Source organism: Chrysoperla carnea, chromosome 4 (assembly GCF_905475395.1).
Source record: "Chrysoperla carnea chromosome 4, inChrCarn1.1, whole genome shotgun sequence".
NCBI classification, from domain to species: domain Eukaryota; kingdom Metazoa; phylum Arthropoda; class Insecta; order Neuroptera; family Chrysopidae; genus Chrysoperla; species Chrysoperla carnea.
Window position 1 is genome coordinate 75,710,446 of NC_058340.1, and position 246,839 is coordinate 75,957,284.

At 29.1% G+C, this 246,839-nt stretch overlaps 10 protein-coding genes and 1 non-coding gene across 11 annotated transcripts in view; 2 read left to right on the forward strand and 9 right to left on the reverse strand.

Annotated features, from left to right (window-relative positions):
• The first annotated feature begins 1,943 nt into the window (after positions 1–1,943).
• Positions 1,944–5,547, forward strand: LOC123297584 (drebrin-like protein B). The gene is made up of 3 exons (XM_044879308.1): positions 1,944–2,121; positions 2,951–4,227; positions 5,330–5,547. Exons 1-3 carry the CDS (start codon positions 2,039–2,041, stop codon positions 5,467–5,469), a joined length of 1,500 nt encoding a protein of 499 aa, XP_044735243.1. The 5' UTR covers positions 1,944–2,038; the 3' UTR covers positions 5,470–5,547.
• A 4,877-nt stretch (positions 5,548–10,424) lies between these two features.
• LOC123299385 lies at positions 10,425–10,637 on the reverse strand. Its single transcript, XR_006535324.1, has one exon. It is a non-coding gene; the product is annotated as a small nucleolar RNA U3 (small nucleolar RNA).
• A 4,528-nt stretch (positions 10,638–15,165) lies between these two features.
• On the reverse strand, positions 15,166–18,461 carry LOC123299356. Its single transcript, XM_044881732.1, has 3 exons — positions 18,332–18,461; positions 16,574–16,897; positions 15,166–16,097 (listed from the first exon to the last, which is right to left on the reverse strand). Exons 1-3 carry the CDS (start codon positions 18,405–18,407, stop codon positions 15,250–15,252), a joined length of 1,248 nt encoding a protein of 415 aa, XP_044737667.1. The 5' UTR covers positions 18,408–18,461; the 3' UTR covers positions 15,166–15,249.
• A 3,548-nt stretch (positions 18,462–22,009) lies between these two features.
• On the forward strand, positions 22,010–23,239 carry LOC123299357 (mpv17-like protein 2). The gene is made up of 2 exons (XM_044881733.1): positions 22,010–22,122; positions 22,557–23,239. The coding sequence occupies exon 2, from the start codon at positions 22,572–22,574 to the stop codon at positions 23,235–23,237; it is 666 nt and encodes a 221-aa protein (XP_044737668.1). The 5' UTR covers positions 22,010–22,122; positions 22,557–22,571; the 3' UTR covers positions 23,238–23,239.
• A 2,732-nt stretch (positions 23,240–25,971) lies between these two features.
• On the reverse strand, positions 25,972–165,918 carry LOC123297512 (transcriptional activator cubitus interruptus). The gene is made up of 10 exons (XM_044879204.1): positions 165,185–165,918; positions 51,334–51,440; positions 31,586–31,684; positions 31,307–31,495; positions 30,728–31,170; positions 30,506–30,655; positions 30,256–30,420; positions 29,536–29,757; positions 29,307–29,468; positions 25,972–29,234 (listed from the first exon to the last, which is right to left on the reverse strand). Exons 1-10 carry the CDS (start codon positions 165,493–165,495, stop codon positions 26,229–26,231), a joined length of 4,854 nt encoding a protein of 1,617 aa, XP_044735139.1. The 5' UTR covers positions 165,496–165,918; the 3' UTR covers positions 25,972–26,228.
• Positions 165,919–202,351: 36,433 nt separating this feature from the next.
• On the reverse strand, positions 202,352–204,544 carry LOC123299063 (cathepsin B-like). Its single transcript, XM_044881214.1, has 5 exons — positions 204,379–204,544; positions 203,539–203,882; positions 203,261–203,461; positions 202,879–203,143; positions 202,352–202,689 (listed from the first exon to the last, which is right to left on the reverse strand). The coding sequence occupies exons 2-5, from the start codon at positions 203,872–203,874 to the stop codon at positions 202,487–202,489; spliced, it is 1,005 nt and encodes a 334-aa protein (XP_044737149.1). The 5' UTR covers positions 203,875–203,882; positions 204,379–204,544; the 3' UTR covers positions 202,352–202,486.
• Positions 204,545–206,536: 1,992 nt separating this feature from the next.
• Positions 206,537–207,918, reverse strand: LOC123298943 (cathepsin B-like). Its single transcript, XM_044881044.1, has 4 exons — positions 207,604–207,918; positions 207,327–207,527; positions 206,903–207,167; positions 206,537–206,751 (listed from the first exon to the last, which is right to left on the reverse strand). Exons 1-4 carry the CDS (start codon positions 207,916–207,918, stop codon positions 206,537–206,539), a joined length of 996 nt encoding a protein of 331 aa, XP_044736979.1.
• Positions 207,919–214,907: 6,989 nt separating this feature from the next.
• On the reverse strand, positions 214,908–216,334 carry LOC123298944 (cathepsin B-like; the record flags this gene model as incomplete). Its single annotated transcript, XM_044881045.1, has 4 exons — positions 214,908–215,122; positions 215,303–215,567; positions 215,727–215,927; positions 216,005–216,334. Coding segments are annotated over 4 exons (1,011 nt in total), but the record flags the coding sequence as incomplete, so codon positions are not given.
• A 3,824-nt stretch (positions 216,335–220,158) lies between these two features.
• LOC123298946 (intraflagellar transport protein 88 homolog) lies at positions 220,159–225,419 on the reverse strand. The gene is made up of 9 exons (XM_044881046.1): positions 225,252–225,419; positions 224,343–224,689; positions 224,047–224,242; positions 223,334–223,783; positions 222,398–222,742; positions 221,844–222,030; positions 220,890–221,540; positions 220,353–220,532; positions 220,159–220,291 (listed from the first exon to the last, which is right to left on the reverse strand). The coding sequence occupies exons 1-9, from the start codon at positions 225,417–225,419 to the stop codon at positions 220,173–220,175; spliced, it is 2,643 nt and encodes an 880-aa protein (XP_044736981.1). The 3' UTR covers positions 220,159–220,172.
• Positions 225,420–226,077: 658 nt separating this feature from the next.
• LOC123298620 (polycystin-2-like) lies at positions 226,078–228,671 on the reverse strand. The gene is made up of 8 exons (XM_044880701.1): positions 228,476–228,671; positions 228,296–228,385; positions 227,893–228,036; positions 227,133–227,338; positions 226,929–227,065; positions 226,626–226,737; positions 226,322–226,443; positions 226,078–226,225 (listed from the first exon to the last, which is right to left on the reverse strand). The coding sequence occupies exons 1-8, from the start codon at positions 228,647–228,649 to the stop codon at positions 226,089–226,091; spliced, it is 1,122 nt and encodes a 373-aa protein (XP_044736636.1). The 5' UTR covers positions 228,650–228,671; the 3' UTR covers positions 226,078–226,088.
• Positions 228,672–240,076: 11,405 nt separating this feature from the next.
• Positions 240,077–246,839, reverse strand: part of LOC123297394 (carbonic anhydrase 1-like) — a 17,663-nt gene continuing 10,900 nt past the window's right edge. The window contains exons 2-7 of the mRNA XM_044879041.1: positions 243,685–243,852; positions 243,198–243,316; positions 241,740–241,835; positions 241,579–241,674; positions 241,344–241,475; positions 240,077–240,941 (exon numbers count right to left, since the gene is read on the reverse strand). Coding sequence (XP_044734976.1) covers positions 240,642–240,941; positions 241,344–241,475; positions 241,579–241,674; positions 241,740–241,835; positions 243,198–243,316; positions 243,685–243,852 — 911 coding nt within the window. The 3' untranslated portion in view covers positions 240,077–240,641. The remainder of the gene's footprint in view (positions 240,942–241,343; positions 241,476–241,578; positions 241,675–241,739; positions 241,836–243,197; positions 243,317–243,684; positions 243,853–246,839) is intronic.

Consider the following 246,839-nt stretch of genomic DNA (forward strand, 5'->3'; position numbering starts at 1 on the left):
AATTAACTTCACGTGCATTACTTAATGTATTCACCGGTAGCGACATCCATGTTGAGTGCTTTCGGTAATTAAGACACTGACAGTGACATCTATAATTGAATAGTAAAACTACAACCTTACTTACCCTCGAGTGACATTACTGATTGTAACATGAAGGTTATAAAGAAGGAGAACGATCACTATGTACTAAAGCATTAGCGCACCTGTCCCTGAAAATTTGTAGAATTTATAGTTCATTTTCAGCCACTAGCCGCGCTGTCGTCGGTAAGTAGTATATTAGCGCACAACAGCCCGCATTTAAAGATACAACTTAGCGATCCCAGCGCCTCACTTATTTTTTCAAAATATTGGGGACAATATTTTCTATTGCGATCGTTCTCCTTCTGTATAACCTTCATGGATTGTAATTATCATGAAGGTTATGAAGAAGGAGAACGATCGCAATAGAAAATATTGTCCCCAAAATATGGACAAAATAAGTGAGGCGCTGGGATCGCTAAGTTGTATCATTAAATGCGGGCTGTTGTGCGCTAATATACTACTTACCGACGACAGCGCGGCTGGTGGCTGAAAATGAACTATAAATTCTACAAATTTTCAGGGACAGGTGCGCTAATGCTTTAGTACATAGTGATCGTTCTCCTTCTTTATAACCTCCATGGTAATTATTATTTATAACGGAGAAAATGATGTCATAATTTTATCTTTAAATGATTGTTTCTACTTGTTGAAACTACCTGTTAATTTTCATCTCCTTATCTTTTATAGTTGTGAAGAAAATGGACACCAAAATTTTGTCTTAATTTGCTCCCTCACGAGTAAACAGTGACGTTTACAAAAAGATGTTTCAAACAAAAGTTGTTAATTTTTTTATAAGGAAGAAAAAATTTCAGCTTTATATCTCTTTTCGTATTCAAAGACGAACAGGTGGACTTACAGACTGACAGACAGACAACAGGAAATGGACTCCTTAGGTGATTTTATGAATACCTATACCAATATTTTGTTGGTAGCATCAATATTTTTAAGCTTTATAAACTTGGGACTAAATTTCGTATACCTTGATATATATTTTACATATATACAGGGTATAAAAATACTTTTTAAAACAATTGATAGTTGTCTATCTTTGTTTAAAATCCGGAATGACTACTCCCACTCGGTCGATGGCATTTATATTTCTAACAGACATTTTTAATACTGATCTTCATAATTAAATAAGGATTGAATCAAAATGGAAATGATAAATATATTAAATACATGCGATAGAATGAGAAAGAATAATAAATATAAATGAAACTGTATTGTAGTTTGTTAATCCCACATTAATATGAAGAAAGTCTGCAGTCAATGTACGACGAATGACTAAGCCCCGTTACATTTAATAAAACATTTCTCATGCTAATTTAATGGGAAAGAATGAGACGAATATATTGTTGCATGTTACACTACATTTTATTTAATACAATGTTGTTCATAAAATATGTACTACTATTTTTGTTTATTTGTACCGTCATCAATCATCATGCAGACATCGGAACAAACCCATTTTGCTATACTATGCAATACAATATAAGTACCAGAGACTATATCAGTAAATCACCGATATATTCTCTGATAAGTACAAAGGTACAAGCAGGATGTTTCCATGATAGCTTTCATGAAGGTTATAAAGAAACCTTCATGATAGCTTTCATGGGATTCAGAAAGAGAGTAAATAAATTCCTATACAATTATACTTACACTATGAAACGAAATACAGGCTGAATGTGAATTCTTCAAGCCAGCCAAAAGCCAGCTACGTAGATCAGAGACTATATTAGTAAACCTTTACCGATATATTCTCTGACGTAGATGGATTCAATATTTTTTGAATATATGTGTACGGAAAATAGTTTCAATTATATTTATGTAAAACATTTTGATAAATATTTTGACAGATAAGTTGTTTTCTAAACTTTATATGGATAATTTTCAATAAAATCATATTTAAAACTATTTAAAATCGTATGAGTGTGTTAAATAATTAAAAGAGAAAATGGCTATAAATTTAGATAAAAATAAGGAATCATTAAAAGCCGCTTGGAAAGATGTCCTTAATGATAAAACCGATACAAATTGGTAAGTACAAAATTTGTTCTTATCTTTTTTATTTCAATTTCCGGCAAAAAAATGCATATAAAATTTATTCGAACGTATTATGTATTATTCGATACAATGAAATTTTGGAATACTTGAAATACATTTTTTTGAGGTTAGAATCATCAGGTTGTTTTTCAATTGTAATAAGGCGGTTCCCTTCTTATCAAAAATTCATATGTGGTTACTTCAAAACGATTATAAATGTGATTCATTTAAACCACAGCTAGTTTAATGACCATTTTTACTCGGTTGATCTAATTTTAAATATTTCTAGAAAATTCTGACTGATTGAAAGTGAAGAATCCACTGAACATATCACCTATGTTCTCCTAATATTTGAGATACAATCTCATGGATCTGAGAATATCTCCTCTCTACTGGAGACTGTGGAAATTGACGTGGCAGTTAATGATGACCTATCGGTCAGAGAAAGTGTCGTTGATTCCATAGACTCCAATGCCGAGAAGGATCTGCTCAAATCCACCAGGTCTGAGACAAAACTGTGACTAATAAAAAAACGTCGAAAGTTTTTCCCTGGGGTACAATATACAAGAAATGCTTACCGAGGAGAAAAAACATACCTTGAATAAATGAGCTCAATAAGTAGACGAACTGTAATTGGGCATAGTCCTTTTGATCTCAACAAAATCTACCACCAATCAAAGAAGATTGAGAGTATTACCGTGAAACAACGAGCAGACTCGTTAGCGAAAAAGCTACACTTGTAGAAAAACGGCACAGAAGGGGCGCTCAGCTCAAAAGTTTAAAACAACCCAAAATGATATTACATTGTTAATTCTTCTTTTAGGGCAATATTTGGCTACGAAGGACAAACCAATGATCTTAAAGTTGTAAGTACAGGGTCTGGGGGTATCGAAGAAATGATCGAAGATTTAAATAGTGGTAAAATAATGTATGCATTCTTAAAAGTAGACGATCCAAAAACTACTTTGCCCAAATACGTTCTGGTCAATTGGCAAGGTGAAGGTGCAAATATTGTACGTAAAGGTACATGCGCTAATCATGTTCGTGATGTAGCAAACTTTTTCTCTGGTGCACATGTTACAATGAACGCTCGTAACGAAGAAGATCTAGAACCGCAGATAGTTATCGATAAAGTAGCAAAATCAACTGGATCAGCGTATAGTTTTAAGGCACCACGTACTAGCGAAACAATTGAAGCACAAAAACCAGTCGGTACAAATTATCAACGTGTAAATCCGGTCAAAGAAATTAATGCACAAGAACGTAATCAATTTTGGTTGCGCGAAGAACAAGAAGAGAAGAAACGTATTGAAGAAGAACGGAAACGTCGTGACTTGGATCGACAAAAAATGGAAGAAGAATTAAAACGACGTGAAATCGCTGAAACTGCTTCAAGAGATATTCAAGATGAAAAAAGAAATGCATCGATTAATGAAATGCGGCGTATTGAAGCACAAGCTGTTTGCTTAGAAAATAAACAAAAACTGGATAAAGAAACAGAACGTTTGGATCGAGAACCAGAGGAAAAACATAACACCACGGGGGATGATCTGCGAAAACAACGAAATCAAGAGGCACAACAATTAATAGGGAAACGTACGTCGAATGCACGCTCAATATTCGAACAAAATACATCAGCGGGTCAAATGTCGTCACCGTCGAAAGTATTCAATTTACAAGCTCCACCTGCCTCGAAACTAGTTAATAATACACCGAAGGTCGAGGCACCCATTGAAGAACCACCGACGCCTGTCGTCCCAGTAATCAATAATAATAAACAAATCGAAGATTTACAACAGTCGCAACAAATCGTGTCCGATTTAGATTCAGATGAACAGGAACAATTCTCAACAATTAAACGTTCACCAAAATCACCGAATAATGATGTAACAGCGGAAAATTTAAAGAATCGTGAAATTCATGGCACAGCGGCATTAGCGAATAATTCAACGATTGATAAAATTATTGAGAAAGTACGAAAGGATGAAAGTAAACTACCGCCAATTGTTACCGAACAACAAATTGTTGATGAAATGGTTTATCAAGATTTAGGGGATGATTTAGGCTTAAGGGCACGTGCATTATACGATTATCAAGCTGGTAAGTATCACAATTATTGTTCATTTATCTGTGCCTGTGAATTTGCTCGCGTCGAACAGTTTTATAAAGTAAGAAAATAAGGGGAAACTTAAGTATAGAAGGAAAATGATTTTTCGGACATTGATATTGGGAGATAGTTGGATAAATCTATCGGATTTTGATAATAGGTTAGGTTAGAGGTTAGGTTTGAGTGGCTGTCCTGGGGTGGGACACACTTAGACCATAGGGTCCGTTGTGATACCGTAAATGGATTGGCCCATCCCCGGCCACTACTCCATGAAACATTTGGAGCTGTTTAAGAACAGCAGGAGGGCTTTGACATCGACTGACTTTAGGTCGGAGATGTCGTCAAAGAGAGGCTGGCTCAAGTAAGTCCATCTCCTCATGACAAGAGCTGGGCAGTGACAGTGAAGATGAGACATTGTCTTCTCCTCGTCATCACTGTGACAGCTCCTGCAGTTCACTGCAGTTCAGCATGCTTGCCGCCCAGCCAGTGTCCTGTGATAGTCGCAACAACTTTGCGAACAGACGCCCTTGGAAGTGATATGAGAACTTCGGAACGCCTGCGATTATACTCAGACCATGTCTGTCTTGTAGTACCACAAGTACGTTCTTCCCTCTACTTGCAGTTCGCCAATGGAACTCCCGGGGATTTTGATAATAAATTCGGATAATTTTGGGAAATTTTTTAAAAATAGGTTGTAAAAAATACAGAAAAAGAGTTTTCTGGTTCCATTGATCGGATTGAGATGAATAAAAAAAAGAATTGCTTGTTATGAATTTCTGCATCGACCTTGCCGGGTATCGAACCCTGAAAATATCAAAATAATCACAAAATCTCAAGAAATCGCTGTAACCTCATGTTTTAAACTTTCTCTGGTAACTTTTCGAAAAATGAAGGAATTAAGTTGCAATTCGGGAAAAAGATCTAACTTGTGATCATAAAAAAGGGTGATAATTTTTAGCCCGAATTGTCATTTACCAAAAATTTTCGAATTTATCATCAAAATTCGGTAGATTTATTCAACTATTAGGCATTAATCCAGAATGATTTCGAATGATTTTGTAAATTAATGTTTCTTTTTAATTTCTTTGTTTTTAGCTGACGATACAGAAATCACATTCGATCCAGGTGATATTATCACACATATTGATCAAATTGATGAAGGTTGGTGGCAAGGTTTAGGTCCGGATGGTACATTTGGATTATTTCCAGCAAATTATGTTGAACTGATATTTTAAGTTAAAGCAAAAACACAACAACACACAACAAACTTAAATTTTTATGCTTCGATATTTCAAAATAAGATTTTTGCTATACATTTTTTTTAATCGTATTTGTCAATTTTTCGAATTATCGAATCATAAATCATTATTAATTAATTAGATAAATATAAATATAGGGTGATTTTTTAAGCTGACATAACTTTTATCTATACTTTTATCGATAAAAATGCTTCAAGCGAAAAATTTTTGGTGTGCAAGCACACAGCTTACGCAGATATTAAACTTGACCTAGGTTTTCAAGCTCAATGAAAAGCTCACTCTACTCGATAGCTGGTAAGGGATAGATGAACACTTTAAATAAGAAAGTTGTTATTGATAAAAAAGTAACGTTTTTTATTCAAAATATTTTTCCGCAAACCATACAGTTTAGGCAAAAACGGACTTAAAAGTTTTAGGGTAATAGGGAATATTCATGAAATTTAAATTTGGTTCAAATATTTTTCTTCCGTAACTTTAATGACTGGACATTTCTTAAAATTAATTAATAAAAGTACAAATTAAAAGAGGGCATTTAAAAATTTCTTAAATGGAAATTCAAATTTTTATACGGACGTGACATCATAGTACGGGCTTGTCAAATTTTTTGACATACTGTTTGATATTAATTACTTACATTTTATATGGTATTTCATTAAATTATACTATTCTACGGCTTTTTACTAGAAAAGTTAATAATAACGAGTGTAAATTCTGTGTTGTAAATTGATTTTTTTAAAGTGTAAATTATACATTGAACTGTCAAAAATTGACAGATCACGTACTTATACGTTATCAACAGAGAGCGCCAAAAAACTGCGTTTAAATATCTCAAAATTATAATGTATTTTAAATATTTTTTTACACTTAAATACAGCATTTTTAAACAGTATTTATATTTTTTATTTTGTTAACGGTGTAAACAATGAATTAAAAATATACAAAAAATAGATGAATATTCCTTATTATAAAGAGCAATCTTCTAACTTAAAGCGTTCATCTAATGTTTGTCAGTTATGAATCTGAGTGAGGTTTTAACTGAATTTGACAACATAAATCGAATTCGATGCTGGTATAAGATGTGTGCCTTTGAAACTAATATATTTCGTTTGAAGCGTTTTCCTCGATTTAATTTATTTATCGAGTTTCAAGTATATGTCAACTTAAAAAAGCCACCCTGTATATGGTATGAGTGCAAAGGGCGGCAAATATTATTTTTGCCCGGAGCGCCTAAATATTGAATGCGACAATGCTTAGTGTGATTATTAATTCAATTTTTGAATATGGCAATATCTCAACGATTTATCAGTATTTTTTTTTGAAGTATTAATTAACGAAATTTTTGAAAAATTAAATTGTTATCGTGTTTATCAGGAATCTGGGAACAGGTTTATGTAAGAAGGTAAAGAAATCAAGACTTTAATCGAGATATTACCATATTTAGAAATTTATTTTAACGTATTAAAATTTAATTATTTAGAAGGAACACAAAAAAAAATCGAAAAACAGACCTATATAGAAAATTTTTAAATTAATATTTGTTAACGAAAATATTGTCATGTGTATATATTTGAATCCATTTTTAAAAACTAGAAAATACACCAATTTTAGAAGTGATTTCACACACGAGAATGAAGTGTTGCTGAAGTGTTTACGAATATTATCGTGAGCGGTGTGAAATCGATTAATTTTATTTTGTTTTACAATTTTGATAGCGCTTTTTTTTACATAATCATTTTTAATTTAATATTTATTTTATTTTTAATTAATATTTTAATTTATTTTCATATTTTTGGACATCTAGGGCCAAAAGAGAGGCTGGTGAATTTATATTTCAGGCGGCATTGAAAATTTTCTTAAATTTTATGAATATTCATTGAGGACGATATAAATCGAGCTCTGGTCCTAGAATTAGAAAGAATTTCACAAGGCTTAACACTCGCATCTTCATCTTACATAAAGTGGGTTTAAAATGAATAAAAAAACACACTGTTTTCAGTAAAAATGCGTGACTCAAGCCCGTACGCACAAATCATCCAAGGAGAGAGGGGCTCAAAATTTTGTCTATCATGTTAGGTCATAAAGTCGATGAAAAACGATTTTCAGACATTATCGATCTAAAGTATGATTTGAGAGTTAAAAAGGAGCGTTCATTTGTCGCGGTTGTCACAGGAAAAGCTACCAGAACGCTAAGCATTTGATAGATGTTTGGAAATCTTTATTTCAAAGTCCAGTCTCAGAATCAAAAATCAATTGTTTTCCCACTTTTGCATGATTTCAGTCGCATGAAAAAGTATACGCGAGTACCGAGAGTATATTTTACTTGAGTTTTGATACGCACTCAATGACACGCAATAGAAAGTCGAAAAGCCCGTGTTAATGTGTTTTTGAGCCAGTTTCACGTTACGAGAATGAAGGTTCTTTATGTGGAGATATTCTCAATGGAAGTAGGTGTTGACCCCAACCTCTGTGCTCACGGGCCTGGTTAGACTTTGTGAACAATTTCTTTATAAATGATGATTCCAAAACTGGAATCAGAACATAAAAAATCCATTTATTTATCGCTTTAGTTATTTAATAAATTATCACGGACGTACATTATTTTAATTTTTATCAGTATTTATTTTTTTTCAGTCAATTGCGTTTAGTTGTGGTTATTTTCGATTTAGAATATTCGTACTAGAATGAAACATGAAACCAACGTTTTTTTTTTTATTCGAAAGGTAAAATTAATCTGTCAATTAAAACTATAAAAATGTTGAAGAGTGCCAAAGAAAGATATTTGCAATAATTATATATTTTTTCTTGTTCAATATTTGCACGAAAAATAAATTTAAAGGAACTTTTGGAGTGAAAAATTAGAAAGTATTTGATCTCACTTTTGGATTTTGATGTAAACCAATTTCGTCAACCAATTAATTTTTAAAACAATGCAATTAAATATAAAAATAATAATGATGCTTTAACTGTTTATCCCTACTAATCATTGGGAAGGAAATATGATGGCACAAAGTAACGATACTTGAATTTTGATTATTGTATTTACATAAGTGTGTAACGATAAAACGATTCTAACAGAAAACTAATCTGCCATTTCGAATACCCAAAAAACAAAATGGTAGTGATAGTTATTATTATACCGTATTACGTAATGAAAGCGAAAATTTATAATGAACGTTACTCGTTATAAAGTAACAAAAACTTTTGTTTGAAACATTTTTCTGCCGAATTTTTTAAGTTAATGGAAAGATATTTCGAAAGAATTAATTTTGTTCTTTTATAAAGAATGACGTCCTAAATAGGAATTTGCCTGAATGTCTTACTCAGTTACAAACATAATTTTTTATCCCTGCGTTATGTAACACCTAAACATTAGGAACTATTCTATATTTTGAATCAGAACGTCGCCAGCCAATGGACTAGAGGGGTTCCCTGAAAAATACAAAATATGGATTATGAACAAAACATTTTTGTAGGTCCCTAATTGCTAAAAACTTTTTGTCGCTTTTCTTACGCTTGTGGCATTATTTGAATCTTAATTTTTTTTAGGAAGATTGCATTTATTTACAAATATTTCTTCAGTATCTTATGGAAAACGCCTGCCACTCAATAGTTGTGTGTTCAAAACACTCTAAAATTCTAATAATTTCATTATTACATCTATGAATACTTTGACACTAGTTTTTGGGTCGCGAACTTATTTTAACAGTTGCATTTGGGTATATATGAAAAGTGAAAAGCGTTTATTTTTCATATAATCAGTCCAAGTCCTTAAGAGAAAAAACGTGAAAATATTTTAAATTTAATCTATTTTACATTAATTTACCTGTAAATGTAGTTTCAGTAGAATTATAATGTTTAAAGTAAGTAAGCGGACTTTCAATAATTTTTGTAAATTTCTAGAGTAGGGCAGTTGTCCCTACTTGCTCCCCCGTTGGCGACGCTCATGTTTTGCATCATTTTTTATCTGTTAAAATCGCCCGCCCCCATCCATGTCTACCTATAATGTATTTTATTATAAAAACGCATAATATTCTTGATCGTATTATAAACATAGAATTTTCTAGATTATGTAAATAGTAGAGGTCAAAGAGTATAGGGTAGAGAAGAAGCAGGAATATAATTTTAAGTGACATCTGGAGTCTGTGGCGATCAACTATTAAGTTTGTAGGCCTTTGCGGGTATGACTATTAAGTTTAACTACTTTGCGGGGGCGACTATTATCTATTAAGTTTAAAAGCCTTACTCGGTAGAGGCGCTGAAACTCGTATACTACGATTTTACATTAGCTCATATGGGCTGCTTCTCCTCTACCCTATGCTCTTTGGTAGAGGTATCATGATGATTTACATGACAATTAATTTATATTAAATTTATTATTTTAATTGTTATTAATTATTATAATTGTAATTAATAAAAAAATATGTTAATTTTAAAACAAGTTAGTTTTAATTATCGTTGATGAATGGAACCTGTTCTTCTTTATCTTTTTTGGGATTCGAAATCCCCCAATTTTATTCAATTGTTTCTAAAAAGCTACCCACAAATAATGTGCATTATTCATTGAACCTGCTGCGTTCAGTTTTTATGTTTTACAGCGAAATGGTTAAGTTTTCGAAACTTGAGATGACAATCTAAGTAGTAATTCTCCCAAAAAAGTGATTGCCAATTATGCGTTTCGCTTTGATGAATCTGCAAAAAATTGCCCCCATTTTTTCTTCTTTATCTGCTATAGTTCAAAAACTAACAGGAGCCTGGTGGTGGTTCATGTCAAAGCAGTCAAAAATCGCAAACATGCAACCCCCATTGACAGGAAGTTGCAAATATGCACCAACATTTCGTATTGAATCCAACTTTTGCCTTGACACCAGTTCGAAATAATCTAGAAACTGATCATTGACAATAAGATATCGATTTAATCTTGAACATATAAGACCACTCAGCATGTATGAAATCCATATCCAACCGATGATATCGGATGGTTGAACGATCATCGCTGATCCTTGACGACCCAATGGATTGTCTAGGACCTACCTCACGCTCAGGACTCCACACTACTTCTCATCAACGTGGTTACATTGACTCTACGATTGAGTAGAGATAATGTGAAGACATACTACAGAAATGATCCTGTGAAGTATGATCTTAGATTTGTATTAATTTCAGTCAGTATTTAAGTAAATGACTTCAACATACCTCTAGCGCGAGTATGAAACTATTTTATATGTTAAGGCTGGTATACATGTAGCTGTATTCCCTTCATCGATTAAATATTAGGTATATGTATTCTATTTTATAAGTTTATGTTGGCATTTTACTTATACATTCGAAAATGGCATCCTATAAAATGGCATAAATAGCAGGACAAAATCGTATCCTTAAAGATTATTTTCTAGACATAAATTTGGCTTTAATTGAATAATTTTTGGGTCTAAACGTTTGCTTTTTTTTCGAAATATTATATTTCTAGTTCTTTTTTTTTGAATTTGCTGATCAAGACAAGGTATGACTCACGGATCTAACTATTATGAGTCAGATATATTGTAAGCGTATATCCAAAGTTCAAGGTTTTACTGGTTTTAGAGATTATCTATAATTGATCAATAAACCATGTAGCTACGTGTGCACGAGCCTTTAGTAAAAATATTTTTAGATTAAATACGTTTCATATTATACAGTAATAGAAATATTATAAGTAAATTTTGTAGCTCTTGTTGTTGGATAAAGAAAACGATAAATTGATGGGTCTTTTATTTGGGGGGTAACGTTTCAAAACTTTTTATGTATTTATAAAAATTATTAATTTTGGCAAAAAAAATTTAAGGTTATGTTAATTATATTTATACACATATACGCCCTTCACGAATGCAATACATCATCATCACTACATAGTATAAAACAAAGTCGCTTTCTCTGTCCCTATGTCCCTTTGTATGCTTAAATCTTTGAAACTACGCAACGGATTTTGATGCGGTTTTTTTAATAGATAGAGTGATTCAAGAGGAAGGTTTATATGTATAATAACATCCATTAAATAGTGGAGAAGTACTGCTATTTTTGAGGTTTTTAATGTGATGTCGTAAATAATTACATTTTTTCCGCTTACATTGCAAACGCAGGCTGAACCCTACGAGTTTTATCAAAATAATGTACAAATTTAACGCGTGCGGGCCACGGGCAGTAATGAATAAATCAAAACTACTGGATCGATTTTAATCACATAGGCTATATATTTTATACCCGTGCGAAGCCAGAGCGGGCCGCTATGTTTTTATATACAACGTTCACAGTTTTTCTGTAGTGAATTTAGTATCAGCATTGCACCCGTGCGAAGCCGGGACGGGTCGCTAGTTATTAATAAACAATAAATTGTTAATTAAATCAAACGGTCCATGTTAAAGTTGGGTTAAAAAAATTTTTTTTTTTTTTGGTATCCTAATATTCTATTATCAGTTCCTAAAGGAACTATAAATAGGTCTGATGAATAGATAACATGAACGGCAACTACCCAGTGATAGTCACCTAATCGAATTTATAGTATGTGAACTATAATTAAAACTATTTACGTAAATCTAAATCTTAAATCTAGAACACTTTGTCTATTTAGTCTATTTACTCTTTCACTATTGTCTAAGAGATTGATTACTTCAACATTTGGGTGCCTTTCAAGGCGAGTCAAGTAACTTTCACTGAACCGCGTAATTTCTTCGCGCACTGTGGGCACTTCAAGACTACGGTGAATGTCGTCATTGCGCACGTACCAGGGAGACTCACTAATTGTTCGTAACACTTTTGACTGAAACCGTTGAATAATTTCGATGTTACTGTTGCTAGCAGTTCCCCATACTTGAATCCCATAAGTCCACACAGGTTTTAAAATTGTTTTATACACTAGCACTTTATTGTCTAATGATAACTTAGATTTATGACCTAACAGCCAGTAAAGTTTCGAAAATTTTAAATTTAATTGTTTTCTCTTGGACCAGATGTGTTTGCGCCAAGTTAGCCTTCTGTCTAAGTGAATTCCCAAGTATTTCACTTCGTTTGCCTGTGGAAAACTGACATTGTTCATTTTTACAGCTGGACAAGTTTCCCTTCTTAAAGAGAATGTTACTTGAACTGATTTTTGTTCATTTACTTGAATACGCCACTTTTTATACTATTTTGTAGTCTTTGTGAAGCTACATTTGGGTCCACGTCTGTGGATAATATTGCAGTATCATCTGCAAAAGTAGCTATGGTATTTTTTCCGTCGGCTGGTAAGTCCGCGGTATATATCAAGTAGAGAGTTGGGCCCAGAACGCTGCCCTGTGGTACGCCAGATTGAATAGGAAACAAGCCAGATAACTCTTCTTGAACTTTGACCTGAAAATGTCGATCTTCTAGATAAGATTTCAAAATACAATAATATGTACTCGGAAGATGTTTTTAATTTGTAAAGTAAGCCAGGGTGCCATACTTTATCGAAAGCCTTGCTGACGTCAAGAAATGATACTGTACAATATTTTTTTTCTTGAAAGCTTTTGTTTATTGTGTTAACTATTCGATGCACTTGTTCTATAGTTGAATGTTTCTCACGGAACCCAAATTGGTGGTCTGGTATGATCTGCGACTCATTCAGTATAATCTTTAATTTTTGTAGAAATAATTTTTCAAAGAGTTTAGATAGTGTTGGTAATAAACTGATAGGTCGATATGATTTGACTTCGTTGATTGGCTTTCCTGGTTTTGGAATTAGAATTATTTGTGATATTTTCCAAGGACATGGAAAATAGCCCAGTCTCAAAATCGCATTGAAAATACATATTACGAATCATGATTATCCCATTATTTGATAACTCATTTAAAATTCTAGCTGTTATAAGATCAAAACCTGGTGATTTTTTTGGGTTTAGTGTTTTAATTACCGCGCTTATTTCGTTTAGAGAAAAAGCCTCTATTGGTGGGGATAATTGTAGAGGAGCACTCAAGAACTGATCAATTTCTTCGTCAGGTGAATCTTGTGAATTGGAAAATGTATCTTTCAATTCTTGAGCAAAAAGATCAGCTTTTTCTTTGTTGCTCCTTGCCCATGAACGATCTTGATTTCTTAAGGGTGGAAGAGCTTGTTGCGGTTGGTTGCAACGTTTTGTAGCTTTCCAAAGTGAGTAATCCGTCGCTTCTGTTGGAGATAGGTTTTCTAGATAGTCTTGAATACAATTTTCTTTTAGTTTTTCAAGTAAGCGTTTTAAATTTTGTGACGCTTTGTTGAAGCTGTTTTTGTCATTTGGAAATCTTGTTTGCTGCCAGATTCTTCTTAATCTGCGCTTTTCTGAGATAAGCTGCCTAACGTTTTGTGGGAGTAAACTTTTAGATTTAAGGCTTTTAATGTCAGGGGTGGATTCTCTGGCTGCTTTTTGGATAGTTATTGTGAGTTTTTGTACAGCTAAGTCAATATCCTCTTCTGATTTTAACAGCATTTTTGGATTTAGGTTATTATCGAAATGCCATCGAAAATAGTCCCAGTCTGTGTGACGGCTAGTTAAAGACGCAGCACCTCCTCTTTGAATAAATTCATTGTATATAAAAAAAAAATAGGCAACTTGTATTACAGGTAGCTATGCAAATCTTATCCATGTATAACATACGCGTAATGCAAGTTGCCTATATATTAATTTTTAAAGTCAAAATTAACATGGATCGTTTCATATGGAATTTGCAGTTCCTATATTAAAGCTATGGTAAAACCCATTTTTCAACAGAATTTAACGAATTTTTCACAGGCTACGAGTAGGGCTTACTATTAAATCCCAAAGTTTCAGAAATTTTGAACGAGATAATGCCTAAGTTTCTAATTTAGACCAATTTACGTCCACCAATTAATATTTCGAAATCAAAACGACGTGACGCTTTTTTTTACTTAAAACATTTCTTTCAAATCTTCTACTTTTTTTCAATTCTATATACATATACGCCCTTCACGAATGCAATTCATTATTAATACTTAGCATATAGTTTGATCAAAAAAATCAACAAAATAATTTGTTAGTATGTATTAATAATTTGGTGATTCTAACGCTTATCATAATTCCGCGATTATTATTATTAAGGAAATTACATTTCTAAAATAAGAGTTACTTCGAAATGGTTGTTTATTTAGTTTGTTTGGATTTTGGGCTAATTTTCAATTTGTTTTCCAAATGAAAGGTTTTCAATTTGTAAAGACGTCAGTCAAATTTGTTGATTTTCAAAAGGACTGTGTATGGGATCACTTTGGAATAGGTGTTAGGCTTTTTAATAAATGTATGCCGTATATTGACGGAAATAACTATTATTTATTTCCCACAAAACAAGTTTTTTTTTGATTAAAAAAATATTATCATAACTGTATTATTCATTAACAAAAATTATATTTACAAATAAAGTTCGATTTCTTCACAATGTTTTACTTAAACTTCGATTATAAATTACTTCATTAAATGTTATTCTAACTATTTTATCTTATAACATTAAATTAATCTGAAGGTTAACTCTTCCAAAGTGTTTATCTATCGATTAACAAGTATGGAATAGAGTGAGCTTGAAAACTTAGGTCAAGTTTAATGTCTGCGTATAAGATGTGCGTCTACACATCCAACATTTTTCGCTTGAATCATTTTTATCCATAAAAGATATTTTTCGAGTTTCAAGCATAAATTAAAGACATTCTGTATGTATCGTTCTCATTTAATCGTGGTTTAACATTATTATGAAGAAATCCGCCTTTAGCAACAATTTTTCTCACACTAATAATTTATTAACATTAAATTCTGGTAAATATTTAACAGTTTTACGGAATTCATTAACATCACAACAAAAACCATATCCTAATGTTACATTTTTTCGATTCCAACTAACCCATGAAATTTGATCACATACATCCGTACAAAATACATCCGTTGTATTATCAAAGAAATACGGATTATTTACACCAATAAATGCGGTACCTTCTTTCGTTATTGGATTGTATAAAACTTTCCAGAAATATTTTGGAACGGGAATAGCTGGTCGATTATTATCATCTAGTAATAAGTATATTGACGTTGATTTACCGTTTTTATCAGGTAATTGACATGTATCATATGTTCCAGAATATACTTCTAATTCCACATTTCGATCACCAGAAAATTTTCTCGTACTATATTCTAAATCATTCCAGTTTCCAGCGTTAAATATTTGCCATTGTGGTGCTGTATTAATGTAATAAAATGTTGAGCGCTGTTGAGCCCCAAATATAAAATCAGCTTTAGCCGTTAAATGTCCTCGTGCTAAATAAAAATCACCAGAGGTTTTAATATAAAATTTGCCTAATTCTGGATCACCTAATAATCGTCCAACGGTTTCTTGTTGAGTTTTTTTCGCATATAGTGTGTCCAATTTTATGGTAGTTCTATTATAGAATTGAGCTTCGGTGAATGATGGCCGTGGAAAACTTCGTTGATATCCTTTAATCGCTGGTGTAAGATTAAAAAATGTATATAATGTTGCCATATTTAAATCATCGTGACAAACGGAAATATGTGGAATTTGTTTATTTTGCACTCGAAATCCAATAATTACATCGGTTTTATCGCCAGCACATTTTTTACCTAACACAACAAAATTAAATGAAAAATCATGGTAATATAAAAAAAAATCTTGAATCTTTGATATTTTCCACAGTTGTTTATTAAAAAATCGGCCATTCAGCGCGGTGTTTAACCCTCTTTTTTGCGGGATAGTTGGGGATTTAATTGTACCCATTTTGGTTTTTTTTTTCGACTTTCTAGCTTCAAAATTGACCAAGATATGCCAATTTTAAAATGGAATTTTTTTGCTCATTCTATTAAATAAAAAATGATCCATCTTGTGAACCTTTAGAGATAGAACAAAAGTTGAAATGTAAAAGTTATTCCTTATAAAAAAATTAACAACTTTTCTTCGAGGCATTCTTTCCTAAACATTACTGTTTACCCGTGAGTGATTTTTTTGTACAGTCTTTACAACCTCATATACCTACAACTGAGGACAATTTCAAAGATGCAACAGGTTTTTCCTTTTAGATATTCAGTTTCTTTGTACTAACCAGTGATTTTTGCATTATGGTATGGATATTTAGCGCATGCGAATGTACTAAAATCATATTTTTTGCTTTCGGCTTCAAATTGATTGTTTCCAATGCATGAGACAATTTGTTCGGTACGATTTTGCCATCCAGGTACAGTGAATTTTTTTATTTTATCCGGTCCCGGACATGATAGTAAAACTTTTTCACCTTTTTTAAAATAAATATCACCCTGTTTGGTTGTTGGATACTTGAAGGGATGTTTTTGATTAAGATTTGTTTGGAGAATTAATACTTGTGGCTCAGTGAATTCTTCTTTATTGTTAATTGAGACACGACATTGATCTAAAAGAGAATTTAAAGTTTTTTATAATTTAGAAAATAAATATATATAAATAAAAACCATTTTATTTATTACGGAAGGAATTTTATAACTTTTCAGAGTTTGATGGGGGACATCATGTTTTGACATTAGATAAGACCTAATTCTTCGGGTTGCTTGAATAGTCAATTTAAATTCTAAGAGGTAAAAGGTAGAATATAATACTTTAAATTAGAAAGTTTATACTCATAAAAAATTAACATTTTCGAAAAAAATATTTTAAATAAAATATGTTAGTTTTTTATGAGGTTCAACTACTTAATTTAAAGTGTTAATCTATCTCTCACCTTTTACGATCTAGATTAACTATTCAAGCAACCTCTGGAGAACTAGGTCTCCCATCAAACTCGGCAAGTTCAAGTTTTTTTTCTAGATTTTTCAAAAAGGCTCTTAAAAAACTCCAAAAATCGAGAAAAATTTTAAGTCTCCTATTTAGATAAAAATCACTTTCTAGAGTAATTTTGACCATAAAAATGCAAAAATCCCATACTCCGGAATATGAAAAATTAAAATTATATTCATGACCAATTCATAACAGGTTGGCTGATAAGTCCCCGGTCTGACACATAGATGGCGTCGCTAGTATTAAATGCATATTATTTTTATATAGTACCAACCTTCAAATGATTCGTGTCAAAATTTGACGTCTGTAAGTCAATTAGTTTGTGAGATAGAGCGTCTTTTGTGAAGCAACTTTTGTTATTGTGAAAAAAATGGAAAAAATGGAATTTCGTGTTTTGATAAAATACTGTTTTCTGAAGGGAAAAAATACAGAGTCCGGAAACTCATTATCAAGCCAAGTTTTTGCTTCCACTGTATTTTTTCCCTTCAGAAAACAGTATTTTATCAAAACACGAAATTCCTTTTTTTCCATTTTTTTCACAATAACAAAAGTTGCTTCACAAAAGACGCTCTATCTCACAAACTAATTGACTTACAGACGTCAAATTTTGACACGAATCATTTGAAGGTTGGTACCAAAGAGCATAGGGTAGAGGAGAAGCAGCCCATATGAGCTAATGTAAAATCGTAGTATACGAGTTTCAGCGCCTCTACCGAGTCAGGCTTTCAAACTTAATAGTTAATAGTCACCCCCGCAAAGTAGTTAAACTTAATAGTCATACCCGCAAAGGCCTACAAACTTAATAGTTGATCGCCTCAGACTCCAGATGTCACTTATAATTATACTTCTGCTTCTTGTCTATCCTATAGTCTTTGGTTGGTACTATATAAAAATAATATGCATTTAATACTAGCGACGCCATCTATGTGTCAGACCGGGGACTTATCAGCCAACCTATTATTGTCTCCTCCAAAAAAAATTCCCTGAATCAGTGCTTAGTTTGTAAGAAGGTTCTATTTTTTTGTTAAAAATTCCTTAAATTAATATATCTTACCATCTCTAGGAACTGGTGAAGAATTAATAATTCCAAAAGAAATTATTAATAAACACAATAAATTTAAATAAAACATTTCGATTTTAATGTGAAAATAATATTAATTATTAAACAACATTATTTAACAAACAAATTATTAAATTTAAACAAAATTATATTAATTATTATTTATTTTATCTAAAAAAAATTTTCAAACAATAGCTCACAAACGTTATCCAGAAAGTATTCAAATCAAAATCAAGATTAGGTGAATTGGAGAATTTAAAAAAAAATTCAATTTGAAGTACTTTCTACAAAAGATAATGATAAAATAATAATTAATTTTTATTTTATAATTATTAATTTTATTAAGTAGGAAAAAAAAGATAAAAAAAAGTAAAAAACGTGATGTATTTAATTGTTGTATTCGAGGGAATTTAGGTGGAAAAAAGCGAAGAAAAAATCGAGAGAATTTTGTTAAACCTAGTATGTACGCAGCCAGTGGTTTTAGCTAGTTCAGTAAAAGATATAACAAAAAATGAAATAAACCGCTAAATTTTTGGTAAAAACCTGGTGGAATGTGTTTCTTAGGTATCAAATATCGTTAATAAACCATGAGTTATTTGCGCAAGTGATTCTATAAACAAAAATAAACAATAAATAAACAATAAATTGTTAATTAAATGAAACGATCCATGTTTAAAGTTGAATTAAAAAATTAATAAATAGGCAACTTGTTTTGCAGATAGTTATGTAAATCTTATCCATGTATAACATACGCGTAATACAAGTTGCCTATATATTAATTTTTAAAGTCAAAATTAAAACATGAAACGTTTCATATGGAATTTGCAGTTCCTATGTTAAAGCTATGGTAAAACCCACTTTTCAACAGAATTTAACGAATTTTTTACAGGCTACGAGTAGGGCTTACTATTAAATCCCAAAGTTTCAGAAATTTTGAACGAGATAATTAATATTTCGAAATCAAAACGACGTGATGCTTTTTTTTTCATTTCTTTCAAATCTTCTACTTTTTTTCAATTCTGCCAAGAAATTTTTTAATATCGTTAAAAAGCTTTGCAGGTAGCTTCAACTAGGGTCTTGTGAAATATTCTTGAAAAAAAAACAAAAATTTCTAAAAAATACTTTCGAAAATTTTCGAAAACTAACTTATGTGGTGTTTACAAATTGTTAAAGGTTTTGCATTTGGAAGTTGGAAAATTATATTCCATTTTCTCTATTCGCTTCTGTCTCTGTGCAGATGTATTTATTTTCGAGGCGTGAATGTTACCCGAGAACCATATAATTTGTGTCTTAAATGACCGGATTAATTTGGATATATGGATTTTATGAGTTATTTGTTTGATCAATTATGTAAATACCTACATAGCGGTATTTTATTTCACACACATTCTACAGATAGGTTTTACTCGCCATAGATAAAAAGTTTATTTGGTTTGGAATCTACGTAAACATTATGCATACAAACAAAACCGGAAAAATAATTTTGGAAAATACTATAAAATAAAACCATCATAATAAAAGCAAATCATTAATATGATTTTATTATAGTCTAGTCAACAAGTTGGTCAAATATAGAAATACTAGTCCTAAAAATATGTGTTATAGCTCGTTGGATTCGGTATGATGTCTAGAAAAATGTGCTAGATTTAAAATTTTAATTTAACGGTGAAAGAAATAAATACATTTTTTTTTTTTAATTTCTTAAATATTAATATTTTATGAAATTAAGCGAAAAAAGAAATATCTTGTTTATAAAATAAATAATTTTTTATAATTTTTGCAATTTTTTATGTGCTGAAAAACCCTTCTTGCAAATTATTCTAGACATCATTCGGAATCGAACAAGCTATCTCACGTATTTTTACGACCAGTATTTCTATATTTTACCACTTTGAATTTTTTGACTAGACTATATCAGGAAAAATAAAATATTTATTTCTAATTTCCTTTACCGCTAGTAATTTTAATCTTATATATTATTATCTACTCTAGCAAGTTTTTTTCTGTTCTACTCTTATCTTCCTTATTTCTTTACCAAATTCCATGATTTAACCCATTATTTTCAAGCTTATTATAACTAGATTCCACGAAAAATATACTCACGGTATAAAAATGTACCGCTTAGGAAAAAACACGCTAAATAAATAATTTGAACGAAAAAATATCGTAAATTTAAATTAACTTATTAAACAAACATGTTCTCCTAATATTAATTTAAGAATTTTTGATTTACCTTTTTTCTACGAAATTTGTTGTTTGTTGTTTTTAGCCACGGGTTACGGTAGCTACAGTAGCAGAATTCCCCACGGGTCGAGTTAGTTGATTTTAATAATCTTAGTAATTCACCATAAAAATTACTCATCGGTGGTAGTTCAAAATTCGTTATGTACCAAGTTACTTAATTCCAATTGAATCCACGAAATTATTATCTAGAGGTAATTCTAAACGGTTCAAGGATTAGATATAGTCATAAAATTTTTGTTTGTTTGAACTGGACGTCATTAAATAAAGTAAATCCACAATAAAGGATTTCACAAAACTTTAGAGCTGGTAATGTTTTCAAAAGTTTACTGAATTTCGGATATGTCAATTCTTATTGAACCTGGATAATAATTGCATCTTAGAGCGGATTCATTGTACATTGCATCTGAAGGAATTATTTGTGACAATGTACAAGGAGCTGATATTGCACAGGACTTTGAAAAATTTTTCACCAATGAAGCATGACTTGGATTTTAGGGGAAAACAAGTTTTTTCCAAATTAAGAGGCGAATTTCTCGAAAACGTGACGTGCTGATACAACTTTCCGCTCAAATTCGTAGCAAACAGGTCAAAAACCTTCCAAAAAGTTAATAAATAATAATTTTGATAAAAATTTGCGTTGAACAGTGTAATCAAATAAGTTTATTATACCATGTATATATATGGAAGATATCAAGGTATACTAAGTTTAGTCCTCAGTTTGAAACGCTTAAAAATATTCATGCTACAAACGAAATTTTAGTATAGGTGTTCATAAAATCCATTTCCGGTTGTTCGTTTGTCTGTCCGTCTGTCTGTGGACACGATAACTCAAAAACGAAAAGAGAAATCAAGCTGAAATGTTTATATTGTTCTTTGAGTTCGTAAATGAGCAACATAAAACGGTTGGATCTTGGGTCCGTAGGACCCATTTTGTAAACCGTTAGAGATAGAACAAAAGTTTAAATATAAAAAATGTTCCTTATAAAAAAATAAACAACTTTTGTTGGACACATTTTTTCGTAAATATCACTGTTTACCCGTGAGGGCGCAAATTATAGTTTTACACAGTATGTACTATATAGGAATATCAGTTATGTGTGTGTGTGACACCACAGTCATGTTATATATACACGATTTTGCTTACATGACGTAAAAAACAGACAATTGCCTAATCAACTATGTCTATACATGGTTTTTCAACAATTAACTCAGTCAATTGTTGGGTTTCACTTGTTTCTAATTCAAATATTTTATCTTTTTATCGTACGACATTTTTATTTTTGGCAGACAATAGAAGAGTTGAGGTGACTAGTGTTTCTAATCAAAAGTGCCAAATAAACAAAAGAATTTTTAAATATTGACTAAACACTTGAACAAATATAAATATTTTCTTTTTGTTTTAGAAAATTATTTTCTGTAATGAGTCTCATAGACGATCAAACTGTTTGCAAAAATTCTTTGTTGGTTTATGGTTCAAGTGCGAATCCAAAAAAAACCTTTTTGAAGGGACCAATATGATTTTTTGATGAACATTTTTTTGAGTAAGCATAATAATTTAATACTTTTCATGCCATAATTTTAGTTTGTTTTTGAGATATCAACTACAGATTTCGAAATGCTTCGGAATATACTATCCAATCATCAAATAAGACTAATTTTTGGATTTTATTGGGTTAAAATTACTGTAGCAAATGATTTCTTTGGTTTGGTTTAGCAAAAGAGCTCTTTGGTGAGCTTGCCAAAAGTAAGCCACTCACGAAGTTTCAAGTAATCATTTAACAAAGCACCTTTCTGTCCCACGGTCTAAAAATTGCTTAGTGCTGTCCAATTTATCTAAATATGAAATACATAATCAAAAAATTTTTTTTTTAAATCTCCTGATCAAATCTGTACAGGTGGCAACCCTAATTATTACATACATAGAATCCTAAAAATTCTCGAATCTTTTATAATTGTAATCTTAAATTTGTTTCAGAACCAAAAAAAAAAAATGGAAACAATATTCGTCATTCGACAAACATTTCGAAATTACATAAAACTAGTAAAAATTGGTGAAATTTCACGACGTAAAATTTATAAAAAATATGTAATTACCAAAATGAAAACAGCATTTAGTGAAAAATATTTATTCTATACAAATATTGGACTATCTATTGGACTCTCTGGGCTGGGGGATGTTATTCAACAAAATTATGAATTATATGCAAAACAAATTAATGAATGTAGTGTTAAACGGACTGCACATATGAGTGCCTCGGGTCTAGTGTCGGGGGTTATCGCACACAATTGGTATCGATTTTTAGATTTTTATTTGTCACCAGATCGGAAATTAAAAGTTGCGTTTCGTAAATTATTATTGGATCAATTTATTGGTTCACCGATATTTTTAGCAGCATTCTTTGTTACGTTAGCAATTCTAGAACAATCTACATTCGAGGAATTTAAAAGTGAATTAAAAGGGAAAGCAATAAAATTGTACACGGCCGAATGGATTGTTTGGCCTCCAGCACAAATGATTAATTTTTACTTAATTCCATTACAATATCGAGTTTTATTCGATAATTTAGTGTCCTTGGGTTATAACATTTATACAAGTCAAGTTAAACACGAACAACCTCTCGACAATACAAAAATTTCCTTACATAAAGATCATTAACGAAGGCTGTGTGTTTTTATTTTGGAAAAAAAGAATTCAAATTTCTTTTAAAAATAGCATTTAATGAATCCTGATCGTTGTGATTCATTTAGTTTCGTATATTGTGATAAGTTCGTATTGAATTTGACAGTCTTTCAATTTTTGTGTGTTATTTATGTAAATTTTTTTAATAAAATAATGTATTTATAAATAAAAATTATGGCTTTTATCATTACTGAATTGCCGAAGGAAATAGAGCTATTGCTTTTATACTAATTTCTTAGAAAATCTATGGACTCGAAACCGGTAAATACATTTTTTAATTTGAATTGAATTATTACTTTAGAAGATTTCATTCGAAAAACAACAGACGAACAAAACTTGGAAGAAAAAATTAAAAACACTCAAATTTATATCATGTCGATAATTGTCATTTATTTAAAAAAAAAAGTCAACACAAAAAGCATTTATATTGTTTTTTGCTACGTTGCGTTGTCAAACATCACAATTTACACAACATACCAAAAATTAAAGAAAATTCACAAAAAAGGAGAAAAAATACAAAAAAAAAAAAATTAATTTCATTTTTTTTTTCAAATAATTTACATACATTATATAAAATCTTAATTATTTTTGTTTTAATTAATTTTTAATAATTATTAATTAATTATTCGTTACGTGCAGAACCGGATTTATCAGCACCTTGTGTAACTATTTATTATACAATTTATTGAAAATATTGGAAAAATTCTTACAATATATATTTAATCAATAAATTAGTAATTAAGGTATATCGTGAACTATTCGTTGTGTGCGTAGTCATGGTAGGGACAATAAAATCGATGCCAGCGCTTCCAGTGAACAATTTTAGCGATAAAGGAGGCTGTTTTTACTAATTTGCAATTGTTTACATGTTAATGTTATAGAAAATGTCAAATTAAAATTATTGAAAAACACTATTATTTAAACTTAATGCATTAAAAATTGTGAAAATAAGAAATCAAATTGCACAAATATTGTTTTTCAAATGTAAATTATCATAATTATTTATTTAAATTTGTGAGACAATAATATTAAATTTTCAATGTAAGTCATAAATGCAATCCATACAATTATATATGAATCCATACAATTCTATAATTAAAGTAGTGTATCGTTACCATGGAAACGCCTCCAATAAAACTCACGCACGGTGTGAATACATGGATAATACTCATTTATATAAATGTGTCTGTAAGTAATAATTCTTTAAAATGTTGTGAAAAGTGTGGTTTTTAAATTTATTTCAAATGGAATAAAACTTAAATCAAGGATTGTGAGTTTATAAATATTTCCGCTAGGCAGCGCTAAATTCGGTTCCGCACTTAAGGAATAAAATAATTTTTTTTTTATATATATTTAATTAATTAATTAATTGAAGTCTCACATTTACAAATGTTTTATTTAATTATTTTTTTAGAGTTTAAAGCCACTGTTTTTTTTTATATAATTGCGTTTAAATTGTTTTTAACAAACTAAATATTTTTATTTTATTTATATTTATTAATTATTTTTACAAAATAAAAAAATAATTTACAATCCTTAACTCATTAATTTATTTATAATAATAATAATATATATATATTTATATTTATTTTTTATTTATCACCGATTTGGCACAATTCATTTGCCCTTAAAAATATAATAGAAGTATTTGAAAATAAGATGTCACCACTAAATTGACTGCAGTGCCGTTAATTAATTGTTTAAAATCCAGTCTCTAAATAAAGTTAATTTTATTTTAGTTTACCAATTCTTGGTTACTAAATTAAGAGAGCTCATCCTATTTTCAGACACCTATTTTGAGATTCTACAATAAAAAATCTGACATTTTTAAAACAAACACAAAATTATTAAAAAATTGTCCGGAAAATTCACGAAAATAAATATTTTTACGTTTATTGGATGATTTAATTTTAATCAATCAATTCTATTAAACTGATAATAAAATGTAAACATAAACATTTCATTGTTGTCAGACTTTATACGTCACAATGTAACGTATAACGTTACATAACGTATAAGGTTATATAGCGTATAACGTTGCAAAACGTATAACGTTACATAACGTATAACGTTACATATCGTTTAACGTATACGTCACAATGTAACGTAACAGATATTTCTTTGGGACAGAGTGAGAGGAACAATGAAACTCCCTTCCACTTTCATAACAATCTTATAAATTGTGTGCTATTAAAAATTTTAAAAATTGATCGCGCTAGCCAACTTATTCAGATAGGTAATCTTATCAAAATTAAATCATCCAAAGTTTTGTTTTATTTAGTTTTTACACTTAATTATTTTAATTATTTTTTGAACACACCATTTTCTTTTTATTTGTCCTTTAAATTTTTTACGTATTCAATATAGAAAAAATAGAAAAAACAGTCAATCAAAATATATATTCACAAAATTATTTATACAAAATAAATTCATCAAAAAAACAAAAAATCAGTTGGCAGTTACAATTACAATTTTTTTTTGGAAGACATTACAGATTTAATTGTGTTTTAAACTTTTCGGAGGGGGATTATTGAAGTGTAAATGGTTTTTTTAATTTTTATTATTAATATAAGTAATAAAAAAATTAATTAAAATAAATTAATTGAACGAAAATTTATAAGATTAATAATTATTTAAAATTGTCTCAATTTTGAGAGACACAAAATTCAGGACAAAATAATGTCTTCTTTGTATTATTTGTGATTCGGAAGGAGGGGACATACGCCATTTTTTTTTTCGTTTTAATTGTCTTACAAATTTTCGATTAGTACGAAAATTTTACTCTAGAACGTTTAGCCTTCAAATTTTCAAATTTAATTCCATAAATTACCCGTCATTTTGACCTCAAGCATTTGACACTTGATCTTCGAAGTGGTAAAAAAATCACTGGTCTTTTAATTTAGGGGAAAGCGTAGAAAGCGTGGTCAGTCTGTTTTTTATATACAAAGGAAATAATTAAACGTTTTGCTATTGAATCATTTGTAAAAATCGATTTTCCTCTAATAGTGACGTCAATGATGATGTCATATCATTAATGACCATATTTGAGGCAGTAGCCGCATCTCCACATTTCGATGCACCAACTACACTCCCCGTTCCTAATCCAGTGGCTGTACTACTTGTAACTAAATCTGGATTTTCAACCCAAGATTGACAATTTTGTACATATTCCAGTGTACGTTGATATGCATCTTGTCGCATCGTAGTTAGTGCCGCAACTTGGGCTGTCGGACCACAATTATCTGTTGCTACTTTTTGGGGTGCAACATTTGGTACCGTTTGTTGTGATTGACTAATATCCTTACATTGGATTTCATTATTGGGGAAACAATTGCATGTTTGAGCAGGGGAAGGTACAAACGCTTGTTGTGGGGGCTGCTGTTGTTGGTAATAATGTTGCATACACGGTCGTGACATTTGGGCGGCTTGTTGAGGCGTCATCGATTGTGTTGGAGCTGGTGTTGCCATTGCAGGTGAAGTTAATGGGGGTGGTTCACTGACATGGACAGTATTTCCAACGTATTGGGGAGGATTATTGGTACATCCATAATTGTTGTATGAATTTGGTCGCATCATTCCCGATGGGTTCATACATCGATGTTGTTGCTGCTGCTGTTGATTGGGATCGTACGGAGAATTTGGATACATATTATTTGAGTATCTTCCCGATTGACACATCGTATTGTTTTGTTGATTACAATCCATGTATTGTTGATGTCCCGTGGGATACTGTTGATTGGACATGGATTGATTTTGATGTTTCATGTAGCACATATTATTCGAGTTAAATCGATTTGGTTGATTACCACAGTTTCCACAGTTACAAAACTCTTGTGGATAATTATTATTTTGTTTTGGAATTCCCATTTGTTGGGGTTGAGATGGTTGCCTTTGTAACATTTTATTTTGTGTCGAATTTGGATGATTTATTTTTTGGGTCATCATTTGGTGTGATGCCGCCGTTGACATTACTGATTGATTTGGAATCATTTGATGATTCATTGACTGATGATTTGAGATCATTTGGTATTGATTTGTCATTTGGTTCGGAATCATTTGATTCATCATTTGAGTCGGATTTGCCGAACTGGGAATCATCTGATTCATCATTTGATTCGGATTTGCAGGACTGGGAACCATTTGATTCATATTCATTTGATTCTGGTTCACCGGACTGGGAACCATTTGATTCATGTTCATTTGGTTCGGATTTGCCGGACTGGGAACCATTTGATTCATGTTCATTTGGCTTGGATTCGCCGGACTGGGTACCATTTGATTCATGTTCATTTGATTCTGATTCACCGGACTAGGTATCATCTGATTCATCATTGAATTTTGATTTGTGGCTGGACTTGGAATCATTTGATTCATTCCAGGACTTGCAGGCATCATTTGGTTCATTCCAGGACTCATCAACGATTGATGATTCATTGGGCTTCCAATCATTTGATTGATAGTCGATGAAGGACTTGGAATCATTTGATTCAAGTTTGATGCAGGACTTCCCAAATTCATATTTGATGCAGGACTGGCTAGCATTTGATTTAAGTTCGATCCAGCTGGACTTTGTGGGAGCATTTGTGATAAATTCGATGGAACTTGATGTATATTGGCTGGACTATGCATCATTTGACTTACATTGGACGTAGCTGGACTGTGTAGCATTTGATTCAAGTTAGAAGCAGGACTATGCATAAGTTGATTCGATGTTGAAGATGGACTTGGCATCAGTTGGTTTAAATTTGAAGGTCCTGCAGGACTTGGCATCATTTGTGACATATTTGATGCTGGACTTGGCAACATTTGTGTCAAATTTGAAGGTGGATTTTGGATGATTTGTGACATAGACGATGGGGCTGGACTTGGCAACATTTGAGATAAATTGATGGACGGACTTAGTGAGAAATTATCAACTGTGGTCTCATCAATTTGATTCGTATTCGTTTGCCAATCACTAATTTCTTCAGTCTTTAAGTTTTGTATGACACCATCGGTAGTACAGTGTGTATCAGCAACTTGATTTAAATAGTGTACCATCTCGTCGGGGATAACCAATTTGTTCTCAACCATTTCACCTTCACCAACTTCGTCGAGCACAACCTCTTGATTTGGATGAACCTCTGTAGGACCTTTTAACGGGGATAATTGCACAGAACTTGGTCTAGGAGGTGGTGTTTTTCGATCAGTTATGGTGTGACACGGTTCAGACATTCTTCGTGATTCTGAATTTGTCGTAGTTGAACTCATTCGTGAGTTTGATATGCTTTCTCCAATTTTCGCTAACCAAGAAACATTTGATTGTTGTTGGAGTGCAGTTTGATGTAGCGATGTATTTTGAGTTTGTAATACTAAATTTCCAGTGGTTTGTAGCCGTTGCAGATGATTTGCCAATAAATGTGATGGAGGATTCGGTGGGACAACATTTGAAACAGTATGAGTCGAATGATTTGGATGTAAAACAGTACCTCCACTGGTTCCAGTTGATAATTGACTCGATCGTCGTGAACTACCCGCTGATATTGGATCGTAAAAAGATCCCAATGTAGGACGAGCGGATGCTTGTGACGCCAAACTACTCTTTCGACTCATATCCGCCGATTTCATGCTGCCATAATAACTACTAACCGTTGAATTACTATCTCTACGAATTTGCGCTTGCGTTGTTGTACCATTGAGTTGAGATTTCGATTGTAAGTCTGTCGTTTGTACCCCAGATTTTCCATTCTGGTGTGTACTTTCCATTTTGAGATCAGTTATACGTCGATTTAAATCTGTGATACCACCAATATGACGACGATTTGATGATGGAAAACTTGTGGGTGGTTGAAAGGTGGAAATTGTTTTCGATTGCATCCGCGGTTTTAAACGATTACGTGTTGTTGCTCGATCTTGTACAGTTGCTGTCATGTTTCCAGAACGTTCGGTACCCAAACCAACCATTGAACGAAGAATAACTGGTAAGTCATCGATCTAGAAGATAAACATTCGCAGTTAGCACAAATCGAAAGCACTGTGTGAAAAAACTCTAAAAAGTTTACTCACCTCCAAATCTTCTGCGTCGTATGGCCAAGCTGGATCTTCCATCGCTGCTGTAACTCCAGAAACAACTCCGTCGACATGGGCTTCTACGTCATCATGACATCCACCACCCGCTGCATTACCCAGAGGACTACCTTGTTGTCCACCTGGTGAATTAGCATCGGACTGAAATAAATTTAACGAAATCAGATTAATACGCTACAAGTTTTGTATAAAAAATAAATAAACTTACCTCTGATTTAATACTGGGACTACTAAGACTTGCAGTTTTTGTATCACTACGAGGACTTGCTTCACCCCGTGCACTTGACCCATCTTCAGCACTTGAATTTCCACCTTTATGTTTCTTATTTGCGTAGAATTCAGCACCATGAACTGTTTTTACATGTTTACGTAATGAACTAGGATCTGTATACCGTTTTGTACAACCAGGAGCTTTACACACGTACGGTTTCTAAACAATCACATAAAATCGATATTAATTTCTGTCATTTTCAAATTAGAACAATTTTTTGTGTAAACTTACATCAAAAATTCCATAATACAAATGATTGATTGAAATTTAAAAAAATGCAAATTATGTAGTAGCATTACAAAAAGAAGTGTCATGGGACAACCGGTAGGAATTATGTTCCTTTCTAAGTAGAATTTACAAAAAAATATTATTTATTGGATAACATAAATTAGTTTTTGTTAAAGTTAATACTTGTGTACTCTTTGCAAAATAGAATTTAATAAAAAATTAATTGACGTCGATGGATTTCGATCTGACGACCTTCCGCATGGGGAGCGGGCATCCTATTAACACGAACATATCCTTGTAGAAAATAATATTAATATTTCCAGACAAGACACTTTTTCCCGTCTAGCCTCCATCTGCCAAACGTGCGATAAGGAACATAGTTTCAATAGTTCCAAAAAGATTCCATAATAATTGCCATAGAATGCTTACCTCGTTACTATGTGTACGATTTTGATGCTTTGCCCGATCAGATGCGTTGCTGAATGCTTTTGCACAGCCAGGATATTCACAGGTATATGGTTTTTCGCCAGTATGAGATCGTAAATGTGTTTTTAAATTTTCTAAGCGTGAATAAGCTTTATAACATCCTTCAAACTGTAAAGAAAATGTTGAAACGTTAAAGAAAGTTATAAAGTATTGAACCAGGAATAGTTGGGAGCAGGGAAAACATAATACTTACAGTGCATTTATGTGGTTTTTCACCCGTATGTCGTCGCATATGAACTACCAACATATATTGAGCCTTAAATGGTTTTTCCGCCCTAGAACAATCGTCCCAACGGCAGATAAATGATTTTTTATTTGCATGAATATGGTCATTATTAATATGCTGAAACAACATGTATCAAGATTAGTACTAAACAAAACTTCAAATCCAAAAATTAAAAAAAAATTCAATTACCTTTACTAAATCATCCTGTGTGGGAAATTCCGTACCACAATCACGCCAATGACAATGTGTCTCAATAAAATCAGCAGGTTCATCTTTTAAATCGGTTGTATCGCCACCGGTTTCCGTATTGTTATTGCTTGGCATGAACGTTGACGAAACACTCACAGGTACTGAATCCCGTTTGGTACGTGACGGTTTACGACTACCTCCATTCGCTGCCGTCGAATCGACATCCAATGATGTTAACATTGAACTGCTTTCATGTTTCTTTCGTAAATTATCGGAATCGGATTTTGTTAGCGGTGAGGTACCATGGCTTGCATGTAACGGATGATGCGGTATACTATATGCAGGTGGGGCTGGAGGTAAAGCCAAACCACGTAATAAGTGGGCTTGTAATTGTTGTAAATGAGCACCAGCTGTATGAACACCTAATGCCGGACTTAATGCACCTAATAAACAAAAAAATGTTAGACTTTTAAACAGGAGCTAAAGATGCCATGGAAATGAGTATTGTAGGGGGTAATAATAAAATTTCGACGGAGGAAGACTGAAAAGTAGTTTTAGAAGCATAATTTTTAAACTTACCAGCAGATAAATGTCCGTAGGAACCACTGGCACTCGAAGATCGTGAACCATTCACAATTGATGCTAAGGAATTTGGTGAAAATCTAATCATAGAATTAATATCAAACGAATCGGAATATGGAGATGATGATAACGCTCGTTTTCTTGATTGTCTTAAACTATTCGGTCTAGGACTATTTAATCTAGAACCTGCAAACAAAAATATTTGGTTTAAGGACTCATATACCTTTATGATTTTCATATAAAATGGTTTTAAATGTCATGAATTATTTAACTTACCATCTAAACTGAATGGAAATTCTGTACTGGCCAATGTAGATGCAGGATGTAAATCTGCTAATCCTCGCGCACTCAGGTACTCAGGTGATAGACCAAGTCCTGTAATTAAAAAAAATAATACATGTTTAAAAATCTATGAAATAATTTTAATTCAAATTTAAATTAAAAGTTATTTTACAAATATCTTTATAAGTTTGAGTTTAAAGGTGTAAAAGAATTAAATTAATATTCGTTAAACTAAAAATATAATTCTAAAACCTCTTAAAAAAGAATTTCCTTAGAGGAAACTTTCGAATTTTTTCAAAGGAATTATTTTTATAACGTTTTTAAATCTCGTTGGTTTTTCTCTGGTTATAAATTTCTTTTGTAATTTTCTTACTTTTGTTTTGAGATTTTTGGCTAAAAATTGGATGCCAAGAATTTTTATTATTATGCCTTTCAAATAAATTCTAAAATGGATTTAAAATTAATTATGTCCATGATAGGCTTTGTGAAATGTCTTTAAATGTATGAAAATTCTCGTATAAATAAAAAGAAGAACTGATTTTTGGCTAAAAATTGGATGTCAAGAATTTTTATTATTATGCCTTTCAAATAAATTCTAAAATGGATTTAAAATTAATTATGTCCATGATAGGCTTTGTGAAATGCCTTTAAATGTTTGAAGATTTTGAATTAATAAATATAATTAAAAATGTTTATAGGCAACTTTATTCACATATGTGTATTTAACGATGCATATAAAGTATAAAATGATCTGTTTTTATTAAGTTTTGTTGTGTTATAGCTTCAAGTTAATTGAAAGAGTAATAAAATAAAAAAATATAAAATAAAATAACAACAACAATATACACTTGATTTAAAATAATAATAATAATAAATAAATATAAATATAAATCAATGAAATCGATTGATTATCATAAATATAAAACAAACATTTAATAAAACACACATCTACAAACAGCATCAGCATCAGCATCAGATCTTATAGGTTTGTTAAAGTTTATAATGTAATATAAATAATTTATTTTTAAAAACTAACTTGTTATTTTCTGTTTAATAAAATAAAATTGAAGATTTTGATCGAAGAAGAACTGAAGAAAAAGAAGAATATTGTATTGTGTAAATAAATATATATATATATATACAGATTTAAACGAGATGAAAATACACTGAAAATCATTCAAAATGAAATAATCAATTTTTGATCATTTTTTAAGAAATCCTTATTTAAAATTTTTGATATCATTCGTTAATACTATCGTTTCGGTAGGGTCCTAATTCAATTAAATTAGAAAAGCGAGAAAGTTTCATTGGGTTTGCTGGTTGACATTAGTCTAGGTTTAAGGTTCAAGCGTAGCAAGCGTATATTTTGAGTTTTGATGTGTATGAAAATATGAGCCCTTGACCACAATAAACACAGTTTTGGATTGGAATCTCTTGCGGAGCAAAATTTTGAATTATTTCATTTAAAAATTGTGATTTTTAACATAGTACTTCATGGAAGAACTCATAATATGTTAATTGTACAAAAATTAATCGGTGAATGAGCTTCGAAAAAAGTTTTCATCATGAAGAAAATTTATCACAGATTCTGTTAATGCAAAATATTTTACAGCGCTTTGCAAAAAGAAAACATCAAAAATTTTGGTTTTTGACGCTTTTTCGATACTTTTAGAGCATTTTTTTAAATTTACGTCATACAAATTGCATAGTTTACGATATTTTTAGAGCATTTTCTTACATTTACGCCATACAAATTGCCGAGGTGATTAGTTGACAGCGACACACAGTGTTTATCAAAACAGCAATAGTGTTATACAAAGCAAATATTTTTACAGAGCATATGTATATCAGATTGTATATATTTAGAGTCGGTTTTGTTAAATCTGTTGTAATCTCATTTTGTTTGACCAATCAGTGTATTCGTCCACATAATAATAAAGTGCTTGAATTCGTTTGGATATAGTTGGTTTGTTCGCTTGAGAGATTATTGATGATTACTCATTGATAACTAAATAAGACGAAGCAAGCTACACACACATATATAGAATATCGTATAGAATAGATTGGTCGGTTTCTGAATCTCTTGAATCGTTTGTTTGCTGCCTCTAATGAAGACATTTCCTGCAGGCAAAGCACGAACGCTAGTCACGTCTTCTCCAACATATATACATACATAAATACATACTTCATGGCTATATGGTTCTTATTCATTCTCTACGCTATGCTGGTGTATATAACCAACGCAACGTCTTGGAGATGGAGTTGAACTGCTGAGCTGGTGGAGTGTAGTGCAAGTGCTTGTTTTATTATTTGTACTTCTTGCGTTCAAGATGATGATGAGAAAGCAATTCTATCTATATATACTTTAGATCAAACTGTAATTCTGTATCTTAAAAACAAGCATCTTCTAATATTTTGGCAGTGCGAAGTCTGGTAAAAATGGTATTCTAAGCCTTTTTGAAGTAAAACTTCACTAGGCACGCTTGACTTGGGTGACTAACAAAAATATGTGATCAAGCTTTTTACGAAAAGTGTGATCAAGTTGAGAGCGTGTTTTTTTTTTATTTAAAGGCGGATCAGTATCTGTCGAGTCTACAGTGGCTGGTAAGTATTCCAACCAAGACAGTTAGGTTTTTGCTGCTTTCCATTTCCCATGGAGAACTATTTATCTCGACGTAAGGAGTGGAAGTAGCTGGTTTTCTAGTAATTTTTAGACACGGTTATAGTAACGTCGACTGTGTCTTTCTAGTATCTTATTGATGTGATATCTTTCACCCTTGCCATATCTTCAATAAGACCGCACATACGAATATCGGGGATGGTAATATTGATAGAGCAGATAAAAGGTTGCTTATTATTGCGACCCAATGTTTTATCACTGAAGATTTTCCAAAACAACATTCTACTTTCAGAATTGAATTGAATCAATTAGAGTAGATTTTTTTAGAGCAAATCCGTTTTTTTGAGCTCTTTTTAAGCTACGGATTTTATTTTCAGTTTTTTTCTATACACACTTAGCTACATTGTTATAAAAAGTTGAAGCCTTTTGTTATTTATATGATAGTGTTGTAGAGTTTTTTTTTTAACTTTGTTTAAGCCATGAGAAGAACCATTTCATTGCAGGCTTCATAGTGTGGTTTATAATGTTGTCTTGTGTTATGTATTGCATAAAAAATAAATTACAGGGTGTTTACGAACAAAAGGTTAATAATCAAATAGCTGATAGGGTAAATCAAATCAAGTATTTTAATATGCGTTCGAAAACTTTCCCCTTCGGAGCCACACGGGTAATTTGTACACCAAATCGGATTTATCATATATCCTATGGGTTTCCAATGAAGTATATTTAATATTTATGCTTTTTATCCAAGTAACATTTTGATATTTATGCTATCGAGAAGGAAAAAGTGATCCGGGGGGCTTAAAAGACTCGTTTTATTTGAGGTTACAAAGTGATTAAAAAACATTCTCTCTTCTACCCGACCAAATTTTTCGCTTTCCGATGGAATACGTATGATTCCATACCTTCAATGGAGTAATATTAAAATGCTTTTCATCGTTTTCGCGTACCTTTTCTATCTCATCCTGAATTTTCTTTATCATTCTTTAAAGAACTCCCTGTATATATTTTTTTTTATAGTTTATGTACTTGGATGGATGGTTAAACACATAAACATGCACTGTAATGCACTATACTGTATTGCACTGTAAGTAGATGCACTATATTATAGTGCTATGCATATACCTGTGTGTCGGCACTTGGATACAACTACAAACGAACGAGTACATATAAGTATACAATAAGTATGTTTTAATATCATTATTATTAATTATTATCATCAAAAGTAATATAACGCTGCTAATATTTAACAAGTAGAAAATAACTTTATATATCCATGTATGTAAACATTTTTTATTGTATAAATATACAGGAACTGTAATAAATACTGAAGGTGAAGCAGTTAAAAAAATATGCTAGCCTACACTATTTAAAACTATATATTTTAGTAAATTCTACACTGAAAAAAATTAAAATAATGACAACCTCATTCCGAAGTTGGAGGTTTCATATTGAAATAAAGTAAAAATACTTCAATAATGATTGGAATAAATACAGCTAAATATTTGTATTCACAATAGAATGGGAATGAATTTAAAATAAGAATTCATTGATACAAAATTACTGAAGTTAAATAAACAAAATCATTACTTCTATGAAAGAGATTGATTTTAGGTTTAAAGTCATGTATTTTATTGATGGAAAATAAAATTGTACTTAGTTGGAATATATAATCGTATAAATAAAGCGAATCGATGAATTAAAAGAACATATCTTCACGTTTGCTTTAAATATAGGATTTGGTTACTACGAGTACCTATCTGTCATGTTAAGCCAATGTGGGGTTGAGACAACTACATGAAGATTGTTGTTACTGATAGACAAAGTAGACTTAAGACACTAAAATCAATAGTAATACTTATGTTGCTGGTTCAAATCCGATTCGAAGAAATCTTTTCTTTTTTAAATATACCTAATAAATCTATTCATGTGATTGTGACAATCATATCAGTATTTTGGTATAATATAAGTGGTAGAATCAATCTAAAAGCTATTGTTTAAAACTATGTTGCATTTCAAAATAACAATATTTGAAATAAGTCTTCTGTAAGTATACAAACTCACTGTACTTACAATATACTAATAGATTTATCAATAAGTGTTTAACTAACTAAAAGGTTTGTTATTTTAAAATCATTGAAAATCAAATTACTGTGATGTGAAATCTATAATTGTAATTGTAAATTAACTGAATTATGTGAAAATTACATTGTAATTTATACTTAAATAATAAGTATAACATACATATTTGAATTAATAATGTAATTGTATTTTTTATCCACTGATGTGAAAAAATTCGAATCTTTACCAACTCTCAAACGGCTCAAGATGTTCAAGATAAAGGATTGAATGATTTTTCATAGTTTGTATGCATTAGCAAAGTTTTGTTTTATGTATATCAGCTAAGCTATCGACCAAGGAAATGGAAATTGGAATAATTTGTCTAGGAAAATAAGACCATTTAAAAGTGGTGCGTATGAGTATGATCGGAAACTAATGGGTTAAAAAAAGTTGATAATCGTAAATGTAAAAAAAAAAAAATAAAGAAATTATAGACATATAATTAAATATTTAATGATACTGAATACTAAAAAAAAAAATACATTAAATAAGTGTTAAATTAAAATAATTTATTAAAAACAATTCAAAGCTTTGTATTTTAAATATAAATAAATAAATACTCCTCTCTGATGATATAATCATTATACAATTAAATCGGTTCAATGAATTTTAAAGATGGTAATGTAAGTTTAAGTATAAGCACTGCAATGCATTTAACTTAAATTAACTTAACTTTGTGTTAAGGACGTTCGATCCCAAATAATAATGTTTTTATATAATCATTTTTAAATCGTGTATATGCATTCTCATTAATGTCCTTTTCATTATTTTGGAAAACTAATATTTATTAGTTAAAAGTATGACAAACATTTTCCTATAAAGAAAATTGTAATAAGCGGGATTCGTTCTTCTATAAAATACCTTTAAAGTGATTTGGTGATTTTCTCTGAATCTTTAGGCATAAATATTTCAAAAAATATGGTACTCTTAATTCTCGTCTAATTTTCCCAATTTCTAACATAGGTAGACTCATTTTTTTGGGAACGTCCTTAAGTTAGACTCGAACTTAAAGATTTAATAATATTCTTATTTAAATAAATATTTATTATAAGTGAATCAACTTTAAATGTGAAACAAGTACTTTAAATGGACACGCACTGCATGAACTTTATTGGGTGTCTTAAAAAAATGTGTCCTATATCAACATAAGGCACTCGCCTTTTACGAAAAGTACTACGACTTAAGTTGTTAACAAAAAGATAAGCGTTACATAGTTTATCGAATTATAGAGGTTCAATAATTCAAGATATCGCATATTTGGCCGTATAATGAAAGAGAATGGCAATTTTTTTGTCTTATCGAGAATTCCCACTTAACAAGGTTCGATTTGTCGAGATTCTATATTGTATTTATAAAATGAACGAATCATCATATTACTTTTTGCAAGAATTCATAAAACTTCAAGGTTTAAAATTTGATTCTTTTCATTATTAATAAAACCTTTTAAAAGAGGCAAAATTTTTTCGTGTTTTTCAATTTTTGTCTTTTGAATTGTCAGGCACAATTATTAGGAATACAAAATATTAAAATAATCTTGTAACAAGATTCAGAAATATTGTCCAAACGATGTGGAGAGTTAATTTTATTAAAAAATCCGCAGAATTATACTCGTTGAATTCCTGTAGAATATTGCAAACTAATTTTTAGTACACCCAATATTCAAAAATAATAATAATAATAGCATTGCATGGCTGTGGTTATGGAAGAAGCACTTTGTAAAGCAGGCAATAAATTAATTTCTTTGTCGCGACATCAGACTTTGTAATGAGCCTCAGCTTCGACTTCAATTCTCTCTGCTCTGCTGTCTTTTTAAACACCATAACAATTCTGTTTTACTATTCTCTGTCCATAATCTGTTTGTTATATGCTAAAAAGTCTACAAAATAGAGAACATTGAAAGTGCTGCAATCTTTATAAAAGATTCATGGTGGATATGACCCTTGCACAAACTCAATCAATAACTTTCTAATAATAAATTATTAGTATTAATATACCTAAAAATGTGGGTGTTTAATAAGTTTGACCGCTATGTGTGTGTGGCTTTCGGTGGCATTGTAGCGCCTAAACGGAAGAACCGATTTAAATTTTTTTGGTTTCATTTGAAAGGTAATTTAACGGAGAGTATTCTTAGCTATGTTTCAAGTGCGAGCTTAGAGTTCCGTTCTCGGAAAAACTAAAAAATTGGAGATGATATTCAAAATCGATTTAGTTGGGAAAAGATATGACATATAATTTTAACATATAAATAATTACTATGGAAATGAATGGTCAAATAAACCAGGATCAATTCATTTTGAAAAGTTATATGGTAAAATAATTAGGTTATTTTAAATAATAATTCAAAAGAACAAACTCAACTCAAATATTTCAATTACAATTAAAATATTTCCCAAAAAATGATAGCTCTCTAAATATTCTTTTAATCTCATCTGAGGTCCTTGACCATCACTTTGATATTGATTTAAGAAGGAGTGTTATAAAGTAACTTGCCCTTTTAGATGAATGAAAATGGATTACGGTTTGCGTAGTGAAAACAATAAACTTTCTATCAAATATGATTACCATTCTTTGATACAACCAAATTGAGCAAAACAAAACCAAATCAAACAGCACAAACTGTGGCTACTATGTATCTTTATAGTTATAAAAAAAAAAAACAGTGGCGTAGCGTAACTAAAGTAGTATTTTTTTACTTTTAATTATCTAAATCAATAATCTGTTTAAATTTACATAAAATGTTTTTTAATTAAAATTAAAAGTGAATAAAGTAAGTAAGCTTAACTAAAATACGTTAAGTAACAAACACACAAACAGTTGCAGTTGTTACTTAGTTAATGAGGGATTTAATAAAGAAATTACTTTTTTTAATTAAATTTAGTACTTTTAATTTATTTAAATATAGATATATCGTTGAGGTCAAACTGTAACTGGTCGTATGTTGTCATGTTAATTATTATATATTTTTAACATCTACATAATTTGTGTTTTTTGTTTTGTTTAAAGCAAGTAATGTTTAATTTGCATTCTAAATACTTTAGTACGTTAAATATAATTCTTTTTTTTATTAGTAGAAATCACGATTAAATTTACGATTCAATATAATTATCAATAATATCAATCAGTTATTCCAAAAATTTTAACGACTCACGACCTGAATCCTATCTTATGTCGTTTAGGACAGACAAAGTATTTTAAGAAATAATCCTTAAATTAGTTTAACTTATTTTCTGAAAAATGGGCATAATTTTCAGACAATCTTTTTAAAAATTTAATTACGATTTCTTAACTAGTTTAAGAACAATTTCTTAAAATTTTAAGTTAATGGTGTTTTTTTTGAAGTTATACTTCTTTTGGCGCGTTTTGATGAGAGTGAATTTGTGAGCTGCGCGCGCACGAACGACATGGTGAAGTTAGCCACAGAATTGAAATAATAAAAAAATATATCAACACTGAATATAGTTACAGTACTGAGTCTTCATACTATACAGTACACAGTACTTATATCCCTGAGCCAGTTCAAGTCAATGGTTGTGAAATATAGTATTCATATGAATAATTAATTTTGAATATTAATTTTATATAATTATTCATTTTTCTTCAATTTATTACATATATAAATATTATTTGTAAACTTTTGACATTGTGTTGTGAAAAAACTGTAAAAACTTTAAGTGTTTTCAAATATTAGAGGTTAATTTTGTAAGTATAATATATAGATATATTTCTAAAGAACTTATTATTTTTCTAACAAATAATCAAATAATAATAAAATTTAATTATTTATTATTTATTATTTATTACTTTAGATAATAATATTTTATCATTTTGTGAATCGAATCGAATAATTTTAATCATCTCTTTTTAATTTATATTACAGATTACTTGAATAATTTTCCGGCATTTAATAGAAAACATCTAGCATTGTACTTCAATATACTGGCAAGTATTTTAATTCAAGTGATAATTATTAACTGTGAAAATATTGATTACAAAGAAATTAATTATCTAAGTTAATTAATAAATAATAAATAATGAAATATTCAATAAGAAACATTATTTATTTTAGATTAATAATTAATGTATTTTACAATGATTAATTGTAAACTATATTAATACTTGGCAAGTCCAAAATTAGTTCATTCACGAAAATCATGAATACTATCAAAAAATCAAATTCTTTTGAAGACATTTTACAGCATGTTCTATAATTTAAATGTTACTTATTTGTGATTTTTTTCATTTTAGTTGCGATGCCGATGACTAATGCAGAAATTTGTCGGCGTTACCGAAAGCGCAAAAAATCTAAATCGGAAGGAAATATATCTACAGCAGAACCCAAGCGACCTTATGAACAACGGCAACAAACATGTAACATGGATTCAAACCAAGCTGCAACTCCTGAGCCTCGATCAGAATCTGTTAATATTACAGTGAATCAAGTTGATGAAAATTTCAATATTTTTACGTTAATAAAATATTTTTTATTTAAACAAAATCTTTTTGATTGATTTTAATATTTATTGTCGATTACTACTGCATTTGAGTTATTTTAAATTTTTTTCATACGCCAAAGAAGTATAACTTCTAACGCGTGTACATAAGTACACACACTCTTTTTTTTCAGTAGCCCCTCTCTCTCAAACTTAATGTCAAGATATTTTACTTTAACATTTTTTTTTTAATAATAAATTTGCATTTTAGAAAAATTTGTGACAAAATGAGACCGGAAAGCTGTTGTTTCTTTAAATAATTAATTTAATAAAATATATTATAATAACTAGCGACAACGGTGTAACGCACACGTGTTTAATTTGATATACTTTTATCGTGAAAACCACAAAAAAAGTATATACCATAGACTCATAAAATGGCAAAAGAATATATTACAAGTTTTGTAATTTTTATCATATCAGAATTCTGCTATTTCTTACCGAGTTCAAAGGATTTTAGACGGTCTGTTTTTAGCATAAAATATTGAAATTTCTACACTGATGAGTCTTGTGCCTCAGAAATTTTTTTTTTTAAGATAATCCATATCAAATAAGATAAATAAGCAATAAATTTAAGATGATAGTTAAAAACATTTTGGGTCTCTACACTTGTTTTATCCATACTTATTACGTTTTTATAAGAATCCCCGTGATCAAAAAATAAGAAATTCTTATCTGATATATTCACAGCTGTAGCCTGTGGATTGGATACCTTTTTTTTTTATAAATAAATATTATTGATACATCACCTGTGGTTGAGACACAAAATATGTATTGAATTTAATATGCAAGTGTGAGTTTCATCACTACATAAAGGGTTTTGTACAGTGGAAAAAAATTAAAATAATGGCAACTTCATCCCCAAGTTGGCTGTTTCATATTGAAATAAAGTAAAAATATTTTCCAACAATTTCCTAATGATTGGAACAAGTACAGCTAAATATTGTTACAATAGAATGGGATTGAATTTAAAATATGAATTTATTGATACAAAATCAATGAAGTTAAATAAACAAAATGATTACTTCTATGAAAGAGATTGATTTTAGGTTTAAAGTTATGCATTCTATTGATGGGAAATAAAATTGTACTTAGTTGGTTACATATGTCACTGCCATGATTAGATACTGTTTTTCGAATACAAACTCCTAAAATAAAGAGATATGTACCTTTTTAATTAATTGAAAATAAAGTTATAGATAATAAAATTCTTTATAATTCTCTAGTTCTGTATTTGTTGCTTAAAACAAACAACAAATCTTATAAATAAATAAATATTATAAAATAATGTTTTTGTTTTTTCTAAAAATGTCTAAATATAAACATACATTCATTTATAATTTACAAAAACATTTATAATAAAATATATTTATATATGAGAGAATTGAATATAGGACGCCACCATGTGGTCTGGTTTCTCTCTACCAAAATTTTGATTCATATAACATTATATATGTGTTATCTATTCACATGCTAGTCACATATCATACTAAAATATCACGTGAAAATTAAAAAGGCTTTGTACATGGTAAGAAATGCATGGCGTTTATTACAATGCTGGTATGGTACACGATGATTTTTTGGAACTATGGTCCTTATCGCAAGTTATAATTTGTTTGGGAGGTAAAACCAAAAAATGTGCAACAAATTGAAACGATCCGAAGATTTTAGCGAAACACAGCGAAAATATATGTATGGTTTTCTATTTTTTTAATGTATAATAGTCGTAATTATTCATTGAGTATATCAGAGAAGATGGCCGCGAAATATTTTATATTGACTATTTTTACAGACATCTGTAATTTATGGTAATGTCAAATGACTACTTTTACAGAAATCTGTAATTTATGGTAATGTCTAATTATATTAATTTTTATTAATATATATAATATATATCTTTATAAATTATATCTCATGTGTTATTCTGATATATCAGCTATATTGCTGTACAGTTTGATTAAAAACTATTCGCTTGTTTTAGGGTGAAAGCGTAACAAAAAAACAAACAAACATGCTTACTTTCGCATTTATAATATATAGATATAGAGATAGAGATAGAAATAGAGATAATAAAATACATAGCTCTTTTAAATTTTTGATAATTTTCACTTGGAACGCATGAAATCAAATAGAAAAAATCTTTTTAACAGAAAGAAAACACATTAGCAATGGAAAAGAAAAAAACCAAGTGTTTCCATCCATATAAGGAATGTACGAGCAGGCTAGATTAAGGGTTGAAATTATTTTTATCTTATTTTGAACTTTGATGATAAATTTTATGATAATTTCATGAATGTAGACAAAAAATAAGAATAAAATTCGATATTTGGGTTTACCTGCGCTTCTTTGTAATATATTGAATTGAAAAATATCGTTTATCTTGAGATAAAATCATGATACTTTTTTGAAGATTCACGTGTCAAAATAAAACGTATACGTTAGCGTGTAAATAGGTAAATAATAACACAATATATTACATTATATATTCACTCATATTAAATATTACACGTGTTAAACACGTGTTTTCTATACACATAATTGAATATGGTCGATTGTATTTGTATTAATAAATAAAATAAAATATTTTAAAGTTTAACAAGTCCGTTCGTTCGTCTAGTGCTGGATGTGTGGTGTAAAAGCACTAGCTAGCTAACAGTGAACTAACTTAGAAGGCACGCGCAATAAAAACTGAGTAATCGAACGGGAAATGTCAACAAACTCGTCAGTCATTAATAAAATTATGTTTATATTTTTTATTTTTTTATTTTATCATCGGAGATGTTTTATTACATTTTTACTAAACATATTTTATTTAATTTGGAGATGTTTTCTAAATTCTAAAACATTCATATTATTGTTTTATTTTGTTTCAAAGGTCTGTTTTTTTTTCTTTGAGTTATTTTTAGAAAATTTACATACTCAAAGCAAAAAGTATTTTTTGAATAGGGTATTGCACTATTTTTGAAAAAGTACTTCAAAATGTTGATTTTGGTAATAAAAAGCCACCAAAAATTTATTTCGGAAAAATACTCACGCTTTCTTGCCAAAAACTTAAATTAAATTTTAAATCTTTTTTAAACTGTCAAAAACGCGAGCATCCAATTTGATGACGTAATATGGGTATCACTATATGAAATAACACAAATAAGTTTGACAGATATATTCATAGACATCTGATTATAATAAATATTAATACTTATTATCTATGTATATATTATACTCAGCTGTCTACACTGAACTAACTGATGGTCTATGACTCATACCGCTATGACATCACAGCAGGGCTTACCCGCGTTTTAGGTCACGTGATATACAGTTTAAAAATTACGATTTTTAATTTTAATATTTTAATTGAATTAATTGGATTTTATGAGTCACAAAATTTTGGTTGGATAATAAACAGATAAATAATTACAGGATTATTTTAGGGATATTATTTTTTATATTTTATTTACTATTTACTTTAAGAAAATTCAAAAATATTACCACTAATTAAGTAACTTAAACTTTTTGATTGATAGCATAAAACTAATTAAAATATTAAATTAAGTTTTTCTGTTAAATATTGTGTTGTTTTAAAATCAATGTAAATGTAAATTTAAAAAAAAAAAATAAAAATAAATAAACAAATAAAAAAAAGTTTAAAATAAATATTAATAAAAATAATAATAAATAATAAATGTAATATTTTAATATTGGATTGCAAAGCTTTACAAAAATAAATAATATTGAACGTGTTTAAATAAATCATTTAAAATGTCTGTCAAGTTAAGTCAATTCAACTCAAACTTAAAGTCTGTGTTAAGTCTTGTAGACTTATTATTATTATTATTATTATTATTACTTTACTTTATTGAATGTGTTGTATGCATAGGTATGTATATTACTTTATTTACAGTGTCTTCAAGTTTTATATAATTATTAGTCGACAAATCGAGGTTTTTCGAGTCTTTAAGGTTGACTGGACATTATCACAATGTATAGATAAAAATCTGAATTTTTGACATGTTATTAATTGTTAACTAACATGCGAAAAAACTCGTAAACTAGGTCCAATTTGATGACCCCCTTCAAACTCTGTAATTATACCATGTACATATGAAATACATCATAGTATATTAAGTTTAGTCAAAAATTTGTAACGCTTAAAAATATTGATGCTACGAGCAAAATTTTGGTATAGGTTTTCATAAAATCACCTTATTAGTCCATTTCAAAAAAAGAAAAATGATATCAAGCTGAAATTTTACAGCGTGCTTAGGACATAATAAATGAGTTCGAGTTCGTAAATAAGCAACATAGGTCAATTGGGTCTTGGGTCCATAGGATCCATGTTTTAAACCGTAAGAGATAGAACAAAAGTTTAAAAGTAAAATAAAATTCTTTGTATAAAAATAAACAACTTTTCTTTGAAACATTTAATTGTTAACAGAATTGTTTACCCACGAGGGCGCGAATTAAGTGCGAATTTTATAGTATGTATTATATGGGAATATAATAAATGTATGTGTGGTTATGTTTCTTTACTTAAATGATATGTGTGGTTATTTACTTCATGGTATTTTAACAACTAACTCAGGCAATTGTTTGTTTTCCCTTGTTTTTGTTTAAGTTACTTTATGATTGGTTAACTACAAAAAGATATTAGCCATAATTAACTCAAATAGTCCATTCTGTATATAAGTATAAACATATTCTGTATTGAAGAAAGACACTGTATATAATGAGTAGTAAGTAAGACAAGTAATATGATGATTTAAAAACACTAACATCACATCATCAGTAAAACAATACAATGGTATATAAATACATGATTTAAAAAATGTTTAATAATTACAGTAATTAAGTTCAATTAAATCTGTTTATTTTAAAACAACACAAAACACAAATAAAAATAACTTAAGTATTATTTATTAAAAAAAAAATATTATATTGTATTATTATTACTTAAGTTAAGTCTACTTTCATACAAATATTTGATGGACTGAATCACGATATCAAATATTTCTTAGTTTTGGTATTATTTAATATAAAATAATAAATAATTATAATAATAATGTAATTAATTAATTTATTATAATTATTCTTAATTATATTTTGTACCTATTTGTATAATTATTACCATCATCAGCTAAAAAATGTTAATAACACTTTAAAACTTTTTTATTACTTTATTTAATTGATGTCTGTCCATTTGTTTTGAGTTCAAAAAACGAATAAATTTTAGTTAGTTTTAATAAAGCAAATTTTCAATTTTTGCCTGGCATTTCAACGATTGATGAAGGTAATCTTGGTATGGTTGTCACATCTCTAGATTTGATTGGGAGACTTCAGAAATCGTGTAGTTTTGCCATGTTCCCCCAAATCTCAAAACATATCATCAAATCTACCGTTTTACCATAAAATCAATGTAAAATATGCCTAATTGTAATGTCATTTATTTTTTTTTTTAAATTAAGCAACCCCTCCTAAAATTTTCAGGATTGATTTAGACCCAGTCCAACTTTATAAACAAAAAATTAAGCATTTTATTTAAAATTGCTCTTACGTCTGTTTAGTTTTAAACAGTTAATTAGAGAGTACAAACTACTCAACTTATAAGACACAACATTGTTATAAAATACAAGAAATGAAATGGAACACAGAATATAAAATGGAATCATCTCTTTACGATCCATTAAATTTTATTCATCAATATATATATATATTTATAATAAATACGATATAATCATACATATGTGTTTAACTTAAGTCTGTAAATAAGGCTGTGTTACTTACATTTATATTTTATAAAAAAAATGATTCTTTCATCTTTCTCAAAAAGTCATAAAGTTTAAAAAAGTTTGTACTCATTTTATGACGTTAAAAAACTATAAAATTCAATTTTTTGTAGTTTTACTTTACTATTTATTTGAATGAATCCAAATTTTATAGTTTTTAGTTTAGTTTCATTGACTTCTAAAATATGAATAGAATTATTTTTTATATATTAATTAAGGCAAAACCTAAACCCTACCAGTAGGAACTCGATTAAAATTTAAAGGGATTTTTTTTTTAATTCCACATACTTTTAGCTGCTGTTATAGCAAGTTTGCAACTATTTTTCGCAATTATTTTATTTTTTAATATCTCTGATGATTGAAAATATATTGCTTATTTTTTTTAAGTAGGTATTGTTTTGTCAATGATTTTATTTTCACTTTTTCTGTAAACAGAAACAATTATTTGTTGAAAAACTTAATTTTCATAAAGTTCAAACCTCATTTTCTTTAACAGCACTAAGTGATTTTATTATAACAGTTTTTTTAGTGTATTAATTAAGAGTTTTGTGTGGAATGTTAATAATTTCAATTTTCAAATTTTGAAATTTTAATTATTCAAATTATAATTAGTTCAAAATTATTCCAGAGTTTTAATTTTTCACTTCTGTCGGCAAAACTGCAGTCTTACTTTTTTTTTTATAATCAAAAGTTTCTATTAAAATATGCTTTTTCGGTTCATGAATTAATATACATATGTTAATATATATAAATAAAATGGTGTTGGCGCAAGGAAGAATATATCTAACATATAAGGTATATATTATAATGAAGTTATCTGCGCTTCCACCATTTAAATACAAAACAGTTTAAGACATTATATTTTAATGTGATGTAAATATTTTAAAACACAGTGATCCAGCTAAAATTGTTAAAAAGATTGTGATATTAATTAATTTTATTTATGAAAAAATTATTGTCAAATGACAAAATTAACAAAATTATTAATTATTAAATAATGAAAATATCAAGCAAAGAGAAAACAGTTATCCAATATTATTTCGTAATAACAAATTTATTTAATCGGAGAAATGATTCTTTCCTTGCTTCTGTTTAAAACTTGATACAAAAACCGTTTTTTAAAAAGGATTTCCCATAGTTAATCAATAACCTATTCTATTTAAATTAGTAAGTACTTTTAAAAACAAAGACCGTTTTTTTTTTTAATAAAAATATTTAATATAATAAAAGAATATTTTTTAAACAAAATAAAAAAATAAAAACTTATATAAACATATAAACTTTTAATTTCAGTGCTGCTTGCATCCAGCCATACTTTTTTTTATAAAACAATATGTTTTTTTGAATACAGGAAGCCCCTATGCCATGGATCAAAAAGTGTAGTTTACAAGATTCTCTATTCTTTATTATTATTATTGTTATTCGTCCCTCCTGTTCAGTATTCCTGCTGGTTGAGAAGCTGTAAATTCATTCAAATTTTAAGATGTCATATTCAGTATCATGTTATTAAATAAAAAGACATCCATATGTTTACATTACATGTGTTGTTTATATTTAAAATAGATTATTATTAATTTTTGTACCGGGTATTTAAAAAATCACTGTCAATAACTAATTATACAGAATCACCCCCTTAGAAAAAAATAAATTATACTCAAGCTATTCGAGATATGCATTTCGTCGAAATACTTTTGGGTTCTTTATTCAAATGTTGCAATATAAGCATGTCAATTTCTTCTGATTTGTTCGAATTTTTAGAAATAATCAATTCAACACATAAGTAATAGCTAGCGAAAAATTGACATCACAGCTGAATCATTCACTCAAAATTAATGGGTTTCAATTTTCAATTTTATGACGTCATCAGAATCAAAAAAATTTAATTTTGCTCTATCAAATCCAAATTTCATCCAATTTTGATAAACTAAGTATGTATTCCTACTAAATTTGGGTCATACTTTTCAAACTTTTAATCGAAATTAACCTAGCTCTAATAGGTTTCACGAATGTGAAGTCCTGGTCTCGAAATCAAGCACATAAGTGATAGCTAGCGAAAACGTGACATCACAGCTGAAAGAATGACCCAAAAATAGTAGGTTTCAAAAAAAATTCCATTAAAATCGTAAAAAAATTGCCTGAGCTATCAAAAAAATCAAATTTTTGAACTTTCTGACGTCATCAGAATTTAAAATATTTAATTTTGCTCTATTACATCCAAATTTAAGCCAATTTTTTTTCAAACTGGCAATTACCTACACGATATGTGGAAAACACTGTGTAAAAAGATTTTTTATCCAACATGAATACAAAAAAAAAACCAAATTGTTCGATTCAAAATATTAAACATGTGTATCTGTCCAATAAAATAATTTGATGATTGAATTGAATTGAACAGACATTAAAGACTCTTTAATTAATATATTAAAGTTTGATGAAAGTATAAGGTAATAAAAAATAATAAAAATATAAAATTACAAAGAACATTGAAATTTGAAGCAAAAAAATAAAGATGTTCTTTGTTATAAACACGTAACAACGTACAACGAACGAATGAACGTCATTCACAAGATTTGTCAGCAGCATTCATTTACAAGTAAGAAGACCAAGTCAGTCTATTTTATATTCTTAGTCTAAATGTCTGTTTTGTTAGTCTGTTCAACAAACAACAACACACATGCAACAAGGCAACAAACAAACAAACTGAACAGACTTACAGAATGCTTGTTCAAATATTATTTTGAATGCCGACACCAAAAGAATTTTAAAAAGTATGAACAACAACCAGTGACGGTCGTGAGTACGTCTAGCTCTAGACAGCGATTGAGTTTTCTTTGTTTGCTTGACATAGTGATGAGCACAATTAGTCCCAGTTTTCAAGACCAAGACCAATATAGTAGCACTTCGAAAAGTCCTAATCTATATGAATTAAGATCAAGAACAAGACTTGAATTTGCAAGACTTAAGTTAATAATGCAACATCAATACAACCAAGATACAATCTTCAAGATCAAGATAACTATGGCCTTGGTCTTGATCTTGGACCCACTAAAATTTCTGCGAAAATTGCCAAAATCATTTTGATATGATTCAATCTGATTAGCATGTAATTACAACAGCATGTAATACTCAAACACATCGAACTGATCTCTCAGTGTATCAACTTGTCTTTTGCCAATCGGGAAATCAATGATCCTACTGAATAAGCTAGTGACAATTCACTTTGGAGGATTATTAATTCCAATTATTTATACAAAAAAGGTAATGTTTACTCTGAAAATCAGACGATTTATAGGAATTGCTTCATGGGCCTCATTTTTTGTTAAATCCGCCACTGGAAGAAGACGAACACAAAACAGAACACTAAAATATTTGTGTTCACGTGAACGCAGCACACAGAACACTATATAGTTGTGGTACTGCTGGTATGTTATAAACTTGTTAATTATGTCGAAGAAATATCTTAACTTTTATTTATGATTAATTACTTTTACGGATCTCTGAGTTAAGTCTGTTTCGCTGCTATATCTTTATTTTTAGGAGGCACTGATGTTTTCTTTATTATTTTTAAACGATCTGATACCCAAATTATTGTTTTCTTACCGTAAATCGATATTATAATTTTTATGAATTTTATTTTTTTTTTAGGCTGAACCATTTTAATCTATTATTAAAATGATGGAATCAGAATTTGATGGAATACATCATGTTGGACCTAGATCTCCAGGTCAATTTAGATCCTAAAAGGTAAGAGGATAATTTAAAACATCCTTTCGAAAATCGTTAGCTTTCGGAGAGGACAATAAAGTTCACTCATCTGTGTTAATAATATTTAAGCCTATAGATAAATTTCCAATACCATTTGATGATCTAAATCAAATGATCTCGAAACTGGAATTTCTGGTCATGACAACTTTTGGCTAAAGCATTTTTCTGTAGCTAACGTGTTTTCTTTCGATTAAATGCAATAATGACATATTTTTACGTCACATTTCCTCCGAAAGTTAACGATTTTCGAAAAAATGTTTTGAATAAAAAATATTAGTTTTTTTATGAGAATCAACTTTCTAATTTAAAGTGTTATTTTTTATCTTTTACCTTTTAGGATCTAAATTGACTATTAAAGCAACCCGAAGAACTATTTCCAATCTGATGTTTGTTTTTTGATTAATTAACTACAATTGAGTTAATCCCTGTATGTTATTCCAATTAATGTCAGAAAGATATTGAATTCATCCCCAAATGATCATATTTACCACGAGTTATTAGTAGGGTGATATTTCTATTTTCTTATTTATTACTTTGAGAGTTTAGTTTCCGTTTTACAATTTATTGCAATAATTTATCATATTTTTGTGGTTTTTCTATGTTGAAATGGGTTTTTGCTAATTATAAACAGATTTTTTGTTGTTTGTTAGGGATGCAAATAGAAATAAATTTAATTTATTTAATTTTTGTGCTGATAGCTTTATTGTGTTAATTTTTACTAATTAACAAAAATAATTTTTATAAATCATTTAAAACTTTAAGAAAACCATTTTGACCGCATACTTTTGACAATTTTTAAGAGTGAATTTTTTGATGAATCATATGCACATGAATTCTAAGTAGAAAAATTTATGTTATTTATAATATTTTACGAACTTTTAAATTGTACATTAGTCAAAGTACTCCCTTAATTGTTTTCAAAGGGTTAGAATTAGAAAATGAATGTATCAAATAATTAGATCTTACCGTGTATGGAAGCGGCTGTTGTAGCCGCAGTGGCATGCTGCAGCGAATACAGGTGCTCCATGTATGGTGGTAATCGATAGGGTGAATGTAACAGGTCTCCACCTAGCCTGTAAAATAAACCACAAATTTTAATTAATTATTGTCTAATAATATTATAAAAAATTATCATTTTTTATGTTAAAAAAATTAAAATTATTTTCGATAATTTTTATGATATTTTAGATAATTTTACTATTTTTATAAAATGTATATATGAAATATACATAGTATATTAAGTTTAGTCCCAAGTTTGTAACGCTTAAAAATAATGATGCTAGGAAAAAAATTTTGTCATAAGTGTTCATAAAATCACCTAATTAGTCCATTTCCGGCTGTCCGCCCGTCCGTCCGTCCGTCTGTGGACACGATAACTCAAAAACGAAAAAATATATCGAGCTGAAATTTTTACAGCGTACTCAGGACGTAAAAAGTGAGGTCAAGTTCGTAAATGAGCATCATAGGTCAATTGGGTGAGGTCTTTTTGTTAGAGATAGAACAAAAGTTTAAATGTAAAAAATGTTCCTTATCTTATAAAAATTAAACAACTTTAGTTTGAAACATTTTTTCGTAAACATCACTGTTTACCCGTGGGCGCCAATTAGGCGGAAATTTTATAATATGTACTATACTTGATTATCAGTTATGTTATGTATGTGTCACATGTTTATATGTGTTATGTGATAAAGAAATCAACACTGACTATGCATGGTATTTCAACAATTAACTCAGTCAATTGTTTGTTTTCACTTGTTTAATTAATTTTTTTAATTATTTATTAAATTATTTAATTAACTTTTTCTTTTCTTAAATTATTTAAGTTCTGCTTTTGAAATCATGATGCCTAGGTCCCCAGGTACTCTGAGTCAGTTTAAAATAATATGGTGTTGGCGCAGGGAAGAACATATATTATACAAAATGTATATATTAGAATTCATTTATCTGCGCTTCCACTATTTAAATACATAAAACTTTAATAGATTTTCTTTTGAAAGTTTTTTATCTCTATAATAACGCTTTTTCTCAAGTTATATGTTATGCATATATGTTATGAAAATTTGCTTAGCCTATGCAGCTCTTGCGCTACAGGTTTTCGATATCTATAAATATAGATCTGTAGTATATATTTTTTAAATATAGATGGCGCAGTAACATTGCTCACTATAGTTTTGCATTGCTTTTTTAACGCTTGTTTAATGATCATTTATTTTAAAATAAATGTAATGCAACAATGATCTTGATTATATTATTAAATATTGTTAAGTTAAGTATATTTACATAATGGGCGGTAAATAAATGTAACTTAAGTATAAGTACATACTGCATACTGTGGTGGTAAGTAGTTTAGTTTACTTAACTTTACTTACATCATTAATAATTTACATACATTCAGTACCTATAGCTACTTAACTAATGTTTACTGTGATTAACGTGCTATCTGTCTACACCTGTGTAATGGCGCTTGAGGGCCTGCGGCTATGTAAACTACGGGGCTTTTCTTAAAAATTGACGAAAATTCATTGAAGTACATCAATTATCTTGAATAACAAATGCCAAAATCATTAAAATCATTGTAGAGGGCTTTGAAGGTTTCAAGCAACGGAAATCTTGTACCTTGTGAAATCATAATCTATTTTGTGTTTGCGTGCAAACATTCTAACACCACTGAGGATATCGAAATGTATGTTTTTTGACTGACTATATTTTTTTCTTCCAAATATTAATTTTTCGCCGGTTCTGTAAACTTGCGAGATCAAGCAAACACATGGCTACAGTGACTTCAAAAGCCAAAAAAAAATCAATCAAAGGTCAGCGGTTTCTTTATGCAGACTCTCTTGACCCATATTTAGAAATGCAAGAACTTGAAGTATAGAAAATATGTATATCTTTAGGGATGAGATAATATTATGAGGCCTGCTTGAATCCATGTTAAAAGCCTTCTAGAAGGCCAACTTTGTTTATATAAATGGGACTGTCCATCGAAGCCATCGATTAGAGGCTAGTTATAAACAAGACTTTAGTTAAAAGATAAATTTTTTTCTTTGCTATTGGATAAAACAATAAAAACAAAAACCCACTCACTTACTCACATAATCATCATCTCATTGATTCTTTATACTTTAGAAATATTGTAAAAACTGTTTAATTTGAAAAACACAAAAACAAACTGCAGAAGAACTATGTAGCATACATAAATATAGAATTCTGCAGTTCTGGCTGTTTAAAGAACATAAAAATACATAAAATAATAATATAATATATTGTATAAATAATGAACTAAATACTAAAACTTACAAATAAAATAAAATAAAAAAAAAACATGGCCAATCATCACCAAAGACTACATAACTAAAACTTTTAAATAATAAACGTGAAGAATTCAATTCACATGAATATTTATGTACCATTTTATATTACCTATTATTTTGTCTTCTTCACAGTCTTCTTTTGCACCAAACATCATGGACGTACTGTTTTATGAGGAGCCTTCAAATAGTTTTTCAAAAAGGTAAAAGTTGTTTCATTAAATGATGAATTTGTTTATTTAATATTTAAGGTAGTATGAGCAATTTTAGATTTATGGTTGAAATTATTTGTACTTTTTCGATAATTTTTCGATATATGCCTTGGTTATCGAAATATCAAAAGCTAAATAATTAAACGAAACTTTCAATTTTCGATATTTTGAAAATTACTCCAGATATCATAAACTTGTATTATTACTTTTCGTCTTATATTGTCAAGTTATAACATAATTCGCCATCAAAATTAAAAATAGATTATTTTTTAAATTTGTTCACCACTACCGTGCTCATACATCCTTAATAAGATGGCCACAACGGGTTTTTTTTTTTTCGTTTTCAATAATTTATAAAGGTTTTTAATTTAATTTAAATTGGTTTCTCGTTTTTTATTTCCGCTGACTACATATTTCCACTGAATCTCTTTGGTTTTCGACTTTAAAGTAAAGTATGATTTTATTTCTTATCGATCATTCAAAACCAAATTTAGAATTTGGTTTTGGATGATCGTTTTAAGAGATTAGTCAAAAGACATCTTATTCTTTCGATTGTCCAAATGTACCCACTTTAAGCTACGCACGTGTTGCATAGAATTAACCACAGTTTAACATGGTATGTAACACAAAAAGACATTTATTTTTTTAAAGGGATGAATTAGTGAATTGAAATGAGACAGTAGATGGTTAATAATATTGTGTGCCTGACTCTAGAATCAAACCAAACCAATTCTGTTGTGTTGTCCACAGTTCACGTTCAGCAGAAGAATAAGAAGAAGTGAAGATGAACATACAACTGAGTAGAAAATACATGACAATATTTTATTGTCCATGTCTCATCTTTATAAGAAATTTGTTTGACCTGTTTTAACCAGATTCAGGTTTCCTTACAATATTTTTTGGCTAACTTTTTTGAAAATGGTTGCTAACTATAACCTACCTTCAAAAATGGTTACAGTGGTTGTCTTACTTATAAATTTTATTATAAAATATCCATTAATATCTGTTTTTTACACATTTACTAGTTTTTAACATACATGATAAAGGATTCGCTTCGTATGCAAGAGGAACCGGGATCAAAACCCGGCATCGGCAGTAAAATTTTATTAATGTTTTTATTCTTTAATAAGTAAGAAACAATATTCTTCAACCACGGAAGCTAAACATTGATATATCTAAAATTATTAATTTTTTTTGTTATAACCGCTTTAACAAATATCTGAGAATCTTATTTTTGGGTCCAAATTAACCTGTACACAAGTTTTAACCAAATCTAAATTAACAGTTCTCCTTAAGAAAATTTGCAAAAATTCGGATATATTTTTTTATCTCATCAAAATCGTTTTTTAAGGTTATTTTGTCCAAAAAATAAAAATATTGTGTTCCTCAGATGTTTGGGCGAGTGGTTTGTGAGATTTCGGCAAAAATCCAATATGAGGAGTGATATTCTGAAACAATTTTTTCAGCAAATACCAATTTTTTATTACTCGCTGTCCTTAAGCTTGCATATATTTGAAAAATGAAATCTTCCTAGAACTTCCGACCAAGTAAGTTAAAACAGACCTTATATCGATGGTACGTTATATGGTATATTTTGTGCCCATATATCCACATCTACATATTTATATTATAAAAACTAACATGGTATTCAATGGCATAGTTATTGGAGCCTGCCATAGCAGCCACAACTTTATACAACTATTGAATATTTGTGAATTGAGTAGTTTTTTGATTGCTGGAACAACACTTAAAATATTTCTCCTTAATTTCGTATTTACAATCACATGAGATCACAGAAAGTACCAAATAAAATATAAAATAATTTTATTTAAAAAAAAAAAAAACAAAAATTGACTCGTGAGCAGTAGAGCTCCATCACTTCAGTCATATTTCTCCCTAAATCCACAGGGTATTTCAGTAAAGGTCTAAGTCTGCGGCGTTTTTTTTAAAAGAAGAAGTCATAAGATTATATTTTTAATAGTATATTTACATTGGAAAGTGTAAAAAACAAATTTCATGTTAATACAAGTTCGAATACTATGATCCTGAATTTATGATCCATAATTTTAGTTCATCCTGTATAGAAAATGACCAGTACCATATAAAGGTTTTAAAGCATGTATACAGAGTATAATAAAAAGTAAACAACGACATCATTCTACCTTTTTTATTTAAATAAACTAACTACTACATGTAAACATACAAACACACACACCTACACACCCACATAAAAAGGTGTGAACCCAACATAGACATACATGTTTGTTTGTTTGTTTGTAACTTATACTTCAATTCAATTCAATATTCTCAATTCTTGCCTGCCATGCAGTTTTAGACCGTACGATAATGACACACATTTGAGTGCCTGTTTTTAAGAACTATACTCCCCATCGTGCGCGTTTGGTGGGTCGTCGATAAAAGTGTGTCCAATTGACAAATTTTTTATGCTTTATTATCTTGAAATATAAATAGTATTCTCAACGAGTACATGGTCTTGTGGTTAGGGTGCCCGCCCCTCATACAGAAGGTCGTCAGGATAAAAGTCAACTTCGTTCAAATTTTATTGCAAAATCAGGTCCTTTTATGAATGCTTTTTGGTTTTTTACAACCCTTGACAACCCTTGTATAAGCCACGCCGAAATGGGATACTTTGGCCTGTTATAATCTTACAGTCTATTCGTTTGTTTGTTTGTGTATTCGATTGAGTTTTTGAATATAAAATACATGGTTTTTGCATGAAGTCTGTGAAGTCTGAACAATAAAATATGAGATACAGTCTAAATAATCTGAACTTGAATGTGATCTATTGAGAAATTGTCCAATATTTACTCTAACTAAAATTGATTTCAGAAGGAAGGAGGTTGAGTTACTTCCTGAATGCAACGTACATCAATAGTCATAATCTCTTCAAAAAAACATTTATAACCGATTTCGAATAATTCTCAATCACGATTACATCGAAAAAAAATTCGATTTAACGATTAAATTTTTTTTTTAAATATATTGAATTGAATGAAATTTGCACAATATTTAAATTATTTGACGCATACTATATAGTTTTAATCTAGAATTGCATCAAAATCAGGTTTTTCTTATCAGGATTTACGATTTTATGTTTTGAAAAAACGATGTCGCTATAAAAAAAAAGATACAAAATCTTAATAAACACCTGAATTTTATATCCCATCTTTGTTTTTTGATCACAATTTGATTGTTTTTAGGCTGTAGCTTATGAATGACATCGGTCAAGTGTTGTAACATAAGTTTTTATGTTGTGTTAACGATTTCGTAAATTGTTTTTTTTTTAAAATGATTTATAGGTGAACATAAAAATTTAAATATTACGACCGTATGTGTTTTTTATGTTGATCATTATTTTCATTATTTTTTGCAATATTACCATCAAGCGATTTTACAGTTAACGTTCAGGAAACCGTTACTGAAAAACGTGAATAATGTTAACGTGCAAGTTCTTCAAGAGAACGGGGAATTAAACTGATTGATCAATAAAGATTTTATATAATGGTTGAAATTTTGAAAGAAGTTAATTAAATCACTTTTGAATTTGTGTCAGATTTTCCGAAGATTATATCTTAACATATCTGGACCAATTTCTTTCAAAACTGTTTTACTCAAATTTGGAGTTCAAAATGTTTTAGTACTTGGACAATTGATATTGAATCCTAATATTATTATTGCTTAAAAATAAAATAATTTTGTTTAAAAACTTACTAAAATATTCAATTTATTGATTGGATATCAGAATCAATATTGATTATTTGAACATGAATTCTAACATGTTTTGTCTGATTATCTCATTAAATATTTATAAGTTGAAGTGCTGATATTGACTACATTACAAGATATTTGTATTTGTTAAAGTATTTTATTTAAATATTTGTATGTTTATTTATTAGTTAATTTTATTTCATTATTAAGTTTTTCATTTTAAAATATGTTATTTTTAGTAACTTTACTTGCTTTATAACAGTTCAATGTTAAAATGTTTTTTTTTTTTTTTTTTTAATAAAACTATTATTATTTTTATTATCAAAGGTATGTGATTGTGATATCTGATGTGATTCCATTACTTTAACTCTTTCATTCTTTTTTTAAACATTTTTATTTAAATTTATTTTGTGCTAAAGTACAAAGTGGAACTAATAATTATGTATTATATAACAATTAATAAATGTATACACACGAGTAGATACATTTTATATTCTAGGAGATAATTTGAAACTTTCACATTCTTTACTAACAACGGCGTGTCGCAGAACAACTACGACGTTTAAGAAAACTCTTTTAAGAGTTAGTACGAGCGCAAAGTTTAGACTTTTGGTTGACATTATTGATACCTTATTTTCAACTTTGATGATGCATTTTGTTATAACTTCATGTTTTGTTATAACTTTTCGATTTCTGCCTTCTTTTTCGAAATATTGAAAGCTAAATAATTAAACAAAATTTTTAATTTTCGATATTTAAAAATTACTCTTAATATCGAAAAATTTATTCTTAATTTTTCGTCTTATATTGTCAAGTTATAACATAATTCACCATCAAAATTGAAAAAATATATTTTATTTAAAATGTGTCCCCACTTCCGTGTTCATACATCCTTAATTAGTCGAGCACAACATATTTTTTTTTTAATTTCAATCGACAAGTTTTGGAGAAATCTATAAAACATATCATCCATCTATCGTTTTCCCATGAAACCAATGTTAAATACGCTTATATTTGAATTCATTAATTTATTTAAGTAACTGAGCAACCTCCTAAAATTTTCAAAATTGATTTAGACTTAGTCCAACTTTATATTACAAAATCAATCCCTTTATCTAAAATTATCCTCGCGCTCTTATATCCTTAATATGCAATACACGCCTTAAATCACCACTCGGAGGAAAATGTGTGGTTTTAAATCAAACAAATAGTACGGTATATTGGTGATATATATGACAAAGAAGTAAGAAGGCTTTGTTTAACCTGTTTCAATATTTGTATTATTGCTTACATAATATATTTATATTTGCTCCAATCTGTATATTTATTTGTATAATTTAATAATATATAAGATTTCAGGTAAATGTAAATAAATAAAATAATAAATTTATGAATGTAACAACATTCATTACAAGTAAAGTACATGAATACTGCATTTTTTTTTTTTTTTTTTAATATTAATAATCTTATCTTATTTAATATTAATATTTTAATAAATTTATTTTTTAAATGACAAATTGATTTTATTATTAACTTTACTTGAAAATTTATTTATTATCTTTTTTTTTTAAATAAAAAATCATAATTGAATTTTAATTTATGCATTAAAACTACAAAAATAACATTAAAAAAAGTAAGGGAGCTTCATTGATTTTAATCGAGCAATTACTAGTTGAATAGAACCATAGCAAAAGACTTAGAGCTTTGGGGGGACGGCAGGAATTCAAAATTTAAAATTTCTCAATCTTAAAATTGAATAATAGATTCTAATCCTATCAAAGAGAACGTCTCGTTACCAAGAATTTTCTTTTGTAAAGAAGAAGTGGTTCAACAGGACATTTAAAATATGTGTACAAAACTCTTATATTAAGTTTTTTAGACGTGGACTGACGGACTATTATTTTTGTTTGATTTACGCTACGGTTTAAAATTGTAACATAAGATGAAATATTTTTTTATGGTATTTCGTTAACGTCTATTGGCACTGGATGGCGTAACGCAACCAAATATGTTTTACATCGAGTACAAATACTTTTAAACGTTATATATGTTACGATATCGAACCGAATCAATTCACAATACATAATATAACTACAATCAGTAAATCAAGAGCCGAGCGTTGGAATATGTAACAATTTTGTCTTCTTTATACTGCATAAATTATCGATATGTTCTTGTTGGGAAATGGTGTGGGAATTTGAATTAAAACCAATATTAATTTCATTTTAATTAATATTGGTTATTGATTACAAATATTCAACAGTTCTTATGTAAGAAGTCTAACTCATTATCAAAGTTTTCCAGACCTGGCTCTTAGTGTAAAATGAAACATAATGTACACAGGCAAATAAAGTGCACTTAAAATCAAAGAAACAAACCAAATGTTGTAGAACACTTTGTTTTTGTACAAAATAAAATTTTAAATATATAAATCATAAAAGTTTCAAGTCACATGATAAAAAAATAAATAAATGTATTATAAAATAAGTCTTTTTTATGTTTGATTGATCTGCACCCGACAAAATAATTGGCGTACCAACAAACAATACAAAGAACTGTACTGGTAAAGACTGTGTGTAAAGACTTATTGATTGTAGTGTTTTAATTAAATATTTTACAAACACCAGTGAATACAAAAATGTTTCCAGTCTGTTTGGTGTGAAACATTTAATATATTTTATATGTATATATTAATTAATAGATAGAAAGTCATCATCTTAACACTGAAAAGTTTATCGACAACAAAGTTCCGGGAACTCGGCACATAAACCAGAAAGTCTGAAGATAGGGAAGAACTGTACAGTTTATCTAAATATCAAACAAAAAATCAAAAAAAATCATCTTATTTAGTGACATACTCTGTACGCGGTATGCCTAAAGATAGCTAGTTCGATTCCCGAAGGAAAAATTAATTTAAATAATGGTTGTAATGGGCTGGTCAGTCTCTCAAAATAATTGAGTATCTGATAAATGAATTAATCAGCGGAAAAGCTAGTGAAACACATATATATGATATCACAAAAGGCCTTGCCTAACCTAGTGAACTGTGAAGGATTTATGTTGATATCGAAACTTTAGAGTGAAAGTATTCGATATCTGGAGTCTCCCAATCAAACATGGAGAGGTTGAAACCGTATTTATATCATATCTTTACGTTTAAATTCAATTGAAAGGCAATATAGCACACAATTCAGATTTGATCAGGAGACTTTAGAAATTGTGTAGTTTCTCCTGAATTTCGATATCATCATGTTCCAAAGTTCAGTTATTAAAGAAAATTTTTTAATTGAATTCAGGTATCTTTCGATTTACCGGAAGTTTGAGGTAACAACCCAAAATACATAAGTTTATTGATGTGACTGGCTTTAAGTATTATCTACCATAATTTGTAATCGCCATATAAATGTTTTATATGTTATATTATATAAGTCTATGGTCAACATGGTTATGGTATTATGGTACATACACAGCTAATAGTTAATGGTTAATGGTTATGGTTATGACTATGGTTTTGATAAGTTAATAATAATAAAGGTGGTTTTAGAACTAATTATTTCATTTGTTTGTTTTTATTGTGTGTATTTGTATTTGTAAGTTTAAAGCCGACAATCATATACAAAAAGTTGCTGAGGTGAGTTGATTGTAGAGTTAAGTCAACTTAACTTAAGGCTAATTAGAAGATTTCTAGATCATTCATTTTATATGGTAAATATGACAAATATGGTATCCGAAGAATACCGACCAATGGTTAATGTTATAAAATTGATATATTATAATAGATTGAAGTGGATAATAAGTTTTTTTAGTCAAAAGTGCTTTTAAAAATGTTACCATTTCCATGAGAAACTTTTATCAATATTATTTCCCAAGTTTTAAGCTTTAAAATCATACCAAAACTAAGAATTGTGCATAAAAATGAAAAACTTTTTTCGGTAAAAACTCACTCACTTTGATAGTTAATTTTTCCTAAACCGTACAAGGAATCATTACGAATTTTTCAAAAAATGATTAATTGATAAATAAAATTTCAAAATTTTGAAAAATTTTCATTTTGTTTTCGGAACAAAAAGAGATTCCACCGAGCCTTAAAGGATGTCATATTTCAAGTGTTTCGATTTAATAAATAAATAAATAATAAATTAATCGTCAATATTAACTAATAAAATCTTAATTAAATAATAATTTAAATAAATTATTAACTAATTAATATTTTCGTATGAATACAATCTTTTATAAATTTAATAATCAATAAAAAATATGCACATTTAATTTATATAAAAATAAATAAAGAAATAAATTGCTTTTAAAGAAATATATAAGAATGATTGATTTGTTCACATAAATAAATTTGTTATTATTTTTTAACAAATAATTATTATATTTAATATTAAAAAATATAATAATTATTTAATAAGTGTTTAATAACTGTCATGTTTGCTCTCTAAACTTGTTGTTTGTCAATTTTATTTGTCTTTATAATAAATATTATAAAAATAAAAAAAAAAAACAGGTGCATTAAATATATGAATATTATAATAATTATCGATTAAATTATTATATATTTTCTAATATTTTATTATAATATTATTCACAATTATGTATTAAAAAAATGTTTTTTTTAAATTTTATTATTATCATAAATAATTAATTTACATAGAAATATCATTAAAAAAAATAGATTATTCATCATTCAATTTATTTACAATATATTTATTAAATAATATATTAAAAATATACCTAGTGTTTTATGAGAATTTATCTTTTATGAGCATTTATATTTTGTAGACTAACATTTGGCTATATTACCCATGAAAATGTAAAACTCGACTTGATACCATGACAAAATTTGCAAGTGAAATTAAAATTGATTTAAAAACGAATAAGTTATAAGCAATCAAAGATTGTATTCAAAGGTTTCTCATCTCTTTTTAGCAAAACAAAGTTTTATATGTAATTTCTATGGCGATACCCACGTATGACGTCACTAGTGGGTATCTTCCTCTTTGTTTAATTAGGAATTTTAAACGTTCATATCTTGCATACAAGTAAAGATTTTAAAAAACTAACTTTTCTGCACGTCCAGTGAGAATTCTTCATCTGAAGCGATAAAAAAAATTTAGTCCGATCCTCTATTATGAAATTTTAATTATTCAAACTATAATTAGTTTAAAATTATTCCAAAGTTTTAATTTCTCACATCGGCATAATTGCAGTTCATGAATTAATATAATTATTAATAAAATGGTGTTGGCGCAAGGAAGAATATATTTAACATATAAGGTATATATTGTAATGAAATTATCTGCGCTTCCACCATTTAAATACAAAACACTGACATATTGACTGCTTAACGCCGTTAATGTTTCTCCAATAGGTATTATTTTGCTACTAGCCTTAAAACTGACAATTCAGAAAGGTAAGGTGGTAGGTAGACTTCGAAGTTCGAAGAATTTTAAATGAATTTACACGATAAACAATCTGTATATTTTTGTTTTTTAAAATATTTATAGTAATAGTTAAGTATATTGTTAGTGATGATGATCGATCAATTTTATCGATAAAATATAGTTGATATTTTTTAATGGATTTATCGTTAAATAAAATTATCATTTTTTAATAAACACACAGGTATTCTAATTTAAATGTTGTATTTTTTAATCAAAATCATCAATTTTTATATAAATTACATAATTATGTAAAAAATAAACAGTTTTATATTAAACATCGATTGATCGATTCAATCGATTCAGTGATACCTGTTTCATTTATTCTCATGTAGAAAACATTTCTCATCATTAGCCAATACGATACGCTTTAAAATGAGAGGTAAACCATGGAAAATGATACAGGAATAAGGAACATTTTGCAATGTGACAGAAAAACCGACTAGATTAACTTTTTTTAGAATAATTTTTTCATTATTAATAAAAAAAAAAAACAAAAACCTTGATAATGAAATAAATTTTAATTTAGAAATAAATTCCTTTGATATTTTGGATTATTCATTAAAAACAAAATTCTAATAATATGTTAATTAAAAATACAAAAATTCTTAATTAAATAAATAATTATTTAAAAATCAATAATAATAAAAAAAAGGTTAATAAACTTTTATATAAAGAAGTTTTAGATATTCTTAATCACTAATGATTTGTTTTAAAACATTTTTATTTCTTATAGTTTTTAAAAATAAAATTATAAAAATATTAATTAGTGGTGAAGTCAAGTTCAATATTATTGATTTTCTTACGTAGTTAGTTTACTAATAGATTAAATAATATTGTAAATAATAATTATTATTTATTATTACAAATTGCTATAAGGAAACAAAAATAAATAATTAATTTTTAATATTTAAGTTAACTTTACTTATTGGAAATATGTTTCTTATCACTCGTTAACGTTCTGATTTGTTTGCTGGTTGGGAGATAAAACCAAAAAAAAAAAATAAATTAATTAATTAAGCGACCATTTTCACGTACGTTATTTTGGAAACTAAAACTTTTTCAAGTGATTCAGCTTGCCATGAATTTTGAGAATATGCAAAAATATTTTTATAATTTGTAAATTTGTATTTTTTGTCAAAATTTTATGTTTTTTCATAAAAAAAAAACATCATTTGTGAAAGTGAGTTATCAGAAATTAATGATAACAGAGATAATTTAAAGTAAGCACAAGGAAATTTTATGTTATGTCATAATTAATATCCTGATCAAACCAAATGTAATGGATACGTATATTGGATTGTCTACTAAATCAGTATGCCTTTCTTAAACCAATATTACAATTAATCCACACAGTAAAAAGTAAAAGTAGCTATCAAATTAAATACGAAAGGAACATAGTTCCTACCGGGTAATACACGAAACTTCTCGTTCTTTTTTAATTTTTATTACACATCAGATATTGATAAGAAGTTATTAAAAATCAGATATTGATAAGAGATTGATATAAAACTCCAGAATATAAACAACTAAAGGAAGGCTTTTTCTAAATGCTTTTTAACCCCCGAACTAATCGAAAGGGGTGTTATAAGTTTGACCGCTATGTGTGTGTATCTGTCTGTCTGGGGAATTTTGTAAATTTCACTTGCTTTATCTTTCACGAAGCATGGTTTTTCGTAGAATCAATTAAATCAATTAATTCATTTATTTAAAGTTAATAATTAAAACTATAAAAAATAATTTGAATCTGTTGAGACAAATAAATAAATAAATATATATCCATAATATTATTTTATTAATTATTTAATTAAAATAAAATATATTTTAAAACAATTTTCCATAATTAAAAATAATAAGTGTTTTTTGTTTTATTGTAAATATAATAATTATACATAAAAATAAAATAATAGTTTTTATGTTTTACAAAAAATAATAAAATAAAATAATTATCTTTTATAATAATTAATATTAATTTATAAACACCAATCTGTACTAATTACAGTTAATTAACATAATTAAATGATGAATTAAATAAATGTAAAAACCGACTGACTGCTGTAGTAATACAGTGGCAATTATATTACAAGTTATGGTGAGTATAGTAAATAAAATAAGTGTTTATCATACCAAACATTATTATATAAAAATATGAATTTAAAAAAAACCAGCAGTGGTGGATATGAACCTTAGGTATAAGACCAATAACACTTTTATTCAATTTTCATTAGCCCCCGAACTAAAAAAAAAGTTGTGTTATAAATTTGACCGCTATGTGTGTGTGTCTGTGTGTTTGTCTGTCTGTGGCATCGTAGCGCCTGAAAGGATAAACCGATTATAATTTTGGTTTCATTTGAAAGGTAATTTAACGAAAAGTGTTCCTAGCTACGTTTCAAGTGCTAGATTAGGTTTCCGTACCCGAAAAAATTAACAAATTGGCGATGATCTTCAAAATCGATTCAGTTTGGAAAAGGCATGTCATATAAATAATTACTATGGAAATGAATGGTTAAATAAACCTGGTTAAATTCATTGCGAAAAGTGAAATGATAAAATAATTAGGTAATTCAAAACAATAATTTAAAAGAACAAAGTCAACTCAAATATTTCAATTTCAATTAAAATATTTCTAAAAAAATGCCCCAAAAAATGATAGCTCTCTAAGTATCCTTTTTATCTCATCTGATGTCCTTGACCATCACTTTGATATTGATTTAAGAAGGACTGTTATAAGTTTAAAGTGTTTATCTGTGCGTCTGTGTGCTTCTCAGTGGCATCGTAGGCCCTAAACGGTCGAACCGACTCGATTGAGAACATTTTATAGCAAAACTGATCTTAAATTGTTTGCTAAGATGAATAAACACTATTCATTTAACTCAATTAAAAATTTTCGGAGCATTTTTCGTATTCGAGGTGAAAACAAAAGCTTTCTGATAGAAAGTTAATTAATATGATCAAGAAATCAAATAAATTTTATAATATAAACACACAAAGAGCAATTGTTTTAATACAGACACATAATTAGAATACCGTAGCAAGTATGTAATTAAGAATGGAACCGCAGAGTATAAGTATAACGTGGTATAACAACTGATTTTGGTGGCTCATCATCTCCATTTTGCCTCGGAGACGAATGCTAAGAATTACAATATTTTGTCCTAAGAGAAATTTGTCCTAAGAGACAGCAACGCATATTTCTGCTTTTCTATTTCCCCGACTCATAGTCTTATCTTGACAATTTCCTATAATCAGATTCAAACAGACAAGTGAATTCCTAAACAAAAACTAAGTGTCTTTTAGAAAATGTTTGGAGAAACACTTTTTTTTCGAAATACGTGACTGTGAATTATTCGACTAAACAAATATTCCAGAATTATGAAGAATTTGTATTTATGCAGCCGCCTGTTTTATGCTTATTCGTTTTTAAACTAAAACTAATTATTATTTTTCAAAAAGTTGAACTTTAAATAAAAATATAATAAATAATTTATTTTTTTCTTTTTTTAAATGAAGTGTATTAAATATTTATTTGCTTAAAGCATTCTCTAAAACGTAAAACGTAATACAATACAAGATGAATGGACTGACTTGGCTATAGTTCTGACTGAACTGGACTTAGTTGGCTGTATATTATATAGTTATTATGGCTGCAGGTTGTCTAGAAGAAGGTTACAGCCAAGCATTGTTATTTATATTACTTACCTAAGTTTAAAAAAATAAAAACTTAGAGGTTTATTATAGAGTTATTATTTTACATTTTTAAGTTATATTACCACTTACAAGTATGTGAACAATTTGGATCAAATAATATTTGACTAGACATTCTTCAATTTTACTGAAGGATATACGTAATTTATATTTTGATGAAAGCGAGCCTCGAAATATTATTATTATTATCCCGGACATAAGAGACCCGGAAAATGAATACATCTTTGGGCATGAATACGTCTTATCTTTCGAGCTACAAATTTGACGGAAATTTGGACTAGATTTTCGTTTTACTTGGGTCCGAATTACTTTTAAAAAATGTTTTTCACAGATTTTGGAGACAAAAAGTTCTATTCGACTTTTTGGAATTTTCATCTAATTAGAAACATTGAAAAATTTTGAAATTTTTATTTGCCTTCAATTTTATTAAAACATAAGCTTTTGGGCTATTTTGACCAAAAAATAGATAAAATCAACTCACAAATTTGATAATAATAATGGTTTTTTAAAATAATTCCCATTTTATGTTTTCGAATTCGAAATTAAAATTCTACAAAATGAAAATATAGTCTTATCTTTCGAACTACTTCGATTGTTTTAGAAATTTTTCAAAAGTTAAAAAATTGAAAAATTCGGAAATTTTTATTTATCTCTTATTATATTAAAAAATATGTTTCTGGGCTATTTAGACCAAAAAATTAAGAAAGCCCACCAAATTTGATAAAAATAATGGAGATCCGAAAAATACAGTTTTTTTTCGGTTAAAATTTTGTGACATTTTTATAAACCATAAGCCTAAACAATCTACAATTTGCCTAAAATCTTTAATGCTTACAATTATTATGCTATAATGTATAATAATAGTTTTGTATTGTAGTTATGAACTGAATTAACTATCAGAGTTAACTTAAGTAATTTAGCCTGACTTAACTTAAGTAAAGTAAAGTTTATCTTGAGCCGTCCGTGTATTGTTATTGTTATTCTTCAAATGAAACATGTTTTTTTATATTATTTTTTATAACTCAATCATCAACAACTCAGTCATATTTGAACAAAGAATTTTAAAAAGTATATTAAAAATATATAAATAAATATACCGCCATTGTTATACATATTTGATACAGATAGCTGTTCTCTAATACATTGCACTTCACCCCCCTGTACAGTTCTGTACTGTACCGCCTCATTCTTTTTTAAATAATTATGCTAGATACTTATTATACATTTATAAAATGAATATATAAATCGATTCGAAAAAATCGGATTTTTTAGGGACTTTTGGATAATATCTTAGAAATTATGTATTCAATCGCAAAATTAATGTGGTTTTTGTATTTTTTGGTCTAAATTATCCTATAAAATTAAATTTCATGAAGTTCTGACACCAAAAAAAATTTCTTTGATTTTTTCAAATAAAGCTTAGCATTAACGATTGGGCAAGTGTAATTGTGAAATTAACCTGGAGCAATTTTCGCCGAAATTCTAGAATCTTCGTTCAATCGTAACATGAATCAAATTTTCGAGTTTTTTTAAGTAAAACAAAGTTTCAACATCAGAAGAAAACGAAACAAATTAAAAAATAAGGGGGGTGAAAAGTCTAAAATTATTAAATTCTCAATAAATATAAATGAAAATTTTCTCCACACTTGAGTAAAAATAAATAATGGGGCCACCCATTATCACAGAGGCCACCCACATCATTATTTGTTAATCTTTATCCAAGCGACGACAATGTGATAAATTCTGCACTCCCATTAATTATAAATTAACCTAACACAACCTAAGTCTAAATATAGTCCAACGGTCTAAGACGAACGCCTTAGACCACTCGGCCATTTAGTCTCTCACTTGAGTAATTGGATAGAAAATTGAATTTTTAATATTTGGAGTCTTACATCAAAATTTCCAAACTTTTTATAAATGATAAAAAGCCAATTTTATGAGAAAACTCTTTTTAACAGCTTATAATAAATTTAATTTAACAGCTAATTTAAACCAAACGTTAAGACCATACATATAAAATATTTACAACTTATTACATCAGTTGATTACAAATGTAATGACCAAATAAAAAAAAACCAAAATTTATGACTGGATTAATGTATTATGAATCTTGTCATGACACGTCACGTCATGTCAACATAGAACAATGACGACGTACATTAATTGTTATGACTTTATTGTTATTTATTTGTTATTAAAAGGTAAATAAAATGATAATAAATAATTATTATTATTATATTAATTGACATTTATATACACAAATGTATACAAAATATTTATAATTACTGAACATAATTATTTTAATTATACGCTTGAAGACACTGTAAAATTAAATCAAATGTACAGTGGATTACGAAAAAATATTCTAAAAAAAATTTAATGAGTAATAATTCATTATCTTAGAAACTTTTATTTTTGCTACATGTTTTATAACATATTTTAAGATGGAGAAAAGTTTGTTACAAAATGGAATATATATTGCTATAAAACAAAAAACATTTATTAAAAATGCATTTCTGTAATCAAACAAAAATTATTAATCTGAACAGAATATAATAATTAATCAAAAAGTAAGGAAAGAGTAGCTTACTTAAGTAACTATAGTAGCCTTGAGTTGAGTTGAAGTTTTGAGATATAAAAATGACAAATGTAAATGACAAACTAATGATAAATATTTTAAATTAATTTTAAAATAAACTTGATTTGTTAAAACTTATGATAATGATAAATAAGTAGCTAAGTATTTGTGATATACATAAATATAATTATTTTAATATTACTTAAGTTAAGTAAGTATGTATGAACACAAGTTAAGTTGATTTTAAAGCTTGTAAAACTACAAAATGCATTAAGTCCAATTTATTTTAATCATTCAAATGAAATCTAAATTATTTCACATTTATATACATACAATGTTGAATGTTTTAAAGGTGACTACGCACGGAATTTAAAGCTACGTTAATCGTAAACCCTTAAAGTGGTTCAATCGTATTTGTGTGTCAAATTCTACTTGACAATTCAACAAATTGTATCTCGAAAATCACCCATCAAAATATTATATTGACAATTTAAAGAACCATAAAATTTTCATTTGTCGAGATGAAACAACTAATTTCTTTTAGGAAGTTGATATTTCAGTATAAGATACATCATGTCGTATAAAAAGACGGGTCTAAAGATCTGTTAAGAAATATATTAAGTAATAAAAGTTACATAAGAGACATTCCAGACACCCCTGCAGCCTGAGTGCCCTCCATAAATTCTTGTGAAATAGGATCTCTTCATTTTTTTTTTATGTAAATTTTTGGTTACACAAATTTAAACAACAATTTTGACTTTTTTTTTTGTTTGTTTGTTCAAACAACAACAACATTTTGAATTTGATATTCATGACACAATACCTTTTGCTGGCTGCTATGGCCGTTGTGGCTGCCTACATTATTATAAAATCGTGTCGTGTCGGTAAAAACATTTTTTTTTTTTCTCAAATAATATAAATATATTATTTTTTATAGTTTTTAATATTCAAGTGTAAATTACTTTTATGACTCTGTGTTCCTTCGTATGTTTTCAGTTCGTGTAGTTTTATTCGTATATTTCTGGAGCCATACGTAGTATTTGACTTTGAATCGGTGAATGATCTTCAAATAAGTTTTCATCATGAAGACAATTTATCACATATTCTATTTATGTAATAAAAACATTACCTTACGGCGTTTTCCAAAAAGAAAACATAAAGAACCCTGGTTTTTGACGCTTTTACGGCATTTACGTCACACAAATTGCCAAGCTTACGATATTTTTAGAGCATTTTGTAACATTTACGTCATATAAATTGCCTAGTTGACTAGTCACGTGACAGCCGAACTACTTTAACTAATTTCATTATCTTTCTATCACAAGTTTTTATACCATGTATATATGAAATATACATAGTATATTAAGTTTAGTCCAAAGTTTGTAACGCTTAAAAATATTAATTCTACGAAAAAAATTTTGGTATAATTGTTCATAGAATCACCTAATTAGCCCATTTCCGGCTGTCTGTCCGTCCGTCCGTCCGTCTGTGGACACGATAACTCAAAAACGAAAAGAGATATCAAGATGAAATTTTTATAGCGTACTCAGGACCTAAAAACTGAGGTCAAGTTCGTAAATGAGCAATATGGGTCAATTGGGGTCTTGGGTCCGTAGGACCCATCTTGTAAACCGTTAGAGATAGAACAAAAGTTTAAATGTAAAAAATGTTCTTTATAAAAAAATAAACAACTTTTGTTTGAAACATTTTTTTGTAAACATCACTGTTTACCCACGAGGGCGCTTATTAGGTGCAAATTTTATGGTATGCATTAATATGGGAATATCAGTGTGTGTGGAGCTATTTAAAATTGGATATCTTTTTTTATTAACGTGACGTCAAAAAACAAACGATTACTTCATCAACACTGTCAATACATGGTATTTCAACAATTAACTCAGTCAATTGTTTGTTTTCACTTGTTTAACTTACTGAGTAGTACGACCTATATTAAACTAACAAAAATACACGAACAGGCCCGGAATTTCCGAAGTTAATATTTTTTGCTTATACCTTTACTCCCAGAGAAAAATTCTCACAATTTTAGAAGTACTTGAAAAAAAAAGATTGTTTAAAAACTGTAACTCGAAAATAGATAAAATTATATGAACAAAATGCTCATAACACGAGTTCTGGTGGATTAAACAAAATTGTATCGATATTCCAGTCGTTTCAAATTGAAAAACAAATATGAAAATATTACGCTTGACCCTAGACTATATTTAGTTTAGCTTAGTTCTCTTATAACTTAGCTTGCCGTGTATTTATGATACTAAAATAATAAAATCATTTGAGTAACAATAAAATTTATATGTATGTACCATATATACCTATGTTACTCTCCAAACAAACTTTATTTGTTCGATTCTGTGTACATTTGCATTTCGTTTATTTTATTTAAAAAAAAAAAATAAAAATAATAAAAAACAAAAGGAGACGTTGAAAAAAAAAGCGAAACCGGAATTTAGAAAAGAAGAAGGAAGTTTGAACGATTAACAAAATGTACATATCTAATCATAGAATTTCAATTTATACCTATTCGTGATTTGTAGACAAATTAGGATGTAACAGAAGAGTTTATTCGGCATTTCTAGTTATTTTTTGCAATAAGTGAAAATATTTATCATAAAATAAGTTGTAGGGAATATATTTTTCTAGAATTTAGCATCTAAATTATTTTGCTGTCTTATATTCATGAAAATTGGTGCAAGTTATTTGTCTGTCGAATCGTGTCGATGTTTCGTGAAGCCACTTTGGTATTAAAATTTCGATTCAGAAATCTCGTAGGACTTTTTTTCGTATATTTCGCATATAAAAAGCCCGACCTTAGCAATGTAATAATTTTACACGTACAAAAAATACAAGTGTTTTTCTGGTAGACTTGTAGACTACCTTCTTTGTTGTGCGTTAAGAAATATGATTCTTTTATAAAATTATTATATTTTTTTATAATATTTATATTAAAATGCAATAGTCCGTGAGAAAGCATCCTTTTTGTGTTAAATGATCAATACATATTTAAAACTTCGTGAGCGGCTTTCTTTTGGTAAGTCTACGTCAACTTTCTCTTAACGACTTTTTCGAAAGTGTCGAGTTTTGAGCCTGATAACGTCATATTTAAGCAATCGGCCTGAACAAAAGCAGCTAGAAATTTGTCGGACACTATCACCACTTGATAACATACCTATTGTATAGTACCTATTGAAAAAACACAAATTTTATCACTAATATAAGAACCATTTAAAATGTCTCCACGCAAATACCAACTTGAATGTACCGGTAATGTACTTTACTTCGTTAATTACGATATACGTATAATATCACAACAGCTATATATCAACCAAAACTGACAAAGCCACACAGATTCATACTATACAATACATAAGAAGTGAATCACGTACCATGTATACTCGGGAAAAGATGTCAGAATGAGTCATATTTTACAGTTGATATTTCATTTTTTCCTGAAAACACGGATAAAACTACATTCTCTAAAAATAAAACCTAGCTATCGATTTTTCTCCCCCCGAAATCCGTGTATAATATAACGTTATCATGCTCATTTGAAAACGCAGCACTTTCGACAAAAGTCGTAAGAAAGTTTAATAGATATGCCGAAAAAGAAGTTAGCCATTATAATAATAATAATGGGGTTTAACCTCCGTTTCTCTGACATATACGCCTATAACAGAGGCCACCCACATCATTATTTGTTAGTCTTTATTTATTTAATTACAAACATATTTACAATTACATTTTGATGTGGGTAGAGTCGGTTACTTCGTTCTTATCCAAGCGACGACAATGTGATCAATTCTGCACTCCCATTAATTATAAATTGTTCGCACTGCCGCTGCCTGGATTCAAACCCGCAACCTAAGTACCTATCGACAAACAGACAAAGACAAACGCCTTAGACCGCTCGGCCATTTAGGCTCTAAAGTATGTTTTTATCATTTAACAAAAATGGCGCTGTCCCACGGACTACAATGCAATCAATGCAGTCTGGTCAGTTCACGTCTACAGTGTGTGTGGACTCAAATTACAAATGTCATTTTTGTTGGTTTTATATTTTAATTTTTTTTTATTATTTATTATTTTTTTAAATATAATAATAATCTTAAAAGTTATAAACGATTTTAATTTACTGTAAATTTTGATTACAAAAAAAAAAACTATATCTTATTACAAAAAACTTTTAACATATTATCAGGTAATTTGTTTTGCAATTTTTTGTTTGCATAATTCCGTACCAAAAAGATTAAATTCTGCGAATACTTCATATTGTAATCGATTGATTATAAAAAAGATTTCAAAATTAAAACCAGAAGTAATTTTTATAGAAAACAAGGGCGACGAAATTTTCTTTGACCATTTTGCGTAAATGCGATTGAATTTCGCTATTAGAGCTCTTAATTGCCTCTCTCAAGTTATGAGAGAGGCAATTAAGAAGAGAAGAGAAACTTCAAAAAATTCCAAAGTTAAAAATCCATCAATTTGAAATTCCGTTTTTTGTGCGGGCCACAATTTGCACGAAAATTGTGGTCAAACCTGCATTATTTGTAATATTTTGCTCAGTGTAGGACATGCACGGCACCTATCATCTATTCTTATCAATAAATTAGGAAAAATTTGAATATTTGGATAAAAAACTTGAAATTAAAACTTTTGGATAATAATCCAGTTAATTTTTTTTGGTTCATTGATAAATAAATAAAAATAAAATAATTTAAAATAGTGATCGTATACTAATCTGTTAAAGATATCTTGAACGTTAACTCACATATTTAGTCTGTAGTGTCTCAGACATATAAGACACACCTAAATAAATCAAGAAGTCACAAGTCTATAAGTCTTACAACCTGCTTGCTTGTGCTTGTGCTTGCTTAAACGAACCTAACTTAACTATAATGTTGAATTGATCACAAAAGCCTATGTTGGCTGCCACATCTAAGAAACAAGCCTATAATACACATATACTTTACAAATAATATATTACCTCTATATTATGTATAAAGTTGTGTTTAAGGTATTTCCAGCATTAAATCACTTGTCAACAGATTTGGGCAATTTTCACAGGAATAATATTAGCTGCGAGATCCCGAGATCCCGAAGCTGCAAAGTTCGCGATTTCCAAGTTCAAAGCATGTAAAATTCACTGCCCTCCCAGCTATTTCTCTCGACAGAATTAAGAAAAAATTAGAAGAGTTGAAAGGAATGTTTTTAGAATAAAAAAAAAAATAGCAACACTTCGTCTTGTTTTCGAGATATTAATATTGACTTAATTGTCCAATTGAGAACTTTAAGCATTAACTATCTCGCGTTTTAAACGGTCAAAATTTCTGAAACTTTGAGGTTTAATAGTGAACTGTAGGTATATTGATATACACTGCCAGGCATGAGCGAGTTATTTTAAGTCAAAGTCACCATAGTTATAAGTTTATTGCGTGCCACAAACTTTATTGTGTGTCTCTTTATGCAAGTCCGCATTGTTCTTAGAGGAGGAAGTGAGAAGGGTATACGACTCTTCTACCTATCTTAGTTTCTCTAATAGTAATGAGAAAGGTAGAAAAAAATGTTGTTTCTCTGTCTTACTCGTATTATTGGTTGACACTGGTTAGGGTATCACTGTCTTACTCGTATGTGAGTCACAGAAGTCTGAGTGGCTTCTCTAAGCCACGTTTGCCCATGCATGCTGTATATAGAAGTCGTGGGACGTATTAAAATCAGTTCTTTTTTGTAGTTATTTATAAAAAGAAGATTAAGTTACGGTCAAAAAATGTATTCAGAAAAGATTCAAATCTTTATAAAAAATAAAGTCTTTTTTTTTATACTTCTTTGCTTACTTGGTGTCTTAATAAATAAAGATAGATGGATTGTTAATTTATATAAGATAAATAAAGAACGCAACAAGTCAATGTAGATAGATGAGTCAATTAAAATATGTAAAGACCTCTTATAAGAGAGTATACAAGAATAAGAGGTTCTACTATCTGGGTAAAGGCTGTGACATGATATTGTGTTTGGTTTGACTAAAAAGCAAATGATATGGAACTTTTAAAACTTTTTTTATGTAAAAAAAGGATAAAGTTTATTTCATACTAGTCACTTTTGATCATATATTTAGACTGGTATTTATCCCGAAATTTGGAAGTTAATAATTAAACCATTTCCGATTTCACATCAAACACTTTGAGTTTCGCATGGAAGTAAATGACGTTCAAATTTTAGAAAAAAGGGATAGTCAGTCATGGGGACTGTCGACAGAAGTGAAAACTTAAAACTTTGGGATAACTGTTTTTTTGATTGAAAAACTACAGTATTGTAAAAAAGATTTGGTTTATTGCAACTACAAAAATATATAATATATTGTGTGCAATTGATGCTTATAAATTTGATAATATAGATCTCGCTCTTCAATCATCAATACTCTAACTATAGTCGTCTCTGTTCATCAAATGATGGATCTTCAATGAACTCATAATTAAATTCAAATTTTGTTTTGATTTTTGAAATCATCGACAAACTTATATTTTACTACAAGATTGTCTAAATATTTTAGATAGTTTTTTATCACACTCTCTAGATTTTTTGATATAGAAATATCCAATTGAAAAGGATAACGTATATGATTCAACATTTTTTCAGCCAATTTGGAACGATAAAATAATAATAAAAAGCCCGATGACCAAGGAATTTTTTGTGATTTTAAGAAACTTTGTTAATCAAAAAATGTATTTATAAAGTTTTATTAAAATACCTAGTATTATTCAATCATTGCATATCTCCTTAATTACAGTATAAATAATTAAAATTTGCATAAATTGAAAATGAAAATTATCAACTTGGTTTTTCTGAAAATCTTTAAACATCGATATTTCCATAACTATGCTATATATCGAAAAAGTTTACTGTTACTTCTTGTTTAATTTTACCAAGTTCTAACAGAATACATCCTTAAAATTTAACTTAAGTGACAAATATTTGCATACACTCATTTTTTTTTTTTTTTTTTGGAAATGTCCTTTAAACAGAGACACATGTATAATGTAAATTAGGCTTTATATTATATATTTGTTATAAAACCGTATAATATATTTATAAATATAAATTACAAAAAAAAAAAAAAAAAAACTTAGATAATATCAATTATACAGAATTGAAAAATAATTCAAAGTCATAAGTGGTTCTATCTATAAAGTATAAGGTACAACTTTACACTAAAAATGTATATACATACAAAACATATATACATACATATATACGAACATAACACATACGTTGGTAAGGCCTGTTTTATATAACATTATACTTAAAGCTGCACAAAACACGGTTAAAAATCAAACAGATCAAAAAAATAAAAGAATTATATATATTTTTTAAGAAAATACGACAAAGTAGAGTGAATTTGACTTTTAGAAGTTTAGTTTAATAACTTTCTGATTAAATTACCTATGGAAAAACCACCAAAAGGCTTAAATTATAATTAAAAAGATAGTTAGTCATGGGGACTGTTGACGGAAATGAAAATTTAAAACTTTGAAATAACTAATTGAAATTATTAATGTTTGTATAAAAACTATTATAAAATATTAAAAAACAACAACACACAGTGTTTTCAAGCGGTCGCCCACCCTAGAACCTAGTGTACTTATTGTAGCTTAACTTCAGTGATCGATCGAAAACCATTGTTTTCAATGTGATATGTGTCAGGTGACGATGACGCGAGTTTCATGATTTTTGTTCACCCAAAAAGTGCTCAAAGTGGCAAAAGAAGTTTTCATTTCAAAAAAGTAGTGGTTTATGGAATGACTAAGACCATTAAAAGATTAGACTATTTTTACTGGAAAGTTTATTCATACATTTGAATAGTATTATTGTAAATTACTATGGTTTCTTAATATACATCTCTATTTATACAATGCCTGCTGAAACCCAATTAAGGTATGTAATTGCAGTTTTATTCTAGGCTAGTGGTTTCCACATGGCAAAAATAATCCCAATCTTCTTATATATATATAGGAGACTTTCTATAGATATAGATAGATAGAGATATCTCTGGAACTATAAGACCTAGAGACTTGAAATTTGGGAGGAATATTCCTTTTGCCAAGTAGAGGTCAGCTAAGAACGGATTTTACGAAATTCCACCCACAAGGGGGGTTGCGGGGGTGTTCATGAATAAAAAATTCATATTTTTCAATTATGGCTTTTAATAGTTCAAAACTTGGTCAGAATGTTTTAAATTACATTTAGAAATTTTTTTAACCTTCGGAGGGTAGAAAGGTGTAGCGAGAAAGTGGCAAGGAAATATCGAATATTTACAAATATACCTAAGTGGGGTATCAAATAAAAGAGCATGACGTGTACATTACAAAACTGTTATCCAACGCAAGGAAATGTGGAGGGAGGGGTGCAAGTGGGGATGTTGCCCAGCAAAGCGGGCGGGTAACAGCTAGTAGTAAATAAAATTCAATTAATAAAAATTGAAAAAATACACTCGTACCGGCAAAAAAGCACGGAGCTTGGCGTTATAAAATTAAATTATAGACAATTTTTGGTTTCGATTTTCAGGATGAATACATTAACTTTCTATTAGAGAATTAAATGTATTAAAATGTATACCGGATGTATCATGTGGAGAGTAGATAACTTAACTATTTACTTAAAAATATAAATCACTTTATTGTTACATTTTACTATAGTTTTAAATATATTTATTTAATTACTTAAGTTAAAGTGTTGGTCATTTGGAGGGGCAGTGGGGGGCAAAAAGATATTGGTACACCAATCACTTGTCAAAATTATCACTTAGAAATTAATTAATATTAAACAGGGTAAAATATTATTTGATATTCGATATTTTGTATTTCAATGTTTCAAAAACTTTCTTTTTAAGTAGATACTGTAAAGAAATTCTGAGAAAATGTACAGCTTAAGCCATAATAAATGGTCGATTTTTGATCTTAACGACAAGTTTTAGCACATTAAAGGTCATGTTAAGAACGTAGATGGGATAAAACCAAGATTAAAACTTATTTAAGGCTGTTGTCTCGCATAGTGTCAAAAAAATTCAAAAGTTTTTACAAATCCCCGTTTCTAACTCGTGTTACACTTAAAGTTCGAATCAAAATTTGAATCATTAACACGGAGAGCATGGTCAGAAACTTCCAAAAAATAGCTTAAAATTGATATATTTGTTTTGAGTTAAAACAAGAAAAATCTAAATTATTGATCGTTTTTTTTATTGAGACATAATAACGCAAAGTTAAACCATTTTATAGTTGAACAGAAACAACTACAGAAAAAAAAAATATGCCGCTCTGTATAAATACATATTACCATACATATTTTACGCTCATAATTCTTCCTTTGATTACTCTTTGAATAACTGGCTACATACTTTGTCATTTATATAAATAAATCTTTAATATCCATGAATTTTAAAGATTATAATGTGATTATATTAAGATAAATTGAACTTATAAGTACAGTTGCTTGACTAAAGCATAGCTTAACTTAACTTCAATACTTATTTATATGTATACAAATCTACTGAGTAATTTAAGTGTTATATATGATATATGTATAATATAAATATATTGAAATACACCTCTGTTATTAATGTGTCATTTTAAAATAGGGGCGTATTTAGTGAAAATTTTACTCAAAACAAATTTACAAATAGTCATGTATGAGTGACTCATAAGAAAAACTATTTTCTACTTTAAGTATAATAAAAGCTCAAAATATTTTAAGTTCGTCAAATCAAAGAATTAAGTATTCCAGCTTGCGAAATACGTTTTTCTGTGGACCATAAATTTTCCCACTGAGTATCTTTACAGATAAAACCCACAAGGAAAAAAAACACCAACTTTTGAATTCTGTTATAATTTCTTACATACGATTATTTAATTTTTATTAAAAAAAAAGTGTAAATAAAGTTTTAACGACTTCTTTTATAATATTTTTTGCGTAAAACATCAGGCATCGCTAATAATTTATAGATCTTGAATTATTAACATAAAATTCAAATAATATTGCCAAAAATATAATTTAGATCTTTTATTTTCTTAAAACCAAAAAAAAAAAAAAAAAAAGATTTTATTACTGTCAAAGAACTCATATATTGTATATGTAATAATAATAATAGGTTCAGGGCCAAGAATTGTATTCGAAAAATGTTCAATCTCAGAAACAATTCATTCTAAGGTCCCGAAAAATTCTTATTGCTGGTTAAGGTTTTTGCTCAGCACTCTAAAGAACGGGATGTCCCATGGCCGAAATGATTCTTCTTTATTTGAATATACATTTGTTTGTGTTATTGAAAATTCCCCAGAGCTCCGAAAAGAGAAACTTTCGACAATGAAAATTTTCTTATTGGAACTATGGCCCCAAAGACCGACCATTTTCTCCTAAGTTACAAAAAAAAAACTAAAACTTTTTCAATCGATTAAGCTAGCCATGAATTTTGAGAATATGCAAAAATATTTTTATAATGAGTTATCAGAAGTTAATAGAGATAATTTAAAGTAAGGACACGAAAATTTTATGTTGTGCCATAAAATAAATATCCTGATCAAACCAAGTGTACGTAATGTACGCACATATTGGGTTGACTTACTAAAGCAAAAGTATGTCTTTTTTAAACTAATTTTACGAATGAAACATGTATTTGACTTCTAAAATTAATACCTTAAATTTTCAGAAAAATATCTTGTAAATAAACGAAGGTGCGAAAGGAACATGTTAGAAAGTTGTTAGGCAGATCTTTGTTTATATCCCGTCAAATTTCCAAACCATTCTGAGTATCAATTATCAAATTGAACGTCTGACCCCAGAATTATAAGTCCGTTTTCGTACACTCAAAAAGTTGCTTTGGCTTAATAATATAAGTTTCATTGATCTTTTTTGTGTAAAACTCCCATTCAGTTTTAGAATCAATTTTATTTATATGTTAAAATTATTATTAGTTTTTATAGACATTAAAATGTATGCCAAGTAATTAATTTTACAGATTAAAATGACCATTAAATCAAAATAAGTTTTTAGTTTTTTATTTAATTTTAATTCTTTGCTAAAAACACATCAATTTTTATTGAGCGGAAGAGAAAATAAAATTTTTTTTTATTTATACTTTATATAATTTTACAACATTGTATTGTATTTGTATTATACACAAACAAAAAATCCTTTTCTTCAATACACATCACATCGCTTCCATAAGTATTACAGGATTTATTGTAAGCAAAACAAATTATCGAAGGTGTATACTTACGTAGGAAAAGACAATCTTCTCGAATCCAGACTGTAAGCCTTAATCATGCCTGAATTTAGCAATCTTTGCTTTGCGAAAAACTTTCAAATAAGTCTTGATTTGTCAACAGCCTTTAAGTTTTTAATCCGTGGAATAGAAATATGATATCATCATGGTAAGTATTGTGAATGCATAGGCAACGAAACAATACTGATTGTCACCCAGAGTTAATCAATGATACATCAAAGCTTGTTCTATCAGTAGGAAAACACGTATTTTTGTTTTTTATCAATGTAAATTTTGGCGGACGTTATTTGTGTCTTAAGGAGTGATAAAGTAGGTTCTTAAGCACGTCATAACTTACAATCAACTACGTTACGGTGATATTTGGAGAAGATGTCGTCTTATTGAGAATATAATAGCTAGCTAATTTCATTGTCTCGACTAAAAATTGGAAAGAATAAGGCAGAAAAATTAAATAAATTTAATTTTTTATTTAATTCATTTTCAATAATTTGGCACATATTCCATCAAGCCCTAACTTGACACTTTTTTTTTTAAATTAAAGTTTCAGTTTTGAAATATTCAGCAAAGGGTTTTTTTTCTCAAATCTTTCCAAAAATATGCTTGAATTGTCTGAATTCTTTATAAATGAAATAAGAGTTAAAACTAAGCCTCACTTTGATGACATTCTCATACAAGATTTCAAAACGAATCAATATTTGTCTTGCCCCAAAAAGAGGGTCAAATCTACATGATTATTTGCTTGGAAATACAATGAATACTCGTTTGAAATGTTTTTCATATGCATTAACCTTCCAAAAACCCCAATTCGCACTTTCTTAATGGAAGTAAAAGTTAAAAAAATTTCAAGAGAAATTTTCAATAGAATTGACAAAACTGTAAAAACTACCTGAAAACTTAACTTAACTAAGTTTTGGGGGTTAAATGTTCAAATTAATTCTAAGAAATTATATTTTTTTTTAAAACTGCTTTTTCATTCAAAATATGTTATGAGAGAGTTGAATAACTTTGAAAGCCTTCTTTTATTTACTACCTGTTGCGTCCACAAATATTAATAGCTTAGTTAGTGATATAGAATTGTCCCCAAAATTTTTGAATTCTTATCAAAAGACTTGTATAATTCCTGGTTAGTGATTTAACTACACGTAGAGAGAGTTTATAACATATTGCTTAATGATGGTTTTTGGATAATAATAAATTTATAGGTCATTTTTAACAAAGACATTTTTATTTAGTAATAAATAAATCAAACTTTATCGATATTGAATTTTTAGAAATGTGTTTTTTTTTAGAACAGAAATCAATAATATTGATTTGTAATTTTGATACTTAAACTGGAATTTAAAACACGTTTTTTTGTTTGTTTTTTTTTGTGTTCAAGACCTTCATCAATATTTCTATTATGCAGATTTTATGGGTCCAGGTGTTTTGATATTTATCAAGGATTTTTGAAAACTTAGAACAGAAAAATTTCCATGTTTTCAGGCGTGGTTGAACTTTTTGACATAATGAATTTTGATAGATTGACTTTTGATTGCAATATGATAAAAAATTTTAGTAAATGAAATTTTATCATATCTTAATGAAATTTTTATCTCGAGTTCCGGAACGAGAAAAGTCAGACAGTTAGTCATGGATCTATGACAAAAGAAAAATTCAAAGAAAACGACTGTTTTAAGTTATAAATAAACTCAGTACATATATAGTATGTAAACACATAGCTCTGTTAAGTATTATTTTCATATGTTCTCTTAAACAAGTGAAAACAAACAATTGACTGAGTTAGTTGTGGAAATACCATGTATAGACAGTGTTACTGGACTATACAATTTGCGCTTTCACGGGTAAACTGTGATGTTTACGAAAAAATGTTTCAAACAAAAGTTATTTATGTTTTTATAAAAAACATTTTTTATACCATGTATATATGAAATATACATAGTATATTAAGTTTCGTTCCAAGTTTGTAACGCTTAAAAATATTGATGCTACGAAAAAAATTTTGGTATAGGTGTTCATAGAATTACTCCATTTCCGTACTCAGGACGTAAAAAGTGAGGTCAAGTTCGTAAATGAGCATCATAGGTCAATTGGGTCTTGGGTCCGTAGGACCCATCTTGTAAACCGTTAGAGATAGAACAAAAGTTTAAATGTAAAAAATGTTCCTTATAAAAAAATAAAAAACTTTTGTTTGAAACATTTTTTTGTAAACATCACTGTTTACCCACGAGGGCGTTAATTAGGTGCAAATTTTATAGTATGTATTAATATAGGAATATCAGTTGTGTGTGTGTCTATTTAAAAGTGAATATCTTTTGTTATTTACGTGACGTCAAAAAAACAAACGATTGCGCATCAACACTGTCTATACATGGTATTTCAACAATAAACTCAGTCAATTGTTTGTTTTCACTTGTTACATTTAAACTTTTGTTCTATTTCTAACATTTTACAAGATGGAGCACGCTATATAAATTTCAACTTAATATATATTTTCTTTATTTAGCTTGACATCTTTTGTCGTTTTTGAGTTATTCTGTGAACAGACGGACAGACAGATAGACAGGCACACAACCGAAAATGATCTAATTAGGTGATTTTATGAACACCTATACCAAAATTTTGTTTATAGCATCAATATTTTCAAGCGTTACAAACTTGGGACAAAACTTAGTATACCTTGATATATATTACATAAATACAGAGTGTAAAAATTATAAAAGTAAAACATATTAATCCAATACATATAATTAATTACATCAGTAATAACATTTTAATAATAATAAAGTTGAGTACAGTTTACAACAGTCATTGACTGTCTATAACTGTCCACTGATTGAATGCGTCCAATAACCTAACATAAATAATGATTGTATGTGTCAATTGATATTACAAAATATGGGCATTAAAGAGCTCTAAGTAAGTAAGTTAAGTAAGTTAAGTAAGTATATTCATATCGTTTTTAATATTTTTATTTTTTTTAAGTATTTGATACCAGTTTTCATTTTTTTAATATTATATTTTATTTTTATGTTTTTTTATAAATAAATAAATATATTACCTAGTTTTACTTGTTTTTATTATTATCTTATTTTTATTTTTAAATAATATAAATTCTTGAGTTTAATATGTATAAGTACTCTTTAAAAGTAATCATCAACTTTATATGGACTAGGTATGTAGTTATTCTAAGAGTCATAACCTATTTTTTCTTTTTTTTTCAAACTGATAATTATCAATACCTTTTACTTGTTTAATTAACTTTAATTAAAATATTTGAATTAATTAGTGTACATCATTACAACCAACAATCTCAATTAACTTGAGGAAAAGGTAGTAGGAATCGTTTAGATCTCAACATCCGGGCAAAAAAGAATATACTTATATCAGAAGACCGAACTATGTAGAAATTTTTTTCCGTTTCTGAGAAAAATTAGAAATAATCTCTCCTGAAAAAAATTGCAAAAAATCGGAGATAAAATTCAGGAAAAAGTACAAAAATCGGGTGCATTTGTTGACTGGTCTAATAGTTTTTGAGTTACAGACCAAAATCGATCCAAATATTGCGATATCTCAGAAACTTTGCATCCAATCATTAAATTAACTTGATTTTTATACTTTTTGGGTCAAAATTACCCCATCCACCGAGTTTCATCAAATTCCAAAACAAAAATTTTTTTTTGTATTTTTATCGATTTTTTCAAAGGTTCTTAAAAAAACCTCCTTGCAATTGTTCCTTAAAAAAATTGCAAAAAATCGAAAAATTTATGTTATCTCCAATTTCGATAAAACTAAGAATATAAGGTAATTTTGACCCAAAAAGTACAAAAATCGGGTGCATTTGATGACTGGTCGAATAGTTTTTTAGTTACAGACCAAAATCGATCCAAATATTGCGATATCTCAGACACTCTGCATCCAACCATTAAATTAATCGAATTTTTACACTTTTTAGATCAAAATTACCCCATATACCGAGTTTCATCAAATTCCAAAACTTTTTTTCTCAATTTTTTCAAAGGGATACCTCTTAAAAAAATTGCAAAAAACCGAAAAATTCTTGCTATCTCCAATTTCGATAAAGCTCAGTATATGAGGTCATTTTGACCCAGAAAGTACGAAAATCGGGTGCAGTTGATGACTGGTCGAATAGTTTTTGGGAGACGGACTAAAATCGATCCAAATATGGGATAATAGAAAGATTACATTTTTTAGTTCTATACATGCTAGAAACATGCTATTCTTTGCCTTCAATTCTTTTTCTAGCCAGCCCGATAAGCTTTAAAATGAGAAGAAATTCGTGGAATTTGATAGAGAAATAAGACAGATATCGCGTATCACGGAAAAAGCAAGTTAGAAAAATAATAAATAAATAAATAATAAGATAAGGAATCCCTTTACTGATATCTCCTTATAAATATTATCGAAGATAATAAATGAGAACTCTAGGATATGTCGAAATAAATTTCGATTTTTGCCCCAATTCCTAGTGGTGGCGGACTGCACCAAATTAGCAAAGAGTAACGTTCACTAGCTAATTCTTACTGATGATGACTACTTGGTAGTCGAAAATACGTATTTTAAAAATACAAAAAACTGATCTAGGAATTGGGGCAAAAATCGAAATTTATTTGATATCTCCTTAACAAATTTTAACATTTCAAATACATCTTAGGTACAAAATTTCAGTCTAAATTGATTTGAATATTCTTTGCGCTTAGCTCAAACAACTTTTTGAAGTATATACTACTCCAAAAATAATATACATTTTAAAAATAATGACATTTATAAATATGGCTTATATTATAACTGTCCTATTAAAAGACTAATTTTTTTTTGTCTTCAATGGAATTGTTTCTTTTAGAATACCAAAAAGAAAACAAAACAAAACGACTATTTTAAAATTGATGGATCTATTCATTATGTTACATATAGAAAGGATCTGAAGACCTATATGTAGACCTCTAACATACAGATAAAACTATCAAAAAACTATATTTGTTTTTTTAACCAAATATAAGAGTATTTTTCGTATTAAAAAAGGGCCTACTGCTGTCTTCAACTTGAAGCGAGAGAGAAAGATTATAAATATATTTATATTTATATCCATAATGAAACTATTGTTGTTTTAAAAACTTGACATGTTAAAGACTCACTTGACAAAGGTTTATTAGGGATTTCTTACTTATTTTATTTTTTTTGTATTCTCAATTCTTTTGTTCTCTGCCAAAAAAATAAAATTTGTAAACGAGAAATTTTTTCCTAAACTTAAACATAAATGTTAACAACGTAGTCTGACGTTTTTTTTGGAAACGATTTCAACAATAGCTTATGTAATATTTAAAAAGTTAACTATATAGGTCTTTTTTTGATCTTTGATCTGCCTACGATCAAATAGACTTAGTAGATGCAAAACTGCAGCACAGCAGATCAGCCATTTATTTCAATACCCAAGTTGATTCAAGGGGAAAAGAAAATATTGACTTTTCCAATATAGTTTTCATCTCAGAATGGGTAGTTTCAATCAAATTTTAGTTTAAAATGCTAGACCAATATCATTGCGAAAATAATGAAACCTTCGTAACAGTTCTCAATACTGGAATGGGAGTAAGAAAGAGTAATAAGGGGGATTTATCTTTTCTGGGTAAAGCAAAGATTGACCTTTCCAATATAAATTTCATCTCAAAATTAATAGTTTCAAGGAAATCACAGTTTTAACCATTATAGACCAATGTAATTGCGAAAATAATGAAACCTTCGTAATAGAACTCAATCCTGGAATTTGAGTAAGAAAGATCAATGAGAGAGAATTTTGTTTGTATCAATAGGAGTAAAGAGAAGCCATTAATAGATTAGACTATTCTATTTTTGGAAGGAATAACTCTCAATTCATGGATCTAGAATTAACTAGAGGTATCCCGATTTCGGTAATATAGGATCGCCTATATTCTTCTTAATATTTGTTTGAATCGGAAGTACCCGGTGATATAAATTTATTGGAAAATATTTAAACATTTTGAAAACATACGGAGGACATTAATTACACAGGTGTATGTCATTTAATCAAAATAAAAAAGGTTTGAAACAAAAGTTGTTTGTGTAATTATTACACATTTTAAACGATCGTTATTGAAAAACAATTTATAATATTCTACCAATTAAGGTACAGGGAAATCAATCAACACAATGTTAAATGTACTTGGATTAACGGTACATCAATTTTATAGGCTTAAAAAGACAGCTGTAGCATTTATTTTTGATATATAATATCGTTCAAATGACGGTTCACCAATGATTGGTCTTACAGTTGTCAATATCATCGAAATTGTTGATGAGATTTTCCAATATGATCGCTTCGATCTTGGATGATTGCTTAATTATTTAAGTACACTTTGCTCATCGAAAATTCTTCGAAAAAAGGCAAAAGTTGCCAAATTGCATGAACTATTGAAGTTATATTTCCATTTCAATTTTGATCGCAATACATCAATGTTTTGGCATAATTTAAGTGACACGAAATTTTAATCATTTTGCCAAAAGTCATTGTGCATAATACAGGTAACCGGATTACTGAAACGCCCAATTGTTATGGTCCATAGGGATACTACGGAGTTTTAGGTTCTTTTATGCATTTTCTTTCACGACAGCGATTCATTTTTCTCTTTCGCGACAGCGATTTGAAACTGGACGAAGAGTACTTGGTGTGTGACAGACTTTGGAATATCACCAATTAAACCAATAAACTTAAATCCTTACAGAATACATTAGATTGGGCTTTTGTTTCAGCAGTTTGTCAACTAAAATAATCACGAAATGAACGGAATTTGGTAACTTCTACATCGATCTTTTATCGAATATGTCTTCATAGCCATAAATAACTGGACTGGACTGTGAGTGGACTGTATATTGTTTCCAGAATCTCGTAGTAAGTTTTCAGGCAAACTATCTAATCCAAGCCAGGATATATATCCTTATCTTCTTTATTTCAAACCAGAACTATAGTATGAACACCAGATCAAGCAAATTTTTCGAGTACTGATAGCTACTGTATTTAGCTTAAAATAGACGAGTTTTGGATCAAGTTATAAACTTGGATAAACTAATTCTTGTTTCAGCTGATTATTATTCTAGATATGTGAAACATATTACAAACCCTTATAGATCCCAATTGCACATAACTAGACATTGGCTCAAACTCAAATATCTTAAAATCCACACACTCACTGCAAACAGAAAAAAACAACAAATCACTGCAAAAAACACTGTATAAACAAGAACAAAACGTAACAAACAAACAACAACCAAAAACAACACTTAATAACTAAATAACAAACAACAACAATATTGTTAACAAACAATAACGTACTTTTAAAAATTCCATGACAATTACATTATTTTTATGGATCCACACATACAACAACACACGTTATTAACGTGGACGATGGATCGATGATGTTCTTCTCTGGCTACGAACCAGCCAGAGTTTCGTTCGCCTGTCCGTATCGTATCGAAGCACACCAAAACTCAACTATATTGTATTATTTCGAATTGAATTCACTGAACGCGCTGCACATTATTAAAAACTTTTATATCAAAATACTTTTGGAGTAGTATTCTAGTGAACTGAGAGAACACTCTAGTGAGAGTTTGGAGACGATGCGGGTGTATTAGTGTTGTGTTGTGTAAGAGTGTATACCGATGGGCTGGACCACCCAAGCAACATTCAGACCAATCCAACACTATAACATGATTATATACAAGAATTGAGTATTTTATAAGAACTGTTTTCTGTGTAGTGACGGACCCGTTCAATGTCTTATTCACGTCTTAACTATGATGTAGAATAACTAAATTATATATCTAAAACAATACGATAGTAAGAGATAGCATGTGCATGATGCTTCTACATATACGACGTGCTTTCTTCTGGGAGTAACAATCACTCTTATACAACCATTTTCTTATTCTAGTTGAGGGAAAATTCTGTTGACGCATGACAGGGAAATGAATGAAACAAGATTTGTCAACGATGTGAGCAGAGGGAGTGTCCTTGCCACTTTAATAAGTGTGTCAGACATGGTTCAAGTATCATCCTAGATTTGAAGATATCAATCTCAAACAAGAATTTGCGAAGCGAAAATCCTGAGGAATTATGAGAGGAAAATGTATGTAATAACCAGATGTGTCAACGATGTGCACCCAGGGAGTGTCCTTGCATCTTCAATAAGGTTTGCAAAACTGGTTGAAGTATCATCCTAGATTTGAGGAAATCAACCTCATTAGAATTCCGACCGATGTTGTCCTAATTCATGTTTTTCTTGTAACTCTTCTGATATAATTCATACATATTAATTTGGGAAAAATTATGCCGACCTTCGAATTAAGCGATCTTTCGGATGATTCTCAAGTGCCTTTGGTAGCAGTTTTAAGAATTACCTTGACTGTGAGGAGTTATCTTGTGGGTTCGAGAGTGCATATTCACATTTTAAATATTTGATTGCTCTTATAATACTTTTGAATCTTTCTATGTATCGAAGTCTAGAATTTTTAAAATCAAGTTGTTTGCTGATAAGGATTTAGGAGTAAGTTTGATGTCTTTGATAGTTAACGGACATATTTTTGTTCTCAACGATCTGAAAGATTAAGGAAAATTTTTCTTGGCAATCCAACAAGAGATATTTCGAAATATGCAGTACCTTTAAAGCAGCGTCTAGGCACTTATCAACAGACGTCTGAGGAGTATTCTTGGTCATATACTGATTATAAGTTCTTTTTAAAGACAAAAATAAGCAAAAACAACATTTCCATCAGGCTGAGAATTGGATCCTGGGTGGTTTCAGGCGTAGCCTGCACTTTGCTTCACTTACGAATTCAAGGATTATTTTTAGGTCTCCGTGTAAGAAGACATCTGAGTTGTATTCTTGGTCATATAAGGGTCACAAGTTGTTTCTAAAGATAATAAGCGAAAGTAACGTTTTCGACACACTTCGAATTGGATCCTGGGTGGTTTGAGGCGTAGGCCAATACGAAAATGTCTGGAGTTCGAAGGCAAACGTTTTTGTCTGCGCTTTGCTTCTCGTAAGAATTTAAGGGTCTACTTTTTTTTAGGTCTTGGTGTTCTGTAAAAGTTGTTGGAGAAGTTCTTACTTCGTGTATACTTCAATCAAAACAATGAAAGAATGTATTCGCCCAGAAACAGATGGTGTTATAGACACACAGATTATTTTGAGAATACCTTCTTGGATTATATTCTTCTGCATACTTTACAATATATCATCATCATCTTATACAATTCTTCATCTTTAACTTTTACTTGGTTGAGTTACCAATAATCATCATAATCATAATAATAACATTATAATCAACCTGAGGACTTGACTTCATCATCAACCATGTATGTACTATGTACTGTATGTGCTTGCTCTCTACGTACAGCGTGCTGCGCTGCGCTTCAAACTAACAAATAATAATAATAAACTAACAAACAACGTAGGTACACAGATAAGAAAAAAAAATTATATTCTACAATAATAATTCTACACGAATCAAAAGAGGGTTTTACAATAACCAATCATAATTTTTTAAATTAATTTTTTATTTTTGAATTCTTAAAAACCATTATTTTCTCTTGTTCTGCGGTTCGTTCTTCATTTTTTTTAAATTTTGTTTAATTTTAAAATCCACGATTAAAAACAAGTAAAATAATGCCGAACTTTGATTGTTTTTCGTTTTTTTTCAAGAAGTTTTATTTTTAGACTAATGAGTATTAAAAATTCAAACAATTTATAGAGAAAAAATAAGAAACTCTAAATTCCGTTGTGTCTGAAGTTCCATGTGTCCGAATAATGGTGGAAATCCAATAAAAAACGTAAGCTTTTCAAATTACTGCTGGATTCATTTACACTTATTACATGACATGTGACATGTTTCGGCGTATTAAACCATTTTGAAAAAAATAAAGTACATTTTTTAAACGATAAACAGAATAAATTGTGAAGAGTAAAATCTTGTAGCACACTCAAAATTACAAAACTCTGTACCACTCTTATAAACTCGGATTAATACTGCATGATTTTGGTTTTGTAAGATCATGTAAGATCATGTAAGAATGAACAGCAGAAAATCGTCTTGATTAGATGATTTAAAAAAAAGTTAACATATCTGTTAGAAATGTTTGTGAGTTTGTAAAAAGTTGAATTCTTTTTATGACACTTATTTTCTTCAATTTCGCTACTTCTGAATGTCACTACTTTCTTCAGTTTTTTTTCCGTTCATAATCTGTTCTGCATCGATTTCCAAAGTGCATTTTATAGGAACTTACCTAGAACAAAAAGAAAAACAAAATTAATGATATAAATAGCAACAAAAAGGTTTTACTAATGATACTAGAGTTAGAAATTAGAACTCATGAAGTCATTGAGAAGAAAGTAGCTTAAAATCAACTTCAGCTGTTCGAAGACAAGTAACTTTTTTGTCAAAATATTTTGATTTTAAATTGAACGATTGGAGTGTATCGTCTAAATGACGAATACAGCTAGTGAATCATCTTCATCAGCTTACTAATCAAACTTCCACTAAATTTACTTTAAAAGACTTACACAGGCATGTTCTTGGACATCGAAAGAAATTTGATTCGAAGGGTTTAAATGAGTATCTACCTCCTGAAATTCTTCATTTCCTACTTAACTTTATTCTTTTCTTTATTCTTTATTGTGTTTTTAAGTAGTACAACTTTTACACAAGAAGGTTTGGTACAAACAATCGAAATTTATACATAAATGAAAAAAAAAAAAATATATATATATATATATATAAATAAATAAAACAAAAATATTAATCCTTATATACAACTAAACGAAAAACTAAAATTTCGAGAGAAAAAAAACTGATAGTAAAAAAATAAATTTTATGATACTTGATGCAGATGCATTAAGAGAAAAAAAAAAGTTTAAATAAATATAATAATAATATTAAATAAATGAATAAATAAAGAAGTAAATAACTCTAATATATATAATAATAACATATACCACAAGTAAATAAAATAAAAGAATAGGTTATACAATAATTATTAGTTAACAATGATTAGTTATTCGTTTAAAATAAATGCTCTAGTACACAAAATAGTTTTCATAAAACAGAAAATCTTTTTAAGGCGAGATATTTCCAAAGTATCAGATAGCAGAGTCGGCAAATCAAGATCAGCTCCCACATATCTTTGGAGTTCAGTTCTGGCAAAAGAGTAGACCGGGCAATCCCAAAGAATGTGCTTCAAGCTTTCTTTTTCTTTTGAATTACATACTATTTCCTACTTAACTGATCGTATACATCTCAAATTCACCTGTGAAGGTAAAATCGACCAATACTCTATCAAAACTGGTGTGCCACAAGATTTAATGCTTGGTCCACACCTATTTTTGAATTATATGAACGATCGAAACATCCGAACGGTTGTATTTACTGATTAAATTGCAATTTACTGTTCATTTTGACAACCGAAACAGTTATCAACATTCTCGATTAATCCCGTGTTGCCATTTTCTAGATTGAATATGATTTGTAAACACATCAAAGTTTGATAAGCCCTGATTTTCAATTCTAGATCTCAGTATGTATTGTGTATATCTCAGAATATTCAATAATAAATTATTGTATAAACAAAGGGATTTCATAAATGTTATATTTATATGAAATATAGACTAGAAAATTTATGTCTAAAGTGTATTCAGCAATAGTCACGAATTAGTTCTTCATGACTCATCATACAGTTTGACTTAATACATAAGTATAATGTATTATGAGTAATTAAGAAAGAATCTGGTTCTGCTTTAAGTATAACAGAGATATTTTAATATAAACTATACTATCAAATAAGTATATTTATAAATACAGGATGTCACCACCATTAAATTTAAAATAAACATAGCGTTCCATTATTTTATTATTGGAATTATTGAAAACAATATACGACATTTAATTATTAATATTTATATTATTAATTGAATTTAATTGATAATTAATATCTGGAGAGGGGAGAGGCGTAACTTGTTTGATATTGTTTATTATTACGTAATTAAAAGGAGGTTCTCATTTTATGTTACGTATAAGTGATTTGACTTTTCATGATTTTACTGAATGACGTAATATAACGTCCACAAAAAAAGAATGTATGGAAATATTTGAGACTTACGGTTCAAATTTTGGGATGAATTCTATTAGAACTTTCAGAAAAAGAAAATTAAGAGTAAAATTTTTCGATATTTATTATGCTTAAAGACTTGGAGAAAATCACTTATAGAAAAAATATCACACTTCAGCCATTAATTTCATCACTTCAAATGTATTTTATGGAAAAACGAGTTCATGATGAATATAAGTTTTCCAAATTAATCTTTTTAAAATTAGCTTTGTAAGTTGTTACCTTCAAAGCATACCTTAAAAAAGGGCAGTAATGAGAATGATGAGAATATCTGTACGGATTTGTTGGCGCAGGGGTGAGATATCAAGGGTTGTGACATTCATATTCTAACCTGTACCGTGTAAAACTCACGCGATGGTACTTAAATTTACTTTTACGTATAGGAACATCTTTTTCAAACATGATTCCTAGTGAATTTTGAATTTCCTACAAAAATTTCAGAATGGGCTTGTGGTCAATTACTTTATCAGTGGAGAAAATGCGTAATAACTCCAAAACCGTTCTTTAGGCACTTTTCTTTGTGCCCTTTAAAACAATACTTTAGAATGCTTTGAACTACTACTGGGAGCTATTTCCTATAAGGTTTGTCTTTCATCCATTGGATGAAGAAAACACAAAATTGTATGTTTCTTATGATTGAATAAATAATTTCTAAAATATAGCTTTGATTTGAAGATGAAATGTAAAGAATAATTCAAAACTCAAAGAATTACCTACCTATATAATTTTAAATCAGAATCAAAGATGAAAATAAAGTAATTAAAATGAATAAAACAGAATAAACAAGTTAAAGTTATATAAAAGGTAAAAATTAAAGCTATAATGCAATATTTTTTAATGTTTGTAATATATGTAATAATAAAATTATAGCTTTGAATTTCATAAAATTCTGATTCCCTACTAAAGTTCTTTTTTTTTTAAATGCAGGATATACAGTGAGTTAATTTTTAACAATGTGCTAACATAAAATATAATTGTTTTAAGATACTCAATTTTATAGCAAAATCCAGTTTTAACTTGATACAAAAAACCTTAGGGACAAGCTTTTATTGTACCAACAAGTAGAAAATAATTTTTTCTATGAAAAACTCATGAGTATTAGTAAAAGCTTGAAGCACTAAATTTAAAATATCAAAAATACATCAAGCTTTTACAAATAGTTATGTATTAGTGACTTCTAAGAAAAATTATTTTCTACTTTTTAGTACAATTAAAACCTGTCTGTAAATAAGTCTTTTCTACTTAAATTTTTTGATGTAAAACTAAAAAACGTAGGAATGTATATCAAACATCAAATGTGGAAGCGATGGGAAAATCAGATCATACCTACCATAAAAATGAATTTTCACTCAATCGGAAATCGAATAAGTCTGTTAAATTTAACTTGTAAAATTCGATTACAAACGACAAATTGGTTAAACTAAATAAAAGCTTGTAATAACTTACGTTTTTTGATTAGCAAAAAAAAAAGTGATTACACGTTGGATGATTATTGACTAATATCTGGATGACCGAGCTTTGCTCGATTATTCGCCAATAGATGTCAGCAAGAGTCATATTTTTCACTTTAGACTACTCAAACGCCTCCTTTTTGTTATGTTATAATTTGCATTGTATTTCATTAACTACGTTATACACCAATAGATGTCTGATGAATTTTTTTCACTTTAGACTACTCAAACGTCTCCTTTTTGTTATGTTATAATTTGCATTGTATTTCATTAACTACGCTATACACCAATAGATGTCTGATGAATTTTTCATGAAAAGACGGATAAAAGGACATTTCTGATAAATGAAACCTAGCTAGATCGACTTATCACCCCAAAAAACCCCTACATACTCATTTTCATGAAAATCGTTGGAGCCATTTCCAAGATCGTTGATATATATATATATATATATATATATATATATATATATATATATATATATATATACAAGAATTGCTCGTTTAAATATATAAGATTATATTTTGAGTTTCTCATCTCAATAACATGAACTGATTTCATTTGATCTGATTTGATCTTTGTTTGTTATTTAATATGATATGTGTTGTTGAAACAAACAAACAAAACGAGCAAACGAATAAACAATCTACAAACCAGTTCATATTCTTATACTATGTATAGGTACAGAGTGTCTAGCTAAGTTAGCTACAGATGGAAAACTTTTTTGTTATAAGGTTTACGGTAAAAATGTATTTTTTTATAAAATGCTCTGAAAATCATTTTGAACAGATAATAAGAGAAGCACTTCAGGAAATCACTCTCCGAGATATGTAGGAGTGTATTTAAATAATTTTGTAAAATAGCAATTTCATGTTAAAGGCTCAGTTTAAAGTTCTGTTCGATTAGGTATCTTAAAAAATGTGACCCATCATGTATAACTATGTAAAATTTCAAATCGATATTCCTATAAATAACGAAAATATGAGGATGTCTTCATCTTAAATGCGACACACTGTAGATAATTTTTTTGAAATTCTAACTTCAAAATTAACCAAGTTTCACACAAACTTTCAATCCTCATTTTAACTTTTTAGAGGATGAATTTCCAAAAATCCCTTCTTATTACACACAAACATCATTTAAGGCACGTTTATGCAAAATTTCATGGTTCCAGACCCAGCAGTATAAAATATAGAAGATAAATACATGTTAATGTTATAAATATGTAGGTTTAAATAACTACTTAGTGTGAACGAACCTTTATTTTTATAATTAAATCATTATACATAATAACATAATTATTTATAAATAATGTAATTGAAGTTGGTTTTAGTATTTATTCATTTATTTATTTATAAGGAATAAATTATTTTATTTTTTAGCTTTCGTTATATTATTTATAAACTAAGTAAATGTTTAAAGTTCATTGATTTTAAATTAACACTTAAAAATGTGTAATTTAATTACAATTAACTAAGTTTCTACAACTTTTATAATAAATATTTATACGATTGAAGGCAAAAGAAACGAGATTTACACAAAAATCTGACTTTCGTGACTTTTGATCTTGGATATCTTATAGGACGCACACGCATGACCCTATGTGACTTTTGAGACAATATTTGTACTAACAAAAATTAAAGTTTATATAAAAATTCAGCTTGTTTAGTTAGATTCCGAGATGAAACCCTAAGATGATTAAAGTATTCGATCTACCTAAGACATTTCCAAACCATAAACAAATCAACGCCACAGGATGTGAACATAATATGTAAATATGACTTACATTGTCTTGGGCAAAAATAACTTTATTATTTTTAATATTTTAAAATAAAAATATAAGCTATACTTTCTCTAAATAATAAAATATTTTTTTTAAAGTCTGTAACAAATTGGAAATATAACTGTGCTGTTGAAAAACTTCATGGATTTTAAAATATCATAAAAATATTATAACATTTTATGTAGTTCTACCTTTTAAAGTTCAAGGTCATCCATCATATCCAACCATATTATTGATTAGATAAATTTGATCCATAATGTTTTATAACTCAAAAAAATCAATTCATTTTTTTATTTATTTAAGAAGTAAATAATGAAATTAAAAATTTTATATATTTGATCAGAATTTATAATAATTTACTCTAATTATATTAGTGATGTAACGGATCATAAAAAAATATTTATTAACTGACTTATTTTGAAGTTTTCGAAGTATTTAGTACAAAATGTTTAACCCATCAGCACTCACGTTTTGAGCATTTTGCTCACGCTCGATTTAAAACATAAATAACTTATTTTTCAAATATGTGATTGCAACTTTTTTTATTTTCATGTGCAGAACGTGTCACCAAATGTCTCATCACGTGACTAAAGATTACCGAACAGTTGATTTAAGATCATGGGGCTAGTCCTCCAAAAATATTTTATACATTTCTATATGATTATTTGACACAGTCGACTTCACAACGTCCATCAGAAAATTTTTTTAATTTAAATTCAAATCCGTTATAGTCCAAGAAATATACGGAAAAAGACAAAAAAATTATCGATGTTGTAGCTCTAATCTTGTACATGGCATGGCTACATTGTGAGCATGGACATATAAGAATTGCCTGTCTTAAAAAAACCGATGATTTTTAATAAAAAAAACTTTGGAAGTATATATATTTCCTTTCTGGTTGAATTTGATGAAAGTGGAAAAATTTGTGAATGGCAGGATAAGCTCATCGCTATTTGTATCCATGTTTTGCGAAGCAGCATTTTGGGTGTTTATATCTCCCTCTGATTAGGGTTTTGCGATCGAATCCTGGTGCAAAACGGCAAATTAATCATTACCTTCGAGTGATGTAACAGCCTCGACTCAGCCAACAATCTCGCTCGGATTTTCCCCAAACATTTTCTGAACTATAATTTGTACACTAAGTAACGTATATTCGTAACATCTCTAAAGAAATATAATAATAATAATAAAAATAATGAAATATTTTTAATTACAAAAAAAAAATCAAACAATAAAAATCATAAAAATAATTTTATTTTTTGGAGTCCAACTTCCAAAAATAATAATAATAAAGAGAACTAAATTGGAGTTACAACAGAAGACTGATGAGAATTTTTAATTAATCGAACGCAAGTAATAAACATTCTTTAAGTCAAATTTGATTAGTTAATTTAACTTAACTTTTTTTAATAATAATAAAAATATAATATCTCTCTTACTTTGTTTAACATATTTATATTTAAAAATAATATTTTGACAACAAAGATGGATGTATTACATTATATATAGGCTGATCTTAAATGTATAAATCAATCGTACTCTATTCCACTAAACGTAGCATTTAATTCAGCTCTGGGATGTTGTCTTCTTAATACGCTTTTAGACGATATTTCAAAAACTACACGGCCAATCATAAAATAAACCCAATTGTTGAAATTTTTAGTTCAAAATTAATCTAAAAAATGATTCCTATCCAAATCGGAGAAAAAAAAATTGTTATCAAAATGTATTGTCAAAAATATCGAATTTTTTAACTTTATGACGTCCTTTAATCCTACTAAATTTGGGCCATACTTTTCAAATTTGTGATTTAAATTAACCTAACTCTAACAGGTTTCAAAAATGTGGTGTCCTGGTCCCAGAATTAGGCAAACAAGTTATAACTAGCGAAAAACTGACATCACAGCTGAAAAGATTGACCCAAATTTGGTGGGTTTCAAAAAAAATTCCAATAAGATCGGATCAAATTTGCCTGTGTTGTCAAAAAAAATCGAATTTTTTAACTTAATGACGTCATCAAAATAAAAAAAATTTTATTTTGGTCTATCACATCCAATTTTTATCGAATTTTGATAAACCAAGTATGTAATCCTACTAAATTTGGATCATACTTTTCAAAATTTTGATCAAAATTAATTTAATATTAATTTCGGAGTTCCGAGAATTATCTATAGTATTTTTTTCTACAAATTATGATATTTAAAAAATTGTAAATTAATGAGCGCCTCAATTTCTGTCGCGCCGGTGGCGTGTGCCTCCTTTACTACGCCGTAGTAACAGACCTAACCAAAGCAGATATGGAAAAATTTTATTTTCTTATTTTTCGTCTACATTCATGAAGTTAGAACAAAATTCGAGATCAAAGTTGAAAATAAGGTTTAATTGATTTAGACTTAGTCCAATTTCACATAGAAACGAAACCCTTTTATTTAAAATTATTTTTTTAACAATTGGAATTAATAGTTTTAAAGCTATGGCCAAAAACCTAAAAACTGACCATTTTTAAGGTATTATCGCAACTGGTTTCAATTTGAAATGAATCCATAATAAATACTGGATCATCCTATATAAGATGATCCATAAAAATTGATTTAATTGCAGTTTGATGAAGCACAGAGGAGTTGGGTCAATGACATCCCAACAAACATATAACATACATGTTTGTAAGTAAGTAAAGCCTTTGTGTGCACCAGGGTTCCAATTATTGTTGATTACTATGAGATTATGACATTAATGTGTTTTTATGAGCAACAGAGAGACGATCTAAGAGACCATAACTCCATAACTATAAGATCCATAACTTGTTCGTTGCTTTGTTTGGATAATAATAATTCATTTTTTTTGTGAAGGCCACCAATTAGTTTTTTTTTTTGAAGTAAAGTCTTTATACTCTTCTTTGCTTTTTTTTTGGGGTTTTTATAACAGGAGTTGTAAAAACTAACGAGTCACGCGATCCAAACGTTGTTAATTTTGAAATGCATGCAAACATTTATTTGTGGATTATTATGAATTTATTATCATCGTCAGAAAAGGTGAAAGATTCTCCAACTATTCATGCAGTTATAGTCCAGTCGAGCTACCTGAAATTATAGTTGATTTATAAAAAAAAAATCCGAACAGGGTAATGCCAACGGAAAATGGTAAAGAACACAAGAAGCCACTCTTACACACAAAGTAATAAGATACCTTATGACAGAAAAGCCAAGGCAGCGTTTGCGCAACTTCGACCCATCTGAAGATCACACCAACTCAGAAGAAACACTAAATTGAAAATATTCGAGACAAATGTCAAAAGTGTTCTTCTGTATGGATGTCAAACCTGGAAAGTCTCGCAAAGCATCACCAGACAACTGCAAGTATTTATCAACAGTTGTCTCAGACACATCCTCAACATTTATTGGCCCAACACGATTTTCAATGAAAACCTGCTGGACACCTGTCACCAAACTCCAGTATCACACACCATCAAGCAACGCAGATATGGTTGGATTGGTCACACACTCAGGCGAAACAACAGCATTGCCAAAGAAGCACTTGAGTGGAACCCCCAAGGAAAAAGAAGGGTGGGCCGACCTCGTCATACCTGGCGAAGAACCCTGGAGCAAGAAATTACTGAAGAAGGCAAATCCTGGGGAGAAGTCAAGTCCATGGCACAGAATCGAGTTCGTTGACGAGCATTTGTTGAGGCCCTACGTCCCCCTCGGGATCATAGGACATAAATATAAAAATATATACACATACTATAAATGGTCTAATCTAATTTGGGCCCTCACGGGTAAACAGTGACATTTATGCAAGAATCTTTCAAACAAAAGTTGTTTATTTTTATATAACAATATTCATATTTAAACTTTTGTTCTATCTCTAACGGTTTACAAGATGGGTTCCATGGACTCAAGACTCAATTAACCTATGTTGCACATTTACGAACTCGATTTTTACGTCCTGAGCGCGCTATAAGCTTGCTATTTCTTTTCGTTTTTGAGTTATAATGGCAGACAACCGGAAATACTTTTAGGTGATTTTATGAGCCCGTAAACAAAAGTTTCGTTCGTAGGATCAATATTTTTAAGCGTTACAAAATTGGGACTAAACTTAGTATACTTTCATCATATTTCACATATACATGGTATAAAAAACTTTGGATAATCTTATTTATATAGTATCAAACTTAATTTCCATTTAGTACAGTGTCCGTTCAACCTTAAAATAGTTTAATAAATATGAATTCACAACATATTATCTTGAATGACTTTATTAATATAAAATTAGAATATCTTGTTTTTGAGCAGTGTGTGTGTGTTGATTATTTTGGAACTAAAATGGAGTCAGTAAATGTTGAACACCCGTTGCAAGTAATCAACAAATCATAATAATTTTAATTTAAATAGAACAGTAGGAAATTTAAAACTTTATTATTATTGTTTTATTTTTTGGAACAGACATAACATAAGTCATATGTGTGTTGTATATTGAATTGGATTGAATTGAATTATTATTGAACATTTATTTTGGCTAACTTCCAAAATAAATACCAAAAAAAACTTTTGGAGAATAAATATTGTTTAGTTGTCTGTTATTAAATCACTGCATCATCACTGATCAGATCAAATTATAATTATGTGTGTTCCAAAAAAAATAAAATACTTCGAATATAATTTATAGATTATTCGAGAATGAATTCTTATTTCAATATCAAAATATGATTTTAATGAAAATTTGGTGGAAGCGTTGGGAAAACTGTATATGATAATATAAAATTTGAGTGATTATTTAAAATCGTTAAATAAAAACTTTGGATTATAATTGGTGTAAACTAAATAACTTTTTTGAGAAAGTTGTGCTTTTTAAGATAGCCAAAAGCCCATTCTATTTAACCAGTTAGCACTCGTATTATGAGCATTTTGCTCATGCTCGATTTAAAACATAAATAACTTCTTTTTTTTTTCAAATGAAAGCCGAAGTCGTTTCGGCAAAATTCCTAAATAAAATAATATTTATTAAAACAAAGAATTAGGAAAAATTAGAAATGAAACTCATCATTTTAATTAATTTTGTTGAAAATAAAAACTTAAAAATGTGCAATTGTTTGTGTATGTATTGAGTGTATGTACACTCACTACGTCTAAGTATTATGTACAATAACATAACTTTCGTTACAAATAGTGCATGTATATATGAGCGTGTTTTTATAAATTTGTACAAACTATCTTAAATCATATTTGAAGTAAATGTTGCAAAATAATTTTAAAAAATGACTTAAATTTATTAATAAATAAATCTTTTTAAAAAAAATAATATAAATTATGTCTAAATTATATTTTTAATGAAATTATATTCTTTAAAATAATAGAACTCTTCATTGACTTTATATAAAATATATAATTAAAATTTGACATGGATCAATGGATTTTGAACCGCTACCTTTACCTTTCACTTGTCAAAAAAATATATATTTTTATAAATAGATTAAAAAAAATAAATGGAATGTTGTCTTTATTTTGAACTAATGATTAATTTTGTATGAAATTTATTTTAATCAATCAATAAATTTATATTTATTGAATTTTTATGTTTGTTTGATGATAATATAATTATTAATTTAATCAGATCTATATTTTTTTAAATCAATTATGTATAAAAAATGGTTTCTGCTTGCTTGATGTGTACAAAATTAATTTATAGATAGATTATTTCGGTAATATCGTAAAAATAGCTGGGAGATTAGAGAGCTTTACATGCTTTGGCCCTCGAAATCGCGAGCTTTGAAGCCGATTATCTGGGGATCTAAACGACCAAAAATTTGGGATTTTACAGCTAACATTATTCTGAGTTTGTGAAAAAAATACGCCAAATCTATCGGCAAATCCGTCCAGCATTTATGCTGGAAATATCTTTCAAAAAATAATACTTGTTGAGTACAAAAAGAATTGAAAAAAAGACACATTTCAAGATTCGAGCCCGAGTCTTTTGGTTTCATACCAAGGTATTACCAACTCGACTGATTTGTATATTTGCCAAAATTATCCATCTTTATAGACATAGAGGTTGTATGATGGCATTTACACCAATTGTTTCTTAAAAAGAATAAATATATTATTTAAAAACGTTTAAAATTATTTTAATTGCACTAACTCTAAACTCTTTAACTCTACTAAGTAAAGTTTATAAATATATAACTCTTTATGATTAATAATAAATCGTTTCCTGTTTAAAACATTACTTCTTGGATGTGACAAACATATTAAAATTAAATCAATAAGTTTAAAACATTACCAAACAACCATCCATATTGAATATTAAAATATAATAATTTTATATCTGTATATATTATAAATGCGAAAGTAAGCATGTTTGTTTGTTACGCTTTCACGCTAAAACTAGCGAATGGTTTTTAATGAAACTGTACAGCAATATAGCTGATATATCAGAATAGAAAATATAAAAAAAAAATTAAAAATTAATTTAATTTGACATTACCATAAATTACAGATTTCTGTAAAAGTAGTCATTTACCATTACCTTAAATTACAGATTTCTGTAAAAATAGTCAATATAAAATATTTCACGGCCATCTTTTCTGATATACTGAATGAATAATTACGACTATTAAACATTTAAAAAATAGAAAACCATACATATATTTTACCTGTGTAAAACAATCCTTACCATTATTTCGTGTTATAGAAAGGGGATAAGCTAGAGCAATCTTTATCAATCTTTACTTTTAAACCTAGCGAAGCGGGTGGATATCACTCTAGTTATTAATAATTGTTAAAAAAAAAATGTTTTTTTATTTTACCTCTAAATAACATTGAACGAAGGCCATAGCGCTCAATTTAAATAATCCACATTAAATTTTAGATTTGATGATACAATCACATATTTGGAAGCTTTCATGAAAAATGTGTCACTGAGAAAAACCCTCTTTGTGTAAACCTTTTCCTTCCCTTTTATTCACGTTGTATCATATTTTTCCGTGAAAAATTATAGAGCCAATTTTCGATAATCGGGACTAAATAAAAACCAGAAGTGTTTCAATTCCTGGATGTGTTCAAAGTCAAGAAATATTCATTATGAATAGACTGGTTAGTTTGGATAACAAATAACTGTTTTTATAAATAGGATTTGGAAAATTTAATTTAAAATTGAAATGGTCAAAAATTCCCATCGATAACAATTCATTCCTAAACAGTTACCTTCGGTTGCTTTTGAAGAATCTCAAAGAATCCACCTTCGACGTAACTCAGGAGAGTCTACATTTTAAACGACCATTAACATTCCTATTCTAAACTATTTCAATTTGTGGTCCACTCTGTACATTCGGTGTCAAAAGTGAATAGCGAAATGTTAATATTTTTGAAAAAGAGATATTTATAAAGAATAACTTTTTTTCGTAACCTTATAACAAAAAAGTTTTCCATCTGTAGCCAACTTAGCTTAGCTTTTGTCATTTCAACACATTGGAGACGTCCTTGACCAGATATCAAGAGGACCCGGGTTCAACCTCTGTTTTAATGAAAATAAGTAATGCGCGTTGATCCATTGAAATATATACAGTCTTATATGTTAGGCGGTATAATGTGATGAGATATAAAAAGCTAAAAAGCTTTTAAAAGTCTCATGTATGAGGGACTTTGACTTATATAAAGTACACAAAAATTTGAAACAAATGTAAAAATTTTGTTTTTGTTGTTTACTTTTTAATCATACATACGATATTTATTTACATCATGGTCTCTTAGATTATAATTGATGTTTTTAATATGATGCATACAGTGTAAACTAAATATTGACAAATATCTTGTCTAGTAATCTTAATTAAAGAGAATTGAAAAAATACACTCGAACCAGGATTCGAACCCGGACTTCTTGGATTCATGCCAAGCGCCCTACCAATTTGGTAGGACGCTTGACATGAATCCAAGAAGTCCGGATCCGAGTCCTGGTTCGAATGTATTTTTTTCAACTCTCTTTAATTGAATGTAAAAACATTTTGTGGGCGTATTTTCACTAGCTAAAATTTGTTGTTGCCAGAAATTTATGACTGTTAGAAATACGTGACTAAAAGAACGTTTTTATTTGTGGTTACCTAAAAATCATTTTTTTAGCTAATCACATACACATTTTTTAACATTGTTCTGTTTAGTAACAAATTTTGTAACTATGTAAGGACCTAATAACCGTATTATAAATAATATTAATAAATATTAGGTATATTTAATAACTTTTTTTAAATAATAAATTAAATGATTGAACATGTTATGAATTTTAGTTACTTAATTTATATTGGAAGACATTTTAAAATATATGAATGCTAAATCTATGGGCTTGTTATGCTAATAATATTAATTTGGCAACAACAATTTTAGCATTAGTTATTCAAGAATGTGAGCAACTATTAAATTAGGTTTTGGTTCTTTTTTATAAATTAAGTTTATTGTTATTACTTAAAGTTGATGCAATTTTGATTACCTTAAAATATTTTGTTGTTATAATAAATATAATCATGATTAAGTTATCGAAATATCTCTTTTAGAGCCTAAATGGCCGAGCGGTCTAAGGCGTTTGTCTTTGTCTGTTTGTCCATTTAAACTTAGGTTGCGGGTTCGAATCCAGACAGTGGCAGTGTGAACAATATATAATTAATGGGAGTGCAGAATTGGTAACATTGTCGTCGCTTGGATAAGAACGAAGTAACCGACTCCACCCACATCAAAATGTAATTGTTAATGTTTGTAATTAAATAAATAAAGATTAACGAATAATAATGTGAGTGGCCTCTATTATAGGACTATATGTCAGAGAAACGGAGGTTAAACCCCATTATTATTATTATTATATCTCTTTTACACGAAATTACAGATGCCAAAGGGTAGTTTTGATTGCCTAAAAAGTTGATCGGACAGTATGTCTTGCAATTTTCGAGTATTCTCTAAATTATTGTTTTTAACCCCCGAACTAAAAAAAGGGGTGTTATAGGTTTGACCACAATGTGTGTGTGTCTGTCTGTGGCATCGTAGCACTTAAACATTTGAAAGGTAATTTAACCGAGAGTTTACTTAGCTATGTATTCAAGTGCGAGCTTAGTCGAGTTCCGTACTCGAAAAAACTAAAAAATTGGCGATGATTTTCAAAATCAATTCAGTTGGGAAAAGGTATGACATATAATTTTAACATATAAATAATTAATATGGAAATGAATGGTCAAATAAGCATGGCTCAATTCATTTCGAAAAGTGAAATGGTAAAATAATTATGTAATTCAAAGCAATTATTCAAAAGAACCAAGTGAACTCAAATATTTCAATTTCAATTAAAATATTCCCAAAAATTTGTCCCAAAAAAATGATAGCTCTTTAAGTATCCTTTTCATCTCATCTGATGTCCTTGACCATCACTTTGATATTGATTTATAAATAAAAAAAAAAGAGTGTGTGTACTTATGTACACGCGTTAGAAGTTATATAGTTATACTTCTTTGGCGTATGAAAAAAATTTAAAATAACTCAAATGCAGTAGTAATCGACAATAAATATTAAAATCAATCAAAAAGATTTTGTTAAAGATTTGTCAAGTAATCTGTAATATAAATTAAAAAGAGATGATTAAAATTATTCGATTCGATTCACAAAATGATAAAATATTATTATCTAAAGTAATAAATAATAAATAATAAATAATTAAATTTTATTATTATTTGATTAGGTATTTGTTAGAAAAATAATAAGTTCTTTAGAAATATATCTATATATTATACTTACAAAATTAACCTCTAATATTTGAAAACACTGTAACTATACACTGTACTGTAACTATATTCAGTGTTGATATATTTTTTTATTATTTCAATTCTGTGGCTAACTTCATCATGTCGTTCGTGCGCGCGCAGCTCACAAATTCACACTCATCCAAACGCGCCAAAAGAAGTATAACTTCAATAATAATGGGGTTTAGCCTCCGTTTCTCTGACATATACGCCTATAATAGAGGCCACCCACATCATTATTTGTTAATCTTTATTCATTTACAAACATATTTACAATTACATTTTGATGTGGGTGGAGTCGGTTACTTCATTCTTATCCAAGCGACGACAATGTGATCAATTCTGCACTCCCATTAATTATAAATTGTTCACACTGCCGCTGCCTGGATTCGAACCCGCAACCTAAGGCTAATAGGGCAAACAGACAAAGACAAACGCCTTAGACCGCTCGGTCATTTAGGCTCTATATAGAGCCATATAGATATTGATTTAAGAACGAGTGTTATAAGTTTAAATTGTTTTTCTGTGCGTTTGTGTATTTCTCAGTGACATTGTAGCTCCTAAACGGTTGAACCGACTCGATTGAGAACAGTTGATAGGCTAGTTTCCAAAAATCGGTTTACAAGGAATTAATCGCCTTTGTCGGGGTTTTTTTAAATTTTGTAATTTTCACTTGTGAACAGATAATAAGGGAAACGCTTCAAGAAATCACTCCCGAGATATGTAGGCATGTATTTAAACAATTTTGTAAAATAACAATTGCATGTATGGAACACGAAAGTGGATACGATTGATACAAAAAACGATCTGATTTTCTAACTTTAAAGATTTTAAGGGAAATTAATAAAAGCAATCTTCTATAATTTCGCGTGAAATGTTTGGTTATAGATTTACATTTAACGCAAAAAGTTCGGTATGCAAACAAAATTTGACGAAGCTTTTCTTGTAAAAAAGTACCATACACATTTTTAACAGTGTAGTTTTACAAGTAATAAAATGATTAAATAAATATAAAAGAACAATACTAATAATTGATTGATAATAAATAATATGACAATAGAATTATTAATCAATAATTAATAAATTAATAAATATAAATAAATAATTATTTAACAATAATAACAATTAACCTTTTCACATTAATATTCATAAAACACAACATAAAAAAGTACTTGATATCAGATCTGACTTAACAATTATTTAACTACGCATTTTATTTACTTTTTTTTATTTTTATTATTGTTATTGAAATTATAATAATTATTATTATTAATATTAATTATTATTACATCAATTATTTTATTAAATCATCATATTAAATTATGAATTTATCTTAAATTGTTAGAATTAATCTTAAAAAAGAGCCACCCAGAATTTGCGTTAAAATTTTAGTTAGTAACAAGTGTTTACAAAGTTTAAAAAACATCCGTTAAATGCGATTTATTCCTTGTAAATCCATTTTTGGAAACTTAGCTATAAAATGTTCTTAATCGATTCGGATGTCACTGAGAAATACACAGACGTACAGATAAACACTTTAAACTTATAACACTCCTTCTTAAATCATTATCAAAGTGATGGTCAAAGACATCAGATAAGATGAAAAGGATACTTAGAGAGCGATCATTTTTTGGGACAAATTTTAGGAAATATTTTAATTGTAGTTGAAATATTTGAGTTGACTTTGTTCTTTTGAATTACCTAATTATTTTACCATTTCACTTTTCAAAATGAATTGAGTCAGGTTTATTTAACCATTCATTTCCATAGTAATTATTTATATATTAAAATTATATGTCATGCTTTTTCAAAACTGAGTCTATTTTGAAGATCATCGCCAATTTTTTACTTTTTTCGAGAATACTTTTTTGTAATTATGGAAGTTAAAATGTACTAACTAATTTAAATATTATTATATTTTATAATTAAACATGTAAGTAACTTTAGTTAATTTTAAAATTATGTGTAAAAATACTAATAAATAGCATTACTGAATGCTAATAATAAACTAATGCAAATTAAATGCTAATTTTATTTTATTTGCACTTAGTTTATGTTTTGGTTGATTTCAATGTTTAAATTAAAACTACATTTTACAGTTTATTATTAAGTTATTTTATTTATTTATTGTAAATAAAATTGTTTATTTATAATTTCTTTAACAAATTTAATTCTTAAGGAAATTTAAGAAAATATATTCTTTCAATTTTGATCGTGAATTATGTTATAACTGGACGATATAAGACGAAAAGTAAGAATACCTTTTTTTTTTATTTCTGCCGTAGTTATAATAAAATTCATCATCAAAGTTGAAAATAAGATAAAAATAATTTCAACCCTAAATCTAGTCTACTCGTACATCTTTTATATGGAGGGAGACATTTTATTTTTTTTCTATTCTATGTCATTGCTAGGTTTGGTTAGGAAAGAGTGGCTGTCCTGGGGTGGGACACACTTAAACAATAGAGTCCGTTGTGATACCGTAAATGGATTGGCCCAACCCCGGCCACTACTCTATGAACCATTTGGAGCTGATTAAGAACAGCAGGAGGGCTTTGACGTCGACTGACTTTAGGTCGGAGAGGTCGTCAAAGAGAGGCTTGGCTTAAGTAAGTTCATCTCCTCATGACAAGAGCTGGGCAGTGACAGAGAAGCTGAGACATTGTCTCCTCCTCGTCATCACTGTGACAGCTCCTGCAGTAGTCGTGATACACTGCCAGGCGTAAGCGTTCAATCAGCATGCTAACCGCCCAGCCAGTGTCCTGTGATAGCCGCAACAACTTTGCGAACAGTGGCCCTTGGAAGTGATATGAGAACTTCGAAACGCCTGCGATTGTACTCAGACCATATATGTCATTGCTAACATAACATTAGACTGTTGATTTCATTTCTTATTTAGCCAATTCCTTAATATACAAATACATTCAAGGAATGCCAAAAAAAAAATATCATCCTAAAATATTTTCAGCCATAAAATATACTTATTTATTTTAATAGAGTGAATTAAAAAATTCTTTGAAAAATATTATTGATCGATAATAGATTGTTTTTTTATTTATTGAAAAGAAATCATAATAGCTTGTACAGATCAAATAAGATCAGATCCAAATCAAATCAAAGATCCATATAATCTTTTCTTTTTTTTTTTTTAAACTGTCCATACTTAAATTTTTATGAATTCATCACATACATCATCAATCCACAAATATTTAGTAAAACAGTCAGCAATCATTTAACGAACAAAAAAAATATATATTATTTATAAAATAATTTATAAAAAATAATTTTTCAGTCACGGAGTCATTCAGAGGCTGAAAAAACCCCTCACAAATTAAATAACCCGTCAGCACTCACGTTATGAGCATTTTGCTCACGCTCTATTTAAACTGTTGTTTATCTTTGATTTGAAACTTTATCTTATATAATTTTATCTTTTTTTAACCCCCGAATTAAAAAAACGGGATGTTATAGGTTTGATCGCTATGTGTTTGTGTGTCTGTCTGTGGCATCGTGTAGCGCCTAAACGGATGAACCGATTTTAATGTTTTTGGTATTAATTGTATCATTTAAAGGTATCATTTGAAAGTTAATTTAACGGAGAGTGTTCTTAGCTCGAGTGCGCTCTTAAGGTTTCGTACCCGAAAGAACTAAAAAATTGGCCATGATCTTCAAAATCGATTCAGTTTGAAAAAGATATGACAAGGCAATGGTAAAATAATTAGGTAATTCAAAACAATAATTCAAAAGCAAACTCAAATATTTCAATTTCAATTAAAATATTTCCAAATATTTGTCCCAAAAAAAGATAGCTCTCTAAGTATCCTTTTAATCCCATCTGATGTCCTTGACCATCACTTTGATATTGATTTAAGAAGGAGTGTGTCTGTGTGTTTCTCAGTGACATTGTAGATCCTAAACGATTGAATCGACTCGATTGAGTATATTTTATAGCTAAGTTTCCAAAAATCGGTTTACAAGGATTAAATCGCATTTATCGCATTTTTCGCCTGTTTGTGTACTTTCGTTAGTTAAATATAAGTCGTACTTGGGTTTCAAACGCAGTTTTTTTGCATGACATTCCAATAGCGATCCCACTGATCCAACAGACAGGTTCAATTCAGATTGAATTTTTAGCATTCAGTGCTTTTTCCCGTACTAAATGTGCCCAACGCACCTAACGAAAATTTGCACTTCCAAAAAAGTTGCTTCAAATTTCACCAGCTTATATATCCTTCTTTATAGATAATTTTAATTTGTCCAAATCGAATTTCTTATTCCTTTAGAATATCTTCTAGTCCAGAATAGTCGTAGATAGTTCCACGGTCATGTAACAGCCATTTATGTTTTAAATTGTTGTAAGCCATGATAAAATATAATAATATTTTTATAAATATATAAAAATATCCTGCTGTGTCCTAACTTTACTTAAAAAAAACGTTTGTCTTTGATATAAATGTTATATCTATTATCAAATGATCAAAGGAAGCGACATTTATATACCAAGCGGAGCTGACTGAAACGGAGTTGCAGTGGAAAATATTAAATAGAGCACAAGCAACAAGCAGCTATATAGCGAGCGAAGTTCGAGTCAGCGCTGCGATTCTTATGATTTAAACATTTTATATCAAAAATAAAATCGTATAAAAACCGGTCTCAGTGGTGACTTTGTAAGTATTTATTTTATTTTTTGTTTTTGGATTTATAAATATTGTTAGCAACATTTCTATAATTCTAATAAAACGAACGACATCATTATCGGATTTGGATTCAAAGTACACGGTAAGAAATTTTTTGTCGATATTCCTAACGGAATACTGTATGGTTTAAACATATACAATTTTAAACATAGATGATTTGACCATTAAATGTATCAGAACATGAGCAACAGTTAGGAAGCATGAGCCGATATCAGAATGATTGTCAGACCTATACTGACTGGTGATATTCACTTCTAGTGAATAGTACTATTTAGCACTGTAATGTCACTACTAATGGCATACCAAGCAATATTTATTAAAAAGGCAAAATAGGTTAAGCATACTAGAGTGAGGAGCAGTGTGACAACAAACATAGCGTTTGCACCTGTACTGAAATAGGATCGTAGTTCAATAAGGATTATTGATAAACGGACCAAAAATCAAAACGGGAAAAAAAAAGTAACATTACGACATCTGTAATCTAGTAAGGGACTCCAGAAGAAGATCATACTGTCGAGTTGAACTTACTATTTACTCAGGTAAGTGGAGCCAAAGTTTTATACCTTTTTGAGTATCTGTCCTAATACCATATCTGCATTGTAATAAACGCCATGCACTTTTTATCGTGTAGCCATACAATACTAAAAAGTAAAAAGGATTTTGATTCTAAAACCAGACTTAAAAAACTACTATCTCGGTTTTTAGAGTTTCTAGAATGGTTATTATCCAGTTCCATGCTATTAAAATCTTCTACATTTTACTATTAAATAAATATTCTCAGAGAAATTGCTTCAAATCGATCCAGAAAATCGCTCTTCGCGAGGTTTTTTTGGTGAAATTTACGAAATCATGCTTCCAATCATCAAGTAAACTTGATTTTTGTTGTTTTTAGGTCCAGTTTATTTTTTGTATCTAGTTTTATCGAAATGGGAGATCAACCAATTTTTTTTTTAACAAGTTACGGCCTATAAAAAAATCAAAAAGTAAATTGTTTCAGAATGATAAAATTGAGTATATTAGGTGATTTTGAATCATAAGTTTAAAAAAAACGGTTGTGTGCATAGTTTCTGAAATATTGACTAAAATCGTATAATTTGGTGTGATTTTCGGTAATATTTCGAAAACTCGATCGACAAATGAACTCGATTTATGGATTTTCGAGATCAAAATTCACGAAATGGTTTTGTTGCTGAATTTCAAAACATTCAGTATATAACGAAATTTGAAATCAAAAAATGCAAAATTCGTATGCTATTAACGATTGGGTGTCGAGTAGTTCCTGAGATTTTGATTGAAATTCTATATCTTGGTGAGATATTTTGCGGTATTTCGAACCAAAATATCTACCCAATCGTTCCAATCAAAATGATTTTTTTGGTCAAAAGCACACTATACATCGAGAACCATTGAAATTGGGAAAACTAAATCTTACTATTTGCTTACAATCTTTCAGGAATCACGATATTTTTGTACGAAAACTATTCACCCAAGTCAAAAATAAATCCTTTATTAATACTTCCATTGAAATCTGAAATAATGATTCCAGGAAACAGTGTGAAATAATAGCTTCTCTTCGGCATTCATCCATAACTTTTGTTTTAAAAAATACATACAAATTGCAACAACAACAAAATAAAACATAACAGTTGCAGTTTTTTTTACTGTGAAATAAGTAATTAGAAATGTGGTAAAAATAAATAAATAATGTAATTATTTATTAAAAATGTTAAACAATAGATAATTGAATGTTTAGCACTATTATGTGAAGTGAACAATTAACTAATAACAAGTTTATTTAAGTACCATCATAGCTTACTTAGCTTAGTTAGTACAACTAAATACTTTAACTTAAGTTAAGTCAAGTTAAGTTAAGCATACAATGTTGTTGTCATTTAGTAAACAATATACTTAACTCTTATAAAACTAAAGAAGATGAAGAAGACATTACATTATAATTATTAACAGATGAGTTATTAAATCATGTTTTATTTATTAGCTTCATAGCTTAGCTAAATATTAACGATTTTACGGAAATTTAATATAAATCTCATTTTAAATTGGCAAAAATTATTAAGAAATTGTGACAAAAAAATGTTATTTTCTATTATATTTCATATTATTGGTCCAAGGATTGAATCTTGTGGCACACCCCATAAGTCAATTTAAGTTAAGCATACAATGTTCTTGATATTTAGTGCAGAACATACTTAACTCTTATAAAATTGAGAAGAACAAGACATTAGATTATAATTTTTCAACAGATGAGTTATTAAATAATAACTTTTAATTTAACAAACCATTTACACCCTGTACAACTTACAATGAATACTTCAGACACTCGTGTTGATAGCCTTAGCAGCTAAACACAAAAAAAAAAAAAAAATAATAATAATAATAATAACTTACTTACTAGCTTCATAGCTTAGCAAAATAGCAATAATCTTACATTAATTTAATAAAAATATCATTTTAAATTGATAAAAAATTATCTAAAAAGTTTTTTCCTCAAAATTATGGCGAAAAATTGTGATTTTCTATTATATTTCTTATTATAGGTTCAAGGATTGAACCTTGCAGCACAACCCATACAACATTTTGATAAACTATCGCTTGTGTTTGTTTAATTCAACAATAAAAAGTAGTTTTAAGGAGATATGCAAGGTTTGAATAATACTAGGGATTTCAATAAAACTTTATAAATACATTTTTTGATTTTACAAAGTTTCCAATAATCACAAAAAATTCCTAAGTCATCCGGCTTTTTTTTATTATTTTATCGTTCAAAGTAGGCTGAAAAAATGTTGAATCATATACGTTATCCTTTTCAATTGGATATTTCTATATCAAAAAATCTAGAGAGTGTGATAAAAAACTATCTAAAATATTGAGACAATCTTGTAGTTTATAAATAATATCATCAAAATATAAGGTTGTCGATGATATTAAAACAAAAATTTTTATTTATTTTGAGTTCGAAGATCCATCATTTGATGAACAGAGACGACTATAGTTAGTAGTATTAATGATTGAAGAGAGATATCTAGAATCTAGAATCTTTAAAAATGTATTATCAAATAAGTTAATCCTAAAAAATGAATAAGTTTAAAAAAATTTGTATATTAACCTGTGAAAAATATTTCTTCCGAATATCTGGATATCCATATCTTCTGTAGTACATCTAAAAAATGGGATATTTTACATAATTAATAAAAAAAATACAAAATAAAAAGCATGGAAAATAATAAGAGAAATATCCAACGAAGCGGACGGAGAAAGGCTATTATTGAATATCTATCAATTTGTAATTATAATATTTATAAAGATTCAATAAATTGAGTAATTTTTTTATTATTAAACGTATTATAAACAAATACAAACAAGAATACATACAAGAATAAACTTTAAAGATGCAACAAAATAAAAAAATTAAAATAAAGACAATTGAAATATTTTTTAATACACTTTTACAAATAGCAAGTATATAGCAAGCATATTGTAAGAAGCATATTATGGAAAAAAATACAATAAAAATATGTACATACAATCTCTATATATTATAAATGCAAAAGTAAGCATGTTTGTTTGTTTGTTTGTTTGTTACGCTTTCACGCTAAAACTAGCGAATGGTTTTTAATGAAACTGTACAGCAATATAGCTGATATATCAGAATAACACATGAACTATAATTTATAAAGATACATTAATAAAAAATTAAAAAAATTAAAAATTAACTTAATTTGACATTACCATAAATTACAGATTTCTGTAAAGATAGTCAATATAAAATATTTCACGGCCATCTTTTCTGATATACTCAATGAATAATTACGACTATTATACATTTAAAAAAATAGGAAACCATACCGTATATTTTACCTGTGTAAAACAATCCTTACCATTATTTCGAGTATTATTGAAAGGATATAAGCGAGAGCAATCTTTATCAATCTTTACTTTTAAAACCAGCGAAGCGGGTGGGTATCACTCTAGTACACATATACATAAAGTAGTAACGTTTTTTTAAACTAAACAAAACAACACAAATTACTTATTCAAAAAAAAAAAAAAAAAACAACAATTACAAACCAAATAAAAAAGTCTACGTCACTTTTAAGTACAGTGCAACCTTTTAAATCTAGTTCAGAAAATAGAAAAGAAATTATGAGAATTCGGCTTCTAAAAACAAAAAAAGTCACAAGAGATTAAAAAGTCTCTAATATTTTAGTTATAAACCAAAATAAGTAGACACTCCTGACAACTAGTGGTGAAAATTCAAACAAATATATGTGTGTATTTTGAGAAGAATTCCCAATAAAAATGTCAACATTTTTATCATCGATTGTAGTTTTTATGAGATATTTCAACCCTTAATCTAGCTTGCTCGTACATCCCTTAAATTAATGGAGACACTTGGTTGTTTTTTTTTCCATATCATTGCTAATATGTTTTTTTTATAATTTTTTTTCATTCATTCCAAGTGAAAATTATCAAACACTTTCAAAATATGTCGTTTTCAGAGATTCCTCCATAAGAACAATGAATTTTATATTGATTTTCAATTATTTTTAACTTCCCCAAGGAAGTTAATGTAATGGGGCCGATGTTGAAAATCTGCAGTTTAACATATTTCCGCGGTTTCAAGTGTGTGTTTACGTATGTTCGTTCGAATTCTTTCGCCTCGATTATCTCGCGAACCAGTTAAGACATAAACACGTGACTGGACTTATTCGACGAGTAATCGCGTATTTAAGAACTGAAAGAGTTTTCAGCAGAATTAGTTGAGCCGTTTTTTAATGGTAATAAAAAAAATAAACAGGAAAAAACTGAATATACAGAATCTGAAAAGTGGATAAAACACATCATTTATCTACGGAGATAAGAATCGTTCCAGCATAAGTTGCAGTACATGTTCGAAGAGTAATCTAATCTAAGGCTAACAAGACCTTTTTTTCTAATGTTTTTTCCCCCTCTGGGAAGTTAGTCGTGTGAACTACAGGGGTCGCACTTTCACGACTTCAGTACCACACCGACTATGTACTGTATGGATACCTAAGCTGGATTTTTAAATTTCATATTCTTTAAGTAACAGCCTACTAAAAATTTTGAGCCTTTGATACATTCTTTGTATGCAAAACGTTATAAAAATACTAATTTGCATATTTTCCTTGAAAATAGAAGAAAAATTTTTACACGTGTGGACTTGACAATGACTCACCGTTGAAACCTTCACATTAATTTTTTTTTTTGATCAAAGATAGATAACATAAAATAATTTTCCGTGTCATCATCATCAGTTATTATCATCAAACACAAACTTCATTAGCATATAAAGTTCGTTTACTGACTTTTTTATTTTTTATTGCACTTCTTTTGATATTCTGCTTGGTCAATCTGCCCACTTATGGTTTAATTGTAATCGCTTACCAAATTTGTATCCAAAACAAAATTATATATTTTATGGTTAAAAATTTACATTTAATTTTGGAAAACATTTCTTATACTTTTAAGAATCTCTGGAGAGATATAAAAAAATATTACTATTCATGTAATAACTTTTTTAAAAGGAATAAAACTGCGCTAATGTCAGCTTATTAAGATTCTGATTGGAAGTTTTATGACGACTTAACTTTTCGAGAGTAAAATTTGAGTGAACGAATTTTATGGTATGTTAGTCATGCGATTAATTAGCAAATGAAACTCGGTGGATGGGGTAATTTTGATCCAAAAAGTATAAAATTAGGTTAATTTACTGATTGGATGCAGAGTTTCTGAGATATCGTAATATTTGGATCGATTTTAGTCCGCATCTCGAAAACTACTCTACCAGTCATCAAATGCACCCGATTTTTGTACTTTTTGTGTCAAAATTACCTTATATACTGCATTTTATCGAAATTGGAGATACCGAAAATTTCTCGATTTTTTGCAAATTTTTTAAGGGGTGCCCCTTTGAAAAAATCGAGAATATCGAAAAAAAAATTTTGCTTTGGAATTTCAATGGAAACTTGGTAGATGGAGTAATTTTGATCCAAAAAGTATAAAATCCATAAAATTATGAACGGGTATCTGCCAGTTATTAAAAAATTTTAACAGATATTGGTAAAACAAAACACAATTGTTTTATTAAATTGTTAATCTGTAGACTGTAAAATGGCAGTCACTGTAGACACTGTAGACAATCCAATTGTCTTAACTGTGTTTTTATATTGTAATGTCTGTGTTTTTGTTACTAATTGAAACCAAAAAAACGTTTTATATATTTTTATAAATAAATAAAACTTTATTTATTTTTTTAAACAATATTATTATTATTATTATAATAAAAATGTTACATGTTACATGTAACTTGTAACTGTTGAATACAATGTAATATTGTAATTGTATGTAATGGAGTGAGTATACCGCCACAATAAACAATTACATTATTATATTACTCTTGACCAACACCAACAAACAACAAACATAAACAACAAACAAACAATTGAACGTTAAACGTTCTAAAACAAAAAAGGATTAGTACATTGTTAACATAACACTTTATTTGTTTGTTTGTTTCTTACTTGCAGTGAGAGTTAACAATTAAATTTAAAAAAAAAAAAAACAGTTGCAATATTATGTGACGTATGAAACATTCATGCGTTGTTATCTACTGCGCATGTCTGTGAATGTCTAAGACTGAACACCCTTAGGTGCAGGGACATTACAATCTTCACCGACAGCCAAGCGGCTCTAAAATCCTTCAGCTCAGTCTATCTATCGTCAAAGGTAGCACAGAACTGCCGTACGTCCTTTAACCCTAGAGTGGGCGCGTCTTTTTGCGTAACGTCAGTAGGCGCGTGGGGAGCATTTTGCCGCCTCATTTTCTTTGACCATTTTGACTAGTAATATAGCAATTTAATATTTTTTCTTTTAGGATTTAAATAAATAAACAGTAAGTAATATTTAATCAACATATTTATTCAACTTTGTTCTATAAACTTTGGTTTACAAAAGACTTTAGAAAACTTAATATTTTTATTGACTTTTTTTCTCTTATGCTACATAATACTTTTTAATACGTGAGTGGGCGACACCTGATGGTAGAAACCTTCTTCTCCAGCGGTCCCCCGCGCACTGACGGCGTCCAGATTCTCGACAAACGTTGCTAACGAGAGTGGGGGCAGCTACTAAGATGCGCAAGTCTAACGTCTAGTTATTTTAAAAAATATTAAAGGTTTTTTAGCGCGGGCGGCAAAATGCTCATAGCGCGCCCACTCTAGGGTTAATGAGCTGGCGGAACGAATGAATGTAGACCTGGTAAGGGTACCGGGACACAGGAACATTCCAGGAAATTGTGAAGCCGACGAGCTTGCCAGAAATGGCACGATGCTGCCGGACACAAGCATCAATAAATACCCGGGAGTTCCATTTGCGAACTGCAAGTTACTCCTGAAAGAGGATATTCTGAAAAAGGCCAATCTTAGATGGAGGGAAGAACGTACTTGTGGTACTACAAGACAGATATGGTCTGAGTACAATCGCATGCGTTCCGAAGTTCTCATATCACTTCCAAGGGCATCTGTTCGCAAAGTTGTGCATTAATTTACACCAATATCACGTATTGACTATTATCAATGATGACGTCAAGCCATGATGGTATCATAAACGACCGTACAATTTAAATGTACAAGCTTTAATTTAAACCTTAAAAAAAGCATTTTAAAAAGCGCCCTGCTTTAAAAAAATGCACTAAAAACGTAAAATTAGGAGATCAGAGAAGAATTTTTTTTTACAAAAAAAGTATTTTTTTAAATATTTTTTAGTGTATTTTTTTTTTTTAAGTTGGTTGTAAGGAAAATAAACTTTTTATAAAAAGTTGAACAGATTTTCTTAGATTTAGATATTGATTATTTCTTTTAAAATCAGGTAATTTCAGTTAATAAATATATCAAATCAAATCAATAAATAATCAATATAAATGTATTTATTACATTATTATATGATTATTACATATTTATGAACATCTAACATCATCATCTGATAACAAAAATAAGTTAAATAATAATAATAAAAATAAAAAAAACGTTGTAATTTCAATTTAGTAGTCAGTAAGTGTACATGTATGTACGTTAAAACATTCTTTGTTGTTTTAATAAAAAAAAACACAACAAAGAATGTTTGTTTTTAACAATAACTCAATTATTATCAAAAGTAATTAGTACTGAATACTGATCTTACTGAATACTGATTACTGATGTTACTGTAAGCTGATGCATCATCACTGATGATGGTACTGGTTTGAGGACAAGGTATTTAATATTGAATTTTGAAAAAATGAAAACGTAAAAACTAAAACTGGTCAAACTACCATTAAAAAACTGACAAACAATCATATTATACTCTCAGTAATGTACAGGCTGATTTTATTTTTATAATGGCAATGCTTTTACGTTTTGCAGTGGCTCATAGACAAATAATGTCGGTGCTGCTATCATAAAAAATTACCGAAAACTAAACTTATACCTAAATAGTCCATTTCCGGTTGTCTGTCTGTCAACACGATAAGTCAAAAACGAAAAGAGATATCAATCTGTAATTTTTATAGCGTATTTAGGACGTAAAAAGTGAGGTCGAGTTCGTAAATGACCAGCAGAGGTCAATTAGATCTTTGGTTCCTTAAGGCCCATCTTGTAAACTGTTAGAGATAGAACAAAACTTTAAATGTAAAAAAACTTTCTTATAAAAAATACACAACTTTTAATTGAAACAGTTTTTCGTATAGACATTACGCTTTACCAGTGAGGACGTAAATTAGGTTAGAAACATTATATAGTATGTAAGTTTCAGACCTCCTGAAAGATCTGAATGATCTTGCATCTGTAGTAAAAAGGTTTGCAATTGTAAAAAACAACACCATTTATCATCCGCGTCGTCAGTTGCAAACATCGTACCGTTTTCCATATATCCTGTTGTCAAAAACTTTCCTATAAAATATACGACTGACAGAAAACAACCTGTCATATGTGAGTCAGACTCGTACATGAGCAGTTCCGTATTATTGTACAGGAGATAATATTTTGAACTTAAAACAACATTAAATTTTTACAAAAATACAAATTGTGATATATTCTAAAATAATCTTGCATATTCTCAAAATTCAAGGCAAGCTGAATGGAAAATTTTTAGTTTCCTTGGGGACGTAAGTGAAAATGGTCAGTTTTTGGTGTCTTTTTTATGTTACCTACACTTTTTTTGATTTGATCTCCCAATCAGCAACCAAATCAGAATGATAACGTGCGATAATGAACATATTTCCAAAAAATTGTTACTACTTTTATAAATTCTCAAAACGCCAAACAAAAAGAAGAATGGACATTTTCTTTTGCTTCATCAATGGCTCTTGGTTCATCAATTCAAATACCTTTCTCATAAAACTAATCATGAAAGATTTTGAATAAACTATTGATCAATAAGCTGACGTTTACAAAATGAATTAACCAGTACATGACTTAAGTATAGTTATGTTATATGTTATGGTCAATTATGATTGTAATTTTAAGTACTTCTTAAATAGCTTTAAAAAAACAATTAACTCCAAATACAAACCATATGTCTGTCAATTATTATTAGCTCCATCTACTTATTTGCACTGTGTTTGCTTTTTTGGCACATTCAGTAAATATTTATTTGTTGCAAAAGAACAGCTTTAAAAAAAAAAGATACAGAATCTTAAGTCTATTTGTTCATTGTAAAAAAAGTATATTAATTGCATGGAAATATGTACTTAACCATGTAAAATTTCCTTGATTCAAGAAAACTTTTCTGTAGTCAAATACTTACTTATCTTGAATTAAGTTTTCAGAACGTTTACTTCAATTCAGTAATTTTTTTACATTAAAAAAAAATGTAATTATAAAGAAAATTGAAAAAAATAATCAAATTTAATTCATCAATTTTTTAGGCTAAAAGGTGATAATTAATTGGCCAAAGCAAATTGCCACATTCTTCTTGCAGGTAAATCATTTATGAAACATTTAATACAGGTTTAACACCTGTGTCGAGAATTATTAATTGATAAAAAATTACAAATTAATTAATTGAACTAATTATTTGAAATTGTTTTTTTTAATTAACATCCGGAAATCAGATTAATTAATTTTTTTTTACACAGAAGATAATCTTTTTTTAAAACAAGTGAAAATAAACAATTGACTGAGTTAATTGTTGAAATACTCTAGAAGTAGACAGTATCGAATACCAGACCTTGTAATAATTTTCTATTTCTCCTCATGTATCCGAATTCTCCTCAATTATCCGAAAGGTTTAGTATGAAATTAGTTAGAAATCAATAATTTTCAACCTTTTAAATTGAGTTTTTGGGAAAATGGAAACTTTTTTATTCTAGCATAATTTGTGCTCTCACGGGTAATAAGGGATGTTTATACGATAAAAAGTTTCAAACAAAAGTTGTTTATTTTTGTATAAGGAACATTTTTTATGACTAAATTTTTGTTCTATCTCTAACGGTTTACAATATGGGTCCTTCGGATTCGATACCAATCTCGATAGCTCTTTTTGTTTTTGAGTTATCATGTTTCTAGAGAGACAGACAGACGGATGGACAAACTACCAATGAATTAAAAATTCATCAATATTTTTAAGCGTTACAAACTTGGCACTAAAATTAATATACCTTGATATATATTTCATATACACAGGGTATAAAAACAATCAGAACTTTGTAACATGATTCATACTAAAATTTAGGAAAATATTTAAGTAATTCTGATTCTACAAAAAAAACTTCTTCCATAATTCATTAAAAATTCAAAGTTTGTGTTTATTTTTAATCAAAATTCCAAACTAAATTAGTTATTCAATAAAATTAACAGACGCATTTTTAATTCTTTTAGAGAGATTGATTAATTAAAATGAGAGAAGAGTTTAAAGATTCCGTACCACAAATTAATTGAAAAGAATTGATTGAAAGTTTTAACAATAAATTATTGGGCGGCATTCATTTGGCATTTGAGACAATCAATCGATTTATTCTTTGCAATGTCTGAAGTTTTTTTTTGCAAAATATTTGATATCTGTTTTTTTGTTAATAAATTATTAATTTCAAAATTCATTCTAGGAAATATTAATATTAATAATACTTTAGCTAAGCGATTCAATTTATAAATAAACCTATTAGCCCGTCAGCACTCGCGTCGACCGTTCGATAATCATCACAAGTTTTTTTTTTTAAATTTACTGAGTACGACTTATATTCAACTATAACGAAAGAACATAAACAGTCCCGAAAATTTTCGATGGTAATATTTTTTGTGCTTACATCTTTAGTCTCGTAATTAGAGAAATTATCACAATTTCTGAAGGACTTAATAAGAGTTACTTATGTTTTAAGTCGAGCGGGCCCAAAATGTTAAGTGTTAATAATACTTTAGGTGAGTGATTCAATTTAAAAATAAAGCTATTAAAATATTAAAAGGTACGTTTTAGGTAAAGAAAATCGAAATCACTGAGGACGAATGGGGGAGAAATAAAAAATTATGTTCTACGTTTGACAAAATTCAGAAACTTTTGGAAAATCTAAAAAATTTAAGCGAATCATAAGAAAGCAAGTTATAAGTCCCGCGTTACTGGTGTCTGATTGTGGCGAATAGAAAAATCAAAATCGTTTTCTCAAATTTGATCATCAATAGCTGGCCACGAGAAAACAAGATCAAAGCCTTACGTTCCTGATATAAGGTTTAGAGTTTAGAGATTAGGAGTTAAAACAGACCTAATTATAATCAAAAACATACGCTCCAATGATTATAGTAGAACAAATACCAAAACGAACTAATACAAAATGGAAAAAAAACTGAAATATAAATTTTTTTGCCATTAATTGATTGTCGTAAAACTAAAGTCTAAAATGAAGAATAAATAATGGAGCGAACAAAAAAATTGAGACAATAACAGAAACATCATATAGAACAACATCATGGATTCACTGTGATGAGAGCACCGGATGTCACTCACTAACAGGTAAATGCATAACTAAAAGCATTGCGAAACCCTAAACTTGCACTTGAAACATATCTAAGAACACATTAAATAACCTTTCGAATGAAACATAAAAAATAAAAATCGGTTCATCCGCTTAGGTGTTACAATGCTACAGACAGATAGACACACACACACACACACACATAGCGGTCATACTTATAGTACCCCTTTTTTTAGCTTGGTGGCTAAAAAATGACAACATAATCTCATAATCAATCTACGTAAATCATTCCGCAATTTCTCTTTTGGAACGATATACGTATATTACGGTTAGTTTACTGTTCCCCACCTTCCCCTATATACGTAATAGTGACCCCGACATTTTGTCTACAGAGTTTAAGCTGTGCATGAATGAAGAAATCTCACAGCTTCTCCGGCATAGAAACAATACATTCCCCGAAGGAAAATGACAACTACATTAAAATGATGGCCTGATCTTATAACAAATCTATGTAACTTCTCTTAGAATGACATAGTTATGTATATTACGGTAAGTTCGCGGTGCCCTACCTTCCCCTATATATGTATAATGGTGACCCCACAAGTTATTCTGTTAATGAATGCGTACAAGAAGGAGGACACTCTGTAAATAAATCTCTTATTATATTGAATAATAAATGTTTGTTCCATAATAAATAATTGATAAGCAACCAATATATCAATCTAGACTGACATCAACAAATAAATATATAATAATGTGTGCTTGTGTTTTAAATCCAATCCAATTCAAAATCCAGTCCAATTGAATCCAATAGACCCACTTTTTTAAATATTAATCAAGAGACAATTAATGCGTAATAAAAAAAAAATTAAAAAACGTAAAATTGTTTTTATTACAAAACTACAAAACTTTGTCTGTGTATTTGTTTGTAGGTTTTATACACTTCTTATGACCTCTATGTAATTAAAAATCTCTTGGATCTCGGGTACGGAACCCTATACTCGCACTGGAAACATATCTAAGAGCATTCTCCATCAAATCATTTTATTCCTTAAAGCCATCTCCAAACTAAGCCGATTTTGAAGATCATGGCCAATTTTTTAGTTTTTTCGGGTACGAAACTCTAAACTCGACCTGGAAAACTTTCAATTTAAAACTCTCCATTAAATTACCTTTCATACAAAACAAAAAAATGGAAAATCGGTCCATTCGTTTAGGCGCTACGATGCTACAGACAGACAGATAGACAGACAGACACACACATAGCGGTCAGACTTATAACACCCCTTTCTTAGTTTGGGGGTTAAATGTTACAAATTTTAACCATTGGCCATAATGGACATATATCATTATATATAAGGCTTCCAAACGAAAAAAAAACTAGATTATTAAATAAACTGTCATCCCTAACCGATTAAGCTAAAATTTTTGCATGAATGTTTTGTTTGGATGATAATGCATATTTAGCTGAGTGACGTCAGTCTAAATTTAAGACGGCGGACCGCGTAAAATGACGGATTAATTATTTTTTATGCACTCCCATGATAAAGGTAACAAATGAAAGGGTTTGTGAAGAACAATACGTAAATACAATACGCATAGTTTTCAAGCGGTCACTCATTTCAGAAGTAGATGTGCCCAATGTAACGTAACTTCGGTGGTAATGCGAATTCATAAGATTTTCTCCTAACTAAAAGTTTTCACTTCAAAACAACAATCGGAGTAATGACACTCACGCCTTTATTCCATTTTATTCTCAATTTGTATATAGAGGTTATGTGGTGCATTCTCAACAAATTTTCAAAAATAAAAAAAATATATTTAATAAATAAATTTATTCGATTTAGTAGACAAGTTATACGTTCCATTCTTATATAGATGCAAAGCTAACTAATATAAGCTATAATTAACTCACTAAGCTAGTATTGCTTTACTCTCTATAGCTGTGTAGATGAATGTGTGCGCTTGTTGTATGCTCACTGCTTGCTAGCTAAGTCGCCCCTTCAATTCGATAGATCCAACAATATCAACCCACAAAACCGGTAGTCTGAGTTAATAAATGTTTGGTACGTTGTTGTTGTTGTTGTTGTCTAATGTCGTTTCTCTTTTTATTATTTTATATTTCTTTATTTTGTGTGAGCAGCAGCCACAGATCCGTAACTTCTTGTCTTTATTTTTGGTGGATGTGTTGCTGGTCATCATATGGGTGATGACGCTTACTTAATTGAGGTAAATTATAGGTTTAGTAAAGCAGTTAATGTTTAGAACAATGATTGGTTGAATAGAAGATTGTATAATCCATTAGGACTTCATCCCCTCAAATCTTTATTCACTTTAGAAATCTTCATTAAATAAGAATGAATTTCTAAGCCTGAATATGTCCAGGCTATCAGTTGTTTCAAAGAATTCCATTATGACCTCCGATACAAAAATTATGCCTTATTTGAGATAACGGTTTCTAATTGTGGCAAACTTTGGAAATGATCATTCAACAAAAGATATCAGCTTCATCGAAGGTGACTCCGGAAAATATTAAGGTCTAATATACAAGCGATTACTAAAGGCAGGTATTAGAAGAAAATTCACAAGAGCCGAAGAGGAAAATTTCCGCTTAAATGCGTTCCATCACATTAACCAGTAGCAGATGATAACAAAGACCACATTTTGCTAGTTAAAGGTTTGATTCCTTAGCTGCGGCTGACGCAAGCGTCTGACGCTGAGCGTCTAACGCGCACTGCTAACATATACTTGACTGTTTCTTCTGAAGCGTCAGTGTTGCGTCAGTTGAAGGATCAATCCAAGTGAAGTTAAGTAAAGTGAAGTAAAATGAGTAACTGCGATATTCAATTACGCCTATTAATGCTTGAAGAAATTAAAAAACAAAAAATCCTACTGGAGCAACTGATGCTTGAGGGTAATGCTGAAGTCTACACTTGTATAAAACAAGGAAAGATCAAGGTTTCTTTGCACAACTTATCAATCAGCATTAACTGCAGATTCAGGGATGATATTATAACCGACATCAGTTACTGTTTCACTACTTTGGAAGTCCTTGGACACTTGAAACCATTACTTTGCAATAGCCAAGACGTTTATGCGCCTCGATACTCCCATCTCAAGACTATTGCTAAAATTCAACAACTCCAAATAGACTTAAGAAGTTTTGCGTCATCAACACTTGAAAACACTACTTTGGAAGTTCTTGGACACTTAAAACCATTACTTTGCAATAGCCAAAGCGTTTATGCGCCTCGATACTCCCATCTCAAGACTATTGCTAAAATTCAACAACTCCAAATAGATTTAAGAAGTTTTTCGTCATCAACACTTGAAAACACTACTTTGGAAGACCTTGGATCCTTAAAACCATTACTTTGCAATAGCCAAGACGTTTATGCGCCTCGATACTCCCATCTCAAGACTATTGCCGAAACAACTCCAAATAGATCTTAGTCTCCCGAATCACTTGGGTTTTTCTAAATAAACTCCTTTAAACCATTTGTAATATGGTAGAACACATGCTTAACTGAAATATTTAATAATTTTTTTTTTTAAACTAAATTTACAATTTAACTATTTCATCGTTGTAGTTCGATTTATGACAATAGAGATGAAATTTAATAATTTCAAAATAAATAAATAAAAAAATTAAAAAACTCTAAATTTATACATAATTATAACAGTGAACTGACTAAATGAATTTTAATCAAAAATAAATACAATAGTTTAAAAAAAAAAAAAAGATTCTATCCAGTCTCTCTGTTTGTTATTTTTTGACAATCAAACACACAAAATAAAAATAAATAAAAAAACAAGTTTTTTGATTTGATTGTTGATTTTTAAAAAGTTAACAATTTATTAACTACTAGTTTTAACAATTTTAATAACTTAATTATTTATTTTTATTTTATTCATTCTTCTATATTCTTTATTATTATTATTTAAGATGTAAGTTTTTATATAATTTATTTATTTATTATTTTAGTTTTAGTTTTAAATTGTATTTTATTGGTTTAAATTAATTTTTATGATTAATGAGAATCAATTATTGATCATTAAAAGTTCACTTCATTTTAGTTCTCAAAACGAGTGTACTTTTTAATATTTGTAAATTAAATCGTTGGTGTGTGATTCTGACCCAAAATAAACGGTTAATTAGGGTTCAATAACATTTTGACTCAAATAAAATGTTAACACTCATATTAAAATTATTCTCTCATTCCCTCAAAATTCATTGCTGAGAATACACGAGGCTAGTTTTTAATGAATAGATAGTACGGCTGGTATAATTAATTTTGTTTGGGCTTAGGCTTACATTTCCAAACAGAACAAATTTCTAGAAAAGCCGCCAGAAAAATTTATTTGAATAAGCCATAGACTGTAAATAGCGCCCAATGAGGTGCTTCTGTAACTAATAGTAGTGATACAAAAGGGAGATACCGCCAACTGGTTCCTAACACCCCGAGTAACAGGTGTTATTTTAAGCAGGTGAAGTTGTAAGGTTCTGGTTGAAGCTAGACGCCACATAGAAACTTCACCGCCTAGATTGCTCCCAAAATTTACTTTTGATGGATCCAAGGTTTTGAACTCAAACATTCTATACCTGATATTCTGCAGGTTTCTGCTGATGGAAATACCATGTAAGGAGGTTTCATCGTTCTCCATATCGTCGTTCTCCATCGTTCTACAAGTGGGATCATCAGAGATCCCGAAGTTCTAAAGATTGTAAAGTCCCAGCAATCAAGATCGGCTTGTCGTAGCCTCTTCTTGATTCGGTCAATTACGCAGCATCTTTCTATGAGAATGACAGGTTTAGGTGAAAGGGGCTTGTGAGATGACACCTTTCTGCTGCTTTGTACCCTTTTACGCCAGTATAGACCAGTACCGAGATTCCGCCTGGCTGAATTATTTAGTGCTTCAGCAGTTTCAGAAGAAAACCGCTGTGAAGATTTGGGGTGTATAAGCAAAATATAAAGATCAAATCAAAATGATGGAAGTAGTTTAAAAAATTTCATCTTGTTACAGAATCCAGAGAGCTATAACAAGCTTTGCTCTCTATACTAGAGAGCAAAAGTAGAAGTATAGGAATTCGAGAAAGTCTTAAAATACCAATTTTCAGTATTAATAAATTAAAACCGTTATATTGCGCACTCTATCGGATAATATTTTTCCTTTTTTTTTTTACTGAAGATATTTTTACATCTGCAAATTCACCATGAAGGTGCTTAATCGCACAATCCAAAAGATACGAATAAAAATAACTATTTATAAAAAAATATTTTTTTTTTATATCTTATAGCCTAACAGTGATAGGGTCCAAAAAGGCGTGTGTGTGTATACATATTATAAAAGTAAGTATTGTAAATGTATTTGCATCTCAGGGTCAAGTCAAAGCCATCGAAGATGTTATCAGCAGAGAAACGAAAAGAATGGTTTAGGTTTATAAACTGCTGTTTGCTTGGATTCGTATATTTTACATGTGGATTTGAATGTGGAGGGCTTTACCCAAACATCACGATGCGATATGTATATACTTTGTTTTTTTTTAACGCAAGATAATTTTTATAATTTAATTATTACGTTCTTTCTTCAAATTATTATTAAGATATTTTCATTTAAATTGTTTGTTCATGTATTTTAGGCAATAAAAATGGCTTTAATCTGAGTCTTTACAATTCATTCTTCCTACAGTGATTATTAAATTTTTGGAATTCCCAATGTTTTAAAAGATTTATGGAATGTTGTCAAATTTGTTTTATCTTTCTGGCCATTATCGAATGTACTAGCAGAAATTGTGGCTTTTGAAATTTCAGCCTTTCCCCTAAGAGAAATTTTTCTATTCTGCTCTACGTTGGAAAATAAACACACCAGAAAAACTTTACTTACATCAAATACAACAGCAGGAAATGAAGCTTAGAATGTTATCTTGTAATTAGAATATGTTTGAAATCAACAGCATTTCAAATTTTTTGAAGAAATTCTGAAACACACTTCGGGGATATTTTGGTATTGGTAAAATAGGATTCAATCCTTTCGAGCATATGCAATTGATAAATTAAGATCTTGAATTTGAGTTCAGATATTTTCTTGTTTAAAGTATATTTTATTCGGAAAAATGATGCTCAAAGACAACTTAATCTTCACTGAAAAAACTAGAAAAATGAATGTAGCTGCAGATTACGTGAATAATGTAATCAATTTAAGGATACATAATCGATTCTGTCCATTCTGTAATACAAATTTTTAATCGAGAAATGAAGTTATTGCTTCGTGTGGCAAAAAAAGACTCAACAACACAGTTTTGACTCAAAGAACCCGAATTCTCTTTCCTGAGGGTAATAAAAGTAATATATGCGAGATGGTAACCAGGGATCTCATTGATCTTTTAAATTGCAATGAGAAATACAAATCACCAGTGTGGTGTATCGCCTGTCCTCGCCTTGAGTTGTCCAACTTCGCAGTTTTATGTAAAAGGCAGTTTGTTTTACCCTAGTCAAAGGCAAAAAAGCAATACGAGGCAGTCCGACGAATACAGGCGATTCTCATATAAACATTCTCGTGATTACTGTGTAGTTCAGATCAAAAGTATCGCAGTAACTGTTGCCACTTCGAAGCAATAGGACTGAAATACCTGCGAAGAAAAACGAGACTGTGGTAGTAAGTGCTTCACTTCGGATCACTTTGGCGAGTACACTCCGTGAGAGTATAGATGAGGAATAAGATGAAGATAGCTTCATCCTGAAGTAGAAAGCTTTCGGAAAGATTTTAAGAGCGTTTTCTTCTTCCAGTATACTTTGTATCTTGCATTGGAAAGTATTTCCAGTCTACAGCTATGTAAAGATTGAAAACTACAAATGAATAAGTATATAAAAAATATAGGAAACCTAAAGAATAAGAAGTAAGAATCAAAGTTGGGTTGAAAAAAAATAAAAGATCATAAGAACGTTATGACTACATATCATGTGGTGCCTGAAGCCTGCTGTGTCAGGGCCTGTAGCCTGTACGCCTGTGTGTGTACAGTGTAAGTTAAAACTACATTCACAGTCATAAATAAAAACAACTTGATAGTATTATAATACAGTACAGGGGTGTATTTAGATACAACCCACTTTTAAAAAATCAATATATAAGTATTTATTTATTGTTATGACTTAAGTAAGTTAATATTTTAATAAAATTATTAATTTTTTATATAATTATTATAAAATAAATATAATTTTGCTTTAATTCTATGAAGATTTTATTTAACTTTAGAATAGCTTAAAATTATGATATAAGAGCAACGTTCCAAGAAAGTTTTAATTTTAAAACGGATTACTGGATTTTACGAGCGCTTTGTTTGGAATTTGATGAAACTCGGTGGATGGGGTAATTTTGATCCAAAAAGTATAAAAATCAAGTTAATTTAATGATTGGATGCACAGTTTCTGAGATATCGCAATATTTGTATCGATTTTAGTCCGTATCTTAAAAACTATTCGACCAGTCATCAAATGCACCAGATTTTTGTACTTTTTGGGTCAAAATTACCTTATATACTGAGTTTTATAGAAATTGGGAAGTTGCCCAGCAAAGCAGGCGGGTATACGCTCGTATAACATAATATTAAAATTAAAAATATAATATATTGCAAATTAAAAATAATCAATCAATAAGGTAATCAATAGCTTGACTAAACAATCAATTCATAAATATGAATTATGATTAAGTACATATAATGATATTATTTATCAGTTTTAATTAAAGAATAAAATGTTTAAATACTTAAATATCATATTTTTAATAGCTTTGCAATATGATACAAATGGCTAATATAATACTAATGCTAATTATAAGTATTTAAGACTTATTGACATAAATGAATATTTATTTACATTAAATTATTTATTTTATTTGTTAATGATAATTATAGCACGTGCTGTACCTGTGCTCAAGCTAAAGCCAGCTAGCTATAAGTAGATAATACTGTTACTAATGCTAAACATATTTATTTTAAATTGATAAACTATATAATTTATTACAAAAAGAATTCTAATTGCGTATACATGCATTTTAGTATTTTATATTTCTATAATCAACTAGCAGATACCCGCCCGCTTTTCTAGGCAATTTCATCTTTAAAAACCAGGGTTCGAGGATATATATCAATGGATATATATCATGATATATATCCATTGATATATATCACGTGAATTTTTATGATATATATCAATACAAAAATGATTTTAAAAAATTTAATATTATTTAGTAATTTTTGGCGTTTGTTACCGTATTTCTACTTCCCAAATTTTGATGGCATTGGAGTAGAGTTAAAACCTATTAATACTAAGCTCAAATCGTGTCGTGTCAGAAAAAGTTCGTTACTAAAGAGTAAGTTTAAGTAAGATTCAGAATCAGAAGATGATCTAGCTTTATCTTCCTTGCAGTCAAACCAAGCACAATTATGAAACGACATTTTTTGTTTTTGTTTTTGTTTTTTTTTTTATTTGATAATTAACAGTTTATTACGAATGACTGATGACTGATTTGATAATTAAAAGACTGATTATTCTCTAGAGTTATTATTTGTAATGTTTATTATTTGTTTTGTTGCCTAAGTGTAGGTATGACCATTGACTGATAACAATTTATAAAATGTTTTTTTTTTTTTTAAATTGATTTTTATTTTTAAAAATTTTATTTTTTTTAATTGATTTTGCCTGATCTAGATGAATATTTTATGTTTTGGTTTCATTTGTCTGATTTGAAGTGTCTAAGTAAATAAAACCTTTAAAACATTTTAGTTTTTTTTTAAATATCAAAATTTTGATATATATCGGATATATATCGAATATATATCAAAAATATCCGATATTTTGATATTTATAATAAATATCGGATATTTTCGAACCCTGTTAAAAACAAAGACTATCACGTTATAGCCCTTCTTCCTTTTGTTCACAATTTTATGGATTTTAATTTTTTGAAAATGAAGTTTTGTCTATGATACTCCCTGATATTGTAACTTTCTATAGGTCCAATCATTAAATTAACCTGATTTTTATACTTTTTGGATCAAAATTACCCAATAAATCGAATTTCATCAAATTCCAAAACAATAATTGTTTTTCCGTTTTTCTCGATTTTTTCAAAGAGTACCCCTTAAAAAAATTGCAAAAAATCGAAAAATTTTCTATACCTCCAATTTCGATTAAACTCAGTATATAAGGTAATTTTGACCCAAAAAGTACGAAAATCGATCCAAATTATGCGATATCTCAGAAACTCTGCATCCAATCATTCAATTAATCGAATAATAGCAGAAAAGATACTTAAAGATTCCTTTGTTTTCTATGAATTAATCAACTGATAAAATAAATATACATGTAATTTTTTTTAATATCTAAAAACTATAAAAAGTAATAAGATAATGTTTTTTTTTTTAAACATAAAATATTCAAATGATAAATTTATCTTAATTACTAGTCTTAGTTTTTAAGACTTAAGTCTTGTATTAAGTTACACACACAAGCACAAACCAACACGGTCAGATATTTTTAAAACAGGCGTTTTTATAACCAACCCATTCTTAACTAACATTACATGTATAGTTAGTTCTTTAGACCGGGTAGATCATTAACTATTACCACAGTCAAAGTCTTCTTCGATTAAAGAGAATTAAAACAAGTGAAAATAAACAATTGACTGAATTAATTGTTGAAACCATGTAAAGACAGTGTTGATTATTCTGTCACATTACACATATACCTATACATGTCACACATACATATCTGATATTCCTATATAATACATACTATACAATTTGCTCATAATTTGTGCTCTCACGGATAAACAGTGCTGTTTACGAAAAAATGTTTCAAACAAAAGTTGTTTATTTTTTATAAGGAACATTTTTTATGTTTAATCTTTTGTTCTATCTCTAACGGTTTACAAGATCCAATTGACCATATGTTGCTCATTTACGAACTCACTTTTTTACGTTCTAAGCACGCTATAAAAATTTCAGCTTGATATCTCTTTTCGTTTTTGAGTTATAGTGATGACAGACAGATAGACTGACAGCCGGAAATGGACTAATTAGGTGATTTTATGAACACCTCAACCAAATTTTTCTTCATAGCATCAATATTTTTAAGCGTTACAAACTTGGGACTAAACTTATTACACCTTAGTATATTTCATATACATGGTATAAAATATTTACATATACCAAGAATCGATTCATGCTAAGTACCTTTGCCAACTGGGTCATATGTGTGATTTTATATGTGACTGACACTACATTTTACCCAAGTATCATATTTTGAATACTCTATCTAGTTATGCAATAGTGATAATGATTTTTGTTTGGTTGAAGGCAAGCCTGAGTTAACAAGATATTCTAGAAGTAGTAATAGTTTCTGATCCACCCGGTATAGAGTGAGTTTTTTTTTCTATATAAACGTTTATTTTTTTATTTTATCTGATTAATTAAAATCAATAATCTTTTAATTAGTAAATTAGTTAATCAAAAGATCGATATCAAATTTCATATAAAAAACTATATGGTTTATAAAAACTAATTCAAAATCTTGTTCCAAATTCATTTAAATTTAATCAAATTATTATTTTTTGTCCAATTTAAGATTAAGAATTTGCGGTAAATTTTAAAAGATAATTTTATCAAGCATAAAAGAACGATTTCCACAGTAATAACTTTTTTTAAATTTTCTGTTTTTCTCAATAGTTTCACATTTTAGAGGCGTTGATAAAGTTTTGCACGACTTATGTGTGATAACGCATTATAAACGTACTTCTGTGATTGCCTAACTCGTGCTACGCATTCTTTGTTACGCAAATTTGGAATGCGTACGTTAAAAATGTTCTTATCCCACTTGTATCGTAAAGAAGAAACTATTAAAATTTTAACTTATATGGTCTGTTTTGAACATAATTAACACACATCGTTAATTCTGGCTACACTTTTTTTTTTTTTTTTTTTGGGAAAACCTTGATTTAGTTCTGACAATGGCATCTTTGTAATTATACTCACATTATATACAGGATGGACATAGCTTAAGAGCGTATACTTTGGATAATTTTAAGTAGAAATTTCCTTATTTATTTACTTATTTATTTTTTTGATGATGAAATATATCATCCATCTACCATTTACCCATAAAACTAATGTTAAATATGCCTACTTTTGAAGTCATTTATTTATCTAAATAATCTAGCAATCTCCCCTAAAATTTTCCGAATTGATTTAGACTTATTTCAAAATTAAGCCTTTTATCCCAATTTCCCTGGTGCTCGTACATCCTTAACAATGTAGAAAATAGTCTTTCTAGTGGTGCACGAAAAAAAATCTTTAATTACTAAAACATTTAAGTGCCCATAAATTCTTAACTATTGAGTTTTGGAAAAAAGTCAATAAGGCACGTTCAACTTAAAATTGTCCAAAGAATACGCTCGTAAGCTATGTCCATCGAGCCCCGGGACACCCTGTATAAGTGTAATGATTTTAAAATTAAACATAAGTACATAAAATAATATCTTATTTAACGACATCGTTAACTACATAACTTTTTAAAAAACATTAAAACTTTGGAGAATGGATGTTGTGTATCCTAAGGCGGAGACATACAAACAGAGAGAATAACTAACTATGTATATGGATATCATCTACATATATACCTAGTGCTAGTGCTAGTGAAGTGATGTATGAGTTATGTGCTATCAAATCAAATTATAGGTTATCATCTTTACAATACTGTATATGTATACAAAATATTATTACAAGAGTAAGATTAAGAAGAAGAAGAAGAAGTAGGAAGAAAGAATAGATTTTATTCTTAAATCATCTTCATAGAGTTAAATTATCAAGATATGCACATTTATATTAACTTTAGCATTAAAGTCAAACTTTATGGATTTAGAGATATAGATTGTACGAAAACGATACTTGGTAGGAAGTTCATCATTTTTACTATTGGCAACAGTTTCTAAAAATTTTGAGAAAAATTCAATCAAAAAAACAATAATAAACCCGCCAACACTCGCGTTAACCGTTCGCGGAAATCTTTGGACGCGTGTCGAGTGATTTGCTAACGCATATAAATCATAATCTCTACATAATTTTTTATATAAATTTATTTTTCAATGCACTAACTAATTAAAAATAGTTTTGGCCATTTTGGAATTTGCTATCTTGGTTTTCAGTTGTTATAACGACAATAGCCACGACTCTGTCAAATTTCATTTCAGCTGTTTATTGTGGTTTATGAGATCCAGTTCGCAGACAGACAGAAAACGGGACTAACGGGCAGCAGGGTCTAGCTGGTTACTCTTCGGATACGGAATCCTTAAAAATGAAAACCAAATTTTTTATTACACAGCCGAATACTACTAAGTTGAAGTTTATTGCTAAAACTATCTTTATAATCCGTTTAAGATTGTTTGCTGGTTTTTTGGAATAAGTTTCAGAACAACATTGCAATCAGAAGCTCTAGCAAAGATTTTAAACTATATTTGATTCTTCGAGAAATTATTGAATAAACTTTTTAATGGTTCCAGAATTGGATCTTTACATGATCTCATGATTAATAAATCCTGTGTTAAGCTTATAATAACATAATTATGTATGTAATTATGTAAGATCCATTTCAGATCCATTCTTGTTTGATAGGTAATATTGGTTGAATTTTTTTTTAGTGTTCAACTTTCTTTTTTAGGTATAGGTAATATAATTTTCAAAAAAAAAAAATTAAATAAAAAAAATTCTAATCCATTCAAGATATTTATCAAAAACTGATTTTTATATTCTTTTTTTTATATATATTTATTTTATTAGAAAAATAATTTGGTGTTAATGCCACATAACGTCTACACTCAAAGTTAGTTTTTTTCTTACCTTGATGGTACAAGAACTGACCCAAAAAGTATAAAAATCAGGTTAATTTAATGATTGGATGCATGATAATGAGTTTTTGAAATATCGCAATATTGTGATCGATTTTAGTCCGTATCTCAGAAACTATTCGATCAGTCATCAAATGGGTCAAAACTACCTTATATACTGAGTTTTATCGAAATTGGAGATAAACAAAATTTCTCGAATTTTTGTAAATATTTTAAGGGGTACACCCCTTTGAGAAAATCGGGAAAAATTTTTTGTTTAGGAATTTGATGAATTAGGATGAAGTGGATGGAGTAATTTTGATCCAAAAAGTATAAAAATTAGGTTAATTTAATGATTTCACCTATAGAAAGTATCACGGGCAAAACTCCTTTTTCAAAAAATTAAAATTCATAAAATTGTGAACAAAAGGGTGGGTATCTGTTAGTAAACAATAAATTTTGCATTCAATGAAACGATTACTGTTAAAGTTCACTTAAAAAATTAGTAATTATTCAACTTGTATGGCGTAAATGTTTTAGTATTTGTCAAATTTCGAAAACTATTATACATGTATAACATATACGTACTTCAAGTTGCCTATTTACTAATTTTTTAAGTAAACTATAAAATTGATCGTTTCATTGAGTTAAAAATTTATTGTTTATGAACAAATATAAACATTTTCACCACTAACGCATGCCTTACTAATGATATTTGACACCAAAGAAACACATTCCATGAGGTTTTAGCAAAATTCGAGCGATTTCTTTAATTTTTCTTTATTTGTGATATCTTACGATATCCAGCTCTTGGATTCAAGATCCCACTAAAATAGTATCTACATAGAGGTAACGCATTAAGATAACTTAAGGTACTCAAACTTCTAATGTTTTATAGTACTTTATATATTATTTAATGTTTAGAATTAAGATTTATGTTTAAATAATTATTAAAAAATATATATATATAAAGATTTTTATTATTTTTAAGATCCAACAACAGATCCAAGAACAGATCCAGTATATACTTACTTAGTTTTACTTTATATTTTGAATGTATTAATTTAATTTCAGGTGATTGGCCATAAGGTATTTATTTATTTATATTTATTTATTATGTATGTGTGTGTTTATGTTTGTTGTGTGTGGGTGTGGGTGTACATGTTTAAAGTTACCAACAACATTTTACAACATTTATTTAACTAACTTAACAAATAAATTATTTAATTTCTTAATTCACATTTTTTATTTTTTTATTTTTTACTTTTAATTTAATACCAGTTTTTAATTCTTTGTTTTATTTTATTATAAGTTTATTTTTAATTTATTTATTTCTTTAAACTGAATCTATTTTTGTAATTTCATTCTATCTAAATCTATCGAAATTTTTGTCCATAAAGACTAATTATGAAATGTATATGAAAATATATACATGGTATACTAAGTTTAGTCCCAAGTTTGTAACGCTTAAAAATATTGATGTTATGAACAGAATTTTGGTATAGGTGTTCATAAAATCACCTAACTAGTCCATTTCTGGTTGTCTGTCTGTCTGTCTGTCTGTCGTCTGTCTATTGTCTGTCATCTGTAAAACAAACATGCTTACTTCACATTTATAATGTATAGGGATTTTCTACTTTCTAGTACAATAAAAGCTTGTCCCTAAAAAAAGAATTTTTTATTTAAATTTTTATTGTGCGTCCAACGGTATATTTGCAATCTTTCCCCTAAAATTTGCTCTTTTTAGCCGACTTCAAACAAAACAGGAGAAGGTTATCAATTCGACTGTATTTTTTTTTTACCGATTTTGATAATTCTTTATCTGTTTGAAAGCTGGTGTTTCCCGTGTGGTCCCATTTCATTTTGGTCTAGTTCTGACAACGTCATCTATGAGAAAACCATAAAAGTCTTAAATTTGCATTAAGTATGTACGACAAGAGGGCGAATAACTCATTATCACGCCAACCGATTTCGATGATTCTTTTTTTAGTGAAAAATTAGTTAGTGTACTTCAGATTCACTAAAAATCACAAAATAAAAAAACTTTTAACAAAAAGAAAACCAACTTCAAAAGAAAAACTTTTCCAAAACAAATTAATATGCACTAAAAAGTAAAAAATAACGATAATATAATGTAGTTAAAATTATTGTTATTTTTGGAGTCGGTGTCAGCCAAGGAAATAACTCTGCCAGAACAGTTTGCTACATTAGTTTGGCTGACACCGGCTCCAAAAATAACAATAATTTTAACTACATTATATTATCGTTATTTTTTTCCTTTTTAGTGCATATTAAAGTTTTTCTTTTGAAGTTGGTTTTCTTTTTGTTAAAAGTTTGTTGTATTACATTGTAATAACATACTTTCCTCTTCTATTTACACCACACATTGAACTACACTAAAACAAAAAGAACAAGTTACGTATGTATTATCTTGCTTGGTTTGATGTCATAATCAATATGTAATCTTTTGATCAAGATCTTTGAATCTGCCCATCCAGCAGTACCCATCAAATTATTATTTTTTTATTAATATAATTTTTGTTTTTGTTTTTTTTTTTTTTGAATTGGTTTTTTTTCTTAGAATTAAATTATTATTTTATGTAGGTACCTTCTACATATATGTACAGAATGTCCTATTGTATGTATCGGTTTTGTATCGAAGTTAAAGAAATTTCCAAGATGATATCCTAAACGATATCTTAAAAACTACGCTATCCATCATTAAATAAACACGATTTTTGTATTTTTTGGATCAAAATTATCCTATATACAGAGGTTTATCGAAATTGAAAAAAGTTTTTCCGGATTTTTTACAATTTTCTTAAGAGATAGGTACCTGTTTCCTTAGACAAAAACGAATTTGATAAAATTCAGTTTATAAAGCAAAATTAACAAAAAAAAATTTAAAAAATTGAGCTCATATAACGATTAGATGAAGGGTTTCGGAGATATCACACCGAAAACCCTATACAAAAATTTACTAGTTCGAATCGATTCTGAGGATATATCCAAAAATACTCATTTAGCCATCAAATGAGATTTATTGTTATATTTTTTTAGGTCCTAACCCATAGTCATACCTTAAATCAACCATAGATATGAAAATCTGAATGACGATTTTCACAAAAGTATTTTTTTGCTTTAAACTGATTAAAAAATAAAAACATATTTTTTATTTGGCGGATTCCCCACCCCTTGTTTATCGATCGATTTTTATCATTAACGAACTTGACCTTTTAAATACTAAAACCCTTCTTGATACTAAATTTTATTGAAATTGGGCTTGTATTTCGACCGCTAGAGAGTTTAAAGACACATAAACGTTTAGATACAAATGTATATACATAAATTTAAACGATGGTCATTTTTGTCATCTGGTAGGTTGAATCGATGAACATTTGAAGAAATTTTCCCAAAATTCCACCATCAGTAAAGTTGGCTAATAAGTGGTTTCTATGCAAGGTGAATGAGTACACTTTTACAGTTAGGTTTCGCGACAACTATTTTTGTGACATCCTGTACATTTTTTTATCCATAAAATATCTTCATCATATGAATAATTTTTTTTTTTGTAGTTGTTTTTAAAAAAAATAATAATTTTCTTATATTTATTGTAAATAAACATTATAAATCATTTTCAAGCGACGTACGTGAGACGATGCTTGCTATACCATGGCAAGCAATGTTACGGCAATGCTACACGGCTCAGTCTCATACACACAGCTCAGAATACACAAAACTTAACTTTAACGTGAAACCAAAAACACCCAAAGATTTCATAACGAGTTTATTTTTAATCACTTCATTATAACACCAGAATATATATAAAAATTATGATGATACGTTCATATATTTTTTACCTGTTCAAACTGTCTTTTGACTAAGGTGATTTCTTTTTTGAGGCTGATACTCAATTTAATTTATCCTTTTCTATCTTAATTATTATGTATAAGCAATAGACCTTCTTTGTTTAATTGCATATTTAAAACTTAAATTTTTATTACAAACTTCAAAATTGGTTATTTGATAGGAATTTTTAAATTAATAAAAAGGTCCTGGTTACTACTGTTTGCGACTAGAAGATCATTAGTCAATTAAATAATAGTCTTTTTAGTACGTATTAAATACTGGATTGTTTTCTGAATCCAGTCAATTTTATAATATATGTACTTGTATGTACTACATCAAAGAAGCAACTTTGATCTTGTGTGTTACATATAGAATTAGAAGGCTGAGAGCAAGAAGCTTTGAATTATTATTTTTAATGTTATAAAAACTGGAAATGTCACGAAAAAGTATATTTCAAGGTAGCTGAATTTTGAATATTTCTTTTCTTGCACTGCGAAAATTGCTGATTTTAAAATCATCAAGTTTTATCCAGATAGCTATTTTGTTTCTAACTCTGCGCATATTCTAATAATAAAAATCAAATATGTTTTTTAAAATCATTTTAGCTCGATTGTAATTATAACAAACAATTGACTGAGTTAACTATTGAAATACCATACATAGACAGTGATTATTACGAATTCGTTGGTTTTTTTTTACGCTATCTAAGTAAAGATTAGAAAGATATCGAACAAAATTATTAGAAAAAGTTGCTTATAAAACTTTTCTATTCTAATAAGTCACTATTTACTATTTATATTCTAATAATTTCAATTTGAATTTTAATAAGTTGCCCCATTTGTCAATTTGTGGTAGACTGAGTTAAAGGTTCGGGTTTCGGTTAAATATCTTCCTGTATGAATGTGCAAATTTTCAAATCTATATTCCTAAAAATGAGGAAAGTATGAGGGTGACTTTATCTTAAATGTGACACACTGTATATATATGTAATGAGGTATAATAATTACCATAAAATAAATAAATTAAATAAATAAATAATTACGCACACAAATCTTTCATTCAAGATAATAAATTTTAAAATTATGAAGGATTTAATCAGTTTTAAGTCCTACAAGTATAACTACTGGTCCCTATAACATAACCTTATTGTAACAATCGTTTTAATTACAATAATGACATTTTAATGATCTTGATATGTATGTGTTGTAGATTCTGGATTATATTTTATAACACTAGTTTAATTAACTCACTCTGTGTGTAAGTACTGATTTAAGACTGCAGAATTATTGCGCAGAAATATATTTATAAAGTTTAATTACACTTAGTAGCTTAAGTAATGATATATTTTTATTAACTAACAATGACTATTATTCCAGTTTTCCACTAAACGGACAAACAAAAAGAAAATTCAAACTGCTTCAGTCTCAAAAAAGTTTGTTTTTGTTCGTTTGAAAAAATCGAGATAATCGCAAAAAAAATTTTTGTTTTGGAAATTGATGAAGCTCGGTGGATGGGGTAATTTTGATAAACCCGGTTTCATTTCATGATTGAATGCACAGTTTCTGAGATATCGCAATATTTTGATCGATTTTAGTACGTATCACAAAAATTATTCAACCAGTCATCAAATGCATCCGATTTTTGTACTTTTTGGGTCAAAATTACCTTATGTACTGAGTTTTATCGAAATTGGAGATTTATTGATTAACTTACGTTTATCAATACCAAAAAATTAAAGTTCGTTTCATTAAAAACTTCAGGTCTATTTAATTGAAGGTCCTTTATTCACTAATTTTGTTAACTGATTAAAAAAAAGGCTCGTCTTCTTGAATCAATCAATCATAACATTATTTAACATGTTTTGGCATTTAAAATATAGTAATAATAAGATCTTTTTTTATCAATGGATTCTTTGAAAGGATTTATTTTTTTTATTCAGTATAAAGCAATTAATTCTGATTACTAGTCAAAATAAAAAATGTCTAAATAATAATAATATTAAATATTATTAAAAAATAAATAATTTATTATAAAATATTTCAATTATTTAAAAAAAAAAAAAGTTTAAAAATATTTAATTTTGTTTTGATATTCAATTTATAATTTTATCTAAAATGAATTTATTTAACCCTTAACTGGTATCGTGTGGTGAATTTTATCTAATATAAGAAGATATCAATTTTTAAGAATAATATTCATTTCAAAACAAATCATAGAAAATTTACGGATTAACAACACTTAATATCGTAAGTTCATAAAATCACCTAAGTAGTAAAAATGTTATAATAAAATAAACAACTTTCGTTTGAAACATTTTTTCGTAAACATCACTGTTTACTCGTGAGGGTGCAAATTAGGACAACAATTTTGTGACCATTTTCTCCAAAACTATAAAAGATAGGGATTTGAAGGGCCACCATAATTCAGTAATTCAACATTTTCTATATACAGTATTTAAACAATTAACTCACCCAATTGGTTTTTGTTACTTTTTTTCAATATAATTGAATCAAATTTTTTTAAAGTAGATATACGAATATTTCAAAATCATTTTTTCTATAGATGAATCGGAAATTAATCGAAATTGTTTCAATGAAAAGTATACATTGACAGAATGAAAAAAGATTTTTCTTAGATGTTAGAAAAACAAATTAATTTCTTTAAAAAATAACTTACATGCTCGAAAAATATTTTCGTTAAACAGATTTTGATGAAAAAAGCTTACCTGAAACAAAATTAAACAAATATAAAATTAAGGTAATTGAAGTTAGTAAAGTAAATAATCAATAATTTGATTATAAAATCAATTAAAAGTATTGATTTATATCTAAAGGTGAAATGCAATAATACCGCTACTCGTATAGTAAACTTTAAGTGTATATTTTCTTAGAATGAAAATTGAACTTTTATTTAAATATTTAAAACTAATTATTATTGAATTTTATTTTAATTAGAAATTAGAAAGTAACTAGAAATTAATCAAAAAATATAATTTAACAATAAATTTTATATTATTTATTATTGATAGTTTTTCCATTACATTTAAATAATTTTACACATTCCAAAAACTAGATTATTAGAAATGTTTTTCTAAAATCTATCCAATTTCAATCAATATCATGACCATTTCTTCGTCCCCATTAATAAAAAATTCGTAGGATTAGCTAAGCAGGAGTTGCGTTAACTAAGCGAATTCTCTCAAAGATTGAAAAAATAACACATTTTTCTAAAAATCGAATATTACATTTTCATTTTTCAAGAATTTTTATTTCGAAAGTTAAGCGTTTAGAGAAAAAAATCACATGAGTACTTTTTTGCTTAAAACTGATCAAAATTTCAAAATTTTTTACTTTGCGATCGATTTTTCTCATTAACGTATTTGACCTTTCAAATACCAAAGCCCTTCTTGATACCAAATTTTGTTCAAATCAGACTTAAATTGCGACCGCTAGAGAGTTTACAGACACATAAATGGTCTTTATTGACATCTAATAGGTAGGATCGACATTTGAAGAAATTTTTCCGAAATACCGCGATCAGTACAAAAGCAATAGTTCGATTTCCTTCGGCAATTCGTTGAAAAACGTTTACAAACTATTGTCATCAAGTTAAGCCGTTATTATATTAGCCCAAAATGACTACGCCAGTTAAATGAGCCTAAAAATTGCATTTTTTTGCATTTTATTTGATAAAATAATAAATTATTGTTTCCAATAAATTAAGTTTAACCACAATTTGAATACATTTCTTTAATTTAAGTGTATTTGTGTTATAGGTAGGTATAAATCATTAGTTTGGTTGAACAATTGGCTTCAATTGGCTTATATTAGCTGCAATGAAAACAAGTACCTATTACGTATTTGTGGTGATATTGTTTATAAGCAAAAACCACAACAAAATTATACAATAATCTTTAAAATATTATTATTAAAGACTTGTAATGTGGTTTATAAAACGTGGTTAAATGTGAATCAATTCACAACGAAAATGGTTCTGTAATATTCACAAAAAACTAACAGAGTTAAAATGATATTTAACTTTTTTGGTTTAGAGTCAGTCTTAATATTGCCTGTTGTCAAAATCTTTCAATTTTTAGTGTACGAAAGATTGCATAGCTGTGATTAATATTGCGCGGATCGTTATCAGAAAGATTAAAAAATTGTGAGATGCAAACATCATTTTGTTCGAAACTTAAGTGGGTTTAAGTGGGCTATAATAAGGTATAATTTTTAAAAAAAATTCTTCTAATATAGTTATTTCTCTTACAACCACGATACTCTAACTTTATAGTTCTCGTTGTTCAACAATAAAATGTTTTAGCTTTCCGTTCAGTTAGCAAATGCATGTTCAGTTAATTTTTTAAGAATTTCTAGCAGATTTTATATCTAGAATTAAAAAGACAACCTCTCTAATGCTCGCCATGTTAATAATTCGAACTTTAATTAAGTTTATCTCTAGAGGGTGAATTGATTTTAAATTTTGATGGTAATTGAATTTTCCGAGACAACAGCCTTTAAACATTTTCTCAGAAAATTAGAAAAGCAGTTGAAAAGATGTTTGCGAAAAATCAAGAAATAGCACTCAATTTTCCATTTGCCAGACTAATTTTAATAAACAAATAGATTTGGGAATTCATCTAATATGTGTACAATCATTTCGAAGTGTATTATCGATCATTCTAAGTTACAGAACCCTATAAAATGCCTTTTAGTTATTTTATTTATATTTTGGATTTTCAAATAAAAATATGATATCTTGGTTGATCACTTCTTGGTTATGGTTTGTGCTATGGTAGGTACATTTCACACAATCAGTTTCACAGTAAAAAGGTTTGAACGTTTTATAAACTGATGGTAATGTAAAACCTTTATTGAACCTGTTTTAATCAATTCAATTCAAACGTGTGCTGCATTCATATCTTTATATAAATAAATAATGATGTAAACTCAACTTTATATCTTATCATATATACTTATTTATATATAATTCAATTAAAATCATTGCTTATCTTACAAAAAATATTATGCATTGGATTCAAACATGAACAATTTATATTCAAAACTTTTATTAGGTTGCAAACTTGCATTCGAGATTGAACTGTGCAATTTCGTCGTTACTTCTTTTTGAACCCCCAATTATAAAGAGAGTTGTTATAAATTAAACATCTTTTTGTATCTGTGTGTTTATCTGTTCTGATCAATTCTATCGTTTTTAACCCCTGACCCAACAGGCAGGCCGCTGTTTGTGTGTCTACCTGTCTGTCTCTATGCCTGTGTGTCTGTCTGTGGCATCATAGCGCCTAAACGGATGAACCGATTTGGATTTTTTTATTTCGTTTGAAAGAATAATTTAATGGGGAGCGTTCTTTGCTATGTTTCAAGTACGATTTAAGGGTTCCGTACCCGGAACAACTAGAAAATAGTAATCCTCAAAATCGGTTCAGTTTGGAGAAGGCTCTAAGGAATAAAGTAAACGGATGTATTTCAATCCTGTTATTAATCTTTTAAAGTGAAGAATTATTTTTAGGTTTTTTTTTCGAAAATTAGATAATTTAAAAGTCCAGTGATTTTCAACCATGTTGTTTTTACAGACCATTAGAAAACCCCCTAATTAAATATTTAGTAGCAACTTCATTGTCTGTTTGCGTCACAAATTAGCATCAATTTACAAAAATTACAAACTGTGACATCAAACTTATTTACCATTTACAATTACAGAAGATACAACAAAAATGTTACACAATTATAAACAAAAAATTGTATTTACGGACAATGAATCAATTTAATTTGATGAGTAGCGTATGATGACTGTAACATGTAACTCAATGTAATATGTTACTTGTAATTTAAATACTTCATCTTTTTTTTTACTAATGATCATTTCAATATTTCTTGGTCCAAAAAAAACTCCACAAAACAATTCCACAAAACTTTATTACACTGTTTTAACATGTTACCCGTTTGATAAGCGCCTGAAAATTTTTGTTGGATACAAAATTTTTTTATCTCCAATTTCGATAAAATTCAGTATATAAGGTAATTTTGACTCAAAAAGTACGAAAATCGGGTGTATTAAAGACAGATCGAATAGTTTTTGAAATATGGACTAAAATCGATCAAAATATTACGATATCTCAGAAGGTCTCTGTATCAAATATACTTTCTAAGATAATTGATTTTGTAAGAAAATCTTTTATATTGGTTTTCTTCTAGGAATCTTTAAAAATAATTCAAATTTCTATCTTCAGTGGTTTTCTCCCCTGAACTCTTCTTACCGGTTTGAACTTTAAGTATATAGTTTCAAAACCATTGCTTCAAATATTTCGTACAACGATTAAATATAGTTTCATATTCTGATTTACATAAAGAATCATTCATATCATATCGCTAATTCTACGTCCTGCTTTGATTTAAAGATACCTTAAGATTGTTTGTTCTCTGATTCGATTACAATAGTTTATTTCTTTTTTTTTAAATAAAGTAAAATTTATTATAAATGTTGAATAAATTGATGGACATTATATTGATGAAACAAAAACAATTGAAGTACACAGCAGCTGTAACTTTGTAACTTGTAACTTGTAACTCTTGCTATGGCAGGCACACAGTCTACACAGATCAAGATTATACGCATCAGATTATCTTGAATCGTTATTTTGTTGATGTCTTCTTATACCGAGTCAACAGTCAACATTTTTACTTTATTATCAGAACGTTAACAGCACTTGTAACTTGGCTGATTACAATCATAGCGAATCTTTCTTTTTTTGGGTAAATGTTGTCTTAAAACAGAACAGATGTACAACAAAAAAAAAAATTTTTAGGCTAGAAGACATCCACAAAAAATTCCCAACCACAGTATACAGTAGGGCGTTATCTTAGAGCCATACTGTATACTATATTGAGGGAATAGTAGCATTAAGAATAGTTATGGCGGAAGAGTCAATGCAGTATGGGCGTTAAGCAATGCTTGCATGGAATAGGGACAGATTCTCAAAAAGTATTTGATAGTACTGTATATAATATTGCCATATAAGATCCATAAATATGGCGTTATTTACAAAACTTTGACGCTACTGACATTAATAAATAGTAAGTTCAACTCGACATTTTGATCTTAAGTCTCAGACTACATTGCAGATGTCGCAATGCTACTTGTTTTTCTCGCTATGATTTTTGACACATTTATCAATACGCGTTATTAAACTACGATCCTATTTCAGTACAGGTGTAAACGCTATGTTTGTTGTCACACTGCTCGTCACTTAGCAACAGTAACATTACAGTGTTAAATAGTACTATTCGCCAGAAGTATTGTGGATATCATCAGTCAGTAAGTACCTAAAGACACCCATACTCATGCATCCTAACTGTTGCTCATATTCCGAAACATTTAATGGTTAAATCATGTTTAAAATTTTATACCAAATCAATCGATCATCGAAACATGCGCCTCCCAAATTTTAAGTTTGAATTCACCACTTAATATAGAAGTCCATTGCACATTTTTATAAAGAATAGAAATTTGAAATCCTGGACAGCTAAGCTACAATCGGGTTAATATTCTGAGGACCTTTTTCGAAACCTAGTCCATAATTCTTGATAAAATCAGTATGAAGTTTTGTGGCTAAATCTTTCGAATATATTGTGTTGTCAACTGTGAATCCATTTCAAAAATGCATAAGTGGACAATGATGCTAGAATTTTACAAATAATGTACCAGTACTTTTAACAAGTCGATTTAATAAGTTCTTACTTAGTACTTGTAGTTTTTTTTAGTACAATAGGTACACAATAATAATAACAAACAAATAATTCTAACAAGTTGATATGTCTATCTGTCTGTTCGACTTTGCTTACTTACTTATTGGAATGTGTTTAATATTCAATTGTTTACTGTTTATGCAATCCACTATCTTATTATTTCTATATTCTAGTTGTATGTATGTATATATTACTAATATGTCTTAAGAAGCGGCTTATCTAACACCAACTAGCTAGGCTAGTCTAAGTAAGTATATTCTTATTCTTAAAGTCACTGTTATGGAGTCACAGTGACTATAGTCACCATATATAAAATACATATTTCATTACTTCACGTTTTATACATTTTAATATTATATGAATATTATTATAATATACAGAAAAATATATATATTATGTAACACGATACCGAATTTAGGATAAAAAATAAATATTGTTAGACAAAGTTAGAATCTAAACGGTTGAAGGACGATTCCAATAAAAATTAGTGTATGAAAATATTTGAGACTTTCGTTTTAAATTCTCAGAGTGGATTCTGTTGAAACTTGGGAAAACTAGATGAATATTAAGAGTAAAAATTTCGATATGTATCCTAGTTTTTGAAATTTTGATGTCAAAAATGGCGATGAAAATGTATGGGCAAATTTTATCTATTTAAAAACTATAAGCTTTAGAATTAAAATATAATAAATGTAACTGTCACCTTTTGTTTTTGAGTTGGATGAATTCGAAAATAGACTACTTTTACTATAGATTTAAGTCCCTACGATGAATGTACGACAAAATAAATATTCAACCATTTTCTAAGGTATAAAATTTCACTGGTCAATAAAATTTGATTTTTTTGTCATATTGATGCGATACAACAGGCCTTATAGTTCGGCTTCAGAATTTTTCTAATACATAAAATTTTCGAAATATTTTTACCTAAAAAAGAGAAAAATCCATTTTTCGATCATATTCAAATTTCCGTACCATCACTATGTAATTCTTGAAAGCCCTCCTTTACTTTCCCTCTTCCTTTAAAATACCTTTTGAATCCTTCCAACTTCCTTTTTGTTCTTCGAGACGACATTTATTGTAAAAAACACATTGTATTACTACTAATATTATATTTATAAGTATCATAAATTATTTATAAAATTTATTATTACATATTTATTCTATTTCTTGAAAAAAAAAGATTTTGAAAAAATTCAAAATGGCTTTTGAAGGCGCAATGAATGGTATATTTTGATGGCGTAAATTTTTTTGTGAGAAAAAATTATTCACTGGCAAAACTTTAGAGGAAAAACAACTTTTTTCCATATTAAGGAACGAATTTCTCGAAAACATGAAATTCAGATTCGTATTTAGCACGCCAAAAATTGTGCAAAAAATTTTGTTGATCTCTGTTTTGTTCGTACTTTGATAACTATGACCAAATGATAATATAATTAAACCAAATTCGTTGTTTGGTTATATTAAAAGTTTTTTTTCAAAATCATAGAACGTATGTATAGTAAGTAATGTAAATATACAAATACAACACAACACAATATGATTGTATAATAAAAATACATTTTACTGCATATATTTTATAATAGATGCAAAATACAAAAAATATATATATATATATTGTTACTTATAGCAATGCTGCAAGTATTTATATTTGGTTTAAAATCGTGTAACAAATACATTTGTAAGTACAGTGTAAAAGCTATTCAAAAAGCTGTTTTCATGTAAATTAATTATACAACACAGTTTTACTGTAGATATATTATATGCTATAGAAATTGGAATGAAAAACAAATAACTTATTTATAACTTATTCATTTTTAAAGAAATCATGACTAACATTTTACATGGATTTTTTAAATTACTTATTTTACACCAGAAAAGTTAGAAAAAAACTGTTATGGATTGTACTTTTAAAAACTTTTATTTAACTTGCAATATAAGTAACTATATTTGTTTGGGTAGAATCTTGCAACTCAATTTTGAAGCAGATATCCCCAAATGATCACAATACATTTTTGGATCACCCGATTTTCTCATTGCTTTTACTATAATTGATATACATGCCTTTTTTAGTGGATAACTCATGTATCGATTTTAATTATTCACGAATATAAATCCATTGCTAAGTCATTTAAAAGTGATATTAAAACTTTTTATGTTGATTTTGGTGGAAGCGCAAATAAATGGTATAAACACATCTATTTGTAACCAAATTAGATGTTCACTGCGTTTCCACCATAATTTATGTTCAGACTATTAACTGAAGCTAATTATTTCTCAACAGTTCAGTATACAACTGTAGGCTTATTACCTAGCTATATAGCTATACTGCATAAAACTAAATTTTTTACTTCTTACTGTAGTGTACACTACTATTTTTTAAATGGTAATTAATAAAAGAAATATTTTAAAACAAAATATGTATAAGAAATCAAATAAATTTTATATTGGAAATTGGTGAAAAATTTTATTAGACATTATGAGTCACTTTTGACTTCGAAAATACTAAAAGATATAAAAAAACAAAAATGAAGAAGTGTGCGTAAAAATATAATGAAAATTCATGGGGATAACGCCTATAAACGAACAAGAAATTGAGAAGAAAAAACTTTATTTCAACCCTTGATAATTTGTAGGCCTTATTCGAGCATGTCGAATAGCTCCGCGCAATATTTTGGTGCCAAATTAAACACAAAATTTTTTGGATAATTTTAGTCCCAAATTTGCAACGCTAAGATACATTGATACGTTAGGTTAGGTTATATTGGCTGCCCACGAAAGACACACTTAGGCTATAGAGCCCATTGTGATCCCATATATGTGTTTTACCACCTTCCCGCTGATAATTTCATTTAGATACATTGATGCTACGAAATTTTGGTATAGGTGTTCATAAAATCTCCTAATTCGTCCATTTTCGATTGTCTGTCCGTACGTTCGAGGACACGATAACTTCAAAAGGAAAAGAGATATCAAATTGAAATTTTTATACCGTGCTCAGAACGTAAAAGGATTGTTTAAGTTCGTAAATGCTCAACATAGGTCAATGGTGACTTGGGTCTGTAGAAGAGAAGCCATCTTGTAAACTGTTAGAGATAAATATCAAAAAAAAATTTTCCACGAAGAAAGATATCTGAGATATAAACAAGAAAATTTTCGTTTGAAATGTATCGCCATTTTACTTTTTACTTTACCTTCAAACTAACAGTCCACCATTTTATAAATATATAATCGTTACTTAAGTTAAGTCATTTAATGCAGAACCATGCCTTAGCTTTAAAAACAGTACATGACCGTAACAAAACATATTAAGGTAATAAAAAAAAACTAAAATACAGAAGATTATCATGAATAAAGAGCAACAAAAAGCGACAATACACACATGACGTGACATCATGGATCATGACATGACGAACTCAACTCAATAGAACGCCATCATGACTCGTAAAACTTAATTCTAATATATTTTGCTTCAATTATTCAACGTCATCGCACAAACAAAAATATATAGTCATTAAATTTTATAAAAACATCACAATTATTTTATAAATAGAAAACCTGTTGAAATAGTTACGAATTTTTCTTTTTAACCCATCAGCACTCGCGTCAACGTCTGCATACGCGTTCAATATTTTTTATCATCTTTGTAAATCATAATCTCTGGTAATTTTTATAAATTTATTGTTTCGATTGAAAATGAGAATTGAATTTCTTGAAGATTGAATCAAAAAAATGACAAACTTGTAAGCTAGGTCGTACTTGATAAATTTTTAAGTGTACTCAGTATGTTTCTTCGATTCACCACACTCAAGTTTATTTTACAAATCAATAAGTGCTAAATAAATTGGGCTTGGTAGTCTACAAGCTAATTTGGAGACTGAATGGATCAAACATCGTACATAGGACATTCAATACAATTATAATGACAATTTTTAGTACATATTCATTGATTTAAAAACGTGTAAATACGTAATTTAAAATTGGAGTTGTATTAGCTCTTTTTAGCTGCAAACAAAGTCATCATCTTTAAATACATTCAACATGGAACTGTCTGATGTCGTTTAAATATTAGATATAATAACCAGTTGAAAAAACTCATCTGTATTTCCGTTGTTAGTTGTTTGAGTAGCAGCAGCGTTATTAAAATAAAATATACACCGGTTGGTTCTTTTTAACTTTTATTATGAGAAAATGTCTTAAGTTATTTTTTTTATTGCGTTATTTTGGTGTTAAAACTTGTCACCAATGCAATGGTTGCACTCACTCTCGCTGTGTCTTCAAAAGATAATTGAATATTATATTTTAATATGTATATTTATGTTTTACAGGGTGATTTAATATTATTAATACAGCATATCTTAATTAGTGTCAGACATAAATATAAATATTATAAATGCGAAAGTAAGCCTGTCTGTCTGCCTGTTTCGCAATCATGCCTAAACTACTGAACTGATTTAAATGAAATTTGGTAGAGAGATAGTCTAGAGCCTGAGAAAGGACATAGGCTCTCGAATGAGACCATTTTTTCTATTTAGAAATAAATAATTATAATTGCGAGACATATTAAATATTCAAAATCACAACGGGATGAACCAACTACCGTAACATTATGTTAAAAGATTTCCTCTGTTTGTGTGTATTCGACAAGCAACATATTACATATAGGGCAGAATCAAGAAAATCGTAAAGATTTTACACTTTTTATGTAAAATTACCAGATTTTCATAAAATCATGATAAGCAATGCACTTATAAAAATGAATCATTCAGTATTTTAAATTATTATAACTAATATATGTATCTTTATCATACATATATCATTTACATAAAACCTTTTCTTTCTAATACATTTTTAAAACTAGTTTAATCATTAATTATTATATTTATTCTTGATTATTATTTCTCTCTTTCTTTATTCTCTCGCACCATCATCTTCTTTAAAATATAATAATATTTAAACTATGATTAAAACTTTAACAAAAAAAAAAATATATAAAAACAGGTGAACATATCATCAACATTATATAAGTGTTATACATATAATGAGTGTAACCATGATAGATATATATCAAATAAACATGATTAAAACAAAGATAGATATATACTTACTTAAGTATTATTACTTAAGTTAGTTCTGTATATGTATAAGTTGATTACAAGTTAATTAACTTGTAGAATATATCTTCATCATATAAATATAAATATATTGAAGTAATAATCATCATCTTCTTCTTAAGGTGTACGTACACCTAGGTTCTACATTATTATAAAGTTGACATATCACATTAGAAAAATAGATGAAGATGCCATTTTAATTGAGTATCATGTTTAATTCAACTTAAGCTTAATGTGCATGAGAAAATGATTTAATGTTATCTACTCTCTAATAGCATATCATTATTATACCTCGTGATATTTGAAATATATATATCAAAGTATACTAATTTTTGTCCCAAGTTTATAACGCTTTGAAATACCATTACCGTGCCGAAATGATGCCGACGACCCAAAATGCGCCCAACAATCAAAAAAAATGATTCTAGATCGAACTTTTTCATCATTAAGTTTGCAACAGGAATTTTTTTTTCGAATTTGGTGCAGGGGCTGGCTAATAAGGTGTGAAGAGGGTAGTTTTCCATACACTTGGCACAAAATTTGTAATCAGTGATCCTAAAAATCCCTGGGATTCAATTTCGTATTTGGCCTTGTATTTATTGTGTGCTCAGGACGTAAAAAGTCAATTTGAGTTCGTAAATAAATAGTAACATAGGTCAAAAAATAAACAAGTTTTGTTCGTAAATATCACTGTTTACCGAAAAAAAAGTTTAATTTAAAGAAAAACAAGTGAAAACAAACAATTGACTGAGTTAACTGTTGAAATACCATGCATAGTCAGTGTTGATTTCTTTATCACATAACACATACAAACATGTGACACATACATAACTAATAAAGTATAGTACATATGTAAATGACTTTATAGGTTTCTGCATTACCGACCGACATTTAGTGTATAGTTTGTACACATATTATAAAATTTCCGCCTAATTGGCGCCCTCAAGGGTAAACAGTGATGTTTACGAAAAAATGTTTCAAACAAAAGTTGTTTAATTTTTGATAAGGAACATTTTTTACATTTAAACTTTTGTTCTATCTCTAACGGTTTATAAGATGGGTCCTACGGACCCAAGACCCAATTGACCTATGATGCTTCTTAACGAACTTGACCTCACTTTTTACGTCCTGACTACGCTGTAAAAATTTCAGCTCGATATCTTTTTTCGTTTTTGAGTTATCGTGACCACAGACGGACGGACGGACGGACAACCGGAAATGGACTAATTAGGTGATTCTATGAACACCTATGACAAAATTTTTTTCCTAGCATCATTATTTTTAAGCGTTACAAACTTGGGACTAAACTTAATATACTATGTATATTTCATATATGCATGGTATAATAATAAAATACCTGAAAATACACTTAAAATGGACAGACCAAAACAAAATGGTGGATACCAATGTACTCAACTCTTTGTTTTAAATGTCTTAAGGTATTCTATATGTATTATTATCAAAGCGTTTACATTCTGAATTAGTTACAGATTTAAAAAAATAAAATAAAATTAATAAATTAATAATAATAAATATTGTTTTTAAAATAAAATAATAAACAAACAGTAATGTACCTACAACTACAAATGTAAATAAATATTATAATTTATTATTTAAAAAAAAAATTAAAACATATTAATTTCATTTGATTAAAAACTTTATATAAATGGATTTAAGTACGCGCAGATATTTGTATTTAAGTATTTATATTGGTGAGAAAAATTATGTATCGTAGACATAATAAAAACCAAAAACCGAATATTTACGATACAAGCAAATGTGTAGAACCTTATTTAACTTACTTAGGATATTAAATACCTTATATATTAGTATATGACTTAAGTATAAGGTGAAGCTTTTTTTAATTTTATTCATTATTAAAGTACTACGAGCACCAAGTTACCACTTATTAATTCCGTAACTAAAAAAGGGGGTGTAATAAGTTTGACCGCTATGTGTGTGTGTCTGTGTGTTTGTGACATCGTACGCCTGAACGGAAGAACCTATTTTAATTTTGTTTGGTTTCATTTGAAAGGTAATTTAACGGAGAATGTTTCAAGTGCGACCATAGATTTCCGTGCCCGAAAAAACTAAAAAATTGACGATGATCTACTCAAAATCGATTCAGTTTGGAAAAGGCATGACATATAAATAACTAGCTGTTACCCGCCCGCTTTGCGTGGCGTAAAATATACCCGCTTTGCTGGGCAACATCCCCACTTGCACCCCTCCCTCCACATTTCCTTACGTTGGATAACAGTTTTGTAATGTACACGTCATGCTCTTTTATTTGATACCCCACTTAGGTATATTTGTAAATATTCGATATTTCCTTCCCACTTTCTCGCTACACCTTTCTACCTCCGAAGGTTAAAAAAATTTCTAAATGTAATTTAAAACATTCTGACCAAGTTTTGAACTACTAAAAGCCATAATTTAAAAATATGAATTTTTTATTCATGAACACCCCCGCAACCCCCCTTGTGGGTAGAATTTCGTAAAATCCGTTCTTAGCTGACCTCTACTTGGCAAAAGGAATATTCCCGCCAAATTTCAAGTCTCTAGGTCTTATAGTTCCAGAGATATCGTGATGAGTGACTATCTATATAGATCTATAGAAAGTCTCCTATATATATATAGATTATTATGGAAATGAATGGTCAAATAAACATGGTTCAATTCATTTCGAAATGTGAAATGGTAAAATAATTAGATAATTCAAAACAATAATTCAAAAGAACAAACTCAACATTTCTCAATATTTCAATTTTAATTCAAATATTTCCAAAAATTTGCTACAAAAAATGGTAGCTCCCTAAATATTCTTTTTATCTCATCTGATGTCCTTGATCATCACTTTGATATTGATTTAAGAAGGAGTGTTATAAGTTTAAAGTGTTTATATGTGAGTCTGTGTGTTTCTCAGTGGAATTGTAGCCCCTAATCGGTCGAACCGACTCGATTGGGAACTATTTATAGCTCCCAAGTTCCCAAAAATCGGTTTACAAGGAATAAATCCCATTTTTCCGGGGTTTTTTAAATTTTGTAAATTTCACTTGTTTTCAACTTTGACAAACTAGACTTGATATCATGGCAAAATTTGAAAGTGAAATTAAAATTGATTAAAAAACGAAGAAGTTATAGGTAATCAAAGATTGCATTCAATGGTTGCCTGTATAATATATTAAACTTTGTTTTGCTAAAAGGTTAGCAAATCAAAGTTTTATATATTACCTTTATGTCGATACCCACGTATGATGTCACTAGTAAACCATGTCACTATTTTAGTCTTTGTTTAATTAGGTGTTTTAAACGTTCATATTTTGCATACTAAGTAAATATTTTTAAGATTTTATTCAAATCCGTCTATTTGGAAAATATCAGCATACTGAGCAAAATGGAGAAACGTTGTTTTTACGTATGTGGTCCACCCTGTAAGTAAATATATTTGTGCATATATGGATTGTATAAATATTTTATGCACTTGTTTGCTACTTGCTACAGCAAAGCTAAGCATATATAATTTAATATTTGTACAATAATACTACAATATTTAATATTTAATATTTGAGTTTAACTCACTAAGTTAAAGTTATTTTATTTTGTTTATAAAATATTAATTTTTTTTTTAATATTTATATTTGTAAATAAATATTTTTATATTGACATTTATAAATACTGCTGCATACTTTTTAAATAAATGGATACTAGTATTATAGCTTATTGGCTACTTTAACTTGGCTGCGAATAGACCATGAGTCCATAATGTTGCGAAATTTCTATGGTTTTTTTTATTTCCCTCTTGCCAATTGTTTGGCAATCCATAGTCGCATGGTTAGAAATTTGCTTATACATTCTGTACGTCAAATATTTTACGCGTTAAATATGGTATTTAGGAGAGAAAATATTAAAGCAGAGACATAATCTAAATAATTCAATTCATTTTAACTAGTTTCACCAAATTAATATCACAAGCTTTTTCAATTTATTGAGTACGACTTATGTTAAACCAACCAAAATACACGAAAAGGGCAGCCTTTACTTTCGTGATTTGAAAAATTCAAAATTTGAAATCGAAAATGGATAAAATTTTATGCAGAGAGAAAAAGTTTCAACCACATATTCCATTTGAAAAATAAAAGTTAATTATATTTTATATCAAGCGTGAGCAAAATGCTCATAACACGAGTGCTGACGAGTTAAAACTTCAATTATGAACTCATGGTCTTGCAAATGCATATAATTGAATTGATTTGCTTACAGCAATAAACATTTGATTTTAAATGAGTAATTTGCATCAAATGAATCAACTTCATTCATTTTTACAGTATATTGATTTATTCTATTGATTAATATAATTAGTTAGTATATTATTGATTATTAGTAATAAGAGTATTAATATAAAGAGCGGGATTTTGTTTAAAAGACTTCTTACTCTCATATATTCATATTATTTATTAATTTATTTATTATTGATTGCAATTTTATAAATGGCAACATTCAATTTATATTGATTCGATTTAAAAGCAAATTTATTTATTTATTTTGAAGGTTAGTTTTCTTATAAGATTATTCATTTCAATAAATTTATCAAATAATTTTACTAACTTGTAGTGACTTTAGTGCAAGGTTCTTAAAAAACAAGTGTAAACAAACAATTGACTGAGTTAATTGTTGAAATACCATGCATAGACAGTGTTGATTACTCTGTCACATTACACATACATACATGTCACACATACACAACTGATATTCCCATATAAAACATACTGTACGTTTACGAAAAAATGTTTCACACAAAAGTTGTTTATGTTTTTTTATAAGAAACATTTTTACATTTAAACTTCTGTTACATTTAAACTTTTGGACTAATTAGGTGATTTATGAACACCTGTACCAAAATTTTGTTGGTAGCATCAATATTTTTAAGCGTTGGGACTAAACTTAATATACTATGTATATTACATATATACATGGTATAAAAACACATCATTACTAATGAAATTACTTGATCATATTATAATTCGATGTAAGAATCAGATTAATTTCCCAATTTTCTGAATTATTTCTCCATTTCCCAGAACTTTGAGGTAGTAGCCCCAATGATATATGCATGAATGTGTCGTAAATGGTCACCCGTTTAAGGAAAATATTCTATAGGAGAGTTTAGAACAATTTATGGTAGATATATTTCTACGATATTAGGTCCAGTTGCTACGAAATTCATGAAGAAAGTTTGTGGATCAGCCTTTAATTTTCCACGAACTCTCTTTCTGAATTTTTTTTTTTGAGCCAGGTACTGACCAGATATCATTTCTATAGTTAATGTCTGCGAAAAACACATTTCAGAAAGTAAATTTTTAATATATTTTAACGTTCTTATCCATAAATAATACCATTTTCCAATCTTAAAATATCCTCTTCCAACTTTAAAAAAAAAAAGAAATCAACTGATAAAACACCTTATATGGTTATTACAGGATTTGTTTTTGGTGGAAGCGCAAATAAGTGTATTTAGTAGATCTATTTGTAACATAAAAAAAATGTTCACTGCGTTTCCACCATAACAAATAAAAATACGATCTGAACAAGATTTGAATGTTTTCCCATTTGCGTGGTAAAGTATTGACAATGAAAAAGCAAAGACAGTGTAACAGCTGGCAGCTTATAGGGTTTTAAAAAGAACAAATGGAGTTTTTTTTTTTGAAATCTGAGTTTTCTGACAGCAAGACTGCGACCACTCACGCCTTGAGGGATAAAATTCAGATATTTATCCCCACTATTTAGCTGCATTTGTGGAAAATGGTGAAGGAAAATTTCGCCATTAAGCTCTTAGATCTGCAAACTTTATGTATTAATAAAAAATTTAGAACTTTTAATTAAAAAACTGTATTTTCTATCAATATTACATCTTGCGTGAATTATGGAATACCTTTATTAAGAAATAATTTTTATGAATTAAAATTTATTTATTTATTTTAAGATTTAGAAGTTAAAAACCAAGGCCCTATCTATCTAACAGTGGCTGCTGCTTGCTATGTGTAATAAATAAACAGTACAACTGTATTAAAAAAAAAAAACGTTAAATTAAACATATATCTCTATACTTGTTAAATTTTACTGTAAACATAATAAATATACACAACAAAAACTAAGAGACGCAATGGTAATGTAGATATTCAAACTTACCTACTACCAAACCAACACAAATAAATAATATTTAACATGGTACCTGTAAAATCATATCCATATCCATGTACAACCATTGAATTGAATATGGAATTATATTATATTTGACAAATATATATAAATATAATAAAACAGACATTTATACTATAAATATTTGTATGAAACATGTTGAAAAATTAATAGTATAATTATGTGATGATAATTTGTTTTTATTCACACAAAATTTCAAAATATATCGTTTTTTGAGATTTCTCTATAAGAGTAATGTATTTTAAATCGATTTTCAATCGAGTTTTTCTTAAAAGTTTGCATGGATACCTATATATTGACTTTTTAACCACTTATTCTTTGATTAAAAGTCCATCTATAAACAAATTCTTAGCATTTTTTTTTTTCGCCCATTCGCCTTAGTAAAAGCAGTAGCCGCTCTCAGGTGCTAGCGATACTTTAGGGGTACAGAAATTTAAGTATCTTTCATACGACATAACGAATAGCTGAGAAACCTTCGAATTTATCATCCATTAATCATAGTACATAGGATATTTAGGATAATTTTACATATTGTAGATATGTATGTAATAAAAAGAGATAAGAATATATTATTCATTTAGTGTGAACTATTAAATATTCAACAATCCTTGTTATTGGCTTCATCAAATAAAATACATTACTTTATTTAATATTTGTTAAGTCACTACAATACAATCATAATATCACTACCTAGCACTTACTAAGTCACTACTTGGACAAGGAGCTATCTAGCTGGTGAACCAAAACAAAGAGGGGTGAGGCTGCTTTAATAACAAATATTTATTATTTACATACCAAAAAAAGTAATTTATATATTTATGTTTATTACTATCTCTTTTTAATAAAAATTTTATGAATATCCTTATCTTTATTTTTTAAAAAATGTTACTTAGAGGTCTTAAGTCAGTTCTAAGTGATATTTCTAATTCATGGATGAGTTAGGAAATGAAATATAAATTTTAAAAAAATTTTAATATTTACATTTGTTATAATCACTTTTTATTATGTATATATATATATACCTTATTTAGGTAGTAAATCTCGGGGCACAGGTACTATTTTGTAGTTTTTACATGGAAGAAGAGTGAGGAAAAACTATGTTAGACATACCATAATTCTGAGCATGATAAGATGCTAGCTAACTAAGTTTATTGCATTGATAATTGGGAATCTTCATGCATTTTTATATCCTGTATACTTATATGTAAAACATATCAAAGTATAATAATTTTAGTCTCAAGTTTGCAAAGCTTAAAAATATTGATGCTTCGAACAAAGTTTTGATAGAGATATTCTTAAAATCACCTAGTTAGTCTATTTCCGGTTGTACGTTCGCCGATACGATAACTAAAAGAAATATCAAAATGAAATATTTATAGCGTACTCAGAACGTAAAAAGGGAGTTTGAGATCGTAAGCCCTTAGAGATAGAACAATAGTTTATAAAAAAATTAACAACTTTTGTTTGAAACATTTTTCCGTACACTATCTATTTACCAAGGGGGCGCAAATTAGAACAAAATTACGTTTATTAATTTAAAAAATTCCATTTGGTGTCTAAAATTACAGATTTATGGAAATAAATTTTTTCAAAACTATAGAAGATAGATAGCTTCAACAAGTGGAGATAATACTTCGACTGGCACTGACATTCAACACTTTCTATACAGGGTATTTAAACAATTTACTTAGCCAATTGATTGTTTTTTTTTCCGCTCTAATAAGAGCTTTTTCATGCGTAGTAGCAAACAGCAGAGAAAAATTATTTTTCGAATAACTATAAAATCAAAATATAAACCATCATAGATTTGTTTGTATCTCTTTCTAGCAAAACAGAACTTAACATACGAGATATTATTACGCAAACATAGTATATGCCATCATGTAGAATGTTTGGTCTCTCTGTCTAATTAGTAGCTTAAAATGCTTATATCACATCCGTATTTTTTGACTGATTTTAATTTCACTTTTTGTGAATTTTAGTTAAAAGGACATTTTGAAAACAAATAATCATTTGCTCTTATATCAGTGATCCACTTAACTAAAAATTCTTGGCCATGTTAGAATCTCTTAGTGTTAAATGTTTATCTATTTAGTGTAAGCACTTTTTTTGAATGCCCTAAAAAAACACTTTTTATATTAAAAAAAGTGATATTTTGAAGTGTTACAGATACACTTGTGGATGTTATATCTTATAAAGGGAGTGATTTTTATTAATGTATCATCATGGTTATATCATACAATGATTGAATTGGAGTACCTTTTTAATAATGGTTTCAAAACCCATCCCAACATAATTCAAGCAGGTGATGGTTGGTTAATATACATCTTATCTATCAATGATTACTCTATTTTTTTTTTTAACTATCTATCAAAAGTAATAAAAAATATAATAAAAATGGGGTCTTTTTAAATTAGTTCCATTTTTGTTATATTTTGGATTCAATAATTATCTTTTAAATGTATTGATGAAGAATTAGTTAAGGAAATAATAAGATCTGATTGGGAATCCAATCGATTTTTAGTCAATTTTTTTACGAATACAAGATTTTCCGTTTTCTGTAAGATTTTCCATGCAAAAACAAATATCTTACTGTCTATATAGAATGTAATAAATTTTACGTAGATAAATTAAATTACAAGAAAATTTTATGTTGTCATAATAAATATCCTGATCAAACCAAATATAGGTAATGTACGCGTATATTGGGTTGACAACTAAATCAAAAGTATATCTTTTTTAAACTAATATTACAATTAATTCATACAGTAAAAAATTATAGATATAGTTTTAAAATTAAATTCCTTAAGGAATAAAAAAAAATATTTGACTTCTAAAATAAATACCTTAAATTTTTAGAAAAATATCGAGTAAATAAAAAAGTAACCGATACATTACTTTAGATACTATACGAAAGGAATATAGTTTCTACCGAGTGCTCACGACATATCTCGTTTTTTTCTGAAGACACGAAAGTATATGAATCTAAAAGAAATCATTTTTGTCTTGTACCTTGTTTGGCTACATAGTTATGATAATCGATATATTCGGTATGATATCGAATGAAATGTACTGGATTTAAAATTTCTTATTTCTAAAATTGTTTAAAGTTTAATTTTAGGTAAATCAATAAATAGTAAACCAGTCAGATGGCAAATACATTTTTTTTTTATTTCAACATTTTTTAATGGTTTCCAATTATTTTAGTTAACTTACAACCAAATTATTAAATCAATATATCAGATATTTTTTTAGAATCAAATGATTAATTGCCACAAAATTGATCAATTTTCCATCTGGTTTTTTTATTTTAAGTTTATTTCTATATTTTTTAAATATATAATTTTATTTAATTTTAAAATATTTATTATAAATATGATTATTTATAGTCGAGGTTCAACTGTAAATAATAACAATAAATAATAATACAATAATAATAATTATAAAAATTTAATTATTTATGTAAAATGAGCAGTGAAAGTGTCATTAAATGGAATGATTTAAATCACATATAAATAAATATAATAAATTATTTATTATTTATTGTTTTATCAGATTTATTTTTAAAAAAAATATACATTCCATAATTATTACAAATTTTAATAAAATTAGTTTGATTTGCAAACAAATACTTGAGATCTGATCATTTTATACAAAAAGTCAAAAATCTTTTATTAGGAAAAAATAATTTATGCAAACTTTTTTTAAAATAAAATTAAAAAATCATAAAAGTAAAAAAGTAAATCGATAACTAAAAATTTAAACAATATGTATATCATATAATTATGGTGTAGGCGCCGAGAAATCCAATTTCTACTATAAATGGATATGTTTAATTCATTTAACTGCGCTTCCACCACAATAATCTTATTTCTGTGACAAAATTGAAATATTTACAGTCTAAGAGATGATCGATAAAGTAACCCATCAGATAACCACCTGAGACATATTTTTTTATGCAATTTTATCTATTTATAAACACACTTAAGATAGCTTATCGAAAAGTATTCTTGGCTAGATCTATCGAAAAGTATGCTTGGCTATTTCTAATTAAATTAATTTTCATCAAGTTTTTCCATAAACTGTTTTTTTCAGGCAAGCGCTTGTATCGTTCCTTTTGTAATTAAATTATTTTTCTTCTGATAACAATTTCGATTGGTTAACAATCGTTGTAACTACCTATACTGACTTACCTGTTCATACGTTATGAACAGATCTACAACGATCTGTTAACCTTTCGAAATTTGTATCAGAAGGCAGATAATTATGAAAATAATGAGTTGATGAGTCTGAAAAAAACCGCTCATGGAAAAAATTGATTAAAATTAATTTAATTAAAAATAACCATAAACAATCTTCGAGAGTCAAGCTAAACTTTTCTAGAAAAATCACAGCTTTCTCGCTTGTTGATGAATGATCTAAGAATATCTTCGGAATAAATTATTGACGTTTCAAATAAATCATATTACAATTACCGTAACTATAGTAACTAGAATACCTATGATACAAAAATTACTTGTTTTAAAAAAAAAAAATTTTAACATGTTTTTATGAAACGTATCCAAATTACATTTTAATGACTTAATTCTTTTTAAAAAATATATATATAAATATAATTTTGTAGTCAGTGTTGTTGATTTTCCAAATTATTAACTTTTTAAATAATAAAAAAATACCTTTAAATAAAGTTAAAAATGTCTTCTTTTACCAAGAATTAAGTAAAAAAGAGAATTGAATGAAGCAGCTAAAAGTTAGCTTTAAAAATATAAAATAATTTATTTAAAACAGGTTGTTTATTTTTAAAATATTTATTTTGTGTATAAAATATTGACTTTACTAATTATGTCTAAGCTAAACTTAATAATATTTGTGTTAAATAATAATTAGGTGTTAAGTCAAATCAATATAATAACTAACATTACTAAGTAACTAAAGCTACTTAGTGTGTAAAATTTACTTTACTTAAACTTCATATTAATTATTATTTTTGCCCTTTAACCATAATTTCACTTTAACACGTCGTTTTTAAAACTAATTTTTAATTCTATTAAAATTATTTTTATCAATAAATATATATTTTAATTAGTTTTACAAATATGTTTATCGCCATCGAATGATTTTAAAATATTTGAAACAATCAAACAAGTTAGACTATACACTATAATGAAACTAAACTTCCATGATTCTTTTTGGCTGCTTTTTTGGGAGAATGATAAGGATAAGTTTGATTATAAAGAACTTCGAAATTTTACCTTAAGAATGACAATTCTCGTGTTTTTCGACTATTTTTTGTCTGGTGCGATTTTATATGTGACTGACACTACATTTGAGATTGAGAATGCTTTTTTTGCTTCATATTATATATACTATTATGTTAACGGTTTTAGTTTTATGGTTGATTCTACATTTATCCCTCTGTAATCAAAATTATGCTCATAAAACTTTAAAATATATGATTTATTTAACAAAATGCAAATGTAACTGACATGCAAAATGGAGTCGTTTCAAGAGTGCTTATATACTTTGAATATCTTCCTCTAATCAGGATTTATGATTTTAAATTTGAGGCCAAATTACATTTAAAAAAAATATCGGAAAATGATAATATAAAGTATCTTAGTATTTTAGAATCAAATTTATTAGAAAAATAAATAGTGACTGACACTACCGTCACTTTGGATTACAAAATAGTTGTATTTTGAGTTTTATTTTAAAAGAAACTTTAATATTATAGGACACAAGAATAAATCAGCATTTTTCCCAATTTCTCTGCCATAAGATATAACATATTCTTGTGAATAATATATTTAATGGTGGAAGCGACGGGCAAATCGAATATAATAATGAAAAAACTGGGTATACAAAATATCAAAAATATACTGAGATTAAATTCATCTTTCAACTTTCTGGTTTATCTCTCGTCTTCCCGGAGTTTTCAAGTGTCAACTTTATCAATATATTTAAATATGAAGGGGCAGAAAACTTTGCTAAAATCTTTTAATGATCTAAATCCGCCTCTTAATATTAAATATTTTTTTTAGTTTTAGTACATCTAACATGTTTTTTGAAAGTATAATTTTAAATTTGCTATGTCATTCATAATAATGCCCAGCGACGGTAAATTTAATACTTAAATTCCACCTTACAAAAACAAAAACCAGACATTCAAAAACATAAAACCTTTTTGTAAGTGATAGAATTCATTTTTACCAGCGATTTAGAGTATTATCTTGCTAAAAAATAAGGCTGTTGGCAAAGATAAAAATTTTAAGTTGCACATGATTAACTAATATTATATAACGGAACGGCGATTTTAGCAGGAAAAAATCAGCTATTTTGAATACTCAAAATAGAGACTGTTTTTTATACAGAAAGCGTAATTTCCTCCGAGCATAGCTATTTTTTGTCTGATTGTGCGACGAAAAGGAGTGGTCATGTGTTTTATCAGGCTATATAAATGTATGTTTGTTTCTTTGGGGCACGCGTGGGCCGATTTTTGATGATTCTTACGTCAATCGATTTGTCTTAATCTTGCAAGTGTCAATGAAGGCATGGAAAAAAAAGTCCAGTAGATTTTAACAGTTAACGGGACACATTAAAATCCTTCCAATAATGGGAAATTTGACTGCTAAAGTAGTTATGTCACTACCGGACTTGTTCTATTCTTTTCAGTTCAAAGAAGTAGTCGGCTTTTTTCATTTTTTTTTTTTAACTTATCTTTTTAGACCCTTGCATTATGCAACACCTACGATCATATAAAATTTAGTAGTCCGCATAGAATTCTACCGTCCCCCTCTTTTTGGAGTATTCAAAAGGCTAGACCATATCAGTCATTCGAAAAAAATGCATAAACATACCCATGAGCCGATGTAACATGATGGAACGCTGCCGCAGCCGCTGTACTTTGCACTCGCGGATCCCACACATAACGTCCCTCATGTGTCCGTTGATCTACCGGTAATGGAGCATGATGGAACGCGGCAAATGCCGATGGTGGCGTGCCATTTGGCACGACGGGTGTACTCCCTGGTGTACCCGCGTGTGGCACCGCAGCATTTGGAAAATGTAACGATGGTAATGTACCCGTCGTTGCACCAGGATAATGCAGTTGTCCCAGGTGATGATGTGGATGATGTCGATCACTAAACACAATCTCTTTTTCTGGCATTTTATTTTTCCCGTTTCTTCAAAAAGCACACTTTGTCACTTCATATTTTGCACACTCTTATTTTTTTGCACTTTACAATTTTTTCACACAAACTTTTTGCTCAATTTTTGAGCCACCGTAATCTGTTTAACGAATAACTTCATATTTATATAATTATGGGATATTAACGACACACTCCTCTCTCTAAAGTTTAGTAAATCTGGAAAGAAAACTTCATCGCACTCTAAAAGAAATCAAAATAATAAACTCTGGCCGTAATAGCGTTGTCAGAAGTGTCTCTCGTCTGATGAGTTGACACAAAAATTAATTTAGTTATTTGGTAAACACAATAATTATGTTCTAAAATTCTCACATGTGTAGACCATACGAATACGAATGGAATGGTAACCAACTAAAAAGTTGGTGGAAGTGGTGCTATGTGTATGCGTTCAACTAGTTGACAGGCCTCAGTTTACAACTCAACTATAAGTTTGTGTGTTGTATAAAGTACGAGGATGTGAAGGGAGGTGAAGTGGGACATGTTACTCAGTACAATATTATTATATTATTATACATTATACATACTGACTGAGCCCAGCCCTTATGTTAGACAAGGATCAAACTGTCTCGCTCACATAACTCATTCTTTTCATATACATAAGAAGATCTCTTACTTTTGTATTCAACATGCTTTAGAATACAGTGGCGTTACAAATATTTTCATTTCTTCGTTTTTCCTGGGTGACAAATTTTCATCATTTTTTTTGGAAATGTAATCTTATTTACCGTCAATCACTGTTTTCGTGCAGAATTTCTGTAATTAATCATAACAGTACCTGGATGACCGAGCTCCATGCAAATATCAATTTGAATGTCCCGGTAATGTACTTTATTTCGTTAACTACCATATACACCAATAGATGTCAGGAAGAGTCTTATTTTGCAGTGTATGTTTCAGTTTGTCCCGAAAACACGGATAAAACGTGGTTTTTTAAAAATGAAACCTAGCTAGATCGACTTTTCGCCCCAAAAAATCCCTGCATACTCATTTTCATGAAAATCGTTGGAGCCATTTCCGAGATCGTTGATCGTTGATCGAACTCTAAAGAATTATTGAATATTTCAAGAGTTTCTATTTTCAACTTTTTAATAAAAATTTACTCAAAAAATTAAAGAATGGGCCCTTGTATTATAGACATTTTGGGTACTAATATTAAAAATTCTTAAAGCCTGCTATCGTCAAGATATACACGCAACAAGAGATCAGGAAGAGAATCAAATCTGGTTTTTGCTAGGCGATTTAGAAGAAGAATTCATAGCAGTTTTATGAATGGATTTAAAATGGAGGTAAAAATAGACCGGAAAAAAATAGATCCGGAAAAAATAGACCCAGAACCTAGCCAACTCCTCTATAGTCGACAAACTCAACATTCTATTTTATCAGGTCTAATTTTTCCGATTATCCTTATGAATTCCACAACACAGATTAGGTCGAATCTTGGAAGAATCTCTCAATTTATTACTTTAAAAAATATTACTCATTACAATTTTATAATGCTCGAGAAATTTATTCAGTAGTTCAAAGCTATCATATTTTAGCTTTAAAGGGCCAAATTACCTTCCAAAACAATCATGTTTCCTTTTCTACCAAAACTTTTTAATTGAATTATTTATTTTAAGGGTTCATAATTTAAAATATAAAATCACTTAGCCATTTAAGAATTTGAAGAAGAAATAAATAAATTTGATAAAGATAATTAGTTTTTTTTTTTTTATGGAAGGTAAAGAAACGAATCTCCAAAGATTAAGTAATAATATAAAATTATAGATTGAGTACCTCAAAAAATAAACATATTACCTACAATAATATAGTTAATAATAATAAAAGAATAAAACCGCCTATGTAAATTAAACTGGGATAACTTAATCTAGCGGAAACAATGTACGACAAAGAAACAATATAATTATGGCTAGTTTTGTTTCTTTGGATGTTGATAAACACATTAAAAACATAAGGCAATCAATAATTCATCATCATACACCCATAATTTTATTTTAGTTTGAGTTTAGTTGGCTGACTGACTGTTAGTTATAGAAGAGAGGGCCAAGCATAGATACCTGTGGTACTCCTTACTTATAATACAACACAACAGTGAGACGGAAATCAATGGATATATTTGTGTACACGATCCATAGATGATGAAGAGAATGAACTTGTAAAAGAATTTCAAAAATCAAAATGTTAACGTAATGCGCATGCGTTACAACCGTGTACAGGACAACAACAAAAGCATTCAAAATACTTAAGCTAATACTTACTTTGGTTCTTTTTTTTTATTATTATTATAAGAAGAATGATATTTATATTCATGTATACGTGTATGTTGGAAAGAGATGCCAAATGTTACTCAGCAGGAGTGTGGATTTGAAAACTACATCCAAATTCCTCTCTGTGTTTTGTATAATGTTTATTTCATTCTATGTTACTTGGCATTTCTATTTAATTTTAATGTTATATTGACTTAAGTTACATCTCAATTAAGATTTTTTTAAACAATTTTCAAATTTATAAATTAGACGAGTTAAATTTTCCACTCCACTCATAAGTATAATTCTGATTATGAACTACGCGTTTTTATTTTCTTTTAAAGCATTCGCATGTTCCCGAGAACTTGTGTCAAAATTTAGGGATATTTATTGTTTCACATTCAATTTTTTAAGGTAAATTCGAGGACTGAAATAATTCCATAGTTGGTAAACCTTCGCTCTTAGATTAGAGAGACAATAAAAATTCCTTGCAGTTAGAGGTTGAAATTTGGAACTAATACAAACAAGAGGATCAAATAGAAATTCCTAAGTCTAATCGGATAGCGACAAAAGAATCAACTGCCTCGATATGACGCTTGATGAAGAAAAGTGAGGAAGAACTCCTTCTCAAATTCAGAATGATGTACGGAACAAGCTTTCATTGAACAACCAAGTCCTTAAATCAGTCTGGACTTATGGAGGACGGCTGTGGGGTTGCACAATTTAATTAAACCGGAAAATAATCCAAATATTTCAGTAAAATATGTTGTAAACGAACGTCCACATCAAAACTTCAAATCAAAACTATTAACGAAGCTTTCAAGCGGGAAGATATGCGTCATCTTCATCGGTAAAGATCTCATGTCAACGAGGAAGGTGTCCGACTCCTTGACATAAGTGATATCCCTTCAAAAAGCCCAATTTTTCAAACAAACAAAAAATGAATTCATTTGGAAAACTTAGATATTATATAAAAGAATCCTGTAGAGGCGTTGGATTTTCCGCTTTCACTCATAAAATCTCTAAACGAGATGACTGTTCTAGAACTCGAACCTTGTGGCTAATCAATTAATTATAGCAAAGGAGCAAGGAGATTACTGAATCTTAAGAATTAAGTGTGCATAATAAAAGTTATTGCAGGAAACTGTGTCTGGATCAGGTTGGGAAGAATGTGATGGCAAACGTGAGAAAATATCTCCTTTGTAGACGCCTTAAACTGAAACGGGACAAGGTTTTCTTGACAATCTGACGGAGATGAAGGAAATAGCAACAGGAAAAATACTGGCCTTTCTTAAAACATGGAAATACTTCAAAGCAAAGTTTTGAGAGAAACTAGCTAACACCCTTGATTAAGCCCTTCAAACTAGCATGGTATCTTGTTTTGGACTCTTAATTTTAGACTGAAGTCATATTTATAATCAATCTTATATTGAAATATTAAAGTAACATTGAATGAAAAATAAATAAAAAATATATGGTCGAATATAAAGGTCTCAAAAACGACTGACTATGGATGTGTGGATTGTGGATGGTTGTAGTATGGGTTGTTAGTTAGTGGTAGTAGTACCTTTACTTGATATTTAAACTTGTATAGTTATTATAGTTATATATATGTAGTTGTATTGTGGATTGAATTGGATTGGGCTGGCCTTGAATGCATAAATGAAGTTATTAAGACATTAGAGTCCAGCCAAACAAGATTATAACTTATAAACATTATATTAAATAACATACACTACAGCTACACACATATACAAACAAATATACTGTACTTTATAAGTATATAAATAAAGATACACTTATATACATATATAATGTTCTCTTTGTTTATTATATTATATTATTATGATTATAATACAGTGAAATGATGATTATTTTAGCTATATTTTTACGTTCAAAGGGTAATTTTTGCGTATCTAGTTTCGTTAAGGTGATTGTTTCCCTACAGTATTGTAAAAAAGTTTTGGTTTATTGTACGTTACATACATATAAACCAAATACATGCTTTGTAGTCAAATAATGTGTTATTTTTAGCTTTAAAATACCATGCAACTACAAAAATATATAATATATTGTGTGCAAGTGATGCTTATAAATTTGATAATATAGATATCGTTCTTCAATCATCAATACTCTAAATATAGTCGTCTAACTATGTTCATCAAATGATGGAACTTCGATGAAATCGATTAAATTAAAATTTTGTTGTTAGATCATGAACAACCTTCTATTTTTATGGTATATATCATCGAAAACCTTATATTTTTATGGTATTATTATAAACTACAAGATTAAAAATTTTAGATAGTTTTTTATCACACTCTCTAGATTTATTGATATAGGAATATCCAATTGAAAAGGATAACCTATATGATTAATTATTTTTTCAGCCAACTTTGAACGATAAAATAATAATAAAAAGCCCGATGACCTAGGAATTTTTGGTGATTTGTGAAAACTTTGTTAATCAAAAAATGTATTTATGAAATGTATTTATAAAGGATACAGGATTTGTTTTTGGTGGAAGCGCAAATAAGTGTATTTAGTATATCTATTTGTAACATAAAATAAATGTTCACTGCGTTTCCACCATAACAAATAAAAAAAACGATCTGAACAAGATTTGAATGTTTTCCCATTTGCGTGGTAAAATGTTAATTTCCTTTCGTCTTTTATTTATAACTTCCTGAGATGATTATAACATTTTATCATTGGTAAATCTTCTCATTATTTTTTACTACACCAGTGATAACATTAACACACGCATCAAGAATTATTATCAGCTAAATTGACAGTATTTTATGGTAGTACATTGATTTCTTGCGGGCTAATATCTGAACCCAAAAATATAATTTTTTTATTTAAACTGAGAATCCCATATTTGTCACAGGATTTCTCGATTAACGCATTGGTAGTAAAGATGAGTTTGTATATTCCTAAGAAAGTTTTGTACACACCATTTGGGTTTGACCGCGAAATTACATGCCAGAAATCTTTATTGACTGGATTAACTTAGTTACTATAGATAAGGCCTTAACTAGCACCATAAGAATACAGAATAATAAAAATATTGTCTTTGAGACTACAAGTGTAAGTGTGTATAGGTGTGGGAACATGTAAGTCACGGGCCATGCCGAGGTATTTGACAGTTATTTCATAATTTCTGAAAATTTGCACCTCACTTTCAAATCCCAGGCGTACTACATACTTGCCTCATTTCAATAATCCAATATCCAACCGTCTTAAAATTTTCTTTTTCGATACGTTTTCATTTCTTAACCAGAACGACGGACACCTTTTCTTTTTTGAATTTTGAACAAAATAATTTTTCAATTTTTATTCATTTTTCTTCGTTTTGAATGAATTAACCAGTTTTAAGCTTTTCAAGTAATTACATATTTTTCAGGCTTCCTGAAACAGAAGTACCCAGCTATGAAAATTATCGTATTTAATATAAGAATATCCTTAGGCAAAACTTACCAATAGCCTTTCGAAATCCCAACCGTTTACAAGAAAATGTCAAAGACTATGACTGACCCTAGTCCTACTAGTGTATATCTGTGTGTATATGTGTACGAGAGTGTTCTTTAATTTTAAAGAACATTAAAAACTATTGTTGTCACCAACAGAGATACAAAACATTGAAAGGAGGAATAAATTATTCATTTTATGTTTCTTTTCAAGTCTTCACACACACTGACTGAGACACACAGTATCAATTTTATATCGATTATTATTGTTCTGTACTCGAAAACTTAACTCCTACTCAAAATGATACTTTAAAGTTGTTGTTTTTTTTAAGAAAAAAGTCATTTCAACAACAAAAAATTCTTCTTTTAATGAATTCGTTGTTGAAAGAGTGGAATCTGTTGAAACACGCTTTCTTGCCAAAAACTTAAATTAAATTTTAAACCTTTTTAAAACTGTCAAAAACGCGGGCATCCAATTTGATGACGCAATATCGATATCATTATACGAAATAACACAAATAAGTTTGACAGATATATTTATAGACATTTGATTATAATAAATATAAATATTTATTATCTATGGATATATTATACCCAACTGTCTACACTGAACTAACTGATGGTCTATGGCTCATACCAATATGACATCACAGCAGAGCTTGTCCGCGTTTTAGGTCACGTGATATACAATTTAAAAATTACGATTTTTATTTTTAATGTTTTAAAAGAAAAATGTGCTTTTATGACTCGAAATCAGAATATTTAAGTATAATTTTACATAAATTTTAACTTTTTTCAAATTTCATAATTTATTTTTGACTAACGATACTACCCTATTCATAGATCTCTTGTAAGTATTTAATTATCATTCGTCTAATTTTGACGAGGAAATGGTTACCGAAAATCGCGCATATTTAAGGGTTGGAGAAAGCTTTCTATCTCTTATTAAGATGAATAGAGCGAAATGTGTTTAAACTTCGCAATCTGGTTGATCATTCCTTCAAATTAGGCATTAGATTTACGATTTTTTTTCGTAAAAAAAAAACCTTTTGATAAAATAAAAATATAAAAAAAACGATCTGAAAACACAAAAAATAGATAATAAATTTCAAAGCATGTAATTTAAAAAAAATAAATAAATATTATTAAAAGTCGAATGAATATATTTTGAGTGTAGATTACAACCTAATACAGTTACTATAGCAGGGCCTTGGTCACAGTTACACAGGACTATGGCATGGCATGGCCGGCTGTTATAGATATATCTGTATTCTGTTGGTTCTCTTCTGTTTGGACGGCATCGCATCGGTATCTTACTGAGAGAGTTTTCTAAAAAAATATCAAGCTATCAAGTGTATAGGTTGAGTACAGTTTGTGCTAAAACAAAATGGCTAATTTTATGTCGAAAATGAAAGATGAAAATAACGCATTACTAATCTTTGCTTTGAAGATTATTTGTTATTTGAGAACTGCTTTTTTTTCTTCTTTAATCCCTATTTTAGATGGTTCTCCTTATCTCTACCCTCCATAGTTAAATATGTTTAAGTCTTGACGCCATTTATCAATTTTGTTTCGGTTCAGGACTGACTGATTCACTGACGGATCGATCAACGCCCTGCTGAAACCGCTGGTTCTAGAATAATGAAATTTTGCACAAAATTTAAATAACGTAAGTGCATGCTATAGAAGAAATTCATTCCCTAAGGGGTTGAAATGAGGGTTGAAAGTTTGTTTGAGGTGAAAGCTGATATATATGCTCATGGTTTTCGACAAAAGTTTACTGCTTCAGTTTTTTATGAAAATTCATTTGAATCAAATAGAGGATGCTAATTTGCATGAAATTCCGTCATTTTTTATTAAACCTGTTATGAAAATGAAACTCAGCGAAGCGAGTGGGTTACAAGTTTCAATTTGCGTAGCACAAAAACAAACGTAAGTAAACATGATTGAGAATAATCGGAGTACGCAGTGAATGTGTTTTTTTGGAGGGATTCAAACAATTAATATGACTGACATTCAGAGCTGAATTCCGACCCATTTTTCTGGCTAGGGACTGGCCAATTATTATTAACCAAAGTCTTTTTTTACCATAGCAGTAATTTTGGGTAGTACTACTTGATTTTTGTGCCAAATTGAATGTTGTAGACTCTGTAAATTTTAAAATAAAATTGTGTACAGGTATAAAAATAAGTTGCATCTTTTTTCATGATTCAGGTAAATCTATTGGTGTTGTATGAAGATGAGGTCCATCAGCTGACTGACTGACTTAATGAACAAAACAGCCAGTCAGATAGACAGACAGACCTTTCAGATAAAAACATTATAATAAAAGATACATTTTTCACAAGTTAAGATGTTATAATTCACTGGCAGTTAGTGTCACTTCTATACCATTAATTTAACAATCTAAGAATACACCACCTTAAGGTTTTGTAGAAGAAGAAGAAGAAGAAGGTGTTCAATTCACTGCTGCAGAGTGCTGTGCAGACTGCATGTGCTTGTATCTTTTAGATCCAGGATCAAATGTAGAATTTTTTTAAGGTTGTGTCACTTTGAAGTGCTATTTTTATAGTCTGGGAGTGCTATTTTTATATTTCTTTAAAGGAGCAGAATAAATTTTAAAATATGTGGCAAGATTAATATAAAATTGATTTTCATGGAAGACAAATAAAAAGATAATTAAATCAAAACTACAAAATAATTTTGGGGCGGCATTCCGAGGAACAAAATATTCGTTGTGACTTTTGATTAGCCCAGAAGCACTTTTTTCCTCATAATTTCTTATCCCCAGAGTGGAACTTTGGATTGCTTTCTCCTGTAAAAGTATGCAATTTGAAGGGGGGTTAGAGAGCCTTTCGAGGGATGACAGTTCTCAATCATATGCAGAATTGTGATTCTGGCCAGATCTACAAGATATTTCAATGACAGATCGTTGGTAGCGACGAGATTCAAGTGTTACTAGTTAGCGGGTTATTATTTAAATAGATTCACAACAGCTATTCAAATTTTCTATCGTTCTAATGAATGTCAAATACTACGCATGGTGCTAGCCTTACTTGTTCCTTTTTTTGCCCTTATGATTTTTTTTTTGTGAAAGAAATTGTGGATGTGAATTAATTAAAAAAATTATACAAAATAGATTTTGTGCAAAGTCATTAATAATTAATTTATTTTGACAGGATAAATTTTTAAATTTTTGGCTTTGATGTACAAATTTTTTGATTAAGGTTTACTCAAATTACTGTAGCAAAATAAATAATGAAGTTGTCCGTAATGATTCAATTCCTTTCTTAATTTTTCCATATTTATTGCAAAACTTTTTTTGCTGTTTTGTTATTTTGTTAAACAATGATCAAGATCAGGGCCGGATTTAGATTTCTGCCGCCCTGGGGCACTGAAGAAAATGCCGCCCTATGACTGAAATTTTATTTTAATGGTTTTGATACCTTATTTTTTAAGAATTAGAATAACTAATTAATTGCAGAAAAAAGAACCGCTTCATAACGAGCTGATCATCTGGTTGCAGATAAAGATTTTAACGCAATTCTTTTTTCAGTATGAGACTGTAAGAATTCCCAGCGATGCGTCGATGCAGTAAAAAAGTTGTATAAAGTTTGTACTGTATGAAAGAATGACGCAGCATCTGGGGCGCATTCTACTGCGTGAACTCCAACTAAATTCATAGAATGAGCAGCACAAGGGGCATGTTCTGCAAGATCATTAATTTCATGAATTCTTGCCTGTAAGCCCGAATAAATCCCTGATACATTATTCGCGTTATCATATGACTGACTTCGACAATCTGCGAGATCAAGATAAAAAACTCAAGAACAGATAATACAGCAACTAGCAAATCTTCAGCTTTATGTCCAGAGTTCTCAATAAACATGAAAAAAAAACTATATCGCAGGAACCTAGTTACATTTGTATACTGACTGTAGGTGGCAGCATGTGTAGTTGACAGTTGATTTGACTCGAAAATATAAAATTGTTCTTTTAAATTAAAAAGACACACATAATTTGAAAATATTTTTAATTCTTCAAAAAAACTATATTAATTTATCAATTCCAGAAAAAAAAAAAATTTTATTTTTTCAAACCTTTATGGAAATAAATTAATTTTATTTTAATAGTTTTCACTTAAATTTAATATATTATAATATACAAAATTTTAATTTGATACATAATGCATAAATTATATTTCTTGAAAGATAAAATGTTTATTTAAAAGAATTAGTTAATTATATTATATTGTATAGAAAATGTTTTCTCACTTTCCAAATTTTGCCGCCCTAGAAAATTTTCCGCCCTGGGCACTAGCCCCGACTGCCCCTGGTGTAAATCCAGCACTGAATCAAGATACGCATTTTTATATGCTTAACAATAAACAAGAAATATCTGTAAAGGATTATTATTATTGAATAATATCGATTTGCAGATATTGTATAAGATATGTTACATAGATATCACAGAGATATTCTATTTATGAGATAAAAACCACGTTGAAATATTAATGGTAGTCATTTTATTTCATAAACTATATACTTTATTCTTTTCATGAAAGATTATACCAGTCATCAAATGCACCCTATTTTTGTACTTTTAGGGTCAAAATTACCTTATATACTGAGTTTTATTGAAATAAGAGATTGGAGACAAAATTTCTCGATTTTTTGCAATTTTTTTAAAGGGTACCCCTTTGAAAAAATCGAGAAAAATGCAAAAAAAAAAAATTTGTTTTGGAATTTGATGAAACTCGGTTTATTGGGTAATTTTGACCCAAAAAGTATAAAAATCAGGTTAATTTAATCATTGGATTCCCAGTTTCTGAGATATCGCAATATTTGGATCGATTTTAGTCCGTATCTCAAAAAATATTGGACCAGTCATCAAATGCACCCGATTTTCGTACTTTTTGGGTCAAAATTACCTTATATACTGAGTTTTATTGAAATTGGAGGTAAAAAAATTTTTTCGATTTTTTGCAATTTTTTTAAGGAGTACCCCTTTGAAAAAATCGAGAAAAATGCAAAAAAAAAAAATTTGTTTTGGAATTTGATGAAACTCGGTTTATTGGGTAATTTTGACCCAAAAAGTATAAAAATCAGGTTAATTTAATCATTGGATTCCCAGTTTCTGAGATATCGCAATATTTGGATCGATTTTAGTCCGTATCTCAAAAAATATTGGACCAGTCATCAAATGCACCCGATTTTCGTACTTTTTGGGTCAAAATTACCTTATATACTGAGTTTTATCGAAATTGGAGGTAAAAAAATTTTTTCGATTTTTTGCAATTTTTTTAAGGAGTACCCCTTTGAAAAAATCGAGAAAAATGCAAAAAAAAAATTTTGACCCAAAAAGTATAAAAATCCGGTTAATTTAATGATTGGATGCTGATTTTCTGAGATATCGCCAAATTTGGATCGATTTTAGTTCGTATCTCAAAAACTATTCAACCAGTCATCAAATGCACCCGATTTTTGTACTTTTTGGGTCAAAATTACCTTATATACTAAGTTTTATCGAAATTGGAGCTGACAAAATTTTTTTGATTTTTCGAGAAAATCGTAAAAATGACCAATACCAAGACTCAACTCCACAAGACCAAGACAGATCTGCAAGACCAAATTATGACAAGACAAATACCAAAACTGAAACAAATAATGCAAGATTAATACCGAGATTCAATCGTCAAGATCTAGACCAATATGATCTTGGTCATGATACCGATCTCGTTCATTACTGGTAAAGTGTTCCAAAATTAATTTTATCACGAATTTTTTCTAAACGCTAAACAAAATTAGCTAGAGTTTTTATTAGCTAGGGATAAACATAACACATAGAACATTTAAGATAATAAACTATAAATTGTTTATTTAAGATGATTAAAAAATAAAAGCTGTTTCAACTTCAAATTGATTTGCAGATCAATGGATGGATCAATGAATCGATTGGATCTGTTGTAAGACAAACAACATGTTTACACACACTGTTATATGTCACATTTTAAATGTAATCTTTACAATACTGTGGATTGTCAATCAAAACCAAGATTATTGCATTGCAAACACTATACGCTAGCTACATACAGTTCTGGTTGTCATGTAACAGATCTATCAGATCTATCAGATCTATCTTGTAAAACTTGTAACTAGCTAAACTAAGCTACAAAAGTATAAGTACTAAGTAGAACTGTTTTTATTTACTTTTAATACACAATACAATAGCTTGATAGTTCATACTCTTATTTTGCTTATTAAAATTGCGTTAAGAATTATACAGTGTGTCCAACGACATGCAGGCAAATTTAGACATGTGGTTGAAAGTATTTGTACCTTATTTTCAACTTTGATGATAAATTTAATTATAACTTCATGAATGTAAACGAAAAATAAAAATAAATTTCTTCGATATCTGCCTTAGTTTTCGAAATATCGAAAGCTAAATAATTAAACATAATTTTCATTTTTCGATATTTTGAAAATTACTCCAGATATCTAAAAATTGTACTCTTACTTTAGGTCTAATATTGCAAAGTTATAAAATAATTCACCATCAAAATTGAAAAGATATCTATCTCTCTTATATCTTTAATTATTCGCGCACAACGCACCAATTAATTTTGGAGAAATCTATGAAAACATCCATCCACCTATTCTTGACCTTTTTTTCCATAAATTGGTTTTAAATTTGACTTATATAATTAATATATCTGCGATTTTTCAAATACTTTCAGTTTTCTATTGAATTATTTCGAAGTCCCGACCAACTTTACGGGCTAATTTCAGCTTGCATTAATAAATTTAATAGTGATGACAATAAGAAATAGTGACAACAGTATATATTAATTAAACTGCAACATTTATAATAAAAATGTTGGATATAGTTAAATTATGTTGTTAAATCATTTTATTGATTGATCGAATGTAAAAGAGTTTAAAAGTTGTGTCCAATTTTGTAATTTAGGACCATAATAAAGATTTAGAGTTTTTATTTTTTATTTTTTACATATATTTTGGATGAATAAACACAATACAAAAACATTACCCGAAAAAAAAAAGCCATGGAACCAAACGTATTTAGTTACAATATTTTTATTTTATGCAAATTACCAAGAAAAAAATATACATATACACACATCCATAAATAATTTATTCATCAAAACAGAACCCATTCAAAACCAGATGTTATGGACATGACTTTTAGAGTCCAGATTAATAGCATAACGATATATGACCCAATAAAAAAAGATTTCAACTACGAACAAATTCCCAGTTTAGACAATTATGATGAAAATAGCTTCATGTAATTATCTCACTTTCAATGACTCGGAGTTCAATGAGGACGATTATAAGAATTTTAGGCATCAAATGGGTAGTTTCTTTAAATTCTAAATTTACTCTCAATTCATATTTCGGCTACAAAGTAGTCATATCGAAATTCAGTTAAGATATGTGTTGTTACTCATCGTTAATTCAATAACTGAATTTTATTTCGATTTTCGTGTAAGCTGACAATAACTTTCTACTAAATATCAAGTACCAGTAGTACCTATTATAATATTTACACAAAAATGATGTTGCTATATATTTATAATATTTTTAATTTATACAGGTTGTTCGATTTTTCGGCAAACCAATTTTTGAAGATATACAATAAAAAAATTCTATTTTCAAAACTTGCAGTGCCAATGGCGAACCGTTTGACTTTTTCTGTCGATCAATTTTCGAAAATAGAACGTTTATTTTCTGATTTATGTGTTTTACAGTAAACACTCTTTATAAATAAATGAATAAATACCTGCATAATATTTGAAGTGGCTGCTTTAAGAGTAGTGAAAAGTAGTTAATTTTTAGCTGTTTAAACTAACAACAGAACTACAACGTTCTTAGCTAATTTTCTTAGTTTAGAATTATATAGCTATTGCTTTTGTACCAAATATAAATAAAATATTTACAATAAAATTTCTTCAATTCATAATATGTTGTTTTTCGCAATTGCGGCGGCAATTTTAAACCGATTAGAATGAAATTTAATGTAAGATCAGAATGAGTAAAATAATAGGAAGTTAAAAGGGGAACACGCAATTTTGGACATTTAATTTAGAAAGGGGTATTTAGAAAATGAACGAAGTGTAGTACTATAACTAATAGTTTTATTAGTGTAGCAAATCTGTCAACGCTATAACGAATACTCTAATATATTGCTCATCTGTGCACACAGCTTTTTTGGCTCAAAGCATCCCTAATTTGTTTATTTACATAAAATTTCTAGTTTTGCAACGTCTAAATAGTATGCATTCCTTTCCTTTTCATGTTAAACATCCACAACTTCGATTTATAGCAGCTAACAGAATACAAAATTTGTAGAAAATTACTTTAAGCAAAACAGTAACAATTTATCGGGTAAGTTAAATATGAACGTAAAGATATACGATTTTAGTGTTTTACTTCAGAATATATATTTTCATTCAATTTTCCATAAGAATAAATTCGTTAAGCTTACGTAGCTCCTACATTATGCATTTTTAAAATTTAATAATATAATTTAAGATATTTAAATATTGTTGGCAAACCAACAGATTGTAATTTGATATTACATTGGCTGTAGTTTTAATGTTAACCAACAAAATACACCACTTTTTGGGTCCTAAGGACCTGAGTATGTTGTTTTAATAAATATATTAAATTGCAAAATCGGTTCTTTTTGTTGTTAAATTATTTATAATTGAACAAAGACATGCAACCGGCAATCATTTACACACACAGAAAAATACATAGAACTTAAATTAAGTAATTATTATATATTTTTAGTTTTTTTTGACTTTTTTACTTAATAGGTATAGGATCCAAGTTTATTTATGTAACTCTGAAAAAGAAATTAAATTAATGACAACCTCATCCCGAAGTTGGTCGTTTCATATTGAAATAAAGTGAAAATACCTTCAAAAAATTTCCTAATGATTGGAACACGTACAGCTAAATATTTGTAATTACAGTAGAATGGAATGGAATTTAAAATATGAATTCATTGATACAAAATCATTGAAGTTAAATAAACAAAATCATTACTTCTATAAAATACATTGATTTTAGTTTCAAGTCATATACATTTATCGATGAAAAAATGTACTTAGTTGGAATATATAATAGTGTAAATAAAGAGAATCTTACTACGATCACATACCTGCCATGTGTAGCCAATGTGTGGTTGTGCCAACTACATGAAGATTGTTACTAATTTACAGATAGTTTGAAATAGACTTATTGATCATTTTAATAAATATACATGACATTTTTTTATAGATATATCAACCATCGGTAGCCTAGAGTGGTTCAACCTGCTCATTCGGTTGTGTCAATCACATGAGTGTTTTGTTATAACATTTATAAGTGGTAGAACCAATCAAAAAAAGATTGTTTAAAACTATGTTGCATTTCAAAACAACAATATTTAAAATTTGTTTGACAGTATATTACTTTCATACAAATACCTCATGCGCTTGTGTCAACTTCACCAATCAAACCCGTACGATAGTTGTATCACATTCGCGGCCCCATTCGCCATATATGCTCTCGCTGTGAGATTGAGACAACATCATATCGGTTGATATTAAGAATTTTAATAAACGAGTATTCGGATAATTTTTTCTGCTAGTTCACTTCAGGGTATTTAAAGGGGACGTACAAAGTCCCGAAGGACAGTTTAGTATGTAATATAATAAACTTAAAATATAATGGTTTTAAACCAGCATGATACACAGTCAATACTTATTATATATTTTATTGATTGTCAATCAATTTTATAATAATAATATTGTTTAAACATATCAATTATTTATTTATTTATGAAAAATAAATTCAATAATATTTATAAATATACATATCATACGTTCTTTATTATATTTATAAATATTTAAGGGTTCAACATTACATACCAACTAACCAAGGTGTATTGTCTAAAATTCTTTTTTTTTTTGGTTCGATTTCAATTGTATTTTATTTAAACAACAAATGTGAATTAATGTGTGTGAAATTATTATTATATTTATTTATTTATAAATTTTTACTTATTATTATTTATTAATCGATATGTTAAACCTTTAATTCTTTTGTTTTGTTTAATACAAAATAATCACAAGACACACCTCATTAACTTTTTGATTCAACCCTTATTAATTTTATTATTAGAATTAAAAAAGAAATTCGAAAATTTAAAAAGAGTTTCTTTTTTTAAATAATTAGGGTGCTCTCTATAATTTTAAATTACGTTGGTAGAAGTCAAAATTTTTACAAGAAAGTTCATGTACAGTTTTTAGATCCGTTGTAAACTCGTCACAAAATGTTCACGTGCTTTACCATTCTAAGTGATATAGCTATTGTATAACATATTATATAGTAATATCACTTAAAATGGTAAAACACGTGAACATTTTGCGACACAGAGTATACTATTGATGTATTAACAAACAAAGGGCTCCACAATAACTTAATGCACGAAATTTAATTTATGTAAGTGGAAGTTTTTTTTACCTTTAATCTATTCGTTGGGTGCATAGTAGGTGGAGTGTTGGGAAAGCCGCTCTGTCATTCTACCTTTGGTATAAGGGTTAATATAAACGAATAACTACCACGAAAATTGAAAAATATGACCTAAAATTAGTGGGTTTCAAAAAAAAAATCACTCAAATACAATAAAATTTGGTCAAAAGTCCAAAAAATTGATATTTTGAACTTTATGACGTCATAAAAATCCAAAACATTTGATTTTGTTCTACTACACCGTGTAGTCTACACGCAAATTTTATCCAATTTGGATAAATCAAGTATGTAATTCCACCAATTTTGGGTCATACTTTTCAAATATTTGGTCAAATTTAGCGTATCTTCAAAATTGGTAAACGTTAAAATATCTGTATATATAAAAATAAATTGCTGTGCGTTAGTCTCGCTAAAACTCAAAAACGGCTGGACCGATTTTCAAAATTTTTTTTTGTTTTGTTCGCTATTGTTCAGGGATGGTTTAGAAAAAAAAACTAAACAGAGCTGATATTAGAGTCATCGTAGAGTTACTCACAGGGCATGATAACCTGAACAAGTTCCAACATCAGATTGGAAAAGACTATCTCCCGCGTGTGACAGATGCGGAGAAAATTCATAAGAAACATCGATCCTTCTCGGTCACTTTCTCTGTTACTGCCCGGCGCTCATACAGCAACGAAGGAAATGATTTGGTTCGGCCATAGTCGAACCAGAAGAAATTAAGAAACTTTCTGTATTCAGCTCGTCTTCAATAAATCTCAAAAATGCAGTATCGTGGATTCGGTATTTGTTATAAGGGCTAATATAAACGAATAATTACCATCAAAAATGAAAAATATGACCCAAAATTAGTGGGTTTCAAAATAAAATTCACTCAAATACGATAAAATTTGGACAAAATATCTAAAAAAATTGATATATTGTACTTTATGACGTCATAAAAATCCAAAAATTTAGTTTTGGTCTACCACCCGCAAATTTTATTCAACTTGGATAAATCGAGTAGGTAATTCCACTAATTTTGGGTCATACTTTTCAAATATTTGGTCAAATTTAGCGTATCTTCAATAAATTTGTAAATAAAGTTTATTCCAGTATGATAGAATTTCCCCAAAATATTAAAAAAATTAGTTTTTTGTACTCTATGATATCATAAAAATCCAAAAAAATTGGATTTTTCTTTACCGCACGCGAATTTTATCCAATTTTGATCAAAAGTATTAAGTCCCACTAATTTTTGGTCATACCATTAAAATTTAATCTTCAATGCAGTGTCGTTTAATCCACATTTAGTATAATGTTATGGCAATATGATCTAAAATTAGTGGGTTTTAAATGATTACAAGAAAATTATTATTTTAGTAACAAATCAAAAACGCAGATTTGTATCTATACATTGCTTTCGATGTCCGATCAAAATTTAAAGCCCAAGAAAATAAAATCAAAGAACAAAGTTGGTAACTAATTGTTTCATTAAATTTTTGTACAAATGCATATTTGTACATGGTCACTCCAGGTGATTATCTAGGACCCATTTATTTTCAAACCATTATTACATCAGTTATTGTTTAATTTTTTTGAGTTACTAACAAATAAATCTTTTAACAAATAAGAGATATTTTTGACTTTTTCACAAATTACATTTTTTATTTCTGCACAAATAATACAATAATTTTAAAAATTTCTCATTTCTTTTTTTTTCTTTTTGTTTGATGGTTAGTTCGACACACCATACCATTTGGACCCGGAGGGTAGATCCAATACAAAAGGTTACCTATTTAATAATAACATAGTGAGTGTAACCATTAGACTGATATATCATCTCTAGTGTGTGTTGGATCTATTATTATTACCTATGGATCAAAGAGGAAGAGATCATTTAAAAATGAGCGATGATGACCCATCAGCTAAACAACACTAGATCTAAATTCTAAAGGTATATTCTTTTCACTTCTCCTTTTTGGTTTTGACATCTTTATTATAGGCGTGGTATTACACAGACATTGGTGTTGTTAGCTTGTTTAGAAAGGTGAGAGATATGGTTTTTTGGTACATTTTTATTATTAGAATTTGTAATTTCGTAGCCATGATAACATCCGTAATAATTTAAATAAAATTGGGGATATTAAATCAATTAGAAATACATATTTACTTTATTTTGAATAGAATAATTTTCTGGTTTTGAAATATCGTATCATCAATTTTGGATAAATTGGAGTTAATAATTACTTGTGTGACTTGTTAGGAAATTGCCGAAGAAAATGGATCTATTGATTTTGTACTGATGGTTGCTCTAAGAATGCTATAGAATCTATAAATGCTTAATTTATGTTCAAAATTTTTCAAAAACACACTTTACAAACATTTAAAATTCATCACTGAAACAATGAACCATTAAACCCAACCAAACCCAACAAGAATTTATGATTTTATAAATGTATGTGTATTGTATATTATACCTACAGAGTGTTACAGGCATATTAATGCAATTTTAGAATAGAATAAAATAATCATAACAAATTTACCTATTATCTGCGCTTCCACCATTTACTACTAATAATTATGTATAATGAACTTTACTTAAGATGCGTTCGTTTTGGACGCCCCAATCAAACAAGGCTTTATTAATGAATTTTAAGGAAATAGGGTGCAAAAATAAATTTTCTCAATAGGATTTTAGTCCTAATATAAATATTTATTTTTTATTGGAAAACTCCGATAAAGCTTGACTGAGACAAAAGACTGAACAAACAATTATTAAATTATACCAGTTGTTAAGAGCCCATTGTTTTTTCGATACTCTATTCCGATACCTCCAAGGAAAGCTTTGGGGCTCAAAATTATCCCAATTTTACTGGACAGTCATTTTTAACCGACTTCAAACAAAAACGGAGGAGGTTATCAATTCGACTGTATTTTTTTTTTAATGTTTGTTACCTCAGAACTTTTGACTGGGTGAACCGATTTTGATGATTCTTTATCTATTTGAAAGCTTTGCGTGTGGTCCCATTTCATTTTGGTCCAGTTCTGACAACGGCATCCATGAGAAAACTATAAAAATCTTTAATTTGCATTAAGTATGCACGACAAGAAGAGGAATAACTCAATATCACGCCAACCGATTTCGATGATTCTTTTTTAGTGACAAATTAGTTAGTGTACTTCAGATTCACTAAAAATCACAAAATAAAAAAATCTTTTAACAAAAAGAAAACTGACTTCAAAAGAAAAACTTTTCCAAAACAAATTAATATGCACTAAAAATCAAAAAAATAATTTATAATATAATGTAGTTAAAATTATTGTTATTTTTGGAGTCGGTGTCAGCCAAGGAAATAACTCTGACAGAACAGTTTGCTACATTAGCTTGGCTGACACCGACTCCAAAAATAACAATAATTTTAACTACATTATATTATAAATTATTTTTTTACTTTTTAGTGCATTTTAATTTGTTTTGGAATAGTTTTTCTTTTGAAGTCGGTTTTCTTTTTGTTAAAAGTTTTTTTTTTTTTCCAAAAATTATATTTTCAAGAGCGGTTGGAAAACGCTGTACATGAATAGGAACAATAAATTTATGTGACTGATAATTTAGAAACTACGTATTAATTCAGTATATTTAGAAATACTAATTTTCTTATATTTAAAAATGGCTTGTTTTAAGTATATTTAATAATGGTTACTGATACATCTTGTATCAATAAGCATTGATTAATAAATATTGTATTGCTGGTTGCTATGATTTAATTGAACATAACTCACATAATGTATGGATTAATATTTGAATATCAATCAATATTAAGACAGCTTTATTATACTTAAGTATGTTGTAGGTACTGAATGCAAGAGCAACATCAATATTTATTATAAATTATGTTTAATAAAAAATACTATACATAAAATATCATAAAACATAAAAACTGATGATGACTATAAACAACTATCATGATTTTACAACTTTGTTATATTATTACTTATTTTTACAGGGTGATGCAAAAAGGGAAATCATATTGATTTGCTATAAGAAAACGTAAGAATCTCTGAGGGCTGTATATCCATGGATAGGCCAGCTTGTATATTTTAAAATTTATCTTTTAATAAAAGCAAATCATGTGAATTTGATGAAATTTTCAAAATTATTTTCTAGAATTTTTTTAAACTACCTGCAAATTTTCAATTTCCTAACTTTTATAGTTTTGCCGAAATTGGACATCAAAGTTTCGTCCTAATTTATGACCTCCCGGGTAAACGGTGATGTTTATGAAAAAACGGTTTACATGATGGGACCTTCAGATCCAAGACCTTGACCTATGTTATTCATTTACGAACTCGACCTCATTTTTTACGTCCTGAGCTCGCTATGAAAATATCTACTTGATATTTCTTTTCGTTTTTGAGTAATCGTGTTCACAGTCGGACGGACGGATGGACAAACAACCGGAAATAAAGTAATAAGATGATTTTACGAACACGTATACCAAAATTTTGTTCGTAGTATCAATATTTTTAAGCGTTACAAACTTGGGACTAAACTTAGTATACCTTGATATATACTACAAATATATATGGCATAAGAATTATATTTTAACTTGGCGCTTACAAAAATCATTAAAAATATTATTGTCAGTATTCATTTTTTCAAGTGATTCTTTTTGCACTTGATAACAAGCCAACGCCAGCCGCCTAGCAGCACCACTTAATCACCTAATTTTAGATGGTGTTTTGTTCTATAACTTAACGGCTATTTTATTTGTGTTAGGTAAAAAAAAGAAGGCTCAACTAACAACTTTTGAAGTATTGAATTTGTTTGTGTATACATAAATAAAGACCTAGAGACCCATCCAAGCCCATTAATCTTGGATGAATATACACTGCAGGATATCCTTCTTCGTATCCTTCATCGTCCTCACAGCAGGTCTCAACTTTTTTTTTTTGTTATGTACGCAAATTTTTTCAGTTGTTTAGTGTTTTTGTTTCTTGACATTTTTTTTTTTTTAATTGAACACAAATGACAATCGTTTCACAGAACTGTCATTATATTTATTATACAAGTTTTCTGTTGTTGTTGAAAATTTCTATTTTTAATATATACGTAATTTATAAATACCTTTTTTAAGGATTCCGTTTCTGTATAACATTTTCAGATGTATCGTTCCCCAAAAAAATGAGCGTATGAAAATATTTGAAACGTTTCAAATTTTTAGTATGGATTCTGTTAGAACTTAAGGATGTATGAGCATGAAAACAATGTTTGATTTAAAGGCTCAAAATCTGTTTGTAGGTAGTCTTTTACTCAAAGAATATGTGGTTAAAATTTTAGCTTAGGGAACCGTGCAAATTTTTAAAAAAAAGTCATTAAAAATCGATATAAATTACATTGGCTCTTATGGAGGAATCTCAAAAAACGACATATTTTGGAAGTTTTTGATAATTTTCATTTGGAATGAATGAAAACAAATTTAAAAAAAACTTTTTAATTGAAAGTAAACATATTAGCAATGAATTAGAAAAGAAAAAACTAAGTGTCACCGTCCATATAAGGGATGTAAGAGCAGGGTAGATTAAGGGTTGAAATTATTTTTATCTTATTTTCAACTTTGATGATGAATTTTGTTATAACTTCATGAATGTAGACGAAAAATAAGAATAAAATTTTTCGATAAGTGTCTTGGTTTTCGAAATATCGAAAGCTAAATAATTAAACAAAATTTTCAATTTTCGATATTTTGAAAATTAAGCCAGATATCGAACAATTTTATTCTTACTTTTCGTCTTATATCGTCAAGTAATAATATAAATTTATCATCAAAATTGAAAATATCTATTTTTAAATTTGTGCCCCCACTACCATGCTCATACATCCTTAAGAAAATTATATGGTAATTAAGTGTAAAATTTTTCGATATATACCATTGTTTTTTAAAATATTGATGCCTAAAGATTTAGCGAAAATCACTTATAGAAAAAATAACACACAACTGCCATTCATTTTCATCACTTTTTCATTAATTTTCTTTATAGGAAAATATTTGTCATGTTTTTAAACGTAAACTTTAACAGCTGAAATCTAAAAATTTTCCACCGTAAGAGATATTAAAAATTTTTGTATAGAACCTTCAGTTTTTAGGTCAAACTCATTTTTGATCAAAATCTTTTAGGAATGGTCGATATCATGCCGATACTTGAACATAGTTATTACATATTTGTAGTTTTAATTTTATTATTGTAAAAATACTAATTATTTTTATAACAATAACAACCGATAATTGACTTTTACAAACATATTTCGATATTTTAACAAAATATAATTATTGGAGAAATTGTAAAGATACCGAAAAATGTAAATAAGCTGGAAGCAAATTGATAAAATATGGGTATAGAAAAAAAATAAATCTTGAAACTCTTTTCATGAATCTAATTATTTATCAGCGCGAAACATTGAAAAATTGTTGAATTCAAATAGGTAATAGAAAACATTTTAACAGTTACTTGCTACAATTTTAGCACGTCAGCATTCGCGTTATGAGCATTTTGCTCATACTCGATTTAAAACATAAATAATTCTTAGTTTTCAAATGGTATATGTATAGTTGAACCTTCAGAAATTGGGAGAATTTCTCTCATCACTAGAGTAAAGGTGTCAGGAAAAAAATTAAACTTCAAAAATTTTCTGGCCTGTTCATGTAGGTACTTACGTTAAAATAGACAAATCATAAAAATAAATTTGTCTAGCCTTAAATTATGTTAAGTAGTAACGGAAGTGCCTTTAAAAAATAATTTTGTACTTATAAATAATAATTCAATAATATATTATTAATGTCAGATTTAACATTTGTTTATTTACAAGAATACTTTTTTTTACTTTTATGTAAATACCATTGAATTAGGAATAAAAAAGTGGAAGGAATTTACCGAACAGGCAAGGTAAGCACCTGCTTAGGGCGGCAAGAATTGAGCGAAGACTTTGAAGACACTCACGAAGATTCAAGAAGGTATTGATTGACCGAGGTGTCCCCACAGTCTAAAATGAATAAATGTGGACAAAAACGCACATGCGTATACACAGACGTCGTTCTTCAAATTGTGTTAATGCTTTTTCCTGACCATGAAACGTAAACATATGTTAAAAATCCGATTTGGATTTTTGGACCCCTTACAAAAACTTCCATATTGAAAGATAAAAATACTTTTTCCTCACATATTCTTATTTCTATGGTACATCCATACATAATTCTGGTTCTGCTATACCAACCATATGGGTAATTTGAATAATATTTGTGGTATGTTCAAGCTAAACCCAGAGAGTGTTCATTTACAAAACTGAACAATTAAATCATTGAAGCTAAAATAAAATTTTATATATTAAAAGATTAAAGTCCTATGTATTATTTATGGGCAGTACCATAATATATATAGTTCTATAGTATTCATAGTACCATAGTAGGTACCCATAATTCAGTTGATATTTCTATATAAAATAAAATAATATATCCTTTAATCGGCTTTTAAACCAAAATGCAGTTGACACGCAAGCAATCATTATTATTTTAAATAAAAATGTACACAAATTTGTAAAAAAAAAAAAGTATATATAAAATAAAACTTAACACTTGAATAAACTCATTCAATATATTCTAAATATCAAAATATATAGAGTGGGCATTTAAAAGTATTTTCAAACTATTATTATATTGTCAACAACTTCACAAAATACACAACATTAGTAAAAGCAATCATTTTTTGAGAATTTATCCCCATGAAGTTTTTGAGAAAATCTGATAATTTTTAAAACGGTGATTTGGAAAAATTTAACATGCATTTTCATAAACATTTTGAAATAAAATGTACGATTTCAACTGTCTTTACTTAAAACTCTCTCAATAAAAGCACTGTCGTTCTGAAATTCGACACATACTTTAATCAATTTGGCTTGACTAATGTAGCACTGATTTTGATAAAAATTTGGGATAAAGCTTTGTTCACCCACTAGATCAAAAGTTATTTGGTGGCTAGTGGTGCTTTTGTCCAGGGGGTGATAATCTTCTATGGGGTGGAAAAATATATGCTGAAAATAGCTTTATTTCGTTAACTACGATAAACACCAATAGATGTCAGGAAGAGTCATATCTTGCAGTTTGTTTCTGTTTTTCCTGAAAACAAGGATAAAACGAAATTTTCTAAAAATGAAACCTATCTAGATAGATTTTTCGCCCCAACACATCACTGCATACTCATTTTCATGAAAATCGTTGGAGCCGTTTACGAGATTGATGATATATATCTTATATATTTAAACGAGCAATTCTTGTATATATATATATATATATCAACGATCTTGGAAATGGCTCCAACGATTTTCATGAAAATGAGTAAGTAGGGGTTTTTTGGGGCGATAAGTCGATCTAGCTAGGTTTCATTTATCAGAAATGTCTTTTTATCCGTCTTTTCATGAAAAATTCATCAGACATCTATTGGTGTATAACGTAGTTAATGAAATACAATGCAAATTATAACATAACAAAAAGGAGGCGTTTGAGTAGTCTAAAGTGAAAAAAATTCATCAGACATCTATTGGTGTATAACGTAGTTAATGAAATACAATGCAAATTATAACATAACAAAAAGGAGGCGTTTGAGTAGTCTAAAGTGAAAAAAATTCATCAGACATCTATTGGTGTATAACGTAGTTAATGAAATACAATGCAAATTATAACATAACAAAAAGGAGGCGTTTGAGTAGTCTAAAGTGAAAAATATGACTCTTGCTGACATCTATTGGCGAATAACCGAGCAAAGCTCGGTCATCCAGATATTATATATATATATATATATATACAAGAATTGCTCGTTTTAATATACAAGATAAATATAACGCTTTTAAAAAAAGTTTTATTCTTATTGAAAGACCTTATATATTATTTGTTAAATATTTCCAACGATTTATTTTTGATCCGTTTTTTAATAGTTACACCCTATAGTTAACTTTATAAAAGCTACAGTTCTGATTCTCAAAGGTGAACCGATAAAACTAAAAGCAAGGTTCTCACTAATCAGAGAGCATATAACGTAAGCAATGGATTGGTTTGGTTTAAAATCCAATAAATTACTTCAACCATATAATAAAAATATTGATATTATACAGGATGAATTATTCAAGAATTTCACTTTTTTGACACAAAAACACACACGCACTTTTTATCTGTGTCAATGATGTTCTAAGTGATATCAACGAAAAGCTAAAAGATAGTGAATTTATATAATTCTTAATGAAAAATCCTATACAATTCATTTTTTCAATAAAGGTAAAATTTTTTTATCTCCGATCAGAATATAAATTTCATGCGTGGACTCAAAAATGTAAACATCAGATCTCTTTACAATAGGTCTAAATTTTTTTTTTACTTCGCAGTAGGTCTAAGAGTTGGCAAATTTTGCAGTTTTTCACGTATTACACAGATATCGCAATTTTGATTTGCTTGCAAGATTTTACTGACGTATTTTTGAATAATTATAAATTTTTTTCTCTGTTAATATCGTTGACGCAAGAACATCTTTAACTCTCACCTAAAAAACATACTTTTTTGAGAATTTTTGAGTAATATGGCCACACTGATTTTTTATTTGCTCTTAAATAAAATAGATTCCTGTGTTACATCTGAGTTTCGTTGAGAGCTCAAACATTAACTCTGTCATAAAATAATGATTGATTTTATTGAATGATTTAGAAATCCGAAATCTATAATAAATACCTACCCATTATTTATTAATAATGTGGTAACAAGGTCAATATGGTACACGAATAGTATTGTAGCCTACTAATCGGGTAAATATGTGAAAACTATATCAAAAGGACAAATAAAACACATCGAACTGAGGCAGATAAAGATTAAAAATGTGTGTAATATCTTATATAGAATAGTTTTCAAAATATTATATTGTTATCGGATCGGATCGGACGAATTGAGAACACAAAACATTAAAAACTTAACAGGCGGTCTATTTTTGTGATTGTGTTGTTAAAATTCATTACGCTTTTATTAGAGTTTGGTTTTTGCTTATGGTTCACTTCCCCCCATACTTGCATCCATCTTTATCCAAATCCTATTGTAGTACCAGATAAATACATTTTAAATATTTATTAATCCTTAATAAATAATGCGAACTAAATATAAATAAATACCTTTGAAATGATATATATATATATATATATTTGTACACGACTGTGTAGGGTTGGATTGTACTGCTATAGCAGGGATTCAAGCAAATTATAGGGTTTACCACATTTATAATAAATAGAGTAGGCATTGGATAGAATTTCACACTCAAAAATCGAGGATCTCATTCTGCTCATTCTGTCAATTGACCTACGTTCAAATAAATATTCCGAATATTGCCAGAAATCCTATTGGTCCAATTTTTGTATATGACTCCGACGAAACAGTCAAATGTCAATTTTTGAAGCAAAGCTATTTTTAACCGACTTCAAACCAAAAAAAAGGAGGTTCTCAATTCGACTGTATTTTTTTTTTTATGTTTGTTACCTGAGAACTTTTGACTGGGTGAACCGATTTTGATGATTCTTTATCTATTTGAAAGCTGGTGCTTTCCGTTTGGTCCCATTTCATTTTGGTACAGTTCTGACAACAGCGTCCATGAGAAAACCATAAAAGTCTTAAATTTGCATTAAGTATGCACGACAAGAGGACGAATTACTCAATATCACTTCGATGATTCTTTTTTTAGTGACAAGTTAGTGAGTATACTTCAGATTCACTAAAAATCACAAAATAAAAAAAAAAACTTTTAACAAAAAGAAAACCGACTTCAAAAGGAAAACTTTTCCAAAATATATTAATATGCACTAAAAAGTAAAAAAATAACGATAATTTAATGTAGTTAAAATTATTGTTATTTTTGGAGTCGGTGTCAGCCAAGGAATCAACTCTGACAGCAGTTTTCTAAAATAGCTTGACTGACACCGACTCCAAAAATAACAATAATTTTAACTACATTATATTATCGTTATTTTTTTACTTTTAAGTGCTTATTAATTTGTTTTGGAAAAGTTTTTCTTTTGAAGTCGGTTTTTTTTTGTTAAAAGTTTTTTTATTATAAATTAGAAAAGTTTAAAAAAACAACACAATTATAGCGGCCTTTATTTGGTTTTCGAAAGTATTTTCTCGATTTTTTTTCGTTTTTTTCAAAAATGTTTAACAAGACTACTAGTTGAAGCTACTTGCAAATTTGCAAATCCCTTTCTGTTATAGTTTTGGAAAAAAATGACGTTAATGTATAAATGTTGATTATTTTTTTATAAGGAACATTTTTTATATTTAAACTTTTGTTCTATCTCTATTTTCTATGTTGCTCATTTACAAACTCGACCTTAGTTTTTACGTCCTAAGCACGGTATCGGGATCACAGACAGGCAGACAACCGGAAATGGACTAATTTGATGATTTTATGAACACCTATACCAAAATTTTGTTCGTGTTATCAATAATTTTTAGCGTTACAAACTTGGGACTAAACTTAATATACCTTGATATATATTACATATATACAGGACATAAAATAGGGGTAGATTTTTGCAAGTATCTCAAAAAGTAATAGAAATTTTAGAAATTCTAAATAAGAAGAGAAAATTTTCTAAAAAAAAGTACCATCTCCCGGAATTTTAAGCTACCATGTTATCGCATGGCAAAATGAAATAAAATCTTTTACGCATTCTCTACATGGTAAATTTTTATAGTGTCAGTGTGCGTTAAACCTTAACAACAAGCCAAGGCTTATTTATAAGATGTGTAGTAATCTTGTTGACATTAGGTATCAACTACTGTAATTATTATTTCTACACTGACTTCATATTTCATTCAATTATCAATCAAAATTATAATAATGTTACTTGCTGAACATTCATCATCTTGTTTGTAATGTTGTGTGTGTGGATCCAGTTGTTAGGTCTTTTATAGGTCTCTTGGATCTATTACAAGATCTATTCATCCATCTTTAATAAACATCATAATTTCTCATCTATTCTATATTATTATAATTATTTGTTTAAAAATTTGTTTAACAATACCGATATTATGATACCATAATACCTACCATGACTAGAGAAGACCATGGTATATAAATACCGACTATAATCATGTGGGATCCTTTAAAAAAAGTTGTAAGGTTGTACGAAATTTGAGCAATTAATTACCTATACCTTTATCTAAATCAAAGATTGGATAATTTTAATAGATTATTTTAAAGATATTGATTGCAGAGTTTCTGAGATATCGCAGTATTTGGATCGATTTTAGTCCATATCTCAAAAACTATTCGACCAGTAATCAAATGCACCCGATTTTTGGGCCAAAATTACCTTATATACTGAGTTTTATCAAAATTGGATATACAACGCAATCAAATTTTTGTTTTAGAATTTGATGAATCTCAGTGGGTAATTTTGATCCAAAAAGTATAAAAATGAGGTTAATTTATGATTGGAACTATTGGAAGTTACAATGTCAGCAATATATTGCAGATGTTCAAATGCTATTTGTCTTTCCCGCTACGATTTTCTGTGCGTTTATCAATAATCTTTATTAAACTACGATCCTATTCAGTATAAGTATAAACGCTATGTTTGTTGTCACACTGCTCGCCACTCTATATCATCCTTAACTTATTTTGTCGATTCTAGTTTGTTTTGTCTCCATCAATCTTCATTTCTTGAAAATATTGTCCAATTTACGTACAACTGTTTTGAAACAAGATGAAGATGAAACAAAAAACACATCTTTATAAAAAAAAAAGTCACATAGTGAGCGCTTCGGATCACAAGATCTCTCTTAAAATTATAAACATTTGAGATATTCTTTTGTCTTGTTTCCTTTCATTTTTTTAACACTCAATGTCCTCGCTATCATGATTCATGAGCGGATGCTAAAGCAATTAATTTGGGAAGCCTTTACAATATAGAAATTATTATGATTTAGAATCAAATAATTTTGATCTTTGAATGCTATTTCATTTAGAAAAATTTTAATTTCAAATAATTTTCAATATTTTGTAATTATATCAAGTAAATTATTTTTTTCGAGGAGAAGAAGATCCCTTTTCCAAGTAAGGTGTAGATGTACACATTTATAGGAATTAAATTTTTCTTTCTTTAACTATTTTCTTTATATCAAACAATACGTATTTTAACTCTCAAATTCACTATTATGGTTACGCCTCTGGTAACGCGCGGCTCAGTCGCTTTTTTTTAATGTTATTCTTCGTATTAAAATCAAAACCTATAATTTTATATTTTAGGGGAATAGGGGAAATGAAGATCGTTTCTATTCTGAAGAAATAATTCGGTTAGCAAAAAAATGTTTGCGTATTTATAAAGAACAACTTTATAATTTAAAACTTTCATTTAATGTTTGTCAGTTATGAATCAAAGTGAGGTTTTAATTGAACCTGAAAACTTATATATCGAATTCGATGCCGGTATAAGATGAGTGCCTTTGAAAATAACATTTTTCGTTTGAAGCTTTTTTAATTTATTTATTAAATTCTCGATTAAATATATTTATCGAGTTTCAAGCATATGTCAACTTAAGAAAGTTACCCTGTATATTTTAATGAATTTTCTGTCTAATAAATTTCCTAATTCGAGGATGGGTATGGGTATGGAGGTTAGCGGGCCATGCTCGAGCATCGAGCCTCGAAGCAATAGTTCAGAGCACCTAGCCAAATAGGCCCTTGTACTCTATCCCCGCTACGCTTTTCAGTGGCTATTATAACCAACTGATGTACTGAAACCCAGGATTTGCCTAGCGCTGAGTTTCCTAATTTCTTCTGGTTCGACTATGGCCGGACCAAACCATTTCCTTCGCTGCTGTTTGAGCGCCGGGCAGTAACAGAGAAAGTGGATCGATGTTCCTTCTGAATTTTCTCCGCATCTGTCACACGCGGGAGATTGTCTTTTTCCAATCCGATGTTGGAACTTGTTCAGGTTATCATGCCCTGTGAGTAACTCTACGATGACTCTAATATCAGCTCTGTTTAGTTTCAAGATCTCCTCGGCTCTGTTACCGAGCGAGTTTCCTTACCCACAAAAGCCTGTTACCCAACAGGCTTTTGGCGATTCGCCCTCCCTCGTAGCTGGTCCATGCCTTTAATTATTGGTTTTTCAGATTATCTCCTAATCTGTTAAGACCTTCTTGGTATGGCATCCTCGCAAGCTTTTCTTGAGTGGGAGCCATGGTGGTTCCCAATTTGGCTAGCTTGTCTGCTCTCTCATTACTGTTCCAACCAGAGTGTCCGGGGATCCAGGTAATATTGACTTTATTGTACCTCGCCAGGTTGTTTAGACTGTTTCCAGTCTCCTTGACGAGTCGCGATGACACTGTACAGTTTGATAGCGCTTTGAGTGCTGCTTGACTGTCTGTGCAGATACTAATCACATCATCCTTCAAATTGGCCAATTGGAGATGGTCAGCACATCTCATGATGGCTACCAGCTCTGCCTGGAATACAGTATTGTAACTGTCCAACTGGATGGATGTGTCATTAGCCCTCCTTGGGCCGCAAAACCCCGCGCCAACACCCTCTGCGGTTTTGGAGCCGTCTGTGAACCAAATTTGGCCATGTCTTGATCCTCCGCTGACCTTCCAGTCCTCTCTCGTTGAGTCATATCTTGTAGAGTTGCTCCTCCATAATTCGAGGATCATCAAAGCTAAAATATTTTACAAACTTTTTAAAATGCAGACTTACCAATAAAAATTCTTTAAAAAAATTTTCACAATATCCATGGTAAAGATTTTCTAATCAATTTGTCTAAACGATATGACCATATGGACCCCAATTTCCCCTTAAACGTATAATGTGCTTATTATATGTATAGTAAATTGTATTATATATCTCTATTATACCCAATTCTGTTTGAAGATAGCCTTAAGCCATTTTAAATTTGATAGAGTTATTATGTCTATAAAAATTCCACAGTCAGGTTTCTAATCAACTCGATACCTTATATTATTATTATGGCTATCATGGCTATGGTATTAGTTATGTAGTTTCGTTGCTACCATACTAAACCAAAAAGAAATGGCATTAATATTTATTTACGCATAATTTATCGATAATATTTAACCATATACAAAATTTTTTTGATCAATACTGTACATGTCTTTGATTCTTCGAAAATTTTTTTTCTACTAATTGCATACAATGGGCCTTATAATTAGAGTCTCTGTATTAATGTAACTTCGTTTCTACGGTATTTTTTTAAATTCTGATGGTGAATTATATTTTAACTTAACGATATAAGATGAAAAGTAAGAATAAAATATTTTGATATCTAGCGTAATTTTCAAAATATTGAAAATTGAAAATTTTGTTTAATAATTCAGCTTTCGATATTTCGAAAGCCAAGGCAGATACATTACAACCCTAAATTTAACATTTTTTTAACCCTAAATCTACCCTGCTCGCAATCCCTTATATGAATGGAGACACTTGGTTTTTCTTTTCTATGTCTTTGCTAATAAGTTTACTTTCTATTAAAATGTCATTCGAACCAAAATTTTATTTCTATCATTAATATTTCTAAGTATTCCTTACTTAAAACTAAATTAGAAATACCCTCGTATAATACACAACACGAATATTTAGATTCTAGATAGATAAAATCTTTTTTAGGTTTAAAATTCCCAAGCATTATGACAAAAAGATTCTGAATCATGACGAAAACTTTCTGGAAAATTCCAACATTTTTTTTGTAAATAATTTATATATAAAGATATTTGGATTGATCTCTGGTGTGGTAAAGCCCACACAGAGTCGTGTAATCCGTAGGGGATATTAAAATTTGTATTTATTTTTTATTTAAGTATATTTGTTAAAAGAACGCCGATTATAATTGGACGGAGTTCACAGATGTCTACACATGAATTTAGATTACATCTTCCTACGAAAAATTATAGTTTTATGTCGCATTTCCTTCGAATGCTACCGATTTTCGAAAAAATATTCGTAAATAAAAAATGTTAGCTTTTTTTATGAGGATCAACTTTCTAATTTAAAGTTTAATTCTATTTCTTTCTTTTAAGGATCTAAATTGAGTAATAAAGCAACTCGGAGAAATCGTTCCGATCTAATGTAAGAACATGATATCTCCCATGATTACTCTACTTTTTTGATTGGTTAGCTACAAAACTAGCTATTAGCCGTAATAGATTAAATTGGTCAACCCTGTTTATAATACAATTTTCAAGCATTTCATTTGGAAGTTAATGTTCGTATTTGCAAATATTGGAAATTAACATTCGCAATCGACAATATACAAAGTAGAACATTCGTCCCATCACGCTAGTTCGTACGATCAACGCTTAAACTATGAAATCTAGAAGTTAAAGCGATCTAAAATGAAAACAAACCATTTATGATAAACTAATGAGTTACAAATCTGCGGTTAAAAATTTCACACACAAAGAGTTAAAAAGTTGAATCATAAAATTATAAATAAATAAATAAATATTAAAATGCCACCTATAGACTTGTGACTGGTTAATGATTACATACTTCTTGTTGTAACTAAGCACACAAAGTCAGACCTCAGATCCAATAGATCCAAATAGACCCTCTCCAACATCTAACAGATAGTTAGTTTGTTAATCATCATCATATTATAATGTCTTAATTAATAGTTACAATAATTTTTTTTTATAATATAAAAATATATTTTGCATGAATAATACAAAGTTAAGAATTTACCGTCTAATTTTATAAGAGACCGTGAGCTAATAATGACACGTATTTTATATGGTTGATTTTATCTACCTTTTGAGGTTTGATTAGGGTAAGTCTTAAGTTTTGAAAGTAATAAAAATCGAATTTTTCGAATATTGTGTTTTTCCACAGTTGTTTTTTCCTGCCACATATGGTATAAAAAAGTTATTAGCCACAGCATACGTGGAAAAAAATGACAGAAAGTTTAAAAATGTCGAAAAAGTTGAAAAATGAATTGAAATTGTAAAACACCAAAAAATTATTTTTCAACGCTCTCGCCACTTCTTTGTAAATAATTTTCTTTGAACATAAAGGACAGAATAAAATGTCATCGAAAAATTCGATTTCCATTAATTCGACACTCAAACAACGAAGTTTCCTTACGGACAAATTAACCTTTATCAATCCTCCGATATTTTCCCTTCATTATGGGTTTACGGTCATTTATTACAAGATCACTTCAGATATTCTCTGATCATTTTTTATTCTCAGAATTACTCCAAAAAAACACAAGCTGAGGAGGATATCACCTTTAAGAGCAAAACCAATAACTTTCTGTTTCAGTAAACATTCATATTGAGAACAAGCTTTTATTGCATTCAAAAATAATCAATAACAAGTATTTTTGGTTACAAACCTACAAATTGGTTATTTTCGAGCTTTTAAAATATCGATTGAAGACGCTCCGAGATATCATCCATTTGATACGGGTTTGAGTCAAAAGACTTTTATCCAAATCGAAGAAAAAAAAAAGTTTGTCCATTTTTGGAAATTTTCTTAAGGAGACACTCTTTCGAAAAAATCGAGAAAATTACATTTTTCTCCGGAATTTATAAAAAATTGGTATTTAGGGGTAATATTGACCGAAAAAATCGGCTCCATTTATCGATTAAGTGAATAGTTTTGAGATATCGCACTGAAACCTGTGCTAAAAGCTTTTATTTCGATGCGATAAAAACACAAAAAGTTTGGACTTGAACGAAAACTACATTTACTAGAAGGTTGCAATAGGCAACCGGACTAAATTTTTTTTAATCACTTCAGGCGAAGAATTTTCACTGGACTTGCAAAAAATTGAAGTAAAAACACCACGAAGGTTAGATAGGTAATAAAGAAATTCATAGAATTTTTTATTTTGATTTTTAGGATCAAAACAACATAACTTTCAATCAGAAAGTGAAAAAAACTACCTAAAACTACCTGCACAAATTGAAATGGCAATTTTTAACACAAAAAAAAAAATATTAACAAGTGTGAATTTAACAATAATTATTAACCATAACTATAAAAGATAACTAGTTAAAGCTGTCACACAACTCAAAAATCATCTTTTGTCATCAATTTTCATAATGATTATCACTTCAAAAACCCATAGGATTTGAAAACCAACTTCATTAAAATAACAATTATTATTCAAAATGATATATAATTTGAATCTGACGCGCTTTATTTTTAGTCTATAATAGATAGCGCCACCATTTATAATTTTAAGTCTAAAATCCATAAAAAAGGACTAATTCCGGGATCCAACTTTGTACACGGAAGTATAAGAAGTATTGTCGCAAAAAACAATCCAGATAGTATTGATAACTAGGAGTTTCAAGCCCGTCAACTTGTGGTGGCAATTCGTACTAATGACAACAGAAAATGGACACGTTTATAGTAGTTCGGAATTTAGACTACCAGATGGCAATACTTGTACTTACCATTTTTAAAGGCCAATAAAAATATTCAAATTCAAATCAGATAAACCCCACCAACTGGCAATAATAATTAGTACTACTTAAAACAGTAAATGGAGTCTCCGTTTCTAGTAATTCCAATTTAGACTACCAGGTTACTTATCATTTATCAATATATAGATAGTATTCTAATACTAAGCCCGAAAAATGCGTCGGAACTGTTAGAATCCCTCCAAAAAACATTTCTTGCCTATTCCGATACAATTTTCATTCACATTTATTTCGAAATATAACGATTTAAATCTTAACGTCATTTATCAGTATTGTTTCAGTTTTACATCTTTTATCGATTCCATAAAGCACATCAAAATTCAAAAAAAAAATCGTTAAAACGTTATTTTTCGAAGTAAACTTGTTTCTGGATTATCGGAGCATATGTTATAAATATTTTTCTTTGGACGGATTCTAACAATTGATGCAAGTATCGTCCAAATCAGAGTCTTGATTCAATTTTTCTGATTAAATACCCAGTCTAAAATCCAAATTTGAAGCAGATGTCAAATATAGTATTTATTTTGCAATGAATTACAAAGATTTATATATATTTTGAAATAATAATTGCTAATATGAGAGTTGATTACAATAATCTTGAATCTGTTGCCGTTTGTTTGTACTTTTGTAGCATGTTGGTTGCTTGGCCCCTTTGATTGCTAGAACTGCCCATTATGGATACGATTGGTTGTATTGTAAATATATGGACACGCCTGTAGTCTATGTAGCTTCATTGAATGCACCGTGTAACGGTGTAGCGGTGTAGCCGTGTAGTGTGTACCAACACCGTACACCGTTCAATACACCTAGCTAAGCTAAACGAAGCAAGCTAGAGTTGGTAACTTATTAAGGTGCTATTACAATCATTCATTAAAATACCATTTTTACAAGCAAAGTTAATAGTCCGGGAGATCATACGGTCTTTTGGCGATGATAAGCGTCAAGCTAAAAAACGTTCACAATATGGCCATAATTTGATGTCTTAGTTAGCTCGGATTCTTTGTAAAAATCAATAAAAAGGTTTACATCTCAGTTCAAACTTTATTTACATTAATCAATGTTTATAATTTTAAAAGTATAATGTTTAATTACTTTTTCTTTTGTAATTGAGATCTACAGCTTCTCTTCTTAACGCCCAACAACAGTCTACAGGCCTAGTAAAGCCCCACTTTCCTTGATAACGATGTTCCATACCCGCTTTATCCTGGTGGAAACGCTCACCATGCTCATCACTAAGGTTCTCTTTACATTGAGGTAAAAAATAATATGATTCCAGAATATTCAGGTTTAGGAACATTTTACAGCCAATAACGTGCAAGGCTTCACTTATATCTTTTGTTTCATAGTTTTCAGCTGTCGATTTTCCGTGAAAATTAGTAAAAATATGTACCATGGATTCTTTCTTCTTTATTCAATTTATTATTGAAAGTAATGTCGTATTTGAGGCTCTATAAAAATCCCTTCAAACACGTTCGTGGGTATGTGAGGTGTTTACACCCACTACATGTTACGATAAGCACATTATGAGTAGGTATATCTCAAAAAATCGAGCTAAACCAACTGTGAAACGTCAATGGTACTTCTTGATATTACAACTCATTATCACTGTCCAAAAACCTTCTTGATCAGTGATTTAGTAAGTTAGCTTCGCTTCGACTAGATGCCCAATTTTATATCTACGAAATTTCTTGTAAATTCTATGTTCTCTTTTGTAGACAAGTATGAAGAATAGGCAATTGTGTAGGGGCCTTGTGGGCGCATAAAAAATTTTTGAAGATGTTTCACAGAAAGAAAATTTTATTGATAAATTTGGATTCTCCACGATAATAGATATTAGTGCTTATTTTCGACGCATGCTGATATGAAATGCTTCATATTTACACGGCAGAACCATCTAGCATCGAGTAGTGCAAATAATAGCATATATGGTGGGCCATTTTGAGTAAAAAAACTTATAAATCGTAATTGAAATTAGGCCTGATTTTTTTGTGTTTTATACAAAACTTTATTTATAAAAAAAAAGCAAATATATTTTTTTTAAACAAAACAATTTAGATAAAAATAGGAATTATTCATTCTTACGTTTTTTTACATTTGGTAACAAAAAATAAATAAATTCATTTTATCACCAAAATTAATTGTCATGATAAGTAAGATTATCAAATAATAAAAATTAATTTGAATCCTATGCAGGGAGTCCAGCTGCAATTCCAGATTCAATACCACAATGATCAGATCCACGTAATATTTTAAAGTATCCATTATCACCCCAATCAGTGTTCCATGAGTTTGCAATTATCCAATATGGTGTACCATTCTCAACACCCCAGCCTAACATTCTAATTGCATGGCCACCTAAAACTTTACCTTGGACGTGTTGGTAAACACCTGCAAAAACAAATTTAATTTATGAGTGATTTCTATAAATATCGAACTTCGTTGACACTTTGTGTCCATAGCCCCCATTAAGTAATTTCTTCAGAAAGCTTAGAATTACAACATATCAAAAATTCAAACAATTTAGCCTTGGGAATCCAGAATTCCCATAAGGTTTATGCGTTTCAATAAATATTTTACCTGATTTATAATGTAATAAATCTTCATAAACAGTTAAAGCAGCTTCCACAGGTCCATTTTGCATAATTTCCATTTTAATTTTGTCTTGATCACTACTGATTGAGTACGCTCGTTGGCCAAAATGTAAATCCTTTCTGAATGGAACAGAATATTCTGAGTTTGTACATTCCTTTTTACATTTGGGAGTTTTACCCTCACCGCTACATGCAGGACGTGTACCATTTACATGGTGTTCGCATGGTGGAATTTCGTAAGGTTGACATCCCTAAAAAAAGTAATAAAATTAATTTCAAATAATTTTGAGTATCATTAGCTGTAAATTTTACAATAGTGTTTTGGCTAAAATGTTATATACGCAAAATTGAAGATAAATAATTATTACCTGGTTTGAACCATATGATCCGCCACTGACTAAGCCTTTGCTTACCCAATACCGCCAAGCATTACCTGGAAAACCACCGTTGCATCCAAATCCACAAATTCGGCAACATGAAACTAATTCTTCTGCAGAAAATCTAAAATGTTTGGTACCATTGGAATGGATACAAAAACGATCCGAAATGGCTTCAACAGCTCCAAATGCCTGAAAAATACAATAATTGAAATAATAATCAAGCAAGACAAGCAAAATTTTAAATGGGTGATTTTTTTTATACTCACCCAACATGATCCACACGAGCCTTGGTCTCGAATTTCTCGAATTGTTGGACATTGTGGCCATTGTTGACGTGCATCAAAATTTTCTGGTAGTTCTTGAACTGACATTAATAAATGATCCTCCTTTTCTGGTAAACGGTATTTATGTGAATCGGGATGTACTCCCATCAATCTCTTGATGTATTTCATTGAAACATCTGGGGCAAAATTTCTGCCAGCTGTCCATGTTGATGAATGTTTATTGATTTGATTGATGAATTTATCGGATAATGGATGAAAATCACTTAATCCTAAACATAGCGTTCCGCCAAATATTAACAATATGCATATTTTTAACATAATGGAATCTGAAAAACATTTTAATAAAAAACAACGTTTATTTCAGTTTTTATACCATGTGTATATGAAATATACCAAGGTTTTCTAAGTTTAGTCGTTGCAGAATATTCAAAACATCGAAAGACAATTTCTTTTTCAAAGAAATTTTTTGATGACTATTCAATCGTCTATATAGGCAATACACGTTGCACATATGTTTTACACAAAGTATGAACTGAATTTTTTTAAAGAAATATTTTATGAAAAGGTTTAATAGCTTATTTAATTAATTTAAATTAAATTTTAAAGATAGATTACAAAAAGTTTAGGCAAAATTAAAAAATCTTTAAAATCACAGATTTAAAAAACCTATTATTTATAATCAAAGACGTCATTTTTAAATGAAGTTAAATACTTTACAAAACAAAGGAATTAACAATAAAGAACAAACTTATTTAAACTTTTTCAAAATTAAATTCAAAATATTTGATTAATAAATAATTTAACAGAGAAATAATGACTTACATGAATTTGATCTGTTGATTAACTTAAACTAAAAAAAACAAAACTAATTAAAGTTGATTGTATTGTTTAATCAAAGTGCGTTGCATCAGTTTTAGAGACTACTCTCTACTCTCACAAACTGAACGATGAATAGTATATTTTATTATTGTGTTTTTTAGATAACAAAGATCCAGAAGTTCATTAAAATCTGAATCAGCTGATAAAAATATTCTTATAATTATTATTATTATTATTACAGTATCGAGGTCATGACATCACATGGCTATGTTATTGATTTCATCATGTGCGCCGTGTCTACATTTTTATTGGGTTATAAAGAACGTTTGCAACAATAAACTGTAGGCCATGTTTTAAATAATGATATAAGAGAATTATTCAACGGTTAATTGTTTAAACATCTTTCCGTTTACAGGGTGTAGTCTTTAAACCGAAAAATGGGTCGGATTTAACGATTGTATTTTTATTGTTAATCAAAATGGATCTTGATGCCATTTAAACTATGGATAAAACATACAAAATTAATAAATTATGTCAGCATTTTTAGATATTTTGTGGCAAGACAGCCTATTTAAAAGCCTAGAAATATATAAAATTTCTGGCTTTTTTTCAAATCCGATTTTAAAGTTGAGTTAAATAATCAACCCGCATAGTTTAGACTTAAGAAAAAAATATTCAGTTCTTATAATTCGAAATAAGCATGCTGATAAAAATTGTCACAGTAGGTCGGAAATGTTTTTGGGGGTGCTCTAACAATTGAAATGAATGGCGTTCATATCAGTCCCAAAAAATACGAAAATCTTATATAATTTGACGATTTGGCGCGTATGTTGTTGAATACAAATAACTATTGTTTATGCTTTGTGTTTATAAACAATTCATAGATCTGATTTTGTATCTCACTTCCAAGACATTTTCTTACATCAAAATAATTTGGTTTATTTATTTGCTTGCTAAAAAAGATATCAGAAACAATGATAAAATTCTTAAAATTCTTATCGTGCAGTTACATTTTTGTGTAAAGGTGTAAACGAAAAGATTTGAAAAATAAAATAGAAAACAACGGGATTGAAGTAAGAAAGAAAGAGATGAACAATCAAATATTATGATGAAAATATGTAGAAATTATTATTTTGTCATATTCTAGTAATCCAAATATTTTGTAATTTTTTTGTTAGCAATATGTGGATTAAAAAAAAATTATGTCTTCATAAAGATGATTGCGTTCGTAGAATTATAACCTATCAATTTACTGAAACCGAAAAATTCAATCTCATATAGCAATATTATAAGAATGAAGTTCACTATGCTTATTACACATTTGTAATACAAGTTGCATAAGCGAGTTGTGTAATTTTTTTTTAATTTTAAGGTCGCTTTTAGCGTCTAGGTCATTAGCGACCGCAGAGATTGTGTGAATTTATTTAGTGTATATCCGTAAAATAAAATATTTTTTGGAATAAAAAAAATATTTCAAAAATCAAAAACTCCGGCTGAGTTAAATATAAACTGAAAAGGAAAAACAAGTTCTGAAGTTCTGCAGTTTACATAGCGACAACAGTCGGGACCTATTCAAATCTACAGGGGCTCTAATATTCCCAATAATAGGTCCCGACTGTTAAAGTCGCTATTTTTTTTTTTTTTTACTTACCCGTTTTAGTCAGGATTTCAGCCTATGTATGTATGTTTTGTCCTTTGAGTCGCCCTAGAGATCAAATGCGTGAACGATTTGTCTATTTAATAGCTATTTACTGTTTTGTTGTTTTCCTTTTTTTTCCTGAAAGACGAGGTGATTTTAAAGGGTCTCGGATGAACCTTATGAAAAAGGCTAATTCATACTGCTGATGATTACATCGTAGTCGTTGGGGCAAATTTTAAATTTCGTATTTTGGCCGGAAATTAATTCAAGGATACCGGATAGAGTAGGATTGTAATTCATGTTTTAATTGTTAACAATAGAAATATTAACATGATATAATGTTAACCCTTCACCGATTGCGTGAAATTTCCGTAAAGAGTTGGTAATGTAGCAGCGATGTGCCACAATGTTAAGATTTTTACACTGTTTTAATTTTTCTTAGGTTTTTTATATTTGGTATCAAAAAAATAACAACATTTACTTAATCATAAAAAATAAATATTAAATTATAAAATAATAAAATTATTTTAAGTCCTGTGCAGGGAGTCCAGCCGAAATTTCAGATTCGATACCACAATGATCAATTACACGTACTTTTTTAAAATATCCATTGTCACCCCAATCAGCATTCCATGAGTTTGCAATTAACCAATATGGGATACCATTCTCAATACCCCAGCCTAACATTCTAACTGCATGGCCACCTAAAACCTTACCTTGGACGTGTTGATAAACACCTACAAAAAACAAATTTAATTTATGAGTGACTTTTATAAATATTTTGATCGTAATGACTCCCTAACGAAATACAGGGCTGTCTTAAAAAATATTTTGACGTTATAGCACGTCAATAGCAACATAAAATGGCATTTTTTTACAATATTTTACCTGATTTATATTGTAAAAAATCTTCGTAAACAGTCAGGCAAGCTTCCACAGGTCCATTTTGCATAATTTCCATTTTAATTTTGTCTTGATCACTACTGATTGAATACGCTCGTTGACCAAAATGTAAATCCTTTCTGAATTCAGTCGCATATTCTTTGTTTGTACAATATAAATGACATTTTGGAGTTTTATCCAAGCCGTTACATGCGGGACGTGTACCGTTTATATGATGTTCGCATGGTTGAATTTCGTAAGGTTGACATCCCTAAAAAAAGTTATATAATTTATTTGAAATAATTTGCAGTATCATTAACTGTAAATTCTAAAATAAGGTTACGGCTTGGTGGGCCATTTTAAACTATGCATCCAAATATCTCTGTATATGCAAAATTGAAAATACATTATCTGGATTGATTATTATTACCTGATTTGAACCATATGCTCCGCCACTGACCAAGCCTTTTCTTACCCAATATCGCCAAGCAAAACTTGGATAACCACCGTCGCATCCAAATCCACACATTTCGCAACATGAAACTAATTCTTCTGCAGAAAATCTAAAATGATTGGTACCATTATAATGGATACAAAAACGATCCGAAATGGCTTCAACAGCTCCAAATGCCTGAAAAATACAATGTTTAAAATAATAATCGCAGGACAAGCAAAATTTTAAAGGTGTGGTTTTTTTTCGTACTCACCCAACATGATCCACATGAGCCTTGGTCTCGAATTTCATGAATTGTTGGACAATTTGGCCATTGTTGACGTGCATCAAAATTTTCTGGTAGTGCTTTAGCTGGCATAAATAAATGATCCTCCTTTTCTGGTAAACGGTATTTATGTGAATCGGGATGTACTCCCATCAATCTTTTGATGTATTTCATTGATAAATCTGGTGCAAAATTTCTGCCAGCTGTCCATGTTGATACATGTTTATTGATTTGATTGATAAATGTATCGGATAATGGATGAAAATCAAATCTAGATCCTAGACATAGCGTTCCGCCAAACATTAATAATAACCATAATTTTAACATAATGGAATCTGAAAAATATTTTTAATAAAAATCAACGTTTATTTCGATTCTTGTTACAACTCTTATAGAGAGAAGACATAAATATTTAATTGTCTACAACAATAACAAGAATTATTATTTTTATCAAAAATAAAATAAATTGATAAATCCAATATTACTGCATAATTGTTAAAATTTTGTTTGTTTGTTTGTGATATACCTTTTTTGTTTATAACTTAGGTGAGTCGGATACTTTATATATATATATATATATCTGTTTTTGTAATACTAAATTTGTTTTTACTATATTTTTTCTAAAAACTTATTGTGTCTTTTAGTACATTTAAATTAATTAAAATTTTTATTGAGTTTTTTTACAAATAAAATCAACTTTTAAGAGGTGGCTGAGGATGATCCTCCGCCAGACCCTTCTCGGAGGGGTCTGGAAGACCCTCCTCCAAATCCCGATACTCCAGTAAATATTAATAATCCACCCGATCTACCCAATATCTCTACGAAGGAAAAACCTGTCTACAAATATGCGATAAATTCACTAGGACCCTTCAAAGTATTTTTAGAGTCAAATGAAAAAAATCTAGGAAGATTGCATCCGTTGGCAATTGGGCGCATATTGTTTAATAATAATGTACCCAACATTGTCAAAATAGAAAACTTGGGACGCAATAGGATTTGTATCCAATTTAACTCCCGTACTGCCGCTAACTCTTTCTTGGACAATCCTGTACTAAAAACTGAAAACCTTCGCGCCTATGTTCCTACCCACTGTGTCACTCGAGTGGGTGTTGTTAAAGACATCGATGAAAATATTGATGAACAAATTATTCTTGATAATATGAAAAACAACAAAAACATAAACATTCTAAAAGTTCATCGAATGTCAAGAAGAACAACATCCCCCGATGGCACACCATCCTATAAACCTTCCTCAACCATTCAAGTAACCTTTGAAGGTAGAAATCTTCCCGATTATATTACCCTATTTTATTGTTCCCGTCCCGTAGAAATGTACACATTTCCCGTGACCCAATGTTACAATTGCTGTAGATTTGGGCACATTACAAAAAATTGTAAAAGCTCACCACGTTGTGCCAAATGCTCCGAAGACCACCAATCATTGAATTGCACAAAAGATGACAGCTTACCAAAAATATGCATTAGTTGCAATGGTGACCACTCTGCTACCTATAAGAACTGTCCAGAGTATAAAAGGCAAGTTGCCATTAAAAAAATTATGGCCTCAGATGGCTTAACATATTTTGAAGCCAGTGGTAAAGTACCCAAAATCTTAAGCAATGTAACCCTTCCTAATCCTATTAATGTGTCGTCTACCCCGCAACAATTTCCGTTACTGTCGTATAACTCTTCTCCAATCGCCACAACGACTAGACAAACAATTCGACGAACGTACTCTAAGGCTACTACTTCACCAACTACCGCCCCTGTTCCCAAGAAACGAAAAGATTCCTCTCCCCTTACAAATCCTATTGCGGCCCAAATTGATAATCTGTTGATTAACCCCAACGGTAGGTCGAATTCTCCCATATTTTATAGCTTAACATCTACTTCTACTACCTTACCCTCCCCCAACGACCCATTTTTTTCTACACTTATCTCAGTTTTGAACTCCTTTGAATTAGACCCAACTATCAAAGCAAACATTGTACAAGCTATTATAAATAAAATCACTAATGGATCAGGTGTCCCAAGAACTCAAACTGCTTCAATGGAACATCCGAAGCCTCAATCAAAATAAATCCAACCTGGCTCTCATTTTATTTACCTATCCCATTGATGTTGTATTGCTTAGTGAAACTTGGCTAAAACCAACCTCAACATCAAAAATTCGTGGATATCAAATTTTCCGGAATGATAGATATGATGGCTATGGTGGCACTACGATTCTTGTAAGGAGGGGTGTTTCTGCCCAACTTATTCCGATTGAGTCGAATAACCCTTATTTCCAGGTAATCGCGGTGAGAGTTGCTGGCATATCTATAGTTTCCATCTATAATAATTCTTCTCAAAATATTTTATCTTCCGAAGAACTAAACCTAATGTTTCAGAATGTTCCCGAACCTGTAATAATTGCCGGTGACTTAAATTATCATCATCCTCTATGGGGTTGCACTGCGTCCGATAGAGGAGGTGATATTCTAATGGAATTCATGGATTCCAATAACTTGGTTTGCATGAATGACGGATCACCGACAACTATTCCTTCACCTCAACAAAGATCATCTGCTATCGATATCTCTTTTTGTTCTCCTCACCTAAGCTTAATTTCGTTCTGGCATACATTAAATGATAGCTATGGTAGCGATCATTTTCCCATTTTAATAACCTTAAATCATCAACATAATTTATTCCTCCCCAGACATACCCCCCGTAGACAGTTCGAGAGAGCAGATTGGCCTCTGTTTTCTCGTACTGTAGACGACTTTCTTCCACCCCCCACATCCGATAATAATCCCTTGGAATGGTATTCCAGTTTTCATCAAAGTTTGGTCTCTGCTGGGGATATAGCCATTCCAAATACCAAATGTCCTAAAAAACCGTTTTCCCCAACACCTTGGTGGGATGACGAATGTAAATTGCAAATTCAAACCAGGAAGGAGGCCTTGAGGTCCCTCAAGGCCAATTTTACACAAGATAATTTTTGTAATTTTAGAAGAACCCAGGCACAAACCAGGCGTCTATTTAAGGAAAAAAAGCGGAATTCCTGGAAGATTTTTTGCGAAGGTCTTTCCAGAAGTACGCCTATTAAAGAGATCTGGAATAAGGTTAAGATGTATAGGGGGGCTATCAACCCATATCCTCCTTCTCCATCAAACCAAGGTTGGATCTTAAATTTCTTACAGAATCTGACTCCAGACTTTGCCCTTATACCTATTCAAACCCTGCCCGCCCAAAATGATCATCCTATGGATCGTCCGTTCGGAATATGTGAGCTAAGGGGTGTGTTGTCTGGTCTAGTGGATTCGTCTCCTGGCCCGGATAACATATCCTATAGTATGTTGAAAAACTTGTCGGACAGTACAATATCATTTTTTCTGCCAATATTAAATCAACTACTTAGTAGCTCATCTATCCCCGACGAATGGAGACATACGATGATCATTCCAATCCTTAAACCCAATAAAGACCCTAATATACACCAATCTTACCGTCCCATTGCGCTAGCCTCGTGCGTATCAAAGGTTACGGAACACCAAGTAAAAAACAGGTTGGAATGGTGGTGTGAATACAATAACATAGTTCCACCATACTCACGAGGCTTCCGTAAAAATGCCTCTACCCTAGATAACCTTTCTGTACTCTTGACCGATATCCAGATTTCTCTCTCCGAGAATGGATACCTGGTTTGCTGCTTGATTGACGTGAAAGGAGCCTTCGATAATGTTGACATTAATATTCTCATTAACATTCTCACGTCTCTGTCGGCTCCCCCTGGACTAACTTCTTTCATCTACGAATTTTTAAAAATTCGTCATCTCACCGTCAACTACCAAAATCATTTATCCGGTCCTAGAACTGCATCAATGGGCTTACCCCAAGGTGCAGTCTTGAGTCCCCTTCTCTTCAATATCTATACCTCTGGCTTACAGAATGTAATTCAGCCTCCCTCTCAACTCCTGCAATACGCAGATGATCTTGTCCTATACTCGTCGTCCAAATCCTTACAAACGGCTATAGATAATGTTTCAAACGCTCTAGCTTTACTGCATAGCCATTTAAGATCTATCAATCTGGAAATTTCTGCTACAAAAAGCTCAGCTCTTGTTTTCTCTAGGCACAGATACAATATCGAATCAATTCCGTTTCTCAACACATCCATCCCTTGCCACCCATCCGCAAAATTCCTAGGAGTCTTTTTTGATGGAAAGTTGCAATGGAATTCCCATGTCGAATATATCGTAAGTAAGTGTACTCCTCGAATTAACATCCTCCGTGGCCTCACCAAAGTTTGGTGGGGAGCTGATCAAAGTACTTTACTTATGATATACAGACAAATCATTCGAAGTTTCATCGATTATGGCTCATTCCTCCTATGCCCATTATCAAACCAACGATCTTCAAAGTTAGATAAAATCCAGTTTTAATCCTTGCGTATTGCCCTAGGACAAATGCGCTCCTGCCCTACTAACGCCCTATTGATTGAAGCAGCGGATCCTCCATTGATAGTCCGTCGTCTGTATTTGGCAAAAAAAATTTTCCTCAACCAATATTCCTCCTTATCCCACCCGCTAATTCCAAAACTTGCCCAACTCAACCAGCTTTGTACAAATTCGACCTACTGGAGAAATAAAAATCTCCCTCTTCTCTTGGTGGCTTATCGTGTATTTGCAATAATCCCCATTTATCAATCTCTTTTATCTCCCTTCTTCACCTTTGACTTTCCATCCCGATATACGGAAATCCCGGTATTTATTGATTGTGGACTTGACAGCGGACATGCAAATTATGGCTCGCCCTTCGTCAATTCCACTTTCAATGATTACCTTTCCTCAATTCTCCCCAACTATACCTACATCTATACAGATGCTTCTAAGTTGAGTGTAGATTCACGTGTGGACGTTGCGTTTCATTGTGGTGCGCATTCTGCCACACTTAGTTTATCACAACATTTTTCAATTTTCTCTGCGGAATGCGTTGCCATCTTGGAGGCACTCTCATACGTGGACTCAAACAGTATTAGGAAAACAGCTATAATATCCGACTCGCTGAGTTCTCTCTCGCTAATAAAACAAAATTGCATCTCCTCTAAAACTCCCTCCCTCATAGTACTAATCAAAAACACCGTACTGAAACTAATTCAAAAACGTTTCTACGTTGCTTTTGTGTGGTGTCCATCACACATTGGTATAGGTGGGAACGAATTTGTTGATATGTTGGCTAGGGACGCAGTTCATATTGGACCAGAAGATAATTCACCTCCACCCGCACAAGATCTGTGGGCTATCTGCAAAAGTTCTAGGCTGAGTGATTGGACCCAAATGTGGAATACATCGCCTAAAGGGCGTAAGCTACATGACATACAACCAACTCCATCACTTGAAACATGGTTCCACAAATGGGAAGTGGGCAGGAAAAACATAACAATGATTGGTCGCTTGAGAACAGGCCACAATTCGTTACCTGCCCATCTACATCGAATACATATTGTCCCAGACACCAGATGTAGATGTGGATATTATTATTGTGACATAAATCACATAACGTTCGCCTGCCCACTCCTTAATCAGCATAGACCTATTCTTCTAAGTTCCCTAGCCCGTATGGGCGTTTTTGGTCCGTATTATATTCCCCATCTCCTATCTTTAAATAAGCTTGAAATCCTCTCTGCAATTTGCAACTTCCTTAACAAGTCCAAATTTCAAATATAAATATAACCCCTCCCCCTTCTTATCTATTTTTTGTTTTATATTTAAAAAAAAAAAAATAACAATAAAATAAAATTGTGTGTAGCCCCCTCTACTGTCAACCCTTCCGCGGCCCCCAACCTATGTTTTTTTCGTGATATTTCCTTTGTATACAGTCTCGACGGGTCCCGGCGACGAACTTCCTGTCTAATTCCATATGTGTCCTTGTGTTCGTAAAATAGAAAGTTTCATTTATTTGTATTTTTATTAATTTTTTTTTTTCTTCTCTGTCTTCTCCTACTCTTTTTTTTAACTGAATTTTTTATATTTTTTCTATATTTGTAATTTATATATTGAATTATTATGATTTTTTTTTTTTTTTTTTTGAGATTCATCTTTTTATTTTTGGATACTATAAATCAATTTATTTTTATTTTTTAATTTCTAAATTACACTTTTTTTTTTCTCCTGAATGTTAAATTTGTGTTTTTCTGGTCTATTTATTATTTAATTATTTATTGTAATATAATTGTATACTTTATTTGGATAATGGCTGTATAGCAAATTTGCTGAAGCCAATTTTAATAAAAAAAAAAAAAAAAAAAAAAAAAAATGAAGTTCATTATGCTTATTACACATTTGTAATACAAGTTGCATATGCGAGTTGAGTGAATTATTTTTTTTTTTTAAATTTAATTTAAGGTCGCTTTTAACGTCTAATTCATTAGCGACCGAAGGGATTGTGTGAGTTTATTTAGTGTATATCCGTATAATAAAATATTTTCTCGAATAAAACAAATATTTCAAAAATCAAAAACCCCGGCTGAGTTAAATATAAACTGAAAAGGAAAAACAAGTTCTGAAGTTCTGCAGTTTACATAGCGACAACAGTCGGGACCCATTCAAATCAACACGGGCTCTAATATTCCTAATAATGGGTCCCGACTGTTAAAGTCGCTATTTTTTTTTTTTACCCGTTTTAGCTAGGATTTTTAAACATCTATTCAACGATACCCCACTTACCATAATTTGTCGACTTTCATTTTCAGCCTATGTGTGTATGTATGTTTTGTCCTTTGAGTCGTCCTAGGGATCAAATGCGTGAACGATGTGTCTATTTAATAGCTTTTTACTGTTTTGTTGTGTTTTCCTTTTTTTCCTGAAAGACGAGGTGATTTTAAAAGCTCTCGGATGAACCTTATGAAAAATACTAATTCATACTGATGATGATTACATCGTAGTCGTTGGGGCAAATTTTAAATTTCGTATTATGTGTATCTACTATTTTACATTACGCAACTTGCGCTTCTTCCATATTTTTGGCCGGAAATTAATTCAAGGATACCGGATAGAGCAGGATTGTAATTCATTTTTTAATTGTTAACAATAGAAATATTAACATGATTTGATGTTAACCCTTCACCGATTGCGTGAAATTTCCGTAAAGAGTTGGTAATGTAGCAGCGATGTGCCACAATGTTAAGATTTTTACACTATTTTAATTATTCCTAGGTTTTTTATATTTGGTATCAAAAAATAACTACATTTATTTAAACATAAAAAAATAAATATTATGATACTTAATTAGATTAAAAAATAATAAAATTAGTTTAATTTTTGTGCAGGGAGTCCAGCCGAAATTTGAGATTCGATACCACAATGATCAATTCCACGTACTATTTTAAAATATCCATTGTCACCCCAATCAGCGTTCCATGAGTTTGCAATTAACCAATATGGTGTACCATTCTCAACACCCCAGCCTAACATTCTAACTGCATGGCCACCTAAAACTTTCCCTTGGACGTGTTGATAAACACCTGCAAAAAAACAAAAATATTTTATGAGTGATTTTCATAAATATTGTCAATTAATTATACGATGACTCCATTAAACTGGGAAATAGCGACAAATTACTGAGAGATGTTTAAAAACGACTTTTAGTGTTGGAAAATTAAAGATGCCACCGCGTGTGACCATTCCTAAGGGAAATATTTTACCTGATTTATATTGTAAAAAATCTTCGTAAACAGTCAGGCAAGCTTCCACAGGTCCATTTTGCATAATTTCCATTTTAATTTTGTCTTGATCACTACTGATTGAGTACGCTCGTTGACCAAAATGTAAATCCTTTCTGAATTCAGTCTTATAATCTTTGTTTGTACAATCTAAATGACATTTTGGAGTTTTATCCAAGCCGTTACATGCGGGACGTGTACCGTTTATATGATGTTCGCATGGTTGAATTTCGTAAGGTTGACATCCCTAAAAAAAGTTATCTAATTTATTTGAAATAATTTGCAGTATCATTAACTGTAAATTCTAAAATAAGGTTACGGCTGGGTGGGCCATTTTAAACTATGCATCCAAATATCTCTGTATATGCAAAATTGAAGATAAATTATCTGGATTGATTATTATTACCTGATTTGAACCATATGCTCCGCCACTGACCAAGCCTTTTTTTACCCAATACCGCCAAGCAAAACTTGGATAGCCACCGTTGCATCCAAATCCACACGTTTCGCAACATGAAACTAATTCTTCTGCAGAAAATCTAAAATGATTGGTACCATTGTAATGGATACAAAAACGATCCGAAATGGCTTCAACAGCTCCAAATGCCTGAAAAATACAATGATTGAAATAATAATCAAGCAAGACAAGCAAAATTTTAAATGGGTGATTTTTTTTCTACGCACCCAACATGATCCACATGAGCCTTGATCTCGAATTTCTTGAATTGTTCGACAATTTGGCCATTGTTGACGTGCATCAAAATTTTCTGGTAGTGCTTTAGCTGGCATAAATAAATGATCCTCCTTTTCTGGTAAACGGTATTTATGTGAATCGGGATGTACTCCCATCAATCTCTTTATGTATTTCATTGATACATCTGGTGCAAAATTTCTGCCAGCTGTCCATGTTGATACATGTTTATTGATTTGATTGATAAATGTATCGGATAATGGATGAAAATCAAATCTAGATCCTAGACATAGCGTTCCGCCAAATATTAATAATACCCATAATTTTAACATAATGGAATCTGAAAAATATTTTTAATAAAAATCAACGTTTATTTCAGTTAATATACCGTGTATATATAAAATATATCAAGGTATACTAAGTTTAGTTCCAAGAGTTTAGTACGAACAAAATTTTGGTATAGGTGTTCATAAAATCATCTAAGACCCAATTGACCTATGTTTCTCATTTACGGATTTCGCCTGACTTTTTACGTCCTAAGCACACTATAAAAATCTTAGTTTGATATTTTTTTTCGTTTTTGAGTTATATAGACAACCGTCTGTCTGCCAACACGATAACTCAAAATTACAAAGACATCAAGCTGAAATTTTTACAGCGTGCTTAGGACGTAAAAAGTGAGGTCCAGTTCGTAAATGAGTAACATAGGTCTTGGGTCCGTAGGACCCATTTTGTAAATTGTTAAAGAACAAAAGTTTAAATGTAAAAATGTTCCTTGAGAAACAAATAAATAATATTGTAGGTATCATTTAAGAAAGGATTTTTCGAAATTTATCCCCAAAAAGAGTTAAATAGGGATTGAAAGTTTGTATTAAAATATATATACAAGTAACATAGGCTGTAATTTATTTTCAGCACAAGAGAAGGAACTAATCTGAGCGATTTCAAAGGTGAACTATAATTTCCAAGACTAGTCAATGGAAATATTCCAATTTCCGTCAGATTGAAAACTGGTTATAACGGTGACATATACATGTTTATTAATATTTTATGTATTTGTAAGTGATTACATTATTTTAAGTAGATATGTATACAGCGTGTTTATTAATAAGTTATTTTTGTACCGTGTGTCAATTGAAATATATATTTTTTTACATCTTAAGTATGATTTGAATACATTTTGAACTTTTTTGGGTTATTCGATATATTTTCTTCAATTATAAAAATAGTTTTTTTGAATTACGATTAATATACCTACTCAACAATCGTTGAATGTGATATTTTGTTCTATTCAAAATTAAAACATGTTTATTATTTATTTGTACCAATCCCCGATTTTATTAAAAGGGCTATTACATATTCAAATAATATTGCCTTTGGCCAACTTAGAAAAATTATTTTCAAATTTATGCTGTTAAGTGGTTCTGGGTGTTACTTATCGAGATTTCTTTTTTAAGGTAAATCGCTAATCTACTCTGTTCAGAAAATCATTTTCTAATCCTTCTGTAATATTTCAAGTAAATTATTATTTTACTTTGGGAGCTTATATCCAAAATAAATAGAGCTGTGAAACTTTCACTTTAACAAAAATGAACAAACCTATTTTAATTTTTCCAAAATTAAATTCAAAATATTTGATTAATATATAATTTAAAAGAGAATTATAAATGACTTACATGAATTTGATCTGTTGATTAACTTACAATTTAAAAAAAAAAGTTATATTGATTGTATTTTTTATTCGAAGTGTGTTACATCAGTTGATGAAACTCTGAGTACTGACCAACTCAACAATAATGATTGTAATTAATAGCATATTTTATAGTAAGTAAACAAAGAACCAAAAGCTCATTAAAATCATTATCAGGGTCATGACATCACCTGGTTATGTTATTGATTTTATCATGAGCCTCATTTCTATGCTTTTATTGGGTAATGAAGAACGTTTGCAAAAAATAAAGTTTCGGCCACGTTTTTAAAAAAAAGATATAAGAGATGTACGCAATTGTTTAAGCATCCTTCCCTGTATACGGTCTCAAGATTAAAAGCCATTTAGAGAATATAAAAAGGCATTTTAATGTTTTGCTTCAACGATTTAGTAAAAGGAAAAAATTAATGCATCTTCTAAAATTTCCACAGTTCTTTATTAGGAAGGAAAACTTTATAAAAAAAAGTCGACCTCTCAGGGGCGTACCTAACTTTCTTTTTTGGCGAGTAGTTGGGTCTCCCATTTTTGGGGAATAACAAAAATGTGCATATTTGTGCAAAAATTCGGAATCTTCTAACGGTTTACAAGATGGAATTAATAAACAACTGTGGAAAATTTCAAAGATGCATTAATTTTTTCTTTTTTACCAAGATATTTTATTTAATTTTGTTGTACGAATTGGAATAAGGGTATTCAAAATATTATCTGAGATAGCTCCAATATCTTTAAAATTACTCGTCCAACAACCTTCTTTGAGGGCTAAATCTGCGATTGCTAGCAATTGATATGAATGGCGTATATCAGCCATCAATTATAAGATAAATCTGTGTCATTTGGCGCGTATGATGTTGAATACAAATATTGTTTACGCTTTTTCTAGTAAACAAGGTATTTATAGATTTGACATGTATATCTCACTTCCAAGGTTACCTATAAATTTTCCTGACCTACACCAACAATTTATTTTATGTACCGAGTATATATGAAATATATCAAGGTATACTAAGTTTAGTCCCAAGTTTGTAACACTTAAAAATATTGATGCTACGAGCAAAATTTTGGTATAGGTGTTCATAAAATTCATTTACGGTTGTCCGTTTGAATATCTACCCGTCTGTTTGTCTGTCTGACAACATGATAACTCAAAAACGACAAAGATATCAAGCTGGAATTTTTACAGCGTGCTTAGGACGTAAAAAGTGAGGCGGAGTTCGTAAATGAGCAACAAAGGTCAATTGGGTCCATCTTGTAAACCGTTATAGATAGAACAAAAGTTGAAAATGAAAAAAATGTTCCCTATAAAAAAATAAACAACTTTTGTTTCAAATATTTTCACTGTTTATCGGTGAGAGCACAAATTGTATGGGAATATCAGTCGCGTCTGTGTGTCATGTACGTATGCCTGGGTATCTAAGAGTGGCTATGTCTCTTTACTTTTATGACGTGAAAAAACAAACGATTGCGTAATCAAGACTGTCTATACATGGTATTTCAACAATTAATTCAGTCAATTATTTGTTTTCACGTGTTTTTCTTTTTTTAATTTGCATTAAAAAAAATCATAAATAATTATAAAATTGTTAAAATTCTTATCACGAGATTACGTAGAGGAAAATAATTGCAAAATAAAGTAGAAAACAAACAATTGACTGAGTTAATTGTTGAAATACCATGCATAGACAGTGTTGATGGCGCAATCGTTTGGCTTTTTACGTAACGTAAGTAAAGAATAATACATACTATAAAATTTGCGCCCTTTCGGGTAAACAGTGATGTTTACGAAAAATTGTTTTGAACAAAGTTGTTTATTTTTTTATAAAAAAAATTTTTTACATTTAAACTTTTGTTCTATCTCTAACGGTTTACAAGTTAAGTCCTACGAACTCAAGACTCAATTGATCATTTACAAACACGACCTCACTTTTTAGGTCCTGACCACACTATAAAAATTCCAACTTGATATCTTTTTTCGTTTTCGAGTTATCGTGTTGTCAGACAGGCGGATAGACAGACAACCGAAAATGGATTAATTAGGTGATTATATGAACACCTATACCAAAATTTTGTTCGTAGCATCAATATTTTTAAGCGTTACATACTAGGGACTAAACTTAGTATTCTTTGATATATTTCATTCATACATGGTACATAAAATAAATTGTTAGTGTAGGTCAGGAAAATTTATAGGTAACCTTGGAAGTGAGTGAGACAAGTCAAATCTATAAATATAGAAATGGAAGATTCAACGTACATTGGAAAATTTCCAACGTTATAATTTACAACTTTTAAAATCTGAGCTATTAAGCCTTGAAATGAGCAGGTCTCGAGCAGACGAAGCACTTAGAATATTTGACTCAAAAATCAAAAAGAAATTTTGCACATTTAAAATTTATTTGTGTCTAAAACTATAAAAAATAACTCTTAGTGAAAAAAAAAACATATAAAATACAAATTTATTCAGGTAATAAATCATCTCCTAACTCTTCATCAGCAAAATCATCCTCTGGCGGTTTGCCAGCCGATGTACGTGGACGACTTTCCATTGGACCCAATGGATCCATGTAACTAGCATCTATGGAGAAATAAAAAATTTTTATGAAATAACTTCATAAGAACTTTTTAAATTTTTTTACCAATAGATCCTTGGGATTGAAATGAATTACTTCGTAAATCGTCAGCATTCGCACTAGATATTCGTGGTAGTTGTTTTGATGATAAACCAGCTGACAGGCGTAAAATTTGTGGACTACGACGTCCTGCATTTTGTCCAGAACCAGATCTTGAAGATAATCCACTGCCAGAACGTCTAGACGCTACAAAACGACGACGTCAATCTAATAGTTTATACATAAAAATAATTAAATGGGAGAGGGGTACCGCAAATGGGTCTTGTTTTGGGAATGACAGGCTCAGCGCCCAAGTGGCACCACGTTATTAAGTGCCGGGCGATCCCTCGAAGAGTTCATAGACTATCCTCGATTATAATATTGACGCCCCAAGGGCTGCGAAGCCCATATGAGCATCTTCTCAGAATCCTGACTATCTGAGAAGATGCTAATATGTTCCCTCCTGATACCTTTCGTGTTACAGATCTGGGCACTTCTCAGCAAGGCCATGATTTCTGATTGAAAAACCGACGATTTATAGATAAAAAATAATGATTCACTCACTAGGTCTTGAAGTACCAGGTCTTGATGTTCCCGGTCGACTACTTCCAATCCGTTCCCGTACCTCCTTACTTTTTTCAATACGTTTCAATTCAGACGAATACTCGGTAACTTGTTTCAAACCCAAATCGGTGCATATTCGTATTAAATACCTCAAACAATCTTCATTATCAGGGAATTGCTTATGAATTTGCTCATAAATTTTCAGTGCATTATGTAAATTTCCACTTTGTCTGTAACAGCTTGCTACCATTAGCTTCCATTTTGGATCGTTTGGTTGTAATTTAGCTGCACGTTCAAAATAGTATAAAGCTTTCTCAGCTAAATGTAAATTAATAAAATACGATCCAAGCCAATTAATGACATTAAAATCGGAGGGATAATAACGGAATGCTTCTGAATAATAATTGTAAGCGATTTGTGGTTCATGTAATTTCTCTTGAACATCAGCGAGCGCGGTAAATAGACCTGGTGCACCTGGACATGTACCCAAAGCTTCGTTATACATTTCAGCAGCGGCATCTGGGTCGTTATTCTGTTGTAAAACTTGTCCCAGTTGATATAGCACCCATGGTGTTAGTGGTACAAAACTATTGACTTGATTTAAACATTCTAAGGAATCTTCGAAGGAGCCATCTTGTTTATGAATTAGACCTGGATAGTTACAAAAAAAGAAAAAATTAGCTTCAAAGTTTGTAGCCATTCTGATATCGAAAAATGGTAATTTTTTTTTATTCTACTTTAGAATTCGGTGCGGAATAATTCAAAAATTGGTGCAAATAATTCCAATTCTACATGTAAAAATAGCCTAAGATAGAAATTAGCTGCAACGGATACAGATTCATTTTTTTTGTGAATAATGAAGAAAAGTGATTAATTTCTACCAAAATAATGTGCGAAAAAAGTGTAAAATTTTGTGTTTAGCATTAAAACTCGTTGTATATTTTGATTAATTACCAAGATTATAAAGGGCTTCCACAGAACTTTGATCAATTTCTGATGCAGATAAAAATAATTCTTTAGCTTTGTCACGATTATCTTTTGCCAATTCAACACAACCCATATTTATGAGTCCATAGCCACGATAATCATCCGAATCAATTGCTATTTGTGCATATTTTTCTGCATTTATTAAATCTTTTTGCTAAATTTATTATTTAAAGGATTAGTATTTTATTTAAGAAGATGATTCAAGCATTTATCGACAGAAATTTAAGGCTTTAATCTATCGATAAATGCAAGTAGGTCAGATTAAATAATAGACCTAAAGATAGGCGAAATATTTGACAGTCATTTCAGAACGGTTGGAAATTTGACCACCCGTTATCACAAGGGACCCTTTGTCTAAGTGTGTTTCCACTCCAGGACAGCCACTCTAATCTAACTTAACTTAGATACGACTATAAAAACAATCTCTCTTTCCAGGGGATCTGAAATTACTATCAAATACTATGCCTGGGCGAAAGTCGTAATCGGAAAAACTTAAAGAAAATACCAAAAATAATATTTACCAAATAATAAATAAATGACAGATTAGCAGCAGCTGCACCAGCAACTTTATTTTCTTGTTTCTCAAAACCTTTTAACGTATCAATTGCTAATTGTAAATCACGATTTTTTAAAAACATAATCGCTTTATTGATTTCCAAATTGCCAGCTAATGGTGAATAATTTGATACACGTACGGCTTCTATACACCAATCGTAGCCAGAACTAACAGTGTCTTCAATAACAGGCGCTATTAATTTCGCTGCCGTTAAAACGGTATTTTCAGCTTCGATACGTAATTGTTTTTCGTACATTGATAAACGATCATTTTCGATAACTTTATGTAAAATATCATTTTTTACATCATCCTAAAAAAAGCAAGGTTTTAGTCCAAGTTTCCCTAACAGTAGTCAATACGTTATAAAACACCATAAATAAGCCATGACTTTTAATCAAAACATCCTTAGAATGTGGATATTTCGGGGCGTTCAAAAGCATAAAACGATAAAAATTCCATTTCCATAAAAAGCTTAGTGATGGAATTCTGTTTCTTAAGAATTTTTGAAGTGAAAAGTTCCTTAGTCGATTTTAGAGCGATTTTATTATAAGCGTTTTTAGTAGTTATTCCAAAGTTTTAAATTCTATCGGTAGAACTTGACTGCCAATTTTTTTAAATAATAATGGTGCAGTCCGCCACCAAATTAGCATAGAGTAACATTCATAATAAGAGTAATCACGACTAGCTAATTCTTACTGATGATAACTACATGGTAGTCGAAATACGTATTTATAAAATTCAAAAACTGATCTAGGAAATTGGGGCAAAAATCGAAATTTATTTCGAAATATCCTAGAGTTCTCATTTATTATCTTCGATAATATTTATATGCCAATTTTTTGTTTTATACATGTTTTCTAACGTGTTGGCTACTAGTAGTATAGCTTGGACTATTACTGACCATATTAGCATTAACAAATTTATCATCTTCAATATTAAGCTGCACATCTAAAAGCAACGTAAACGCACGTTTCATCTTATCTTTATTCCCCAGTGCAAAATAACACAAGAGCAAATGTAGACCAGCTTTAAAATCCGGTTGTTCCGTCATAATATATTCAAAATTAATGCATGCATCCTCATATTTAGCAACTTTAATCAACAATATACCAATATTATGCATAATTTTTGTTCGTAAATATTTCTGAGTTGTTGGTACTTGATCCAACGCCATTTTAAACATTTTTATGGCCTTTTGGAAGTATCCAAGTTTATAGTAAATAATACCCATATTAATTTTTAAACGATTCGAATTCGGGAACATACGATTTTTTGTTATTAGTTGATAAGTTTTTACAGCTTCTGTGTATAATTCATTCGATGAATATTGATTCGCTAAATTGAAAATTACCTGCAAAAGATAATGATTAAGCCTAGGTTCTCTTCGACTACAGACCAAGTCTAAATATTATCTAAATTGATTCGAATAATCACTCTTCATGTAGAATTTTGGGCTATATTTCATAAACTATGCATCCAATCATGAAATGAACCTAATTTTTGAATATTTTGAGTCAAATTTACCTTATATACCTTATATTTTTAAAATAGTTGAACTAAACTAAATCACTCTGTATACTATATGTTACATTTTCTATTTAAAAAAAGTTTTACCGAAAAAGTTAAATCCATATTATGGCTATCATTGAGACCAGCTTGTTCTTGTAAACGAATTAAATTCCGTTCTTTAGTTGACGCATCTTTAGCCAAAGTTAATGCTCTTTGTAATTCACCAGATGAGTTTGCTGTTATTGACGATACAATCAAATTCATGATATTATTCTCCATATTTCGAAGTTTAACTTCTGGCCTTAAACAAATATCATTAAAATTAAAAGACCCGAAAGAAGGAAAAAAACAAAATATTCGAATTTCTCATTTACAAATAATATCAAGAAGTTATTACTTACGATTCTTCTAATGGAGATTCCAAATTCGAAGAACCATCAGGTGTTCGACTCGATAACATATCAGTTGTACGTCGTCCTTGAGATGTATATCCAGCACCTTTAACAGCAGTCATAGGACGATTCATTCCGTCCCCGTAACCAGTCATAGGACGTGTGAAATCATCATTTGTAATAGAACGAATTCCAGTACCAGGACGATAGCCAGTACCAAGTCGAAAACCTGTACCTAAGCGCATACCGGTACCAAGACGTGCACTACTTCCTGGACGAAAACCTGTCCCAGGTCGATGTGGGGTGCCGGGACTACGAAATTTCGTTGATGGTCGAAAACCTGTACCAGGTTTTGCCTAAACATACAAATATTTAGAAATAATCACTTTTATTTTACAAAAGAAAATTATGAATTGGTTATTTAGCTTGCTTATTCATTTGATTCTAAATAAAACTATGGACACATTTACGACCTATTCTATTCACAAATTATTTTTTACGACATCAAAACTATTTTTTACACAATAATTATACTTATATGTAATGTGTATTCCCTACATTGCAAAATCAATTGTATAATTTTCATAGAAAAATCATTTTGATATCATGAAGTATCCCAACTTGAAAGTTATTTAAGAAGTATTTTTTATTGAGTCAAAAAAAAGGAAATTTTTTTTGTAATCTAAGAAGAATTCTTGGTTTTTTTATAATTTTTGGGGCCATTTTACAGTTCAGTCCGTTGAGTTTAGGATATCAAGTGTACAAATTGATGCTATTTTCATATTGCTGAGCTACGAAAACTGGCCTGGCTCCTGTGGCATCAGTCGATCATGATTTTTTTATTCGTAGAAACTTTTAACAATTATTCCACATTTATTCGTTAAGGTTCCCAAAAGCTGAATTATGAAATGAGCTTACCCCTGCCGTTGACCAAATATCATTTGTATTGATTGAAACTTTACTTGTACTAGAAGTTAAAAACTTTCGTTGATACTCTTGACTCTCATTTAATATTTTTGACAAGTCCGTATCGGTTTGCAAATCATTGAATCTAGCATATTCATCTTCGATGTCGATTGATACCATATTGAAGGAAATTCAATTTTTTTTAAATAATATATGAATAAAAACAATGATTTTAATAATAATAAAATGCACTTTTAAACATTTAAAGAAATATCACTTTTGACATATTATATGAGCCATTTGTAAACAACTGTTTGTTTTCCTATTTTCCTTTTATATATGTTGTCCACCTATAGGGAATTATGTTAAATATGGCACGGGGACACCCCCATCGTCCAATCACCCTGTTAGTTTTTCTTAAAACTAGATGGCAGCAATAAAAATCACTACTACCATCTAATTACTGGATAAATAACTTTCAAATTACTCAAGAGAGGGCAGCACACTATCTTATATACAAAGAGTTTATATACCTTTTATATAAGGTCTTTGCTTATATATTATTACTCCAGCAAGTTTTTTCCTGCCCTAACTTTATCTTCCATATTCCTGCATCAAATCCTATGATTTACCCCTCATTTTTAAGCTTATTATGTAACGCTTAGGAAAAAACACTTTTCTACGAAATTTGTTATTTGTTGTTTTTAGCCACGAGCAGAGGGTAGCCACAGGTTATGGGTCGAGCTTGTTTAATAAAATTGAATAAAACAAATGAAAAAAGCTACTAAATGAGTTAATTGTTTATTTTATAGATAAAATAATTCCGTATCATAATCATAAGAAACTTTACTAGTACGTATCTTCATTACTTTCGTCTTCTTTACGTTCATCTTCTTTACTTTCGTCGACTATACTTGCATCTTCTTTACTTTCGCCTTCTTTTCTATCATCTTCTTTACTTATTTCTTCTTCTTCTAGCGAAGGTTCTTTAAAAAAACGAGGCATTTAATAACTCGGGCCGGGCTAGTTTAGTATAAAAAGCCCATTTGAAAAGAATATGACTCTGTGTATGTTTATATTACCTCTGGGAACTTTCTGGAGGATACCCAATTCCTTAAATAACTTTAATATTTTGATACTTTGCAATAATTTTGCTTCCATTACCGAGACATCTCTTTCAATTTCGTACATTTTGTTCCTTATGCTAAAATTTTTTAAAGAAAATTTGTATTAGCGAAATAAGTCTACAGAATTCAGACAACATTTCCGACTCTTTAGTTTACAAAACAATAATATTGTATTGTTCAATGGAATTACAATGAATGGTTCTCCCCGGGACACAAATTGTGCGCATGTGTATAAAAGACACATAGAGTCGAGCCTTACCCTTGCTTGACAGGAAAAGTTGTACAAATTCGACGTAATTTGCTTTCTTTAGCCATTTCATCCATTTTCTTATGAATTTCTTTTTCAATATATGTTAAGAAATCTTGTGGTACTAAAAATTGAGAAAAAAGTCTTAATATTTTTGGAGACTTTATCGAAAACAAGTGTTTTTGGGTGATATTTCACCCATTTTGTAAATTTGTTGTTATTAAGATCTATTCTGATAAATTTTTTGTATATACTCTCGTAGGCAGCAAGTTTCAAGATCTCAAAATCGTTTCCCATATTATTTTCAATACTAACTATGTGGTTCAAATGATGTTGTTTCTAAAAATTGGATCACTTCCGTCCAATCCGTACAATGGGTCAATGGTCCCAAATTATTCAAATGAAACTTTCGCATAAATGCATTGATTTCTGGTTTTGTAAAATTGTGTTCACTGAAAATTTAATTTAAATTATTAATTTTTTTAAAGGATATTAGTTCCATAAATAATATTTATATACCGTAAGAATGATCTAAAATCACCAAATTTAATACGACCATGACGATAAACTTGATCTGATGCATACGGTTTACGTGGTCGACAGCATGACATAAAATTTTGGAATCCTCTTCGTAAATAATCTAATGTAGTTATTTCATTACCCAAACGTTTTTTATACTTTGGTGGGGTCATCCATAATGCAAGAAACATTGTTAAAGCTAATTGCTAAAAATTGTTTATCTGTTAAAACGGTTTGATTTGCAAAAATTTATTTAGCTGGAACTTCAAGATTTTAATGTTTTTTGTATTTTGATTGAACACGTTCATTTTTATTTCTGCAGGTGGTCAAGATATTTAAAATAAGATCGACTACGCAATGCAAAAAATTTGTGTCGTTGTTACTTTGAGTCATAAACAAATAGCTACGGGCGTATAGCAAAAGATTTCACAAGGAGGGGATCACAAGTTGAGAGAAATTTTACATAAGTCGGTACGAATTGGATATTTCCACATTATATATCTTAAAAGGCAAAGTGCGGTTGAAAATTTGATGTTTTTAAATAGCATAAGCACAATTTTCTTTCTTCCACTTTCCTCTACTGATAAAATTTAAGGTATATTGATGAAACTACTTATAAATATATGATTGTATGTGTGTATTGAGTATATGTATACACACTACGTCTAAGTATTATGTACTATAATATGACTTGTTACAAATAGTATGTTTTTATGAACTATATTGATCAAACTATGTAAAAATAATTATTAAATTTTACCAAGAGTATATAGTAAGCACCAATCCAAAATAATGCCATAAATGCAGCAAAGAATTCCTCTTCAATTTCGACAAAATCATCCAATCCGATAGCCACACCACACAAAGTTACAAATGACCACCAAAAATTTCGAAATAAATAGATCTGCAAATAAACTTAAAATTATTCAGAGCAAATATTACAATCCCCATTGTGAGCTAAGTTCAACAAAATTGATTGCGATGAATATTACAATCCCCATTGTGAGCTAAGCTCAACAAAATTAATTGCGATGATTGATCCATTCAAAAATCAGGCATTATAGGCCAAAATTTTCTGATTTGATCTCCTCTAGACAAAAACTTTCTGAATGGTATGCCCGATCCTACCAAGCTTAGCAGCAAGTCTTTGGTTTGACACTTACAGTGTTTCCAAACCAGAAGTATCCAAGATGCGCATAGCCACTCCAAATTATTATCCATAAAGGTGCATAATGTAATAGAAGACCTAAAAACTGAAATAAAAATTGTTTTAGAACTTCTCGAAAGTTTCCAGAGATTTACTATGACTTACGTTTACATTCTGTACATTTATATTGATTTACCTTTTGAAGAAGCGATATCACTGGATACACAAATCGAATAAAGAAAAAGAATCGAATAAATTTGATCCAGCTTAAAAATAGTAGGAATCCCACAAGTGCATCGGACATGACATGCCAATACACTACCTTATCAATATTATCATGATAATTCTGATCATCTTTGTAATGGAACATATTCTGAACGAGATATTCAACGTAAAATACCTTCCAAATAAATAATGGATACAATGGGATCATTAACTAGAAAAAATATCAATTCTTATCAGTTATGCGAGCTTTGCAGGTACCTTTCAATGTCATTATGTCAAGTGTATTAAATTTAAATGAATTTTTGTAGTCTTTGTAAGTTTAAACTTAATTAGCTTATATTTACCACAACCAAAGTAAGCTCCAAATAATTACTCAATTTGGTAAAAAATTTCAATTTTTGATTGATAATCGCTCGTACAGCTTCAATTATAAAATAAAACATTAATACTAAGTTTGCTATTTCAACGCCAAGCTTTATATAACCATTTATAGTTGTAAAATTATGGATTTTAGCTGGAACTATGGAATATGATGCATAAACACTACCAGTTGGTGGCATTTCAAAAGTTATCCTGAACAGTAAACACATACTTAGGTAATTAATTCTTTATGGTACCGGAGCTTGCAACGTCGGCAAAAAAAGAATTTTATTATTGCTGATTTTATGATATGTTGTTCCCCTTGCTCTTTCTGTTAGAGCTTGGGCGGTCTGGCTACCGGAAGTGGTTGCGTTTAGTACTGCGCAGCCTAAATGTACAGGTCATAATACTAAATTTTAAAAGAATTTTATTATGTCTGTAATTTTAATATTATGTTATTTAAGTATACAGAAACCTAAAATTAATTTGCCAGACGGTAATTCGGTTGCTAAACATTGAAAAAAAGCGAAAAAGTTATGAAAAATAAATGACATTTGTTAAATATTTATCTTATTTTTTTTTTTTCAAGTGTGGTAAATGGCTGTGGTCGTTTAGGCGCTAGTATATTGTAGTCTAGTTAACATCCACGATTTTTTCTAACTTTTTTGTATATTCTCCGAAAATTACGAAATAGGTGTCATTCGATTCGTAATTTTATGTAGAAAGTTTACTGAAAAAAATGAAATGGCGCAAAAAAAAATTGCAAAAGTTATAAACAATTAAGTGAAAAATAAAATAGGGGGTTCAGTTTTTTTTTGAATTACTCAAAAAATATTGAAAATTTTCGAAATCTGAAAAAAGATCCAAAAAGATGAAGAAATTTCCTAAAATAAAGTTTTTGCTGCCGAAGTTGTATCTCTAATATTTATAATTTTTACAGAGCCTTGAAAATAGCGCAAAATATGACAAGTTTGGCTCTCGCGCGCGTTCTGTCTTTGAGACCTACTAACAAAAAAAATTATTTAAACATATAAAATATGAATATTAATAAATAAAAAAATTAATGTAGTTTTGAGATACATGAATAAATAATAATCCGTGGTTGAAAATTTTTTTTGTTAATTTTTGCATTAGTTATTTAATTGTTAACTAACAATTTTTTCTATATAGAATGTTAATATAAAATCTCCGATAATTATTAAATTAAAACCCCAGAATTTTTTTCCCTCCGTGAAGTTATTCTTATTAAGCTTACAAATAAATTACCGTTTTTAAAGTTTTAAAATTTTGATTTTTCAAATTGTTATTAACATTTGAATATTAACAAATGAAAAAAAGTAATGAAAGAAAATATATTTTTTTAATTTTTTTATTGTTTTAATTTTTTCTAATTAAAAGCTACATAAAAATAATTTTTTGAAATTTTTTACAATTGTTGTTTAAAAAATTGTTATAAACAAATACATTGTTTATGAGTAAATCGAAAATTTTTTTTTTGCAATATGTTCATTAACATAAATTATAATTTAAAATAAAAAAATTTTTTCTTAAAAAAATTTATTTGTTGCTTAAAAATGCGTTTGTTAATTAACAATCTTTTTTAGCTACTAATTATTAATATTAAGAAATATTATTATATTTTTAAATTTTTTAATTGTTTGAATTTTTTATAGTTAAAAGCTACATAAAAATAATTTTTTGAAATTTTTTACTCATAAACAATGTATTTGTTTATAACAATTTTTTAAAAAACAATTGTAAAAAATTTCAAAAAATTATTTTTATGTAGCTTTTAACTATAAAAAATTCAAACAATTATAAAATTTAAAAATATAATAATATTTCTTAATATTAATAATTAGTAGCTAAAAAAGATTGTTAATTAACAAACGCATTTTTAAGCAACAAATAAATTTTTTTAAGAAAAAATTTTTTTATTTTAAATTATAATTTATGTTAATGAACATATTGCAAAAAAAAAATTTTCGATTTACTCATAAACAATGTATTTGTTTATAACAATTTTTTAAACAACAATTGTAAAAAATTTCAAAAAATTATTTTTATGTAGCTTTTAATTAGAAAAAATTAAAACAATAAAAAAATTAAAAAAATATATTTTCTTTCATTACTTTTTTTCATTTGTTAATATTCAAATGTTAATAACAATTTGAAAAATCAAAATTTTAAAACTTTAAAAACGGTAATTTATTTGTAAGCTTAATAAGAATAACTTCACGGAGGGAAAAAAAATTCTGGGGTTTTAATTTAATAATTATCGGAGATTTTATATTAACATTCTATATAGAAAAAATTGTTAGTTAACAATTAAATAACTAATGCAAAAATTAACAAAAAAAATTTTCAACCACGGATTATTATTTATTCATGTATCTCAAAACTACATTAATTTTTTTATTTATTAATATTCATATTTTATATATTTAAGTAATTTTTTTTGTTAGTAGGTCTCAAAGACAGAACGCGCGCGAGAGCCAAACTTGTCATATTTTGCGCTATTTTCAAGGCTCTGTAAAAATTATAAATATTAGAGATACAACTTCGGCAGCAAAAACTTTATTTTAGGAAATTTCTTCATCTTTTTGGATCTTTTTTCAGATTTCGAAAATTTTCAATATTTTTTGAGTTATTCAAAAAAAACTGAACCCCCTATTTTATTTTTCACTTAATTGTTTATAACTTTTGCAATTTTTTTTTGCGCCATTTCATTTTTTTCAGTAAACTTTCTACATAAAATTACGAATCGAATGACACCTATTTCGTAATTTTCGGAGAATATACAAAAAAGTTAGAAAAAATCGTGGATGTTAACTAGACTATTGTATTATTTTAATGATTACTAGCTAGTTCCGAGTTCGACTCCAACAGCAGTCACCTTTTTTTTTTCAATTTATTATCTTATGAAATTCTTTAAATTTTTTAATTTATTTAATTTTTATTGTATTGAACGTTTCATATTTTATTTTGTGATAACTCTGTATCGTCTTAGTTACGAAGTTTTAATTATTAGGTTGAATTTGTTCAATAGAGGAGTTGGTTGAGTTTAGTAGTTTTTATCCTTTGCGTTCAAAAATGGGACACAATGATTTTTTATAGAAAGAAGAATGGGTCGATTTTTATTGTTATTATTATTATTATTAATTATATATATATTAATATTATATCACGATTTCAAGTGAATGGCCTTAAAAATTTAGCTCGTAATTAAAACCGTACAAAGTTATCAAAAAATAAAATGAAAAACGTTCAATATAACAAAAAATTAAAAAAATTTAAAAAAAATTCAATACAAAAAAGATAATAAATTTAAAAAAAAAAAAATTGGTGACTGCGGCTGGATTCGAACTCGGAACTAGTAATCACTAAAATAATACCTTATGCAAACGCTTAAGGTAGTACCTACACGAAAGTGATATTCCAAGAATTTCTCAAAACTCAGAATATAAAATATTTAATTCATAATACACTTGCTGTTAAAATTAGAAGATGATTTACCATGCCATACATGAGATTGTTATTAGCAATTAAAAGTGACGCAATTTGTACGTGTACATGGGAGAAGTGTATAAAAATACACAAATTTACAAATATTATATTTATTTACCAATGAATGACGTCCACCATCTCTATGAAAAACTAATATAATGTAGAATACTATATTTAGAAAATATATAAATAAAAATAAAAATTATTTACCATATAGTTTCGATAAAAAACTTAAATAAATAACTCGTTTTAGCGATAATTTTTGTGGAAAGCATATAAAAACTAATGGTAAAGGTATATATCAAAGTATGTGTGTGTATACGTATAGAATATATAATAGTGAGTAACTACAGTCTTGTGAAAGAATATATGGTATATGTATAATAGTCATAGCACAGTTAATGCACTGAATGATAGTATTAGTCCAAAACTTTTTGACTGGACGGTCGCGGAGGAACTACCTTAAACGACCACAGCCATTCACCACACTTGAAAAAAACATAAAATAAGATATATATCCCACCAAGAAGTAAAATATTAAATAAATACGTACTAAGGAGAAACTTACACAAGAAATTTAAACCAATAATTTGCGTACTTTAGTAAAAAAAATTAGGCTTTTGTTAAGTAGGTGCTTGACTATAATCTAAAGAATACTTTGATTGTTTAGATTTAAATTTTGATGTTTAATAAAAGTTGTGAAAAAATTATAACGTCATAACATTCGAGGGGTGGAGGGAGATAGTAGGGGGTTAACGATTTTCTTTTGTTCTCCTATACAGGTGCGTGTAGGTATGAAGTCACCGAAAAGTTGCTAATGTAATAATTTAATGCTTCTTTACGGAAAAGTTACTCAATAAATTTATGCCATTTTTATAAATTTTTTTCGAAGAATTTTTTTCTCTACGGGATTTTACAACTTTTTTGGGCTGACGTAATTGAGTTTATTGGGATTCTGTGACATCTACGCCTTTTTACACATTTATGTTTTTGGTGGGATATCACTTCTTTTTGCAAGGCAATAGTATTTGGTTTGAAACAAGTGTTTGTAACAATTTTAACTCACCATTATGAATACATTGAATTACTGTTGACTACTGAGCCTCGTACGTCAAGAGAGATGCCGGACAAGATGTCATCAAAATTGTGTTATTTATAAATATTGTAATGAAAATTTCATTTTCATATAACTGATATTGATTATTATATAATGCATTCTATATAGTTTACGCCTAATTTGCGTCCTCATGGGTAAACAGTCATGTTATCGAAAAAATGTTTCATGCAAAAGTTGGTTATTTCTTTATAAGGAATATTTTTTACATTAAAATTTGTGTTCTATCTCTAACGGTTTACAAGATGGGTCCCACAGACCCAGGACTCAATTGACGTATATTGCTCATTTACGAACTTGACCTCACTTTTTCCTGAGTATGCTATAAAAATTTCATCTTGATATTTCTTTTCGTTTTTGAGTTATCGAGTTGGCAGACAGACGTGCAGACGGACTAACAGATATTATGTAACTGCAAATATTTAGGGCTTATTTATGGGTAATACGTACAGCTTGATTTCATATAATAGTTCTGCACATGGATTGATCCTGAATATTACAACGTCTCATACAGGGGCCTTATATTTTGTAAGTGCACATATTTGGGTCTTATATATTGGTAATGCGCACACTTTGATCCCATATAATTGTTTTGCGCATGGGATAATCCGGAATATAACAACTGCGCATACATGGACCTTAAATTTGGTAAGTGTGCATATTTGGGTCTTATATATTGGAAGTGCGCACAGATTAATCACAAATTATAGTTCTGCGCATGCATTTATCCTGAATCTTACAACTGCGCATACGCTGGATTTATATTTTGTTACTGCGCGTATTCTAAATATTACAACTGCGCAAACAGGGACCTTATATGTTGTAAATGGGCATATTTGGTCCTTAAATATTGAAAATGCGCATAAATTAATCACAAATTATAGTTCTGCGCATGCATTTTACCTGAATCCTAGAAATGCGCATTATCTTAATTTAAATTTTGCTACTGCGCAAATGTAGGCCTTATATATTGCTAGTGCGCAAATGTGGATTACATGTAATAGTACTGCGCATGGGTTGATCCTGAATATTACAACTGCGCATACAGGGACTTAATATTTTGTAAGTGCGCATATTTGGGTATTATATCCGGGAAGTGCGCACAGATTAATCAATAGTTATAGTTTTGCGCATGCATTTATCCTGAATCATGCAACTGCGCATACGCTGAATTTATATTTTGTTACTGCGCACATGTAGGCCTTAAATATTGCTGGTGCGCACATGAGGATTACATGTAATAGTACTGCGCATGGGTTGACCCTGAATTCAAGCAAGTCTCTGTCGAATGTCTAAAATCGCATCTTTCCATAATTTAGAAGTCCCTTAGAATCGGTATAGCTGAATCATTCCCTTTATAGATAAATCAATTATAGTGGAAGTGGTGGAAAAATAATAACGCCACTAACCTTACCATGTTTTGTTATCAAATCTAAACGGGTATACAAAATTTCAACTCAATCGGTTGAAGATATCTGCTTTAAAATTGAGTTATAAGATTCCCCCCCCCCCATTTAACAAAATATGGCGGTCATTCAAAGTCAGCGTGCTTACAAAATTTCAACGCAATCGATTGAGGGTGTCGGCTTCAAAATTGGGTTGCAAGATTATTTATTGCTGAACATAACAATACCATTGTTTATAAGAAAATAAAATTCGTTGCCATAGCAACGGTTAGTTGTGAACGCTTCAAGAGATATGATCAAAATGGTTTAAAACTTCTTGTGAAATTATATTTATACTTTTTTTAAATTTAAGGACAAAAGTAGTTTGATTTTGCATTAACGAAAAAAACAGGACTGATTATTTACTTTCTCGAGGGAAAATGATTGTTTTTTCGAAAAAATGTTTCAAACAAAAGTTGCTTATTTTTATGTAAGGAACATTTTTTACATTTAAACTTTTGTTCTATCTCTTACCGTTTTTCCGCAAATTGCAATTTAATTTTTTACTTTATTTGCTCTTCACGGGAAAACAATTACCTTTACAAAAAAATTTTTCATACAGAATTGTTTAATTTTATGCAAGGAACATTTCTTGCATAAACTTATGATCTATCTCTTACAGTTTTTGCTATAAAGGCAAATTAAAATTTTCACATTAATTGACAAAATCATTTTAATCTGTTTTCTACATGGTACTTTGAATTTGATAGGGTCTTATTGTTTTGAAATATTTTATTTAATTTTTATAATATTTTAAGTTGGAAATATTGAAATACACAATTAATTTTTAATTATTTATTTAATATCTATTTATTGAAATTGAATCAAAATTATATAAATAACAAATTTTTAAGTGAATTTTAGTTTTCCCATACAAAGTGTATAGGAAAAAAAACTAGCCATCTGATTGGTTCATATTTTAACATTGATTTTTAAATGGGGTAAAAATGCACCTTTAATTAGCGAAATTTCCCATTTCCCGTTAAAAATTTTGAAATTTGTTATTTTTTCTGGGGTATGATTTTTCTCTAATTTATTTTAACGAAAACCGCATCTTTATACCATTTCTCAGTTTTGCTGTGAATTTATATCAGTGAGTAACAAAATTTCGGGGCGTGGCCGTTTTTTGACGCGTTATTGCTCGGAAACGATGAGAGCCGTGAACGTGAAATTTGATTTACGGCGTCCCAGAGTATATATCTACTTAAGTTTTTTAATTATTTCAACATTATAGCTCAAGTAGTTTCTGAGATATAAGGGTGTGAAAAAGGGCTATTTGACGCCCTGTATATATAGTCACAGCAAAAGCATACACATTTCACATATACATCATCATACATTACACTTTCAATTTTCGATTTTCCATTTTAAACTAATCTACGCTTCGCACTGCTGTGCTATATGATTTAACAAATGTCATTTATTTTTCATAACTTTTTCGCTTTTTTTCAATGTTTAGCAACCGAATTACCGTCTGGCAAATTAATTTTAGGTTTCTGTATACTTAAATAACATAATATTAAAATTACAGACATAATAAAATTCTTTTAAAATTTAGTATTATGACCTGTACATTTAGGCTGCGCAGTACTAAACGCAACCACTTCCGGTAGCCAGACCGCCCAAGCTCTAACAGAAAGAGCAAGGGGAACAACATCATAAAATCAGCAATAATAAAATTCTCTCTCGAAAACGTTGCGAGCTCCTATACTATTAAATATCCTGTCTAAACGAGATTGAAATCTATTATGATTTAGTTGTATTTCATTTAATTTTAGAATTTTTTTTTTTTTGAAAATCAAATATTTTGTTTAAAAAGAGCAGCTTGAAATCAAAATCTTCCCCTAGGAACCGTTAAAGGATGTCAGGCATATAAAGGGGAATTCAGTTGGGAAAATTAATGATTGGGAAATTAAATTGTTGATTAACACCCCCCCCCCCTTCTATTCCCCAACGCTTTCCATCTTATACTTACTTATATAATGCAATTATATTTAGATGTGGATTATGTGTTAAGCCAGTAATAATGAATGCACGCGTGAAACGATCAATTAATCCATATGGCTCAATTTTGTTCGCTTCGGTTCGATAATAAAATAATTTTTCTAATTGATGAAAAAAATCACCAATTTCACCTTCACCAGTTTTTGTACGAAAATTTTTAAAAAATACCGTATAGCCTAAACAAAATGACATTATCTGACTTTGATGTAAAACCAAAATAACACTAGACATGCTTAGACCGGACTAATTTTGATCAAGTGCTGCATTTCCCGATGTGAATTTTAAACGGTTGAGTTCGGGTTTAATTCCAGCTTATGATCAAAATTTGGCAGGTCTTTCTCTATACTGGTATACCATATTCAGCATCATAGCAACTAAATTGTCCACACCAGGTCCATATGGGATTATATGAAGCATTATATAAAAAATATCTGGCTTTAAGCCATCGTGGATATGTAACACGATATACTAATTTATCCATTGTATGATTTCGTGTAAAGTAACCATAGCAACCATCTTGATAATAATTATGTAATAAATGTTGCATAGGTAATTTTAATGGATGATCACATGAATTATTTCGAACAGCATACTAGAAAATAAACAAATTTATATTATATAGGGTGTTCTTTAATTGAACCTAAAAAAGTCGACTACGAGATTAAGTTCATCCACGCGAACGAAAAAGATCTTTAACAAATGTCGATTTGATGTGTAATTTCCGAGAAATTTCCAGATATACAATTAAAAACTTTTTCTTTCGAATCAGTTTATTTGTTGCGATTTAATGCAACTTAATTTTCTATTTCTATAATACAACTTACCACTTTCAAATAGACAGGACCGAGGTGATAGTTTTGCCAGCCCAATGTACTTTCAAGTGCAAATGCACCTTGAAGATGACGTTTCTTTGCATCATTTCCCCAATCAATCGTTCGAAATCGTTCAGCACAAATACGGGAAACAAACTACGTAAACATTTTTATCTTGTCTAATTATTATTTAAAGCAATAGCACGTAGATGTATCTAGGTCTATGGTCAAGAAATCGGGTCACAAGCGATTTCTAATTCCTCTACATAGCCCGAGCTGCGATCCCAAATGAACAGGATTCTAAATTTGAACGCGTGGCAATCTAATAAAATTTCGATTACTATAAATTGTGAATGCTAAAATTGGTCGACATCTACGTGCCATTGCCTTAACTATAATTGTTTAAGCACTTTTGGACTTACATCAGCCATATCATGCCGTGTTCTAATGTCGTAAAAAGTAACATTATTTAATTGAGTATGACTTTTATAAGGCAGATCAAAAACATTAGTTTTGATCGCTTGATAAACTCCATACTTATCCAAATACGATTCACCTAAAACTTATTGTAAAAATAATGAGTTTTTGGTCAAATCAGTATGGCGTTCACACCGATACTGACATAGTGATATACACAAAAAGCGTTTTAAAAATGGTCAAATTGCATGTATTCGATTTTCAAAGTTTGATGTATTCAAATCAATTCATCTTAGCTACTTACGATAATGCATAATCACTAAACTTAAGCCACATAGAATTAATTTTGCAAGATTTTCTTTAATTTCATCTTCTTTACGTGGTACTTTACAAGTTTGTTTTCGATAATTTTGTAAAAATCCTATAAATTATTATTCATTTTGATAAATCTTACATCATTGAAAATTAATTTTAAAAAAACAATATTGAATTTTTAAGCGAAATGAGTTCAAACAAAACTTCGATTAGTTGGGCAAATTAATGTAAAATATTTGATAACAATTTTTTTGCTTTTTTTTTCATGGGATGAAATATTTAAAAATAATTCGATCTTTTCGACGACGAAAATTGAAAAAGATAATTGTTATGATACTTACTGTAGATCTTATCACGAAATTTTCCTTTTTTAATTATTGGTTGTTTTCCCATATTAAATTATTGTGATAATTTTTTACTGCCGTTAATTCGATTTTTTTGTTTTGATCAGAATTTTATTGATCGATAATTATTATTTATATTTAATTAAGAAATATTTATTGTTATAATTACACGGCCAACTTGAATTAGACTTTTTGAGTAGACTTTATAAGAATCAAGCTTAAACCATGGTAACAATTGTTATCATCCAAAAGACGTTAACTTTTTTTTCGAAAGTTCAGTAAGTACGAATAATACAAAAAATTATAGCAACAACAAAAAAGTCCTCGACCAATAATCAAACAAATTTTGAAAAGTCTTGGATTAAAATACCATTTAGTTTTCGAGCTATTGCTTTTCAAAGTAAGAATATAATTTTGTAAAGTTAGGCAATATAGATGATATATCAGCAAGGTTTTATTTATTTGAGCCATAAGTCTTGAGATTTACTCGAAGAAAAACTAGGGGCTATATGAGAATAAATCATTCCACAAGCATTTAGACACCGAGTAGTTGAGATAACCCGGCAAAGGAGCAGAGAGGGTAAATTTACGATTACCAAATAAAGAAAATTGTCGGCTGATACAAATACAAAAAATTATAGCAACAAAAAAAAAAAAAAAAACTATATAACTTATAACTCACTCCTTGGGACTCCTCGACCAATAATCAAAGAAATTTTGAAAAGTCTTGGATTAAAATACCACTTAGTTTTCGAGCTATTGCTTTTCAAAGTAAGAATATAATTTAATAAAATTAGGCAATATAGATGATATATCAGCAAGGCTTTATTTATTTGAGCCATAAGTCTTGAGATTTACTCGAAGAAAAACATAGAAAAGGGTCTCCGGTATCGAAAATAAGAATAGGGACTATATGAGAATAAATCATTCCACAAGCATTTAGATACCGAGTAGTTGAGATAACCCGGCAAAGAAGCAGAGAGTAAGAGTAAATTTACGATTACCTACTAAAAAAAATTGTCGGCTGATACAATTTTTTACGGAACCCGACCTCTCTTAATTCAGCATTGTGTGGCACAGGGTCTATCTAAATAATGAAAAATTGGTAAATGGTCTACAAGAAAAAAAAATTTTGGAATAAAATGCAAAATTGGTAAAATATTTGTTAATTTATTTTGAACCTTATAATAAAAATATAATTTTCCAAAAATTTAACATATATTTCAAATCATTAAAAAATTTCAATATTTTGTCGTAAATTGTTTTTTTTTTTTTTTTTTTTTTAGGCACTTAGTGGCTAAAATTATGAGTAAAACACCAAAGCGATAAAAACATTCCATATTTTATTAGATATACGGATGAAAATTTCTAATCTTATGGAAAATGATTTCTCATGGTGCTCTTTTGACCTCACAATTAATTAAAAATATGGTCCAAAATCAGATTTGTTCCAATGTTCAAGAGTCAAAAAACAAACTATGTCAAAATCAGTTAAAATTATATACTGAGAATCTTCATTTTCGATAAGATTTGATGAATTTTTGTATAAAATTATAGAATTTAACAGCGTCCGCCATTTAGGGCGCAAGAAAGTAAACGGCAGTTCATCTTGAACATCATAATAGCAACCCCTTTCACGTGCAGATGTTTTGCCTTCAAGAGATGTTTGGCACTCTTTGAACCAGGTTTAGTACCCACATGCCAGCTGTGATGAATATTTGACCAATTTTTGTATATTTAATATGCGATTTAGTGTTTACATTTTCTTCGCGCCTTACTTTTGCGGACCGCAAATGGCTCTGACAATGATATGCACGAATTAGTGGTTTTCTATGATTTTCGATGGAGTAGTGCTATATTTACGAATGACACGATCGTTAAGTGGTTGTATGACTCGATAATTCTCTATAATATGTGTATGTTTTTCATCTTTTGCATTATTATTATCAGAAGTTTCTCTTTTAGATCTTTGTAAAGATATAGAATCTTCTTTTTTGGTTTCTTCTTTTCCATTTCTTACGCAACCATTCGCTAACGTACTAGTGCTGTCATGATTCGATTTGCTATCGGCTACATCATGATGATCGGATCCCAATTTTAATGAACGAAATACATTTAACTGAAAAAGCAAATATATTTTTAATGTTTTATGCAAAATTCTTGAACTCTCCCCCCATTTAACCCACACCGTCACATTTTCGGCTAGTGCCCCATTTACAACTGTTGTGGCCCCCGTTGGCGTATTTTTAGCGAAGGCACATATGTCTTCTATTTACCCTCCTTTTTTTAGTTTCGCTTGTTTTGCTCATCTATTTTTTGGTTTTCGTGAATCTATTTGGGACCCCCACGAGAGTAGTAATTTGTCCACTTCAATTCTAATTTTTCTTTTTTAAAAAGTTAAAACATTTTTTTTGATGGAGGCCTCCTAAGTTGCCTCGGGAAAATCAGGTACTCAACCCGAAATTCTATCTAATTTTCCCGTATTTGAAGAAATAAACAATTAATTAAAATGATGGCTCACCTGCTGTTCTGATATTGTAATCGGTTGTTCTAATATAATCCACGTGACTGTTTCACTGTATGGTGGGGTTGTTAATGATCCAGAATATGTCCAATAGTTTCTTCCACATGGTAGGAATTTTTCTAAATTAATCTGAAATTTTTTTGTTTGTGAAAAATAATTACTTTTTTTCTTCTATTGTTAGCTCCATCGGTAATGGACAAGCTTTTATATTCTGACGGGTGAAATTACTTACCCCAACTAAATCAGTTAATATTATTTCATCACTAGCATTCTTAATACGAGGTAATAATGCTGTTATTTTCATTAATTCAGAATTACCACAACCAACCTAGAAAATTTAAAAGAAAATTAAATCAAAATATCATCTTAAATATTTGAAATAAAAGCTCATACATCTAAGAACACCGCCAATACAGCTAAGCCATCTTTTTCCTTGCTTGCAACCTCAAAAGTATCATATTTTTCGGCATTCCAATGGACAAAATGTAACTGAAAAGAGAAAAAATCGTAAAATAAATCACAATAATGCAATTATCAATCAATCGAAGCCATATTTAGAAAAGGCAAGAGTTAAATTCATATGGCAAAAAATAAATGAAGTATGAGTGTCATACATCTGGCGGATCATTTATGCAAATAGAATTAATTGAGAGTGGTTTTATGCCATAATTAGCAAGGTTTTTATTTTGCTTTCCTGGTTAAAATAAAGATTATTTGAGTTTCTATATTCCCACCTTTATTTTTCTTTCGATTCCTTTAACAGGCAGAGCTGGTATAAAAATGAATTTGTGGGTTTCAAATCGTATATTTTGAAAGTTGCTATATGTTTTCCCGTAAGCTACTCCCGGGAGCTACTTCAACTATGTGATACTAAGGTCATTTTTACCAAAAAAAATAAATAAATAAATAAATAAATAAATCTACTTCATTAGGCGATTGAATAAATATTTTTGGAAATATTGTTTAAAATTCAACGCGTACATCGATTCTACCAATCACTTTTTTCTGGAATATTTATCGTTTGTCTCTTGTTGACTTATTCTTGCCTCGCCTTGTTTATCGTTAATAAGTAAGTTAAATACGCAATTCAACTATATAATTAAATTAAATTAGTTTTTCCTATTTTAAATTGAGTTTATTTTCGATTAATAAAAACAAAAATATTTTTATTATTTTAATAAAAAATTTAAAATAAATATTTCAATAACTAAAAACGATTATAAATATTTATTAATTTAAATTTTTCGGTACATTATCCAAAATAAATGTTTATTTTATATGTCTGTTTACGCAGTTAATAAAAAATTTTTTTATTAATCTAAGAAAATTATATTGGCATAGTGGCAAACGGTTTACATATGTTTAAAATAAAAGAAAAGATTTTTTAGTAATAAATATTGCAAAATTTGTGCTCGCAAGTAGGTGACGAACAAAACACAAAGATTTTAATAAGTGTGAATAACATATTAATTAAAATATCTGGATTAAAAATATGTTTTTTAATCCAATAAAAAATAAAAAATATTACAAAGTTTTTTATTTTTATTTTTAGCAAATGGGGAAAAATGATGAAAGATTGACAATATTATAGCCATAAAAAATAATAGTCCCGAACCCCGGTCGGTGTCTGTAAACACATATTGTCATTTTAGGATTCCGTTTTGTGTTTAAAACCTCATCATTTCATTTGAGTCGTTTTAATTCATGGAAATTGTTGGAAAATTAAATCAAAATATTACTTTAACCATGATTTAATCTAAAATAGTCGGGATGAAAACTTAAACTTGGTGTCATAAAGCTTCTCGCTTTTTTATAATTACTTTAAAGTTATTAGATAATTATATGACTAACCTCACCAGAATATGTTTTACCATCCACTGTATGCTCCGATCCAACACCAGGTTTTGGACCCCAATGACAATGAAACTGTTCTAATTTGAATTTATTTTTTAAAGGTCCTCCATAAAATTCTAAATTAAAATATTACTGAATGTTAAACTCTCAAATCATTATAGGTTTAGGGCCCACGATACATTTTGGGAACTTGTCATGGGTGAACATTTGAAACACTCGCGCTGTTGTTAAGGTAGCGTCTATCAACTTTTTTCTCTACAGAACTTTTCAAAGCTGAGGATCCTTAACCTTAACGGAAACCGAAACCCTCCCATCTTTGAATTTCGGGCTTTCGAAAACGAACAAATGATAATTTTCGTAGAGGAAGAAATTGTTAGGTATGACCTTAGCAATAATCTCTAAAATTTTCTTTTATAGAAAGATATATTCCCAAAATGTACGCTGAACCCAGGACTTAATGTAGCTTTCCTTGTCATTTACTTACCAGTTTTTCTTCCATTACATTTAACATGCCAACCATGTCCAGTATTTGATAAAACTTCTCCAATATCATCTGATGGATAATCAATATAAATTGGAGCATTAACATCTTCAATAACAATTGATGTTGGAATATCTATTGGACTTTGAGAATTTCCACTGACTGTATCATCTGTTTATAAAAAAAAAATAACAATTTTTCAAAATAAATAAAGAACCAACTCACAAATCAACTTTTTGTGAATTTTTTTACCAGTTTTTTGAGAACTGACATGAATTTTAGTGTAAAAATCCTATCCGTCAACTAGCAAACTGTCAATTGGTAATATTACAGTATTGAATAGAGCTATCCACCAGAAGTATTGTCGCCTATGGGGCATTGACTCGTCCGCCAAAACTATTACTAACATTACTATTTCCTCAATTGTTAAATCAGTATATGGCGTTTACACCGATACTGACATAATGATATCCAGAAAAAGTTTCTTTTACGTGCAATAAGAATAAGATAACACCCCTATTTTCGAGGTATTGAACTATAGGCTACTAAAAGGGGCTAAAATGGTAATTGTTCTACTATTACTGGGTGTCATTGAATATCCAATGAATCAGTTACCAGGTTTAATCCAAAAGGGAGGCAATATTAGCATGCCAATTAATTTTTTTCGGTCGGCTTCGTAACGGGTTCATTGAGTACTCGGATAAGATTGGCGGAAAAAAATTCCCATTTTAAATCCTTTCTAAAGCCCAATACCTCGATAACTTCTTGGCTACAGTTGTAGAGTAAAAAAATGTCTTATAATCAATTATCAACAAAAATGCGTGTCAGCTCTTAAGCTAATATGTATGTTTGAATTTTTTAGCCTTTGGGTAAATTCAGTATTTCGTCTGCTTGTTGGACGAATAAAATTTATGGGGGGGAGGCGAGTTATAGGTGATTGATTGGTTGATTACATAAACATATTTTTGTATATGAATAAATAACATTGAACTGTTTGCGTAACTTTATAAAAGTTCAATCAATGGATTAAAAACTTCTGAACTATCAATCATAAAAAAAATTTGCAAATAAATTATCATTAAAAAAACTATTGTCATTAGTTATACAAACGAGTTTCAAAAAAAAAAAAAAAAATCTATGGTTCCACGAAAGATTTTTGACCCATTCTCAAAAATTCTTTCTTCGTTTCTTCAAAGTTTCGAAACTTTTTAAGAACCGTCTGTGACGAAATAAAAATATCCGTATACACATATGATCAAGAATTTTCACATCATCTTGTCATGGATTTTGATAATTTTGTATCGAAATTTGAATCACATGAAATCATTATAATACTTTTTCCTTCTTTTGATTGAAGCAATCCATGCGAATTATAGTTTGGGAAGCGGCCATAAACTAAGTAGCACAACTCCAGACTCTTTACAACCCATTCCTGCCTTCACTTAGCCTACCTTAGCCTTTCGTAAGACTCCCCTTTCGGATGGAATGTTATTATTTTATCAAGCCAAGGAGATATTTTACCCAATAAAATATAGACATGGTTCAGCGCAGCTATTGAACTAATAGCCTTCCTTTCGTCTTGACCGGGTCACGTGTAAGAGTATTTTTGAATCACCCTGTAATATATACGTACATACAGACATATTTGTCAATGACACATTTGAAATTGATTGATTGTTGAGGTAGGTTTTTATGATTCTTATTTTATTCAGTAAACAAACTCATTAAACATTTTAGAATACTAGAAAAAATAGAATAGTTTTACAACTATATAGTCCGGAATGAAAAGGGCACCATGTCCATTTTATTTCCAAAAATGAGTAAAAAGGACCATCGTGTTAAGACCTTATTTTGGGCCTTTGGCTAGTATAATTTATATTGTCCTTAGATCAAAATTTTACGAAAAGACAGTATCGCATGAAATACGGTACTATGATATTTCATTAATCGAATCTTATGCAAAATTATAGAAAAATTTTTAATAGAATAAAGAAATATATATGGCGTAAATATAAGAAAATGTCTTAAAATATCGTAAACTAGGCAATTTGTATGATGTAAATGTAAAAAAATGCTCTAAAAATATCGAAAAAGCGTCAAAAAACAAAGTTTTTTTATGTTTCTTTTTGGAAAAAGCCGCAAGGTAATGTTTTTTATTTTTTTACATTAATAGAATCAGTAATTTCTGAGAGGCTGAGTGCACCTCCTTCATACGCATACCATGCAATACTAAGCATACCGGGGACGGAATTGGTTACGCCTTAACCAACTGAGATAATAGGGCGAACCATTTTAACAACATACCAAAAAATTTTGACTGTTATCTATAAGACATTGACTAATATAATTTAATACCACCCCAAATATTTCGTCGAAAACTATATAATAATTGTAAAACTGAATGGAAGGGGTTGCAAAATTAAATATATTTGGTATTCACTTCCATCGAAAAGTTACTTTTCGTGAAATAGTGCGCCCTTTTCTTCCGGACTATAAAACTATAATTACTTAACTATTAACTATTTATTGTTATGTAAAAGTTTTATTTTTTATTTTAAATAATTCCCTTTGACTTTTAATTTCATTCAATTTTATTTAATTATTTATAAAAAATAAAAAAAAAATAATTGTGAATTTTTAATGAAAAACAATAAGAAAAATAAAATAATGATGATGGAAAATAAAGAAAATTTATAATTTTTTTTTTTTTTTTTTGCTAATAACTATGCAAAATATTTTTCCATTTAATTTTCATGTTATAATAATTTACTAAATATATAACTAATAATTATAATAATACTAATTATTTAGTTAAATAATTTGTTTTAATTATTTAAACTAATTATTTTTAACTATTTACACTTTATTTTTGTATTTTTTATGTGTAAATTATTAAAATAATTAAAAATATTGTTTTATATATTTAATAATATTCATTAACAAGGATACAAGCAAATTAATTTTTCATTTTGCATCTCAGAAATGGAAAAAATAATTTAGTATCTATCCTTTTTCCAAATTTTAAATATAGAGATATTTTGGTGATAGTAGACTAATTCGTTTCTGGGCATTTCACCTTCGGTCATTTACCCCAACTATTTAAGTCGTTGCCACTGTATATTTATTTAAATACAGTGTGATAATTTCAAAAGTTTCCA

Coding starts and splice junctions, on each gene's coding strand:
- LOC123297512 (XM_044879204.1), bottom strand. CDS start 165,495: ATGCCAGAAAAAGAGATTGTGTTTAGTGATCGACATCATCCACATCAT. Junction 31,685..51,333: donor AACAGCCGCTTCCATACACG/GTAAGATCTAAT, acceptor TTTTAATTACAG/GACTTGGTCTATCACCTGAG. Junction 29,235..29,306: donor ACGACGCAGAAGATTTGGAG/GTGAGTAAACTT, acceptor TTTATCTTCTAG/ATCGATGACTTACCAGTTAT.
- LOC123299357 (XM_044881733.1), top strand. CDS start 22,572: ATGGAAACAATATTCGTCATTCGACAAACATTTCGAAATTACATAAAA.
- LOC123299356 (XM_044881732.1), bottom strand. CDS start 18,407: ATGTTTTATTTAAATTTATTGTGTTTATTAATAATTTCTTTTGGAATT. Junction 16,898..18,331: donor TTCACCAGTTCCTAGAGATG/GTAAGATATATT, acceptor ATTCTCTTTTAG/ATCAATGTCGTGTCTCAATT. Junction 16,098..16,573: donor CCATAATGCAAAAATCACTG/GTTAGTACAAAG, acceptor TTGTTGTGTTAG/GTAAAAAATGTGCTGGCGAT.
- LOC123297584 (XM_044879308.1), top strand. CDS start 2,039: ATGGCTATAAATTTAGATAAAAATAAGGAATCATTAAAAGCCGCTTGG. Junction 2,122..2,950: donor GATAAAACCGATACAAATTG/GTAAGTACAAAA, acceptor TTCTTCTTTTAG/GGCAATATTTGGCTACGAAG. Junction 4,228..5,329: donor ATTATACGATTATCAAGCTG/GTAAGTATCACA, acceptor CTTTGTTTTTAG/CTGACGATACAGAAATCACA.
- LOC123298943 (XM_044881044.1), bottom strand. CDS start 207,918: ATGTTTGGCGGAACGCTATGTCTAGGATCTAGATTTGATTTTCATCCA. Junction 207,528..207,603: donor GCTCATGTGGATCATGTTGG/GTGAGTACGAAA, acceptor TGTATTTTTCAG/GCATTTGGAGCTGTTGAAGC. Junction 207,168..207,326: donor GAGCATATGGTTCAAATCAG/GTAATAATAATC, acceptor AACTTTTTTTAG/GGATGTCAACCTTACGAAAT.
- LOC123299063 (XM_044881214.1), bottom strand. CDS start 203,874: ATGTTAAAAATATGCATATTGTTAATATTTGGCGGAACGCTATGTTTA. Junction 203,462..203,538: donor GCTCGTGTGGATCATGTTGG/GTGAGTATAAAA, acceptor TGTATTTTTCAG/GCATTTGGAGCTGTTGAAGC. Junction 202,690..202,878: donor TTTATTACATTATAAATCAG/GTAAAATATTTA, acceptor TTGTTTTTGCAG/GTGTTTACCAACACGTCCAA.
- LOC123298620 (XM_044880701.1), bottom strand. CDS start 228,649: ATGTTCCATTACAAAGATGATCAGAATTATCATGATAATATTGATAAG. Junction 227,066..227,132: donor GATTTTAGATCATTCTTACG/GTATATAAATAT, acceptor TTAAATTTTCAG/TGAACACAATTTTACAAAAC. Junction 226,738..226,928: donor AACATCATTTGAACCACATA/GTTAGTATTGAA, acceptor CTCAATTTTTAG/TACCACAAGATTTCTTAACA.
- LOC123298946 (XM_044881046.1), bottom strand. CDS start 225,419: ATGGTATCAATCGACATCGAAGATGAATATGCTAGATTCAATGATTTG. Junction 224,690..225,251: donor ATATTTGGTCAACGGCAGGG/GTAAGCTCATTT, acceptor TTGTATGTTTAG/GCAAAACCTGGTACAGGTTT. Junction 220,292..220,352: donor TCAATCCCAAGGATCTATTG/GTAAAAAAATTT, acceptor ATTTCTCCATAG/ATGCTAGTTACATGGATCCA.